The 288358-nt window shown below is 43.2% G+C and overlaps 9 protein-coding genes, 1 long non-coding RNA gene and 2 pseudogenes across 21 annotated transcripts in view; 4 read left to right on the forward strand and 8 right to left on the reverse strand.

Annotated features, from left to right (window-relative positions):
- Positions 1 to 29661: 29661 nt before the first annotated feature.
- Positions 29662 to 40633, reverse strand: bmp16 (bone morphogenetic protein 16). 2 transcript variants are annotated; one of them, XM_021587404.3, is made up of 3 exons: positions 39962 to 40633; positions 33196 to 33548; positions 29662 to 32498 (listed from the first exon to the last, which is right to left on the reverse strand). In XM_021587404.3, exons 2-3 carry the CDS (start codon positions 33539 to 33541, stop codon positions 31414 to 31416), a joined length of 1431 nt encoding a protein of 476 aa, XP_021443079.1. In that variant the 5' UTR covers positions 33542 to 33548; positions 39962 to 40633; the 3' UTR covers positions 29662 to 31413. The 2 variants fall into 2 exon arrangements, with proteins under 2 accessions (XP_021443079.1, XP_090080436.1); XM_090224310.1 differs by having other exon boundaries at positions 33196 to 35347; positions 39962 to 40506.
- Positions 40634 to 62803: 22170 nt separating this feature from the next.
- On the reverse strand, positions 62804 to 64267 carry LOC110507421 (gem-associated protein 7). Its single transcript, XM_021587407.3, has 2 exons — positions 64131 to 64267; positions 62804 to 63885 (listed from the first exon to the last, which is right to left on the reverse strand). Exon 2 carries the CDS (start codon positions 63864 to 63866, stop codon positions 63480 to 63482), a length of 387 nt encoding a protein of 128 aa, XP_021443082.2. The 5' UTR covers positions 63867 to 63885; positions 64131 to 64267; the 3' UTR covers positions 62804 to 63479.
- Positions 64268 to 66119: 1852 nt separating this feature from the next.
- Positions 66120 to 66912, reverse strand: LOC149971210 (uncharacterized; annotated as a pseudogene).
- A 10568-nt stretch (positions 66913 to 77480) lies between these two features.
- Positions 77481 to 88378, reverse strand: LOC110507418 (uncharacterized). The gene is made up of 13 exons (XM_021587403.3): positions 88258 to 88378; positions 88128 to 88160; positions 86707 to 86764; positions 85380 to 85522; positions 85100 to 85234; positions 84242 to 84438; positions 84101 to 84132; positions 83255 to 83397; positions 82577 to 82677; positions 81599 to 81828; positions 79324 to 79646; positions 78908 to 78964; positions 77481 to 78712 (listed from the first exon to the last, which is right to left on the reverse strand). The coding sequence occupies exons 1-13, from the start codon at positions 88280 to 88282 to the stop codon at positions 78435 to 78437; spliced, it is 1755 nt and encodes a 584-aa protein (XP_021443078.3). The 5' UTR covers positions 88283 to 88378; the 3' UTR covers positions 77481 to 78434.
- A 17375-nt stretch (positions 88379 to 105753) lies between these two features.
- On the forward strand, positions 105754 to 143722 carry LOC110507417 (uncharacterized). Of its 3 annotated transcripts, XM_021587401.3 has the most exons (13): positions 105754 to 105888; positions 105987 to 106019; positions 107057 to 107114; positions 118824 to 118966; positions 119121 to 119255; positions 119571 to 119797; positions 130657 to 130688; positions 131238 to 131380; positions 138121 to 138221; positions 138949 to 139178; positions 142027 to 142355; positions 142572 to 142628; positions 142875 to 143722. In XM_021587401.3, the coding sequence occupies exons 1-13, from the start codon at positions 105864 to 105866 to the stop codon at positions 143144 to 143146; spliced, it is 1785 nt and encodes a 594-aa protein (XP_021443076.3). In that variant the 5' UTR covers positions 105754 to 105863; the 3' UTR covers positions 143147 to 143722. The 3 variants fall into 3 exon arrangements, with proteins under 3 accessions (XP_021443076.3, XP_090080434.1, XP_090080435.1); XM_090224308.1 differs by lacking the exons at positions 105754 to 105888; positions 105987 to 106019 and adding an exon at positions 106462 to 106721; XM_090224309.1 differs by lacking the exons at positions 105754 to 105888; positions 105987 to 106019; positions 107057 to 107114 and adding an exon at positions 118101 to 118452.
- A 7895-nt stretch (positions 143723 to 151617) lies between these two features.
- calm3a (calmodulin 3a (phosphorylase kinase, delta)) lies at positions 151618 to 169449 on the forward strand. Of its 2 annotated transcripts, none has more exons than XR_016492623.1 (6): positions 151618 to 151746; positions 163783 to 163813; positions 164223 to 164366; positions 165490 to 166293; positions 166531 to 166666; positions 167295 to 167723. XR_016492623.1 is itself a non-coding variant. In XM_021587410.3 (6 exons), exons 1-6 carry the CDS (start codon positions 151744 to 151746, stop codon positions 167321 to 167323), a joined length of 450 nt encoding a protein of 149 aa, XP_021443085.1. In that variant the 5' UTR covers positions 151618 to 151743; the 3' UTR covers positions 167324 to 169449. The 2 variants fall into 2 exon arrangements, 1 of the variants encoding a protein (XP_021443085.1); XM_021587410.3 differs by having other exon boundaries at positions 165490 to 165596; positions 167295 to 169449.
- A 14504-nt stretch (positions 169450 to 183953) lies between these two features.
- ptgir (prostaglandin I2 receptor) lies at positions 183954 to 247719 on the reverse strand. The gene is made up of 2 exons (XM_021587411.3): positions 246254 to 247719; positions 183954 to 186037 (listed from the first exon to the last, which is right to left on the reverse strand). Exons 1-2 carry the CDS (start codon positions 247079 to 247081, stop codon positions 185711 to 185713), a joined length of 1155 nt encoding a protein of 384 aa, XP_021443086.1. The 5' UTR covers positions 247082 to 247719; the 3' UTR covers positions 183954 to 185710.
- LOC149971211 (uncharacterized) lies at positions 231144 to 234033 on the reverse strand. Its single transcript, XR_016492625.1, has 2 exons — positions 233737 to 234033; positions 231144 to 232961 (listed from the first exon to the last, which is right to left on the reverse strand). It is a non-coding gene; the product is annotated as an uncharacterized LOC149971211 (long non-coding RNA).
- A 1529-nt stretch (positions 247720 to 249248) lies between the features above and the next one.
- On the forward strand, positions 249249 to 250986 carry LOC149971212 (uncharacterized; annotated as a pseudogene). The gene is made up of 2 exons (XR_016492624.1): positions 249249 to 250034; positions 250196 to 250986. The product of XR_016492624.1 is annotated as an uncharacterized LOC149971212 (transcript).
- Positions 250987 to 262118: 11132 nt separating this feature from the next.
- Positions 262119 to 268860, reverse strand: LOC110507427 (amino acid transporter heavy chain SLC3A2). 2 transcript variants are annotated; one of them, XM_021587413.3, is made up of 10 exons: positions 268629 to 268860; positions 267489 to 267874; positions 265997 to 266161; positions 265579 to 265682; positions 265400 to 265477; positions 265212 to 265267; positions 264626 to 264824; positions 264403 to 264510; positions 264231 to 264296; positions 262119 to 264036 (listed from the first exon to the last, which is right to left on the reverse strand). In XM_021587413.3, exons 2-10 carry the CDS (start codon positions 267847 to 267849, stop codon positions 263638 to 263640), a joined length of 1536 nt encoding a protein of 511 aa, XP_021443088.1. In that variant the 5' UTR covers positions 267850 to 267874; positions 268629 to 268860; the 3' UTR covers positions 262119 to 263637. The 2 variants fall into 2 exon arrangements, with proteins under 2 accessions (XP_021443088.1, XP_021443089.1); XM_021587414.3 differs by having other exon boundaries at positions 268712 to 268801.
- A 468-nt stretch (positions 268861 to 269328) lies between these two features.
- LOC110507428 (protein phosphatase 1A-like) lies at positions 269329 to 278629 on the reverse strand. Its single transcript, XM_021587415.3, has 5 exons — positions 277778 to 278629; positions 276437 to 277008; positions 271195 to 271312; positions 270846 to 270960; positions 269329 to 270708 (listed from the first exon to the last, which is right to left on the reverse strand). Exons 1-5 carry the CDS (start codon positions 278181 to 278183, stop codon positions 270627 to 270629), a joined length of 1293 nt encoding a protein of 430 aa, XP_021443090.1. The 5' UTR covers positions 278184 to 278629; the 3' UTR covers positions 269329 to 270626.
- A 2885-nt stretch (positions 278630 to 281514) lies between these two features.
- Positions 281515 to 288358, forward strand: part of rtn2a (reticulon 2a) — a 12613-nt gene continuing 5769 nt past the window's right edge. Inside the window, exons 1-4 of one of the 6 annotated variants that reach the window (XM_036965377.2) lie at positions 281515 to 281756; positions 282828 to 282881; positions 283477 to 284055; positions 284623 to 284835. In XM_036965377.2, the coding sequence (XP_036821272.1) occupies positions 281726 to 281756; positions 282828 to 282881; positions 283477 to 284055; positions 284623 to 284835 (877 nt within the window). In that variant the 5' untranslated portion in view covers positions 281515 to 281725. Of the gene's footprint in view, positions 281757 to 282827; positions 282882 to 283476; positions 284056 to 284622; positions 284836 to 286344; positions 286902 to 288358 lie in introns of those variants that run through there. The other 5 variants (XM_036965378.2, XM_036965379.2, XM_036965381.2 and 2 more) reach the window with 5 other exon arrangements.

A 288358-nucleotide genomic window follows, 5' to 3' on the forward strand; every position in this document is an offset into this window, starting at 1 on the left:
AGCAAATAAATTAAGAAATATCAGAATGAGCCATGTCAGAGTTAGGGAATATAAATACACATGGAACAAAAAAAAGTGTTGGTTTCATGAGCTGAAATAATTAAGTGCTGCTTTCGCAACAGCTAAGGGGGATTTTAATAAAATAGCAAAATACCAAACCCTCAGAAAACTGGACACAGGAATGTTCTTTCAACTTTCCAGTGAAACCTGTCGTGGATATTCTGAGAACATGGCAACCATGTTCTGGTTAAGTTATTTTTGACATTTAGGGAATGTTAACTCTAACACCAAAACATGCTAAAAAGGTTTTTGGGAGGTTTTTACGAACATATATAGAATGTCCCCCTAACAAACAAAAAAACTAGACATTCAAACATCTGTGGAACATTATGGGTAACATTACAAAAACGTTCTGTCTCCCTAGAATTGTTAGCTGGGTAGACAGGCCTGGCACTCTTCATCAGGCAGGTTTCCTCGTCCTCCATACTGTAGGTAGGCTGGATTACCAGGTAGGCTGGGTGATGCTTCGGCGACTGTAAAAGTGCCAGAAAAGACCACCACACCTTGAAAGTAGTCTGGAACAGTCTCCAATGAGTCGAGCCTCTCACACTGCAGTCCACATCCTGCAGGAGCCGGGACAGGTGGAACAAAAAGCTGGTGAAATGATGTGTCATTCAAATACCATTGGCCAGCTAGCTAGCAAATAAACATGACTTAAACTCCATGGTCTTAAAAGTTGGACCCGCACCCGAATGGACACAAGGACAATCAGACCCAGACTCAAAAGGACCTATCATTAAAAGAAGATGGCCCCAGAGTCAAACTGACCATAGAACAATCAGACCCGAACTCCGAATGGACCCGACGACAATCAGGTCTATCAGCTGTAGTTACATAGACCCTAAACCCAATGACAATCAAACAAGACCCAACCCTGATGTAAAAGTTAGATTTTTGGACCAGGACCCGCTCAGTTACCCGCTCAGGACCCGGGTCAGCATTGGCATGTATTCATAGATCCCAAGGGAAGCCAGGGGAAGCAAAGCTTCCACAAAAAAATGTAGCAAGAAAAAAGAAAACATATACAGTACCATTCAAAAGTTTGGAAACACCTACTCATTCAAGGGATTTTCTTTACTATTTTCTATATTTTTGATAACACATATGGAATCATGTAGTAACCAAAAAAGTGTAAAACAAATCAAAATATATTTCAGATGTTAGTAGCCACCCTTTTCCTTGATGACAGCTTTGCACATTCTTGGCATTCTCTCAACCAGCTTCATGAGGTAATCACCTGGAATGCATTTCAATTAACAGGTGTGCCTTGTTAAACGTTAATTCATGGAATTTCTTTCCTCCGTAGTTCGTTTGAACCAATCAGTTGTGTTGTGACAAGGTAGGAGTGGCACAGTATACAGAAGATAGCCCTATTTGGTAAAAGACCAAGTTCATATTATGGCAAGAACAGTTCAAATTCGCAAAGAGAAACGACAGTCCATCATTACTTTAAGACATGAAGGTCAGTCAATACAGAACATTTCAAGAACTTTGCACATTTCTTCAAGTGCAGTTGCAAACACCATCAATCGCTATGATGAAACTAGCTCTCATGAGGACCACCACAGGAAAGGAAGACCCAGAGTTACCTCTGCTGCACAGGATAAGTTCATTAGAGTTCACTGCACCTCATATTGCAGCCCAAATAAATGCTTCACAGAGTTCAAGTAACAGACACATCTCAAAATCAACTGTTTAGAGGAGACTGCGTGAAGCAGTCCTTCATGGTAAAACTGCTGCAAAGAAACCACTAGTAAAGGACACCAATAAGAATAATAGAGTTGCTTGGTCCAAGAAACACAAGCAATGGACACCAGTGGAAGTCTGTCCATTGGTCTGATGAGTCCAAATTTGAGAGTTTTGGTTCCAACCGCCGTGTCTTTGTGAGACGCAGAGTAGGTGAACGGATGATCCCCAGCATGTGTGGTTCCTACCTTGAAGGATGGAAGAGGAGGTGTGATGGTGTGGGGGGGTGCTTTGCTGGTGACACTGTAAGTGATTTATTTAGAATTTAAGGCACACTTAACTAGCATGGCTACCACAGCATTCTGCAGCAATAAGCCATCCCATCTGGTTGGTGCTTATTGGGTCAGGACAATGACCCAAAACACACCTCCAGGCTGTGGAAGGGCTATTTGACCAAGAAGGAGAGTGATGGAGTGCTGCCTCAGATGACCTGGCCTCGACAATCATCCAACCTCAACCCAACTGAGATGGTTTGGGATGAGTTGGACTGCAGAGTGAAGGAAGCAGCCACCAAGTGCTCAATATAAGTGGAAACACCTTCAAGATTGTTGGAAAAGCATTCCTCATGAATCTGTTTGAGAGAATGCCAAGAGTGTGCAAAGCTGTCATCGAGGCAAAGGGTGGCTACTTTGAAGAATCTCAAATCTGAAATATATTTATTTGTTTAACACTTTTTTGGTTACTACATGATCCTATATGTGTTATTTCATAGTTTGGATGTCTTCACTATTATTCTACAATGTAGAAAGTAGTACAAATAACTGAAAACCCTTCAAATGAGTAGGTGTGTCCAAACTTTTGACTGGTTCTGTATATACATATTTATCTTTTGTCTCTCTGTGTTTCATAATTTTCCTACAAATCGCAAGAGGCTGGATGTCTTTAACCGGAGAAAGCGCACGAAACAGCGCTCCTCTGTCTCTGTATGTGTAGGCCATCTATCTGATGCAGTCTGGTCAAAAAGAGTATGACATCGTTGCCGCCCATAGCATTTAATGCAAGGGAAGCCAGCGAACATTTTGGCTCCCTTGATTTAAAAAAAGTTCAAATAATAGCCTATCAGCATTTAGCTAAACTGAGTGAGCTCTATGGTGAATGGTCCTGGCGCACCAAAACAAAGTGTCAAGGGAAGCCAGTTTGGATCATTGACAGAAACAACTTAAATTGTTGCATCTCTTTGTGTTGTTGTCCTCCAGTAGCTAGCTAGCTAGCCACAATTGGCACTTTCCTAAATTAGTCATGGATGGAGATAGGGATTTGGACTTGTAGGTTTACTTATTTTTCTGTACTGGTCAATGATTATAACGATGATTCTGATCTATCCATAAATTCATACATTGTTGTGACCCTGGGCTGAGAGGATGGAAGCTAGATATGTAGCTAGATGTAGAAGGCTAATGTTAGTTAATTTTGTCCATGAAAGGAAGTTAGGCTAGCGAGCAAGCATTTTAGCCAGGCAGCCTAGGACAACAACAAAAATAAAAGCATGTACTGTATGACCGTTTTGTCAACATGAATTAGGATGGCTTTCCCATTTCTCTACAAGTAGGGTGAGTTAAGGGTGAGTTTTTCTACATGCATGAACGGCCGGCACACACACACACACACACAAACAGAACCATGGATAGCCACATCATATTTAGCTTGCGTTAATTGGACTAAATTGTTTTTGGCATCTTTTACTTGTCACTGTATTAGACTAAGCAGAGGGGATTTGATGATGTTGAAGATGAAATGGTGTCGGAATAGTGGAGGCAGCTCTTGTTGTTGTCTTTCCGACATGTGTTAACTCTCCGTGGTTCTAAATCAATAGTTGTTTAGTTGTTTTGTAATCCCAAAGTAACTAAAAGTAATCAGATTATGTTACTGAGTTTGGGTAATCCAAAAGTTATGTTACTGATTACAATCTGGAAAGGTAAGTAGTAACTAATGGAATCAGATAACGTTACTCAGTTTGGGTAATCCAGAAGTTACGTTACTAATTACAATTTTGGAAAGGTAAGTAGTAACTAATGGATTACATTTACAGCAGAATGTAACCTATCCAACCCTGATTGACAGGTGTGCATATTCTTGAGATATTTACACCGTGTCAAGATACACCAACAACTGTATGTGAAACATTTTGTTCCAACTTTTCTCCTTAATCTTCAAATACAATACATTATACCAGTCGTTTTATTTTGACCACCCTGACAGCAGAATGATTGTGTGTTAACCAATCCTCACACAAGAGGGCAGTAAGTAGCAGGGCGCTTTTATGCCAAGAAAAAGAAAGAAACATTTTATGGTGAAAGTGGATATATGAAGCCTAATTAATTCATATGTTAGGACACTACAGACACATACTCCACTCATGGCTTTATTGACCTTTTTCATGGTGTGTGTAATCACAAATCAGATGCTGCAAGCTCAAGTACACAGTACAAATATGATACAAATATAAACATTTCAAATATTTTTAATTTCCTATAAAAAAAAAAACTGTAAGAATAATGCATGAAATGTAGTATAATCAAATTATAAAACAACTAACTAAGATTTCACCTTCCTTATAACTGTAAAATATACAGTATTTAGAGAAAATTATAAAATGTGCATATTTTGTAAAGGCCTTTCTTGATCAAAGCATCTGCCCCCATCACTGTGAATGTCACACAGCTCTAGCTTGGCTTCCTGAACTCGCTAGGAACTCGCCTTTCGTCTCATATTATTGTCCGTCTATAACAAACAGAAAGTGTTTTTTGTTTCAAATCTATGAATTATTTCAGATTAATGGCTGTAAATCGATCTCTGAATGTGCTACAGTGATGAAGCTGCTGCGTTATGATGTAAGGATTGAAGGCATGTGTTTTGACAGTGGCTGTGAAGTAGGGTTCAGCCAGGAGTTGATGGACAGTCGGAAGAGCGAATGAAATGGTAGGAGGGACATCCCAGCTTCAAGTGGATTCAGATTTCACATCCTACAGTGTGTCACCCAAAAAAATATACTACTGTGTCCATGGGAACCAGGGCTATTGCTCAATATAAGCCATTACGATCTAAGGTGTCCACAGATCGACTTATAAGTGAGAGACAGGGGACTACATCTATCGGTTATTAATAATGGAATGCATTTCTGAAGTGCCTTTCACAAGCTCCCCCCTAGAGCTTAACATATTGACTCACATCATCTGGACCATTACCAGTGTGAAGCACTGAACTCAACACAGACAACTCTAATGGAGAGGTGCTGAGAATTATTGCCTAATTTCTGTTACTATGCAAGATATCGAGTATTGGACATCCCTCTGTCTTTGTGATGGATGCATGCCTCACTTTGAAGGAATAGGCCTATATACATGAATGAGTCTAAAACAGAGTTTCAGAGCTATGGTAATATCACCATGGTCTGGCCACATGGTCAGGCCAGTGTATTACCCCACATTAGAACAGTTCACTAGATTTGTCTCCGAAACATAAACACCATCTGACATGACGTGCGTGACCCCCTGCGTTTGCATGAGGACTGAAAACAGTTACCAGGCTGCTCTAATGTGTCTGGGATTGCAGATTAATGCAACAAACAAGGATTTCATTTACCGCTGGCGCGCAGAGACAGAGCAGGACGGGAAACCGAGACCTCCCACGGGTGGACAAAAGTAAATATTTTAACATCAAATTGGAAGCCCTTGAAGCAGCTTGTTTTTTGAAGTCATTTCTGGACTTTCTCTATTTCCTCTGCAGTCATTAATGGCTTGCTTTGTCACTGCCAATCTCCTGGTTGCCCAGTTTGAGGAAAACCAACTGTATCCGCTGTGCGTTTCCCCCTTCCCTAAATTCTAAAATAAAAAAGGTAGAGGGGAAAGAGAGAGGGACAAAGAGAGATAAAGAGAGAGAGAGAGAGGACGTTTTGAGTAAAAGTTCGGATTCACTTTAAACATGGCATTAGGCCAATGGCTGCACCGCGGGAAGACAAATTAACCTCAGACTTTCCCATAGGTTGCCCTTGGACAGATTTGATCTGGTTCTATTCAATCTCTCATTCTTTTGGCAAGTGGGAGATAGGGGAGGACTCACTAGCTGCCACAGACAGGTGGCCAGCTACAGATCCGCCTGGTCTTCCTGTTAGGTGAGTGAGCGTGTGGAAAGTGAAGCCAGCCATCACACTATGCGAAGATCCCAACATAATTTATTTGCACACCATCTAGGTTTTCATCATTTGAGATGTCATGGTTGGGACCAGCCATTTGTTTTGTCTGCATCTTGTGACAGTCATCCTCAGGATAAGGGCAGAAGGCTCTCTGTATTTATTAGTGACAGTAGCTGGTCTATTTATTAGTGACAGTAGCTGGTCACAGTGACCTGCGTGACGAGTGAGGAGAGAAGATGGAGAAGAGACGAGGGGACGTAGAGTGAAAGAGTCTGATCTCACATTTGGAAAGTTCAAAAGGTCAGGAGTAACAAGAATACTCATGCAAACCATATTGGAGTAGTCGTGCATTTTCCTCCAAGCAGACCGAAACAGGTTTATTCAGATCCCCATTAGCTTTTTCCCGAAGCAGCAGCTATTCATCCTGGGGTCCACACAAAAAACATAAAACAAAAAAGTATTCAGACATAAGTATTCTGACCCTTTACTCAGTACTTTGTTGAAGCGCCTTTGCCAGCGATTACAGCCTCGAGTCTTCTTGGGTATGACGCTACAAGCTTGGCACACCTGTGTTTGGGGAGTTTCTCCCGTTCTTCTCTGCAGATCCTCTCAAGCTCTGTCAGGTGGGATGAGGAGCGTCTCTGCACAGCTATTTTCAGGTCTCTCCAGAGATGTTCGACCGGGTTCACGTCCTGGCTCTGGCTTGGCCACTCAAGGACTTTCACAGACTTGTCCTGAAGCCACTCATGTGTTGCCTTGGCTGTCTGCTTTGGGTCATTTTCCTGTTGGAAGCACTCAGGCCTGAGGTCCAGAGTGCTCTGGAGCAGGTTTTCATGATGGATCGCTCTGTACCTTGCTACGTTCATTGTTCCCTCGATTCTGACTAGTCTCCCAGTCCCTGCCGCTGAAAAACATCCCTAAGGAATGATACTGCCACCACCATGCTTTACTGTAGTGATGGTGCCTGGTTTCCTCCAGATGTGACGCTTGGCATTCAGGCCAAAGACTTCAATCTTGTTTAAACAAACCAGAGAATCTTGTTTCTCATGGTCTGAGAGTCCATCTGGCCACTCTACCATAAAGGCCTGATTGGTGTAGTGCTGCAGAGATGGTTGTCCTTCTGGAAGGTTATCCCATCTACACAGAGGAACTCTGGAGCTCTGTCAGAGTGACCATCGGGTTCTTGGTCACCTCCCAGACCAAGGACCTTCTCCCCGATTGCTCAGTTTGGCCGGGCGGCCAGCTCTAGGAAGGCTCTTGGTGTTTCCAAACTTCTTCCATTTAAGAATGATGGAGGACACTGTGTTCTTGGGGACCTTTAGTGGTGCAGACATTTTTTGGTACCCTTCCCCAGATCTGTGCCTCGACACAATCCTGTCTCTGAGCTGTACGGACAATTCCTTTGACCTCATGACTTGGTTTTTGCTCTGACATGCACGGTCATCTATGGACCCTTATATAGACAGATGTGTGCCTTTCCAAATCATGTCCAATTAATTGAATTTACCACAGGTAGAGATGATCAATGGAAACAGGATGAACCTGAGCTCAATTTCGAATCTCATAGCAAAGAGTCTGAATACTTATGTAAATAAGGCATTTCAGTTTTTATTTTTAATACATTTGCAAACATTTCCAAAAATATTTTTCACTTTGTTATTATGGGGTATTGTCTGTAGGTTCCTGAGGGAAAACAATGAATTAATCGATTTTAGAATAAGGCTGTAACAAAATGTGGAAAAGGGGAAGGGGTCTGAATACTTTCAGAATGCACTGTACACTGAGTATACCAAACACTAGGAACACTTTCCTAATATTGAGTTGCACACATACACACTCCACATCTCATTTTATAACCTGTCTCCTCCCCTCCATCTACGCTGATTGAAGTGGATTTAACAAGTGACACCAATACGGGATCATAGGTTTCATCTGGATTCACCTGGTCAGTCTATGCCATGGAAAGAGCATAATGTTTTGCACATCCAGTGTACTGTACCTATGTCAGTACCTGTATATGCACACTGAGTGCACAAAACAGTAGGAACACCTGCTCTTTCCATGACATAGACAGACCAGGTGATTATCCCTCATTGATGTCATTTGATAAATCCACTTCAATTGGTGGGGCATTTCTCCTCGCTCTGCTGATGACTATTTTGCTCTGCTCCGTTCGTACAGGAGTAATAAAGGACCAGTGCACTAATTTGGTGGGCAAAAGTTTTTCCCCCTACATGTTTTTTATTGTTATTTATCTGGAGGTGCTGCAGCCCCCTCAGCAGCCCTACTTCCCGCGGGTACGGGATAGTGTGCACTGCTATGGCGATTGCATCATCCATGGATCTGTTGGGGCGGTATGCTAATTGTAGTGGGTCTAGGGTGTTGGGTAAGGTGGAGGTGATAAGATCCTTAACTAGCCTCTCAAAGAAATTCATGATGACAGAAGTGAGTGCTGTGGGGTGAAGTAGTTCATGTAGTTCAGTTACCTTCGCTTTCTTGGGTACATAAACAATAGTAGACTTATCTTGAAGCATGCTCTGAGGACGCGGCTTGGGATGCCGTCTGGGCCGGCAGACTTGCGAGGGTTAACAGGCAGTGTAAAGCCATAACTAGTGAGTTTCTTCAATAACAATTTATGATCAATATCAACAGGACCCAGCATCTTCAATGAACGATGGAGATTAATTAGGTTCTTCCCATGTTATAATTTAAGGTACTCCAAAGTCTTTTTCCATTGTGTTTTAAGTCATTGATCTTGATTTGGAATATAATTTCTTCTTCTTTTTGTTAAGTTTAGTCACAAAATGTCTCAATTTACAGTATATCAACAAATCAGCTGAGAGGCTTGTCTTGTTGCCACCTCTTTTGCATAATTTCTTTAAACCATCCAATTTTGAAATTCATCGACAATAGGAGCCAATGGCGTTAGCATGTCTGGGTACAACACCTGTCATCACAAACAGCCACCTGCCGGCCTTAGGTGTGTAGCTGTGGCTTACACAGGTGCAGTGCAGGGAACGGGAGCGTGACCTGCTCGAGTGCAGAACTTCCATGGATGGGAGTCAGTCAGGGGGGCCTCTCCCACTGGTTGGTCATAAATCCTGGAACGTGGCGACTAGGAGGATTGCGTTGTTACTTTGACTCATGCCTTTTTCCTCTCCTCTGCTTTATGGAGATGTCAGGCGAGGACTGGGGGAGGTCGGCCCTGGGTCCCGAGGAAGGAATCAATCTTCTAAATAAACCAAATCCAAAAGTCAATCTCTGATCTGTTTCACACACGCAAGGAATGGCTGCTTGTGGAATCAAGGGCCTCCACGGTGTAGCTAAAAGGGAATAACCCTCCCCGAAAATGACCAAACCTCTACACATTTTAGAGTATCGTTGGCAATGGCTTTCATCATGGACAATTTTCTACAACCGACAGTATTTCACGGATTCACAGACAATAGGGATAATAATGTAGTAACCATTACGACAAAACAGATAATGAGTCCTACTTGCCTGTAATTGGTGGTAATGACCCAATTACAATTTCCACAGTTTGGCCGATGAGTCACTGACAACAATATCCATGGATAGTCTTTATGGCAACCCACAGTGGAGCCTGTGTCTCTCAAGGACACTTGGTCCTGCGGGCCCTTCCACTGGTCCCCTTCTCCCACGTCCCCGAAGGGATAATGGAGCCTGGCTGCTAATGATTGGTTTACCATGGCTTCTTTCACCGGGTGGAGCTGTCCTCCCTCCCACTAAACATGATAAACAACTAATGTCCCCGATGTTTACTGTTTTACTGCACTGCACCCAATGATTTGCCCCTGTACTGTCTTGCCCCCCACATTCATATTGTCTATTTTCCTTTGTGTTTTTTTGTGTCAATGTAATGTCTCTATGTCTGTTTCTCAGTATTTTAAACTTGTTTTTTTTTATTGTAAAGTGTGTGGAGACTGTATAAATGGACTGTGATTGTGATTTGATTTGAACTAGGGCCGAACTTCAAACCTAATAGCCTGACCAAAATTGTACATGGGTACACCAGATATCAGATATGAAAAATGAATTGTATCGCTTTGTACCAAGGCATCAAATAAAGAGAGAATTAGGGGCAACCAGAGATGGAGAAAGTTACAGAAATTATACTTAAATCCTTGCTGACCGGGGGATGCAACTTAATCTATGACCTCTATGTACACAAACACACTGTAAACTGTCTACTGTAAACTGTTAAGAATAAACTCAGACCATACACATCCGCATACTACAGACTAAAATACATAGTTGTTTACACATGCACGCAAGCACACACACACACACACACACACACACACACACACACACACACACACACACACACACAAATAAACTCACATGTACGCTTGCACATAAACACACAAATATTCACACACATGAACGCCAACATGCAAATACACAAATACACACATGAATGCTTACACATAAAAAAAACACACTTATACTTGTGTGCACAATGCACACACACAGATCCAGGCCATATGATTCAATGTCTATTCAATTGAAATGACGTGGAAACGACGTTGATTCAACCAGTGTGTGACCAGTGGGCAGTCCTTTCAACGCACCACTGGGATGTTCAACAGAACTGGAGAACACACGGACGCTCACAGAGCATGAATGAAAATGAAATATAGTGGAGGAATGAGATACACCGTGCTTTCCCTGCTGGAAAAAAAAACAGCATAGACCAGCATATGCTGGTGGTTAGGGCTGGTTATGCTGATGACCAGCCTTCGCTGTGTTTTGGACACTGGTGACCAGCGTACCAGCTAGAATGAAAAATGTATACTATTTATCTTTGTGTAGCATAAAATGTGTTAATCAATCAATGTACATGCAAAAACACAACGAAGAACATATATTAAAAAAATCTAACTTCAATAGAGCATGCTGGGAAATATGATGGGTGTGGTTTTGCAGACCAGCTTGACCATGCTGGACCAGCATTGACCAGCTTGACCCTGCTGGACCAGCATTGACCAGCTTGGTCACCAGCATACCAGCACAAGCTGGTCACCAGCATAAACTAGTCACCCGTATACCGTCTGTGCCCAGCTAGACGGCCAGCCTAACCAGCACTGACCAGCACTGACCAGCATAGACCAGGATGGACTAGTTTGACATTTATACCGTTTCTTTAATCATTTTTTTTTACACTACTCTTGTGTGACTCTGCTTTGATTAAGATTGCTGTCTCTGGCAGAGGTTTTCTCTTACTGGGGATGCTCTGCTGCTTCCCTCAACTCTGTCTGTCTGTGGAAGTACAGTAGTTCTGAAAGTCATCATGTTAAACTGGGACTACTTTTGTTGTAGGACTTCTGTGTGTTCGTTTAGTATTCCTCCATCCTGGAAAATAGGAAAATAGGACCAGTCTCGTTCTGGGAATGTATTATCTGTATGCGTGCTCTGTCTCCAGAGTTGGTCTTTCCTTTGGAACCTATTTCTGGATATCTTTTGTTTTAGGGGAGTCTGGAGAGAGGAAGCCTCAGTCAGGCAGGTTAGCATAGGGGTGGGTACAGGGGCGTTAGTGATGCTAGCCCTCTCAGGTCTTCAAGGTGCACTATGCAGACATCGCTCCAACCTTTCCTGGTTGCTAATATTCTAATAATTTGCCTAATTTCAGTTTATCTGACAAAACAAGCAAGTATAGTGTGTAGAGTCATTGTACCATCTAAACAGCTGTGAAATGTATTTTCCAGCTGTTTGAAGCTGGCGTACAAAACCGAAAGTAAAAGATGCAAAAACTAAACTTAAAAACATGAAGCATAAAAAAAGTGCACATAGAACAGATCTACTGCTTCTTAGACTTGGTTTCAATGAGAATGAAAGATCTGTAACTCACATTTCTATGTGAACTTAGTAGCGTCGCCCAAAAAGTTACATATTACAGCTTTAAGCCAGCTTTGATGGCTACCATATGTCCACCCGGTTTCCCAATCAAAACGCTTTTCTCTTTAAACATTATGAAAATACAGGGCGGGCCCTGGGAGATATAAAATCAAAGGAGGATTTGATCTGTCACTGAGCACCTGTGTGTGGGGACTGACAGGAACAGAGATGGGCTTCGGCTCCACTGCCACGTCATTAGAAGAAAAAGAGGGAGAGGAAGAGTGGGAGGTTTTCCAGCACTGCAATCCATCCAGCCACCCATCCGTCCATCCCACCTGTGCTAAGCCTCCGTCCGCTCTTGCCTTTTATTCCACCATCTGTTTTTTCCATCTCTCCCTTTCTCTCTCTATCCATAACTCGTTGCATCTCTCCTTCACACCCCATGTCTCTATCCCTCAATCATTTTTCTTGTATAGATTTCTCTAGTGTCCTGCCTCCCCTGTCCCTCCAACACACACACACACACACACACACACACATACACACACACACACACGCACACGCACACACACACACACACACACACACACACTCCATTTAAATATTCATTTCCGTCTGACTGTGATGTGCTCTGAAGGGTTTCCTGTTCCCAGCGTTCTCACTTCCCTGAGAAGCAGACCTGGCACTGTGTCCCTTCCCATCCTGTTCCAGTCCCAATCCCCGTTTTCTTCCTACCCTATTCCCAGCTAGAGAATAGGGTCAGGAAGTGAAAATAGGGTCAGGGAAGTGAGAAAGCGAGTCCCCATCCATACAGGTCACTGTTAATTTAGCATTAGTGGCCTTGGGATTCTGTCAGGGAAAAGTTGTTGTGCTAACCTCTTCCTTCTTACAGACACTATCCCCTCGTCACCAGGACATCTTCTATGGCTCACCTCTAACATGCTAGACATATTGGTCTATTTCACAGCTGGATATTTCCGAGAATTTGTAAGGTATGATTCCTCGGACAGGAATCAAATAGAAAGGGTCAAATAAGATTTGAACCAGCCACGTACCACCGTTGTGCTGCCAATCACGGTCGTTCCACATGTTTTTATCCATCAACGCTACTTCTGCATTGCTACAAAAATACTGTTATAAAAATATGAAAACGGAGATTTAGATGTATTATTACTTACGTAAATCTTCTGTGGTCTCAGATTTGTAATAGATTTACACACTGACGCCACAAAGCCACAAACAGACAAGAAAACCGGACATTAAGGCGACCACAAATCTCTGTTGAGGAAGAGCCCAGACTCTCAGAGGTGGTCCAGAACAGGCGATGGGCAGACGAAGGGAGAGAGGAGGGAAATGGGGGACATGGACGTCTGTGGAACTGATTTGGTTCTGTGGTCGATTGTTTTCACTCAACCTCCCTGTCTGCCATCACATAGAATAAAAGAGAGGTACTGGTACTTTCACATCCCCAAACATTTACTTGTACGCTTCCTCCTCTTCCTTTCTCCCTTTACCTTCTCTCCTCTCCGCTCATCTCCCCTCCCATAACCTCCTCTCCTCTGCCTTCCCGCATACCCCCTCTAGCACCAGGGTCAGCTCACTCTCAAATGTTGTTTTTTGGCATCATTTAAAGCCTGCCACACACACACTATACAATACATGTATTAAACATATGAATGAGTGTGAGTTTTTATTACAACCCAGCTTGTGGGAAGTGACAAAGAGCTCTTATAGGCCTAGGGCACAAATAATAATATAACAATAATCAATCATTTTCTCTTTATTTAACCATATAAAACCTTAGTTGTTCATCGAAAATTGTGAATAACTCACCACAGGTTAATGAGAAGGGTGTGCTTGAAGGAAGCACATACAGTTGAAGTCAGAAGTTTACATACACCTCAGCCAAATACATTTAAACTCAGTTTTTCACAATTCCTGACATTTAATCCAAGTAAAAATTCCCTGTCTTAGGTCAGTTAGGATCACCACTTTATTTAAGAATGTGAAATGTCAGAATAATAGTAGAGAGAATGATTTGTTTCAGATTTTATTTCTTTCATCACATTCCCAGTGGGTCAGAAGTTTACATACACTCAATTAGAATTTGGTAGCATTTCCTTTCAATTGTTTAACTTGGGTCAAACGTTTCAGGTAGCCTTCCACAAGCTTCCCACAATAAGTTGGGTGAATTTTGGCCCATTCCTCCTGACAGAGCTGGTGTAACTGAGTCAGGTTTGTAGGCCTCCTTGCTCGAACACACTTTTTCAGTTCTGCCCACAAATTTTATATGGGGTCAGGGCTTTGTGATGGCCACTCCAATACCTTGACTTTGTTGTCCTTAAGCCATTTTGCCACAACTTTGGAAGTATGCTTGGGGTCATTGTCCATTTGGAAGACCCATTTGCAACGAAGCTTAAACTTCCTGACTGATGTCTTGAGATGTTGCTTCAATATATCCACATCATTTTCCCCCCTCAAGATGCCATCTATTTTGTGAAGTGCACCAGTCCCTCCTGCAGCAAAGCATCCCCACAACATGATGCTGCCACCCCTGTGCTTCACAGTTGGGATGGTGTTCTTCGGCTTGCAAGCCTCCCCCTTTTTCCTCCAACCATAACTAACAATGGTCATTATGGCCAAACAGTTCTATTGTTGTTTCATCAGACCAGAGGACATTTCTCCAAAAAGTAAGATCTTTGTCCCCATGTGCAGTTGCAAACCGTAGTCTGGCTATTTTATGGCGGTTTTGGAGCAGTGGCTTCTTCCTTGCTGAGCGGCCTTTCAGGTTATGTCGATACAGGGCTCGTTTTACAGTGGATATAGATACTTTGTACCTATTTCCTCCAGCATCTTCACAAAGTCCTTGCTATTGTTTTGGGATTGATTTGCACCTTTTGCACCAAAGTACGTTCATCTCTAGGAGACAGAACGCGTCTCCTTCCTGAACAGTATGACGGCTGCGTGGTCCCATGGTGTTTATACTTGCGTACTATTGTTTGTACAGATGAACGTGGTACCTTCAGGCGTTTGTAAATTGCTCCCTAGGATGAACCAGACTTGTGGAGGTCTACAATTATTTTCTGATGTCTTGGCTGATTTCTTTTGATTTTCCCATGATGTCAAGCAAAGAGGTACTGAGTTTGAAGGTAGGCCTTGAAATACATCCACAGGTACACCTCCAATTGACTCAATCAATTAGCCCATCAGAAGCTTCTAAAACCATGACATCATTTTCTGGAATTTTCCAAGCTGTTTAAAGGCACAGTCAACTTAGTGTATGTAAACCTCTGACCCACTGGAATTGTGATAGAGGGAATTCTAAGTGAAATTATCTGTCTGTAAACAATTGTTGGAAAAATGACTTGTTGGAAAAATTACAAACTATAGTTTGTTAACAAGACATTTGTGGAGTGGTTGAAAAACATGTTTTAATGACTCCAACCTAAGTGTATGTAAACTTCCGACTTCAACTGTAACTCTGCAATGTTGGGTTGTATTGGAGAGAGTCTCAGTCTTAAATAATTTTCCACACACAGTCTGTGCCTGTATTTAGTTTTCATGCTAATGAGTGCCGAGAATCCACTTTCACATACTGTAGGTACTTGCTTGCAAAGGGCGTCTGTGTCTTAACAGTGCAATTTGTCAAGGCAGGACACTCTGAGCGCCGCCCAATCCAGAAATCTGGCAGTGGCTTCTGATAAAATTACATTTTCACAGAACCGCTTGTTGCAATTTCGATGAGGCTCTCATGTTCAGATATCGGTAAGTGTACTGGAGGCAGGGAATGAAAGGGATAACGAATCCAGTTGTTTGTGTCGTCCGTTTCGGGAAAGTACCTGCGTAATTGCGCACCCAACTCACTCAGTTGCTTTGCTATATCACATTTGACATTGTCCATAAGCTTGAGGTCATTAGCATACAAAAATAAATCATACAATGACGCATCAGATTCACAACTGTCAGTATCCATGATAGCTGGTCTAACAACAAATTTAGAATTACTGATGCTGGCATTGGGTGTGCTTGTGGAAGCAGAACAACTTGTGTCGTCGACAGGTGCAGGTGTAGTACTGCTGGTTTGTGTCTCTAAGGACGAGGGCCTTACTTGTTTTGAACCATTTATCAATTTTCGAGCAAACGGAATGAGCAGCAGCTACATTTGGTACATATGGACCGTTAGTGGACTTCCCGCGAGAGAGGTTAATGGTTCATGTGATTGGGTGTTAATTATTTGACTAGGCTACCTGTATTTGACATTGTGTTGTTATTTCGCTGAACACTAGATGGGTTTATTTTAGGCAAGAAAAAAACCTCACCCAAATGTATAGCCCCTTCGGAAAATATAATTGGACTGTTGAAAATTAAAACAAAAGACAATTTTTTATATATTTAAAAAAAAAAATGTGAATCGCATTTTTTTGGGCGTACCCCCGACAGCGTTGTGCGTACCCCATTTTGGGAATACCTGGTCTAGACTTGTTGTTCTCCTTCTGGTGACGAACAGATTTGTGATTTGTCTGACTGTGCTGTTGCTCAGGCCAAAACAGGAAGGAGGGAGGGATCGATGGATGAAAACGGGTGTTAATTGCTCAATCGCAGTTTTGCAGGGTCTTACGTTTTTTTGAGTGCTGGTCTGGTGTCGGTCCAGAGTCAGGCTGACATTTTGGATTGTGTCTGGCCCTAGTAGCAGCCAGGAAATGTGTAGTATATGAACCAGTCATCGCCATGTTGACAATGTCACTTCCTCCTTGGTATGGAGAGCGGAGGGAAAAAGTGATTGAGGGTGGATGTTTTGGTGTTCTCTTGCCATAATCAACCACAATCGTTTTCCCTATGCAATGAAACACAATACAGTCACATTAAACGGAAACCGTTGTAATAATGTTTTCATCGAGCTCTGTGCCAGGTGACTGTGAAATAAGGACAATCTGGTCATGGCGCGCTGTTATAACTCTCATTGTTAAAGGAGACTTTGTCCATAGCCAGTGAGCGTTTTGGATGAAGCGCACGCTGAAGTAATGGGGTTTCCTCTCTTTCTCTTCCTCCCCAGTTGAGCTCTGAGTCTGAATCACCCACGTGAGAACACGGGGGCTAGTCGGCTATACACCTGAACGTGGTTCACGCTAAGTTCCCGGAAAGCAGAGACCATGTGATTGGTGTGTTGACAGAGGATCTTTCCCATACATGTCTCCGATAGTAAAATGTGGTTGGAAAGAGATTTGTATTTGACACATGGCGGTACCATATGACATTTGCATTTTCTGTCACCACATTGACATTTGAGTCATTTAGCAGACACTCTTATCCAGAGTGACTTACAGTGGTGAGTGCAGGCATTTTCATTAGTACTGGTCCCCTGTGGGAATCAAACCCAAAACCTTGGCATTGCAAGTGCCATGCTCTTACCAACTGCCCCACGGGACCATCAGATCAGTCGATCTGCATCCACAGGCATCACCAGATCTTGGGGTGAAACATGTCAGTCATCCATCTCCTTGTTGTTGAGTCTTCAGTCCGTGGAGGAAGGAGAAAGGAAGAGAGAGAGAGAGAGAGTGCTGCATTTCCAAGTACAGCAGTAGCTAGCAGACTGAGTCTACTGGCCAGCGAGGATACGGTACGCTGCATTTACAATAACTAGTTTGGCGTGGAGACCGGGTCTGGGCATCCAGGGAGGGGTTTTGCTTTGTCTTCATGCCGTACCAACCCTTCCTACCTTTGGAGTTGCAGCTCAGTGGTGCTGGAAGCGAGGTCGTAATTAAAGGGAAAGGAATGGCGTAGGTCGCTCCAAACCAGGCCCACGCCTTCCCTTGGTTGGGGGGGGGGGGGGGTGTTATCCTTCCCACCTTCTCTCACCAGGATAGATGGTGCTGGAGAGGGTGTTTAGCATAACATAACATTATCATGCCTTAGGTCTCTGGACTTCCATCACTGTCCCGGAGACAGGTGGGAGTGTTGATGTTGTAACACTCCATGAGGCGAGCCTTCGGAACTGTATGGTAATAATGTGACACTCGACAAGTCCGGTCCCCTTCATGGGAGGGGGTGGTTAGTGATGGGCTTGGTGTTGTGTAAAAATAAAAAATTATACTTATTATTAGGGCTACGCTTGAAGTAGTAAATTGTACATTATTGGGCTATGCCATGAGTATAGCCTGTGTAGTGTCACACAAAGTCGTATATCAGGGGTTCCCAAACTTTTCTGTCCCGTGACCAGTTTATGATATATTTAAAAAAAATCTCGACCCCATCATATAAAAAAAAAGTTATGTGAACAACGACCGATACTAACTTTTTAAATAATATAATAGTATTTAAATCTGAGGAAGTACGGTTTGAAGTTCAGGAAAACTTCATGGAAGATCATCAGGCAATAATTGTGTATGATCTTCTGTGTAGAAAAGAACATCACGTTCTTCTTTCACCAGTCTATCACTGGCTGGTTCTTTACACTCTGTTCTAGGGTTTCTAAGGGAAACAGTGTTCCTGGGAGTCTTATTTTTCAGGAATGCGGTCATAATATTTTGTAGCATAAACCATTCAAAAGTGAGAGACAAATTTCTAGGAAAGAAACACTCTTCTTACAACCCAATTTAGTGGCTCACGTAACCCTGGTTCTATGAACCAAGCACCCATTTTCCCCCCCAGTTTCTCCCGCGACCCCTAGGTTGGGAAACGCTGGCTTATACAGTGACAAAAGGCACTAAACGCATCCAACCATTGTGTGCTCTATGCTCTGTACACATTTGTTTTATATAAGCTGTACCCAATTTAACATTCGCTGCTTTGAGATGAATGACCGAAGGAGGGCGAGAGTCGTAAAAAACAACAAACACACTCACAGTGAAAAACAGTGAAAAACAGAACAGACAAACCACAACAGAGGGGGATGAGGGTGGTGGAGGGGGGAGGATGGAGGGAGGGTGGGCGGGCGGAGGAAGAGAATGCACGATCGGGCCCAGATCTGTCGGGAAGCGGTAGCTTGGGCCGGACGAATTCACAGATGTTTTTAAAGTACTAATCTAATCTCTATGCCAGGCCTTTCCCCCCTCCCCTCTCCCTTCCCTCCTTTTTTCATCCTTCTCTTCCTTTTTAACTCGGGATGGGCTGAAGCCCATGTTAATGTTCCTCAGGAGCACCATGTACTGCTCAGAGATCGCCTGCAGTTATTCATGCGCCTGTTATCGGCCCTGTTCTCAGGCTTAGACACATGTGCTAATGCAATGAGGGAGATTTGCCTGAAAAAAAGGAGATAAAAAAAAGATCCCTACTCTGGCAAAACACAAAGCCACCTTAAAAAAAGGAAGAAGTGTTTCTTGTTTGGTTATGTCACCCCTGGTGACCATTCATCACATTCGATGAACTCCATTTTTTTACTCAAGCAGTTGTTTTATTCAGCTTATCCTTGTCTCGTTTACCCATATTCTGACGATCAAAATGTTACAATTTTGCTCCCAGTAAAGAACCAAGGGGATCGTATTGCCATCGCATAGTAAAATATTGGATACGTTTAAGGGCATACTTTGAATTTTGACTACCGACTCCCTCTCTCCTCCCGTCTCTCCCTTCCTTCCCCTTTTCTCCTTTCCTCGCCACAATTCTCCCTTTCATCCTTCCTTCAATCTCTTGCCAGGGAGGAAGAGTATTCTGTGTAGTACAGTAGCCACATTGAAATATAGTCACAGCTCCCCCCGACTCAACGGATGTACATGTTCAAGAAATGTACTCTCCTAATGTGACTGCAAACCTCAACCCTGTGGTTTAACCTGTATCACCCCAGACATGCAAGAGGAGAAACAAAGAAGTACTATCAGAAACGTCCACAAGTAATATCAATGAAGTAAGAGGCCAATGAAGTGTATAAAAGTAAGTGGGAGTGGAGAATCCTATGACGCATTAATTGTACAGTACTGCAGACAGATTCGATATGCAACACAATGACATCTATCATATGTAGGCATACAAAAACATACACAGCAGTGAATTCATCAAGAGGAGCAGCTGCACAGAGAAGCTTTGTTTGGTTGTTGTGTTGCTGGGCTCTGACTATTTGAAATATGTTTGCCACAGACCGGGGCACCTGGGGCTGGCCAGTCCTACTGTTGACCCTCAGTACCTGGCCACGTAGTGCATTGAATGATGATTCTATCCTGGCAATGATCCACAAACACCCCCCTCCCCCCAACACTCCCTTTCCTCTCTGGGCTTCAGAACATCTGGAGAAGAGTGACATCCTGCAAGTAAACAGACCAACAGCTGTCCTCCACCGGCTCCTCTCTCTCTCTCTCTCTCTCTCTCTCTCTCTCTCTCTCTCGCGCTCCCTCTTTCCCTTTCCCTTTCTCTGCCTCGCTATTTCTATCTATCTCTGTCTGTCTGTCTCCTTTCCCTCCCTCTCCATAGCACCCTCTCTCCTTGGATGTGGTCCCACTAGGCAGTTGTTGATGGATATTTTTATGACATTGTTTGGTCAGTTTGTATGGCCAGATCAAGGTGAAAGCTAAATATGGCAGATAGTTGAATCAGTCAGTTAGAAGAGATGAGGAGGGTGTCAATGTGGCTCGTCTGAAGCCCCTCTTTCTGGGAGTCAGGGTTAGAAGAGGATCAAGTCATTATTAAGGGGGCTGTCCCATAGAGAGACGATAGTCTGGTCTAGATGGGTGGGGGGTTGAAGGGATGAGGAGGTGAGGAGTTTAGGTGACGACAGGATTCAAAACACTGCCTTTATTGTCAACAAGTTGCTCATTAAAGCAACACTCAGGGAAGATCACTTCCCTCCTCTCAACTCCAGTGTTGACAGCAAAGCAAAAGTCGGCAGAGGGGAGAATATGGAGGGGCGAGATGGAGGGGATGGACGAATGTGATTTCCAGTTGAGCAGGGACAGCATCTGCATCGTGAGACACCTGTAAAAACATCATTTTTTAATCCGGGACTGTGGGGGACTGAGGGCAAAACGGAGGGGGAACGGGAGCATAGCGGGCCGGAGGGTGGGGATTGTTTTTCTCTCACCCCTAAGTCGTTATCCAGCCTTGAATTTCCATGGCGAGGACTCTGATTTAAGACTGCGATAGGGATTCCAGGAATAAACGGGATACAGAGATGCAAGCACGAACAAAAAACTCACCCCCCAAACAAACCGCCATAATCCCCATTTACACACACCATCACCCCCCCCCCCCCCCCCCCCAATTCCATAAAACGACCCCAGCCCCCCCATACCAATCACATCACCTGTGACTCCCACCCCAGCACCCCGGTGCTCCGGTCTGCTTCAGGATGGGGATTGGGGTCAGCCTTCCCAGCTTTATTACAGGCTGGCTTCCGGTCAGCCTGAAGGTTTGACATGCCGCAGCCCCTGCCTCGTTCTGCGACCCTCTCACTCATCCAGGTTTTGTTGTTCCTTCCAGAATGGGTCCATCTTCGAAACCCAAAACCCTGGCAATCTGTTTTATGTGTTCCAGACCAACCATCAACTCAGCAAACTGTATTCAGTTAGCACATGACGTTCTAAGAACCATATGTTTCCAAGAGCTTGGTGAGAGCATGGTTATTGTATGGTTATTTTGCATACAATCTTTCTAAAATGTTCTGGGAATGGTGCGGGATAGTTACTTGACTTTGGAACCATCTCAGCACATTGAAGGAACTTGACAAAATAATGTTGTTTTCTTGGTATTTCATTCCTTTAACAGAACGTTTCCTGAAGTTCAAACATGGTTACATTTCATTTCAATTTCGGTAATGTTCTAGGACCGTTCTACAGCTGGTTTGAACTTGGGAACGTTCTCAAATAGTTCTGAGAACATTAGGAAACAACGTTCTTCTGTAGGAATTTCAGTAATTCAACGTTTTCTACAGGTTCCCTCATGGTTCTATTCAAAGTCATGTTCTCAAAACGCACAGAGAACATTAAGAAACAACATTCTTCTGTGAGAATTTCAGGACTTCAGCATAATGTTTTCTACAGGTTTCCTCATGGTTCTATTTAAAGTCATGTTCTCAGAACATTAAGAACACTTTCAATAATCAACACAGAAAAACAGTAACGTTCAAACTTCATGTTGTACACAAAACTGTTCAAACTATTGCATTCAATAAATCAGTAAGCATAAAACCGATTTAATTGTCTTTTTTCCGGAGGGGATGTAGGCTACATGCAACTATTGACACGTTTTACACAAAGTACATTATCGGCATGTCCATACAAATGTTGTTGTCAGTATTGCAAACATAAGCGCGACACAAACAGGCAGTCTAGCAATTTCATGTTCTTCTTAGCTATTGAGTTACACGCTATTATATCAGTACATATCGCATAACTAAGGCACCGGGGGATGCAAAACGAACCCATTGTCAGACTCTTTTTTTCCTGATACAGGCTGGGCTGTCACACCCTGATCTGTTTCACCTGTCTTGTGCTGGTCTTCAACCTCCACCAGGTGTCTCTTATTTTTCCCCGTTATCCCCTGTGTGTTTATACTTGTGTGTTCTGTTTGTCTGTTGCTAGTTCGTCTTGTTTTGTCAGGTCTTAACAGCGTGTTTCTCGTTTCCATAGTTCTTGTTTTCTAGTGTTCCCGGTTCCGACCTTTCTGGCTGACCTGACCCTGACCCTGATGCCCGTTCTGTACCTTTTTGACTCTTGGATCACAAACCTTGGACTCTTGGATCGACCTGGCCTTTTGCCTGCCCCATTGTTATAATAAATATTCTGAGAACCGAACCATCCGTCTCCTGTGTCTGCATGCGGGTCATATCCTGAGTCGTGATATCGGCTGCCTAGAACATTTGGCTGCCCAGAGGTGGAACGCATCAAGATACAGACACTTGGTCTAATTAGCGATTCAATTACATTTTTTTTCATCATTGCAAACATTGGCTAAGCTGCACAGGAGGTCGTCAGGCAGTCAAGTAGTGTTTTTTGGACACACAAAATGTGTCCAAAGTGTAGGAACTGCGTCCTTCTTGTGCAACTGCAATATCCATTACAACAGACAGATAGAGAGGGTTGTAGCCTTCATAATTCAGTGCATTCGGTAAGCATTCAGACCCCTTGACTTTTTCTACATTTTGTTATGTTAAAGCCTTATTCTAAAATTGATTATATCGTTTTTTTTCTCGCATCAATCTACACACAATACCCCATAATGACAAAGCAATAAAAAAAAACCTGAAGTATCACATTTACATAAGTATTCTGACCCTTTACTCAGTACTTTGTTGAAGGACCTTTGCCAGCGATTACAGCCTCGAGACTTCTTGGGTATGACGCTACAAGCTTGGCACATCTGTATTTGGGGAGTTTCTCCCATTCTTCCTCTCAAAGCTCTGTCAGGTTGGATGGGGAGCGTCGCTGCACAGCTATTTTCAGGTCTCTCCAGAGATGTTCGATCTGGTTCAAGTCCTGGCTCTGGCTGGCCACTCAAGGACATTCAGAGACTTGTCCTGAAGCCACTCCTGCAATGTCTTGGCTGTGTGCTGTCGTGGAAATATTGAATCAAATATTTCTCAGATACCGTAGCTTGTGAATTCAAATAGACTTTATTACAAAAAGTAACAAAGCCAAGCAATTCCATGGAACAACTCAATTATCTTGCCACAGACCTCAGGCCTTATAGGGTTCCACCTTCAGATAACACACATGGTCACTCCCCTCTATGTAGATGATTAACAGCTCTTGGCCTCTCGCCACCATTATCTTTCTGTCTCAATTCTTGCTTGTTTACAGATTCTATTGGTGGCGTATCCATAGCAATGATACAAAAAATAAGACACACACATAATGTCTGTCCAATGATACTCATAGGACTACACAATGGCTCTCCCCAAGCCTGTAATGGCACAGACATACATATACTGTACAATACAACTACATGCCCTAAAGCCAGTCACAGGACCAGGCAATGACTTCCCTCAGGCCTACAACAGCACAGGCATACATTTTCTGTTTACTTCTGTTTTTACATGTCTAGTGATTAACTCTATGTTGATCCAGCTCTGTTCATTCACCTGGCCTCAGCCTTTATTCTGCTTACACATGTCTATTAATTAACACTATGTTGATTATGCTCACTACTTCTGGGAGAACAGTCCAGATACTGGAAAATCACCCATAGTCATGAATTTTCTCCTACAGTGCTTAGGGTTGTTGTCCTGTTGGAAGGTGAACCTTCTCCCCAGTCTGAGGTCCTGAGCGCTCTGGAGCAGGTTTTCATCAAGGATCTCTCTGTACTTTGCTCCGTTCATCTTTCCCTCGATCCTGAATAGTCTCCCAGTCCCTGGTGCTGAAAAACATCTCCACAACATGATGCTGCCACCACCATGCTTCGCCATAGGGATGGTGCCTGGTTTTCTTCAGACGTGACGCTTGGCATTCAGGCCAAAGAGTTCAATCTTGGTTTCATCAGACCAGAGAATCTTGTTTCTCATGGTCTGAAAGTCCTTTAGGTGCCTTTTGGTCAACTCCAAGCGGGCTGGCATGTGCCATTTACTGAGGAGTGGCTTCCGTCTGGCCACTCTACCATAAAGGCCTGATTGGTGGAATGCTACAGAGATTGTTGTTGTTCTGGAAGGTTCTCCCATCTCCAAAGAAGAACTCAGGAGCTCTGTCAGAGCAACTATCGGGATCTTCGTCACTTCCTTGACCAAGGCCCTTCTCCACTGATTGCTCAGTTTGGCTGGGCGGCCAGCTCTAGGAAGAGTCTTGGTGGTTCCAAACTTCATCCATTTAAGAATGACGGAGGCTACTATGCTCTTGGGGACCTTCAATGTAGCAGACAAATTTTTGGTACCCTTCCTCAGATCTGTGCCTCGACACAATCCTGTTTTTGCTTGGTTTTTGGTTTGACATGCACTATCAACTATAGGACCTTATATAGACCGGTGTGTGCCTTTCCAAATCTTGTCCAATCAATTGAATTTACCAAAGGTGGACTCCAATCAAGTTGAAGAAACAGCTCAAGGATGATCAATGGAAACAGGATGCACCTGAGCTCAATCTTTCAAAAATGTCTATAAACCTGTTTTCGCTTTGTCATTATGGGGTATTGTGTTTAGATTGATGAGGACAAAAATGTATTTAATGCATTTTATAATAAGGCTGTAACGTAACAAAATGTGGAAAAAGGGAAGGAGTCTGAATACTTTCTGAATGCACTGTATATACGTCTATGTTTTGGAAGGTTCGTTGAAATTGCTGCAGGGTTTTTATTTTAGCTGTTCAGAAATATGAGGTAGAGACATAGGCATCATCATCATGGTTCAGGCAGAGGGTGAGTAAAGGCTGTGCTACACTGCATCCATCAGCTCCCAGTGTAGCCATCAGACAATGAGGGAATGCTTTCTTTAAAATCTATGAAAGCTACTATTCTGCCCGTGTTGCAATCGCATTGCGTCACATCCAAAAGGCGTGTCCAAGCTCAAAAATAGCCTCGGTTCAAATCTTGATGGCTGACGCGCACGTTCATTCTATCTTTTGAATTGAAATTCTGAGAAATAAAGTTGATTTTGGTTGCATATGGCCTCGAGTATACACCACAGGTTATTTTACTAAGATTTATGAAGTCAAGAATCTACTAGCTAGCAGGAACTTTAGCTAGATTGCCTATGTTCTCAATGTACACAAAAGCAACTTGTGTAATTACAGGATCATTTATTACAACCACTAGCAAAAATGATAATGAGTACTTGCGTAAAACTGGACCAAAGCTATTGTACTTACACATAATCGAAGAATATTGTACAGAACAGTAGGGGAAAATAAAGATGCTCCTCTCTGCTCTCAAAACAACACTGTATACCAGGTCGAAGGTCACAATGACACAACGCTAATGACAAAGCATCGCAATGCTTATAGTGGAGCGGAAGTGTAAAGCGCGACACCTGAAGGGTGGGGGAGAGTGAGCAGAAGCTATGTTAGAAAAACAAATGTGTGCTGAAAATAACACATAATCAGAAATAGGTTTCCCAATGGGCGGGAGGGGGGGGGGGGGGGGGGCAAAAACTCTGTATCCGTAACCACGGCCTATTTAAAAACGTATACATTCTGTTCTCAGCTTGAACAAAATCCTCTATCTTGCTAAGTGAGTTCAGGTGTATTGGTCATGCCCACTAATTGGTCAAACCTGATCTTTAAGAGTGCTTGTTTCCTTTGAAATGTGGTCTGTTTGAATAGACTAAAATGAACAGCTTTGTATACGTAAAAAAAACAAAAAACATGTTATTCTAGCTCCATCCTGATGGTGCAGTGGACTAATTCCATGGATAGAGAACAGAAGGTTTGAATCTCAATGTCGCTGTGCCACAATAAAAAATACATGCCTTTGCATGATTATTGCCTAAGCAAATGAATATTTCCATGTGTCCTATCTCTGCTTGGAGTTTAAAACAGTTAACCTAAGCTAGCAGTGTTATTATAAGTCTTACTGAAACATGTTCTCAGAACGTTATTTAATTACCTTCAAATCACCTATCGTTTCTGTTCTCAGAACGTTAATAAAACCTCCCAGGAAAACTTTTGAGGAAACAGAGTAAAATGCTCTCAGAACCTCACAGCAACCTGACATTTTCACGTCCGTTCTCAGAACATTTAAAAAACGTTCAGTTTTACCGTTCAGGAAACTTATGGCTTCGTTCCCAGAACCAATGGGAAACCAAAAACGTACGTTCCCACAACTTCGAAGGAACCAAATGTGCTAGCTGGGGAGGCTTTTACCACAGCTGCTATGGAGGTTTTATCTTATGACAATATGTATCATATATTGTACACGTGGGGGGATCCATGATTGAAAACCGTGTCTGTTATAGTACATGGAAACCTTTGAAGCTGAGACATATATTGCACGTTTGTGACCACACTGAACTGCTGTTGTGAGTTTTATTGAAATCACAATGACCTCAAAGACCTGGAACACATACATCATTTTGGAGCATGTACTGCTCTTACCTACATCCCTGATGTTATCCCACTACAGAGTTTTAAACTAGTCTGAAGCATATTTTGGGCTATTTGAAATGTAACTCAAGCCCAGTGTCACATTCTGACCTTTATTCCTTTGTTTTGTCTTTATTTAGTATGGTCAGGGTGTGAGTTGGGGTGGGCAGTCTATGTTAGTTTTTCTATATTTTCTATTTCTGTGTTTGGCCTGATATGGTTCTCAATCAGAGGCAGCTGTCTAGCGTTGTCCCTGATTGAGAACCATATTTAGGTAGCCTGTTTTCCTTTGTGTTTTGTGGGTGGTTATTTTCAGTCTTTGTGTGTCTGCACCAGATAGAACTGTTTCAGTTGTCATGTTGTTGTTTTGTGTTTTTTTGAAGTGTTCAATTGTTTATTAAAAAGATGAACACTAACCACTAACTAACACTTTGGTCCTCTCCTTCTTCCACCGGCGACAACCCTTACACCCAGAGCTTTTTGCTTGATAAGGTCACCATATCCTGTAGCCAGACTAGTCAGTCCACTGGTTCTGACGCTGAACCATGCTTTGGGCCTTGTGGTCCTAAACGTGGCAAGTCTAGGGCCGGGATTCAATCCAATCGTGGATTTGGATAATGAGCCATTTAAAGGTTATTTCAGATTGAGCCGACATATGCAACGTTTACCGTGCATGTGCTTTCCGCGAACGTGGGAACACTGCCGACAAAATGTGCTTTGCCGACAAAATGTGCATTGCCGACAAAATGCGCTCGGATTGAATCCCAGCCTAGGTTGGCACGTCGCAATTTCCAACATGGTAATTTGTGTGTGTGTGTGTGTGAGTGGGAGTGTGTGAGCAAGTGTGTGTGGTTGGGCGGATATGGACAGTGGGTGGGCTGTACAGGTGAACTGGCGGTGGTGGGAGTTATTCCCGTATTACGGGGTGAATGGGGAGAAGCCAGTCAGTTAGTAGGGCATACCAGGGATGGGGCCTGCTCTGTTCTGGGCTTACCTTGGCCCTGCCTGTGTGGCTGGTTGGATTGGCATGTTGACGGAGATGGAGTTCATTTCCATGAACTCCACACTCCAACATGGAGGCACCTCTGGGCCTATCCCTAGTCCCTGGATCACATGAGCATTCTGCTAATACTCTAACACTACTGAATATTCCAATTAAACTTCCATCTGCACATAGCACAGACTTTGAGTTCCATAACCGAGGTTATAATCACAACCGTACTATCTGAACAGGCATTTGTGGCTGGAACTGCACTGGGCCTCTTGAACGCGGCTCGGTTCCTGTAAAGCTGTTCTCGCAAACTTTTCGCTGAATGCGGCTATCTTCTGTATGTCAGAAAGAGGGCTATGTAATGTGAGAAATGTGTACTCCCCTGTCTATCTGGGGTCCATCGCAGATACATCCAGGCACCTGGTTGGAGGTGCGGCCCCGGGGCCCTGTCTCTGTGGGCCGGGTGGGTTTGGAAGCCCCCGGTAGCGTGTGATTTAGGGCTGAGGGAAGGTGTTCCACGGGGTTGACTGGGTCAAGGCCATTGCTACCCAGGCTCACAGAGCCTACACACCTGACAAAATAAACTGGCCATATCCTGTCTCCACTCCCCAGTCCTGCTCCACCCACCTGATACCCTGAACCACAGTCATAATCCAGCACCTGGGAGAGAGGAGGGTTTGGGGTGAGGGAGGGGTTACGGTGAGAGAAAATGGAAGGGTTGAGGGATGGGTTAGGTAGAGGCAGGGGGCAAGGGAGGGAGTGAGTAGTCTTGGCTAGGGGTGAGACGGGTGATAGGGGAATGGGCTGAGAGGGGGGAGAGGGGAGGGTGGGATGAGGAATGGGTCAGGGGGTGAAGGATGGGTTGGGTGGTGAGAGAAGATGTGTGAGGGATGGGTTGGGGGGAAGAGTGGCTTAGAGGGGAGTTAGGGGAGTTAGGGCAAAAGGAGGGGTTAGGGAGGATACAGACCCTCTGTGGAGCAAAGGTTATCCTCCTGCCAGTGCATGGCTGACTCATGCTGTGTGTATTTTATGAGATAGTTTTCACTACTTACCTAAACACACATCTACACACACAAACACATTAATGCTCTCTCGCACGCATGCAGACAGACAGATGCACGCACGCGCACACACAGGAGCCCCGTTGGCAGTGTGCTGCTGTTGACAGCTGGTGAGAGGCAATATGTAAGAAGAATCTGGACAGCTCCAGCTGCAGCCAGAGAGCTCTGGACCACGTCCAGCCTCTGACAGGAGGGGAGGAGGGTCGCCCCTCCCCGGGATGGAGCAAAGCGGCTGTGGGTTTCACACTGTTCACCTCCCAATACTTCACAAGCAGTGAGCCGATCCATCTGGAGGAGGGGAGGGGAGGGGAGGGGGGGGGGGGGGTAGTTCCTTTCAACACACAGGAATGTGGGATCGAGAAAGCTGTTGAGTTGGTTTGACCCCCACATTCACGACGTGAGGAATGACCCGTTGCCGAGCACACTGACTGCTGCGAGCTCAGAGGCGCAGTAGCTCTCTGCGTAACATCTGGCGATCAGAAACACATGTGGGCTGCATCACAGGCCGGGTGTGAATTGACAAGGTGGTGCAGTGGTTTTGCCAGTAAGGGATGTGGATCTGCCCCATGAATAGCCTTCTCCTCATGCCCTTCTATCACAGGGATGTGTGTCTCATTGGGACTATATAGGTACTCGAGGCCTACAGCCAAATCTGGTTTGTTCTGGGTACATCAAGGGACCACTGGCTTCCTTCCTTGACTCAAATGTCTATCTAGAGGCAATTTGTGATTGAAAGAGATTCTGACCAATGAAAGGATTTCACAGTCCCCCTCTGCTCTCCCCTTGTCTTTGTGCATAGACTCAGAGCAATAGGTCCTCAGAACACTAGCAGAGGAGGAACAAGGAAATGTGGTTGATTTTCAAAACCCAATCATGTGACAGAGGTGCTGCTTGGTCTGTTTATTACAGGTATCATCACGTTTTCAGACAATGTCAAACATTTTACAGACTGTTGTTTAAATGCTTCCATTTAAATAGAGGGAAAAGCAAAATGCTGGAAAGATACTCAAAATGTTCAACTCATAACAGGAGAACACCTGCAAAGCCCTCGTCCAAAAGGCACTGGAAATCAACTGCTTTAACATTAGCCGTTCTTTAAAAAAAAAACATGCACACCTCCAGCAAAGACATCTGTGTTCGACGATGACATTGTGTTCTTGTTACACGATTCAGTAGAATACAATACACAGAGCCTTGATATGTGGCATTTCTTGAGCTTATGACTGCATCATTACAACACTGTGTTTTTGTATGTATAGTACACCAAAAGCCACCATAACTTGCTGTACCAAAGCTACTATAAGGGCCGCAGGTTTTAGGTGTATTACGGTACTGTACATGTGGCTTTGTAGAGAGCAGATATCTTAAATATTTTCAAGGTTAAATACACAATATGTGGTTGCTATTTAAATACCTAATGTGACTCGTTAAGTTAGATTTACCATTTAATGGAATTACTTTGATGACAACGGTTTTCTGAATTTTCTTAATCTCTGCAAAGGAAATGTACAACAAAAAGTTATCTTTAAATAATAATGATAGTAGTACATTCAAACAATAGCATAATAATTCCTCTGTATTATTGTTGTGGTTTAAAAAATATATATCTCATGACGGGAAGATTCATGTCTGTCTGTCTGCGAAAAATCCATATCTATTCAGTCTGCGAGGAGTGTCCGTCAACATCTCTCTTGATGAGAGGTCAGTAGCTGTCCGTTGGCCCAGACAAGTTAGCCGAGTTAGTTTGAGGATGGTGTCAACTGATGCAAAGGCTATATGTATCATCCTCCTCATATGGGCCACATGACAGCTGTCTCTGTACTATAAGCCACTATTGATGTCCAACCGTACAGATAGTATACTCTGGCACTGATATCTTCATCTCTTGCCAGTCCCCTTCCACTCCACTGATTGAGTGCGTCTCCTTTACAGATTGATGCTGGAAGGAGGTGAGCGACACACTAAGCACGGATAGACACAGACACGTTACAGACACGTAGAGGGCTGGCGAGGGAGCACTGAACAAGCACAGGGCTGTCAGCGAGTGGAGTGCTATTGAAGGAGAGGAGGTGGGGCTAATGGGAGGATTATCTTCTCCTCTACTCCTGGCTGTCGTTCCCCTCTTCTCCTGTCAGCAGCATCCTCTTCCCCTACCGGGATGTGGAAGACTGCTTCGTTATTTCTCTCCGTCGTTCCCTCTGTCTTCTCTTCAGACTCTCACTGTGTGGTACTTCTGAAGCACTGCACTGTGTGTCCTAAGGGGGCTCCTCTGTCTCTGTTTGTCCTCTCTCTCTCTCTCTCTCTCTCTTTCCATCTCTCTCCCTCTCTCTTTCTTCTCCGCTCTATCTACTCCTCTTTATTTCCACTACCGACAGCTGTGGCCCTCCGACACCACGCACTTCTTAGAAAGCACTTGTTCCTGCTGGATTGGGTTCTACATTCCCGTCTCTTCTCTTCCTGCCTCATCCATCTTGCCGGCCCCCCGCTAGTACTAGTATTTGCATCCCTCCGCCACAAGATCCAGGTCCTCTTGTTTCACGTGGTCCTGCTGGGCTGGGTTCTGTCCTTGCCCCCTGTCTTTACGCCATCAATCTCTCCTTCCATCTCTCTCCTCCCTCTCCTCTCTTTTGTTTCCCGTCACCGGCATCCACAGCCCTCCACCACCATGTCCTGGTAGTTTTTGAGCACCACGCGGTCCTGCGGGTCCAGGTAGAGCATGGCGATGGGGCTGAGGGCGGTGGGCACGCAGCAGGCCCGCGGCACGGCTCCGTTCACCGAGTTCACCAGCGTCTGCACCATGGCGTGGCTGGATGAGTTCATGTGGTCGGCGAGCGGGAAGCGACACTCCCCCAGGCAGAAGAAGGCGTCGTAGCCGCTAGGCGCCACGATCCACTTGTTCCAGCCCACGTCTTTGAAGTCCACGTAGAGTGGGTGGCGGCGGCAGCGGGTGCGGGACAGACGCTTCAGCTTTGCTGCGCGGCCACCATTACGCTTCACTCTTCCACCCTCGTCCCAGCTACTGCCCCAGCCAGGGCTGGCACTCCGGTCATTGTCCCTCTCCCTGTCCTTGTTTCTGTCCCTTCCCCGGTTGCTGCTGCTACTCCTGCCCCTTTCTCTGGCCCCCTTCCTCCCCCTCATCCTCTGGGCAGTGCCAGAGGTTCTCCGGACATGGGCGGCTAGTGCCTCCCCACGCCCGTCATGGCTGTAAGTAACCAGCAGGGGTCTCTCTCGTGCCCAGCTGTGTTCGTCCTGTCCCAGAGATCTGCGCACCCTCAGGTGTCCCACTCTTCGTCCTTCCTCCCCAGTGGAAGGTGGTAAAGCATCATGGTCAGGGGGGGTGAGGAGGGTGGTGTTACCCAGAGGGGTCACCTCCAGGAGGAAGGAAAGGCTCCCAGTCTGAGCGTGGGCCCCCAGAAAGAGTTCGGTGCTGAGGCTGAATGCCTCCCAGGAGACAGCTGGCTTGGTGTTGGGGGCCCGTGTGAGGACCCGTGACTCCAGCAGAGTGGGCTCAGACTCAGAGTCCCCAGGGCTTCCAGAGAGGAACAGGCTGACCCTGTGGGCCCCAGGGCCCGGGCTGGCCCCACCACCCCGGAAGAAACGTAGCTCTGCAGACACCACACGCTCATCCTGGGGGATGGACGACACGTTGAAGGAGATGGGGACCCTGTTGTTGCTCGCGGTGGTCTGCCTCTTTTCAAGGGGGAGTGAGGGACTGGTAGACTCTGAGGGAGGGAGGGAGGGAGGGAGGGAGGGAGGGAGGGAGGGAGGGAGGGAGGGAGGGAGGGAGGGGTTAAGATAGTTCAGAGAAGAAGGTTCAATTTGTAAAACAAAACTGATGTTCTCTGCGGTTCCATGGAGGTCTCTCTTGTAGGATTTCCTATTATCAAACATCGTAATCTCACAATGTCGAATACAAGGTAAATTGACCTGTCAACCCTTAACTTTAAATGTCAGACACATTCAGTGCCATAAACAGCTAGATAAGCTTTTCATTGCACACACTAGCATCAGAATAGGACCTCCACTTGTTGCTGGTTAGCTTGTGACTGTTATGGAAACATCCACGTTATCAAATGGAAAATAGAGGGTCTGACTTTGGAGCCTACTGACTGCCAAGGTGGAGTCATAACAGAAACAGACTGGGTATCACAGCCCTGTCGCCATCAATGCCATCTAACCCGGACTGAAACTACAAATGGGATGTGTAGAACAGTGTCCATTAAAAAACGTGTTGTGGAACTGATCCCAATCAGTGGCAGGACAAGGTAGAACAGCGTTGCAAACTATCCACACAGAGCCTCAGATTAGGAGTGCTGATCCAGGATCTGTCCATATGATCTTATTCATTATGATCTTAAAGGCTAAACTAATCTCAGACGCTTTGGGGATATTGGGCCCAGACCACATGTGTAATGTTACCTGTGTGGTGGAAGCTGCGCACGGTGTTGGCCTCCTGGACATGCTGGCTGGGGTAGCTGAAGTGTGGATCCTGGACTAGGTGGTACTGCTGGGAGTGGAAGCGATAGAGGTCCACTATGTACTGTGGGACGGGGGCACCTGGCCGGGGGTTGGGGTGGGACTGCAGGCCCAGGCGGCTCAGCAGCAGGTTCTGGATGGTCTGGGCCAGGCTAGGGTCCAGGGGGGTTGGTGATGACGATAACAACGACGACACACTACCATCGGGCTCGGTGGCTCCGCCCTGGCGACCAGACGAGGCTTGAGGTAGCAGCAGGACCATCAGGACCAAGAGGTTAGCAGGGAACATGGTGGATCTGCATGAGGGAGAGAGGGGGAGGAGTGGGGGAGGAGAGGGTGAGGAGAGGAGTGAAGTTAGGGTTTATTTCAGGGAGAAGAGGAAACGGAACGCTCAAGTCGTTCACTTCTTGACACTTCCAGTGGTGCTCTTTAAAGTCCCACGTTGTTCATTGAAATTCCTATACCATATGTTTAACGTCTTTCAGCAAATTGGAGTGTGGGGGTTTGAAATACCACTACTCATAGCTTAAATCCTCAGAGAGAACGTTTTATGACATTCGGGATATGTCATTAGTTCTACACTCTTGTGAATGAATTGACGCATCTTGGTGACAAATGTACCTTTTTTTGGGGTCCGAAAGACAAGTCGGGACGACTGAGAAGAGGCTGAAATACGGGACTCAAATACAGCTCTGTCTGTGCGGAGCTCATCAACTGTGAAACTATTATGTAAGATCCACTGGGACCAAAGTTGATCATGTTGCAGGTTTGCTCGTGGGTTGGACCCAGTCAATACAATGTTGCAAGTTCGCTAGCAAAAGTTAAAGACAGAGCGAGGCAGAGAGACAGGGACAGAGAGAGAGAGAGAGAGAGAGAGAGAGAGAGAGAGAGAGGCCTTAAAACGAACCCCAATCGACTTTCACTGGCCTTAAAACCGTGACAGGGAGGTGGGGGTGTTCGTTTCATTTGGCGTCATCTTTTATTTTCATATTTACCACTGTAGCAGTACAAACGTGCTGTTTAAACAAATAGGAGAATGGTTCAATTAGAGAAACCCCCCTCCCCCAAAGCACCCCTCACGTAATTCACACACTGCTTGTCGGGCTATCATGCAGTAAGTCTGGCGCGATACCAAGAAATGTACTGCTGGAGTCCATGTGAAGTTGTTTGCTGGATACACATGGCTGTAAAAACAGCACCACTTTGTTTTCCTTATTGTTCACGTATTGCTATGTGTTGCCAAGGCCCCATCTCCTAGGAAACTCAAGCACAGGGGGATAACAGTGATTAAGCAGAGGATATATTCTGTGTTTGCGTGTGTGTGTACATGCGTAGGAGAACCTTAATAGTAGTCCTGATAAACACCACCAATGAGCTAAAGATATATGACTGTACCATCACTCAGTCATATATCTTTATGTACATATTCTTTATCCCCTTACACTTGTGTCTATAAGGTAGTAGTTCTGGAATTGTTAGCTAGATTACTTGTTGGTTATTACTGCATTGTCGGAACTAGAAGCACAAGCATTTCGCTACACTCGCATTAACATCTGCTAACCATGTGTATGTGACAAATACAATTTGATTTGATTTGATTTATTTAAAGCCAGTTGACTTTACTGGAGAATAATAGCTAGTGGAGCTACTGTACTTTATATCTATATTGCTCTAATTTACTTCCCACAGCTTACCTATACAGGAGCTTCAACCAAATAATGAGACCATAGTTGCTAACTGGCCTGTCTGCTGCGCGGGGAAAAAGGCCCAGTGCTGGAGGTCATAGCATTAACGCCCCATCCAGCCGGGTTACCACCCCAATGAGTGACTAATAACAAACTACAGGCCTTAATGGCCTTGTGCCCTCTGGAGTCAGGAACTAGAGGTCAGGGTAGGGGTGTCTGACCTGTCTATTGTTCAAAGTAGGATGAAGTTGGCACTTAACTAGCGAGTCAGTTTGCCGTTAGGATTGGGGGAGGGTAAGCTGACCCTAGATTTGGTTCAAAGCATTCAAAGTTTGGAGGTTCACGTAGAGACTGAGACCTGGGCTGGGCCATGACTTCTCTCCTCCCAACCGGTCTGCTTTACCATCATCCTACAACGAAAGAAATGACAGATGTCGTCATTATTCTAAGAAGAAAAGATACGTCTCAATGAATGTAAACGAGGTAGAGCTCAACGTCCTAGTTTTCCCTGCAGACTCGAGCAAAGTGTTTTCTAGTTCTGCACTTCTGCACTCTCCCTATCTCATCTCGGTACTGAGCTGAGAATCGATTAAGTCCGACACAGCTAGATAACTGAGGCGTTTATGGCACAACGAACACATAACGACGCCCTAATGACAGCCGATCATACTATAGTGTCAGAGTAGGGTTTACAAGAAGTTCACGGGCTGTGTGTGGGTTTGTGTGTGTGTGCGTGTGTGTATGCGTGTGTGTGTGAGTGAATGTGTGTGTGAGTGTGAGTGTGAGTGTGAGTGTGAGTGTGTGTGTGTGTGTGTGTGTGTGTGTGTGCGTGCGTGCAAGCATGTGAGTGTGTGTGTGTGTGTGTGTGAGCGAGAGCAAGAACAGACACAGTAATACCCTGGGAAAATAAGCTGTGAGCGTGGGACTCTGCTCACTAGCCATTAACTCAGGCAGCCCCACCCAAAGTAATGTCCTTCCGCCCGATGCCTCTCCACTTGAGGCAACGCTACAGGACAATTAGAGTACGATTAGAGATTAGAGAGCCACAACTGTACAGCCTTTCCCGTGGCGTCCCAAGGCTCGTAAACTAGATTGAGGACCCCCCCCCATAATGAAGGTTCAAAGGTTACTTGCAGAAGGGGGAGTGGGTGGGTGGGGGTGGTGGTTGTGGGGGGGAGTCAGAGGACACCCTGCCATACATCCATCTAGAGTTCGTCCACCCATCTCCCTGTGTTTCTCCAGCTAATCTAAACTGGGAGAGAAGCCACTAAACTCCATTTGGCCTCATTATCTGCCATCCTCTCCGTCAAGCCCCCCCCCCCCCTCTCCATTCATCCTGGATGGTGACATCCCTGCATTAGCTTTCCCTCCCTCCCTCCACCCCCCCCCCCTCTCTCTCTCTCTCCGCTGAAATGGGACTAATCAAGTCTTCCGGGGGAGGTGAGGGGTGAGGTGGGGAGAGGGGGTGCTCTCAGACATATTAGATTATGTCTGACCCGGAGCAGACGGTAGAGTGACCCCATGCGCACGAAGACGAGAGATTTGTGTGTGTAATCAGGCAGGGCGGTCTGCTCGCTGGCCCTCTGAACCCACAGATCAAAACAGACCAACATAAGTGTCTCTCTTTCCCTCTCTCTACGTCTCTTCACGCTCTGTCTTTTAGTCTCTCGTTTTCTTAGTCCCTCTTTATCGCCTTCATTTGTCGCTGCATCAATCCCCCCCTTTCTGTTTATCTGTCCCCCCCCCATTCTCTCTTAGTTCCTCTCCATTTCTTTCCCCTCTATTCTCTGTATATCTCCTCTGGCGGGGAGAGGAAAGACATATGGACCAGGACAAGGGGTGATAGAGAGACAAGAGTTAAAGAGAGAGAAGTGAAGATAGACAGAGATGTACAGAGATATACAGATATATACAAAGATATACAGATATATACTCTGTATATACGCTCCCCTTCTCTCTCTTTGACTCAGTCTCTCTATCACCACTTGTCCTTTTCCATATCTCTTTCCACTGCCCCCCCCCCTGTGTTCCCTGTCTCTCCATTCTTCTTTATCTGCATGTCTCTCTCTTTCCCAACCTCTGTTTTTCTTTTTCTCCCTATCTTCATTTCTCTCTCCCCTCTCTCCCTTATGTTGGTCTTTTTCCTAAGCCCTCTAAATGAATGGTGTTTTTGCGGAAGAGTGCTGCCGAGTGTTGCCGGGGCGAGAGGGCCCAGTGTCACCGCAGCCGGCTGATTTATCCGCGGCCGCTGTCTTCGTGTTACGCCTGGTCCCGCCACTTTCGTTTCCTGTTGTTCTTCCCGTGTTTCTTTTCCCCAGATTCCTTCTCTCCCTTTCCTTCTCTCTTGCTCTCTAACACGCACGCACACACGCACACGCACACACACACACACACACACACACACACACACACACAGAGACTGGCTGCCCCATGTCATAATGACTGTATGTCGTGGAAATCTTCAACTCACCCACACCAACTTGGGCAAGCTCACGTTACACACATCGCAATAACGTCGTTTGTTTTTTCTTTCTAACTTGCTCAACCAGCACCTGTGTGGACCATTCTCATAATCACCTGAAATCGACACACCTACACCTAATGCATCTGGAATGTTCCTCACCCCTCTCTATACATCGCTAACACACGACGGAGCTCTCTGATGACCTCGGCATTCACTGCTTTATGATTTAATGTATGAGGCTGAAGCTAGGAGGACAAAACATTTTTTTTATCTCGAAGCGTGACAGATGAAATCATTAGAATAATATTCCTGGTTGCCTGCTGGGTGGTTTTTATTAGAGTGTATTATAATTTATCCCAGCTGGGGCGATTAAGAGGCTAATGAGCGGGCGGCCCCAGACATTCAGCCCGCCGCTCGCCTTCCTCAACAAACCGTTACGGTATTTACTGCCCCGGCCCCTGCCACGGTATTTACTGCACGGCTCCACGCGTACGCACCACGCAGGCTGAGTGCAAACACGTACATGCCAAGAGGAACAGATATGTTGTGTGTGTGTGAATGTGTATGCGTGTGATGGACAAAAGCCAATCGATTTGAATGTTTTTTAAGGCATAGCGCTGCGCATGCATCATGCACACGTACAATCACAACAAAAATATGCTTCACACACACACACACACACACACACACACACACACACACACACACACACACACACACACACACGGAGGAGAATGCAGACAGGGTTAAGATGACAGCAGACGATGAGGCTCCCTAAGGAGAGGTGGAGTAGACCAGACATTTTCCGGCTACTGGGGAACCAACCAACTCTCTCACAACATCGCCAGAAACTGCTACTGCGAGGCACCTGACCGCAAGGCCCTTGAAAGGGTGGTGCGTACGGCCCAGTACATCACTCGGGCCGAGCTCTCTGCCATCCAGCACGTCTTCACCAGGCGGTATCAGAGGAAGGCCCCAAAAAATGGTCAAAGACTCCAGCCACCCAAGCCATAGGCTGTTCTCTCTGATACCGCACGTCATGTGGTACCAGTCTGGAACCAACAGGACCCTGAACAACTTCTCCCCCCCCGAGCCATGAGACTGCTAAAGAAGACTGCTAAAGAAGACTGCTAAAGAAGACTGCTAAAGAAGACTGCTAAATAGATAATCAAATGGCTACCCGGACAACCTGTAATGGCCTTTTTTTGCACTAACTCTCGTGCACTGACGACTGTTGGCACACTGGACCCACACACTCACACATACTTACACTCACACCCCAACACACACACACACACACACTACATGCGCCCACACACACATGCATACTGACACTCTCACACACACACATTTTCACACTCACCACATACACTGCTGCTACTGTCTATTATCTATCCTGTCGCCTAGTCACTTTACCCCTACTGTACCATACTGTATGTATATAGTAACCTCAATTACCTTGTAGCCCTGCACATCGACTCGGTTCCGGTACATGTTTATAGCGTGCTATTTTGACTCGTTATTGTTCTCCGTTATTCACTGTGTTTCATTCCTCTTGTCACTATTTCTATTCTAATGTTTTTATATAAATGTATCTTTAACTCTGCCTTGTGAGAAAAGGGCCCCGTCAGTAAGCATTTCGCCATTGGCCTACACCTGTTGTTTGCGAAGCGTGTGACAAATAACATTTGATTTGATTTGGGACATGAGCTACCTGGTCCTTTGGAAAGACATTAGACAGACACACAATGTACAGTATAGTAGTCACTACTGCCAGGGCTTTCATTCCCAGGTACATTCTCACAAGAGTCTAAGTAGCACATAAGGTGCAGAGCATCAACAAGTCAACTTTGTCTCCATTCTATTTCAACCTGAACCTGTCACCGGAAAGGCGTTCGGCTCTTGTACGTCTTCATCTAATTTCAGCTCGGACATTCACAACTGCACGCCTCCATTTTCACACTTTCCCCCCCCCCCCCTCGCCGTGATCCACACGTTTCCTTCCGAGCTACGTTCAGACGATCTGAGAGTCAGGGAGCTAAGTGACCGGCAGCAGGAGGCTACGTTTTGGTGAACAGGGGGCTCGCTGAGGGCCGAACATTGCAGAAGCATTTGGTGGAAACAGTGACATGTCCGACACGTGACATCAGAGAGTTCAAAGACTTCACGCGTCTGGTCGACACAGGACCCGAGGTGGAAAAGACAGAAACAACACTGAAAAGCTGGATTCTCCGTTAACACAGAGGAATAAGTCATGCCTTTACGCTCCTACAGAGGAGTCACGTTATGTCTTCTGAAAACATAACAGTCACATTGTTCTCGGACCTTCGGCTTCCAGGCGTTTGATTTAGAGCAACACAGTATGCCAGCCTCTGCGGGCGTGTGAGCATGCGTTTGTTCTCCCTAGAGTGGCTAATGGTTTGAGCAGTGAAGTTCCTGTGGCCAGGCAGAGTTGGCTTGGCAGACATAGACAGTATATGTGTGTGTTTGCGTGTGTGTGAGAGAGTGTGTGTTTATGGGTGGGTGTGTGTGTGTGTGTGTGTGAGTGTGCAGTACTCACGTCCAGGCGTGGTAAGAGGTGTGCAGAGTCCATGGTTTATCCTTGAGCTCCAGTGTTACGAACCCTCGCCTCTCGCTCCCACTCGGTCGGACAGAGTGGACAAAGTAGACTCTTTCCCTCTCTTTCTTCCCCTCTATCTCTGCTTCTCTCTCTCTCTCAGGTTAGCCTGTGTCTGTGTGTCCTCTGTGAGTGGGCTGTGAATGAGGACGGTGTACTCTCCATGGTTCTCCCCCTGTACTGCTGGGCTCTCCCCCCTCACTCACCCTCTCATCCTGTTGTCAGTTTCAGATAAGCGGCCTCTTAAAACATATCCACCGGCTTTCCCCTGCCTGCCTGACCTCTTCAAACAGGCAACTCCCTCTCTCTGTCGCCGACACTTCCACCTCTGCTCAGACACAGAGAGACAAATATACACGCAATTTATCTACTGTATGGACCTGCACAAGACAAATTAGTCTGGAGACTATTCTGTAACCGGCAAAAAATTCCCTCTGGTCCCCAGCTTCCGAAATGTGTCTCTTTCCCTTCCTCTCTTTCGTTGTCTCTCATTCTCTTTTTGTCTCTCCTCCCCTTTTTCCCTTTTCCTCTCTCTCTCTCTCTCTCTCTCTCTCTCTCTTGTGCTATACAGAGAGTCCAGCTGGTAAACTCAGTGTAACTCTAATTGACTTTCCTGGTCATTTGGATCCTCCCTGATGGTGATGTCACTAAGTCAGACCACCCCCACTACCATCAAACACACACACACACACACACACACACACACACACACACAGTTAGAGATAAGGTCAGGGTGGACTGGCTAATTATTTTCCTTCATTACTTTTACAAACCCACCCACTGATTTTCAAGGACACCGTTTTCATTATCAGCTAACATGCTGAGATGATCATAGACAATACAATCTCCATGATCAATTCATGAGTATGTTACTGAATAAGACCAAACATATTCTCTTACCAGACCAAGGTATGAATGGATGACTCATAGGGGAGGATAAAGTCACTACAATTTGGGGGCTGTGATTGGATGGATCGAGCCAGAAAAAGGAACATTGTAATTCCCCACCGCCTTGTTCAAGCAAGGGGCAATCGTCCTTCCAGCGGCGGCCACCAAATTGGTATTCATCGGGCAGGGCTACGAGGAAACGTCTCTTTAAGATGCTTCGTCTCACATATTAGATTTCATCTGGAGATTCACCCCCAAACACACACTCAACCCAACTCCCATCAATTCACCCAGTCTGATGAATTACCCTGGGCCAGAGGGACAACACACACACCATCCCATCTGTGAGCTCAGACAATTCACAGGACCGTTATCTAATGTTATCCAATAAGAGGCCACTAGGAAGCAACATGTGCTGTGACCATAACATGAACCAGTCCAGTCTCTCAGTGAGTAGCCTACTGCATGTACCTTTCAGTGAGTAGCCTACTGTACGTGTCACGTTCACTGTCTTCAAACTCCCTGTCGTAAATGAGCCAAGGCGCAGCGTGCATATAATTCCACATCTTTAATAAAGTGAAACCTTCACAAAAAATAGGTAAACAGAAACCGGACGTGGCGCAACCGTGGCGCATACAAACACACACAGAAAATAAATAATTACCCACAAACACAGGTGGGAAAAAGGCTACCTAAGTATGATTCCCAATCAGAGACGATAGACAGCTGCCTCTGATTGGGAACCATACCTGGCCAAAAACAAAGAAATAGAAAACATAGAATGTTTCACCCAAATCACACCCTGACCTAACCAAATAGAGAAATAAAAAGGCTCTCTAAGGTCAGGGCGTGAGAGTATGCACCTTTCAGTGAGTAGGCTACTGTATGCACCTTTCAGTGAGTAGGCTACTGTATGCACCTTTCAGTGAGTAGGCTACTGTATGTACCTTTCAGTGAGTATGCTACTGTATGTGTAAAGCGAGTACGAGTACCGCTCCCCCCTGATTCAGCTCTTACCAAGGCTCAAACCCAGGACCTCTGCCTTGCAAACACACGTGACCACCCTCCTGAAGTGTCTTACCCAATTGCGCCACCGAAAATACTCCAGGCTGAGGAGTGAGTTTCATAGACTCCCATCTGCTGCATATGGAACCTTCAGTTAGAGTAGGCTACTGTAAGGACCCTTCATCACGAGAGCAGTGGTATAACTCCACTTCTGCCCCCAGGTTTCCCGTCCTCTCGAAAAGACGTCCGCTGTCCCACGTTCCCCCCTCCACATTCCGACGGGGGTGGAGGAGCTTTTAAAGTAATACCTCACCGCTCTCTTAACAAGCCGACCGGAGTCTTCCCCCCCACCACCCCTCGATCCTTTTCCTGTCCACTACACTGACTGGAGTCACATTTGGAGAAGAGGGGACAGAGACTAGGGCCCTTGATCCCTATGTACCCTTCACTTCAAATTGTTACCTATATCATCATCATGGCGTACCTTAGTTTTCAGCACACACACTTTATGTACAAATATTGTACGGTATGAACATTGTTGCCCCTTTGTGTGTGTCTGACATAGGAAAAGTCATCAAAGAAATGGACCTTACACACAAGGGCTTCATTCTGTTATGATTTGATGAATTGAACTTCAACACGGCTGACAACCACCCAGAGACATCGCATCCATGTCACTGCTCAATTAATCGCTGAATTAAAGACGTAATGGATTGTAGAGTCAGGTGGGACTGAAAATAGCATAGCCTAGGCGTGAAAGCAGGAAGTGAGGTGAGGAGAAGAGCAGTAAAACTGTATTGACGATGGCGTATCTTGGGTCTTAAGTGATCCTTGGCCTCAGCAATAACACAAACAGCTGAAGTAGAGCTGTTCAGCGTGAGTATAAATGCTTCTCAGGCGATAATGGGAGGATTTACGAGCCACTTTATATCTGTGACAAAGTTCCAAACTCCTTATCTGTTCCCAACTAAACATCTGTTTGTTCAGGTAACCTCATTAAACTGAGAACTGCACACACATGATGCATGACACACGTTCTTTTGATGTCACTCTGTAAGTATATGAGATGGCTGATGGTGTGCTCTAAAGCCTATTGTGCACTGGTATTTCTGTAGCGATATTGCCTGAAAAAAGTTCCATTGAAAATAGCCAACTTGTACGTACAGATGTAGGATCTTAATTTGATCACTCTTTTGTTGCTGAGAATTGTGTAGAGTATTCGAGGTTTAAATGGCTTCTAAAGTTTGTCATTTTCTCTTTAAAATGTCAGACTTGATTTGCCCAAACAAAAAATGTCAACACTCTAAAGAAATGTCCATTAATTATAATACACATAATAATTCACATTTCCTGTTGCTGCAAGATAATTTTCCTGCTGTAGCAAACTTTACCAAATTAATATCCTACATCTGTATCTTGTGAAATGTACCTTAATACGGTATTCAAAAATACATTGAAGATCATATTAAAGTATTAATCTTTAATCGTTTGAAGGAAAGATAATTGGAAGTGCACACAGTTGCTATTAAAATGTTGAGAACAAATGATCCTGGGTTTGGCCTCTGAAGGAATGACACTGCGAGTGGAGTGGATGATTTGTGAGTGTTGCGTGCTGGGAAGGACAATTTGATCTTGATGTCCGAGAGTGGACTGCAGTGTGAGGGATGAGGAGGAACAGAGGAAAACTTTCACCAACAGTTCACATGAAAGAATTGGGGTAACTCATGGCCCACAAAACACACACCATGTACAGACTCTCGTGCACACAAACCACACACCAATAGGCACACACTCTCACACGCACATGGTTAGACAAACACATGCTCGCATGGTCAGACAAATGCGCTCACACACGCACACAAGGAGCTGATGTTTTGCATTCGCTGGTGATGAATTCCAAAGTGCATTTTTGCAGAGATAAGATTCCATTCTCCTGAGCTCACTGTTTTCAAGACAGAGTAAGGGAGAGGGAGATGGTGGCAGGAGGGGGTCACTCATGGCAACACCCCTCTGGCCTCCCTCCCCCTCGTTCATTCAGACTCTCCACCACCACCACCACCACCACCCTCCACCACCACCTCACCGGGAGACTATGAGAGCCAACAGGTTTCCTCTCGGTGTCCTATTGACTGAAACCTTCCTGCAAATGCAGGACAAAACCTGCTGTACCAACACTTTCCTTTCAGGTTATATGATGACTCACTTTTACTTTCTCCCTTACACACACACCAACGCACAGAAATACGTGCACACACACGTGCATGCGCATGCACACACACACACACTGACTGTTCGACATCCTGCCCCTCCCTCCCCCAGAAACACATTCCAATTATCATGCAAATGCTGAAGACAAGGTTGTTGAGCAGGCAAACGTGGACCAGGGTGTGTGTTGAAGATTGTGTGGGTGTGTGTATGCGTGTGGGGGAGTGTTCGTCCTTGTTATCAAGACAATCATTTTATAAATGTGTACGGAGGTTAGAGGAGTGGATGTGAGAGATAAACAGGGCACGTATAAAACTAACTCTCTCTCTCGACGTGACAGTTCATGCAGCTTTAGTATTCGGATCATAGAGTTCTGATCACGGAATTCCGAATGCGTCGTACATCTACATTTAAATGTGTCTACCGTGTCCACAGTGTGGCCAGATTCCCCTTTCCTGCGCTATATTCAAATTGCAGCATATATTCTACAGACGGTGGAATAGGCAGAATATGATAATAACACAACAACAATTGAAGGAGGTAGCTAACTACTGTAGCTAACTAGCCAGTTAACTTCTGTAGCTTGCCAGCTAGCTAGCTAGCAAGCAACGCTAAAGATATTGCAAACGTTTTAGCATATCTCTAGCCCCCCCAACAAATATTTATTCTAAATATTAGCTAGCTGGCTAGCATTTGAGGCCAGCTCACACGTATTTCTTCCAACACTATACTGAAAAGGTGCCTCTGTCCCAAAACACACGTTTTCTGGAGACTTGTGGGGGAGCGCTGATGTCGTCGCCCACTGTGTGCACTTTCGGTAGCCAGACAGAGGAGAAATCCGCATGCAATGCCTCCTTGAGTACCTCCTGAAGTGGTAAGCCAGATCTGAACACAATCAGATCACAAAGTGACTTTTGTGCATCTAGACCCGTCTTTTCAATGCGATCTTCGAGTCACGTGTAAGTGTCAAGTGTAGACACGACCTCTGTGATCCCCATGACCTCTCAGAAGCGTGGCAGTCAGACCGCACTAATTCCACCACAGGGGACTTCCCCACTAGCAGCATCCAAGCTGTCTAGAGCAAGCCAAGACTTTATATCATCCATCTGGTCAAACTGTCTATGCAACACACACACACACACACACACACACACACAAATGACTGCCTGCATAGGACAGTGATCTCTGAGAGGAGTAAAGCTTTGGCTTGATCGACTTCTCCAAAACCTGTCCACTCTCATCAACAATCGTCAGCAAAATATCTCACAGAACATTGAAATAGCAGATAGCTTTTTCATTCAAGGTTATACACAGTTCTGTGTTGCCTTGACGACGACCCCAAAACTATGCCCTGTGTCTGGGGTGACAGGGCTGTGGTACTTCCCGTTCCTGTGTCTACTTTAATACATATAGCTCTGAACCAAGGTCAGCTATTTATGTTTGAGGTATTTTCAGACTTCCAAGATCAACAAACTGCATGTGTGAAGCAGTGCCAGAGAAGAGTGGGTGATGAACCATTGATACATTAGCTGTATACTTTTTAACGCAGGTGCCAACACCACCGTTGAGGCCAGACTACGTCTCCCTTCCTTGGCAAGCTGAGCACACAGTGAGTAGCGTAATCAGCAGTAGTGTGTCTAAGAGTATTTTCAGAGTCAGTTTGACTCACCTCACCCGTACACGTTTTTTTTCCCCTTGGTCCTCTGTTCCATTCTCATTTTTAAGGGTAAATGGGATATATTATATATCTATGATAATAATAGTGACAACAATTGTGAGACAAAAAGATAATATACATTTCAATTACACAAGATTAGTATGTGCTACTTTTATATTTTGTACATTTGGGTGTGCTAGTTTTTATTCTCCTGATGCATCTCCAGATACACAGTGTGGTCTTTGGCAGACCAGGCTCCGTATACACAAAGCGTCAAAGAGTAGGAGTGCTGATCTAGGATCTGTCCATAAAATCCTATTAATTATGATCTAAAAGTCTAAACTCATGCTAGATCAGCATTCCCACTCTGAGAAGCTTTGTGGAGACGGGCTCAGGACTATGTAAGCTTTGTCACCCTCCATTTCCATGGTGCCCATGATGTTTGTTCTCACAGACAACATTCAGCAGTCAGTCAGTCAGTCCGGCCATCAATGCAATCTCCCCATCTGTTTATCTGTAGTGGGAACGACAAGTACATAAGCCGTAAACATAACTGTCCTTAACAGACAACCAGGGATGAGGAGAGGGATGTTCGCATCTCTGTGTGTTTGTGTTAACTGGTATGTGTATGTCTGTCTGTGTAGCTGTGTGTAACGTAATGCATGTTTCTCTCTCTGTGTGTGTAAGCACATGTAGAATGCGTGTTTGTGTGTGAGTGCTTGCGTTTGCACAGCCTATGTGTACAATGTGATGACCATGCCTCAATTCATGGAGTTGTGTGTGCATTTCCTTATAGTATATATTTGAGTAGTGTGTGTGTGTGGAGGGGCTGGAGGAAGTGGGGGGGGGGGGGGGGGGGGGGGTCTGTAATAACAGGAAGCTGGTCCTCTGTGTTGATATAAACCTGTCTGTTTGACGGGCCATCTGAAATAAATAAATAAGAGCCCAGAACTCAAACTAGCGGAATGTTCTTTAAAAAAAGAAACTTGAGGGCTCCCTCAAACCCAAACAGGAACACCTGCAACTCGCCCCGAGCCTGGTCCGTTGTCACGACAACCACTCGCATTGTGTGTAAACAGTTTACAGTAGAATAGGGTTGGGAGCAGGGAGAAGAATGTACAGAAGTGGGGGGGATTGGGATGAGAGAAAACAGTGTGTGTGTGTGTGTGTGTGTGAGAGAGACAGAGCGAGAGAGAGAAGCAGAGGTTGAAGAGTTCTTTGAGTAGGAGTGGTGGTTGGGACAGAATCAGGTGGCCTTGTAGCGGGACAAGGGAAACGCTATACAGTACCAGTCAAAGGTTTTGACACACCCACTCATTCAAGAGTTTTTCTTTATTTTGACTATTTCCAACATTTTGAAATAATAGTGAAGACATCAAAACTATGAATTAATACATATGGAATCATGTGGTAACCTAAAAAGTGTTCAACAAATGAAAATATAATTTTAGATTCTTCAAAGTAGCCACCTTTTTCCTTGATGACAGCTTTGCACACTCTTGGCATTCTCTCAAAGAGCTTCATGAGGAATGTTTTTCCAACAGTCTTGAAGGAGTTCCCACATATGCTGAGCACTTGTTGGCTTTTCCTTCACTCTGCGGTCCAACTTATCCCAAACATCTCAATTTGGTTGAGGTCGGGTGATTTTGGAGGCCAGGTCATCTGATGCAGCACCATCACTCTCCTTCTTGCTCAAACAGCCCTTACACAGCCTGTAGGTGTGTTTTGGGTCATTGTCCTGTTGAAAAACAAATGATCGTCCCAATAAGCACACACCAAATGGGATGGCATATTGCTGCAGAACGCGGTGGTAGCCATGCTGGTTAAGTGTGCCTTGAATTCTAAATAAATCACTTACAGTCTCACCAGCAGTCTCCTCTGAACAGTTGATTTTGAAATGTGTTGGTTACTTGAACTCTGTGAAGCATTTATTTGGGCTGCAATTTCTGAGGCTTGTAACTCTAATGAACTTATCCTCTGCAGCAGAGGAAACTCTGGGTATTCCTTTCCTGTGGCGGTCTTCATGAGCGCCAGTTTCATCATAGCGCTTGGTGGTTTTTGCGACTGCACTTGAAGAAACTTTCAAAGTTTTTAATGTCTTAAAGTAATGATGGACTGTCGTTTCTCTTTGCTTATTTGAGCTGTTCTTGCCATAATATGGACTTGATCTTTTACCAAATAGGTCTATCTTCTGTATACCACCCCTAACTTGTCACAACACAACTGATTGGCTCAAACGCATTAAGAAGGAACATTTAACATATAACACCTGTTAAGTGAAATGCATTCCAGGTGACTTCCTCATGAATCTGGTTGAGAGAATGCCAACAGTGTGCAAAGCTGTCATCAAGTCAAAGGGTGGCTACTTTGAAGAATCTCAAATATAAAATATATTTTGATTTGTTTAAAACTATTTTGGTTACTACATGATTCCATATGTGTTATTTCATAGTTTTGATGTCTTCACTACTATTCTACAACAACAACAAAAAAACATTGAATGAGTAGGTGTGTCCAAAAGTTTGACTGGTTTTGTATATAGACTAGAAGAATGCACAAATAAGAACAACAAGGTTCCCAAAAAGGCAAAATTAGCAGTTCTTTGGAAGATGGTTCGCCCCCTCATTGGACCTTTAAATGGTACAGAGGGCAAGGGAGGGGAGAGAGCTCACCTGAGTAGCGTCTTCCATCCAACTCAGGGTTAGATGAAAGTTCAGCGGCATCATAAAGTATGACCTTCCACATACAGTGCCAGTATAATTAGTTACAGACCCATAGATGTACAGTACAGCCAGATATCTGTTTTGATTTGCATGAACTATCCCTTTAACTCTATGGTTAGTTATATGGTTGTGTAGTAGCCTGGTTGCCAGTCTGGAGCAAGACATGATATTCCTCTTGTCCTCGTCACATATGGGCTCCCTACACTAGAGCCCGTTTTCGCAAATGGTTGTTCCATTTGATTTGAATCACTTTTTGACCATTTCACTTTTGATTTGAACGAAACCTTCCATACATATTTGCCCATGGTAGAAGTGGTCAGAAAGTAACTTTGTGGACCTGAATGCCAAAACATTCAGGAGATCAAAGCCCACCCATTTTGCATACCCCACAATACCACGAGACATCCATGTCTTCATCACTGGAAAATATTAACGAGCGAGTTTGATATCATTTAAAAGTTTACAAACGGGCTTGTCAAACAATTAAATAATTTCTTTAAAAAATATGTTTTTTAATAAAAATTGTCTTTTTTTTTTTTACCTTTAACATCAATTATCTAAAAACGTATAAACTCAGATTTGTTTCATTTTTGCATATGTTGTAGCTTAAACCCTAATGTATAATCTGAGATGAATGTGTTGTGCCTACCATCAGTTGAGACAGAGCATGCTCTTTAATACAGGGTGGTTGTCATTTCAATTATAGAAATATAATTCACAGAATGGACCTATACCTTCAGATCACTGCAATTTAGCTTGTACACCATTGAAATTGTAATTTAATGTAAAATTGAACTTCCAATTACTACCACAAAGATGGCTGTCGCCCCACCCAACGTTGAATGTCAACTTAAATGCAAATATCTTTTCTATTATCTATATTTCTATGATTTCAATAGGTTTCTATGGAAAATTGGCAGTGTAATTTAAAACTGATATTCGCATGCAAGTCAACATTCTCTGATGGGTGGACCTCCAACCATCTCTGTAGCACCATTTGAAAGTAAACATTTCTATTTTATTCAACAGATGGTGGGCACAACAAAAACACCTCAGATTATGTAAATAGGGACTAATCTACAACATATGCAAAAATTATGTTTTTAAATAATTGCCATTAATAAAAATAAAAAAACATTTTCATTCCATTTTTTTTTTTTAAATGATAAAATAGTATGACAACCCTTTTTTAAAGCTTTTAAATGATTTCAAACTCAACCGTTTCCATTTTCCATTGATGAAGACATGGATGTCTCATGGTATGGCAGGGTATGCAAAAAGGGTCAACTTTAGGCACCTCTAGGTCCAAAAAGTCACTGTCTGACCACTTCTAACATGTATGGGAAGTTTTGTGCAAATCAAAAGGGATGCGGTCAAAAGTGATTGAAATCAAATGGAACAACGCCAAAGCTTCCCAGAGTAGGAGCACTGATCTAGGATCAGGTCTCCCCCTCCTGTCCATATAATGGTATTCATCTTAGATCAGCACTTCTACTCAGAGGTTTCATGGATATGGGCCATGGTCTCAGATTCCTCTATTAAAAAATAATTTATTGAAATTGTATAGCTCTTTTCATTACAGAAAATAATCTCAAAGCGCATTAAAAGCAAACAAACAACACATTTAAATTGAGATGATGAAGATGGAGATGGAATGTCTCTAGTTGGGTTCGGATGATGGAAAGTCCGGGAGACTCTTCATCAGTGCACCACACCAGACCTGCTTTTCTGACGTCAGTTCCTCCAAACGTCGCTCCTTCTTAGATACTCCACCACATCTTGGCAGTGGTTAAGAACAGTCCCCGAGCCTCCTCTGCCATCAGTGGACACAGCATACAGTCCTTGTTGTGGTTCATCCTGACAGATGAAACATAAAAAGCAACCGGGATGAAAATATACTTTTCACCCCAATTCTGCAAATTTGAGAGTCAAGAATGTCAGGATGTCTCTACTGACAGTGACATGCCTCTGCTGCCTGTAGGGAAGCTGCTGGGTCAGAGAGGACCAGGGGATGCATGCTCCTGCAGTATCAGTGGGGTCCAGTGGGTAGTAAAAGTGCCACTCAGAAAGACAGAGCAGGTGATCGTATTTCTCCCCCAGATTGTGGGATAAAACACAAGCCTCATCTGATCCATAAAAACAACAGCCAAGCTCACAACTCATGAGGCTGAAGGACACACTGGATACAGAGTGTCAGTGTGTGTGAGTATGAGTGTACATGCCTGTCTGTGTGTCTGTATACAGTATGTGTGTGCGTCTCAGAATATGTGTTCCAGAATGTGTGTGTGTGTGTGTGTGTGTGTGTGTGTGTGTGTGTGTGTATGTGTTATTTCACTCAGTCAGAGCCCTAGCTCCAGATGTGCGGGGGTCACAGGAGGAGTTTAGCTCTCCCAGATGTGGCCAGGTGTTGCCTGTGGCATCACGCCACCAGACCCATGGCTTCCCTCCACACAGGGTTTTATCTAGCGGTCACAAGGTCATGTTTGTCTGCCTGTCTGTCCAATCAGCACTCCAGAATTGGAGGAGAGGAGGACCAGGGTAGGACAGGGCCAGGCTGAGGTCCAGCTTCGCTGTGGCAGGAAAGGGACACTGAACTTCTACACCACACACTAGGGCTGAGGAGGGAGGGAGGGAGAGCTGGGCAGGTTACGAGGAAGGGAAGTATTAGTAGAGGTTTGGGATCAGTCAAATCAAATCAAACTTTGTCACATGCGCCAAATACAACAGGTGTAGGTAGACCTTACCGTGAAATGCTTACTTACAAGCCCTTAACCAACAATGCAGTTTCCAGAAAGAGTTAAGAAAATATTTACCAATTAAACTAAAGTAAAAAAATTCTAAAAAGTAACACAATAAAATAACGAGGCTTATACAGGGGGTATCGGAACCGAGTCAATGTGCAGGTTAGTCGAGGTAATTTGTAATTTGTACATGCATACATAATAAAACAGCAAGAAGCAGCAGCGTAAAAACTAATTGGGGGGAGGTGTCAATGTAAATAGTTTGTGTCGGCATCCCGAGTGGTGCAGTGGTCTACTGCATCGCAGTGCTAGCTGTGCCACTAGAGATCCTGGTTCGAGTCCAGGCCGTCCGGCCGGCCACGACCGGAAGTCCCATGGGGCGGCGCACATTTGTCCCAGCATCGTCCGGGTCAGGGGAGGGTTTGGCCGGCAGGGATGTTCTTGTCCCATGGCGCAATAGCGACTCCTGTGGCGGGCTGGTCGCAATGCACGCTGACACAGTCGCCAGGTGTACGGTGTTTCCTCCGACACATTGGTACGGCTGGCTTCTGGGTTAAGCGGCCATTATGTCAAGAAGCGAACATAAAATGCATTTAGCTCATCTGGTAGGCTCGCGTCACTGGGCAGCTTGAGGCTGGGTTTCCCTTTGTAGTCCGTAATAGTTTTCAAGCCCTGCCACTGACGAGCGTAAGTGCCAGTGTAGTAGGATTCAATCTTAATCCTGTATTGATGCTTTGCTGGTTTGATGTTTCATCTGAGAGTGTAGCGAGATTTCTTATAAGCGTCCGGATTAGTGTCCCACTCCTTGAAAGCGGCAGCTCTAGTCTTTAGCTCGATGCAGATGTTGTCTGTAATCCATGGCTTCTGGTTGGGATATGTACGTACGGTCACTGTGGGGACGTCGTCAATACACTTAATGATGAAGCCGATGACTGAGGTGGTATACTCCTCAATGCGTCTGTGCTAGCAAAACAGTCCTGTAGCGTATTATCCATGTCATCTGACCACTTCCGTATTGAGCAAGTCACTGCTACTTCCTGCTTTAGTTTTTACTTGTAAGCAGGAATCAGGAGGATAGAATTATGGTCAGATTTACCAAATGGTATGTGTCTCTGTGTGTGGAGTAAAGGTGGTCTAGAGTTTTTTTCCCCCTCTGGTTGCACATGTGACATGCTGGTAGAAATGAGGTAAAATGGATTTAACTTTGCCTGCATTAAAGTCCCTGGCCACTAAGTGCACCACTTCTGGATGAGCATTTTCTTGTTTGCTTATGGCCTTATACAGTTCATTGAGTGCGGTCTTAGTGCCAGCATCGGTCTGTGGTGGTAAATAGACGGCTACGAATAATATAGATGAGAACTCTCTTGGTAGATAGAGTACCTTATGATAAGCTGTAGACCACGCTACCTCAGGCGAGCAATACCTCGAGACTTCTTTAATATTAGACATTGTGCACCAGCTGTTATTGACAAATGGCCACACACCCCCCACCCCCCACGCCCCTCGTCTTACCAGATGTAGCTTCTCTGCCCTGCAGATGCATGGAAAATCCTGCCAGCTCTATATTATCCGTGTCGTCGTTCAGCCACGACTCAGTGAAACATAAGATATTACAGTTTTTAATGTCACGTTGGTTGGATAAACCTCCACTACCACCGTATATCATCCATTTTGTTTTCCAATGATTGCACGTTGGCCAATAGAACAGATGGTAGTGGAGGTTTAATTTTCAGAAGGCAGCCCAACGAACAAAATAGCACAGTTGGATAGGAGCCCGTAAAACGGCAGCCATCCCCTCCGGCGACATTCTCAGTTAGGAGGGTATTGGGGTGGGGGGTGATTATGAGGGGGTGTGGCGGTGCAGAGGAGGTTGGCTGGAGGGTAGAAGGCAGTGGGGGCTAGGATGGAGGAAGATGTCATCTCCTCGTTATCTAGGTTCAGTGTTTACCCAGATTCCAGCTCTAAGATATCATCAGTAAATAAGCGGCCAGGGAGACGTGCTCTGGGATCCCGCCAAAAATGACCCGCCCCCCCTGCCCTCCCCTGTAAACACACACACACACACACTATCCGATGCCAAACTATGAGCTCTGAGTGACAGGGGTAGAAGACCATGGGGTGGGGGTTATGGGGGGCATTTCTTCTAGCACTAAACAGACCAGGCCAAGCAGTACAGAAAGCCTGGATAGGCCTGGACAGAGAAACAGCTGCTCTGAGTGGGATGAACAGAGTAATAGAATCAGCACTCACTTAGACATTTAAAGGCGTACCACATTAAAACAGTATAACAATGATAGATCATGATCATATCAATTATAAAGACCCAATTATAAAGTATCTTCCTCATTCTCCTTCCCACTCGTCCCTCTCTCTTTCTCCATTCTCTAGTGACGGACCACATTATCAACATAATGGCTCTTTCAAAATGACAGTGTAACGTGGTTTGATTCACTTCATATTGACCAAGTGGTTTTGAGTCTGCCCTCTCTCCATCTCAGCCTCCCTCTCTCCAACTCTCCCTGCGACAGAGTGATGAGACAGTAGAGAGCAGACAAGGTTGGGTTCCCCTGGTAATTTCGGAGGGGACGGAAGTAACCGCGGCGTCCCACCCTGGGCCCCGAATGAGCCCACTGATGATTCACCGGCCTGCGTGACGAAGGTTGGCAACCCCAATTTCAGAGAGGAGGAGAAGGATGATAAGAAGAGTGGGAAGGCGATACGGCGATACCTAAATCAGTCGCTCGCTAATGGGCAGATGTCCTGGTCTTTGACAAGTAAATTAAGCCTCATGAAAAGAGGGAAAGAGAGAGAGAGAGAGGCCAGAGGAAGTGAACGAGAAAGACACACACTACATGACCAAAAGATTGAGGACACCGGCTCGTCGAACATCTCATTCCAAAATCATGGGCATTATTATGGAGTTGGTCCCTCCTTTGCTGCTATAGCAGCCTCCACTCTTCTGGGAAGGCTTTCCACCAGATGTTGGAACATTGCTGCGGGGACTTGCCTCCATTCAGCCACAAGAGCATTAGTGAGGTCTGGCACTGATGTTGGGCGATTACGCCTGGCTCGCAGTCGGCATTCCAATTCATCCCAAAGGTGTTCAATGGGGTTCAGGTCAAGGCTCTTCCACACTGATCTCAACAAACTATTTCTGTTTGGACCTCGCTTGTGCACAGGGGCATTGTCATGCTGAAACAGGAAAGGGCCTTCCCCAAATTGTTGCCACAAAGTTGGAAGCACAGAATAATTTAGAATGTCATTGTATGCTGTAGCGTTAAGATTCACTGAAACTAAGGGGCCAAACCCAAACCATGAAAAACAGCCCCGGACTATTATTCCTCCTCCTCCAAAAATTACAGTTGGCACTGTGTATTAGGGCAGGTAGCGTTCTCCTTGCATCCCTCAAACCAAGATTTGTCTGTCTGACTGCCAGATGGTGAAGCATGATTCTTCATCAGTCCATAGAATGTGTTTCCACTGCTCCAGAGTCCAATGGTGGCGAGCTTTACATTGTTCCAGCCGGCGCTTGGCATTGCTCATGGTGATTTTAGGATTGTATGCTGCTGCTCGGCCATGGAAACCCATTTCATGAATCTCCCAATGAACAGTTATTGTGCTGACGTTGCTTTCAGAGGCAGTTTGGAACTCAGTAGTAAGTGGTGCAACGGAGGACAGACGATTTTTACATGCTATGCGCTTTAGTGGTCCCGTTCTGTGAGCTTCTGTGGTCTACCACTTTGCGGCTGAGCCATTGTTGCTCCTAGACGTTTCAACTTCACAATAACAGCACTTACAGTTGACCGTGGCAAGTCTAGCAGGGCATACATTTGATGAACTGACTTGTTGGAAAGGTGTCATTCTATGACAGTGCCACATTGAAAGTCACTGAGCTCTTCAGTAAGGCCATTCTACTGCCAGCGTTGGCCTATTTCTTATTTCTTTAATTTGACCTTTATTTAACTAGGCAGGTCAGTTAAGAACAAATTCACATTTTCAAGGTCAGGCCTAGGAACAGTGGGTTAACTACCTTGTTCAGGGGCAGAACGACAGATTTTTACCTTGTCAGCTCAGGGATTCGATCTTGCAACCTTTCGGTTACTAGTCCAGCGCTCCAACCACTAGGCTACCTGCCGCCCCCATACCATCTATGGAGATTGCATGGCTGTGTGCTCGAGTTTATACAGCTGTCAGCAACGGGTGTGGCTGAAATAGCCAAATCCACAAATCTTTAGGGGTGTCCACATACTTTTGTGTGTATATGTATATTGTAGATTGAGATTGCAGTCTGGTCCGGGGAGGGGGCTGGTGGGCTTGAGTATGTGTGTGAGATAAATTATAAGCAATTAGGTCTACCTCCTGAAAATGCGCTTTTGATGATGTGTAAAAAAAAAAAAGATGAGTACAGGAAGGAGAGTAGAGGGGAGAATAACTCTCCTGTAGTGTAGCAAGTACTGGAGGATGAGGGGGCGTTGGAGGGAGGAGGAGGGTACTGAGTGTCGGGAACCGTCCTCCCTTCCGTTCTTGTGGGATCGTCTGAAGATCAGTGCAGCGCTCCAGTCACAGACACAGCGTTAATGACCACAGGAAGAAAAACCTTTAAATGTATGTGATTCTGTCCCTGATAGCTTTATGAGACTGCCACTTCTCAGTGCCAGGGCGCTTTCCCTTGGAGATAAATTAACACACATCTCCTTTGCACCTCTGTTAAAATAACCAGATTCAGTCATTTAAGGGAATGCAAGAATGTCTAATGCGTTCTTGCTCATCGAACAGGAATGTTATTCAACATAACAAGATGTTGAAATAAGAGGCCTTGGCATAGCAGGGTCAGGCCTGGGCCCTTGCCCACACCGAGCTCCAACAGGAAACTGCTTCTCAGATATTGCCTGTCTACTTCCTGTTATTGTCTAATTAAAGGATTATTGCAGTGAGATCCTAGCAGCCTGGAATGGTCCGTTAATACTGTTGGACCTGTAGTTCTTTGGCCTGGACGTCTGCAATGAGGTTCAGGAGTGGTTGGGAGCCCAAGGAAGGTCCCAACTTGACTGGAAATATGAAACATTTTTATCTTCCCTTGGCCTATGAACATCCTAAAAGCCTGTGTCGCTGATATCAATATGGATGACTCCATTTAACCCGTTTGGAGGGTTGGATGGACCCATTGACATCATGCTTATCCACAAACATACCAAAATGGCAGCTTTGCTTTCCTGCCTTCCCCTGATTGGCTGAGGAATGAACTTCATAGCTTGTGAAGCGATCCAATCATCAGTTGGGAGCTCTGTTGGTGGGTCATCAGCATCATAGTCATTAGCAGCATCTTCCTGTGTTTAGGCCTGTGGGAATGGGAGTGGGACAGTTAGGGCTCTCTAGGCTTTGATGTAGATAAAGTAAGATAACTTTAATCTCTGACTAATTAGCGAACCCCCTTCTTCGTGTTTTTCTGTCTAGACAGAGTACATGCGACCCCCCTTCCGTCCTTCCCTATTAGGTCACTCAGGAAGCAAAACTACGTTCCCCCACTTTACTATGATGTGTTGGAAAGCAGTCAACCAGCAGCTGATATGCTCAAACCATAGATTGTCTGTCAACACGCTCAAACCTAGGGAAGAAAGAAAAGTTGGAATGTTAATTTATGAACATGTTTCATATACATAGCAAACATACTCAGACAACACTAATAGATTCAATATTTCCCGGGATATGTTTGGTTCAGGAACACATACTTTACACAGATATAGTATTATATAGTATTATATAAATGAGCAGGCTTGAGGCCTCCTGGTATGAGCTAAGTGGGTTTGTTTGGGTTTGGGGCCCAGACGTCTACTTGCCTGGGTCTCTCTGCTGGCATGGTCCCCTGCCTTGGTCTTTATCTCCCTGGCCACTTGAGCCGGGGAAGTGAGCCTGCCACATGGAGCGCCTGGCCCTCACAATCACTGGAGCTCCTCCAACATTCCCTCACAGGCTAGTCAAACAAACCTGGGGCATGCCGCCTGCCCGTGACTCAGTCAGTCCCCCCTCGGTTTGCTCTGCTCTGACTGCCGCACAGCGCCACAATGGGCACATTCCAGTCAACATCCCCAGCGGCCCAAGGAGCCACCGTCTTAATCTCCTGTATGGAGAAACCAAACAACAACATGTCTGATGGAGGGCGCTGTGACCCAATCACCACTGTGTTTTCATATTATTTCATATAAGTGCAGGGTTTTTTCCATGGAGAAACTGTCGTGCTTTCCATCCACATAAAGCACATGTTTTAGGTAGCACCTCTTCTCCAGCTGTTTGATCACAAACCGTTTGCCTCTCGAAAGACAAAACAAGAGGCCGGAGACTGGAGAGAGCATGATCCAGGCCCCACAATAGGACAGGCTTTGGTCCTTTCAGAGCCAAGATTAACAGCGCATTCGGAAAGTATTCAGATCCCTTTACTTTTCAACATTTCATTATGATACAGCCTTATTCTAAAATGGCCTCCATCATTCTTAAATGGAAGAAGTTTGGAACCACCAAGACTCTTCCTAGAGCTGCGCCGCCCAGCCAAACTCAGCATTCGGGGGAGATCGCCCTTGGTCAGGGAGCTGACAAGATTCTCTGGTCTGATAAATCCAAGATTGAAGTCTTTGGCCTGAATGCCAAGTATTACTTCTGGAGGAAACCTGGCACCATCCCTACGGTGTAGCATGGTGGTGGCAGCATCATGCTGGGGGGGATGTTTTTCAGCAGCAGTGACTGGGAGACTAGTCAGGATCGAGGGACAGATGAACAGAGAAAAGTACAGAGAGATTCTTGATGAAAACCTGCTCCAGAGCATTCAGGACCAAACTGGGGCTGAAGTTTCACCCTCCAACAGGACAATGGCCCTAAGCACACAGCCAAGACAACGCAGGAGTGGCTTTGGGACAAGTCTCTGAATGTCCTTGAGTGGCCCAGCCAGAGCCTGGAATTGACCACAATCAAACATCTCTGGAGAGACCTGAAAATAGCTGTGCAGAGACGCTCTTCATCCAACCTGACAGAGCTTGAGAGGATCTGCAGAGAAGAATGTGAGAAACTCCCCAAAAACAAGTGTGCCAAACTTGTAGTGTCATACCCAAGAAGACTTGAGGCTGTAATCTCCAAATGTGCTTCAACTATGTACTGATTAAGGGTCTGAATACTTATGTAAATGTGATATTTCAGTTATTTTATTTATACATTTGCAAACATTTCTAAAAACCTTTTTTGCTTTGTTATTATGGGGTATTGTGTGTGTGTCTAGATTGATGATGAAAAAATACATATAAGGCTGTGGATAAAGTCAAGGGGTCTGAATACTTTCCGAATGTACTGTATACCCATGTATCTGCCTCGGTATTTTGAAGTGGGGAAAGAGGAAACGGATCCTTTCCCCCTCTCATGGTTGTATCATGTAGGACTGTTATACCAACGTGTTTCTTTCCACTACGGCACTGATGTTATGTAGGTGAAGGAGCTCCTTTCTGATGAACTCCTCATGGACACTCATTTATTGGACACAACACAACAGCGTGGATGTCCCAACAGCTTTAAAACAGTTACAGAGCCCATTGCCAGTAATGGCTATAGGAATGCGTGGACAAAGAGCTGTGATGGGATGGTGAGGCTGCGGCACTGATGTGTTCCTGAAGCTGCTGTAAGGGTTTCACAAGAACCCAGCAAGGTGAAACCGATCTGTTTCAGGTTCCATTGACTCTTCAATTAGGTGTGTGAATTCCTCATCTGACTGCTGGCTCATTGGTAAAAGACCAAGTCCATATTATGGCAAGAACAGCTCAAATAAGCAAGGAGAAACGACAGTCCACCATTACTTTAAGCCATGGTCAGCCAATCTGGAACATTTTAACTACTTTGAACGTTTCTTCAAGTGCTGTCGCAAAAACCATCAAGTGCTATGACGAAACTGGCTCTCATGAGGACCGCCACAGGAAAGGAAGACCCAGAGTTACCTCTGCTGCAGTGCATAAGTTCATTAGTTTCCAGCCTCATAAATTGCAGCCCAAATAAATGCTTTAGAGTTCAAGTAACAGACACATCTCAACATCAACTGTGTAGAGATTGTGTGAATCAGGCCTTCATGGTCAAATTGTTGCAAAGAAACCACTACTAAAGGACACCAATAAGAAGAGACTTGCTTGGGCCAAGAAACACGAGCAATGAACATCTGTCCTTTGGTCTGATGAGTCCAAATATTAGATTTTTGGTTCCAACTGCAGTGTCTTTGTGAGACGCAGAGTAGTTGAACGGATGATCTCTGCATGTGTAGTTCCCACTGGGAAACATGGAGGAGGTGGTGTGATGGTGCTTTGCTGGTGACACTGTCGATTATTTATTTAGAATTCAAGGCACACTTAACCAGCATTGCTACCACAGCAATCTACAGCAATACGCCATCCCATCTGATTTGCGTTTAGTGGGACTATCATTTGTTTTTCAACAGGCTGTGTAAGGGCTATTTGACCAAAAAGGAGAGTGATTTAGTGCTGCATCATATGACCTGGCCTCCACAATCACCCGACCTCAACACAATTGAGATGGTTTGGGATGAGTTGGACTGCAGAATGAAGGAAAAGCAGCCAACAAGTGCTCAGCTTATAGTACCAGTCAAAAGTTTTAGAACACCTACTCATTCAAAGCTTTTTCTTTATTTTTACTATTTTCTACATTGTAGAATAGTGAAGATATCAAAACTATGAAATAACACATATGGAATCATGTAGTAACCAAAAGTGTATTTTATATTATTCAAATAGCCACCCTTTTCCTTGATGAAAGCTTTGCACACTATTGGCATTCTCTCAACCAGCTTCACCTGGAATGCTTTTCCAACAGTCTTCAATGAGATCCCATATATGCTGAGCACTTGTTGGCTGCTTTTCCTTCACTCTGTGGTCCAACTCATCCCAAACCTTCTCAATTTGGTTGAGTTCAGGGGATTGTGGAGGCCAGGTCATCTGATGCAGCACTCCATCACTCTCATTTTGGTTAAATAGCCCGTACAGAGCCTGGAGGTGTGTTGGGTCATTGTCCTGTTGAAAAACAAATGATAGTCCCACTAAGCCTAAACCAGATGGGATGGCATATTGCTGCAGAATGCTGTAGTAGCCATGCTGGTTAAGAGTGCCTTGAATTCTAAATCACTGACAGTGTCACCAGCAAAGCACCCCCACACCATAACACCTCCTCCACCATGCTTTACAGTGGGAAATACACATGCAGAGATAATCCGTTCAGAGATAAGCCATGTCGCTGTTGAAACAAAAATCTCAAATTTTGACCCATCAGACTTCCACCAGTCTAATGTCCATTGCTTGTGTTTCTTGGCCCAAGCAAGTCTTCTTCTTATTGGTGTCCTTTAGTAATGGTTTCTTTGCAGCAATTCGACCATGAAGGCCTGATTCACGAGGTCTCCTCTGAACGGTTGATGTTGAGATGTGTCTGTTACTTGAACTCTGTGAAGCCTTTATTTGGGCTGCAATTTCTGAGACTAGTAACTCTAATGAACTTATCCTCTGCAGCAGAGGAAACTCTGGGTCTTCAATTCCTGTGGCGGTCATGAGAGCCAGTTTCATCATAGCGCTTGATAGTTTTTGCGACTGCACTTGAAGAAATTTTCAAATTTCTTGAAATGTTCCGTATTAACTGGCCTTCATGTCATAAAGTAATGGTGGACTGTAATTTCTCTTTGCTTATTTGAGCTGTTCTTGCCATAATATGCACTTGTTCTTTTACCAAATAGGGCTATCTTCTGTATACCCCCACCCCCTACCTTGTCACAACACAACTGACTAGCTCAAACGCATTTAGAAGGAAAGAAATTCCACAAATGAACTTTTAAGAAGGCACACCTGTTAATTGAAATGCATTCCAGGTGACTACCTCATGAAGCTGGTTGAGAGAATGCCAAGAGTGTGCAAAGCTGTCAAAGGCAAAAGGTGACGATTTGAAGAATATAAAATATATTTTCATTTGTTGAACACTTTTTTGGTTACTACATGATTCCATATGTATTATGTCATTGATGTCTTCACTATTATTCTACAATGTAGAAAATAGTAAAAAATAAAGAAAAATCTTTGAATGAGTAGGTGTGTCCAAACTTTTGACTGGTACTGTATCTCTATGCACAGAGTCCTCAACCTCATGCCTTATGTTAACCAGTAATGAGTAATAATTGTAATTTCTCAACCCCAGCTCTCCTAAACCAAAAACTGAATCCGTGAACCCCTTATGAGGCAGTCATAGAAGGAAAACACCTACATTCCCTAGAAGTAACTGCCCAACAGTTTTAATGGAGGATTTTATAGGCAGGGGCAGGGTGTGACCATGTATTTTTGTAAGTTATCACAGACACTTGACAGGAAGTAAGAGGGCCACAAACAGGAAGGAGCGGAATGTGCTTCCTGTTGGATGGCGTTAGACAGGGCAGATTCCTTGTACCATCGTGACAGCCCCTCTCCTCTTGTAACACTGGCGCACAGGGATGTTTTTCCACTGGGAGAAGCAGAATCCAGGAAAGAGAAACTCAATGGTAGATAACATTGAGAAACAGTGTGCCCACTATGCAACAAATGAGGCAGACCACAAGACTCAGTCCACAGCACAAAAATAGGATTATCATAAAGTGACCAATCACACTCTTCTCACTCAAAGGAGACAGTAAACGAACTGTACACACAGCAACTAGCTGTATCATCACTTAGTTGCGGATACACTACTGCAACGAGATTAACGTTCAGACCACTTCTGTTTTTCAGAGCTTGGACGGCACATCGAGAGTGCGGGCTGGGAGGGAGTTGAGCACTGCTGCCACTGCCTGGGAACATGAAATTAACATTGGTCGTCCTTGAGGGCTTTCTGATTCAATAACAAGGGCCCTATGACGTCACAGGGTTTTACTCATACTTCCGGGGGGGGGGGGGGGGGGGGGAATGGCTGTGACTCACCCTCTCATTGATGATTGTCTCCACAAAGCGGTCAGTATCATTCAGGCACAGCGACCGCCTAATTCCATTCCAATAAAAGTATTTATTGGAGACGCACACAAAACACACCTTTTAGGAAGATTAAATATTACTGATGCCTCTTCATAAGGGCAATTTGTGAGGATGACGAACTCTACACTATTGATCACTCATAAGGAGTTTCAACTGACAAATGTGTAAACTAAAGATGTCACATTGATCCACACACAACATATGCAAAGAGCTTTGACCTTAAACAGTCATTTATAGTGCGTTAAAAAAGTGTCTTAAAGACTGGGCAGTCGAGATCAATTAGGCTAAGTCTACTTTCTTCTCATCCATATTAACTCAGAAAACCAGAGGTTGCAATAGCATCTGGGCTGACTGGCACAATACTGGAACGTAGGCCAACGTGTCAGGGTCCTATCAAAATAAAAATATTCATTTGAAACTATAGGACAACCAGTGACCACTGAAAGTTAATATTTCATTCAGTGAAAGGAATACGATAACGTCGACATCACCAACACCTTCATCTACAACATATGGCCTACTTAATCAACACATTGTCAAATTCAACGCAAGTGACAAAAATGTTTATTCAAAGTAGAAAAAAAAACAAAGTGCACATGCCCGTTGACAATGTAATAGGCTTCAGTGGTAAACAAACATATCTCAGCAACAGATCTTATCAGAAGGAACAAGACAAGAACCACATTGTCCTATACTCAAGGAACAATGCCAAGATTTTCAGGTTGCCAGACAATTCAATCCAAATTCCACCTGCGGACATGCGTCCTCGTCTCTTCCTAATGAAATGGACTGGACAGCCGAGAACTGCTGAGTGTCAGATAACCTGGTGGTATAAGAGCCCCCTGACATGTCAGCACTGTCTTTGCAACAGACATCTCCCTCCAGTGGAGGTACAATGAATAGGAAACGATGAAAAAATCTAATCATAGACTGTATATCAGAGTTCTCAATACCTGGCTGGCCACATAAAAAACATATGGCAATGGCAAGTCTCCCTCATACTCAAAGTAACAGAATAATACATGGAAACAGCTTGCTACATATTCAGCCAGACAGAACACCCTGTGTAGCAATGGAACAGTTATCACTCTCCCAAAACACCCTGTATGTGAAACGAAATCATATTAAAAATAACAGTTCAAATCGGATTTCTTGGACATCTGTTCAAAAACATCACAATTAAGTGAACAGCACTGAACATCACAAATTGGTGAACAGCACTGTTCAGAGATCAAAGGAATATGAAATGACATCCTGACATCTGAGCAGAGCTTCTTTTTGCACCCCAATGGGGGTATGCAGTTCTGAAACTTGGAAGTTGAGCACGTCAATGTCCGAAGCTCCAAACTTGGCCTCAACCTTGACTCTCTCGTACATGTGGAATTGCACCTGCTTGTTGGTCATGGCTATGAGCGTTCTCAGGAAGCTTTCTCTCAAAACCGACCGTGCACGCTGCTCTTCTCTCATTTGGACTGAGTCGGTCCCTGTTTCAGTCGAAGCTGAAATAGTAGTTGGACACAGCGCGATGAAACGGGGTGAGTTCGGGTCGAATCCGCGGCCATTCGGATCAGGTCCTCTCGGGAGGCGAAGCACAGATACGTGTGGTCTCATTTCGACTTTTTGTCACTCTCTGCAATCACAAAGTAGGACAGGGATGTTGGCATGATGTGCACAAAAAGTTTGAAGAAATTGCAACTAGATTCATAACGACACAAGTTAGCTACTGTAGCTAGCTGTGGTTGCTCTGCGTTGTCCCATTCGCTAACTAGCCAGCATGCTGTCTTATAAGAGTATGAGTACAATGCTGTAGAGCTAGCATTAGCTAGTTTATGTTCATAGCTTGCAAAGGGAAGTCACTCGTATTTAAATACTTACCGACTCAGAGTACGAAGATTATATTTGAAGTTGGCAAAGGAGTACGTTTTATGAGTGCCGTTTGAGTTGGTACGCGTACATTTTGTTGTCCCTCTGACAAATGTGACCGGAAAATGTAGGGTATTTTTTGGTTCCGCAGGGGGACCCCTCGACGCAATCTTTGACACTGATGCCTCCTAGCGAATAAATAAGGGAGCACTCAAAATGTTGATGTGCACCGTACACCAAGGTGTTAGGCAGGCTGTGACTGTAGTTAGGCTGCTGGGGCCATGTGAAGCATTTAGCTATCCTGTTTACTGTAGTGTTTGTATAAAATATGTATTCCTACTTGATTGATTGATCAATGAGCGTGCTCCACTGAGAAATCATGAATCAAATTGAAACAATGTGAATTTCAGGGGACAATAAAAATGCTGATACATTTGAATGTAAAGAATTGCACTTTCAAATAAAAAATGTTGTGTGTTTTTTTTTGGCCTCACCCGTCTGAACAGTCGGCTGTGAATGCCCTCACCCATACACTTAAGATGATTCTTAGGTTCTGACCCTCTACTACAGGGTGGCTGGTAAGAAGAGGCGGATGTGCTTACTGTGCTTACTGTTTACACACACACAGTGCCAAACAAACCACATATTCCTACATTCCTATGTCAAACCTTAGGGTCAGATATACTGCTATACTGCTCAATAACAAGATTTTTCAATGTGCATGTTGTTACATCTTTTAACATTGTTTTCCAGATGTATTTTATTTTTATCTAATGTTGTTTTTTTTCTTCATTTGTTTTTACAATGCAACCAATTTTGACTTTAAAGCTTGGCCATGTAGTGGGAACCATTTTTCAACACTCAAGAAGTTAGATCCATTATTTCAAATATATTCACTATGTCAGCAATGTTAACTTACATTGCATTATTCAGTAACCACATACACATTTAATACACATCTTAGTTTCCCACTAGCATTCCACTAAATGAAAGACGATAGAAATGAACTTTTGACCATTGACAGCTGACAGTATTTGCTCTGACTTCTTCAGTTTGAGGTCTGGGATGTACGCCATGTCTCAGCCTCCAGTATTTATGCTGCAGTAGTTTATGTGTCGGGGGGGCTAGGGTCAGTTTGTTATATCTGGAGTACTTCTCCTGTCCTATTCTGTGTCCTATGTGAATCTAAGTGTGCGTTCTCTAATTCTCTCCTTCTCTCTTTCTTTCTCTCTCTCGGAGGACCTGAGCCCTAGGACCATGCACCAGGACTACCTGACATGATGACTCATTGCTGTCCCCAGTCCACCTGGCCGTGCTGCTGCTCCAGTTTCAACTGACCTGAGCCCTAGGACCATGCCCCAGGACTACCTGACATGATGACTCCTTGCTGTCCCCAGTCCACCTGACCGTGCTGCTGCTCCAGTTTCAACTGTTCTGCCTTATTATTCGACCATGCTGGTCATTTATGAACATTTGAACATCTTGGCCATGTTCTGTTATAATCTCCACCCGGCACAGCCAGAAGAGTACTGGCAACCCCACATATCCTGGTTCCTCTCTAGGTTTCTTCCTAGGTTTTGGCCTTTCTAGGGAGTTTTTCCTAGCCACCGTGCTTCTACACCTGCATTGCTTGCTGTTTGGGGTTTTAGGCTGGGTTTCTGTACAACACTTTGAGATATCAGCTGAAGGGCTATATAAATACATTTGATTCGATTCGATTTTCTTTGCCATGTGCCTTTTTCAACAGATTTTCTCTTTCTTTCTCCCCCTGTTTCTTTTCGTTATAGTTCCTTGCCACCTCGTCCAGGTGGGCCTTCACCCTCTCCTTTTTCTTCTTCACTTCTTCCTTACTCTCTGCTTTTGTAGCTCTGAGCAGCTCTTTCACTTTGTTCTTCTCCAATTTTTCTCTTTCTTGACTCTCCCTTTTCTCCTTCTTTGCCCCGACTCTCTGGGAACTGTTTGTTTCATATGTTAGACAGTGATCTTGGACATTATTATTAGTCATTCTCTAGCATGCAGTCTACTTAATCTGATGAATCGGGCTAGTATAACCCTTAGGAGGTGATTTATGAACTCCCTGAACTGTGACTGGTGAAATGGAGTGCTGTACCTGAATGCTTTGTTCACCCTCTCCACCATATCTCTCTTCTCTATTGCCCATCTGTCTTTCTTCCATTTGCATTTTCTCTGTTTCTCTACTCTTTCTCTCCCGCTACTCTTCCTTTTCCATCTCTCCCTTTTCCATCTCCCATCCCTTCTTCTCTTGTCCATGCAGGCAAAGAATCCTCATCTTTTCTCTTTCCAGGGCCTCTATCGCTCTCTCCTTTTCTCTCAGTTCAATCATCCACTCCTCTGCTGCCTGTGTGCTCCTTCTCTTAATCTCCTCATTCTCCTTCATCCATCTTTCCCCCTGTTGATCCCAGATTCTTTGTAGGCCAGCCTTGGCCTTGGCCCATCTCCCCCTGTCCTCCTTCCAGCCTACTAAGGTCTGATTCCTCTCCAGGTCTGCTTTGGCCAAATCTGTCTTCAAACCATCTCTTATGAGATTCCATCCATTCCTCTCTCACAGCCTGTCCTTCTCCACCCTTTCATTCCCAGCTCACAATCTCTTGTTCTCCACTGTCACCTTTCTCATCTTGACTTCTAGATTTTATTTCTCTGCCTCTAAGCTTTCTCTCTGTTTCTTCAACATCTCTCTCTTCCTTTAATTCTCAGCTAACAGCTTAGTACTCTCCACTGTTACCTCTCCTATCTCGGCCAAGTTCAGTATGTTCTGCACCTTCAGCTTTGCCATCTTGAGCTCCATCTTCTTTCTGTCTGACACTACGCGTTTAGCTTTTGTCATTCTTTTGTTCCTCCTTCACCTTGTTGCCTTTCTCAATCTCTTCATATTCAGTCATCTCTTTCTCCATCTCACTGACTCCTCTCTGCATCGATATACACTGCTCAAAAAAATAAAGGGAACACTTAAACAACATAATGTAACTCCAAGTCAATCACACTTCTGTGAAATCAAACTGTCCACTTAGGAAGAAACACTGATTGACAATTAATTTCACATGCTGTTGTGCAAATGGAATAGACAACAGGTGGAAATTATAGGCAATTAGCAAGACACCCCCAATAAAGGAGTGGTTCTGCAGGTGGGGACCACAGACCACTTCTCAGTTCCTATGCTTCCTGGCTGATGTTTTGGTCTCTTTTGAATGCTGGCGGTGCTTTCACTCTAGTGGTAGCATGAGACGGAGTCTACAACCCACACAAGTGGCTCAGGTAGTGCAGCTCATCCAGGATGGCACATCAATGCGAGCTGTGGCAAGAAGGTTTGCTGTGTCTGTCAGCATAGTGTCCAGAGCATGGAGGCGCTACCAGGAGACAGGCCAGTACATCAGGAGACGTGGAGGAGGCCGTAGGAGGGCAACAACCCAGCAGCAGGACCGCTACCTTCGCCTTTGTGCAAGAAGGAGCAGGAGGAGCACTGCCAGAGCCCTGCAAAATGACCTCCAGCAGGCCACAAATGTGCATGTGTCTGCTCAAACGGTCAGAAACAGACTCCATGAGGGTGGTATGAGTGCCCGACGTCCACAGGTGGGGGTTGTGCTTACAGCCCAACACCGTGCAGGACGTTTGGCATTTGCCAGAGAACACCAAGATTGGCAAATTCGCCACTGGCGCCCTGTGCTCTTCACAGATGAAAGCAGGTTCACACTGAGCACATGTGACAGATGTGACAGTCTGGAGACGCCGTGGAGAACGTTCTGCTGCCTGCAACATCCTCCAGCATCACCGGTTTGGCGGTGGGTCAGTCATGGTGTGGGGTGGCATTTCTTTGGGGGGCCGCACAGCCCTCCATGTGCTCGCCAGAGGTAGCCTGACTGCCATTAGGTACCGAGATGAGATCCTCAGACCCCTTGTGAGACCATATGCTGGTGCGGTTGGCCCTGGGTTCCTCCTAATGCAAGACAATGCTAGACCTCATGTGGCTGAAGTGTGTCAGCAGTTCCTGCAAGAGGAAGGCATTGATGCTATGGACTGGCCCGTCTGTTCCCCAGACCTGAATCCAATTGAGCACATCTGGGACATCATGTCTCGCTCCATCCACCACAGACTGTCCAGGAGTTGGCGGATGCTTTAGTCCAGGTCTGGGAGGAGATCCCTCAGGAGACCATCCGCCACCTCATCAGGAGCATGCCCAGGCGTTGTAGGGAGGTCATACAGGCACGTGGAGGCCACACACACTACTGAGCCTCATTTTGACTTGTTTTAAGGACATTACATCAAAGTTGGATCAGCCTGTAGTGTGGTTTTCCACTTTAATTTGGAGTGTGACTCCAAATCCAGACCTCCATGGGTTGATACATTTGATTTCCATTGATAAGTTTTGTGTGATTTTGTTGAGCAGTGTATGTGGAGAAACATGTATTCCTAATAATATCTCAGCATATGAGGCTGCATGGACGTTTAGACTGTCCTACATGTATCTTACGCCTACAACGTCTTGCAGCGTTTTTAGAATCATTATTTAGCCTGCCTTGTCACAGGCGTAACAACATGTAAATTGACGGGTCTGGTTAGGTTCACCAAGTGTCCAGTAGAGGGCACAGCTACCCCAGGAATCCACTGAAGTCTATACAGTAGAAGACACTAAATAATGCATGCTATTGTCTGACTGGCCTAGCCTAAATGGCGCCACACCAAACTGGAAGTCTTTCGACTAGCTTGGAAAGACAGTACTGTGCAGTACCAAAGAGCCCTTACTGCTGCTCGATCATCCTATTTTTCTAACTTAATTGAGGAAAATAAGAACAATCCGAAATTATTTTTTGATACTGTCGCAAAGCTAACTAAAAAGCAGCATTCCCCAAGAGAGGATGACTTTCACTTTAGCAGTGATAAATTCATGAACTTCTTTGAGGAAAAGATTATGATTATTAGAAAGCAAATTTCGGACTCCTCCTTAAATCTGCATATTCCTTCAAAGCTCAGTTGTCCTGAGTCTGCACAACTCTGCCAGGACCTAGGATCAAGAGAGACGCTCAAGTGTTTTAGTACTATATCTCTTGACACAATGATGAAAATAATCATGGCCTCTAAACCTTCAAGCTGCATACTGGACCCTATTCCAACTAAACTACTGAAAGAGCTGCTTCCTGTGCTTGGCCCTCCTATGTTGAACATAATAAACGGCTCTCTATCCACCGGATGTGTACCAAACTCACTAAAAGTGGCAGTAATAAAGCCTCTCTTGAAAAAGCCAAACCTTGACCCAGAAAATATAAAAAACTATCGGCCTATATCGAATCTTCCATTCCTCTCAAAAATTTTAGAAAAGGCTGTTGCGCAACAACTCACTGCCTTCCTGAAGACAAACAATGTATACGAAATGCTTCAGTCTGGTTTTAGACCCCATCATAGCACTGAGACGGCACTTGTGAAGGTGGTAAATGACATTTTAATGGCATCAGACCGAGGCTCTGCATCTGTCCTCGTGCTCCTAGACCTTAGTGCTGCTTTTGATACCATCGATCACCACATTCTTTTGGAGAGATTGGAAACCCAAATTGGTCTACATGGACAAGTTCTGGACTGGTTTAGATCTTATCTGTCGGAAATATATCAGTTTGTCTCTGTGAATGGTTTGTCCTCTGACAAATCAACTGTACATTTCGGTGTTCCTCAAGGTTCCGTTTTAGGACCACTATTGTTTTCACTATATATTTTACCTCTTGGGGATGTTATTCGAAAACATAATGTTAACTTTCACTGCTATGCGGATGACACACAGCTGTACATTTCAATGAAACATGGTGAAGCCCCAAAATTGCCCTTGCTAGAAGAATGTGTTTCAGACATAAGGAAGTGGATGGCTGCAAACTTTCTACTTTTAAACTCGGACAAAACAGAGATGCTTGTTCTAGGTCCCAAGAAACAAAGAGATCTTCTGTTGAATCTGACAATTAATCTTAATGGTTGTACAGTCGTCTCAAATAAAACTGTGAAGGACCTCGGCGTTACTCTGGACCCTGATCTCTCTTTTGAAGAACATATCAAGACCATTTCAAGGACAGCTTTTTTCCATCTACGTAACATTGCAAAAATCAGAAACTTTCTGTCCAAAAATAATGCAGAAAAATTAATCCATGCTTTTGTCACTTCTAGGTTAGACTACTGCAATGCTCTACTTTCCGGCTACCCGGATAAAGCACTAAATAAACTTCAGTTAGTGCTAAATACGGCTGCTAGAATCCTGACTAGAACCAAAAAATTTGATCATATTACTCCAGTGCTAGCCTCTCTACACTGGCTTCCTGTCAAAGCAAGGGCTGATTTCAAGGTTTTACTGCTAACCTACAAAGCATTACATGGGCTTGCTCCTACCTATCTCTCTGATTTGGTCCTGCCGTACATACCTACACGTACGCTACGGTCACAAGACGCAGGCCTCCTAATTGTCCCTAGAATTTCTAAGCAAACAGCTGGAGGCAGGGCTTTCTCCTATAGAGCTCAATTTTTATGGAACGGTCTGCCTACCCATGTCAGAGACGCAAACTCGGTCTCAACCTTTAAGTCTCTACTGAAGACTCATCTCTTCAGTGGGTCATATGATTGAGTGTAGTCTGGCCCAGGAGTGGGAGGGTGAACGGAAAGGCTCTGGAGCAACGAACCGCCCTTGCTGTCTCTGCCTGGCCGGTTCCATTCTTTCCTCTGGGATTCTCAGCCTCTAACCCTATTACAGGGGCTGAGTCACTGGCTTACTGGGGCTCTCTCATGCCGTCCCTGGAGGGGGTGCGTCACCTGAGTGGGTTGAGTCACTGATGTGGTCATGACTCAACCCACTCAGGTGACGCACCCCCTCCAGGGACGGCATGAGAGAGCCCCAGTAAGCCAGTGACTCAGCCCCTGTAATAGGGTTAGAGGCAGAGAATCCCAGTGAAAAGAGGGGAACCGGCCAGGCAGAGACAGCAAGGGCGGAACATTTGAACATCTTGGCCATGTTCTGTTATAATCTCCACCCGGCACAGCCAGAAGAGGACTGGCCATCCCACATATGCTCTCTCTAATTCTCTCTTTCTTTCTCTCTCTCAGAGGACCTGAGCCCTAGGACCATGCCCCAGGAATACCTGACATGATGACTCCTTGCTGTCCCCAGTCCACCTGACTGTGCTGCTGCTCCAGTTTCAACCATTTTTGGACATGATAGCCTAACATTGGTTTAAATTGCTATTTAAACCAATGTTAGGCTTTCATATCCAAAAATTGTGTTGATATAGGCAAGCCTATTCTACTATAGGTTGAACTGAAAATGGCAGACATTCACATCAGATAGTGTCCTCCCACCCACTGGGGAGCCAGGCCCTGCCAGGCCCACCCTATCAGACTGAGCAAAAGCCAAAAAAGTATACATTATATATATATTTTTTAACTCCTCAATTTTCAGGACAGGTTCTTTGAGTGACTCAGACCAAAACACAGGCTATAGGATAGGCCTAATACAGAAATATTAGTCACTACAATGAATATAGGGGAAATTATATAGACATGCAGTGGCGACACGTCATTCAGGCTGTTTTGAGCCCCACATGTTTAAGTATAAATACTTTTTTTTGCCTGTTTTGTGTGTTATTTTGGCATTAATACGTGTCACATATCAGTTTGCAAACAATGTAAACCTAACATGGTCTCTTTTTTGCTGTCTTGAGTAAGGCAGCTCCAAAATGCAGGTGTTTCAGCTTAGCTCAGCTCTTTCTGTGGTGGTGGGGCAGCCAGCAGAAAATACAGAGCGTAGGGGTTGGTAATGTTCTTTAGTTGCGCCGTGATTGGCTCAGTGTTCTGTCACTCAATCGGGCCACTACATCACCGCAACATCTACGCGGAGAGCTAGAAAGTTCAAGCCCCTTGGGTGCTGCCATAGAGTTACATTAGAAGTGCTCATCCAAGAAGGCTCAAGGTCATTGGCCACAGATAAAACGACGTCAAATCACATTATATCTACCGTAGCTTTTATTGGACGGATCATGTCAACATCATCCTTTCAAAATCTTAGCTTGCAAGCTTGACAAGCAGTCATCATCGTGCATCAAGTTGGCAATCTAATGGAAAATCCTTTTCAATACTTATCGTTACTAAATAAAACTTATTGGTGCTCATCAGCCATTGGCCATAAACATTAAACAACAAGTTATAAATCACAAATTGAACAAGCAGTGTGTCAAGAAGCAGTGCGGCTTGGCTCTCGACCTTCGCCGAGTCCGTAGCGGGGTGGCAGTGATGGGACAAGATCGTAACTACAAATTGGATATTACGAAAAAGGGGGTAACACCATGGGACAGAAAAGTTTGAATACATTGGCCATGCTGTCAATCCAGCATGATTTATACCGTGTTCAAAACAACTGGAAACTCGGATCTGGAAAATCTCAGACTTCAGTGAGTTCCAAACTGGGAACTTTGATAAAACTAGCTCCGACGGGGAAAATACGGAAAATTATTTTGAACGGTCATCCAACTCGGAATTCCAAATCGGGATTCGGGCCTTGTTCTAGCGCCCACAAGAAGGACCGCGGCGCCACCTTCCTGTTCAAGTGAGCACAGCACAACTAGGTGAGTCCAAAAATATATTGTATGCTGTTGCATAAATGATGTAATATGCCAGAGAGATATGCATACTTTAGCCAAGTAACACTAAGTGTACTGTATGTTGTGTAGTAAGCTGTTAGTAGCCCATGTGCCTCACCCGAATAATTTGGCCCCTTTCCTACCTCCTAACTTCCCCTACTGTTCTGAGTTGATGGTGCACATGTAGCTTATAGCCTGTTTTAGAGAAAAGTAAACATTGAATATTGTAAGAGCTTTCATTGTCTGCTTGTGTGCGCCCTTTATGTATCCTACAATTCTGAATTGATGTACACAAAGAATACTGTAAGAATGGCAGATGTTCTGAATTCTGTCGCTGTTCATTTCAAAAGTGCTGAACCAATAGTTATATTGACTACGTCCGTCCTAGCTCGCTCATTTAAGTCTCCATCGAAATTATGGACTATATTTTATCCGCTCGTCGTTCCTTTATGTCATAGTTTGTACATCTCAATTGTCAGTAGAAACCTGTTTATGCAAGTCAGCCATATAAGCTATGTTTTTAAAAAAGGCAGTAGATGAGGCTGAATGAACTGTTTCGCTGCCAGACAAGGCCCTGCTGATAGCCAGGTGTAGCAGTGGTAAGGATTCACTCCATGGTGCTGAAGGAAAGCTCTGCTGCTGGGACAGCTTTATGTAGCCATTAACAGTTTGTGGGCACCGTTTGTCACAGTTATAATGCAATTCATGTATTGTTTAGTGTTGTGTTGTGTAGTGGCTTTGCTGGAATGCATCCCCACCACCCCTAAAAAAAATAGTTTGCCACACCAAAATGTACATGCTAAAATTGCCACTGCTTCTGTCTTATTCAGGGGAGCTGAGCCCACACTGGCTCCCCTGTAATTCACACACGGTGGTGTAATGAGATGAGCTTCAACGTGGTCAATGAAACGCAGATCCTTATTGGCCCAGAGAAACAGTAAGAGAAATACCCGGTTTTGTAATTGGCTGATTTGCGCCAAATTGTGTTTATCCATTGCAGAACTAATCGAATATGAACGAGTCTATAACTTTCCTTTGTATAAATTGTTTGCTATATGCTATTGTTGGTCTTCCCTGGGGGCTCCTCGGTAGGATTCTTCCTGGCTGCTCACCAGGTCCCTGAAGCCCATCCTACTGAAGGCCACGAAGCAGAATTATAGGGACACGATGTAGCTCCAGCCCTCCATGGCAGAGTAAAGTGTGGAAGCACCACACGCCACACACCAGGGTAACATCAACAAGTGTGAGAGTGACAGAATACACAGAGGGCCTCCACCCTCCATGTCTCTTTCCTCTCCTCCACCCTCGGGTTGGTTGCTGTTGCCCCATAGCCTGCTGTTGTGTGTTCTCCTCCGGTGGCACCATCGCACGAGGAAGCCCAACATGGTGATGACCCTCTCCAGGAAGAGGTTGAAGAAGAGGATGGCAGAGCAGCCCAGCAGGCTGTAGATTACCAGGAGGTGTCACGAGTTCGACCGAGCGTGGCTCCCCTTCCCGTTCGGGTGGCGCTCGGCGGTCGTCGTCGCCGGCCTATTAGCTGCCACTGATTTCCTTTTCCTCCCACTCTTTGTATGTTTATTGTTAGCACCTGTATGTTAGTAATTAGTTGGGCTTTATTAGACAGCCTGTTTCTTTGTGCGGGATAAATTATTGTAACCTTCGTGTAGGTAGTAGACAAATGTGTTTGTTCCTGTTTTCGTCCCCCGTGTTTGTTCCTGGTCAGGTATTCTGCTGGACTGTTTTCGTCCCCCGTGTTTGTTCCTGGTCGTGTATTCTGCTGGACTGTTTTCGTCCCCCGTGTTTGTTCCTGGTCGTGTATTCTGCTGGACTGTTTTCGTCCCCCGTGTTTGTTCCTGGTCGTGTATTCTGCTGGACTGTTTTCGTCCCCCGTGTTTGTTCCTGGTCGTGTATTCTGCTGTACTGTTTTCGTCCCCCGTGTTTGTTCCTGGTCGTGTATTCTGCTGTACTGTTTTCGTCCCCCGTGTTTGTTCCTGGTCGTGTATTCTGCTGGACTGTTTTCGTCCCCCGTGTTTGTTCCTGGTCGTGTATTCTGCTGTACTGTTTTCGTCCCCCGTGTTTGTTCCTGGTCGTGTATTCTGCTGTACTGTTTTCGTCCCCCGTGTTTGTTCCTGGTCGTGTATTCTGCTGGACTGTTTTCGTCCCCCGTGTTTGTTCCTGGTCGTGTATTCTGCTGTACTGTTTTCGTCCCCCGTGTTTGTTCCTGGTAGTGTATTCTGCTGGACTGTTTTCGTCCCCCGTGTTTGTTCCTGGTCGTGTATTCTGCTGTACTGTTTTCGTCCCCCGTGTTTGTTCCTGGTCGTGTATTCTGCTGGACTGTTTTCGTCCCCCGTGTTTGTTCCTGGTCATGTATTCTGCTGTACTGTTTTCGTCCCCTGTGTTTGTTCCTGGTCGTGTATGCTGCTGTACTGTTTTCGTCCCCCGTGTTTGTTCCTGGTCGTGTATTCTGCTGGACTGTTTTTGTCCCCCGTGTTTGTTCCTGGTCGTGTATTCTGCTGGACTGTTTTCGTCCCCCGTGTTTGTTCCTGGTAGTGTATTCTGCTGGACTGTTTTTGTCCCCCGTGTTTGTTCCTGGTCGTGTATTCTGCTGTACTGTTTTCGTCCCCCGTGTTTGTTCCTGGTCGTGTATTCTGCTGGACTGTTTTCGCCCCCGTGTTTGTTCCTGGTCGTGTATTCTGCTGTACTGTTTTCGTCCCCCGTGTTTGTTCCTGGTCGTGTATTCTGCTGGACTGTTTTCGCCCCCGTGTTTGTTCCTGGTCGTGTATTCTGCTGGACTGTTTTTGTCCCCCGTGTTTGGGGCATTTGTTTTTGAGCACCCAGTGTTTCGTGAGGGCATTAAATAGCACAGTTGTGAACTCTCTGTTTCCTGCGTCTGACTCCACACCCACGACACCCGGAGCGTTACAGGAGGGCTTTGCCCTCTGCAGTGGATGGGGTCATCATCCCAAAACCTGACAGGCGTGGTATATCAGACCGTGTATCACAGGTATAACAAAACATTTATTTTTACTGCTCTAATTACATTGGTAACCAGTTTATAATAGCAATAAGGCACCTTGGTGGTTTGTGATATATGGCCAATATACCACGGCTAAGGGCTGTGTCCAGGCACTCTGCTTTGAGTTGTGTGTAAGAACAGCCCTTAGCTGTGGTATATTGGCCATATACCACACTTCCTCGAACCTTATTGCTTAAACATGTCAGGTCACTTTTATACGATTTTGAAACTTAATCTCAGAAACCACACCATTCCAATCATCCCTGAAAAAGTGCATCCCGAAGGGGATGTCGAGAAGAAGTGCAAATGCTGTGTTAAGTTTCTTTCTGTCAGCAAGTCAACCCCACCGCCTTCTTCTGGATAGTCATTCCCAAGCTATGCTGAAGTTCCTCCTTTTATCAGATCATTTGGAGATCATTCATCCAAATTGAGTCTCTGTTATACTGTTTTCCTAATAGATGCTTTGACACACACCTTGCAAGTAGAGTAATTAGACTTAGTCTTTCTTCGACAGCATCTGAGGTGTGTATGTCGACTGCTTTCCTATACACGCTTAGAAAACAAAGGTGCTATCTAGAACCAATAAGGGTTATTCGGCTGTCCCCATAGAAGAACCCTTTTTGGTTCCAGGTAGAACCGTTTTTGGGTTCCATGTAGAACCCTTTCCACTGAGGGTTCTCCTATGGGGACAGGCGAAGAACCCTTTTGTAACCCTTTTTTCTAAGAGTGTTGAGTAAGTAGACTGAGTCTTCGACAGCATCTGAGGTGTGTATGTTTACGACCTAACTCTCCAGCCTGCTGTCAGTGAACTTACTTCTTTATTAACACAGCTTCTCTTTATGTCTTTAATAATCACTTTATTGTCTGTTTATAACCCTCGCCAGCTCAAATTAGCCTCTTGTCCCTGAATTTATTCAAGGGATAGTGGCCCTATGCTTTCCCCCTACACACAGTAGTGATAGGATACAGTATTTTCATTAGTCTCTAAAATAGGATGAAATGACATTTGACATGTAAGCTTATGCGTTTCTGTCCATGTTCTGTTTTAAACCATTTGTGTGAAACAAAATATATGTGGTGCTCATAACATTACATTTTCTTTGTGTAGGCCATTAGAGAGCATAGATCTGCTGTGTTACAATAGTGCCACGTTTGGCTTACTTTGAGACACTTTCGGTCAGAGCTTCATACAGGAGGAGGTTGTGTGGTCCATTTTAGAACAGTGTGGTTAACTGGGAATGTGTCCAAGGACTTGGACCATCTTCCCACGACAAGAGCCTGGAAGGAAGCATGTGAAAGATGCAATTTCTCGCTCACAGTTTCAAGCAATTGTTTGGCACCGGTGTCAACCTATTGTTTTGATATGCAGTCATTTCATTGTGGTTTCTGAGGCTCCACTAAAATATCCTATCGCTTTCTTCAATCCTTCCATTATTTTCAGCACAATGTTCAGGAACACTAAAATTATAACACTGTAATGTGTTTGCAGTGTATACAATTGTTGGCCCTGTAACTGGACAGCTTTGTTTGATGTTTTTTTTTATGTGGAATGGAACTGAGCCAACTCTACGTTGTCTTTCATACAGTAGTTCTGTTGTCATGCAGGCGCCAGCATGGCTGTGGCCTCCCACCCAGCCTTGTACAATAGTCACAACTAAAAGAGAGGATCTGCAAGGATCTTATTTGTCCGTGGCAGGACAATGTTTTATGTGCTATATCTCAGTCAATATCTGAGTTTGGTGTATCTTCATTTATTAGAATAGTCCTTTATTAAACTTTTGAACAATTCTTGTGACGGTTGCTATGTTGACAGATGCTCCTCTGTCTTCTCTGACAAGTGTGCCTTGTCAAAAGCATACCGATTTCAGATGAAAAAGCAAATGAATGTTGACTGATAACAGCTGTCCGTCCAACCTGACAGAGCTCGAGAGGACCTGCGGAGAAGAATGGGAGAAACTCCCCAAATGCAGGTGTTCCAAGCTTGTAGCGTCATTACCCAACAAGTCTCGAGGCTGTAATCGCTCTGCTAAAGGTGCTTCGACAAAGTACTTAGTAAAGGGTCCGAGTACTTATGTAAATGTCATATTTAAGGGGAGGGGGGGAGGGGGAACAATTGAATGCATTTTAGAATAAGGCTGTAACGTAACACAATGTGGAAAAAGTCACGAGGTCATGGTGAAGTCACACACCTACACACAATTGCTTGGTTAGAAAATAGGCTTATTTCCTGCCGTTTCACAATGTGGTGCAATCACTTCACAGACAGATTCACGCCAATGATGTTAGTGTCACATTGAACAAAGGGTTTCAGTGAGTAAATAGCTTCAGTATGGAATAGACATTATTAAGAAAATATTGCATTAACATTAAAGGACCATTTGCAATAATATAACAGAAAACCACTACCCAGACAAACATGGTTGGGTTTTTTGTAAGCAAATAAAAATATACTTAGATATACTGATATCTTAAATGGGTCATCATCCACATACATTTTTGTTTGAGTTTTAAATGAATTATATACAAATGGACTCTTGAAGAATATAACGTATGCCTCATGAGCTTAGTTCATCTGTCCTACCCCATCAGAACCCAAAATAGCCGAGTTTTGTTTTAAAGACATTTTTTGTAAGCAATGTAATTGTGAACAAAACACTGTATTGCCTCAAAACAAGGTTAAAAGTATCATTTTGAGCACCTGGAGAGGATGGAATGAAGAGGGGAGGAATGATCGCTGAGATCAGAGATGAAACTTATGGTGTCTGAGTAATTATTTTTCACCCAGATGTAAGTGTTGCCCAGCACCAGTTCAGGGGAGCTGCAGTGGTCGGGTAATGTGAGGTAGTGAGGGGAAGCCATGGCGCTGACATGGCCACGCGAGGCCTGCATGTACATGGTGTTCACCATCACGATGGACCGCTCATTCATCTTCACAGACACACTCTCCACTGTCCCTACCAGAACTGAGACACACACACACACACACACTTTAGATCAGTGTTGTGAAGCTACTGTAAATCAATTAGTCTAAGTGCTTCCCAAAGGGATTCAAGTACTTCCCACAAAAGTAGATTCAAGGGCTTCCCAATGCTCTTGCTAAAGGTCAAAGTAGTGAATAATGTTTCCTGTCATCTTCTGCTTCAAACTGGAGGCCTTACCTTTGCTCTGACACAGGACTTCAGTCTTCAGATCCCCCAGTGGTAGAAGCCTGGGTCCTGAGGATAATGAACAACAGTCTAATCAAATGGACAGAGAGACTCCAGGCAGGGAGCCCTAAAATGACATCCCCTTTATCTTATGCATGTATGCCCTTTAGGGGACGCTTTTATCCAAAATAAACTTAGTCAAGAGTGCATTTTTACATATGGGTGGTCCTAGGAATCAAACCCACTACCCCAGCATTACAAGCGCCACGCTCTACCAACTGAGCTACAAAGGACCACATGAATAACATATAGAATCTTCATAGCACTCGTCTGCCCTGTAGGTAGGTTTTTCGGAGACCTTTCAGAGATAAATCATGTATGGATGAAAAATGGGTATCAAGTTTGGATTGTATCCGGTTCCCACTGACCTGGAATCACGTTCTTGGTGGTGTTGTGTGGTTCAGGCCTTGGGTGCAGGACCCCGGCGCAGCAGGACCACAGGGATGAGTTGGGGTAGCGGTGCCCACAGCAGGTGAACCCTGGCTGGGTAGGATAGAGCAGGTCTAGCCCTGGGGCAGAGCAGCAGGTCTGGGTGGGGCCGGCCTCCATCAGGACACTCCCACAGCACTGGGCTTCCTCTGAGAGTCTGTCCTGAAACTGCAGGTCGTACAGAGTCCCTGCACAGCACTTCATCTGGTCACAGCTGGGGTCATAAGCCTTGACTCCGCAGCAGGACTTGTTCCCCCTGTGTCTGGGCAGAGAAAAATATTGGGCAGAGTCCATATCATCTCTCAGAATTTGCTTCCTGTTGTGCTGTCATGTTGGGTGAGATCAGAGCCATATGTACTGATGATTATTTATCATTGATTAGATTTGACCCATTCTATTTCGATGAATAGCTCTCAAGGAAATGGGATCTGGAGAGTTCTAGCTATAAAAATGAGTTTCAGCCAATTGATTACTTGAAATCGACAGATTGAGCAATGAAGAGAGATGACCAGTAGCATGTATTCATGGATGCCATGGGAAGCCAGGCTTCCCCCAAAAAATGTACCAAGAAAAAAAATCTATCTTTTTGTTTTTATAATTTTCCTTCAATTAACAAGAGGCTGAATGTATCTCACCGGAGAAAGCATCTGAAAGAGCGAAACAGAGCCCCTCTGTCTGTCGGCCATCTATCTGATGCTGTCAGGTCATAAAGAGTATGACATCGTTGCCACGTATAGCATTAGATGCAAGGGAAACCGTTGAGCACTCGCACCGTTGAGCCTCGCTTGATAAAAAAAAAAAGTATAAAATAATAGCCCATCAACATTGAGCTACACTGAGTGAGCTCAACTGTGAATGTTCCTGGTGCACCAAAACAGAGTGTCAAAGGAAACAAGTTTGGATTTGGCTTCACTCTTATCACATCAAATAAAAATAAATACGTTGTTGACAGAAACTATTTCAATTGTTGCATCTCTTTGTGTTGTTGTCCTCTGGTGGCTAGCTAACTGAAATTGTCCCTTTGCTAAATTAGTCATGGATGAAGATAGGGATTTGGACTTGTGGTTTTACTTAATTCTCCATACTGGCCAATGATTATAACGATGATTCTGATCTATCCATAAATTCATACATTGTTGTGCCCCTGGCCTGAGAGGATGGAAGTTCAATATGTAGCTAGATGTAGAGAGCTAATGTTAACTAGCTAACGTTGCCCACGAAAGGAAGTTAGGCTAGCAAGCAAGCATTTTAGCCAGGTAAAAATTGACAGTGTCATAGACCATAGATCTTTTAGTTGTCACTGTATTAGACTAGGCAGAGGTGATTTGCTGATGCTGAAATGTTGAAGTCGCAATGGCGCTGAAATAGTGAAGGCAGCTCTTGTTTTCTTTGCAACTTGCGGTAACTCTCTATGGTTCTAAATCATTAGTTGTTTAGTAGTCGGAAACATTCTTGCTTGACCATGTAATAAGCTTTGTGGACATCACCAGACAGAGCTTGCTCTCCAGTTTTGTGATGAAACAAAAGTGTAGTTGAATTTATTTGGATTCAAACAAAAGTAGATTCAAGTGCGTCACTCACAACTGCACTGCACAGACCTCCCGCTTATTGACCAAAGTATTGAGTAACGGTATCAGCGTAAATTCAGACTGCCATGCAAGTTCTTGGGGAAAGCACTACAGGTTGCGACCCACAGTTTGAATGACCGGGTCTGAGCCTTTTCACATTAGAGCATTGTTTGTTAATGATGTGTTCGCCCACGTTTCCACTTGTTCTCTAGAGAATTTAGATCAGCGTGTGAAACCCAATGAGACAAGATCGAAATTGTGGGGGGAAGTGGAATGAGGGGTAAAATACATACAAAATAAATATATATATATATATATATTTCCAGTCTGTCAGGTCATGATAAATGTTTACGTATTTCCAATTAACAGACTTCAGTCAATAATAAACACAGTTTAAATGAAAAATGCATTAGTAATGTTCCTAAAATCCCAAAGAACCATCAACCAGCTTCCTCCCATAGCCGCGGGAAGTAGGGATGCTGAGGGTGCTGTAGCACCGCTTGAAAAATCACAATAAAATATATATATATTTTTTAATTTAAAATTAAATAAATGGTGCACTAGGCCTTTATTACTCTTGTATGAGCAAAGAAGAATCCTGGATAGGTTCAACTCCCTACAGTTTCCACACTACAGTGCAGCTCACTTGTGTCCGTTGCAGCAGATTTCATTCCAAGGGTAGTATGTCTCCTCCCCACAGCAGTGTTTGCCTAGATCGTTCAGATGGACTCGTGAGCCACACACCATGTCACGGGATGGCAGATACAAGTGGCCACCTGGGGAGCACTGGTACCCATCCTCCACCTCACAGTGCAAGGTCTGGTTACAGCACAACACCCCTCGGTCCTCTACACCATACGGCGTTGTACCACAGCACTGGGAGAGAGACACACCAGTCAGCAGGGTATCAACAACACACACACACACAACATGAATAACAGACATGCAGACACACCGTGGCATGCACATACCCAAAAATGAGAGTCTAACTTTCTTACCAGGGGACCTGTGCACTCATCCTCTACCAACAGTGCTAAGCGTTAGAAAAGAGACCTCTAGTTATCCGTCGTCTGACACACTCTCACACAAAAGAGGAGCTGCTCTACTCTCAACTGGTTGCAGGGTGGGGCTTACAGAACTAAATGTGCTGTCAGAACTGACATGGTACTGCATAGAGCCCAAGTAAAGCAAACACCACAAATAGTTATTGTTACTGGTAAATCACGGGGCAGAGTTTCTCCCTGGCAGACTTTTAGATCAAGCAGCACTCTAGAAAATTGGCCTTGAGTATAGAGACACCCTCTTCCCACGGGGGCCCTGTGTAAACATTCTGAGTGGACTGAAATGGGTCTGTGGACAACGTATAGTGTCAGCCTTGCCTTAAAATGCCACTTTTTTGTTATTTTGACCATTTAAAAATGTACAAATACACAGATACATCCCTGTGCTGTACAGCATTGTCTTTATGCCTTGACAAACAACAACTCAACAAGCGTATGGAGGATTTAGCTGTTTAACTTCAATTTGACTGAGATGAGGAGAACTGATGTTTATGTAGTGGAGGAGGTTCAGTGAACTAAGCTTCAGCTGTAGGCCTGTGAGCTCTGTGGGCTAATGGACTTACCAGGTTTTTTCCAAGCACCCTATTGGACAGCTTCCCGGCACAGCAGATTTTACTGTCTGGATTGTAAACCTGAGAGCCACAGCTAGCACCATTGTAGAGATCTGGTTAGAGAGATGGGAAGGAGGAAGGACAGAGATGGGGATGGTGGTGATGATCAGATCAAGACTGGTAAATAATCTGTCTAACCTGGCAGCATTTACTGTACATACTGTAAAATCAGCATCCATACAATACTATGCGATGACTGCTGAACAAAACGGGTCATCTGTTACACATATGGACTGCTTTTTCACCTACATATGATGCAATATGCCTTTGTGAAAACCCCCAGAATTTGCAGAGAGATTGGGTGATTCGACTGATGATATAAAACAGCTGTTTAATGCTGTTTCCTCCCATGTGTGGTTTGTGGGGAAGTGGATACCTAGTCAGTTGCACAACTGAATGCATTCAACCAAAATGTGTCCTCCTCATTTAACCCAAACCCTCTGAATCAGAGGTGCCTCCACGTCATTGGCACTCAGAGAACATTATCTTATTTTCGTGGTAGAGCACCTAATCTTCCACAAGAACTCACACACGTGTCTCATTTAAGATTTTATATTTTATTTTTCATTATAGATTTAATAATGTCTCCATCGCGTGTGTTTCTCTGTCTGCGCGTGTATACTGTCTTACATGGGGTGTGGCGTAATGTTCCCTCACAGCAGGTCTGGTCGTGGGAGTAACTTTGTCCCTGGAGAGATGTAGGGTTCACACAGCAACGTTCTGTTGTTGGGTTGAAACAGGCACCTAGACCACAGGGCTGTTTCCCTGATATACTGGAGGCAGATGGAGAAAAAGACAGAGTGGGGAGGACCTCTGCAGGAAGTGCAGCTCAGAGCAAGGTAATATACAGGAAGTCTATAAACTGGGAAAGTTAACTATTTGTTTGTCATTGCATCTGCCTCCACAGTTTACCAGGGGAAGACATTCATTCACACCCACACACACCCACAATTAGATGCCATACAACAACACATGCACATAAAATACATTAACAGACCATAAACATACAGTAGAAATGTATACAAATACACACATACAAGTATAGTTAAAAATATTATTTAAAAAATAAAACAATCTATCATGTTTCTAATTATTCCACCACACTTGTTCTACAGGCAAACCTTTACAGTTAAAGTGCCCATTGGAGGTTATCTCAGTGTCAATGTGCTTGTTGGCAGACCAATGCCAAAAGGCAAAACCCACAAGGAAAAATAAAGCAACATCTGACACCTGCAGATGTTCAGTAAATATTAAAGAACATTTGGAAAAACGGACATGTAAGTGTGTGTTTTTATTTGCATCGTAATGATGTTGCATCATTTAAAATGGATGCCATCCCATTGTGGCTTTTAGCCATTGGACATCAATTATATTATATTCAAACCTGACTGTTAATGAAATGGTTGAATTGAACATTGAATAAAGAAAGTGAAACATGAGGTTCAGTGTATGGTTGAAGGCCAAAGGCAACCTTACCATTTCGGAGAAGTCGGAGCAATTCCCAAGTGCTGGGGGGAAAAAAAAGAAAGAACAAAACACACACAAAGATGACAAACTATCATAACGTGAAGTTTCATTACAACCACACAAAACCAGTAGGTTTCCTTTTTTACTAACATTAGACCCTGATGATGCACAGCAGCTTGCATTGAGAGGCTCTGGAGAGAGTGGTTCAGAATCGAAGCAGCAGCAGTGGCTTCGCTGGTCAAACTGGTGGTCTCCACAGCACTGGTGGCGAACGGACATTTTGGTCAGGACCTTCTTTCCTTTAACGACATTTCCACAGCAAAGCTGGTGGTCTTCATCGTAAAGCTCTGCAGAACAGGTCATAAGGATTGATCAGATGTACTGTTTAAACGACTGAAGGGCTTTCAAGTGCTCAAGTCTAACGGTCTTGACATTGTGACGGGGAGTGAGCATAGAAGCCGTGAGGTGCAGGTGGGAAATTGGGAAACATCTCCCAAACAGTTTTCGGAGCAGACAGGTGTAAGGGGTGCGTAATCGATGGCAGGGAAGTCAGATGCAGGAGAGCTGAACTTGGTAATAGCCGGAGCAGTTTAACAGTAAAACCCACGGCATAAAAATAACAAGATAATTGGGTGCAAAAACCCGTCACGCACCAAACAACACGTGAACAAGCACTTACAATAAACAATCCCACACAAAGACATGAGGGGAACAGAGGGTTATATACACATCAAATGATTGAGGGAATTGAAACCAGGTGTGAGGAAAAACAAGACAAAACACATGGAAAATGAAAAGTGTTTCGATGATGGCTAGAAGACCGGCGACGCCGAGCGCCGCCCGAACAAGGAGAGGACCCGACCTCTATTGGAAAGACAGTTTGAGAGCAAAGTCTAAAATGCACACCACGACAACATCTCTGTTTATGCCTTTGTGAAGAATAAAACAAACACAACTACATAATCGATGATGACATCAATAGATGTGAATAGACCTGATCTCGCTGACCTTTTCCGCAACACTTGGAATGGGGTTGGGTCCTGGTTAGGATCTGAGAGTCACAGCACAGCTGGTTGAGTGGGTCATAGGCCTGACACCCACAGCAATCTGACACCAGCTGGCTCACATTAAGAGTCACCTGACCTGCATTGATTGAATAACAGATAAACACATGTTGAAAGAAAACTTGGGAGGTGCTGAGAAAATAACTTTTCACAGTTACCAGGTTTGAGTGAATACTGTAGATGCCATGGGATACTGCTAGGAGACATGACTCTGTCTATCTCACCTTCACAACAGGAAGCCTGGGTGAGGTTAAAGACCCTGTTTCCACAGCAAGACAGCCGCGCCTCTTTATGCAGTACTCTTTCACAGCAAGTGTAATCTAGAACGTCATAATTCAGCCCACCGCAGACGTGATCTCTGGGAGACCTGAAAGGCAGAGGCTCATCATGTCTAGAGGTCATTTTCTATATCTATGTGCAGCACATATACTAGACATAGGCTGCATTCCTCCCCTCAGCCCTCAAATGTAGTGGACTTCTGATGATGTATCATGACGTTTGACGAGTATACACTTGCAGGGCGAGGGAGGAAGGAGTGATTTTTAAATGGACCTTCCTTGCCTGGAAATTCGTCACTCGTCAGCTGTGTTTTCAGCCACAGGTAGCTTATTGGTGTATTATATGTGTCACAGTCAATTATGATTGCATGTTTACCTATATTAACTATATCATTATTAATATACGCCTACTGTATGATGGCTAGCAAATTAATTAGCTAACCAACGTCAGCCTGCCTAGCTGGAACTTCTGAAGAAGGAAAATGTTTTATTTCTACAATTTCCAAAAGCTAAACAAACAAAAACATCCGTTTTACGAGACGTGTTTACGAGACGTGTTTGTGCATTTCAAACTTATTTACATTCGTTTTTACTTATATGTTGACTCCATATGGACGTTGAGGTTTTGACTTTTGGCAGACTTTTCTTAGTGGATGTACTGTACAATCATTGCGAATTGAATTATGGGGCGTTTCAGGCCCGAAGTGAACATAATTGTATACTCGCAAAGTCCACTAAAATGAGGGCTGAGGGGTTTACGTTGCAAACTTCCCTGGTTTGGCTAATCATTTGGACCGACGACAAATATAGCCGCAGAGATTACGCCAAGGACGTAAGGCAAGGGTAAATTGATGAGCGTGTGTCTTTTGTGAGTTTGAAACACAGCCATAGACAGAGTGGAGTCACAATGCTCACAAATACAGAGTCACATCATGATGACACATCTTCATTAAAGAAAGGTATTTAAAATATATATATATATATATACATATTTCTCATTTATTTAACCAGGTAGGCTAGTTGAGAACAAGTTCTCATTTGCAACTGCGACCTGGCCAAGATAAAGCATAGCAATTCCACACATACAACAACACAGAGTTACACATGGAATAAACAAAACATACAGTCAATAATACAGTAGAACAACAAAGGTAGTAGGATGAATTTGCCCCTAACCACTATCAGGTCAATTTTTCATATCCCCGCTTAAGATTTGAGCCCTAGGGCAGCTTCTACCCAGAGCACAGATAATAAGGGTACTTGCTATACTCACGTGTCGTAGAACTTCCCAGCATGGGCAGAGACTGGAACTCCTAAAGGATTGACTTGCCCTGTGAAACATCCTCACATCAAGACAAAGCGCTGGCTACGTATTCTGTGAAAAGCTCTCTCTCAGGTCATGAGGAATGCTTATTAATCTAAGCGTGATATTTGCAAAACGCTCACTAAGAAAATATTCCTACTGTCAATTGCTTTACAGTTAAAACAAATTAAAGCGATTCATAATTTTTTCTAAAAAAATTGCATTTTATAATTGCCAATCAAGTGACTGAAGTTGATAGGATAAAACGCATAGAGATAATTCTATGATAAAATGCCTGAAAAACTGAGTAAGGTATACCTTACTCAATATATTGTCAGGAAACAATGGTATATCTATGGTTAGCGCTCCCTAAAGTTATCCACAGCTCAATATAAGTTATTTTATTTAAAAAACCTTATTGGGCTTAATATCCCCAAAGCTCTATAAACCACACAGCCAGTTGTCTGCCATAGAAGGCTGTTCAGAGCAGTGGTTTGCAACCAGGGTTACTAGGACCCCTGGGGGTACTTTGTCTATCCACAGGTGGTACTTGAGAAGACTCAGGAGACCATAGGGCTACTGGTAAAATGCAAAAGAAGGGGTACTTCAGGGGTACTCCTGGCAGAGCAACATTCAGTTGGTGGTACGGTAAGCCGAAAAAGGTTGGGAACAACAGAGTTTCTTAAATTATGGTTTGGGAACCAAAGTGGACCCTGAGCATGTGAGTGGTGGGTCGCGAGCTATTAGTAAACATTTATAATCACACACTATTTCTTCTTAATTTGAGTCGTTCAAGGACAATACTTTTCTCATTTGGGTCTTGAGCTGAAAAAGCATAAGCACCTTTGGCTTAGAGTAATGATGGGGCTCCCGAGTGGCTCAGCGGTCTAAGGCACTGCATTACATTGCTAGAGGTGTCACTACAGACCCTGGCTCGTTCCCAGGCTGTATCACAACCAGCTGTGACCGGGAGTCCCATAGGGCCACAATTGGCCCAGTGTCATCCTGGTTAGGATTTGGCCGGTGTAGGCCGCCATGGTAAATCAGAATTTGTTCTTAACTGGCTTGCCTAGTGAAATATATATATATTTTAAATGATGACAACTGACCGATCATCTAGATTGCAGATATCCCTATACAAGTAGAACTATGTTTGGGTTTCTAAACCAACATGATCCACTGCATTCCCGATTGACATTTGTTTTTCAGAAGGCATTTCAGGGAAATAAGGTACATAATGTATGAACTCTCAATTCCAAACCACAAAGCAATGATTTACAATTAATTCTGCTGTGGCTTAATCTGAGAGGCAGAGTAGTAGCCTACACCTCTCAACAGCTGGCCCGATTTCATTCATGAAAACAGACGCAAGACATTATCTTTCCACTTACCAGGTGCGCTGTAGCAGGGTAGAGCCAGAAGAACTGCACAAATGAAACAAACAAATGTTCAGAGAAGTCCAGAGGATTGTACAGACAAATTCTAGCGAATGTGCAGAGTTTGATAGGGATGCTCACATACCAAACATCAGTAGCGGAGTGGTCATGGTGACTCTTTCAATAAAGCAGTCTCACTCATAGATGAAATACTAAGATGCACAGAGAGAGATAAGTAGTCTATTTCAGCCACACCTACAAGCACCACCCCTGACAACAATATCCAATTGCCAAGCCATCTCAAAATATTCTACAGTATGAACCCAAGTCGTTAATATTTTGTTTGAGTCATTGTTTTGCTGGGACCTCCTTTTCCAGTTGCAGTTGGTGCACTTCTGAAACATCAGCTATTTTTAAGAAAAAAACGAATGGTAACACTTTCTAACAGCCACTACCGGTACTTCCTCGCTGTTTAGGATTTCTTCCTTAACTCAATTTAATAGTGAGAAGGTGGGTAAAACAAACAGGGGAAATAGTATGGTGGTGGAAAATTGTGTTTTATAAAGAAAGTATGCATATATCCCCTTTTTTCCCCCCACCTCCTCGTCATTAAATTTAGTAAAGGGAGAAACTGAGGCCTTTGCAGGCTGAATAGAGAATGTTTTATGCACGATCCAGTCTACGGTGAATACGAGTGTATAGCAGGTTGCATACATTCCCCTTGGACGGTCTGATGAAATGACTCAGTAAAGCCATCTGCCGGTCCATTGGGCTGACACTGACAACGGTGTCCAGATCCCTGATCGAAAGTGTTCTCACTTTCAACATCACCTCCTAGCAATGGGAACCTCTCAGTCACAAACAGGCCAGCAAAACAATCTGCAGTAAATAGCCTCAACTCCAAGAACTGTACACACATAGCATCACAAGGAAAGCACTTCAATGACAACACCCACACACAGCACGTATCCTTCATTCATTTGTAAATCTGCAGCTGCTGGAACATAATGTGAGCATGAGAGGGGGGTGACCTGGAGGAAAAAAATGCAACTTTACAATAGAGCATTGCGTGCATATCATCTAATTTGCAAAGTGGCATAGAGTTGTCATAGAGCAGAGGAGCTTACAGAAGGTAAGGAAAAATGTGTGGCCTTTTATAAATGTAATTCATACAATTCCAAGTCATTTAACATGACTAGAGACTTAAGCAGAATATTTTTTTAATACAATTTGCAAAACGTACTATATGTTGCGAATTCGCTAAATGTACAGTACCAGTCAAAAGTTTGGACACACCTACTCATTCAAGGATTTTTCTTTATTTTTTACTATTTTCTACATTGTAGAATAATAGTGAAGACATCAAAACTATGAAATAACACATATGGAATCATGTAGTAACCAAAAAAGTGTTCAGTCAGGAAGTTAAAGCTTTGTCACAAATGGGTCTTCCAAATGGACAATGACCCCAAGCATACTTCCAAAGTTGTGGCAAAATGGCGTAAGGACAACAAAGTCAAAGTATTGGAGTGGCCATCACAAAGCCCTGACCTCATCCTATAGAACATTTGTTGGCAGAACTGAAAAAGTGTGTGCGAGAAGGAGGCCTACCAACCTGACTCAGTTACACCAGCTCTGTCAGGAGGAATGGGCCAAAATTCACCCGACTTATTGTGGGGAGCTTGTGGAACGCTATCTGAAAAGTTTGACCCAAGGTAAACAATTTAAAGGTAATGCTACCAAATACTAATTGAGTGTATGTAAACTTCTGACCCACTGGGAATGTGATTAAAGAAATAAAAGCTGAAATAAATCCTTCTCTCTATTATTCTAACATTTCACATTCTTAAAATAAAGTGGTGATCCTAACTGACCGAAGACAGGACATTTTTACAAAGATTAAAAGTCAGGAATTGTGAAAATCTGAGTTTAATGTATTTGGCTAAGGTGTATGTAAACTTCCGACTTCAACTGTATCTACACATACGCTATGGTCACAAGACGCAGGCTTCCTTATTGTCCCTAGAATTTTTAAACAAACAGCTGGAGGCAGGACTTACTCCTATTGTCACGATCGTTAGAATGAGTGGACCAAGGTGCAGTGTGGTAGGCATACATTTTCCTTTATTAAATGAACACTGAACAAAATACCAAATGAAACGTGACCCTAAATAATCGTGCTAACAGGCAACTATCCATAGTCAAGATCTCACAAAGCACAATGGGGAAATGGCTGCCTAAATATGATCCCCAATCAGAGACAATGATAAACAGCTGTCTCTGATTGGGAACCATACTAGGCCAACATAAATCACTAATCACCTAGATAACCCACCCTAGTCACTATCACGCCCCAACCAACATAGAGAATAAACAGCTCTCTATGGTCAGGGCGTGACACCTATAGAGCTCCATTTTTATGGAATGGTCAGCCTTTCCATGTGAGAGACACAGACTCGGTCTCGACCTGTAAATCTTTACTGAAGACTTATCTCTTCAGTAGGTCCTTTAAGTGAGTGCAGTCTGGCCCAAGTGTGCAAAGGTGAACGGCAAGGCACTGGAGCAACGAACTGCCCTTGCTGTCTCTGCCTGGCCCGGGTCCCCTCTCTCCACTGGAATTCTCTGCCTCCTGGTCCTATTATGGGGGCTGAGTAGCTGGCTTACTAGTGCTTTTCCATGCCGTCCCTAGGAGGGGTTGAGTCACTGGCATGATCTTCCTGTCCGGTTTTGCGGCCCCTCGGGCTTGTGCGGTGTAGGAGATCTTCGTCTTATCTGGTATCCTGTGTGAATTTAAGCATGCTTCCTCAAATTTTCTCTCTTTCTCTCTCCCTCCACTCCCGGAGGTCCTGAGCCCGTGCTGCTGTTCCAGTTTCAACTGTTCTGCCTGTGGTTGTGGAACCCTGACCTGTTCCCTGGACGTGCTACCTTGTCACGGACCTGCTGTTTTCGACTCTCTCACACTCTCTCTACCACACCTGCTGTCTCGACCTCTGAATGCTCGGCTATGAAAAGCCAACTGACATTTCCTCCTGAGGCACAGACCTGTTGCACAATGATTATTATTTGACCCTGCTGGTCATCTACGAACGTTTGAACATCTTGAAGAACAATCTGGCCTTAATGGCCATGTACTCTTATAATCTCCACCCGGCACAGCCAGAAGTGGACCTGGTTCCTCTCTAGGTCAGCCTGGTTCCTCTCTAGGTTTCTTCATAAGTTCCTGCCTTTCTAGGGAGTTTTTCCTAGCCACCGTGCTTCAACATCTGCATTGCTTGCTGTTTGGGATTTTAGGCTGGGTTTCTGTACAGCACTTTGAGACATCTGCTGATGTAAAGAAGGCTTTATAAATACATTTGATTTGATTTCATTTTATTTGTCACATTCCCCGAATACGACAGTGACCTTACAGTGAATTGCTTTCTTACAAGTCCTTAACCAACAACGCAGTTTTAAGAAAATACCTTAAAAAAAAGTACGAGATAAGAATAACAAATAATTGAAGAGCAGCAGTAAATAACATCAGTGGGGCTATACAGGGGGTACCGGTACAGAGTCAAATGTGTCAATGTACGGGGGCACTGGTGTCGGGGTAATTGAGGTAATTATGTACATGTAGGTAGAGCTATTAAAGTGACTCTGCATAGATAATAACAGAAAGCAGCAGCAGCGTGGGGGGGGGGGGGGGGGGGGGATCAATACAAATAGTCTTGGTAGCCATTTGATTAGCCATTTGATGAAAGAGTCATTGTTACAGGCATGCAAATCATGGGGCAGAGTTTCTCCCTGACAGACTTTTAGATCAAGCAGCCCTCTAGAAAATTGGCCTTGAGTAGAGACACCCTCTTCCCACGGGGGCCCTGTGTAAACATTCTGAGTGGACTGAAATGGGTCTGTGGACAACGTATAGTGTCAGCCTTGTCTTAAAATGCTACTTTTTTAGTTATTTTGACCATTTAAAAATGTACAAATACACAGATACATCCCTGTGCTGTACAGCATTGTCTTTATGCCTTGACAAACAACAACTCAACAAGCGTATGGAAGATTTAGCTGTTTTACTTCAATTTGACTGAGATGAGGAGAACTGATGTTTATGTAGTGGAGGAGGTTCAGTGAACTAAGCTTTAGCTGTAGGCCTGTAAGCTCTGTGGGCTGCTGAACAAAACTGGTAATCTGTTAAAAAAATGGACTGCTCTTTCACTTACATATTTGCAGTGGTGGAAAAAGTACAAAATTGTCATACTTGAGTAAAAGTAAAGATACCTTAATAGAAAATGATTCTATTGAAAGTCACTCAGTAAAATACTACATGACTAAAAGCCTGAAAGTATTTGGTTTTAAATATACTTTAGTATCAAAAGTAAAAGTAAAAGTACAAATAATTTAAAATTCCTTATATTAAGCAAACCAAACAGCACAATTTTTTAATTTTTTTAAATTGTTTTTATTTACGGATAGCCAGGGTCACACTCCAACACTCAGACATAATTTAAAAACAAAGAATTTGTGTTTAGTGATTCCGCCAGATCAGAGGCAGTAGGGATACCCAGGGATGTTCTCTTGATAGGTATGTGAATCTGACCATTTTCCTGTCCTGCTAATGTAACAAATACTTTTGGATGTCAGGGAAAATTTTAAAAGTACATTTTTTTCTTTAGGAATGTAGTGAAGTAAAAGTAAAAGCTGTCAGAAATATAAATAGTAACGTTAAGTACACATACCCCAATAAAAACAACTTAAGTAGTACTTTATTTTTTTACTTAAGTTACTCTACACAACTGGTGGTTAGCCCCCTAGAGTCGATGTCCGCACCCCCGCGGAAATCTAATTAGCATAATATTTAAAAAATCCCAATTAAAAACTGGGGTTTTGCATTGGATGTCGAAATTCCGCATCTGTGGTGAAAGTTGACAGAGCTAAAGCGGTCTTCTTCTCACAAAATCGTCTGTAGCGTCTGAACGGTTTGACCACTCTATTTAAAGATGAGACTCTCACAAACACGGTGGTGTTATCCGCTTAGCTCTACCACCCCCACAAGCGTTTTGGGACTCGTCTGAAGTCGGTACAGCCAATCTGCCAACTTCTGTCTATAGCTTCTGAACATTACACACTAATAAGGTGAGACTTTCACAAACACGTACATGTTGGTTGTTTTGCTCTAGAATGGCCACAGGCCTCACAACACTTGTCTGAAGGTCCCCCGGTACTAGTTGAAAACATGAATGGAAGTATATATAGAGACTGTTTAGTACCAAAAATTAGGGTTTAAATACAACAGTTTCCTGATCTTTCTTACATCTCTCAGATATAGGACAAACATGTCAGAACAAACTTCCTTTAGATTTTTTTGGGGGGGGACTATCTGTTGTTCCATGCAGTGAATCTGTTGTTCAATGCATTTCTACGGGCTAGTAGCTTACACAGGGCTTAGACTGTAAGGGGCTAGACAATCATTCCATTTAAATTCCTCAACACTCTATTTCCCATCAAAACAGCTATTTCCCTTATATTCAGGAAGGGGACCACCTCTTATTCTTTAACATTTTTATAATCATGATCAATGTTCCTTGACATTTTTTTCAGCACTGAGCAAATTTCAGGTCTGCTGAGCAAAAACTTGAACATTGTGAAAATACTGTGCAACTTCTGGCCCGCGTTTACTGTGAACACTGGGGCTGTACCCACTTGAAGTTAGTTTAAACACTGGTCAAGTAGGCTACTGTAGCTATTTGATCATAATGTAGACCTACCAGACTGGCCTACCATAAAAAAAAACAGTAGCAACCAATGTGTGGTGTTCAATGTAGGCCTACATTCCATAAGACTTTTGAAAAAAGATGCAGGGCTTGACATTAAGCTGTTTATCCACTTTTCCTTCAGACAATGATGTGGCTGAAACTGTTGTTGTGTTGTTTGATGCAAGAAACCACTTTGCAGAATGAAATGCATCATTATTCCCATACCATTATTACAGAGAATCAGACAAATTATGCTACCCTCTGCCTATTGGCTCTTTAGCTTATTCAGGCCTGTCTCCAAATACAACATTACCCCAAAATACAACACTGCCCCTTACAGAAAAAAAGCTCTTTACCTGACTCGCCTTTCAAATATGTCTAGAAATGCACACGTATTGTGCTCTTGTAGGAAGTAATCACTCCCCCATTGCTGACTAGAAATGATCTATACACATGGGCTAACTAGCAAAGAATATGGAAAAATGTACAAATGTGCACTCGCTACATGTACTGTATCTCTCAAAACAAGCGCATCTACTCAGCACCGCACATGCTGTAAAAACAGTCCAGTTCAAAGTGAATGGCACAGATCCATATACATTGCATTCAGAAAGCATTCAGACCCCTTGATTTCTTCCACATGTTGTTACGCTAGTCTTATTCTAAAATGTATTCAATTGTTTTTTAATGACAAAGCAACATTTTTTGCAGATGTATTAAAAATAAAAGAATGGAAATATTACATTATTCATTTATACATTATTACATTATTCAGACGCTTTACTCAGTACTTTGTTGAAGCACCTTTGGCAGCGATTACAGCCTCGAGTCTTCTTGGGTATGACGCTACAAGCTTGGCACACCTGTATTTGGGGAGTTTCTCACATTTTTGTCTGAAGATCATCTCAAGCTCTGTCAAATTGCATGAGGAGCGTCGCTGCACAGCTATTTTCAGGTCTCTCCAGAGATGTTCGATCGGGTTCAAGTCCTGGCTCTGGCTGGCCACTCAAGGACATTCAGAGACTCCTGAAGCCACTCCTGCAATGTCTTGGCTGTGTGCTTAGGGTTGTTGTCCTGTTGGAAGGGGAACCTTTGCCCCAGTATTAGGTCTTGAGTCCTCTTTAGCAGGTTTCCATCAAGGATCTCTCTGTATTTTGCTCCGTTCATCTTTCCTTCGATCCTGATAAGTCTCCCAGTCCATACCGCTGAAAATCATCCCCACAGCATGATGCTGCCACCACCGTGCTTCACCGTAGGGATGGTGCTAGGTTCCCTCCAGATGTGATGCTTGGCATTCAGGCCAAAGAGTTCAATTTTGATTTCATCAGACCAGAGAATCTTGCTTCTCATGGTCTGAGAGTACTTAAGGTGACTTTTGGCAAACTCCAAATGGGATATCATGTGCCTTTTTACTAAGGAGTGGCTTCCGTCTGGCCACAATACCTTAAAGGCCTGATTAGTGGAGTGCTGCAGAAATGGTTGTCCTTCTGGAAGGTTCACCCATCTCCACAGAGAAACTCTGGAGCTCTGTGAGACTGACCATCAGGTTCTTGGTCACCTCGCTGACCAAGGCCCTTCTCCCCCGACTGCTCAAATCAAATCAGTTTATTATTAAGTTTATTTGTAACGTGCGTCAAAAACGACAGTGAAATGCTTACTTACAGGCTCTAATCAACAGTGAAAAAAAGGTATTAGGTGAACAATAGTTACAGTGCCTTGCGAAAGTATTCGGCCCCCTTGAACTTTGCGACCTTTTGCCACATTTCAGGCTTCAAACATAAAGATATAAAACTGTATTTTTTTGTGAAGAATCAACAACAAGTGGGACACAATCATGAAGTGGAACGACATTTATTGGATATTTCAAACTTTTTTAACAAATCAAAAACTGAAAAATTGGGCGTGCAAAATTATTCAGCCCCTTTACTTTCAGTGCAGCAAACTCTCTCCAGAAGTTCAGTGAGGATCTCTGAATGATCCAATGTTGACCTAAATGACTAATGATGATAAATACAATCCACCTGTGTGTAATTAGCTACAGCTAGCTAGCACTACAGTGCATAAAATGTGGTGAGTAGTTGACCCAAAGACAATAGTTGAACAGTTTTGAAGAGCTTCATTTCTTACATAATTAAGAAGAAGTAAGAGTGAAAAAGAGGAGAGTGTCTTTAAAAAAACTTACATAGCTAGCAAATGGAGCTAGCTAGTTCAACCTACTGAAACACCCTGCTCAAGGGATACTATGTTTGCTAGCTGGCTATGACTATCCAACACAACACTGGAACTCTTCCAAGTTAAGGTAAGCTTTAGGTTTTACAAATGTGTTGCCACCGGGGCCTGCCGGTGTAACTGCTTATTGACTGTACTCTGTAACGATACTACATGATTGTAGAGGGTTTACTAACAGGTTAGTTGTATTAGCTATGCTAGCTATGAAGGTTACTTTAGCAAATATGGTGACAACAATGTAGTGGTTTGGCTTGGATTTTTTTTTCCCGCCTGGTCACAAACAACTGTTGTGTTGTGCACTGAAGTCCACAACCGAAGGGAAGAGGTGAGAGGAGGAGAGCACATGTAAGAAGGAATACAACATGGCTGCTATGAAAGTGAACTGTGTTTACACGTGATCAGGGGTGTATTCATTCCGGGGATTCTGTTAAAAAAGCTTCTTCAGGATCGGTGTCCCTTCCACGAGACGGTTGAGCTAACTTAGGCTAATGTGATTAGCATGAGGTTGTAAGTCACAAGAAAATTTCCCAGGACATCGACATATCTGATATGGGCAGAAAGCTTAAATTCTTGGTATTCTAACTGCACTGTCCAATTACAGTGAAATAATACCATGCTATTGTTTGAGGAGAGTGCACAATTTTGAATATGAAAAGTTATTAATCAACAAATTAGGCACATTTGGGCAGTCTTGATACAACATTTTGAACATAAATACAATGGTTCATTGTATCAGTCTAAAACTTTGCACATACACTGATGCCATCTAGTGGCCAATATCTAAATTGCACCTGGGCTGGAATGATACATTATGACCTTTCTCTTGCATTTCGAAGATGATGGTACAAAAGAAATACAAAAAAATATTTTTTTTTCCTTTGTATTATTATCTTTTAACAGATCTATTGTGTTACATTCTACTACATTCCTTTCACATTTCCATAAACTTCAAAGTGGTTCCTTTCAAATGGTACCAAGAATATGCATTTCGTTGCTTCAGGACCTGAGCTACAGGCAGTTAGATGTGGGTATGTCATTTTAGGCGAAAATTGAAAAAAAGGGGCTAATCCTTAAGAGGATTTCTTAAACAGAAGAAAACAGAACAAAATGGGGATAAACATATCTGAATTTATCCAATAGAAACTCTCATTTGCAACTGTTGGACTAGTAAGTACACCCTATATCAACTAGATGCAGGCAAGAGTATGCAAGGTGGTATTGAATGTCATCGTCAGTCCATGTGTCACTGACTGTCAACTCAAATTTGTCTCTTGACCTGTGTGCATCTACGGTGTAAACTTCATTTATTGGCTAGGTTATATTAATGACATGATGGGTCTAGGGAAAATGTTGGTATCATGTAGTAGCCTAAACCTATCGCTGTTACATTGAACAGGGTGAATTGAATATGAATGATAGTCCTCCCATATGATGTAATAGAAATAAGGCCATGCTCATGAAAATAATTGTCCTCCCTCATCTTAAACGGCACTGACCGCAACTGACATGCATGTAGTACGAGTCACACACGGGCACCTGGAGAAGGACTAAACAGACTGAGTCCCAGTTGTCCCAGATATAGACGCAAACCACTGGCACCTTGAAGATCTAAACGTCCCTTTTTCAGGACCCTGTCTTTCAAAGATAATTCGTAGAAATCCAAATAACTTCACACATCTTCATTTTCCCATGCTTGTTCAATGAACCATAAACAATTAATGAACATGCAACTGTGGAACGGTCGTTAAAGACACTGAGCTTACAGACGGTAGGCAATTAAGGTCACAGTTATGAAAACTTAGGACAGTAAAGAGGCCTTTCTACTGACATTGAAAAACACCCAAAAAAAGATGCCCAGGGTCCCTGCTCATCTGCGTGAACGTGTCTTAGGTATGCTGCAAGGAGACATGAGGACTGCAGATGTGGCCAGGGCAATAAATTGAAATGTCCGTGCTGTGAGACGCCGAAGACAGCGCTACAGGGAGACAGGACGGACAGTTGATCATCCTCGCAGTGGCAGACCACGTGAAACAACACATGCACAGGATCAGTACATCCGAACATCACACCTGCGAGACAGTTACAGGATGGCAACAACAACTTCCCGAGTTACACCAGGAACGCACAATCCCTCCATCAGTGCTCAGACTGTCCGCAATAGGCTGAGAGAGGCTGGACTGAGGGCTTGTAGGGCTGTAGTAAGGCAGGTTCTCACCAGACATCACCGGCAACAACGTTGCCTATGGGCACAAACCCACCGTCCCTGGACCAGACAGGACTGGCAAAAAGTGCTCTTCACTGACGAGTCACAGTTTTGTCTCACCAGGGGTGATAGTCGGGTTCTCGTTTATCATCGAAGGAATGAGCTTTACACTGAGGCCTGTACTCTGGAGCGGGTTAGTCACATGTCTGTGGAACTTGTCCAGTTTATGTCTCAGTTGTTGAATCTAGTTATGTTCATACAAATATTTACACGTTAAGGTTGCTGAAAATATACGCAGCTGACAGTGAGAGGACGTTTCTTTTTTTTGCTGAGTTTATTTGGATGACTAAGGTCAACACACAGCAGCTACTTAGGATACTGATTACAAGGACCGGAGAGACATACAAAACGGAGTGGGGAGGTTCTGAGATCACCTTTGCAGGAAGTGCAACTCAGAGCAAGGAAATGCACAGGAAGTGTATAAACTGGGAAAGTTAAGCTATTTGTTTTTCATTATATCCACCTCCACAGTTTACCAGAGGGAGCATTCATTTCAAAGGATCCATTTGCACAGTGAGCACATACGCATACACACACAGTGTGAATGTTATTCCTCAACTGGTCATTGATTGTTCATGGGAGATCTGTTGAAGGGAGTAGATGCAACGATATGGATGCAACGTCATTGTTTTTTCTGGGGGGGAGTTTTCTGATGGACATCTTGTCGCCAAGTTGTTATGAAAGCATGTAGCAAGATAATAGATTAATTTGACGCTCTATGATAAAACACCTGTGCCAATATACTGTATCCTCCAGACACAGACTTTCTGGGCATTATTAATTAATTGTATAACAGGATATCACAGTGTGTTTTTATAGTATCCATTTTAAAAGGAAATAGGAAGAATGACAGGAAAATTTGAGAAGGATCAGGGGACCGGAGACTGAGAGCGCTATTCTTTGATTTAATGAGATGATACTCATAACCGGTGTCATGATCGTTTGTAGAATTAACGGACCAAAGTGCAGCATGGTATGGTTCCAAACACACAGAAAACAATAAAGCGCAAATTGAAACGTGACGCTAATGTAGTGCTCGCAGGCAACTATACATAAAAAAAGATCCCACAAGAAACAGGTAGGAAAAAGCTGCCTAAATATGATCCCCAATCAGAGACAACGACAACGTCAGCTGCCTCTGATTGGGAACCATACCAAGCCAACCTAGAAATAAAGAAACTAGAATGCCCACCCTAGTCACACCCCGACCTAACCAAAATAGAGAATAAAGGATCTCTAAGGTCAGGGTGTGATAACCGGTTCCGTTTCATTTCATTACAGTTGTCTTGGCAGTCTTGGCTGCATACGTGCTGCATATTATCCTTAAAATTCTCTTCTTGTCAAGGTTGGAAACATTCCTATTTTGTGAGTTGCCTGAGACAACCAGTAGTGTAGAATGGTTGTGTAGGTGCAAACTGTGGTAGTTTCTGAGTAGTCCCACAGATGAGTAAGCCTTACTACGTCAATAATAGGGTGATTCCGTGGGAAATTTGGGGGCTTCATCATGTTTCATCGAAATGTACAGCTGTGTGTCATCAGCACAGACCCCAAAGCACAGCCTCCACCCAACCCACTTTGCCAAAGCACAGCCCCCACACCACTAGAGGGATATCTTTAACCACCAACTTACCATCCTGAAACAAGGCCGGGTATAGCCCACAAAGATCTTGGGGGAGATCCCACCAGCCACGGTTCTTCTAATTAGAGCACCCCTTCTTGTTTCTTTTCTTTTCTTTCTGCAGCCATAATCACAAAACTCTCATTCCATTGTTGCCCACTCTGTTATCTTCAATTAACAGAGTGAGCTGCTCGACCTCGACACTCTCGGATAACAAACTATTTGTCGAAAGCAATCAGTCAATGACTGATCAATAGGCTCGTTTAGTGGACTCATGGATGCGACTAATGATTGGTGACGGTTCGGGGTAAAAAGGCCAAGACCATTCACAACTTTGTTCAGTGATCAGTGTAGGCCGCTATTTTTTTTATTGTTTCTACAACAGACATGAATAGAATCTCTACCAGGCCTGGTGGAACGAAATCAAATCAAATGTGCGCACGAGTTAATTAAAAGTGTGTGCATGACTCAAAAGAGCACGAGATAAGCCTGAACCGAGAGAACTCCAATTCTCTTGCTCATCATTAACTTATATAATTAGACTATACTTATTTATATGATTATTCAGCTACAGCAATTGAATATTCCGTTTTGACCACATTTTCACATGCATTCCCATGGGCATGAGAAAATGTAATTCTTCCTGATCTCAATCAACCAACCAACCAACCCAGCATGACTCATGAGTAGGCTACAGACTCGACTCCTTTCACTAAAATCAGGGCCAGACAATGACATGATGATGCTAATCTATTTGTCCATTACAGTTGCCTTGTGTTCTGTGTGCTTATGTAGATTTTGGGATGTTTACACTTACCTGAATCTCCAAACATCTCTCAGCAAAGTGATCGTAGAGGCAGATGTTTCGCTGATTGGATCACTGTTGCCTGACTGTGGCCCAATCGCAAGGGCACATTTTCCCGTAAAAAGTACAGTGGTGGAAAAAGTACTAAATGTTTAACTTGAGTGAAAGTACAAAGTAAAACTAAATGCTAAACATAAAATTCCTTATATTAAGCAAACCAGACCTTATGATATAAATGTATTTACAGACAGACGGGCACACTCCAACAATCAGACATCATTTACAAACGCAGTACACAGATCAGAAGCAGTAAGGATGATAACGCATTATATTGTTTGGTGCGTGAATTGGACCATAATTTTGTCCTGCCTCAGCATTCAAAATGTAATGAGTACTTTTTGGTGTCAGGGAAAATGTATGGGAGTAAAAAGTACATATTTTCTTTAGGAGTGTAGTGGAGTAAAAGTAGTAAAAGTTGTAAAAAAATATAAATTGTAAACTAAAGTACAGATACCCCAAAAAACTACTTAAGTAGTACTTTAAAGTACTACTGGAAAAGGATGTGTATAAACTAAAATATTACAATACGAAAACCAGTAAATCAATGATAAACCAAACAATATTATAAATGAGCTCTTGAACCCAAGAATGTGTCCCAAATGGCACCCTATTCCCTGCATTGTGATTATGGGCCATGGTCAAAAGAAGTGCACTATATAGAAAATAGGGTGGCATTTGGAGGCATCTCTCAGACACATGCTCCATGCATCCTGTAGGACCTGTAGAGTAGACGTCCAAAGTGTCTTTTGATCTCCGGGGTCCTTGAGGACATGTTTAAGAAAACATAAAACACTGCAGAAGAGCGGTGAGGGATTTTCAGATCTGACCCGGGAGAAATCATTTGCTCCTAGCACGCAGCACCCCTGGTCCTGACGCAGAGATTAACAGAGCAGATGAATTTAGACTAACAAAGTTTGTCATGATGAACGGAGTGCAGGGCCTAGCCGGGGCCTGAGACTAAACCAGCCAGTTCTTCTAAAAACATACAATCCTCTCACACAACCCCGGGTTAAGCACAGCGAAAAACAGTCACAACGGCTGACAGGGAGATAGTGCACATACAGACATAGGCCTTGATTCAATTACATTCACGCTAACCGACACCTGCATAGCTGGTGTTTTGATGTGTTAGAGGTGGAACCGCGTTCGAACTGTCAAATCCACAAGTGACTCCGAGCATAGCTATTGCGGACATTGACTGCACGGTCACGTTAATAGGGGCTATCTAGTACCTAAAAGGATTCTTCGGCTGTCCCCATTTGAGAACCCTTTGAAGAACCCTTTTTCGTTCCAGGTAAAACCCTTTTGGGTTCCATGTAGAACCCTTTCCCCAGAGGGAACCCAAACAAGTTATACAAGTTTGGAACCCAAACAAGTTATACCTGGAACCAAAAAATAGTTCTCCTATGGGGACAGCCTAAGAACTCTTTTGGAAGCCTTTTTTCAGTGATGGAAAAAGTACCCAATTGTCATACTTAACTACAAGTAAATATACTTGAATAGAAAATGACTTAAGTAGAGGTGAAAATCAACCAGGAAAATATTGCTGGAGTAAAAATCTAAAAGTATTTGGTTTTAAATATACTAAGTATAAGTATAAAAAATAAATGTAATTGTTAAATTATATACTTAAGTATCAAAAGTAAAAGTATAAATCATTTATAATTCCTTATATTAAGCAAATTTACAGACAGTGTCACGCCCTGACCATAGTTTACTTTGTATTTTCTATGTTTTGATTGGTCAGGGTGTGATCTGAGTGGGCATTCTATGTTTCATGTCTTGTTTGTCTATTTCTATGTTCAGCCTGATATGGTTCTCAGTCAGAGGCAGGTGTTCGTCATTGTCTCTGATTGGGAACCATATTTAGGTAGCCTGTGTTTCACTGTGTGTTTGTGGGTGATTGTTCCTGTCTATGTGTTTTCACCAGATAGGCTGTTTAGGTTTTCGTTACGTTCATCACGTTCTTTATTTTGTAGTGTTTGTATTGATTCGTGTTTTACGTTTGTTCATTAAAACATGGATCGCAATCTACACGCTGCATTTTGGTCCGACTCTCCTTCACACGAAGAAAACCGTTACAGACAGTCAGGGGCACACTCCAACACTGTATTTTCTTAACGCCAGAGGCTGACATTATATACATTTTTACTATCCAAACCCATTTCAAACCACCTTTGGATGCAGATACTCCCAGCTTTTAAGAACGTTTTACATTTGAAAAATAAAAATACATATAATCCTCTTTTTAAAATATGTATACTTACCTGCAGTGGCCTTTTAAATCATTCATAGGCCTACTTACCCAAAGTGGCCTTTTAACATGCATACCTGCCTAATGACTTACCTGAATATTTACCTGAGATCCAGACCACAATGTAGACGGTATGTTGCTGCAGAAGACATGCGCATAATCCTCTTTGCCTCTCCTGTTGAATGATGGAAACACCCCCAGTAATCTGAAGAACACGCTTCCATCCCCTACATTATATTTTTTAGAAAGCCATTACACCTCCCCCAACCCCCTTGCCCTAAACCGGGTGTGTATCTTATTTCCAACCCTACCCCTTAACACTTTACCCTAAACCGGGATTGTACCCTCTACCCAACCCCTCCTTCTCTATTTTATTTTATTATTTTCTTTACTTTACTTCTTTTAACATTTTTTTTTTTATCCATTAAAGTTTGTTTTAATCAAATCAAGTTGAGGAAGAAAAAAAAAATAATTCCACCACCCCCCGTTGTACCTTGCCAAACATGACCTCCACCAGACAGATACATGGAGAAGAGGGATAGAAGAGGGCACGAAACTCTGAGTTGTCCCTACCAATCCCAAAGTCCATGTTTCTTTCTTGTGTTTGTCAATCTGTTCAGATTTTTGTTCACTGGATATACTGTCATTAGACTGGTGGAAATATGTCCTTTGGTCTGATGAGTCCAAATTTGAGATTTTTGGTTCCAACCACTGTGTCTTTGTGAGACGCAGAATAGTTGTACAGATGATCTCAGCATGTGTGCTTCCCATCATGAAGTTTGGAGGAGGAGGAGGTGTGTCAGTGTGGGGGGTGCTTTGCTGATGAAACTGTCTGTGAGTTATTTAGAATTCAAGGCACACTTAACCAGCATGGCTACCACAGCGTTCTGCAGCGATACACTATCCCATCTGGTTTGCACTTAGTGGGACTATCATTTGTTTTTCATCAGGACATTGACCCAACACACCTCCAGACTGTGTAAGGGCTATTTGACCAAGAAGGAGAGTGATGGAGTGCTGCATCAGATGACCTGGCCTCCACAATTACCCGACCTAAACCCAATTGAGATGGTTTGGGATGAGTTGGACCACAGAATGAAGGAAAAGCAGCCAACAAGTGCTCAGCATATGTTGGAACTCCTTCAAGACTGTTGGAAAAGCATTCCAGGTGAAGCTGTATTACTTATAGTTGAGGTAATGATCACGTGTTTGTAAAGAAAAACCAGGCGCAAGAACTCCATTGAGTGGAGGCCACATCCAAGACTATTAATGTTGCAAGATGTGAGTCTTTGAATAGCTCAATACAGCTTGATTTGTCTCGTTTGGTTTGGCTCAGTAGTGTGAATTGCCCCTGAGTACAGGAAGCAACATACATTATTGGGTGTTTACGTAGGAACCTTATCTCTTTTAGATGATGCAATTTTATCTAAATGTGTTTTTGGCAAAAGGTCCGGGGTGGGTTGCATAGTAATTCCCCTAAAATCCTCTTCTCGTGAACTGTGGACACATTCCTACTCTGAGTTGCATTGCTTGGGACGAACAGTAGTGCGGAATAATTATGAATGTGGTTCCCTTTTGGAAATGACTAACTTTATTTGTATGCTCAGGTCAATGGAGGAGGGTGGGAGGAGCTATAGGAGGACGGGCTCATTGTAATGGCTGGATATGAAAAAATGGAATGATCTCGGTAGTGTAGAATGGTGGTGTACGTACAACCTGTGGTGGTTGATGAGTAAAACTGAAATTGCCCTATAATTGGCCTAGTCTCATTAATCAAAGAATAGCCCTCTCAGCCTCCGGTCCCCTGGTCCTCCTCACAGTTTCCTGCCATTCTTCCTATTTCCTTTTAAAATGTATACGCCGATGACGTGGATGTTGATTAAGGCAGCCCTCCGCACCTCTCTGATTCGGAGGGGTTGGGTTAAATGTGGAAGACACAATTCAGTTGAATGCATTCAGTTGAACAACTGACTAGTATCCCCCTTTCCCTTACCCAGTTCCCCCTGGGGGGGTCAGTCTGTCCTTCCTGGTGGTAATAATCCTGTCTTATCTGGTGTCCTGTGTGACAGTGTTGTCGTACTCGGGACCGGTCTAAAGACTGTCTCAGTCTTGTCTTGGTGACATTTTGTCTGTGAACCTGAGTCGTGTGAGGTCGTGGAGGGGTCGTGGAGGGGTCGTGGGGGGGGGGGGGGGGGGATGCTGCCCATGCACAATAAAGTTTTAGTTTTGTCTGAGTTCAATCAGTACCACACATAATCTACATTTCTCATTATATGTGTGTCTGTGTGTGTGTGTGTGTGTGTGTGTGTGTGTGTGTGTGTGTGTGTGTGTGTGTGTGTGTGTGTGTGTGTGTGTGTGTGTGTGTGTGTGTGTGGTTTTTGTGGTGTGCAAATGATTTTATAACTGCCCGGTCAAAAATGACTCTAAGACAATCTTTGTACCCTTTTGTACAGCTTTCATGGAAATATGAACAAAGGCCATGTTTCACTTTATCTAATGTTGGGGTCACTCTGGGAAAAGTCATCAAATTTTAAGTTGAGAAAATATAATTTGGGGGGTTTCTCTGTTGTTAAACATAGTGGTTGGTCATTTTTCACCCTTAAGATAACACAAGGGTTAAAACAATGATGCGTAATGATGGGCAGCCTGGCACCCTTGAGCGCCAGGGAGGGTGAGCGTGACAAGTTAGGGAGAGCGGGAGCAGGCGTGACATCTTTTAGGTGTGGCTGAAGTACATCTTAGTCTTTCATTGTAGAGTGAGACTGCTTTATTGAAAGAGTCACCATGACCACACCGCTACTGATGTTTGGTATGTGATCATCCCTATCAAACTCTGCACATTCGCTAGAATTTGTCTATACAATCCTCTGGACTTTTCTTTAACAATTGTTTGTTTCATTTGTGCAGTTCTTCTGGCTCTACCCTGTTACAGCGCACCTGGTAAGTGGAAAGCTCTATCATGTTATTCATCTGTTTGCATGAATGAACTGGAGCCAACTGTTGAGAGGTGTAGGGCTGTGTGGGCTACTACTCTTCCTCCCAGGTTGATGTGTGTAAGGTATGTCGGAAAATGTGGGCTCCTCTTCTTTTACAGTAAGCAGTAGCAAAATGGATTGTGAATTATTTCTCTGTGGCTTGGACTTGAGAGTTTGCGCATCATGTACCCTTACTTCCTTGATATGCCTGCTGAAAACACATCTCAACCAGGAATGCATAGATTTTGGTTTAACATCACAAGCAGAGTTCTGCCTGTGTATGGATATCTCTGCAATCTAGATGATACATTTGCGAAATCCAGTGAATCATCATTACTGTAAACAGAACGGCCTTCTCGAGCATAGTGGCTGTGTGGTTTTACAGAGCTCTGTGATGTTTTACCGCTGACTACGAAGCCGAGCCAGTTCAAGCAGGAAGGTCGCAATCAAATTCCTCCAACCTTATGTCTGTGGTCTATTTAAGTTGACCCTTTCTGCTCACACATTCTCTTCTCCTGCATTGCTGTTGCGCTAAGCTATGCGATAGGCTTGTCTTGCTGCTTAATGTTGCTGCTGTAACATATCTGCCACCCCGCTATGCGTTGTTTGGTTCCCACCAGCCCGGCCTCCATCTGTTTTGGCTCTGCTTTCTTTTCCTGTCAGATTGGTATGTATATCTCGCTCACTGCCCGAAGTTGATCAATAAGGGTAATAATTGACTCATTGCTCAGACGATGAGCTCTCCTGAAGGAGCTTGACGCCAAGATCAAATGTACTGTCATCTCTTTTGTAATACATGGTTAAAGGAATTGTGGGTTTAATTTCTGAATTGAAACAAGTAATGATTCAATTCTTTATTTGAAAAAAATTCTAAGCCACTGTCATTGATAATATTTTGCATAGGACATTTACATAGGACATTTTTCAGTTAGCGTTAGAGCTTCTCACAGAACACGTAGCCAGGATATTGTCTTAATGTGTTCCTATTGTTCCATCTCACAGGGCAAATCAATCGTTTTGGACTTCCAATCTCTGCCCATAGTAGGGATTTCTATGTCAGGTAAGTATAGTGAGTATATATTTCCCTCATCTGTGCTCTGTGTAGAAGTTGCCTAAAACTGACCTTAGATCAGTGTTAAGTGGGGTTATTTGTATTTTTGTTGGCCTACTACGCTGCGTACTCCCATGTACTCAACTTGGCAGAAAAACTACGAAGCCAGCTATAGCCTGTTGCCTGTTTATGAGTCTTGTGGTAAACCGTGGGGTGTGGGGTTGAGTGTGCAGAGATTAACACGGAGACAGGGAGGTTCTAGTCAGAAAACACGACTTTACTAGGAAACAAAATAAACACAACAACAAAATAACTTAGGTTTGTGTGCCACGGTGCTCCCTTTGTGGCGTGCACAGCTGTTTGGCACTCTCCCCTAATTGCCCAGCCCATGTACTCCCAGCAGAGGGAGCCTTGGGGTAGACCTCCCGGGATACCCTTGGGGTAGACCGTACCCCCCTGTCCCCCCCACCACCCGGGAGGGAGGCGTGCTCAGGGCTAGGTTTGCATCCCTCCTGGAGAAGGCATCCGCATTGCCTGTGGATGACAGAGCATCGCTGTAAGGACAGGAACCAGCGGGTCATTTGTGTTCTTACCTCTTGCCATCCACACAAGGGGGACATGGTCAGTGATCAGGGTGAACTTCCTCCCGAGGAGGTAATACTTGAGGGTGTCCAGTGCCCATTTCACGGCGAGGCCCTCCTTGACAATCAAGTATTTCTTCTCCCTAGGGAGGAGCTTCCTGCTGACATACATGATGGGGTGCTCCTCGCCTTCCTGCTCTTGGGACAAGGTTTTTCGAGAAGATTTTGAGAAGACAAGATTTTTTGAGAAGTCCGGGGTGATGAGTACCGCGTGCAAACATGACACGTCCTTCAGGGCCTGGAACGCCGAGTCTGTGTCCTGACAATCGCACCGTCTGGGGTAGGAGTGCCTTCGTTATGTCTGTGAGGGGAAAAGCTATTACGGCAAAGTTAGGTACAAATTGATTGTAGTAGCCTGCTAACCCCAGGAACAACTTAAACCTCCTCTTGGTTCGGGGGACCGGCCATTACCTAATTGCAGCGGGATATTTTTCTTGGGGCTTCACATTTCCCTGCCCGATTTGATAGCCCAGGTACTCCACCTTGGAGTAGCCCAATGTTGTGCCTCTGACTATGATTAACTTGTTGACGCACCCCATTCCGGTAGCGGGATAATTGTCATCAGCAACGCTGAATAGCATAGTGCGACAGTCAAATAATATTTAAAAAAAATATTCCTCATCATGAAATCACAAGTGCAATATTGCAAAACACAGTTTAGTCTTTTGTTAATCCACCTGTCATCTCAGATTTTGAAATTATGCTTTACAGCGAAAGCAATCCAAGCGCTTGTGTAAGTTTATTGATCGCATGACAAAACATTAAGTACACTTAGCATCAGGTAGCTTGGTCACGAAAATCAGAAAAGCAATCAAATTAATTGTTTACCTTAGATCATCTTCGGATGTTTTCACTCACGAGACTCCCAGTTACACAACAAATGTTCCTTTTGTTCCATAAAGATTATTTATATTCCCAAAATACCTCAGTTTGTTTGCCGCGTTATGTTCAGAAATCCACAGGAAAGAGCGGTCACGTCAACGTAGACGAAATTCCAAATAATATCCATAATGTCCACAGAAACATGTCAAACATTTTTTATAATCAATCCTCAGGTTGTTTTTAAAATATATAGACTACTCTGCTACTCTGTTACGTTTCACGCTCATTTTTCTAAACAAAAGTCTGAAACTATGTCTAAAGACTGTTGACACCTTAGGGAAGCCATAGAAAAGGGAATCTGGTTGATATGCCTTTAAATGGAGGAACAGAGAGGTTTCAAAATATGAGGAACTTCCTGATTGGATTTTCCTCAGGTTTTCGCCTGCAATATCTTTTTTATTTTATTTTTTACCCCTTTTTCTCCCCAATTTTGTGGTATCCAATTGTTGTAGTAGCTACTATCTTGTCTCATCGCTACAACTCCCGTACGGGCTCGGGAGAGACAAAAGTTGAAAGTCATGCATCCTCCGATACACAACCCAACCAGCCGCACTGCTTCTTAACACAGCGCCATCCAACCCGGAAGCACCAATGTGTCGGAGGATACACCGTGCACCTGGCAACCTTGGCAACCTTGGCCCGCCACAGGAGTCGCTGGTGCGCGATGAGACCCTACCGACCAAGCCCTCCCTAACCCGGACGACGCTAGGCCAATTGTGCGTCGCCCCACGGACCTCCCGGTCGCGGCCGGTTACGACAGAGCCTGGGCGCGAACCCAGGGACTCTGATGGCACAGCTGGCGCTGCAGTACAGCACCCTTAACCACTGCGCCACCCGGGAGGCCTCGCCTGCAATATCAGTTCTGTTATACTCACAGACAATATTTTGACAGTTTTGGAAACTTTAGAGTGTTTTCTATCCTAATCTGACAATTATATGCATATTCTAGTTTCTGGGGCTGAGAAATAAGCCGTTTCAAATGGGTACGTTTTTTTTGCCAAAAATGAAAATACTGCCCCCTACACGCAAACGGTTAAATTATATGACATGCTATTTTATCAAATGGATTACCTAATATGATTGAATTAAATCATGCACAATTAAATCATTAATAACCTGGGGCACCATGGAAGCATTAATTTATATAGAGCTGTTATCTCCTGAATCCACTCTCTTAAAGATCTGAAGATCTTTAATATCAATAGCAGTCAATTATTAATCGTCACCTTATTCAGTCTCATTCTGATTGTTGTAAAGTACTTGGTCATCTGCACAAACCCTGGCTAACAAGTTGAATCAGCAATACACAAATTGGCTTAATTATTTATTTAATAAATACCGAAATAATCACACAGAATTACATATATACATATATATATGCCGCCAATGGGACTCCCGATCATGGCCGGTTGTGATACAACCCGGGATCGAACCAGGGTCTAGTGATGCCTCTAGCACTGAGATGCAGTGCCTTAGACCGCTGCGTCACTCGGGAGCATTCACTGACATCAGTAAGGAGAGACACATTGCATCTAACAACAATAGATCTTGGACTATAATTTAATATTTATTTGTCATGACATTTCATAAACTGATTGACAGATCATTTTATTTTAAGACCACTTGGTGACTCATTTGTTGCCATTCTAAATGTCCTGAATAATGGAGAGAAAAACTAGGTGTCCAATTCGAAGCACAGAAACAAAAGAAAACATCCAGCAGCCGTTTAGCGCACCATCAGAATATTGTCCCACTGAAGGCCCATCAGGTTTTGATGGGCTCCTTATTGTTGTCAGATGATTGGGGGGGGGGGGGGACTTTTGAAAGAGTTTGGCCCCACACCCCCAGTTTTATTGTCCTTACCCTTTAAAGGGAGTTTGTGAAGCCATTCAGTCATGGATGTATGTAAAACATATTTAACACGTATTGCAGGTTACAGAAGACTCATGTTGTACTATGAATCACTACTCATCTCTGTTAGATCTTGATGTGTTGGCTCTCTATGTATGTACATGTTTATAATCCACATAGTGTGATTATTGTTTTCCATAAAGTTAAAACCCCCCTAAACCGAAATATGAAATTATCTTTAGGATCTCTTACCCCCCTATTACTTTGTGGTTCTAACCTCCCTCTTTCAAAATCGCCACTGTGACCAAATCTCTAACATTCCTGATCCTTCCCATATATTTTAACCCTAAACCTCCCGCAATAACTATTGTCTATTGTTAGTCTCAGTGACCTTACTGACAATATCAATGTTTTATACAGATCGAAATTCATTGTTGGATACAGTTTTCATGTCTTTCATTATGCAGACATTTGTTTATTAGACTATATTTCTCATTAAGAATACGGTTGTCAGACACTTGGCGGCTTGGTGCATGTACAAAGAAAAAGTACCAAATTCAACCATTGGTGGATGGTAACTAAAATAATGGCAATGTGTGTAGTCGTGTTAAGGTTTTCAATGTTTTCTTGTCAAAGTTTTATGGTTTTGCATACATTATATGCTGCCGTAATAGGGTTGAGGATCAGATCAAGCTGTCACGATCGTCGTAAGAAGCGGACCAAAGCGCAGCGTGAATGCAACGTTTTACCAATAAATGAACAACGACCGTGACGCTCTATACCAAATGTGCTGACACAAGCAACTAACATAGACAATCACCCGCAATGACAAAACAGGCTACCTAAATATGGTTCCCAATCAGAGACAACGACTAACACCTGCCTCTGATTGAGAACCATATCAGGCCAAACACAGAAACAGACAAACTAGACATACAACATAGAATGCCCACTCAGATCACACCCTGACCAAACAAAACCTATAAACATACAAAGCAAACTATGGTCAGGGCGTGACACAAGCCTATTGGGAATTCTTGATCAATTATTGATCCAAAAAAAGACACACACCTGTTCTGGGTTAATTCCATAGCTATTTGCATGGCTTGGTATTGTATTAGCCGAGTATGATACATGAAAAATAATACAATTGAAGTAAAGTATAAAATAAACAGTATTATCTTAAATTGAGAGATTAATTAAAAATCACATCAACATCATAATCTTTCAAAATTTACCTGTTTTCCGTATAGAATGACATGTATGCAGATTATATTACAACTTTTTGTGTTTTGTCTTAGTGGTTGTTTCTTTACTAAATAGGAGCCTCAACAGTGTGTTAGTCTGAGAAACATTATTGAGATGGTTGGTTTATTGTTGTTGAAAGCTTGAAATGTACACATTGAGAAGTGATATTGCAGCAACAGTTTTAAAGGGGGTAATTGTATCAAATATATATCCTTGCATGTTTGAATTAGAGATCCTTTAAAGTGTTTTCATCACAGCCTGGTAAACACATTCTTGTAAATTGTCTACGTTGACATTTCTGGTTATGTCTCACATGTAACATAATAATACTAAAGGTTATGATAATAATGTTAGATTATTTTTATAATAATACATATCTGCAAGCCAAATGTATTTCTGAAAAACCCCTTTTTGCATCTTCAATAGTTGTAGATGTTCCAATGTTTGTAGATGACCCTCAGGGTCATAAAACAACCAGGGTTGCTGTAGAGTGGGCATAAGTTCAACACTCAGGAGTCAATGTCCTATCTTTTGTCTTTTTCATAGCCTGAGAGAGAGAGAGAATATATTCCACACTTAAATAATAGGTCATCATTCACGCACACACCGCCCTGTCTTCATAGTTGTTTATAGTTTATTATCATAGTTTTGTCATAGCTTCTAATTATCGTTTCTAATCACAGATTGAATATAGTTGGCCTTGGTTTCTATTCATACTTTCTAATCAATAAGCGGGTCAAGTTGACCCTAAGAGGGCAGAAGCTATTGTTTACAAACAATGTGAATAAAAAACATTGTTTCATTGTATAAATAGTCTTCATTTTTAAAAACATACATGTAAATGCCTAGAATTAATACCTATCATTCTTAAATATTATATATCTATACACACACATCACCTTGAATATTCAACTCCCCTTCAAAAAAGTTCCATGAGGAAGGAAGGATTCCCCGATTATCATTTTATCTGTCCTTGGACTGCTGCCTGGTGTTTGGAGTTAGGGTAAGGTCGTTAGTACAAAAACGTAGAATAGCATCTGTTTCATCTGCTCTTCCGAAGTCGTTCAGAGTGCACACTTTTCGTTTTTTAATATCTACATATTCTTGGATATGTGGTTATTTGGATTTACGTCGAAAATTGTGTGATCGTGAAGGGCTACGTAAAGGACAGGGCGCAGTTTGCTTCTGAGAATCCTTGTCTAACAGTCGCTTCCCAATCACTTATGTCCAGTAGCCTTCAGAAATATCCATTAGGAGGGATTCACAGACTCTCTTTTTTTTTTTATCTGTCCTAGCTGCTAAATATTCTGGGGCTATTGGTCTGTGGGCTTGAAGCTAAAGCTGTGCTAACATAGTGTTAAAGAATGCTCCACTAGACTCGCTCCGCTTTCATGTCCCTAACTAGAGAAAGTACGGAATGAGTTTACAGGGCCGTGGTGGGCATTTTTTCGGGAGATATCATGTATGCAACACCCTGTATATTTGGTTTAGAGAACAAAGGCAGTGAATTCAAACAACAGGAGGGGATGTCGAGACATTTAGTCTACAACCGGGGTGGGGGCACCGGGCTCTGATTAGAAATATCAATGTTTAACCCGGGGGGGTCGGCAGATATCTGGACATGTTGTATGCATGATAGTGCAAACCTTGGTTTCAAACGATCCCCTACAGAGAGAAAGTGCCTTGAGTGCAGATGCGCGCACACACACACACACACACACACACACACACACACACACACACACACACACACACACACACACACACACACACACACACACACACACACACACACACACTCCTACTGGCCCGTTACACGCACACTAACACTCACACCCTGATTTTCTGCGTCTTTTTTCTTCACGACAGACCGGGGTGATTATGTAAAATACATTTTCCTATCGTTAAAGGGTGAGATACTGTTTTAAATTCCTTTTATTTAATTCCAAAATATTTAGTACAAACTTTTTTAAGACATGTTAGAATTAATTACCAAATTTTCCTAATATTTAACATGCATCACAAGTGTTTTATGTAAAAACATTGGAGGCCTACAGTTGTACATCATTACAAACTTTAATAACCAGTAATGTTTATAACATACCATTGTAGGAAAGACTATAAAATAATACATTGTTTTTTAAAAGACATTGCATTTCTCTGCGACAGACCAGGGCGTGAGAGAAAAGGCAGCTTCCCCTTTCATTAAAGGGTGAGATACATTTTTAAAACCAATGATTTAACTCCAAATATTTAGTACGTACATTTTAACACAACATTTGTACTATTTCTTACAGATAATTCTTACAGGTAAACACTAACCCAAAATATTAGTGTTACACAAACATGAATGTTTAACATTTTTTTAATGTATTTGATCATTTTCCATTTTAAACCATTTTGTTGAGCACGGTGCTCAATTCACCAGCAGTAACTAGAGAGGAACTACAAGTATTTCAGTGTGCTGTATTTGCCGACATCTGTAAGGGTTGTGATGGTGTGAATGTGTGGTCTCATCATTGAATGTCAATTTGCCTGACTGTTTTGACATCCGTTCATCATGATCCATTACACCTCAGGGCACAACAAGCTGCTTAATACTAATATAGAAATTAACTTTTTTTTCTTCAAACATGCATACAGCACTGTGTAAAATAATCACAGAGTAAAACATTTGGAATTTCCCAGAATCGGAGTCGTTGTTGTTGCAAGAATTCACAATTATTAAGGAGAGCGAAATATTATTACAATTGAGTAAATTATAATCACTTTAAAAAGTATTTAAATTAGTTAAAAAAACGAAATGAACAAACCATTGAAAGTACTTGCACACATTTTTATTAAAACTTCTTAGGGCTGAAATCTCGTCAACGGTATCGATATGACAACAGCCAGTGAAAGTGCAGGGCGCCAAATTCAAAACAACAGAAATCTCATAATTAAAATTCCTCAAACTAATCTTGTTGTTAATCCCACCACAGTGCCCGATTTCAAATAGGCTTTACAGCGAAAGCACCACAAACGATTATGTTAGGTCACCACCAAGCCACAGAAAAACACAGTGCGTCGCCCCACGGACCTGAGCCTAGGCGCGAACCCAGAGTCTCTGATGGCACAGCTGGTGCTGCAGTGGCCCTTAACCACTGCGCCACCCTGGAGGCCCTATTATTTTTCACTGTTTTCTACATTGTAAAATAATAGTGAAGACATCAAAACTATGAAAAAACACATGGAATGATGTAGTAATCAAAAAAGTGCTAAACAAATCAAAATATATTTTATAGTTAGTAGCCACCCTTCGCCTTCACGACAGCTTTGCACACTTTTGGCATTATCTCAACCAGCTTCACCTGGAATGCTTTTCTTGAAGGAGTTCCCACATATGCTGAGCACTTGTTGGCTGCTTTTACTTCACTCTGCGGTCCAACTCATCCCAAACCATTTGAATTGGGTGGAGTCGGATGATTGTGGAAGCCAGGTCATCTGATGCAGCACTCCATCACTCTCCTTCTTGGTTCAAAAGCCCTTACACAGCCTGGAGCTGTATTGGGTCATTGTCCTGTTGAAAAACAAGTCCCACTAAGCGCAATCCAGATGGGATGGCGTATCGCTGCAGAATGCTGTGGTAGCCATGCTGGTTAAGTGTGCCTTGAATTCTAAATAACTCAGACAGTGTCACCAGCGAAGCACCCCCACACCATGGCACCTCCTCCTCCATGCTTCATGGTGGGAACCACACATGTGGAGATCATCCGTTAACCTACTCTGCGTCTCACAAAGACACGGCGGTTGGAACCAAAAATCTTGAATTTGGACTCATACGACCAAAGGACAGATTTCCCCCGGTCTAATGTCCATTGCTCATGTTTCTTGGCCCAAACACGTTTCATCTTCTTATTAGTGTCCTTTAGTAGTGGTTTCTTTGCAGCAATTCGACCATGAAGGCCTGATTCACGCAGTCTCCTCTGAACAGTTGATGTTGAGATGTGGCTGTTACTTGAACTCTGTGAAGCATTTATTTGGGATGCAATTTCTAAGGCTGGTAACTCTAATGAACTTATCCTCTGCAGCAGAGGTAACTCTGGGTCTTCCTTTCCTGTGACGGTCCTCATGAGAGCAAGTTTCATCATAGGGCTTGATGATTTTTGCAACTGCACTTTAAGAAACTTTCAAAGTTCTTGACATTTTCCGGATTGACTGATGGAATGTCATTTCTTTGCTTATTTGAGCTGTTCTTGCCATAATATGGACTTGGTCTTCTACCAAATAGGGCTATCTTCTGTATACCACCCCTACGTTGTCTCAACACAACTGATTGGCTCAAAAGCATTAAGAAGGAAAGAAATTCCACAAATTAACTTTTAACAAGGCACACCTGTAAATTTAAAAGCATTCCAGGTTACTAGCTCATGAAGCTGGTTGAGAGAATGCCAAGAGTGTGCAAAGCTGTCATCAAGGCAAAGGGTGGCTACTTTGAAGAATCTCAAACATAAAATATATTTGTTTAACACATTTTTGGTTACTACATGATTCCATGTGTTATTTAATAGTTTAGATATCTTCACTATTATTATTCAATGTAGAAAATAGTAAAAATAAAGAAAAACCCTGGAATGAGTAGGTGTCCAAACGTTTGACTGGTACTGTATGTCTCTTTTTTTTGAGTCAATTTCAATTCAAGATTTTTCAAGTAATCCACATATCCCTGTTTTATTTATTCTGTCTACATGGTAAAAAACTAGATATTGCCTAGGTCTAGATATAGTAAGTCTATATAGGCTGGTTTAAAGAGTTTCACAGCCAGCCGTTCTGCACACACTAAAATCACAGTGTTTCCAATTCCATAGCCATGTTACATAGTGTTTTTTAAAATTGAAACGACCACGTCAGCCTTTAACCATCCAAATATTTTATACAAAATTCTGCCGATATGAACTCATTTATTTTAGTACATAGAGTGAACCCATTTCTGTAGGATATAGGCCCACATACAATATTCTGTTCTTACCTATGAATGAATGCAGCTCAAGCTTCCTGTGACTTGTTCAATTGCATGCAGCTCAGATGTATTTTGTGAAGAAGAGGTATCAAGATGTGATAAAATATTAACATGGCCTATAATCCAAAAAATTACAGCCTTCCCGACTTTCTCCGTGAGCAGCCTACAGAGGAGTTCGCTCCTGCTGCAGTTGTCCCTGTACAATATACCGCGTTGCGACAGTGCTTTGGTTTAGGGTCAACTTCATCCTACTATCTTTCTTTAATTAAGATGTGTCATCATGACCTGTATATGTGAGGATTGCATTTCCACTCTATGTCTAGTTACTCTTAGAAAAAAACGTTCCAAAGGGGTTCTTTGCCCATATAGTATGTCCATTTGAAGAACCCTTTTTGGTTCCAGGTGGAACTCTTTTTGGTTCCTGGTATAACACCTTTGGGTTCGATGTAGAACCCTCTGTGGAACGAGTTCTACATGGAATTCAAAGTTTCTACCTGGAACAAAAAATGGTCCTTCAAATGGTTCTCTTATATGGGCACAGCCAAAGAACCGTTAATAACTTCTCTAGGAAAGGGGGCAGGATTTGGAATTTTGGATGAAAAGCATGCCCAAATTTAACTGCCTGCTGCTCATCCCCAGAAGATAAGATATGCATATTATTAGTAAATTTGGATAGAAAACACTCTGAAGCTTCTAAAACTGTTTGAATCATGTCTGTGAGTATAACAGAACTTACAGTGGGGAGAACAAGTATTTGATACAAGTGTGACCACTTGACGCGATGTTATCGTTCAGGCTCATTTTTCAAAATAAAAGCCTGAAACTATGTCTGAAAACTGTTGACACCTTGAGGAAGCGATAGGAAAAGGAATCTGGTTCATATCCCTTTAAATGGAGCAACGGGAGGCTAATGAGTGAAGAACAGGAGGGCTTCTTAAAGAAAAACAAACAGGTCTGTGAGAGCCGGAATTCTTGCTGGTTGGTAGGTGATCAAATAGTTATGTCATGCAATAAAATGCAAATTAATTACTTAAAAATCATACAATGTGATTTTCTGGATTTTTGTTTTAGATTCCGTCTCTCACAGTTGAAGTGTACCTATGATAAAAATTACAGATTAAAAATTACATGCTTTGTAAGTAGGAAAACCTGCAAAATCGGCAGTGCATCAAAATTGTTCTCCCCACTGTATGTAGAAGGCGAAACCCAGAGGACAAACCATTCAGATTCTTTTTTTTTTTTTTTGAGTTCAACCTCTTTTCAATAGATTTTCATTGGGAATCCAAATTTCTAAGGGACTTGCTTGCAGTTCCTACCGCTTCCATTGGATGTCCTTTGTGTAATGAAGAAGTACGGCCATCTTGAACGAGGGTCACTTCATGTGTACTGTTTGATAGAGGAGCATGACCAGAAAGCATGCTTCAGTTTGTTTTCTTCCTGTATTGAACACAGATCATTCTGTCTTCAATTTGATCAATTATTTACTTTAAAAAAATACCTAAAGTTGTATTACAAAAGTAGTTTGAAATGTTTTGGCAAAGTTTACAGGTAACCTTTGAGATATTTTGTAGTCACATTGCGCAAGTTGGAACCTGTGTTTTTCTGGAACAAACTCGCCAAATAAATTGACATTTTGGATATATATGGACAGAATTAATCGAATAAAAGGACCATTTGTGATGTTTATGGGACATATTGGAGTGCCAACAGAAGAAGCTCCTCAAAGGTAAGGCATGTTTTATATTTTTATTTCTGCGTTTTGTGTCCCGCCTGCAGGGTTGAAATGTTTTCTCTCTTTTGTTTATGGAGGCGCTATCCTCAGATAATCGTTTGCTTTCGCCGAAAAGCCTTTTTGAAATCTGACATGTTGGCTGGATTCACAACACGTGTAGCTTTAATTTGGTATCTTACATGTGTGATATAATGAAAGTTTGATTTTTATAGAAATTTATTTGAATTTGGCGCTCTGGCTTTTGGCCAAGTGGGACGCTACCGTCCCACATATCCCAGAGAGGTTCTAGATAACACCGTTTTTTAAAGAGTGTATGTGCTGCACATAATGCCTTATAGACATGAAGATGAGCCTCTGCCTTGCAGGTCTCCCAGAGATCAAGTATGCGCCAGGGTGAACATTGACATTCTAGAGTTCACCTGCTGTGAAGGAGAACGGCATGAGGGGGCTGGGCAGTCCTGCTGTGGAAAGAGGTCCTTCAACCTCATCCAGGCTTCATGTTGTGATGGTGAGATAGACAGAGTCATGTCTCCTAGCAGTATCCCACTGCATCTATTCACTCTAACCTGATAACTGTGAAAACATTATTTTCTCAGCACCTTCCAAGTTTTGTTTTGATATGCTTGATATGTGTTTATCTGTGATTCAACCATTTCTTGCAGATCAACTGACTCCGCATGTGAGCCAGCTGGTGTCAGATTGCTGTGGCTCTAGGGCCTATGATCCACTCAACCAGCTATGCTGTGACTTACAGATTCTAACCAGGACCCAACTCCATTCCAAGTGTTGTGGAAAAGGTAAGCGAGATCAGATCTAATCACATCTATTGACGTCTTTGCTGTCATCATCGATTACGTAGTTGTGTTTTTTTTTATTCTTCCCAAAACCATAAAAACAGGTGCTGTTGTTTTACTGTTTTTACCATAGAGGTCTGTCTCCTCCGAAAGCTGTTTGTGCGATGTTTCCCAATTCTCTCATGCTAAGTCTTTGTGACATCCTAACTTTACACCTGCACCTCATGGCTCTTATGTTCACTTTCACAATGTCAACCTTATAACACTTGACCTTAGCGCTTGAAAGCACTTGATCAATCCTTATTACCTGTTCCACAGAGCTTTACAATGAAGACCACCAGCTCTGCTGTGGACATGTCGATAAAGGAAGGAAGGTCCTGACCAAAATGTCCCGTCACCACCGGTGCTGTGGAGACCACCAGTTTGATCCGCGAAGCCACTGCTGCTGCCACCACATCACTGAACCATTAAACCCTCAGCCTCTCAATGCAAGCTGCTGTGCCATCCAGGAAGTGCGACATACTCCCCCAGCGCAAATTGTTCAGGTACAAAACACATTTGTGCCATACGCACTGAACCTTCTGAACATATAAGAACATTAGGGGCATCAAATCAAAATCCATTTATATTGGTCACGTACACATATTTAGCAGATGTTATTGCGGGTGTAGTAAAATGCTTGTGTTCCTAGCTCCAACAGTGAGGTGGTATCACAACAATACACACAAATCTAAAAATAAAAGAATGGAATTGAGCAATGTCTGAGTGGCATTGAATAAAATACACTAGAATACAGTATACACCTATGAAATGAGTAAAGCAGTATATAAACATTATTAAAGTGACTAGTGTTCCATTTAAAGTGACGAGTGATTCCATGTCTATGTACATAGGGAAGCAGCCTCTAAGGTGCAGGGTTGAGTAACCGGGTGGTAGCTGGCAAGTGATGGCTATTTAACAGTCTGAGGGCCTTGAGATCGAAGCTGTTTTTCAGTCTCTCGGTCCCAGCTTTGATGCACCTGTACTGAGCTCGCCTTCTGGATGATAGCGGGTTGAACAGGCCGTGGCTCGGGTAGGGGATGGCCTTGGTGATCTGTTGTGCATTGATATTCTAGTTTTGTCCCTTTAGGGTACCTGTAACCCCCCTTGCTTACCTACGTTAAAATGCTTGGAATGTTCTTCATGTGAAACGCATTAAACAATGCCCACATTAATTTCTACTCCCGTCTTATATCCTGTCCTTGTATTAGATGTATTAGTAATACAGTGTGCTATACAACAAACCTGGTGACGAGGAAGAAGCGTTCTCACGTTTGTGCTCATTTTCTTCTGCAGAAAGTCTGACTTAAATTCGTTTAAAAAAATAGCTGTAGAAAGACGCAAACAAATGCTAGCTAGCTTTTGATGTTACAGCAACGAGTTAAAATAAAATAAAAAGGGTCTGGGAGTAAAGGACCGTCTGAAAAGTGTGAGAAAGAAAAATAAACCGAAAATGTCTGCATTGGTTTGAATACAGGAACATTTGATGAATCTGGAGAACAATGGAGTTCTTACACAGTTTTGTTTTGGCAAATGGAATTAAAGCAGAAGTTGTTGTGCCAACATTTTTGACTGTTATGAGAGGAAAAACATTTAATCTATTGCGCAGCCTAGTGTCATGAAGTTGGCCTGGGGGTAGGTTTATGACGGTCATAAATACCTCTCCCCCCTTTTTCCTCTCTCTACCCTAGTGATGTGACATTTGAAAATCCCTTGTTTTATATAGACATTCTGGGAACATCAGAAGGTGGGGGGAAATGAACCATATTTTGGTAATCCGACCAGTTGAACATATGCGTTGGTACTTAATGAATATGATGTAAGTTCGGTTGTCATCTGAGACATTCTCATCAATGATTGGATGACATAAACTCTACAGTGGAAAGTTTACACATTGTAGTTATCGGATTCACATGGAACTGTTGTTCAATTTAAATGTTTGAATATAAATTATTGGTGAAGAGATTAAATGTAATTTTAGCTTCCAAATATTTATGCTCAGCGTGTCGTCGGGATCTCTGTTGAAAAGCTTGTTTCTGTTGGAGAGTGTCCGTCCTCTCTCTCTCTCTGCCGTGGTTAGAATGGATAGTTCAGAGTGACATTCATTAATGTCGTTATAGAATAGATGTTTCGGCGGTTGTCAGTCTTTGCGTTCAATGATACCGAATTCTACTACTGACATACTACGCAAAGTTTGTGCCAAACCTAGCTAACATGTTAAAGCCACTGCATGAACTTTTGAACAAAACCAAACAGTTGAAGTGGACAGACAGATGTGAGGAGGCCTTCAAGAAAGTGAAAACAGCCTTAGCTCAGTCAGAGGCCCTAACCCACTTCAACCCCAACTTGCCATTACAGTTGGCATGTGATGCATCGCCTTATGGCGTTGGCGCGGTTGTCTCACACATCATGCCATCAGGTGAAGAAAGGCCAATTGCTTTTACATCACAGACCTTAAGTAAAGCCGAGAGCAATTATGCACAGATAGAGCGTGAAGCACTCGCCATTGTGTTTGGAGTTAAGACATTTCATCAGTTTCTGTTTGGCCAACGATTCACACTGCTGACGGAACAAAGACCCCTCACCTCAATCTTTGGTCCCCACACCGGCATTCCATCGCTTGCAGCCAGCTGCGTGCAGCGATGGGCATCATTGTTATCTGCTCACCACTACGATATCAAGTTCAGAAGGTCTGAGCAGTACTGCAGTGCAGAAGGCCTCTCAAAGCTCCCCTTACCTGTCCCTTTAGGGCACCTGTAACCCCCCCTTGCTTACCTACATTAAAATGCTTGGAATGTTCTTCCTGTGAAACGCATTAAACAATGTCCACGTTAATTTCTACTCCCGTCTCATGTCCTGTCCTTATATTAGTTGTATAAGTAATACAGTGTGCTATACAACATGATATTTTTGGCCTCCTGAGGTTGAAGAGGCGCTGTTGAGCCATCTTCACCACACTGTCTGTGTGGGTGGACCATTTCAGATTGTCAATGATGTGTACAGCAAGGAAATTGAAGCTTTTCACCTTCTCCACTGCGGTCTCGTTGATGTGAATAGGGGCGTGCTCTCCATGACGTCCACGATCAGCTCCTTAATTTTGTTGACGTTGAGGTAGAGGTTATTTTCCTGGCACCACTCTCCCAGGGCCCTCGCCTCCTCCCTGTGGGCTCTCTCGTCATTGTTGGTAATCAGGCCTACTACTGTTGTGTCGTCTGCAAACGTGATGATTGAGTGTGTGGCAACACAGTCAAATCAAATGTTATTTGTCACATGCGTCAAATACAACAGTTGTAGACTTTACAGTCAAATGCTTATTCAAAAGCCCTTAAACAACAATGCAGTTTTAAGACTTTTGTAATATTTTTAAGTAAGAGATAAGAATAACAAATAATTAAAGAGCAGAGGTAAATAACAATAGCGGGGCTATATACAGGGGGTACTGGTATAGAGTCAATGTCAATTTGCGGGGGCACCGATGTCCAGGTGATCGAGGTAATATGTACAAGTAGGTAAAGTTATTAAAGTAACTATGCATAGATAATAACAGAGAGTAGCAGGGGGGGGGGGGAATGCAAATAGTCTGATTAGCCATTTGATTAGCTGTTCAGGAGTCTTATGGCTTCGGGGTAGAAGCTATTTAGCAGGCTCTTGGACCTAGACTTGGCGCACAGGTTACGCTTGCCGTGCGGTAGCAGAGAAAACAGTCTATGAGTAGGGTGGCTGGAGTCTTTGACACATTTTCGGGTCTTCCTCTGACACCGCCTGGTATAGAGGTCCTGGATGGCTGTAAGCTTGGCCCCGGTGATGTCCCAGGCCATACGCACTACCCTCTACAGAGTCTTGCGGTCAGAGGCCAAGCAGTTGCCATACCAGGCAGTGATGCTCTCGATGGTGCAGCTGTAAAACGTTTTGAGGATCTGAGGACCCATGCCAAATCTTTTCAGTCTCCTGAGGGGGAATAGGTTTTATCGTGGCCTCTTCACAACTGTCTTGGTGTGCTTGGACCATGTTAGTTTGTTGGTGATGTGGATGCCAAGGAACTTGAAGCTCTCAACCTGCTCCACCACAGCACAGTCAACGAGAATGGGGACATGTTCGGTCCTCCTTTTCCTGTAGTCCACAAACATCTCCTTTGTCTTGATCACATTGAGTGAGAGGTTGTTGTCCTTGCACCACATGGTCAGGTCTCTGACCACCTCCTTATAGGCTGTCTCATTGTTGTCGGTGATCAGGCCTGCCACTGTTGTGTCATCAGCAAACTTAATGATGATTTTGGAGTCGTGCCTGGCCGTGCCATCATGAGTAAACAGGAAGTACAGGAGGGAGCTGAGCACACACCCCTGAGGGGCCCCCGTGTTGATGATCAGCATGGCAGATATCTTGTTACCCATCCTTACCACCTGGGGGTGGCCCATCAGGAAGTACAGGATCCAGTTGCAGAGGGAGGTGTTTAGTCCCAGGGTCCTTAGCTTAGTGATGAGCTTTGAGGGCACTATGGTGTTGAACGCTGAGCTGTAGTCAATGAATAGCATTCTCACATACAGTACCTTTTGTCCAGGTGTGAAAGGGCAGTGTGGAGTGCAATAGAGATTGCATCATCTGTGGATCTGTTTGGGCGGTATGCAAATTGGAGTAGGTCTAGGGTTTCTGGGATAATGGTGTTGATGTGAGTCATGACCAACCTTTCTTAATGTCGTCGTTCAGTCATGACTCAGTGAAATGTAAGATACTACAGTTTTTATTGTCCCGTTGGTAGGACATACATGCTTTCAGCTCGTCCCATTTATTTTCCAGCGATTGAACATCAGCTCACAGGATGAAAGGCAAGGGCAGATTATCTACTCTTTGCCTGTTCCTCCCAAGGCACCCTGATCTTTTTCCATTAAATCTCTGTTTCCTTCTCAAGCGAATCACGGGGATCTGGGCCTGGTCAGGTGTCTGTAGTAGTATATCCCTCCCGCCCGACTCTTTGAAGAAGAACTCTTTGTCCAGCTTGAGGTGAGCAATCGCAGTTCTGATGTCCAGAAACTCTTTTCGGTCATAAGAGACGGTAGCAGCAACATTATGTACAAAACAAGTTACGAACAAAGCGAAAAAACAAACAAAATAGCGTGGTTGGTTAAGAGCCAATAAGACGGCAGCCCTCTCCTCCGGCGCCATCGTGTAATGGGTCATGGGTGAACTGAGAGTGCAGGAGGGGGCTGAGCATGCACCCTTGTGGGGCCCCTGTGTTGAGGATCAGCATGGTGGAGGTATTGTTTCCTACCTTCACCACCTGGAGGCTGCCCGTCAGGAAGTCCAGTACCTAGTTGCAAAGGGCGGGTTTCAGACCCAGGGCCCCGAGCTTAATGATGAGCTTCGAGGGTACTATGTTGTTGAAGGCTGAGCTTTAGTCAACGAACAGTATTCTTACACATGTATTCCTCTTGTCCAGATGGGAAAGGGCAGTGTGCAGTACAGTGGTGAGAGCATCATCTGTGAATCTATTGGGGCGGTATGCAAATTGAAGTGGGTCAAGGGTGTCAGGTAAGGTGGAGGTGATATGATCCTTAACTAGCCTCTCAAAACACTTAATGATAACAGAAGTGAGTGCTACAGGACAATAGTAATTTAGTTCAGTTACCTTTGCTTTCTTGGGTACAGGAGCAATGGTGAACATCTTGACGCAAGTGGGGACAGCAGACTGGGATCGGGAGAGATTGAATATGTCCGTCAACACTCCAGCCAGCTGGTCTGCGCATGCTCTGAGGACACGGCTAGGGATACCATCTGGGCCGGCAACCTTGCGAGAGTTAACACTCCTAAATGTCTTACTCACGTCGTCCACAAAGAATGAGAGCCCACAGTCCTTTGGAAGCAGACCACGTTGGTGGCACTGTGTTATCCTCAAAGTGGGCAATGAAGGTGTTTAGCTTGTTCAGAAGCAAGTCGTGGGTGTCCACAACGTGCCTGGCTTTCCCTTTGTAATCCGTGATTGTCTGTAGACCCTGCCACATACGTCTCGTGTCTGAGCCGTTGAATTGCCAATAATAAATGTGGCCTCGGGATATGTGGTTTCCACTTTGCACAAAGTACAGTGAGGGCCGTTATGGTTTCGGCTCGAGGGGGAATATACATGGCTGTGACCATAACCGAAGCGAATGCTCTTGGGAGGTAATATGGTGGACATTTGATTGGGAGATATTCTAGGCTGGGAAAACAAAAGGACTTAAGTTCCTGTACATTATCACAAGCACACCATGATTAGCTAATCATGAAACATAAACTGCCGCCTTTCATCTTCGAGGAGAGGTCTTTATTCCTGTCTGCGCGATGTACTGAGAACCCAGCTGGCTGTATGGACGGTGACAGTATATCTGGAAGGAGCCATGATTCCGTGAAACAGAGTATGTTACAGTCCCTGATGTCTCTCTGGAAGGAGATCCTCGCCCTGAGCTCATCTACTTTATTGTCCAGGGACTAAACAGTAGTGAGTAAAATACTCGGAAGCGGTGGCTGGTCACACTGGACTAGAAGTATATCTCTGAATATCTCTTCTCCGCTGGTGGCGTCTTGGAGCAGCCTCTGGGATAAGTTAATTGCCCTGGGGTGTACGAACAAAGGATCCAATTCGGGAAAGTCATATTTCTGGTCATAATGTTGGTGAGTTACCGCCGCTCTGATATCCAAAAGTTATTTCCGTCTGTATGTAATAACAGAAAAAACCTTCTGGGTTAATAATGTAAGAAATAACACACACAAAAATGAAATACTGCAAAGTTGCTTAGGAGCTAGAAGCAGAGCTGCCATGTCTGTCGGTGCCATCTTCACCCTACATTTGGATAGTGAACTACAGTGAAATGTAACCAAGTGTGTAATATAAAAGGGAGGTTATAGGGATGTGCAATATTCAGGTATTTTGGATATTGAGGGGATGTGTAATATTGAGTATATGGGGGGGTTATGTAATGTGGAAGGGTGTTAAGTCCTTAAAGGGGCAATCAGCAGTTGCTACATCCATTTTTGGACATATAAATGAATAATATGTACCCATTGATTCTTTCTATGAATTAGAGAGTGATTACATTTCTCCAGCCCCGTCCCTCAGCTGGGGAGGGTGGGGAGGCTGTTTTGTTTGATGTTATGTCTAGCCTATGTCACGCTCGTCTGAAGAAGAGGACCAAAGCGCAGCGTGCTACGTGTTCATGATTTCTTTTCAAAACACTTGACCACTGAAACAAAATAACAAAGTGCAAAACGACAACGAACAGTTCTGTCAGGTGCAGAAACACAAAACAGAAAATAACTACCCACAAAGCACAGGTGGGGAAAAAGCAGCCTAAGTATGATGATTCTCAATCAGAGACAACGATAGACAGCTGCCTCTGATTGAGAACCACACCCGGCCAAACACAAAGAAATAGAAAACATAGAAATAAAGAAACTAGAAAGCCCACCCCAGTCACACCCTGTCCTCACCAAAATAGAGAATAAAAGCCTCTCTATGGCCAGGGATTTGTGACAGCCTATTTATTTTATTTTTATTTCACCTTTATTTAACCAGGTAGGCTAGTTGAGAACAAGTTCTCAATTGCAACTGCGACCTGGCCAAGATAAAGCATAGCAGTATGAGCAGACAACAGAGTTACACATGGAGTAAACAATTAACAAGTCAATAACACAGTAGAAAACAAAGGGGGAGTCTATATACAATGTGTGCAAAAGGCATGAGGTAGGCGAATAATTACAATTTTGCAGATTAACACTGGAGTGATAAATGATCAGATGGTCATGTACAGGTAGAGATATTGGTGTGCAAAAGAGCAGAAAAGTAAATAAATAAAAACAGTATGGGGATGAGGTAGGTGAAAATGGGTGGGCTATTTACCAATAGACTATGTACAGCTACAGCGATCGGTTAGCTGCTCAGATAGCTGATGTTTGAAGTTGGTGAGGGAGATAAAAGTCTCCAACTTCAGCGATTTTTGCAATTCGTTCCAGTCACAGGCAGCAGAGTACTGGAACGAAAGGCGGCCAAATGAGGTGTTGGCTTTAGGGATGATCAGTGAGATAAACCTGCTGGAGCGCGTGCTACGGATGGGTGTTGCCATCGTGACCAGTGAGCTGAGATAAGGCGGAGCTTTACCTAGCATGGACTTGTAGATGACCTGGAGCCAGTGGGTCTGGCGACGAATATGTAGCGAGGGCCAGCCGACTAGAGCATACAAGTCGCAGTGGTGGGTGGTATAAGGTGCTTTAGTGACAAAACGGATGGCACTGTGATAGACTGCTTCCAGTTTGCTGAGTAGAGTGCTGGAAGCCATTTTGTAGATGACATCGCCGAAGTCGAGGATCGGTAGGATAGTCAGTTTTACTAGGGTAAGCTTGGCGGCGTGAGTGAAGGAGGCTTTGTTGCGGAATAGAAAGCCGACTCTAGATTTGATTTTCGATTGGAGATGTTTGATATGAGTCTGGAAGGAGAGTTTGCAGTCTAGCCAGACACCTAGGTACTTATAGATGTCCACATATTCTAGGTCGGAACCATCCAGGGTGGTGATGCTAGGCGGGCATGCGGGTGCAGGCAGCGATCGGTTGAAAAGCATGCATTTGGTTTTACTAGCGTTTAAGAGCAGTCGGAGGCCACGGAAGGAGTGTTGTATGGCATTGAAGCTTGTTTGGAGGTTAGATAGCACAGTGTCCAATGACGGGCCGAAAGTATATAGAATGGTGTCGTCTGCGTAGAGGTGGATCAGGGAATCGCCCGCAGCAAGAGCAACATCATTGATGTATACAGAGAAAAGAGTCGGCCCGAGAATTGAACCCTGTGGCACCCCCATAGAGACTGCCAGAGGACCGGACAGCATGCCCTCCGATTTGACACACTGAACTCTGTCTGCAAAGTAATTGGTGAACCAGGCAAGGCAGTCATCCGAAAAACCGAGGCTACTGAGTCTGCCGATAAGAATATGGTGATTGACAGAGTCGAAAGCCTTGGCAAGGTCGATGAAGACGGCTGCACAGTACTGTCTTTTATCGATGGCGGTTATGATATCGTTTAGTACCTTGAGTGTGGCTGAGGTGCACCCGTGACCGGCTCGGAAACCAGATTGCACAGCGGAGAAGGTACAGTGGGATTCGAGATGGTCAGTGACCTGTTTGTTGACTTGGCTTTCGAAGACCTTAGATAGGCAGGGCAGGATGGATATAGGTCTGTAACAGTTTGGGTCCAGGGTGTCTCCCCCTTTGAAGAGGGGGATGACTGCGGCAGCTTTCCAATCCTTGGGGATCTCAGACGATATGAAAGAGAGGTTGAACAGGCTGGTAATAGGGGTTGCGACAATGGTGGCGGATAGTTTCAGAAATAGAGGGTCCAGATTGTCAAGCCCAGCTGATTTGTACGGGTCCAGGTTTTGCAGCTCTTTCAGAACATCTGCTATCTGGATTTGGGTAAAGGAGAACCTGGAGAGGCTTGGGCGAGGAGCAGCGGGGGGGGCGGGGCTGTTGGCCGAGGTTGAAGTAGCCAGGCGGAAGGCATGGCCAGCCGTTGAGAAATGCTTATTGAAGTTTTCGATAATCATGGATTTATCGGTGGTGACCGTGTTACCTAGCCTCAGTGCAGTGGGCAGCTGGGAGGAGGTGCTCTTGTTCTCCATTGACTTCACAGTGTCCCAGAACCTTTTGGAGTTGGAGCTACAGGATGCAAACTTCTGCCTGAAGAAGCTGGCCTTAGCTTTCCTGACTGACTGCGTGTATTGGTTCCGGACTACCCTGAACAGTTGCATATCACGGGGACTATTCGATGCTATTGCAGTCCACCACAGGATGTTTTTGTGCTGGTCGAGGGCAGTCAGGTCTGGGGTGAACCAAGGGCTGTATCTGTTCTTAGTTCTGCATTTTTTGAACGGAGCATGCTTATCTAAAATGGTGAGGAAGTTACTTTTAAAGAATGACCAGGCATCCTCAACTGACGGGATGAGGTCAATGTCCTTCCAGGATACCCGGGCCAGGTCGATTAGAAAGGCCTGCTCACAGAAGTGTTTTAGGGAGCGTTTGACAGTGATGAGGGGTGGTCGTTTGACTGCGGCTCCGTAGCGGATACAGGCAATGAGGCGATCGCTGAGATCCTGGTTGAAGACAGCGGAGGTGTATTTGGAGGGCCAGTTGGTCAGGATGACGTCTATGAGGGTGCCCTTGTTTACAGAGTTAGGGTTGTACCTGGTGGGTTCCTTGATGATTTGTGTGAGATTGAGGGCATCTAGCTTAGATTGTAGGACTGCCGGGGTGTTAAGCATATCCCAGTTTAGGTCACCTAACAGAACAAACTCTGAAGCTAGATGGGGGGCGATCAATTCACAAATGGTGTCCAGGGCACAGCTGGGAGCTGAGGGAGGTCGGTAGCAGGCGGCAACAGTGAGAGACTTATTTCTGGAGAGAGTAATTTTCAAGATTAGTAGTTCGAACTGTTTGGGTATGGACCTGGAAAGTATGACATTACTTTGCAGGCTATCTCTGCAGTAGACTGCAACTCCTCCCCCTTTGGCAGTTCTATCTTGACGGAAGATGTTATAGTTGGGTATGGAAATCTCTGAATTTTTGGTGGCCTTCCTGAGCCAGGATTCAGACACAGCAAGGACATCAGGGTTAGCAGAGTGTGCTAGAGCAGTGAGTAAAACAAACTTAGGGAGGAGGCTTCTGATGTTGACATGCATGAAACCAAGGCTTTTTCGATCACAGAAGTCAACAAATGAGGGTGCCTGGGGACATGCAGGGCCTGGGTTTACCTCCACATCACCCGCGGAACAGAGAAGGAGTAGTATGAGAGTGCGGCTAAAGGCTATCAAAACTGGTCGCCTAGAGCGTTGGGGACAGAGAATAAGAGGAGCAGGTTTCTGGGCATGGTAGAATATATTCAGGGCATAATGCGCAGACAGGGGTATGGTGGGGTGCGGGTACAGCGGAGGTAAGCCCAGGCACTGGGTGATGATGAGAGAGGTTGTATCTCTGGACATGCTGGTTGTAATGGGTGAGGTCACCGCATGTGTGGGAGGTGGGACAAAGGAGTTATCAGGGGCATGAAGAGTGGAACTAGGGGCTCCATTGTGAACTAAAACAATGATAACTAACCTGAACAACAGTATACAAGGCATATTGACACTTGAGAGATGCCATGCCTCTCTTTTTTTGTGAACCTTTTCCTACCACAATGCCTTTACTTGTACATGAAGCAAATATCAGTGAAAAACTGAACGTTAAGAAATATCTCATCTGAAAGGACAATGTTTAATGTTAGTAAAAGGCAACCTGCTGGTTTTGTGTGGTTGTAATGAAACTTCACATTATGATGGTTTGTCATCTTTGTGTGTGTTTTGTTCTTTCTATTTTTCAGAACAAAAAAATTGCTCAGAGTTCTCCAAACTGGTAAGGTTTCCTTTTCCCTTCAACCGTACACTGAACCTCATGCCTAACTTTATTCAATGTTCAATTCAACCATTTCATTTACATTCAGGTTATAAAATCATAAGTGGTCCTTTTGGGTCAAAGCCACAATGGGAATGACACCTGTTTTAAATGATGCAATATATATATATATATATATATATATATATATATATATTAAACATGTCAGCTTTTCTGAAGGTTCTTTGTAGGTGCTACAAATAGTTTTATTTTCCTTGTGGGTTTAGGCTCTTGGTCTTGGCCCGAGACATTGGAATGGTCTGCCGACAAGCACATTGATATTATGATAACCTCAACCTTTAACTGTCAACCTTTTGTCTGAGAGGGGTGGAATAATTAAAAACATGCTTATGGATTATTTAAAAAATAAATAAAAGAGCTTGAGAATGTGTATTTGTGTACATATAATTATATTTATGGTTTGTTTATGTGTGTCTTTATGTACATGTTTATTATGCATCTAATTGTGTGTGTGTGTCTGTGTGTGTGTGTCTGTTTCTCCACATGCAGTATGCCTGGGGAGAAGCCTTGTGGTCAATGTGCCTGCTTTAACCCAATAACAGAACGTTGCTGTGTGAACCCTACATGTCTCCAGGGACAAAGTTACTCACATGACCAGACCTGCTGTGAGGGAACACTCAGCCATACTCCAGGTAAGACAGCACAAGGTTTACTACGTGTGTGTGTGTGTGTGTGTGTGTGTGTGTGTGTGTGTGTGTGTGTGTGTGTGTGTGTGTGTGTGTGTGTGTGTGTGCGTTTCCACTATAATAAACAGTGGAAAATATTTTCCCTATCTTTCAGACATCAAGTCTGAGTCTGAGAGCAGTGCCAATCTTAGCATGTAAATCTTGGTGGGGGAAAAAAAATAACAAGTGGGATGCATGCCAGCAAAGCCACTACACAACACTAAACAATACATTAATTGCACTATAACGGTGACAAACGATACCCACAAACGGCCTACATAAAGCTGTCCCAACAGCAGCCTCAACATCTTACCACTGCTACACCTGGCTATCAGCGGAGCCTTGTCTGGCAGCGATAAGATTTAGCCTCATTTACTGCCTTTAAAAGAAACATAGCTGATATGGCTGACTTGCTTAAATGTGGTTTCTAATGACAATTGAGATCCACAAACTATGGCGTAAGTATGGCGTTCGATTAAGACATTAATGAGCGAGCTAGGACGGACATAGTCAATATAACAATTTGTTTAGCACTTTTGAAATGCCCAGTGACAGAATACACCAGGTCAGAACCGTAAGATAAATAAAGGGAGCATATAAGCAGACAATGAAAGCTCTTACAATATTCAATGATTACATTTCTCTAAAACAGGTTACTCTCACTTATAATTTGCACAAGAACCACTGTCTGCTTGGAGTAACAAATAATGAATGTATTTACGTGGAAATGCCTTGGTTTGCCGTGTATCCATCCTAACCGGGCCTTTTTGGAAAGGGGGTTGGTTGGGCCTTTTTGCTCCATGCTTGTAAGGCTCTGATTGTCCAAAAGGGGCCCCCACCCATCTTCTACAGTTCTCCTTTGCAGTCGTCCGGTATCCGGTGACTTGTCGTGTAGTCCTGAACAGAACAACAAGTTTATTCTCCTTCAATTCGCTCTGAAAGATGCTTCTTTCAAGGTAGGCTAGCCAGCCGTGTCGATGGTTCCCAGTGGGGTGATGAGAGTAGCGTACCACGGGGGTTTGAGAAGAGTAGTAGAATGGTTCCACTTCAATTCGCTTTCTAGATACTTTACTTCAGACAGCTAATCAGCCGTACCAGTGATTGTCCAGGAGGTGACTTTATTGTCCCTACCTCGTGTTGAGATTAAGAGTTTTGAATCCACTTTAAACGTGAGCTGCAGCTCAACGTCTCTCTAGTATGTTAATTTGTTAATTTCTTAATCAATAATTTATACAGTTTGCAGGAAAGGGGCGGTTCCGGCAGGCTGACATGCTCTCTGACCTCACTCAAGGGGGAGGTGACTACTTACTGTGCACAGTTATAGAAAAATGTCCTCTTATAGAAATTTTTTTCTAAAATCACATCCTTCTCTTAACCAAAACACTTACATAATATTTCAGATTTCATACACAATGCATCGGATGGACCTCACACATATACAGTGGGGCAAAAAAGTATTTAGTCAGGCACCAATTGTTTAAGTTCTCCCACTTAAAAAGATGAGAGAGGCCTGTAATTTTCATCATAGGTACACTTCAACTATGACAGACAAAATGAGAAGAAAAAAAATCCAGAAAATCACATTGTAGGATTTTTTATGAATTTATTTGCAAATTATGGTGGAAAATAAGTATTTGGTCAATAACAAAAGTTTATCTCAATACTTTGTTATATACCCTTTGTTGGCAATGACAGAGGTCAAACGTTTTCTGTAAGTCTTCACAAGGTTTTCACACACTGTTGCTGGTATTTTGGCCCATTCCTCCATGCAGATCTCCTCTAGAGCAGTGATGTTTTTGGGCTGTTGCTGGGCAACACGGACTTTCAACTCCCTCCAAAGATTTTCTATGGAGATGAGATCTGGAGACTGGCTAGGCCACTCCAGGACCGTGAAATGCTTCTTACGAAGCCACTCCTTCGTTGCCCGGGTGGTGTGTTTGGGATCATTGTCATGCTGAAAGACCCAGCCACGTTATCTTCAATGCCCTTGCTGATGGAAGGAGGTTTTCACTCAAAATATCACGATACATGGCCCCATTCATTCTTTCCTTTACACAAATCAGTCGTCCTGGTCCCTTTGCAGAAAAACAGCCCCAAAACATGATGTTTCCACCCCCATGCTTCACAGTAGGTTTGGTGTTCTTTGGATGCAACTCAGCATTCTTTGTCCTCCAAACACGACGAGTTGAGTTTACCAAAAAGTTATATTTTGGTTTCATCTGACCATATGACATTCTCCCAATCTTCTTCTGGATCATCTAAATACTCTCTAGCAAACTTCAGACCGGCCTGGACATGTACTGGCTTAAGCAGGGGGACACGTCTGGCACTGCAGGATTTGAGTCCTTGGCGGCGTAGTGTGTTACTGATGGTAGGCTTTGTTACTTTGGTCCCAGCTCTCTGCAGGTCATTCACTAGGTCCCCCCGTGTGGTTCTGGGATTTTTTCTTGTGATCATTTTGACCCCACGGGGTGAGATCTTGCGTGGAGCCCCAGATCGAGGGAGATTATCAGTGATCTTGTATGTCTTCCATTTCCTAATAATTGCTCCCACAGTTGATTTCTTCAAACCAAGCTGCTTACCTATTGCAGATTCAGTCTTCCCAGCCTGGTTCAGGTCTACAATTTAGTTTCTGGTCCTTTTCATGTTTACCTGTTTGCAGGGCTGGTTAACTCTTGAGGACTCGCTTGTCTCGACAAAGTTTGGTAAATCCACCTTTTAGTTTTAACGCACCACAGTTATGCAATACCTTACAAAACAAAGTACACCCGATTCCCTTGTGCCGATAGGGCAGTTTAAAACTCTGTTGTAAATGAGTTCACTGAAGTGTGCAATTGTTTCAATTCACTATTATAACTTGTTGTATTATCCTGATGTAATGTATTCATAGCTGACTAGTTTGTATCTTCTGTGTTGATGGAATGTTTGTTCTCAGGGCAACATTGCAAATGAGATGCTGGTCTCAATTGGGCTCCCCAGAATAAATGAAAGTCAATTTAAAAAAAAAATTAAAACATGGTCGTTACCGAGATGGGTACTACCAACGCATCAGCGCCATTCATGTACAGAGTTAATAGGAGGAGATTACTGGGCTACTAAGGTCACATATAAACAGTGATGGGAAAAGTACCCATACTTGTAAAGGTAAAGAGGTAAAGGTAAAGAAAGGTAAAGGTAAAGGTAAAGAGGTAAAGGTAAAGATACCTTAATAGAAAATGACTCAAGTAAAAGTGAAAGTCACCCAGTAAAATACTACTTGACTAAAAGTCGAAAAGTATTTTGGTTTTAAATATACTTAAGTATCAAAATTAAATGTAATTGCTAAAATATACTAAACTATCAAAAGTAAAAGTACAAATAATTTCAAATTCCTTATATTAAGCAAACCAGATGATACCATTTTCTTGTTTTTTTATTTATGGAAAGCATGGGGCACGCTTCAACACTCAGGCATCATTTACAAACGAAGCATGTGTATTTAGTGAGTCCGCCAGATCAGAGGCAGTAGGGATGACCAGGGATGTTCTCTTGTTAAGAGTGTGAATTGGACCATTTTCCTGTCCTGCTAAGCAATCAAAATGTAACGAGTACTTTTGGGTGTCAGTGAAAATGTATGGAGTAAAAAGTACGTTATTATCTTTAGCAATGTAGTGAAGGAAAAGTTGTCCAAAATATGAATAGTACAGTACAGATACCCCCCCAAAACAACTTAAGTAGTAGTTTAAAGTATTTTAACTTAACCCTTGTGTTGTCTTAAGGGTAAAAAATGACCACTCTGTTTAACAGCAGAGAAAACCCCCTAAATGATATTTATTCAACTTGAAATGTTATGACTTTTCCAAGAGTGACCCTAATATTAGAAAAAGTGAAACATCGCCTTTGCTCATATCTCCATTAAATTTGTACACCACCGGGTACAAAGATCGTCTTAGGGTCATTTTTTACCCGGCAGTTATAAAATAATTTACCACAGAGACGCACGCGCGCGCGCGCACACACACACACACACACACACACACACACACACACACACACACACACTACTGATTGAACTGACAAAACTAAAACAAGAAACACACGACTCAAGTTCACAGACAAAATTAAAACAATGTCAGACAAAATAAACAACATTTCAGACAAAATAAACAATTATTGAAAGCATTGTTTACTAATGGGGAATGCAGTCAGAGGCTATAAAGGTGCTGCAGATGACAGTCCCAGTTCTCTCTTTGGTGAAGCCATGAGTGCATGTTTCAGTGTCCAACAGGTCGTAGATCAGATTTTTTCAGATGTCCAGGAGGAACAAGAGAACAAAGATTTAGAAGAGGAGGAGGTATCTGAAGAAGATGGGGAAGAATACAACCCAGAGCACGATGCATCATCTTCAGATGAAGAAGAAATCCCCCAAACTGAAAGAGAGACATTTTTGTCAAAGAACAGCAAAGTAACATGGTCCTTGTCACCATATGACAACCAGGGAAGGATGGCAGCACACAATGTCATAAGGATGAACCCCGGGCCCACAAGACATGCAGTTGACCTTGCCCAGGACATCGCCTCAACATTCTACATGTTCATCACACGAGCCATTGAAAAGATTATCCTGGAGATGACAAATTTGGAGGGTTTCCGTAAATATGGAAATGTAAAAGGATGGATGAGATTGACCTGCATGCCTACATAGGGCTGTTAATCTTAGCGAGTGTGTATAGGTCCCGAGGTGAGGCTACATGTCATCTCTGGGATGCAGAGAGTGGAAGGGTGATTTTCCGTGCCACGATGCCACTGAAAGTATTTCACACTTACTCAAGAATGGTACGATTTGAAGACCTGCAAGATGTGTGAGAGACAAACTGGCTACCGTAAGAGAGGTCTGGGAGAAGTGGGTGGAGCGTCTGCCATACCTCTACAACCCTGGGCCTGAAGTAACGGTGGATGAGCAACTGGTTCCATTCAGAGGTACATTACAGATGAAAATAAAAATGTAAGTGATTTTCACAGTTCATTTTATTATGTATTTCTGTAATATCATTGATTTATGTGATTGTTCTCTGTGACACTGATACTAATTACTGATAGTAATCTCTTTTGTCAAAAGGTCGCTGTCCTTTCCGGCAGTATATGCCCAGCAAGCCAGCAAAGTATGGCATCAAGATATGGATGGCCCTGTGATGCACAATCCAGCTACTCTTGGAAGATGCAAGTCTACACAGGGAAGCCGACTAGTGGAGACCCGGAGAAGAACCAGGGGATGCGGGTTGATGGGCTGAGGGGGCACAATGTCACGTGACAATTTCTTCACCTCTTAACTCAGCCAGCAGCTCCTGAAGAGGAAGATCACCATGGTGGGCACAATTAGAAAGAACAAGCCTGAGCTCCCCCCTGCACTCCTCGCAACAAGGGGGAGAAAGGCCTCATAAAAGTTTGCCTTCACCACCACTCTAGTTTCTTACCTCCCAAAGAGTAACAAGAATGTGCTCCTCCTGAGCACACTGCACAAAACGGCTGAGATCAGTGCTCGTGAGGACAGGAAGCCAGCCATCATCTTGGACTACAACCACAACAAAGGAGGTGTGGACAACCTGGACAAGGTGTTTGGAACTTACAGCTGCAGGACGATGACAACCCGCTGGCTCCTGGTCATCTTCCATAACATCACTGATGTGTCCTCATACAATGCTTTCATGATATGGAACAAGATCAACCCTACCTGGATGCCTGATAAGCGGAACATGAGGATGTTCCTGGAGGAGCTGGGAAAGGTACTTGTAACCCCACACATTCAAAGAAGGGAGCGCCTCCCCCGTACAGCAGCCTCTGCAGCGCTTGTGAAAGCTGTTCAGGGGGCTGAATCTTGTCCTGATCCACCTGAGTCTGCAGCTGGGGCAGGCAAGAGGAGGAAACTGTAAAACAAATACAATGTGCTGCACATGTGAGAAATACATCTGTGAAGTCCATGCACACACACTTGCACACTGTCCTACATGTGCTAATTAGAGTTGATTGATTTATGTTCTTCACGTATTTGTTTTCTATCTATCTATTATCTGATTTTATTCTTATTTATTGCTGTTGTTTATACACCTTGTGGGTGGGGGGCAATGGTTCAAAAAATGGGAGAAGACTAGTATTTTGTAGTTGAATTCCTCATTGTACAGTATATAATAATGTATCACGATGTTGCCAAAAAGGTTCAAGACTGTTATTGTTTCCCTTCAATAAAATGCATTCAAAACTACTTTCTGCACATTTCTGCTACTTTCTTAGGCTGTACAAGTGTCTTGCTAAAAAAAAATATGTTTACACCTATGCAATAACTTTAGAAATAATAATAATAAACCTCTATTAGTAAAGAAAACAAGATTAAGATTAAAACAAAGTTAGATTTGGGGTTTAAAATTTAATTAAGCTGCCTTATTTTAGGGGTTTAGTGAAAGCGGGTCATTTTTTACCCTTAGGACAAGGGGAGTATTCAGAATGTTAAGACTACACAAGGTTAAGTACTTTACACCACTGCATATAACAACCAGAACCTCTTTCATGTGGCCCTCTAAAGCAACAGTACATTGTTTCGCATCTTCCAGGGAGCTGCTGGAAACAATGTAGATTGTGTTGGGTAATTGATTGTGTTGGGTAATTACAAATTAGTTCTTGATCTCCCTTTCTTGAACATCACGGTCCTCCCTCCTTCCCATCTGTCTGCCCAGGTCACTACCATAGTGCTAGCTGTGGCTCTAAGGTGTACAATCCAGACATCAAAACCTGCTGTTGCGGGAAGGTGTCCAATAAGGTGCTTGGAGTAAACCTGGTGAGTCCAGTAGACCTAAGGCCTACAGCTAAAGCCTAGTTCACTGATCCTCCTCCACTACATTAGGTTCAGTTCTCCTCATGTCAGTCAAAGTCAAGTAAAACAGCTTAATCATCCATCTACCTGTTGAGTTGTTGTTGGTCGAGGCATAAAGACAATGCAGGTAAAGTATCTGTCTAAAATGGCCGAAATATCTAAAAGTGGCAATGTAAGACAAGGCTGACACTATAAGTTTTCAACAGACCGATTTAAGTCCACTCAGAATGTTTAGACAGGGCCCCATTGGGAAGTGGGTGTCCCATACTCATTGCCAATGTTCTAGAGTGCTGTCTATCAAGGAGAAAATCTGCCCCGTGATTTACCAGTAACAATAACTATTTGTGGTGTTTGCTTTACTTGGGCTCTATGCGGTACCATGTCAGTTCTGACAGCACATTTAGTTCTGTAAGCCCCACCCTGCAACCAGTTGAGAGTAGAGCAGCTCCTCTTTTGTGTGAGAGTGTGTCAGACGACGGATAACTAGAGGTCTCTTTTCTAACGCTTAGCACTGTTGGTAGAGGATGAGTGCACAGGTCCCCTGGTAAGAAAGTTAGACTCTCTTTTATAGCATGTGAACTTTTGTGATTGTGTTTGAGTTTTGTGCATGCCACGGTGTGTCTGCATGTCTGTTATTCATGTTGTGTGTGTGTGTGTTGTTACCCTGCTGACTGGTGTGTCTCTCTCCCAGTGCTGCGGTACAACTCCGTATGGTGTAGAGGACCGAGGGGTGCTGTGCTGTAACCAGACCTTGCGCCATGTGGTGGAGGATGGGTACCAGTGCTCCCCAGGTGGCCACTTGTATCTGCCATCCCGTGAGATGGTGTGTGGCACACGAGTTCATCTGAACGATCCAGACAAACACTGCTGTGGGGAGGAGACATACTACCCTCGGAATGAAATCTGCTGCAACGGACACAAGTGAGCTGCACTGTAGTGTGGAAACTGTAGGGAGTTGAACCTAGTCAGGTAGTTTATCCCAAAGATGTGGGGTTATCACTGTCTGCAAGCACAGTTCAGAGTGCCTAAGGGCTAATAATTAGATCACTTCATCTTCAGCAGAATGTATCCAGCCTCCCTGTCTAAGTGTTTTTATTTATATTTAACTAGGCAAGTCAGTTAAGAACAAATACTTATTTGCAATGATGGCCTACCCTGGCCAAACCTGGAAGACGCTGGGCCAATTGTGCGCCGCCCTATGGGACTCCCAATCACGGCCAGTTGTGATTCAGCCTGGAATCGAACCGGGGTCTGTAGTGACGCTTCTAGCCCTGAGATGCAGTGCCTTAGACCGCTGCGCCACTCGGGAGGCCAAATTGTTGATGCAATGTCTTGAAAGTGTGTGCGTGCGTGCTTGTACTATAACTAACTGTGTAAAATATTTTCCCACCCACTGTCTGAGACTAGGTGTGCATCTTTGTATGTTCATGTCTGAGAGACATTGATGGATGCAGTTCTGATAAAATAACATACCCACATTCCCAGTCCCACTACCTCAGATGTTGGAGAATTCTTAATGGAATGCACCATGTCTTCCAAACTACTGCCTCCCAGACATATTTCAACAGGGTGTCAACCGCAGAAGCCACAGGTCTAAGGGTATCCTCCCTTTCTTTCCTTCACTTCACTTTTTCCAGTCAGTGGTATTCAGACAGTTAGACAGCCAGACTGGAGAGGTGGTATGTCTGCTTTTGGGTTTCCAGGAAAGGGGTCACACAGTAGGTAGTGGTTTTTGTCTAACTCGTCCTGTTGTTTGGCTTGTGCTTGTGGGTCACGACCTGTAGCGCGGTTCCCGTGAAGTTGCATGGCAGTCTGAATTTATACAGATGCCATTACTCAATACTTTGGCCATGAATCAAGAGTCTGTGAGTGCAGTTGTGAGTAACGCACTTCAATCAATTTTCCTTTTGACTCTGTGGCTGAATCCGGTGGCGGTAGGTGGCGTTTACTATTAGAGGGGATGATTTTTTTTATTTTTATGAGCATGGCCTTATTTCCGGTGGTGTAAAGAACTTAAGTAAAAAATACTTGAAAGTACTACTTAAGTAGTTTTTTGAGTATCTGTACTTTACTTTACTATTTATATTTTTGACAACTTAGACTTTTACTTCACTACATTCCTAAAGAAAATGATGTACTTTTTACTCCATTCATTTTCCCTGACACCCAAAAGTATTTGATACATTTTGAATGCTTAGCAGGACAGGAAAATGTTGGAAGGTTGGAAGGTATACCAAAAGGATAAAGTAAACCTCTGAAGCAGGTTTTCATCAATGATCTCTCTGTCCTTTGCGCCGTTCATCTTTCCCTCGATCCTGACTAGTCTCCCAGCCCCTGCCACTGAAAAACATCCCCACAGCATGATGCTGCCGCCACCATGCTTCACCGTAGGGATGGTGCCAGGTTTCCACCAGACATGGTGCTTGGCATTCAGGCCAAAGAGTTCTTAGTTTCATCAGACCAGAGGATCTTGTTTCTCATGGTCTGAGTCCTTTAGGTGCCTTTTGGCAAACTCTAAGCAGGCTTTCATATGCTTTTTACTGAGGAGTGGCTTCCGTCTGGCCACTCTAGCATAAAAGCCTGATTGGTGGAGTGCTGCATAGATGGTTGTCCTTCAGGAAGGTTCTCCCATCTCCACAGAGGAACTCTGGAGATGTGTCAGAGCGAACATGAGGTTCTTGGTCACCTTGCTGACCAAGGACCTTCTCCTCTGATTGCACAGTTTGGCCAGGCGGCCAGCTCTAGGAAGAGTCTTGGGGGTTCTAATCTTCTTCCATTTAAGAAGGATGGAGGCCACTGTGTTCTTGAGGACCTTCAATGCTGCAGACATTTTTTGGTACCCTTCCCCAGATCTGTGCGTTGACTCAATTCTGTCTCGGAGCTCTCCGTACAATTCCTTCGATGTCATGGCTTGGTTTTTGCTCTGTTATGCACTGTCAACTGCGGGACCTTATATAGACAGGAGTATGCCTTTCCAAATCATGTCCAATCAATTGAATTTAGCACAGGTGGACTCCAATCAAGTTGTAGAAACATCTCAAGGATGATCAATGGAAACTGGATGCACCTGAGCTTAATTTCGAGTCTCATAGCAAAGGGTCTGAATACTTATGTAAATAAGGTATTTCTGTTTTTGATTTTGTATGCATTTGCAAACATTTCTAAAAATGTATTTTTGCTTTGTCATTATGAGGATGTTTTTTTATATACAATTTAGAATAAGGCTTTAACGTAACATAATGTGGAAAAAGGAAAGGGGTCTGAACACTTTCCGAATGCATTGTAAATGGTTGAAAGCACAGTAATAACACATGTAGATGACAACTAAACAAAAAATCGGACATGTGGTGGGCTGGGCACAGTGCACGCTGACACAGTCGCCAGGTGTACGGTGTTTCCTCCGACACATTGCTGCGGCCGGCTTCCGGGTTAAGTGGGCATTGTGTCAAGAAGCAGTGTGGCTTCATTGGGTTGTGTTTTCGGAGGACGCACGGCTCTCGACCTTCGCCTCTCCTGAGTCCTTACGGGAGTTGCAGCGATGAGATAAGACTGTAACTACCAATTGGATACCATGAAATTGGGAAGAAAAAAGGGTCAAAAATAAAAAGACAAAAGAAATTCAATAGAATGGATCAAATCCATAACATTTTTAATGATCAGTACATATGGTGATCACCCAACAGGACAGCACAATAGCATTAAAGGCACCAAATTATGAGAGATGATGTTCTCTTGGTTTTGGGAAGTAAAGTATTTTTTCTCTTCAAAGACACCACAGGTTGAGAAATGTTTCCTGCTGCGGAGGGAAGGCCTACGACCCCAGCAGTGGCCAGATGAAGTGCTGTGCAGGGACTCTGTACGACCTGCAGTTTCAGGACAGACTCTCAGAGGAAGCCCAGTGCTGTGGGAGTGTCCTGATGGAGGCCGGCTCCACCCAGACCTGCTGCTCTGCCCCAGGGCTAGACCTGCTCTACCCTACCCAGCCAGGCTTCACCTGCTGTGGGCACCGCTACCCCAATGCCTCCCTGTGGTCTTGCTGCGCCGGGGTCCTGCACCCAAGGCCTGAACCACACAACACCACCAAGAACGTGATTCCAGGTCAGTGGGAACAGGATACAATCGATCTGTGATTTATGCCACAGCTTGAGTTGCGTCTGTTTATCTCTGTTTATCTCTGAAGGACCAACCTACAAGTCAGACAAGTGATATGAATATTGAATTCTATATCTAGTTCATATAAGATAAAGGAGATGTCTTCTGATGTGCCTGGAGTCTCTCTGTCCATTTGATTAGACTGTTGTTCATTATCCTCAGGACCCAGACTTCTACCACTGGGGGATCTGAAGACTGAAGTCCTGTGCCACAGCAGAGGTAAGGCCTCCAGTTTGAAGCACAAGATGACAGGAAACATTACTCACTACTTTGATCTTTAGTAAGAACAGTGGGAAGCACTAGAATCTTCTTTGACTCTTGGAAGTACAGTGGTTTCACAACGCTTATCTAAAGTGTGTGTGTGTGTGTGTGTGTGTGTGTGTGTGTGTGTGTGTGTGTGTGTGTGTGTGTGTGTGTGTGTGTGTGTGTGTGTGTGTGTGTGTGTGTGTGTGTGTGTGTGTCCAGTTCTGCTGGGGACAGTGGAGAGTGTGTCTGTGAAGATGAATGAGCGGTCCATCGTGATGGTGAACGCCATGGACATGCCGGCCTCACGTGGCCATGTCAGCGCCGTGCCTTTCCCTCACTACGTCACATTACCCGACCACTGCAGCTCCCCTGAACTGGTGCCGGGCAACACTTACATCTGGGTGAAAAATAATTTCTCAGACACCATAAGTTTCATCTCTGATCTCAGCGATCATTCCTCCCCTCTTCATTCCATCCTTTCCAGGTGCTGAACCTTTTTCTTTCCCAGAGTAAAGCTCTACATAATGTTTTAAAGCTTTACAGTGTTTGTTTGCAAGTACATTGTTAACAATCAACGGTGTAATAAAAAGCTCATCTTGGGTTCAGATGGGGTTCGACAAGTAGACAAGCCATGTGTGTGAAGTGAATATCACATTGTGCAGGAAAAAAAGCCTATTTTAACCAAGCATTTGTGTGTAGGTGTATGACTTCACCATGCATCAATTCAGGTGGTTTTGTGGTGGGGGAGGGGGGGGGGGGGGGGGGGGTTGCCTTTATCCCATCATCATACACGTAACACATTTACCACATTATCTGACACTTGATCACAGGATCACATTTTTGTTTGATTATTTCACTGCCATACTGTGTTTGATCTTGTCTAGCCAACTTGTCTCAAGAGGACCACAGTGGAAATACGTCCCAGACTTTATTGTATGTTATTATGAATTTTATCTTGCTGCTTTTTGTTCTGTTGCTCTGCGTGTGCTGAAACGTTGATTAATGTGCACTGTCCCTGTAAAAAAAAAATAATCATAATAAACTTAATGTGCATGCATGACTTTTAAGTTTTATGTGTGCTTGTCTTTTTAAATGGTCGAATTAATGAACTAAACTAAAGAATGTTGTTTACGATTAAAGGATCAACGGGAATTGGAAGGTTGTTACATGCTCGCCCACTCCTACAACTTGCCTCTGAGACTTGAATGAAGCAATGCATAAACATCCTAGGGCACTGAGTCTTTGGCTGCGTTTATGAGCAAAGTCAAATTATGAATAAAATATTGTAAAACTGATATATACTGAAGAAAAATATAAACGCAACATGTAAAGTGTTGGTCCCATGCTTTATGAGCTGAAATAAAAGATCCCAGAAATGTTTCCATATGCACAAAAAGCTTATTTCTCTCTAATGTTGTCCACAACTTTTGTTTACATCTCCTGTTAATAATAATTTATCCTTTGCCAAGATAATCCATCCACCTGACAAGTGTGGCACATCAAGAAGTTGATTACACAGTATGATTGTTACACAGGTGATTGTTGTGCTGGTGACAATAAAAGGACACTCTAAAATGTGCAGTTTTGTCACACAACACAATGCCACAGATGTCTCAACTTTTGAGGGAGTGCGCAATTGGCATGGTGACTGCAGGAATGTTCATCAGAGATGTTGCCAGATAATTTAATGTTCATTTCTCTACCATAAGCTGCCTCCAGCGTCGTTTTAGAGAATTTGGCAGTACGTCCAACCGGCCTGACAACCGCAAACCATGTGTATGGCGTCGTTTGGGCGAACGGTTTGCTGATGTCAACGTGGTGAACAGAGTGCCCCATGGTGACTGTGAGGTTATGGTATGGGCAGTCACAAGCTACGGACAACAAACAAAATTGCATTTTATCAACGGTAATTTGAATTCACAGAGATACCGTGACGAGATCCTGAGGCCCATTGTCGTGCCATTCATCCGCTGCCATCACCTCATGTTTCAGCATGATAATACACGGCCCTGTCGCAAGGATCTGTACACAATTCCTGGAAGCTGAAAATGTCTCAGTTATTCCATGGCCTGCATACTCACCAGACATGTCACCCATTGAGCATGTTTGGGATGCTCTGGATCAATGTGTACTACAGCATGTTCCAGTTCAAGCCAATATCCAGCAACTTCACACAACCACTGAAGAGGAGTGGGACAACGTTCCACAGGTCACAATCAACAGCCTGATCAACTCTATATGAAGGAAATGTGTAGTGCTGCATGATGCAAATTGTGGTCACGCCAGATACTGACTGGTTTTCTGATCCACTCCCCTACTTTTTTTAAAGGTATCTTTGACAAACAGGTGTATATCTTTATCCCCAGTCATATGAAATCCATAGATTAGGGCATGATTAATTTATTTCAATTGATTGGTTTCCTTATATGAACGGCAACTCAGTAAATCTTTGAAATCGTTGCATGTTGCATTTCTGTTTTTGTTCAGTATACTCTATATACATTTTACTTACAGGTGGTCTCAGGAATCAAACCTGCTGTCTTGGCATAGCAAGCACCATGCTCTACCAATTTAGCTACAAAGGACCACTCTTGGTAAAAATGAAAGCGAATGCTCATTACGGAGTTGATAACCATCAGCTGACGTAATCGAAAGAAGATTACGTTGCCTGAACAAGCACCCTTTTTTAGCCAAGAGCCAGGCTTTTCCTCAGGGTACTCCTTCACACACAGAGGTCAAAAAGGCATCTGTGTTTTTGAGCCTTTTATCTGAAATCTGTATGTTTTTTTTTTTTACATTTATTTTTTACAAAGCACACTTGTCAGAGAGGACAGAGGAACATCAATCAACAGGTTGTACTGCTGACAACGTCTGAACATAAGGGCAATAATGTGCTGCACTTTCAGAAACACTCTGTAGTACAATGGACATGTTTACCATCCTATTTACATACCACATAAATGGACTGAAATTCACAACCTAAAAGGATAAACATTCATATCAAGAATATTAATTTATCGGACTTACATAGAGACATACTGTGTCCTGACAATACTTGCTTTGTGTGTTTGGTATGCTATGTGACACTACATCACTATTGTTTGACCTCTTAAGGATCTGACCATTTTTTTATATTTTTTTTGTCTAAAATGACATACACATATCTAACTGCCTGTAGCTCAGGACCTGAATCAAGGATATGCATATTCTTGATACCATTTGAAAGGAAACACTGACATTTATGGAAATGTGAAACTAATGTAAGAGAATATAACACATTAGATCTGGTAAAAGATAATACAAAGAAAAAAAACTTTTTTTTTGTTGTTGTTTTTTTGTTCCATTATGTTAAAAATGCAAGAGAAAGGCCAATATATGACTTAGGAATCTAGGCGCAATTTAGATTTGGGCCACTTGATGTCAGCAGTGTATGTGCAAAGTTTTAGACTGATCCAAAGGACCATTGCATTTCTGTTCAAACTGTATCAAGACTGCCCAAATGTGCCTAATTGGTTTATTAATACATTTTCAAGTTCATAACTGCGCACTCTCAAACAATAGCATGGTATTCTTTCACTTTAATAGCTACTGTAAATTGGACAGTGCTGTCACGTTCGTTGTAACGATGAGACCAAGGCGCAGCGTGATGTGAATACATTCTTCTTTAATAAAAGGAAGAACACTAAACAAACTATACAAAACAATAAAACAACCATGAAGCTATAAACTACTCGTGCTGACATGCAACTATACATAGACAATAACCCACGAAATACCCAAGGAATATGGCTACCTAAATATGGTTCCCAATCAGAGACAACGATAAACAGCTGCCTCTGATTGAGAACCAATCTAGGCAACCATAGACATAAAAACCCCAGACATACAAAAAATACAAAAAACGAAACCCACCACCCTTGTCACACCCTGACCTAACCAAATAAATAACGAAATCAAAGATAACTAAGGTCAGGGCGTGACAAGTACAGTTAGATTAACAAGATTTGAAGCTTTCTGCCAACATCAGATATGTCTATGCCCTGGGAAATGTTATTGTTACTTACAACCTCATGCAAATCAACCGTCCCGCAGGGAACACACAATCCTGTAGAGGTTGAACCTTGCTGCTCCTTTTTCCTACTTGAGATAAAGAGAGAGCTGATCTTTGGATAAGGCTTTAACAACTGTTTAAATCAAGGTGTCATTCCTTCCAGCAGTATTTAAATACAGGCTGACTATTGTACATGGCTGGGAGGGAGGCCACAGCCATGCTGGCATCTGCATGATAACATAACTGCTGTATGAAAGACAAAGTAGATTTGGTTCAATTCAACATAAACAAACATCAATCAAAGCTGTCCAGTTCCATTCATGGGAGGATGCAGTTACAGGGCAAACAATTGTATACACTACAAAGACTATCTAGTGTTTTAATGATAATATATACTGAAATATAATGGAAGGAACTGATGTGATGGTGTCTCAAGGGGGTTTGTTCAAAAACGCATCCTTCCCTCCTCTCTTCCGTAAGGTAATCCCTGATCTTTAGGTGATTGGAGAAAGCAATAGAATATACCCCCGGTTAATGAATCCTCCGCCTCCTAAACCACAATGAAATTAAATCAAAATAACCAGTTGACACAGGCACCAAAAAATTGCTCAGAACTGTCGGAATTCTGAAGTGGTCCAAAAATAGTACATGTACTAGGTACTATAACGATCAAAGAAATAGAATGGAAAACAACTTGCGGCAGAAACAATTTAGGGGAAAACTTGGCAAGAAATGAGAGGAAAGTGAGCAAGAAATTGAATCTTTCCTTCCAGGCTCTTGTCATGGGAGATCGTCCGACTCCTTGGATACCTTCCCAGTTAGCCACATCACTCTCAAGTGTACCACACAGCCTCTTACTGTATGATGTAGGCAAGCTCTGACAGGAAGAGTCTCAAAGAAAGCCAAACGTGACACTATACTAAAACAGTTCTAACACACTGACCATGTCAGAAAGATCACTACAGCTGAGGAGATCTATGCTCTCTATGACCTACACAGAGAAAATCAAATGTTTGGAGGACCACATCTTTAATTTCATACAAACGGTTTAAAACAGAACAGCCCACATGTCAAATGTAATTTCATGCTATTTTAGAGACTAATTCAAATATTATATCCTCCTTTCTAGAGCCACTACAAATTAGAGTGGGCTGTACCACTACTAGAGCCAATATCCTTTGAATAAACTCAGGGAAAATACTAATTTGAGCTGGAGAGTGTTATAAACAGGCAATGAAAGGTGATTATGGAGGCAAAGATCACCTGTGTTAATAAAGAAGTAAGTTCACAGACAGCAGCCTGGAGAGTCCGGGAGTAAACATACACACCTCAGATGCTGTCAAAGACTCGGTCTACTTACTCTACTTGCAAGGTGTGTGTCAAAGCATCTACTAGGAGTATAATAACAGTATAATAGGAGAGTCCATTTGGATGAATGATCTCCAAATGATCTGATAAAAGGAGGCATTGCTTCAGCATAGCTTGGGAATGACTATCCAGAAGAATGAGGTGGGGTTGACTTGCTGACCGAGAGAAACAACACAAGCTCTGGATGCAGTGAATACTGAATATACACGGAGTGTAAAAAAACACGTTCTCTTATTTAGTTGAACCCCTTTCGCCCTCAGAACAGCCTCAATTTGTCGGGCATGGACTACAAGTTGTCGAAAGCGTTCCACAGGGATGCTGGCCCATGTTGACTCCAATGCTTCCCACAGTTGTGTCAAGTTGGCTGGATGTCCATTGGGTGGTGGACCATTCTGGATACACACAGGAAACTGTTTGTATTTCTTTATTGAATAATTATTTGTTCCATATTTACATTACATTTCACAACACATTAAGTGTGTGCCCTCAGGCCACTACTCTACTACCACATACTATCCACAACACAAAATCTGTGTGTATAGTGCGTATGTCATGTGTTTATGCGTGTGTCTGTGCCTGTGTGAGTGTCTGTCTAACAGACCACTGTAAATCTTTTGTCTTGCCCATTCAGCCTCTGAATGGCACACATACACAATCCATATCCCAATTGTCTCAAGGGTTGAAAATCATTCTTTAACCTGTCTCCTCCCCTTCATCTACACTGATTGACGTGGGTGTGCTGAGGATTATTTTTGTCCGCTCATACAAAGGCCTAGTTCACACATCTTGTGATTTATTATTATTATTTTGTATTACTATTATTTATTTATTTTGATTTACCAGAGGGTGCTGCAGCACACTCAACACCCCTACTTCCCGCTGCTATGCAAGGGGCTGGATCTGGATGGACCATGGAGTCATCACCAGTAATAGGTTTGTATTGACATTTGTCAAACGGTGTTGTCATGTCTACAGGGTCTCTTCTGTGGGGTATGTGCATGACATAACAGCTATAGATATGGGAAAACCGCAATAGGTAATAATAAAGTTAACAATTAATTTACAGTAGAAACAACAACTAAATATGAAAGGAGAGATACTATTTAGAAACCTTAGTTGCAGAAGTGCAATAATAATTTTTAAATTTTACCACTATTATGGCACTGTCCACTGTATCACCACAGAAACAGTGGGAGCGGTTGACACAATCGCCAACTCCCTCACAAACTCCCTCTTTCCGCCACTCTCTCTGTTTCCCTCTCGGACAGGTTTTGGAATGCTGACCCCATCCACCACAGAGGGCAAAGTCCTCCTGGTAATCTACGGCCTGCTGGGCTGCTCTGCCATCCTCTTCTTCAACCTCTTCCTGGAGAGGGTCATCACCATGTTGGGCTTCCTCGTGCGATGGTGCCACCGGAGGAGAACACACAACAGCAGGCAACGGGACAACAGCAACCAACCCAAGGGTGGAGGAGAGGAAAGAGACATGGAGGGTTCGAAAAGATGGGTGGAGGCCCTCTGTGTATTCTGTCACTCTCGTACTTTTTGATGCTACCCTAGTGTGTGGCGTGTGGTGCTTCCATGCTTTACTCTGCCATGGAGGGCTGGAGCTACATCGTGTCCCTGTAATTTTGCTTCGTGGCCTTCAGTAGGATGGGCTTCAGGGACCTGGTAAACAGCCAGGTAGAGTCCTACGGAGGAGCCCCCAGTGGAGGGGACGAGCCCCCTGTGTGGGGGGGGAGCAGTTAGCCACCTACCAGGCCACCTACCAGGTCACCTACCAGGTCACCTACCAGGTGGCTAACTGCTTTCCTCATGCTCCTGGGGTTATGCTGTACCTACAACCTCTTCAATGCTCTCTTTGTCATCAGAAACAGGGCCTGAACTGGATCCTGGGTCAGCTGATCCATCTGTGTAGCTGCCTGTGCCACGACAGACCTCTACGATGCCCACTGTTGCCCATGTTCTTGCCAAACCCGGCAGGTAGATGCTTGTGTGCTGATGCCACAGTGGAAACCTTGTGCCATAGGAACATGGGTTTGAGCACCACCAAAGACAGAGAAATGGGGAAACATGGATGCAGGCTTCCCGGAGGGGATGTCACACAAGTCGGACTACCATGACTGGTACGATATCTCCTAACTGGAGGGACACTGGCTACAAAATATCCGGCATTTACCTGAATATAGACAACACTGATAACTGAAGGTATAATCTTTCGTAATTAAGTTACTTGGAACCTTTTTTTCATCTTTTTATGCTGTATCCTTAATGTATTCAATGTATCGTGGAACCAGTTTTACTCTCCCCATAAAGTGCATTAGGCCTGTGATGCTGGTTGTAGGACAGTACTTAGCATAGTTTAGCATGTACACTTGTTTGTGGTTTCATGATGCAGTTTGTCTCCACAAGAGGGAGCACGTTGATAAAGCCATGTGGATTTTGTTATGATGGACTGCATATTCTACTGTTCCAACTTTTTTCAACTACTGTCCTGACTTTTTATTGTGTGCAAATAAATGAAGGACAGAAAAGACTAGACACTCCAGCAAATTCCCTCTGACATTTCCTCCTCCTTGCCTCTCAATAACTGGTCCAGGGTCTGTTATGTCGATGACTATGATACAGATCCACAAACAGAAAAGTGGGAGTTAGGTCTGACTAAATATTGTTACCACCTTCATATGACACACAAATGCAATTAAGAATTATTGCTACATCTCTACTTGTATGTACACAAAGGAGCAGTTATTATAGACCCATGGCATGGTTCCATTTAAATGTCATTAGTACTGAGGTGAAAAATATGATCAACATCATACATGTTTCCTTATCATATAGACCTACATGATGTCAGACTACTATACTACTACCAGACTAGGCTACTGCAAACGGTTTACATATTGACCAATTAGTCATATCTGAAATCAGCATATTCAAAACCTATATTAGCACACAGTGAACGATTTATCCAACAGCAAATTATAAAGTCATTAGTTCTGCAATGTATAGATCCAATTTGGCGCAATGCAGTTTACAAACAGCCAATTACAAAACCGGGTACTTTTCTGCCCGTTTCTCTGGACCAATAAGGATCTGCGTTACATTGACCAAGTTGAAGCTCATCTCATTGCACCACTGTGGTCATACTTGATCAAAAATAATAGCGATCAAATTACAATGTGCAGTATATCCATTTCAAATATTGGCTATTGTTCACCGCTTCGATAGACTGAAATAACGAGCGCGTCTGCTTCTCGTCAATGCACGAGCGTAGCGCAAGCAAATAGTGCAAATAGGACAATTACATTCTTTTTTTAATGAGTAACGGGACGTTCTAGGCAATGAGTGGGTGCAGTGGTCAATATAAAGTGAATAAATTATTATTCTGACGCATTTGGTGTGCAGTTAAGATTGGCAGGTTCGTGGGATGGGGGGGGGGGGCGAAATATGTCACTTCGCGGAGCGATATAGTGCAAATGAGGCCACATCGGCAGTGACGCGGTCCCTAGTGTTTCCGGGCAACTTCGCAGAGAAGAGACTAACGAATAACATTTCAGGACTAAACAACGATATATACGTTGACTACAGGTAGTTTGCCAGCCACAAGGGGAACATTGACTATTTAGTACTTCATATTTTCCAAGTTTGAAGACCTAACATAATAAAATGGTGAGTATAGCCACACACATCCAAGCGAATGCTATAGCCAGCTAGCTAACGTTACCTGACTGTCATAAATTCGCTAGCTAGTTATCTAGCTAACATGAATTCGTATTGGGTTCGAGCAACGTCTGTTGTTAACTAGCTATATGTCCGTAAACTAGCTAGTTAAATAAGATGTGACTGACAAAATTTATCGGTTTGGCAGCACAACTGTTCATATCACCACCTGGCCGGGCTGTTGGCTCGGCGTTGCAATAACCACGAAATGGCAGTTGGAAAAGCTCATAAGGACTCAGTGGATTACGGACAATAAGACAACTCTTGATTGTGGGCCCTTATTGTTTGTCGAGGAGTTAGCCATGGCTAATTTTACATACGGCTAGCTAAGGTCATTTGTTTGACTCGTATCGGAGTTAACGTTATCTAGTTAATGTTGGTGTACGAATGGTGAGTGGGCGTTGTGCTTGTGGTTAGCGCTGTTTGATGTTATAACCTAACACTGCCAATTGAATGAACTTACTCGATAGTATTAGTTGGCAAGTGAACTTGTGTTGTGTCATGTTTTCAATAACATAGCCAGCTGGCAATATGATCTAGCTAGTAATACTTGTTGTGCATCGTGTTGCGTAGGTATTGAAAACGAAATTTTCGCGACATTTGAGCCTTCGCCGGTGGTGTTGTTGCGTATTGCACCACGTTGATCCGCAGTCTGCTGTTCGTGAATGATCTTCGTTACCACCCCTCCTTCCTTGCCCCTCTCTACCACACGCCTTCCGCCCCCCCTGCATTGAACCACATGGTTGGTGCAGTATACTGACACTGGATCCGCAGTGCATGCGTTGCAAAAATGAGACTAAAATACCTTGCGTGACAAACGAAGGCATGTGCTCTGCTTTATCCCTCGAAATTGCTGTTTTGGGGGATGAAAGTGAGGCCTTGGTGCTAAGTCTGCATTATTCATGGTGGTTTGTTTTGCCTTAAAGGATAAAACGCAATTAACAATCTGAAGATCTTGCAATCTGCCCGCCAAAGACCGCAACAATTCACTACCTCACAGTGAATACGATATTAACAGCCTTTAACCAGGACTGTACAGTATGGCACATGGGATCTCATTACTTCTCAAAGACAACACTGTTTTCCTGAGTCATTTGGTGCTTGACACTAGCTTATAAATGCTCACACCCAGGACTACACTAACTGAATCCTTAACCACTGCTTGCTTCCTCATCCAGCTGTGTGGACAGAATAAGCTGCAGTCTGCTTGCTTGCTGCCCTTTCCTTCTTCCTCTCCTGATGTGACTCACTGAGAGAGCAGAGTACATGTCCTGGGCTAAATTCTTTCTTAACTGTACTGAACTTCTGCTAAATGCAGAATCATATAATGCAAAATGCATCATATGGGGATGATATTCATATTTTGATAACTTGAGTGCTGACAAGCAAAACATTAAGACTTTCTCAACAATGGACTAATAACTATATTTTTAAAATGTGTTTTAACTGTAATGAACATGTCTTGATTAAAATCAGTGTGCCCCTGGCTTTGTCAGTTGTGCACACTAACCTATTCCCTTGGTGTTTTATTTTCTGAGGTGCATGCACACTTTCACAGATGTGCACACTTTCCCTCTCAAGCAATTAATGCTATACATGTGGTGACAAATCTAAAGACCCACAAAAAGCAACAGATGGTAATAGACACTGTGCTACATTGGCGACCCTGTTCGTGCCACTCTAATTATAGCAGGTGTACTGAGGTGTATTTATACCCATCCCTGATCACACTTCCTCAGCCCAAAGTGTGCTGGCTGACTGACTGAGACAGGCCTCATAAGACCTTCGTCCTCAACTGATGGGAGGGAGAATAAGGCCTCCGAGCACGCTCTGGGTGGAAATCTCAATGGAGCAGACACATTGTCGCCCAGTTTCTTACACCATTTTATATACTGTGTGTGTATATATATATATATCTCTTTAACTAGGCAAGTCAGTTAAGAACAAATTCTTATTTTCAATGATGGCCTAGGAACAGTGGGTTAACTGCCTTGTTCAGGGGCAGAACGACAGATTTTTACCTTGTCAGCTTGGTGATTCGATCTTGAACCTTTCGGTCCAACGCTCTAACCACTAGGATACCTGCTATATATATATATATGTGTGTGTGTGTGTGTGTGTATATATGTATATGTATATATGTGTGTGTGTCTAAGCGCCACAGTCCCAGACAAGAGTTTGGACACCTACTCATTCAAGGGGTTTTCTTTATTTTTTACTATTTTCTACATTATAGCATAATATTGAAGATATCAAAAATGATGAAATAATATAGTAACCAAACAAGTGTTAAAACAAATGAAAAGAGATTTTATGTTTGAGTTTCTTCGAAGTAGCCTTGATTAGAGGTCGACCGATTCTGATTTTTCAATACCGATTATTGGAGGACCAAAAAAGCCGATACCGATTAATCGGACAATTTTATTTTTAATAATGACAATTACAACAACCCTGAATGAACACTTATTTTAACTTAATATAATACATCAATAAAATCAATTTAGTCAAGTAAATAATGAAACATGTTCAATTTGGTTTAAATAATGCAAAAACAAAGTGTTGAAGAAGAAAGTAAAAGTGCAAAATGTGCTAACGTTTCAGTTCCTTGCTCAGAACATGAGAACATACGAAAGCTGGTGGTTTCTTTTAACATCACTCTTCAATATTCCCAGGTAAGACGTTTTAGGTTGTAGTTATTATAGGACTATTTCCCTCTGTACCATTTGTATTTCATTAACCTTTGACTATTGGATGTTCTTATAGGCACTTTAGTATTGCCAGTGTAACAGTAAAGCTTCCGTCCCTCTCCTCGCTCCTCCCTGGGCTCGAACCAACAACACAACGACAACAGCCACCCTCGAAGCAGCGTTACCCATGCAGAGCAAGGGAAACAACCACCCCAAGGCTCAGAGCGAGTGAAGTTTGAAACGCAATTAGCGTGTGCTAACTAGCTAGCCATTTCACATCGGTTACACCAGCCTCATCTCGGGAGTTGATAGGCTTGAAGTCATAAACAGTGCAATGCTTGACGCACAACGAAGAGCTGCTGGCAAAACGCACAAAAGTGCTGTTTGAATTAATCTTTACGCGCCTGCTTCTGCTACCACCGCCATTTCTTTCCTTAATGCATTTGAGCCAATCAGTTGTGTTGTGACAAGGTAGGGGTGGTATTCAGAAGACAGTATGGACTTGGTCTTTTACCAAACAGGAATATGACAAGAACAGCTCAAATAAGCGAAGAGAAACGACAGTTCATTCTTACTTCAAGACATGAAGGTCAGTCAATGCGGAGCAAGTGCAGTCGCAAAAACCATAAAACGTATGATGAAACTGGCTCTCATAAGGACCGCCACAGGAAAGGAATACCCAGAGTTACATCTGCTGCAGAGGATACGTTCATTAGTTACCAGCCTCAGAAATTGCATCTCAAATATCAGACACATCTCAACATCAACTGTTCAGAGGAGACTGCATGAATCAGGCCTTCATAGTCAAATTGCTGCAAGGAAACTACTAAAGGAGACCAATAAAAATAAGACTTGCTTGGGCCAAGAAACACGAGCAATGGACATTAGACCGGTGGAAAGTAGTCCTTTGGTCTGATGAGTCCAAATTTGACACTGCTGTGTCTATTGTGAGATGCAGAACTAGTGAATGGAGGATCCACGCATGTGTGGTTTCTACTGTGAAGCATGGAGGAGAAGGTGTGATTGTGTGGGGGTGCTTTGCTGGTGACACTCTCAGTGATTTAGAATTCAAGGCACACTTAACCAGCATGGCTACTACAGCATTCTGCAGCAATACGCCATCCCATGGTTTGCGCTTAGTGGGACTATCATTTCTTTTTTTCAACAGGACATTGACCCAACACATCTCCAGGCCGTAGAAAGGGCTATTTTACCAAGAAGGAAAGTGATGGAGTGCTGCATCAGATGACCTGGCTGCCACAATCACCTGACCTCAACCCATTTTGAGATGGTTTGGGATGAGTTGGACCGCAAAGTGATAGAAAAGCAACCAACAAGTGCTCAGCATATGTGGAAACTCCTTCAAAATGGTTGGAAACGCATTCCTCATGAAGATTGCTGAGAGAATGCCAAGAGTGTGCAAAGGGTGGCTGCTTTGAGGAATATAAAATATATTTAGATTTTTACCTTTTTTTTGTTGGTTACTACATGCATATCTATTATTTCATAGTTCTGATGTCTTCAAAGGAAAGACCCTTGAATGAGTAGGTGTGTCCATACTTCTGACTTGTACTGTATATATCAAATTGTATTGGTCACATACATGGTTAGCAGATGTTAATGCGAGTGTTACAAAATGCTTGTGCTTCTAGTTCCGACAGTGCAGTAATGTCTAACAATTCCCCAACAACTACCTAATACACACACACACACACACACACACAAGTAATTGGATATAATAAGAATATTTAAATATATGGATGAGCAATGACCGAGCGGCATAGGCAAGACGCAATAGATGGTGTAAAATACATTTGAAATCGGAAGTTTACATACACTTAGGTTGGAATCATTAACTTGTTTTTCAACCACTCCACAAATGTCTTGTTAACAAACTATAGTTTTGGCAAGTCGGTTAGGACATCAACTTTGCAAGACACAAGTCATTTTCCAACAATTGTTTACAGACATTATTTCACTTAATTCAATGTATCATAATTCCAGTGGGTCAGAAGTTTGCATACACTAAGTTGGCTGTGCCTTTTAACAGCTTGGAAAATTCCAGAAAATGTCATGGCTTTAGAAGCTTCTGATAGGCTAATTGATATACTTTGAGTCAATTGGAGGTGTACCTGTGGATGTATTTGAAGGCCTACCTTCAAACGCAGTGCCTCTTTGCTTGACATCATGGGGAAATCAAAAGAAATCAGCCAAGACCTCAGAATTTATTTTTTTTAGACCTCCACAAGTCTGGTTAATCCTTGGGAGCAATTTCCAAACGCCTGAAGGTACCACGTTCATCTGTACAAACAATAGTACGCAAGTATAAACACCATGGGACCACGCAGCCATCATACCGCTCAGGAAGGATACGCATTCTGCCTCCAAGAGATGAACGTACTTTGGTGCGAGAATTGCAAATCAATCACAGAACAACAGCAAAGGACCTTGTGAAGATGCTGGAGGGAACCGGTACAAAAGTACCTATATCCACAGTCAAATGAGTCCTATATAGACATAACCTGAAAGGCCGCTCAGCAAGGAAGAAGCCACTGCTCTAAAACCGCAATAAAAAGCCAGACTACGGTTTGCAACTACACATGTAGACAAAGATCATACTTTTTGGAGAAATGTCCTCTGGACTGATGAAACAAAAATAGAACTGTTTGGCCATAATGACCATCGTTATGTTTGGAGGAAAGCGGGTCAGGCTTGCAAGCCGAAGAACACCATCCCAAACGACCCCAAGCATACTTCCAAAGTTGTGGCAAAATGGCTTAAGGACAACGAAGTTAACCTATTGGAGTGGCCAATCACAAAGCCCTGACCTCAATCCTATAAAACATTTGTGGGCAGAACTGAAAAAGCGTGTGCGAGCAAGGAGGCCTACAAACCTGACTCAGTTACACAAGGTCTGTCAGGAGGAATGGGCCAAAATTCACCCAACTTATTGTGGGAAGCTTCTGGAAGCCTACCTGAAATGTTTAACCCAAGTTTTTAACAATTTAAATGTGATGAAAGAAATAAAAGCTGAAATAAATAATTCTCTCTACTTTTATTCTGACATTTCACATTCTTAAAATAAAGTGGTGATCCTAACTGACCTAAGAGAGGGAAAGGATTGAACTGATTAAATGTTTGGAATTGTGAAAAACTTGAGTTTAAATGTATTTGGCAAAGGTAAACTTCTGACTTCATCTGTACATATGAGATGAAACATGCAACATATCTAAACATTAAAGTGGCATTTATTAATGACTAGTTATTCAGTTATTAAAGTGGACATTGATTTCTGGTCTGTAGGTAGGCAGCAGCCTCTGTTAGTGAGGGCTTTTTACAGTCTGATGGCCTTGAGGTAGAAACTGTTTTTCAGTCTCTCGGTCCATGTTTTGATGCACCTGTACTGACCTCGTCTTCTGGATGGTAGCGGGATGAACAGGCAGTGGCTCGGGCGGCTGTTCTTGATCTTTTTGGCTTTCCTGTGACATCGGGTGCTATAGGTGTCTTGGAGGGCAGGTAGTTTGCCCCCGGTGATGGGTTGTGCAGACCGCACCGCCCTCTGGAGAGCCTTGCGATTGAGGGCGGTGCAGTTGCTGTACCAGGCAGCGATACTGCCCGACAGGATGCTCTCGATTTGTGCATCTGTAAATGTTTGTCAGGGTTTTAGGTGACGAGCGCAATTTTCTTCAGCCTCCTGGGGTTGAAGAGGCACTGTTGTGCCTTCTTCACCACGCTGTCTGTGTGGGTGGACCAGTTTGTCTGTGACATGTATGCCAAGGAACTTAACTTTCCACCTTCTCCTTTCGATGTGGAATATGACAACAGCCAGTGAAAGTGCAGGGCGCCAATTTCAAAACATTTAAAGTTCCTCATACATACATGTATCTCATACCATTTTAAAGCTAATCTTGTTAATCCCACCACTGTGTCGGATTTTTCAAATATGCTTTACAGCAAAAGCACCACAAACGATTGTTAGGTCACCACATAGCCACAGAAAGACACAGCCATTTTCAAGCCAAAGATTTTCCAGCTAGAGTCACAAACACAAATAGAGATGAAAAATGAATCACTCACCTTTTGATCATCTTCATCAGATGACACTCATAGGACTTCATGTTACACAATACATGTATGTTTTGGTTGATAAAGTTCATATTTATCAATATGAGTTTACATTGGCGCGTTACATTCACTAGTTCCAAAAACATCCGGTGATTTTGCATAGCCACATCATTCAACAGAAATACTCATCATAAATGTAGATGATAATACTAGTGTTACACATGGAATTATAGATATACCTCTCCTTAATAACCTCTTACAGCCACTGAGATGCCAGCGTCTCACCTAGCCAACAGGAAATGGAAGTGCGCAACGCCAAATGCTAATAGTACTCGATAAAACTCTAACTTTCATTAAAACACACATACAGGGTACTGAATTAAAGCTACACTCGTTGTGAATCTAGCCAACATGTCAGATTTTTAAAATGCTTTTTGGTGAAAGCATGAGAGGCTATTATCTGATAGCATGCAACACCCCGAAATACCTGAAGGGGATATAAACAAAATAATTAGCGTAGCCGGCGCTACACAAAACGCAGAAATAAAATATAAAACATTCATTACCTTTGATGAGCTTCTTTGTTGGCACTCCTATATGTCCTATAAACATCACAATTGGGTATTTTTTCCGATTTAAATCCGTCCATGTATACCCAAAATGTCCATTTATATAGCCCGTCTCCTGGACAGTCTGTGGTGGATGGAGCGAGACATGATGTCCCAGATGTGCTCAATTGGATTCAGGTCTGGGGAACAGGCGGTCCATAGCATCAATGCCTTCCTCTTGCAGGAACTGCTGACACACCAGCCACATGAGGTCTAGCATTGTCTTGCATTAGGAGGAACCCAGGGCCAACCGCACCAGCATATGGTCTCACAAGGGGTCTGAGGATCTAATCTCGGTACCTAATGGCAGTCAGGCTACCTCTGGCGAGCACATGGAGGGCTGTGCGGCCCCCCAAAGAAATGCCACCCCACACCATGACTGACCGACCGCCAGACCGGTCATGCTGGAGGATGTTGCAGGCAGCAGAACGTTCTCCACGGCATCTCCAGACTGTCTGTCACATGCTCAGTGTGAACCTGCTTTCATCTGTGAAGAGCACAGATGCGCCAGTGGCGAATTTGCCAATCTTGGTGTTCTCTGGCAAATGCCAAACGTCCTGCACGGTGTTGGGCTGTAAGCACAACCCCCACCTGTGGACGTCGGGCCCTCATACTACCACCCTCATGGAGTCTGTTTCTGACCGTTTGAGCAGACACATGCACATTTGTGACCTGCTGCAGGTCATTTTGCAGGGCTCTGGCAGTGCTCCCCCTGCTCCTCCTTGCACAAAGGCGGAGGTAGCGGTCCTGCTGCTGGGTTGTTGCCCTCCTACGGCCTCCTCCACGTCTCCTGATGTACTGGCCTGTCTCCTGATGTACTGGCCTGTCTCCTGGTAGCGCCTCCATGCTCTGGACACTACGCTGACAGACACAGCAAACCTTGCCACAGCTCGCATTGATGTGTCATCCTGGATGAGCTGCACTACCTGAGCCACTTGTGTGGGTTGCAGACTCCGTCTCATGCTACCACTAGAGTGAAAGCCCTGCCAGCATTCAAAAGTGACCAAACATCAGCCAGGAAGCATAGGAACTGAGAAGTGGTCTGTGGTCCCCACCTGCAGAACCACTCCTTTATTGGGGGTGTCTTGCTAATTGCCTATAATTTCCACCTGTTGTCTATTCCATTTGCACAACCGCATGTGAAATGTATTGTCAATCAGTGTTGCTTCGTAAGTGGACAGTTTTGATTTCACAGAAGTGTGATTGACTTGGAGTTACATTGTGGTGTTTAAGTGTTCCCTTTATTTTTTTGAGCAGTGTATATACAAACGCTCATTCTGGTCAGTGTTACGTCGGACAAAAACTTCAAAGTTATATTACAGGTCAGATAAACTTTTCAAACTAAGTACAGAATCAATCATTAGGATGTTTTTAACATATAGCTTCAATAAAGTTCCAACCGGAGTATTCCTTTGTCTTCATGAGCAATGGAACGTAAGTGGATACCATGAGGAATAAGCGTGATCAGAAAATGGCACGGTCATGGGTGAACAGGGAGTACAGGAGGGGGCTAAGCACGCACCCTTGTGGCGTCCCAGTGTTGAAGGTCAGCGAAGTGGAGATGTTGTTTCCTACCATCACCACCTGGGGGAGGCCCGTCAAAGTCCCTGACCCAGTTGCATAGGGCGAGCTTGTGACCCAGGGCCTCCAGCTTAATGATGAGCTTGGAGGATACTATGGTGTTGAATGCTGAGCTGTAGTCAATGAATCGCATTCTTACATAGGTATTCCGCTTGTCTAGATGGGATTGTGCAGTGTGATGGCGATTGCATCTTTGGACCTATTTGGGCGGTATGCAAACTGAAGTGGGTCTAGGGTGGCAGGTATGGTGGAGGTGATATGATCCTTGACTACTCTCTCAAAGCACTTCATGATGACAGAAGTGAGTGCTATGGGGCGATAGTAATTTAGTTCAGTTATCTTTGCCGCCTTGGCCACCATTGTTCCTGTACCCATCTTGAAGCAAGTTGGGACAGCAGACTGGGATAGGGAGCAACTGAATATGTCTAAACACACCAGCCAACTGGTCTGCGCATGGTTGGGGATGTGGCTACGGATGCCAGCAGCCTTGCGAGGGTTAACCTCTCTGGTACCAGGGGACTCTAGCGTCCCACCTCGACAACAGCCAGTGAAATTGCAGGGCGCCAAATTCAAAACAGAAATCCCATAATTAAAATTCCTCAAACATACAATATTATCCACCATTTTAAAGATAATCTTCTTGTAAATCCAACCACAGTGTCCGATTTCAAAAGGCTTTACTGCGAAAGCACAGCAAACGATTATGTTAGGTCAATACCTAGTCACAGAAAAATACATTTTTCCAGCTGAAGATTCACAAAAAGCAGAAATGGAGAGAATTAATCACTAACCTTTGATCTTCATCAGATGTTACTCATAGGATATTCTTGTTACACAATACATGCATGTTTTTCCCCCCGCTAAAGTTCATATTTGTATCCAAAAATCTCAGTTTACATTGGCGCGTTATGGTCAGAAATGCATTGTCTCAAACAAACATCCGGTAAAAGTGCAGAGAGCCACATCAAATAACAGAAATACTCATGATAAACATTGATAAACGATACAAGTATTAAGCATGGAAATATAGATAAACTTCTCCTTAAAGCAACCGCTGAGTCAGATTTCAAAAATGCTTTACGGTGAAAGCACACTTTGCGATTATGTTAGGTCAGCTCCTAGCCACAAACCCATACAGCCATTTTCCAAACAAGGAGAGGTGTCACAAAAGTCAGAAATAGCATTAAAATGAATCACTTACCTTTGATCTATATCTGGTGACACACCCATGTCTCCATGTTAGACAATAAATGTTTGCTTTGTTTGATAATGTCCCTCTTTATGAGCAAAACCCTCATTTTTGTTCGCCTTTTGTCCAGTAATCCGAATGCAGAAGGCGCGTGCACTAATTCCAGGACTAAACGTTTTTTTTTATAAGTACAATAAAAGTTAGTAGAAACATGCCAAACGATGTTTTAAAATCAATCCTCCTGTTTTTGTCATAAATAATAATATTTCAACTGGACAAAAGCTTTGTCGATAGGAAAGGAGAAACAAGGTGGGTTCACGATCAGGGCGCATGGCTGATGAATGGAAATTTCCACTGGCCACTGATTGAAAGTTTTTCAGAGTAAAAGCCTGAAACGATGCCTAAAGACTGGTCACATGGGTCGGTCCTAAGTCTTTGTATGGTGTATAGGCTTTCAATGGAAAAATAGCCTTTCAAAATAATAGTACTTCCTGGTTGGATTTTCCTCTGGTTTTTGCCTGCCATATCAGTTCTGTTATACTCACATACATTATTTTAACAGTTTTGGAAACTTTAGTGTTTTCTATCCAAATCTACTAATTATATGCATATCCTATCTTCTGGGACTGAGTAGCAGGCAGTTTAATTTGGACACGCTTTTCATCCAAAATTCCGAATGCTGCCCCCTACCCTAGAGAAGTTAAAAAGTTTAAATGTCTTACTCATGTCGACCACAGAGAAGGGTGGGAGGACAGTCCTTGTTAGTGGGCCGCGACGGTGGCACTGTATTATCCTCAAAGCGGGCAAAGGTGTTTAGTTTGTCTGGAAGTGAGACGTCGTTTCCTATAGACACGAGACGTATGTGGCAGGGTCTGAGCCGTTGAATTGCCACTACTGTGCCCCTATACTGACATTTCGCATGTTTGATTGCCTTGAGGAGGGAATAACTACACTGTTCATATTCGGCCATATTCACAGTCCTCTTTCCGTGGTTAAATGCAGTGGTTCGTGCTTTGTTTTGCTCGTGCTGATATTTATTTATTTTTCTGCGTTGTGGTTTTAAATTAATTTGCTAGGTATTACTACACTGTTGTAGCTATAAACAAGCAATTGTTGCACCTGCAAAACTGAGACCAATAAAGTTTGATTTGAAATTGCAAGTACTAGAAACAGATCTAATTGGCGGGAATGCGCTAACTGGCCTAAGATCAGTGACCACATTTTTTAAATATTCTGGAAAATATCCTGTGTTAACTAGATTACTAATGCGTTGATTCTATCCATGTAAGGCATTCTGGTGAGCACTACTGTATTTAGTGTTCTGGGGCTAGTTAGGCTATGACAGAAGAGAAGCTGTATGTATCTAACTAGTTGAGAAACGTGGCCTACCAAATGTCGGAAATTATAAGCAGAAATGTAGGGGTGAAAGTAGCCAGTACGCTATGTGGTCCAATACAGAATATCAGCCAAAGAAATTATGGAGGATTGACCACGGAAAAAAATATTAACTGGGTAAGATGTTTACATGCCACATTATCCCGTTTTCGGGTTATTGTAAACCGGAAATGCTTATATGCGTCAACTCAAACAGAATACTTGAGTATTCCAAATAATAATGTGGTATCAGTGTGCATGTGAACGTTGTCCTACTCCTGTGAGCACTGAGGTTATGAGTGAGCGTATCACTGCCATGTCAACTCATCTGATCTCATGTGAATACGATGGAGCAGGTATGGTTTTACACATAGGAGTAAAAGAGCAGCCATTAGGCGACTGGCGTAATTTACCTCAATTAGGCTATAATATATCAGGGGCAGTGGACAACTCTCACTCTTGCTTCCTCTCATCTTCACAGGCTGACCAACTGACTGAGGAGCAGATTGCTGGTGAGTACTATCCCTAACCCTGAACAGTGAGGTTCTTTCTGTCCATTTTCAAAGCTCTTCAATCCCAGTTAGTAGACGTGACTGAGTTCACGTCGGTTGGCAGATAATGTGGGTCCTTAGGCTCTTGACTCCTCAAGGTAGTACTAGTGACCAACATTGTAGGCTGCTCTGCCTGTTTAGTTTGTACAACTGCTACTAATCTTGTACAAACCATTCTTTAGTATTTGTATGTTGTTTTTTCTTCATCTGCACAATTGTGTGAAATCAATATGTTTGAATGCATTCTGGGAATTTGCCCTTACCTGTCCAGTTCTCTCACATCAGTGCAGATGAAGGATAGGAAGACAATTTAGACTGGACATAGCCAATATAGTAATTTCCACCAATCCCACACCGTTCCCGTAATCAGAGTTCAAGGAGGCGTTCTCACTGTTCGACAAGGACGGTGACGGCACCATCACCACCAAGGAGCTGGGCACTGTCATGCGCTCTCTGGGACAGAACCCTACTGAGGCAGAACTACAGGACATGATCAACGAGGTAGACGCTGATGGTAAGATTAGAGAGATGTGTACAATGACACACACACACACACTGACTTACTCATTCACACTTGCTGATGCACACGTATGGTCAGAACCCAACAAGGCTGACCCTTGTACATTATTGACATGGTGGATGAATGGGAACGCACACACAAACATTGCATAATTACTGGCCCAACGCTCTTAACCACTTGGCTACCTGCCGCCCTCCCTGGATGGCACCATGGCTCTGGTTTCATGGTGGATCACATTTCAAATATCCAATGTTCCCACACAACAGAGGCTCACCCGCAGAGTTGGAGGACTCTAGATGGATTTAACATGTCTTTGGCATGGACATGCAGCTCGTCAGCATGTAGTCCTAAAACCGGAAATGATTTACCTTTTTGGCTCGTTCAGCCATTCCTATGGGGGAAATGAATGGGGTTTTGGTATAAAAGCCGATAAGATCTGAGGTTAACACTGGCTTAGGAGATCTTTCACGTTGTGTTCTATAAAATATCAGTCCGTTAACATTCCGTTTATAAATTATGAAGCCTGTATGTGCTTGTATTGATTACATAAGTGTTTCATAATTCACAAAGTGACGTTGTCTGATGAACATTATCTCATAGAACAAAGCGTGTAAGTTCTAAGCTTGTTTATCCAAAAACCCCACTTGTTGTTTTTGGCCAATAAGCAATGGTAAAGTTGGTGCATACAAAAAACCCCATTTACTATTGCCATTTAGGGCTTCCACCATTTTGACAGTAGTAAACTAGGTGGGACTTCCTATGGGTTAAGGAAGGATCACATGATTCCACCCGGGTCATCAGCAGGGATCAGCCAATGAATTATACTTGTGAGGTGGCAGAAATGCGCCAACCTTGGCTTTTATCTGTTCAAACAACACACTAGGTGGTGTCTTGCACCCTTTCAGTTTTTGTCAACTCATAGAAGAAGAAAATGGACTACTTAAAAATGGAGATTGAGTCAATGGTGCTGCCCTTGCAATCGGATGCAAAGAGGATATTGTTTTTGAGCTCATTCCAAAATGTCCCAACAAGATCTCAACACTGCTCTTTCTGAAATAAAATGAGTCTTTGTCTGTGCACACAAACGTAAAATCAAGACTGTCTTGTTTGTCCTCAGGTAATGGAACGATCGATTTCCCAGAGTTCCTGACAATGATGGCAAGGAAGATGAAGGACACAGACAGCGAGGAGGAGATCAGAGAAGCCTTCAGAGTCTTTGATAAGGTACTCGCGCTCCACACCATCTCCTTTTGATTGTTGTACCCAGTCAATTGGAAATGTGCTTAGTGTTTTGGAACATGAGCCATTTTGTTGATCTGTTTTAGTTTTTTTTGTGTGGAGTTGTGAATATTGGACCAAAGGGATTGTAGGGGGGAGAGAGAGACTAACACTTCATGTTTTAGGAATGTGATGTTGAACGTGTGATGGACAATGGCGCCACTGCTCGTGTACATGCCTCTGCAATCCTGATGTGTTAGTCATCATGGTTGTGTCTCCTTAACTGTGTTGCTGAGAGGAGGGCTTTGTTTGTGGACAGGGAGCGGAGTATAATGTTACCCGCAGGCAGATTATTGCAGTGCAGACATCTGAGTCACAAGCTAATAGGGAGAGCTCATTGGCTGGGTTTATATTGCTTTGTGCAGCCTGGAACAATGCAACCCCTTTAAACAGAGCCTTGTGATTTTGGGAGTGTGTATTTGCGGTTGTTTGTTTGCAGCCTATTTGACGGATCAATGTGACTAAGGTTTGTTTCCTTGGGACATTTCTGCAACTGTCCTGAAGAACCTTGGTTACTGCTACGGTGCCAGTCTGCTAGGATGCCAGTCTGTGTCAGCATTCCCCTGCTCTGTTTATCATCTCTCCCTTTGCGAATCTTGAGACTTGGCAGCGCTAGAGCCAGAGAACGCCAGGCTGCGGCTGGGTGAGCAGATGGACCAGAGCCATGCATGTCTCTGGCTGTCACACAGATGGGGCAGCCAGGGACCATTTTAATTTACCAGCAGACCAGATAAGCCCGGGCTGTGTTCAGGAGAGGGAGATGTCACTGATTGTTCAGATAGGAAACTCTTGTTTAGACCTAATCTCATTCTGACAGGTCAAAGTACTGTATGTAGAGCCTTCGCTCTTTGCCTATTGAATGAGCCTGTTCTCCCTGTAGGATGGGAATGGCTACATCAGCGCGGCAGAGCTGCGGCACGTCATGACCAACCTCGGGGAGAAGCTCACAGACGAGGAGGTGGACGAGATGATCCGCGAGGCCGACATCGATGGAGACGGACAGGTCAACTATGAGGGTGAGCTCAACGTCCTTCCGCTTTCCCGCTCGTGTTTGCAGATCTAAAGGAAATGGATAGGTGGAAACAAAATGGTGGAAGCTCCCCTTAGTAAGCCCGTTGCAAGCCAAGGTGGAGCTATCACTGTATTTCTTAAACTTCCCCGGTACCTTAAGATTTGCAAAAAAGCTCTCCTAAGGGCAATAGATTATCTTAAAAAATGGCATTTTTCTCTCTCCTCCTTTTCCTCCCTCATCCTGCTCATCCTCATATCTACTGTGAGTTTTTTGAAGTCGGTGTCTTTCCACTGTTGCCCCTGTCAGTTAAGCCAGGACATGGCTTGTATTTACACTGAAGCAACGCTTCAGGCTTTCCTCTAGTCCTCGGGTAGGGACAAACTGGTTTTGTGCGCTTTATTTCTATTTGCTTTGATGCAAAAAAGAAAGGCAAAAAGATTGGTTTATATACATGACATGCTCCCTCACAGCTTAATAAATAATCACTGTTCATTGAATTGAAAATAGTATTGAAGACATTGATTCCTCATGTTCCAATCTTATATGCCTTGGGATGTAATCATTGTTAACTGAATGCCCTTTATTCTTGTGGATTTCTTATTTTTTTCTCCCTGTTTTGTTCTGCCTTCCAGAGTTTGTGCAGATGATGACAGCCAAGTGAAGTGGACTGTGCTCTCACACATTTCTCTCTCTCACATTGCTTGTCCTCCTAAGATCACTCTGTCTTTAAGAAAACAAACCAATAATCAAGCCAAAATGTAAAACAAAAAAATTATTCAATGTACAAAATTCTTTAATCAAAAAAAAATCCAACTACTTCTACGGGATCTGTTTTAAGAGCGACTGCAGATGAATCCCTAACAGATGTTAATGGACCAAGCTTTAACGAGGCGTGAGGCCCTTACTCCAGAGTAAGATCCTTCGGAGGCTTCCAGATGCCGACTAAATTTGAGGAAAGGGCAACACGGACGAGGCAGAGGGATAGGAATCCATACCAGATATGGCTGTCTTTCCTCATAGAGAGAAGCTTACTATTTTGAGCCTTTTTCCTACCCTGAAAACAATTTAGGCTAACGGTGCAGTCACAAATCGCAGTGCTGATTTCTTACATTGAATTGGGTAACTGCCTTCTTGCATGCACCCCTTCTGAGACAGTCATGTCACAACAAGGTGGTTCTGATCCCATTGTGGATTGTATACACACTGGAGGTATATACATAAATATATTGCTATACACTGAGTGTACAGAACATTGGGAACACCTTCCTAATATTGAGTTGCAACCCCCCCCCACCCCACTTGCCCTCAGAACAGCCTCAATTTGTCCGGGCACGGACTCTACAAGGTGTCGAAAGCGTTCCACAGGGATGCTGGCCCATGTTGACTCCAATACGTCCCATCGTCGTCAAAGTTGGCTTGATGTGCTTTGGGTGGTGGCCCATTCTTGAAATACACAGGAAACTGTTGTGTGAAAAACCCAGTTGTGTTGCAGTTCTTGACACACACTCAAACTGGTACGCCTGGCACCTACTACCATGCCACGTTTAAAGGCACTTAAAACTTTTGTCTTGCCCATTTAACCTCAATGGCACACATACACAACCCATGTCTCAAGGCTTAAAAATCATTATTTATCCCGTCTCCTCCCCTTTAAGAAGTGACATCAATAAGGGATCGTAGTTTTTACCTGGTCAGTCTATCATGGAAGAGCAGGTGTCCCTAATGTTTTGTACACTGTTATATATAATTTGTAAAATACATGTCACTAACGGTTGGTGCACGAATTACAGTGGAAGGAGTTTCATTGGTGCTAGGTTGAGAGAATTCTCCCATCCCTAAGGGGTTGTAGGGAGTTGATTTAGAAAAGCACTGGTTGGTTGGTTTTAATAGGCTTTTTTAAAGTTTTTTTGGGGGCAGGCTGTTGTCTTTCATTCTCATACAAGGCTTTTAATTTCCCAGCACCATTGACCTATGGCATAGGAGTATGTAGATGTGCAGTTTCAGATCGTTGATTATGGTAACACACTTTGAGAGCATTGCTGTAAATATATTTTATCTGCTAACATATATCCTGATACAAATATTAATGTTCTGCTTTTTAAATGTGTTATCAAATATTAATATATGAATTAAACATTTTGGTCACAAATATTACTGTATCTAAAAGTTTGCATGACCTATTGTTGATCTAGTATGACCTGTGATGTTTTGAAATGTGCCATAATACTCAAAAGCCTCAATCTTCTTGCAAGAGCAAATTAGAACATATGAATATACAATATAAACTATATACAGTACATACCTATTTGCACTTTGGTGTAAATCGTATATTTGGAAATGTTCTGAAAAAGTCAACGTTGCTGCTGCTGGAATAACTCATTTTGTCTCTTGCTCCTATGGATTTGTCAGATCCTCATGTTGTCAAGTGTTCACATCTTTTATCCGTGCTCTGCTTGCTGTTCTACTGAACAGAGTATATATTCACTAATATATTTATTTTTGTCAGTGAGTTGAAAAAATACATTTCAGGCTGGTATAAATTAAGGGTTTAAAATGTATTTAGGGTTGAATGGCAGGAATGCTAGCGTAGGTATTGAATTGTTGCTTAAAAGACAACTTTGGGACTAAAACTTTCTGGCTAGCTTTTACTGGTTGGTTAACTTTTGATTGAAAGGTTGGAAAAGACACATGGTTAAGGACTGTTAATCTTCTGGAGATAGCGTACAAATTTAAAGATGTGAAATATTGTTTGCCATGAATAAATAAAGTGACTGTAATTCACTATGACTCTCCTTGTCTTGCGTAATACTTAAATTGCCATTTTCATTGCTCACTTGTTTGTGTAAAATGCGCTGACTTTAGCATGTACTCATGGCAGTTATTTGGAGTATGGATGGAACTTCAACTCAGTTCCTTTAGTGTGTGTTTCCCAGGCTGCCAGTCTCCTTGCAGTCTTCATAATATCCTTTACAAGACACCCTCTGAGATTGGGTCAGAGGAGGTCACCCCGGCCTCTGTAAGAGGAGCTATCCCTGGCTGCACCAGGCTATATTTGGTGCCTTCTGGGATTGCTACAGGAGCCTCTTGTAATCCGGGTCAGTCCGGTTTGTTACATCTCACCCCTGTAACTCCAAGCCTGACCCACACGTGACGGACAGGGATAGCCAATGAGACCCATCATTTCTGGGGCTGGTTGGATGTGATAGATTATTTTATAGTACAGTAAGTAGCTCTGGTACATTCATTAGGAACCTGAGGACATCACTTAGCTGGAAAGCTATGACCCCCTTTACTGTACTTCAACTGCCTAAATATAGTCTATGGTGGTTGTAAAAAAATAAATAAAATAAAACGTTTTTTTAAACACATGATCGTGACTGGGCAAGGTGCCTGTGTAAGGGGAGTAAACTACAATTTATGTAGAGATATTACGTTACTGCACTAGTGTAAGAAATTCAATATAATCTGATATTTAGGAGTAAACTTGTTCAGTGAATATACAAGGTCTGTTGCATTAGTGCCAACCCTACGGGTAGTAGACAAGAATAGCCTCTGTTCACATAATATGCTTCCAACTACAGCAGATCTGAAGGAACCAAATAACTGACAGGTCGCTGGTTCGAATACCCGAGCCGACAAGGTGTAATAATAAACACATTTTTTTTTACTGCCACCTAGTGTTTGCTCACAAATATAATTCATTGGCTGATCTCTCCTGAAGGTGGAATTATGTGATCCTTAACACAGGAATTCCCACTCAGTTAACTACTTTCAAATGGTGGAAGCCCTCAATGGCAATGTCCATAAATGCCAAAGCGGGTTTTATCCATATAGAGTCCTCTAACTCTTGTGTTGTCCTCACCTTTTCATAGTTGTGTGGAGGACAAAATGGCCTTATGTGATGCTCTGCTCTGGGTGTAGTTTCACATTTCCTCACTAGATGATGCTGTATCATTGTCTTGGAATCTGCTCAGAAGCCTTTGTCAGCTGACAGTTATAGAATTTTTACAATGGGTGGGTCTAATCCTGAATGCTGATTGGTTAAAACCGTGTTCCAGCCGGTGTCCATTCCACAAATGGCCACCGGCCAAATCTATGATGTTAAAATGCCTATTTACTCTGTTCCATCTGACTGCACAATCCACTGTCTCATCAGCCCAGCCAGGCAATTTATAAACTTGATCTCCACTATAAAAGCATCTAGACAGTATCTCACATTTCTTTTAGACTAACATTTTGTTTTCAACAGTGGAGATTTGTGTAAACCTGGTCTGTCTCTGACATTTGCACCGTTGTTTCAATATTGAAATTTGATCTCCTGCTGTCCCATAGTAATGAACGTGTCGGGAGTTGGGACGAGACAGCGTTTCTCAGGCAGTCGAAATCATGAATCGGCTGGCATCCTTTTTATGGATATATACAAAAATAATTCAATAGAAAAAAGCTCAAACAACACACAGCCAATTTGCAGTCTTTCTAGCTTCTGTTTGAAGTGATTGTGTTCCTGTAGCTGTGTTGTTGGCTAGCTCCTCTGAACAAGTGTCCTGACGAGGGAGCACATTTTCAATGCCAGACAAAATCACGCCTCATTAGCTCAATGTTATGGATGTATCCAAATAAATGTCACTAGAAAACAGCTTAAACAAATGCAAATGCAGCTACTTTGCTGTTATACTGGCCCTTTGATGTGAGTGTAAATTAGCTGTAGTTGGCTAGCTAGTAAGAAAGGGCTAACAACGTTTCCAGACAGTTTGGCAATGAAACTCTTAGAACAAACTACTGGGTTGCGTCCATAGATACAGAACAAAAAGACTGAACAACTGGGTCGCGTCTCCAGTAACCCTAGATTTGTGTCAGGATTATATCTTGTGAAAGGATGAAATAATATGAATAAATGAATCAAAATAATGATTTTAATGAAAATAAATCAATCATTATTTGAATATGTTGATAACCCGTTGTATACAAGTGAAAATGCCCTCAAAGCCCGTGTTTGTAGGATATATTGGCACAGATTGCCAGCCCCCTACTTTATCTTGTTTTATTTATTTTACTAGGCAAGTCCGTTAAGAACAAGTTCTTATTTACAATGACGGGCTAGGAACAGTGGGTTAACTTCCTTGTTCACGGGCAGAACGACAGTTTTTTTTACTTTGTCAGCTCGGGGATTTGATCTTGCAATCTTTCGTTACTGGCCCCACGCTCTAACCACTAGGCTACCTGCGGCCTAACAACACCTGTGCCAATATACCCTCCAAACACCGGCATTATCGTTTAAGTAGACATTACATTTGATTTTTAAATCACCACCGTGTGTTTATTGCATGAAAATAACTCAACATATATTTTTATAATGTATTTCCCTGATCCTCCTTTTGCCATTGATACGCTCAGTCTGATTTTGTGGCTGTGTTGATACAAATGTAAATATATTGACATACACAGCCCTGATTTGCGGATAGGATTGTCTATAATCCAGAGTTTATCCGCTTCCCCCGTCACAGTGGGAGGATGAATATGCAAATAAAAGATGACTGGTCATTGGTCAGAATAATCAGATCAGATTGTGATGTCATGCGGTACAGGCTGAAATTCCAGGCTTATTTTGTTTTTAAAGCTCCCACACTAAAATGGAATTATCACAATTTTCACAATTTCAGAGTGTTATATTTCGACCTCATAGTGTGGAAATATAAAAAGCGACTGAACTTTTAACATTTTAATGAGGTGAGACTGATTTAATGCTTGAGATCGGTTCAGCAGACCTCAAGGTCTGGAAGGTATTGGTCTAATGTAAGCCTTATTATTCATTTAGGTGTTTGTTGCTCTGTCTCTGTCTCATTGATAAGATAATATAATTATCCCCTGACATTAATCTAAGTAGGGAAATATAACACAATCGATGTAGCCTTTCTAATTATCTCGCATTTCATGACTCAGTTATTGTTTGCCACCCATCATTTTTTTACAGACACCTGGTCACCACTGAAAAAAGTGTTTGTTTTTTCATCAAATCAAAAGTTATTCAAGTTGAGAGTTCAGGCCATTTGATGTGCTACTACTGTACCACATATCAAATGTAGCAGAACTGGTTTGAATTATGTAGAATTAGCTTTAAAAATGCTAAATGCTTTCAGACTCATTGCAAAATGTGTAGAATAATATGTGATTAGTTATTAAACTGCACATTTTCTCTCTGCCCCATGGCACAATAATGTAGAGTAGCATGAATTTAGCTATAAAATTGCACATTTTTCTCTGGTGAAATGAGTAGAATTGTAGGAAGTGAACTGTTTCCTCCCCCCAAAAAGAGAACGGCTCTTTCCTGTGGTACGCCACTGCTCCCTCTGCTAAAGCTACTGACTGCCTTTCCAAACTGCCTTTACAACCAGACCTATGAACTTGTGAAAGACCATCAACCACGGCCTGCTAGATCACTAGATTTGTTTTGGTTTTCAAAGCGACTTTGATATTCTTGTTTGTAATGAAAAAAACTATACAAAATACATATATATATATATATATATATATATATATATACTATACAAAATACAACAATATTATTATTATTATTATTATTATTATTATTATAACCTGGAAGGTATAGAGACCCACTGGGCACACTGAATCAATGTTGTTTCCACATCATTTCAATGAAATTACGTTGAACCAACGTGGAATAGACGTTGAATTGACGTCTGAGCCCATTGGGGAGCAATAGTAATTGCATATTTTTAAGTCAATAACTACGCCATGGCTGATTGGTCAAAGCCTATGTGGAAATAGTTTTTTTGCGGGATAAATGCCACAAATAAGGTCTGTGGTAAACACAGGCCTAGGAGATCTTATACATTTTCTTCTATGAAATAATCTTAATCCGCTAACATCACGTTTGGGAATTCTGAAGGATTTATGTAATCAAAACAAGCACCTAAGCGCATAAAGGCTTCATAAATCATGAAGTCATGTTAACTGGCTGATATTATCTCACATAGAACAAAATGTATCTTCTAAGCCCGTGTTAAACTCAGACTTTATTTTCTGCGTTTATCTAAAAAGCCCCATTCTGGTAGCCTGTCAGGGCAATTCCTTTGATAACTGCAGCCAAAGAGAGAAACATCTAGTATGATTTGCCCCAGCTACTTCAGAGAGCTTCTTGGGCCATTGGACATTGACCCTTAGGGCTGTAACACTGACTGTGTCTCCCTCACTTAGTTTGCCATTACAAATCTAAAGGTTAAACGAAGGCATGGAAGTCATGACCTTTTATAATGAGGTGTTTGATTCTGTTCTGCAGTCATGAACAGGCCCAACTGGACAGACATGCACTTCTGGAAAAGTGGGATAGCTGTGGTCAGATGGGATCAATCCATCTGCAGAAACTCATTAATTACTTTCCCTTCAACCAAAAAGCCCTTGGTCAAGGGAAGTGTCTAGCCTCTATGCACCACAAAGAGTGATGTCCTCTGTTCCAAGTTACAGAAAACAGATGCCTACCTTTCACTGGAGGTTGGCATATTAATCGCTGATGGTCATTATAATTACTCCATGGGGAGTCATTGCCAGGAGTCCTTGACGGAATTTCCTGGAGTGGAACACCATCTCTGTTAAACACATCACCTTAAGGTAAACTAGGTAACACGAAGCATGCTGCACAGAGAGCAAAAGTGTATTGTCCCTCAAGTCAGGATATCAATCTTTGATTTTGCTTTGTGTGTTCTCGATCGAAAGTGTCCAATCAGCAATGAGGTATGATATCTATATAGAAAACTAGAAGGATTCTTATTCCTGTAAAAAAAAAAAAAAAAGATTTTGATTTTGAAAATCAGTCTGGAAATAGCCACCAAAATAAAATATAACAATCATTCTGGTGTTATTAGAACACAGGATGTTCCCTCTGAAAATGCAGATCGTATTTGAAATCAGATGAAATGTGAGTCATACTCGGAGGATCATGGCCTTTTTATCAATAAAAGACAGACAAGGGGCTCCCCATGTAATAACACTTAGAAAACTGCTGTTTGAAAATCGCACTTTGGTTCATGTTCTTTAAACATAAATTCCCTGTAAGATCAATAAGTCAATGGATTGATTTCAAATGAGAATTCCCTATAGACTCTATCGTTGTACTTAAAACCCTTCACAAACTCGCAAAGGCTTTCCTTTGCAATGTCACACAATTACGCATTAGGGCGCGATTCAATCCATATTGCCAAAGTTCAGCGCTATAGCATGCCTGAAATTTAAAGGTAATTTCCAATTGACCCGACATATGCAGCGTTTACCATGAATGCAGTCTCCGCGAACGCGGAAACATAGCCTTTAAATTTCCATCGCTCTGTAGGGTGGATCTTCAGTGCTACAGATTGAATCAAGCCCTTAGTCTTTGTATCTCTCAACACACCCCCAAGCTGAGGAGATCAGAGGTCAAAGGATGATCACTGTTTCACAATATCATTTATCAGGAGGAAAGGGAAAGATGTCGACTGAGGGTCTCAGGTGAGGGTTACTGACAGATAAGGTGGGCAATTACCCCCCCCCCCCCCCCTCCCCCTCCTGTAATTAGAATTTGAGAAAGACTTGAGTTCTGAGGAAGAAAGAAAAAATGAAAGACAATGAAAGAACAAGAAAATACTCACGTCGAAGTGTGTGTATACTGCTACGTATCAGTCTGGTTCATCTCAGTTCATCCCTGTTCTGTTCGTCCATTCTATTTCCATCTGGTTAATCAAGTAACACTTTTAATTACAACCTCAGTGAGGGCCAGGACTGCTGTTCATTAGTGCTCTGCTTCAGATAAAGATTCATCACTGTCAAGACTCTGGTGAATCACAGATAGCCAGGGTGATGGGCTTCCTGTCCGTGCAACAGACCAGGGCGCTGTTCCAAAACTAGAGCAAAGCATCCTTCCATGCTTCTGATTCTCTGTAGCCCAGTTGGTAAAGCTTGCAATGCCAAGATAGTGGGTTCAATTCCTGGGACCACCTATATGGAGAGACACGTCTGCTAAATGGCATATATTATATTGCATTATTGATAATCGACTTGTCATGACTAAATTAACAAAAGTATTGTGATACATTAGCGATGACTTCAATGAAGGAAGGACGCATTTAAAAAATATTGTCACACTGCCGAACGACCCGTAGCACCAACACGGGCACGGCATTTCAGATACAGATTTGTTTATAGGACCGTTTTATTATGTTAATGATGTTCCTGAGATGTAAAACACTTCTCCAGACATTGCAAGATATAATCATCAGTAATGACCTGCGCCAAATGTGTATCTGGAATGCTACTGTCTCAAAAGACAGGCCTGCTGGTTTTACAGTCTTGAGCCCACATAATACAAAACCATGAGTGATTACATGAGGAATCAGCTATGTGACTAGCCTGCACAAAATGACATTCACCTCGCTCGACAAAAGTATTTGTGATAACGGTGAAGATGATGAAAGACCATGAAGACAGGCAGAGGGCTTTTTGATGGTATCAGAGCGCCTGTTTCTGTATTGGCTCTTAGTGATGAATACATCTATTGTTATCCCAGGAAATATCATCTTGCAAATGAAGGACCATCTTCAACCACTTAGTGGAATCCCATTACCGGAGAATATGACATATGGAATTTGTTGCGTCATTATGAATAAACTGTTTTTGGCTTGTAATCTTGCTCACATCCTCTTACGCGCGCGCGCCCGCCCGCCCGCCCGCACACAAGCACTGCTGTGAAATGAAGCATCTACAGTTTAATATGCCAGTAAAGCTGCTCTACTTTTTATAGGTGTTAAAGTTTTTTTTTCTTCGGTAAGTCTTTGCAAAAGGAGCAGGCTTTATTTTTTTGCAGAGTCTACAGTATGTCTTGGTTATGGTTTCCTGCCCTCATTCAGATGATAGTCCCTCTGGTGAGGGATGCTGGGGTCCGTGCCAACTCTATACTGTTAGTTGTCTTTCGATGACCTCTTTTTATGTAGGTTATATGCTGCGTCGTTGTTATTCTGCAACTACCTTTCCTATATGCTCTGCCTGCTTCTGATACGATCTTTCGAGATGTAATATGGGGAAGTGAGGTTTTATGAATACTTTGACTGCATATGTATACTTACTGTAAAACCATAGAAGTTGATCCAGTCAATAAACAGTTTTTTTCTATATATTTCTAAGAATCGTAAACGTTCATGTCATCTCCCAGATGCAATTGTTTTGTGTGTTGACTGACTGGCATGTTCAAAGCAGCTATGTTGTCTAAATCCCAACTAAACCATTTTCCTATTTATCTTGTCTTGTTTTATACTTCATCTGTAAACACACAGGCAATGTCTTAAAGCTCTGTGAATTCTACAAGACGTCCAGTATATTTTCCATGTTTCATTTCTGTATAGTCACAGATTAATAAGACAAACACTACCGGTCAAAAGTTATTGAACACCTACTCATTCAAGGGATTTGCTTAATTTTTTTTACAATTTTCTACATTGTAGAATAATAGTGAAGACAAACTATGAACGAACACATGGAATCATGTAGTAACCCCAAAAAAGTGTTAAACATCAAAATATATTTTATATTTGAGATTGTTCAAATAGCCACCCTTTGCCTTGATGACAGCTTTGTTCACTCTTGGCATTCTCTCAACCAGCCTCATGAGGTAGTCACCTGGAATGCATATCAATTAACAGGTGTGCCTTGTTAATTTGTGGAATTTCTTTCCCTCTTAATGCGTTTGAGCCAATCAGTTGTGTTGTGACAAGGTACGGTGGGTATACAGAAGATATCCCTATTTGGTAAAAGACCAAGTCATATTATGGCAAGAACAGATCAAATAAGCAAAGAGAAAAACAGTCCATCATTACTTTAAGACATGAAGGTCAGTCAATACGGAACATTTCAAGAACTTTGAACGTTTCTTCAAGTGCAGTCGCGAAAACAATCAAGCGCTATGATGAAACTGGCTCTCATGAGGACCGCCACAGGAATGGAAGACCCAGAGTTATCTCTGCTGCAGAGGATACGTTAATTAGAGTTACCAGCCTCGGAAATTGCATCCCAAATAAATGCTTCACAGAGTTCAAGTAACAGACACATCTCAACATCAACTGTTCAGAGGAGACTGCGTGAATCAGGCCTTCGTGGTCGAATGGCTGCAAAGACACTTGGGCGAAGAAACACGAGCAGTGGACATCAGACCAGTGGAAATTTGTCCTTTGGCCTGGAGTCCAAATTTGAGATTTTTGGTTCCAACCGCCATGTCTTTGTGAGACACAGAGTAGGAGAATGGATGATCTCCGCATATGTGGTTCCCACCGTGAAGCATGAAGTGTGATGGTGTGGGGGTGCTTTGCTGGTGACACTGTCAGTGATTTATTTAGAATTCAAGGCACACTATCATTTGTTTTTCAACAGGACAATGACCCAACACACCTCCAGGCTGTGTAAGGGCTATTTTACCAAGGAGAGTGATGTAGTGCTGCATCAGATGACCTGGCCTCCACATTCCCCTGACCTCAACCAAATTGAGATGGTTTTGGATAAGTCGGATCGCAGAGTGAAGGAAAAGCAGCCAACAAGTGCTCAGCATATGTGGGAACTCCTTCAAGACTGTATGTAAAAGCATTCCAGATGAAGCTGGTTGAGAGAATGCCAAGAGTGTGCAAAGCTGTCATCAAGGCAAATGGTGGCTATTTGAAGAATCACAAATATAATATTTTGATTTGTTTAACACATTTTTGATTACTACATGATTCCATGTGTGTTACTTCATAGTTTTGATGTCTTCACTATTATTCTACAATGTAGAAAATACTAAAAATAAAGAAATACCTTGAATGAGTAGGTGTTATAAACGTTTGACCAGTAGTGTACATGCGGAAAGTAATTCACACAATAGGGAAGTTACACACGTTATATATACTCTTAGTCTTTATTTAGCATTTTAATATTTTTACATAGGAACATGTACAGCAACCTATATATATATATATATATATATAACACGTCTAACATGTATTCACATTTGTTACAATTGATCCCAATACTGCAAGAACATATCACTGTATATTCTCAAGTGCAAGAAGCCAGACTGGAACACACACATAACACCGTATATTCTCAAGTGCAAGAAGTCAGACTGGAACACACACTGGGCATGTGGCACATCATAGCTCAGGAAACAAAATCACTACAACACACCGCAAAACACAACACAAATCACATACACAAACATCAAACACAACAGCACAAAACATCCATACAACTGAGAGAACACATAGAAACGTACACAAAAAGGACTTACCACCAGCAAACACAGCACTCTTCATGCAATCACTATCAGAGGCTGCGTTTACACAGACAGACAGATTCTGATCTTTTTTCTTTTTTTTTTTAGTAATTGGCCTATCTAACACCCAGATCAGCTCTAAAAAAAAATATATATTTTTTAAAATCTGATGTATGTCATAGTGACGGAGCAGCCATAGTGACGGAGGAGAAAGCGGCCAGAAAAAGCAACAACTTCAAACATCGTTTTGTGAGCTTTTTCAACGACAGAACTACAGACACAGAAGCAGATCTTCATTTGATCACTGCACTGCATTATATGCATATGAGCATCAGGATGTACATAAATTCACTGAAAACACACATTAACACACGGGTTATATTAACAGTATTGCACTTTTCATGTAGCCTCTTTTTTATACCAGCTAATAGCCTATAACCGGGAGGAGGATGTCCTGCTCCCAGGCAGACTAAATAACTTTTTTGCCCGCTTTGAGGACAATACAGTGCCACTGACACGGCCTGCAACGAAAACTTGCGGTCTCTCCTTCACTGCAGCCGAGGTGAGTAAGACATTTAAACGTGTTAACCCTCGCAAGGCTGCAGGCCCAGACGGCATCCCCAGCCGCGCCCTCAGAGCATGCGCAGACCAGCTGGCCGGTGTGTTTACGGACATATTCAATCAATCCCTATACCAGTCTGCTGTTCCCACATGCTTCAAGAGGGCCACCATTGTTCCTGTTCCCAAGAAAGCTAAGGTAACTGAGCTAAACGACTACCGCCCCGTAGCACTCACTTCCGTCATCATGAAGTGCTTTGAGAGACTAGTCAAGGACCATATCACCTCCACCCTACCTGACACCCTAGACCCACTCCAATTTGCTTACCGCCCAAATAGGTCCACAGACGATGCAATCTCAACCACACTGCACACTGCCCTAACCCATCTGGACAAGAGGAATACCTATGTGAGAATGCTGTTCATTGACTACAGTTCGGCATTCAACACCATAGTACCCTCCAAGCTCGTCATCAAGCTCGAGACCCTGGGTCTCGACCCCGCCCTGTGCAACTGGGTACTGGACTTCCTGACGGGCCGCCCCCAGGTGGTGAGGGTAGGCAACAACATCTCCTCCCCGCTGATCCTCAACACTGGGGCCCCACAAGGGTGCGTTCTGAGCCCTCTCCTGTACTCCCTGTTCACCCACGACTGCGTGGCCACGCACGCCTCCAACTCAATCATCAAGTTTGCGGACGACACAACAGTGGTAGGCTTGATTACCAACAACGACGAGACGGCCTACAGGGAGGAGGTGAGGGCCCTCGGAGTGTGGTGTCAGGAAAATAACCTCACACTCAACGTCAACAAAACTAAGGAGATGATTGTGGACTTCAGGAAACAGCAGAGGGAACACCCCCCTATCCACATCGATGGAACAGTAGTGGAGAGGGTAGCAAGTTTTAAGTTCCTCGGCATACACATCACAGACAAACTGAATTGGTCCACTCACACAGACAGCATTGTGAAGAAGGCGCAGCAGCGCCTCTTCAACCTCAGGAGGCTGAAGAAATTCGGCTTGTCACCAAAAGCACTCACAAACTTCTACAGATGCACAATCGAGAGCATCCTGGCGGGCTGTATCACCGCCTAGTACGGCAACTGCTCCGCCCTCAACCGTAAGGCTCTCCAGAGGGTAGTGAGGTCTGCACAACGCATCACCGGGGGCAAACTACCTGCCCTCCAGGACACATACACCACCCGATGTCACAGGAAGGCCATAAAGATCATCAAGGACATCAACCACCCGAGCCACTGCCTGTTCACCCCGCTATCATCCAGAAGGCGAGGTCAGTACAGGTGCATCAAAGCTGGGACCGAGAGACTGAAAAACAGCTTCTATCTCAAGGCTATCAGACTGTTAAACAGCCACCACTAACATTGAGTGGCTGCTGCCAACACACTGACACTGACTCAACTCCAGCCACTTTAATAATGGGAATTGATGGGAAATGATGTAAATATATCACTAGCCACTTTAACCAATGCTACCTTATATAATGTTACTCACCCTACATTATTCATCTCATAGGCATACGTATATACTGTACTCTATATCATCGACTGTATCCTTATGTAATACATGTATCACTAGCCACTTTAACTATGCCACTTTGTTTACATACTCATCTCATATGTATATACTGTACTCGATACAATCTACTGTATCTGCCTATGCTGCTCTGTACCATCACTCATTCATATATCCTTATGTACATATTCTTTATCCCCTTACACTGTGTACAAGACAGTAGTTTTGGAATTGTTAGTTAGATTACTTGTTGGTTATTACTGCATTGTCGGAACTAGAAGCACAAGCATTTCGCTACACTCGCATTAACATCTGCTAACCATGTGTATGTGACAAATAAAATTTGATTTGATTTGATTTGATTTGAACCACGGATCAAGAAACAATATGGACTAAATCTTCAAATCATTTTGCTGCAGGATTATTTTGCTGTGACAATATAGGTCAAATTAATTAGCTTGATAAGAATGAGATAATAGGTAACCTCTTGAGTGAGTGCACTAAGGAATGTCCATACACTATATTGTACAACACATTAGCGCCATAGACACAGGTCTCTCTCAATGAGCCCAGAATACGCCCTAGATTTGATTACCCACAACAGCGTATTGATGACGGAAGTGTTGGACGCAAAAGTTTGGAAACTGAGACATGGATTTAAGACATGTCACGTGCACATGCATAGGATCCACGATCCATTCATCCTTAAAAGAAGATAGAGAGAGATTGGCCCTCATTAAAACTTGACCATAGATCCATGGGACATGCGCGCAGAAGAGGCCGTCACGTTGTAGGAAAGGTGACCTGATGTGACCTAGCCTGGTACGAACTATTCTGATCTCACGCGCTTACATTCTGTTTCGCGACACGGATCCGTGCACGTCAGCTCACGAGATCAGGATGGTTCGTACGAGGCTAGCTGGGACCTGCATCCCGCACATCAATTATGCGACCGATCAGAGAGACATTTTAAAGGGCAAAGAGGTTGTCAATAAAACACAGCATAACAAAATCACATCTTTCTCATTCCTGCATGTTGATTGACTACACTGTTGTGAATGTCATTTTAAGATAATGACCTGAATGACTTGGGCATACGCAAGGGCATATTGTCTGTTTTGTACATTTACAAGATGTGAAATCATTCAGGAAGTGAGGAAATCTAAATTCCATAAGGTAGTTATAGTGGACACCACCATACCATCTTTGGTAAGCTAACAAAATTATTAGTAGATATTTTAACAGGAACATTCTTTCCCCAGCTTGAAAATGGAGTTCAGTGATACCTGGACAGAAGACCTAGTGCAATGTTTTCACGGGCTTCACCGGGTGTGTATATACTCTGCCTTCAGAAACTATTCATACCCATTGACTTTTCCACATTTTGTTGACTCAGACTGAATTTAAAACAGATTATGTTTTTAGAAATGTTTACAAATTCATTACAAATGAAAAGCTGAAATGTCTCGAGTCAGTAAGTATTCAACCCCTTTGTTATGGCAAGCCTAAATAAATTCAGGAGTAAAAATGTGCTTAACAAGTCAAATAATATGTTTAATGGTAAAGAATTGTCCCTGTGCCCAAGAAAGCAAAGGTAACCTGCCTAAATGACTACGGCCCCGTATCACTTACGTCAGTAGCCATGAAGTGCTTAGACAGGCTGGTTATGGCTCACATCAACACCATCATCCCAGAAAAACTAGACCCACTCCAATTTGCATACCGCCCCAACATATCCACAGATGATGCAAATCTCTATTGCACTCAACACTGCCCTTTCCCACCTGGACAAAAGGAACTCCTACGTGAGAATGCTGTTCATTGACTACGGCTCAGCGTTCAACACCATAGTGCCCTCAAAGCTCATCACTAAGGTAAGGACCTTGGGACTAAACACCTCCCTCTGCAACTGGATCCTGGACTTCCTGATGGGCAGCCCCCAGGTGGTAAGGGTAGGCAACAACACATCTGCCACGCTGATCCTCAACACTGGTGCCCCTCAGGGGTGCGTGCTTAGTCCCCTCCTGCACTCCCTGTTCACCCATGAATGCGTGGCCAAGCACGACTCCAACACTATCATTAAGTTTGCCGATGACAAAACGGTGGTAGGCCTGATCACCGACAACGATGAGACAGCCTATAGGGAGGAGATCAGAAACCTGGAAGTGTGGTGCCAGGACAACAACCTCTCCCTCAACGTGATCAAGACAAAAGGAGATGATCGTGGACTACAGGAAAAGGAGGGCCAAGCACGCCCCAATTCTCATCGACAGGGCTGTAGTGGAGCAGGTTTAGAGCTTAAAGTTCCTGGGTGTCCACATCAACAACAAACTATCATGATCCAAACACACAAAGACAGTCGTGAAGAGGGCACGACAACACCTATTGAAAAGATTTGGCATGGGTCCTCAGAGCCTCAAAAAGTTACAGCTGCACCATCGAGAGCATCCTTACTGGTTGCATCACCGCCTGGTATGGCAAACGGCTTGTCCTCCGACCGCAAGGCGCTACAGAGGGTAGTGCGTACGGCCCAGTACATCACTGGGGCCAAGCTTCCTGCCATTCAGGATCTCTATACCAGGCAGTGTCAGAGGAAGGCCCTTAAAAATTGCCAAAGACTCCAGCTACCCTTTCTGCTACCGCACGGTGAGCGGTACCAGAGCGCCAAGTCAAGGTCCAAAAGGCTTCTTAACAGCTTCTATCCCCAAGCCATAAGACTGCTGAACAGCTAATCAAATGGCCACCCTGACTATTTACATTGAGCCCCCCCCCCCTTAGTTTTTACACTGCTGCTACTCGCCGTTTATTATCTATGCATAGTCACTTTACCCCTACCTACATGTACATATTACCTCAATTAACCTGAACCCTGGCATATTGACTCAGTACTGGTACCCCCTGTGTATAGCCTCGTTATTCTTATTTTATTGTTGCTCTTCAATTTTTTACTTTATTTAGTAAATATTTTTCTTAAAACGGCATTGTTGGTTAAGGGCTTGTAAGTAAATATTCGGCGCACGTGACAAATAACATTTTATTCAATTTTGATGGACTCACCCGTGCAATAATAGTGGTTAACATGGTTTTTACCCTACACTTACAAGTATCTGTAAGGTCCCTCAGTCAAGCAGTGAATTTCAAACACAGATCCTACCACAAAGACCAAAGGTTTTCCAATGCCTCACAAAGAAGGGCACCTATTGGTAGATGGGTAAAAAAAAAAAAAGCTGACATTTAATATCCCTTTGAGCACGATGAAGTTATTAATTACACTTTACATGGTGTATCAACACCCAGTCACTACAAAGCTACATGCATCCAACTCAGAGAGGAAGGAAACCATGAGACCAATGGTGACTTTAAAACAGTTAGAGTTTAATGTGATAGGAGAAAACTGAGTTTGGATCAACAAAATTGTGGTTACTCCACAAAACTATTTTTATTTTTTTATTTATTTTTTTTGTTGAATTTTACCCCTTTTTCTCCCCAATTTCGTGGTATCCAATTGTTGTAGTAGCTACTATCTTGTCTCATTGCTACAACTCCTGTACGGGCTCGGGAGAGACGAAGGCTGAATGTCATGCGTCCTCCGATACACAACCCAACCAGCCGTACTGCTTCTTAACACAGCGCGCATCCAACCCGGAAGCCAGCCGCAGGATAATAACCTAAAAACAAGGCCAAATATACTGTACATTGGAGTATCTTACCAAGATGACATTGAATGTTCCTGATTGGCTTAGTTACAGTTTTGACTTAAATCGGCTTGAAAATCTATGGCAAGACTTGAAAATGTCTGTATAGCAATGACAGAGCTTGAAGGATTAAAAAAAAATTATAACGTGCAAATATTGTACAATCCAGGTTTGCAAAGCTCACAGCTGTAATCGCTCCGAAAGGTGATTATAACATGTGTTGACTCAGGGGGTGTGAATACTTACGTAAATAAGATATTCCTGTAATTCATTTTCAAAACATTTACAAACATTTCTAAAAACATATTTTCACTTCGTCATTATGGGGTATGGTGTGTAATGGGTGAGGAAAACAATATATCTAATCCATTTTGAATTCAGGCTGTAACATAACAAAATGTGGAATAAGTCAAGGGGTGGCAGGTAGCCTAGTGGTTAGAGCGTTGGACTTGTAACCGAAAGGTTGCAAGATCGAATCCCCGGGCTGTCATTCTGCCCCTGAACAAGGCAGCTAACCCACTGTTTCTAGGCCATTACTGAAAATAAGAATTTGTCATTAACTGAATTGCTTAAAGGTAAAAATAAAGTATGAATATTTTCTGAAGATGTCGACAGAGTTCTTTGCCCTTCCAGGGCTGGTTGTCCATAATGAATCCCTTAGTGGTCTCCTGCATACATCCATTTCAGTTGCTTGGAGTTTTTTTTGTTTTCAGTGTGTTTGGAGGCGTAATCGCTCACTTTGCAGTCTTTTTATATGGCACTCACATGTATGAAACATGTAGCTCATGCATCGGGTATACTCATGCATCGGGTATACTCGTTTATCGGGTATACTCGTGCATCGGGTATACTCGTGCATCGGGTATACTATATGTATCCTAGTCAACAGTGGATAAGGTACTAGTGGTCAAAAAAGTTAATTCTCCAAACCCTAAATCCCGAACCCCTTCCCCCAAATGTCTGCTCTCCCACATCCATCCATCCCTAAATCCCATTCTCTTTCCTGCCCCGAGTCCCACCTCCACATAAGAGGCTGGAGTATAGCTTGGGCTGCAAGGAAACAGAGGGCAAGGGTTTGGGAGACTCCCTGTGGTCGTCAGGGGTTAAGGAGAAGGTGCAGTGGGCCGTGTTCTTCACCGCTCCCCCCGTGAAGCGGCAGCGCAGCAGCGAGCGGAGGTGGCGGAACACAGACTTGCGGAAGATGATGAAGACCCAGGGGTCCACGATGGGGTTGAGGGCCTGGAAACGGAACGCCAGCAGGTTCTCCTGGTCGTCACCCACCGGCTCGATGGCATTGGCAAAACCGGCAATCTGAGGAGGAGAGACATAGAGAGAGAGAGAGTTAGATATTGAGGAGTTTAGTTTATTAGGATCCCAATTAGCTATTGCACATGCAGCAGCTACTCTTACATTTCAGCCACCTCATTCCTTTCCTCCGTCTTCAATCCCCTTATTTCCTGTGATATATTCAATAAACAGCCCCATAATTGATTACGTGGCCTGATTGAGTGGTGTCGTGTCACAGCGTAAATTTTTCCCTGTTGCTAAGGCCTGGGAGTGAAAAGTAATAACCCAAAAGACAGAGTGGGAGCAGCCCAGGGACCATTACAGGTCTGAGCCGTGCCAAATCAGCATGCAGGAGGGAGTAGGAGCAGCACCGCGCTCTCTCATCTCCACCATAGGCTAACTAGCCAAAACAGACAATGTCCTGTAACGCACTGACGGACATTATAAAAAGGCGGAGAACATTGTGCAGACACTGTGTCTGTGTTGGCCTATTGCCACAACCACAGTGAACTAATGTCTCTGTAGAAATTTAGCAATGCCTTTAATGGAAGTGAATCCCCACATTGCACAACTGATGTCAAAATAGTCACACAGACACATTATTTTATATCCCCGTGGGGACCTAAAATTATTTTCCACCCAAAATCCTATTTTCCCTAACCCTTAACCTAACACTTAACCCTAACCTTAACCCGCAACCCTAACCACTAACCCTTTACCCTAATCCTAATTGTAACCATAACCCTAAACTTAACCCCAAAGCGTCCTAATCAAGAGGACTAATGATGGATGTAGGGGACCACAGATATTGTAATTCATTCCATTCATAGGAGTGGAGGATTCATTATAAACACAGCATGTTTTCCCTGATTCAGCCGTTCCCTGATTCAGCCGTTCCCTGATTCAGCCGTTCCCTGATTCAGCCGTTCCCTGATTCAGCCGACCACACAGCGAGCTGTGACTTTGAGAGCTGGTGAAAGCCAGGCTAATATATTACAAGGCCTCTAAGAATGATGGTTACAAACTAGGAACCTGTTGAACAGTGATAGATGAATACATAATAAAAACAGTTTCATGGTGACGGTGTCCAGGTGGGATGTCACACATTTGTAACCTTTATTTAGGTAGGGGAGTCCCATTGAGAACAAGGTCTCTTTTTTTGAGGGAGCCCTGCATTATAAGACCAAGCAATTATACATTCAAGGCAGGAGCCTAGGAAACATACATAGAAGAATATGTATATATTTTTAAACACAATCATAGAAAATAAAAGAAAATGCAAGAAATGTGATTTGGATGTGTACTGTGAAAAAAGCCTAAGATGGTGTTTGTTGTTACGTGTTGGCAAAACATCTCACAAAAACACTGCTACTGTTGCCACCTTCTCCTTGCCACCCTGCCACATATGGTCCTCTGGGCAGACCTGGTATCCTTTAAGAGGGACACAAATCACGGGCACTGTCACTGAGTGTGGGTTTGGAACGCAGGATAGATGAGAGGCATTAGCCGCTCGTTAAACATGCTCCATACTAATGAATGTGTGTGGTTTATAAGGCTCTGTGACAGGCTGCAGTAGCAGTGCAGTCTGGGGGGGGGGGGGGGGGGGGGGGATCCATCAGTTGGAAAAGGCATATACAAGAATCATACAACACATGCACCCACACCTAAGGGTGCATCTACCTGGGTACAGTCTGTGTGGGGCCAGAGCAGGGCAACATGGACCCATATAGGCCATTTGGTGCTGTTGATGGCCTTTGCTATCAGGAAACAGGCCCCATAATGGAAGTCCATAGTGGCCTATTAGTCTCCATTTGGCTCCTGGAGAACTGTTGCGCCCCTTCTCCTTCAGATCCTGTTTCAATGGGATGATAAAGTTATGTGTCTGTTCATCTCAGAGACAGCAAAGCAGTGGATCCCAGAGAGAGAGAGAAAAAGAACCATTTCCTGTTTTCATGTATCTTTGTGACCAAAGTCTTGATGATACTGTGTTAATTTGCCGTCTAATTCTGACTACAGGTGTTCCTGGGAGTGATAAGACAGAGTGTCGAGTGACTTTCAAGTGTTTCAAAAATCAAATCAAATTTAAATTTACACATATTTAACTAAATGTTATTGTGGGTATAGCAGGGTAAACAGGCCGTGGCTCGGGTGGTTCATGTACTTGATGATCTTTTTGGCCATCCTGTGACATCGGGTCCTCTATGTCTCCTGGAGTACAGGTTGTTTGCCCCCGGTGATGCTTTGGGCAGACCGCACCACCCTCTGGAGAGCCCTGCGGTTGCCGTACCAGGCGGTGATACAGCCCGACAGAGTTATCCTCAAAGCAGGCAAAGAAGGTGTTTAGCTTGTCTGGAAGCAAGACCTCAGTGTCCACGACGTGGCTGGTTTTCCCTTTGTAGTCCGTGATCGTCTGTAGACCCTGACACATACATCTCAAGTCTGAGCCGTTGAATTGCGACTCCACTTTGTCTCTGTACTGGCGTTTTGCCTGTTTGATTGCCTTAAGTGGGGAATAACTACACTCTTTGTATTCGGCCATATTCCCAGTCAATTTGCGAATGCTGCCATCTATCAACGGTTTCTGGTTTGGGTAGGTTTTAATAATAACAGTGGATACAACATCTCCTGTGTATTTGTCAATGTTATTCTCAGAGGCGACCCGGAACATATCCCATCAAAACAATCTTGACGAGGCCTCCCGGGTGGCACAGTGGTTAAGGGCGCTGTACTGCAGCGCCAGCTGTGCCTGGGTTCGCGCCCAGGCTCTGTCGTAACCGGCCGCGACCGGGAGGTCCGTGGGGCGACGCACAATTGGCCTAGCGTCGTCCGGGTTAGGGAGGGCTTGGTTGGTAGGGATGTCCTTGTCTCATCGCGCACCAGCGACTCCTGTGGCGGGCCGGGCACAGTGCGCGCTAACCAAGTTGGCCAGGTTCACGGTGTTTCCTCTGACACATTGGTGCGGCTGGCTTCCGGGTTGGATGCGCGCTGTGTTAAGAAGCAGTGCGGCTTGGTTGGGTTGTGTATCAGAGGACGCATGACTTTCAACCTTCGTCTCTCCCGAACCCGTACATGAGACAAGATAGTAGCTACTACAACAATTGGATACCACGAAATTGGGGAGAAAAAGGGGTAAAATTAAAAATAAAAATAAACCATCTTGACGCATGGATTTCGATTGGCCAGCGTTGAATAGACCTTAGCAAGGGTACTTTGAGTTTCTGCCTATATGAAGGGAGGAGCTAAATGGAGTCGTGATCAGATTGGCCGAAGGGAGGGCCTTGTAGGAATTTCAAAAATTTAAGTAGACATATTTTACCAGTGCGAGTTCTGCAGTCAATGTGTTGGTAGAACCTTGGTAGCGTTTTTTTCATATTTGCTTTGTTAAAATTCCCAGCTACAATAAATGCAGTTTGTATAAAGTCCAGTGTAGTTCTTTGAGGGTCGTCGTGGTATCGGCTTGAGGGGGAATATACATGGCTGTGACAATAACCAAAGGGAGTTCTCTTGGGAGGTAATACGGTCTGCATTTGATTGTGAGGTATTCTAGGTCAGGTGAACAAAAGGACTTGAGTTTCTGTATGTTATCACAATCACACCATGAGTGGTTAATCATGAAACATACACCCCCGCCTTTCTTCTTCCCAGAGACTTCTATATATTTCTGTCTGTGCGATGTACTGAGAATCCAGATGGCTTAATGGACGGGGACAGTATATCCCGAGAGAGCCATGTTTACGTGAAACAGAGAATGTTACCATCCCTGGTCTCTCTCTGGAAGGAGATTGTGGCCCGGAGCTAGTCTACTTTTTGTTATCCAGAGACAACATTAGCGAGTCATATACTCGGAAGCAATGGATGGTGTGCACGCCTCCTGAGTCAGACTAGAAGTCCACTCCGGATGCGGCTTCTCCACCGGCTGTGTTTTGGAGCAGCCTTTGGAATAAGTTAAATCGTCCTTGGGGGGGAACGATCAAGGATCCAATTCGGGAAAGTTGTATTCCTGGTTGTAATGCTGGTGAGTTAACGCCACTCTGATATCCAAAATATATTTCCGGCTGTATGTAACAACCCCCTAAAAAATGTTTGGCCTAATAATATAAGAAATAACAAAAAAATATACAAAAAATAAATATTGCAAAGTTGCTTAGGAGCTAGAAGCAGAGCTGCCATATCTGTCTGTGCCATGAACAGGAGAGGCTATAAACCAAGGTATAGTGCATTCAGAAAGTATTCAGACCCCTAAACCTTTTCAAATTTTTTACGTGACAGCTTTATTCTAAAGTTGATTTTTAAAAATGTTCTCAATCTACACACAATACCCAATAATTATGAAGCAAAAACAGGTCTTTAGAAATGTTTGCAACTTGATAAAAAATTTAAAACTGAAATATCACGTTTAAATAAGTATTCAGACCCTTTACTCAGTACTGTGTTGAAGCACCTTTGGCAGCGATTACAGCCTTGAGTCTTCTTTGGTATTACGCTACAAGCTTGGCACAACTGTATTCGGGAAGTTTCTCCCATTCTTCTCTGAAGATCCTCGCAAGCTCTGTCAAGTTGGATGGGGAGCATCGCGTGTTCGATCGGTTTCAAGTCCGGGCTCTGACTGGGTCACTCAACGACATTCAGAGACTACGAAGTCACTCCTGCATTTTCTTGGTTGTGCTCTTAGGGTCGCGCCAGACTGCCCTTCATTACGCACACCTGTCACCATCATTACGTGCAGCAGCGCTCATTGGACTCACTTGAACGCCTTCCCTTTGTTGATTGCCCCGTCTATAACTGTATGCTCCTCCGTTTGTTCCCTGTGTCAGCATTAATGTCATTATGTGTTCTTGTCCAGACGCTGCCCTGTTCCGTTCCATGTCAGTTGATAATTAAAATGTTCACTCCCTGTACCTGCTTCTCATCTCTACCAGCGGCGATCCTTACAGAAATCGCTGTTCTATCATTCAGCCAATGTGTGGTGTTCAATATAGGCCTACATTCCATGAGGGGCTTGACATGAACCTGTTTATCCACTTTATCCGACTTAACTTCCACGGGACGAAGTTAAGTTGCGCGTAACTTAGATGCCATATTGGTCGTCACAATGTCTTTGATCTCTATTAGATCTGTGACTCTCCCTTTCCTCAGCCTGTTATTATGGTCCATCCTCTGAATGCAGGCTGAAAGGTTACAAACATGGGCTAACCTGTGTGTCAGTGCAAGCGTTCCCCCGAAGCCCCCCGAGACGTTCCTATTCGGTGGACATTAATCTATGGGTGTCCATAGGGGTCTTTCTATACTCTATTCTCGGAAGCCTGATTGCTTGAGAGTTTTTAAATCTACTTAGTACTGAGAAACTGGTGTGGGTGGGTGTTGAAGGGAGCTAGACTTCATATGATAAATACCCTTTTTAACCCTATTCCCCATAGCAAAACCATTATGGAGGAAAACGTCTAGATGTCTAGCTCCCAGACAAATGTGCATGTGCATTCTATCAGTATCTGTCAATTAATTAAGTCTGTCCACCAAAATTAGAACCAGTCTACACAATCCTTTTGCCATCTGTCTGGGGAATCCATCTGTCTGTCTGGGGAATCTGTCTGTCTGGGGAATCTATCTGTCTGTCTGGGGAGTCTGTCTGTCTGTCTGGGGAATCTTATCTGTCTGTCTGTCTATCTGGGGAGTCTGTCTGTCTGTCTGGGGGATCTATCTGTCTGTCTGGGGAATCTATCTGTCTATCTGGGGAGTCTGTCTGTCTGTCTGGGGAATCTATCTATCTGTCTGTCTGTCTGTCTGTCTGGGGAATCTGTCTGTCTGTCTGTCTGTCTGGGGAATCTATCTGTCTGTCTGTCTGTCTGTCTGTCGAGTCTGTCTGTCTGTCTGGGGAATCTATCTGTCTGTCTGGGGAATCTATCTGCCTGCCTGCCTGCCTGCCTGCCTGTCTGTCTGTCTGTCTGTCTGTCTGTCTGTCTGTCTGTCTGTCTGTCTGTCTGTCTGTGTCTGTCTGTTAGAAAGGCCAAAGGCTATAGAGAGAGTTCAATGCATCCATTAAGACTTGTGCTCAGCAGGCTTCTGTTTATTGACTGGTAACAATAGGGATAGTTATTGCCCAGAAGGCTTAATACCCAGGTCTGTCTGTCTGTCAGTCTGTCTGTCTGGGGAATCTATCTGTCTGTCTGGGGAGTCTGTCTGTCTGGGGAATCTATCTGTCTGTCTTGGGAGTCTGTCTGTCTGGGGAATCTATCTGTCTGTCTGGGGAGTCTGTATGTCTGGGGAATCTATCTGTCTGTCTGGGGAATCTATCTGTCTGTCTGGGGAATCTGTCTGTCTGGTGAGTCTGTCTGGGGAATCTATCTGTCTGTCTGGGGAATCTGTCTGTCTGTCTGGGGAATCTATCTGTCTGTCTGGGGAATCTGTCTGTCTGTCTGGGAAATCTGTCTGTCTGTCTGGGGAATCTATCTGTCTGTCTGGGGAGTCTGTCTGTCTGTCTGGGAAATCTGTCTGTCTGTCTGTCTGGGGAATCTATCTGTCTGGGGAGTCTGTCTGTCTGTCTGAGGAATCTATATGTCTGTCTGAGGAATATATCTGTCTGTCTGGGGAGTCTGTCTGTAGGTCTGGGGAGTCTGTCTGTCTGGGGAATCTATTGTCTGTCTGGGGAGTCTGTCTGTCTGTCTGTCTGTCTGGGGAGTCTGTCCGTCTGTCTGGGGAGTCTGTCTGGGGAATCTATATGTCTGTCTGCCTGCCTGCCTGTCTGTCTGTCTGTTAGAAAGGCCAAAGGCTATAGAGAGAGTTCAATGCATCCATTAAGACTTGTGCTCAGCAGGCTTCTGTTTATTGACTGGTAACAATAGGGATAGTTATTACCCAGAAGGCTTAATACCCAGGTGTGTCTGTCTGTCAGTCTGTCTGTCTGGGGAGTCTGTCTGTCTGTCTGGGGAATCTATCTGTCTGTCTGTCTGGGGAGTCTGTCTGTCTGGGAAATCTGTCTGTCTGTCTGGGGAGTCTGTCTGTCTGTCTGGGGAGTCTGTCTGTCTGTCTGGGGAATCTGTCTGTCTGGGGAATCTATCTATCTATCTATCTGTCTGTCTGTCTGTCTGTCTGGGGAATCTATCTGTCTGTGTGGGGAGTCTGTCTGTCTGTCTGTCTGTCTGGGGAGTCTGTCTGTCTGGGGAGTCTGTCTGTCTAGGGAGTCTGTCAGTCTGTTTGGGGAGCCTGTCTGTCTGTCTGTCTGGGGAATCTGTCTGGGGAGTCTGTCTGGGGAGTCTGTCTGGGGAGTCTGTCTGGGGAGTCTGTCTGTCTGGGGAGTCTGTCTGTCTGGGGAGTCTGTCTGTCTGTCTGGGGAGTCTGTCGGTCTGTCTGTCTGTGGAATATATCTGTCTGTCTGGGGAATCTATATGTCTGTCTGCCTGCCTGCCTGCCTGCCTGCCTGCCTGCCTGCCTGCCTGCCTGCCTGTCTGTCTGTCTGTCTGTCTGTCTGTCTGTCTGTCTGTCTGTCTGTCTGTCTGTCTGTCTGTCTGTCTGCCTGCCTGTCTGCCTGCCTGTCTGTCTGTTAGAAAGGCCAAAGGCTATAGAGAGAGTTCAATGCATCCATTAAGACTTGTGCTCAGCAAGCTTCTGTTTATTGACTGGTAACAATAGGGATAGTTATTACCCAGAAGGCTTAATACCCAGGTGTGTCTGTCTGTCAGTCCGTCTGTCTGGGGAGTCTGTCTGTCTGTCTGGGGAGTCTGTCTGTCTGTCTGGGTAATCTATCTGTCTGTCTAGGGAGTCTGTCTGTCTGTCTGGGGAGTCTGTCTGTCTGGGGAATCTGTCTGTCTGGGGAATCTATCTGTCTGTCTGTCTGTCTGGGGAATATATATGTCTGTGTGGGGAGTCTGTCTGTCTGTCTGTCTGTCTGTCTGGGGAGTCTGTCTGTCTGGGGAGTCTGTCTGTCTGGGGAGTCTGTCTGTCTGGGGAGTCTGTCAGTCTGTTTGGGGAGCCTGTCTGTCTGTCTGGGGAATCTGTCTGGGGAGTCTGTCTGGGGAGTCTGTCTGTCTGGGGAGTCTGTCTGTCTGTCTGGGGAGTCTGTCCGTCTGTCTGGGGAGTCTGTCCGTCTGTCTGTCTGGGGAATCTATCTGTCTGTCTGGGGAGTCTGTCCGTCTGTCTGTCTGTGGAATACATCTGTCTGTCTGGGGAATCTATATGTCTGTCTGCCTGCCTGCCTGCCTGTCTGTCTGTCTGCCTGCCTGCCTGTCTGGCTGTCTGTCTGTTAGAAAGGCCAAAGGCTATAGAGAGAGTTCAATGCATCCATTAAGACTTGTGCTCAGCAGGCTTCTGTTTATTGACTGGTAACAATAGGGATAGTTATTACCCAGAAGGCTTAATACCCAGGTGTGTCTGTCTGTCAGTCTGTCTGTCTAGGGAGTCTGTCTGTCTGTCTGTCTGTCTGGGGAGTCTGTCTGTCTGGGAAATCTGTCTGTCTGTCTGGGGAGTCTGTCTGTCTGTCTGGGGAATCTGTCTGTCTGGGGAATCTATCTATCTGTCTGTCTGTCTGTCTGTCTGGGGAATCTATCTGTCTGTGTGGGGAGTCTGTCTGTCTGTCTGTCTGTCTGGGGAGTCTGTCTGTCTGGGGAGTCTGTCTGTCTGGGGAGTCTGTCTGTCTGTTTGGGGAGCCTGTCTGTCTGTCTGTCTTGGGAATCTGTCTGGGGAGTCTGTCTGGGGGGTCTGTCTGTCTGGGGAGTCTGTCTGTCTGTCTGTGGAATATATCTGTCTGTCTGGGGAATCTATATGTCTGTCTGCCTGCCTGTCTGTCTGCCTGCCTGTCTGCCTGTCTGTTAGAAAGGCCAAAGGCTATAGAGAGAGTTCAATGCATCCATTAAGACTTGTGCTCAGCAGGCTTCTGTTTATTGACTGGTAACAATAGAGATAGTTATTACCCAGAAGGCTTAATACCCAGGTGTGTCTGTCTGTCTGTCTGTCTGTCTGGGGAGTCTGTCTGTCTGGGAAATCTGTCTGTCTGTCTGGGGAATCTGTCTGTCTGGGGAATCTATCTATCTGTCTGTGTCTGTCTGTCTGGGGAATCCATCTGTCTGTGTGGGGAGTCTGTCTGTCTGTCTGTCTGTCTGGGGAGTCTGTCTGTCTGGGGAGTCTGTCTGTCTGGGGAGTCTGTCAGTCTGTTTGGGGAGCCTGTCAGTCTGTTTGGGGAGCCTGTCTGTCTGTCTGTCTGGGGAATCTGTCTGGGGAGTCTGTCTGGGGAGTCTGTCCGTCTGTCTGGGGAGTCTGTCCGTCTGTCTGGGGAGTCTGTCCGTCTGTCTGGGGAGTCTGTCCGTCTGTCTGGGGAGTCTGTCCGTCTGTCTGTCTGGGGAATCTATCTGTCTGTCTGGGGAGTCTGTCTGTCTGTCTGTCCGTGGAATATATCTGTCTGTCTGGGGAATCTATATGTCTGTCTGCCTGCCTGCCTGCCTGTCTGTCTGTCTGTCTGCCTGTCTGCCTGCCTGTCTGTCTGTTAGAAAGGCCAAAGGCTATAGAGAGAGTTCAATGCATCCATTAAGACTTGTGCTCAGCAGGCTTCTGTTTATTGACTGGTAACAATAGGGATAGTTATTACCCAGAAGGCTTAATACCCAGGTGTGTCTGTCTGTCTGTCTGTCTGGGAAATCTGTCTGTCTGTCTGGGGAGTCTGTCCGTCTGTCTGGGGAGTCTGTCCGTTAGTCTGTCTGGGGAATCTGTCTGTCTGTCTGGGGAGTCTGTCTGTCTGTCTGTCTGTCTGTGGAATATATCTGTCTGTCTGGGGAATCTATATGTCTGTCTGCCTGCCTGCCTGCCTGCCTGCCTGCCTGCCTGCCTGCCTGCCTGTCTGTATGTCTGTCTGTCTGTCTGTCTGTCTGTCTGTCTGTCTGTCTGCCTGCCTGCCTGTCTGCCTGCCTGTCTGTCTGTTAGAAAGGCCAAAGGCTATAGAGAGAGTTCAATGCATCCATTAAGACTTGTGCTCAGCAGGCTTCTGTTTATTGACTGGTAACAATAGGGATAGTTATTACCCAGAAGGCTTAATACCCAGGTGTGTCTGTCTGTCAGTCTGTCTGGGGAGTCTGTCTGTCTGTCTGAGGAGTCTGTCTGTCTGTCTGGGGAATCTATCTGTCTGTCTAGGGAGTCTGTCTGTCTGTCTGTCTGTGTCTGTCTGGGGAGTCTGTATGTCTGGGAAATCTGTCTGTCTGTCTGGGGAGTCTGTCTGTCTGGGGAATCTATCTGTCTGTATGGGGAGTGTCTGTCTGTCTGTCTGTCTGTCTGTCTGTCTGTCTGTCTGTCTGTCTGTCTGGGGAGTCTGTCTGTCTGGGGAGTCTGTCTGTCTGGGGAGTCTGTCTGTCTGGGGAGCCTGTCTGTCTGTCTGTCTGGGGAATCTATCTGTCTGTCTGGGGAATCTGTCTATCTGGGGAATCTATCAGCCTGTCTGGGGAATCTATCTTTCTGCCTGGGGAGTCTGTCTGTCTGTCTGGGGAATCTGTCTGTCTGTCTTGGGAGTCTGTCTGTCTGTCTGGGGAATCTATCTGTCTGTCTGGGGAATCTGTCTGTCTAGGGAATCTATTTGTCTGTCTTGGGAGTCTGTCTGTCTGTTTGTGGAATCTGTCTGTCTTTCTGGGGAATCTGTCTGTCTAGGGAATCTATCTTTCTGTCTGGGGAGTCTGTCTGTCTGTCTGGGGAATCTGTCTGTCTGTCTGTCTGTCTGTCTGTCTGTGGAATCTGTCTGTCTGCCTGCCTGTCTGTCTGTCTGTCTGTGTCTGTCTGTTAGAAAGGCCAAAGGCTATAAATAGAGTTCAATGCATCCATTAAGACTTGTGCTCAGCAGGCTTCTGTTTATTGACTGGTAACAATAGGGAGAGTTATTACCCGGAAGGCTTAATACCCAGGTGGGGACTGGATCTGCTGTGTATGCACCAGCAACGAACTAAAGATGTATCTAAGTATCCAACTACAATATACATAGACGACCTGTTGTATACAGCCTCTAATGCACCTTTACTGGAAAGAGTATTATGCTCTGAGGGGCACAGTTATAAAGTAAGCACAATATTGATCAGGCAGGCGCCAGTACAAACATCCCATCAGTGCCTGTGGTCTGATCACAACTCTACTTAGCCTGGCAACAATGCAGATACTGGGCATCGCAGACCAGAACTAATACAAGGTGGTTATCTCCTCTGTCAGAGGACAACTTCAGAAAGAGGGAGAGAGGGAGATTGAGAGCATTCTCCTTCAGCTCATCACAGATGATTATGACTCACCCACTTAAGAAACAGCAATGAAGCTACATTGTCATCCTGTGCTTTCTTGGCAACTATCTGCATATTGTTGCTAAATATCTGATAATTATCCTTGTATGGTAATCATAGTTAAGCAGTCTTTCTAACAGATGCCTATCGAAGTAACAAAGAACATATGTTGTCCAGTAAATTTGACACTTCTCTGACTTTATAGACCCATGTTTTCTCCCATCACATTGTTTTTGAAAACATCTACTTAAGTCTTGTTTTTCGAGCCCTGGGAACATGTATGCACACATCTGCACTCACACACACACACGGACACAGATGTGATATAGTGAGTGGTGTGGCAGCTTGGCTTTGACATCTTTCCACCCACTCAGAACAACCCCTTTTAATTGCGTTTCTCTTCGTTCAGTTCCCTCGCTCGTTCTTCTCCCCCTCTCTGTTTCATTCTCCATCGCTCCCCTCCTTACAAGTCTCTCCATCCTCTTATGTTCTCCTGTTTTCCATTGTTGCCATTATGATGATCTCCTCTCACAAGCTCAGCCCTCTTTCTCTTCTCCTCTCCTTCCACTCCCACTTTCTCTCACCTCGGTCGTCTTGCACTCTCCCTTTCAGAAAGCCAGAAAGCTCCTGTTCAGGTTCCAAGTCCTCTTTTGTTACCACTAAGGGCAACTGAGGACAGGGGTTGTAAAAAAATTTTTTTTAAAGACTTGCCGTGAAGAAGCATGTGGCTCTATATACAGTACATACACTGTCTGACCCATAAACAGATAAACAAATAGATTGAAAAGTGCTGAATCTGCTATGTACCAGCCAGCACATTACCTGCTGATAGAAACCACATTAAAAGAGGAAGTGGAACCACTTTCCGGTTGCCAAAGAGGAAGACTGGGTGTTTTACAATAACAACATATAGGCCATGTTGCAATGTCAGTAGGGATGACATGCCAGAAACAAACGCTGACACTACACATCCAAGTATATCTGACCAAATTATGAAAAGACAAGAATTGTACTTTTGAATTACGTAAAGTCAGTGTGGAAAAGGTGAAAAAATGATTGTTGTCTATCAACAATGACCAGCCACCAGGGTCTGACAATCTGGATGGAAAATTACTGAGAATAATAGCGGTCGGTATTGCCACATCTTCAATTTAAGCCTACTAGAAAGTGTGTGCCTTATAGCCTGGAGGGAAGCTAAAGTCATTCCACAACCCAAGACTGGTAAACCCCCTTTACTGGCTCAAATAGCCAACCAAACAGCCTGTTACCAACCCTTAGTAAACTTCTGGAAAAATTGTGTTTAACCAGATAATGTTATTTCACAGTAAACAAATTGACAACTGACTTTCAGCACACATATAGGGAAGGACACTAAACAAGCACAGCACTTACACAAATGACTGATGACTGGCTGAGAGAAATGGATTGGCTTTGAGTAATTGATGATACAATTATTGTGGGGACTGTCTTGGACTCCAGTGCAGCTTTTGACATTATCGATAGTTGGCTGCTGGCAAAACGTATGTGTTATGTATGTGTTATGGCTTTACACCCCCTGCTATAATGTGGATAAAGAGTTACTTGTCTAACAGAACACAGAGGGTGTTCTTTAATGAAAGCCTCTCAAACATAATCCAGGTAGAATCAGGAATTCCCCAGGATAGCTCTTTAGGCCCCTTGCTTTTTTCAATCTTTACTAAGGTCAGTGTGTCTGAAATGAAATGATTGCAACAGTTAACAATGAGCTGCAGATAGTTTCGGAATGGGTAGCAAGGAATAAGTTAGTAATGATTCACTAAATCCTACACCTCAACTACGTCTCGTAATGAATAATGTGAGAATTTAGTAAGTTGGAGGTGACTAAACTGCTTGGAGTAACCCTGGATTGTAAACTGTCATAGTCAAAACATATTGATACAACAGCAGCTAAGATGGGGAGAAGTCTGTCCATAATAAAGCGCTGCTCTACCTTCTTAACACTATCAACAAGGCAGGTCCTACAGGCCCTAGTTTTGTCGCACCTGGACTACTGTTCAGTTGTGTGGTCAGGTGCCACAAAGAGGGACTTGGAAAATTGCAGTTGGCTCAGAACAGGGCAGAACGGCTGGCCCTTAAAAGTACACGGAGAGCTAACATTAATGACATGCATGTCAATCTCTCATGGCTCGAAGTGGAAGAGAGATTGACTTCATCACTACTTGTTTTTGTAAGAGGTGCTGACAAGCTGAATGTACCGGACACCCATGCATACCCCAAAAGACATGTCACCAGAGGTCTCTTCACAGTCCAAGTCCAGAACAGACTATGGAAGGCGCACAGTACTAAATAGAGCCATGACTACATGGAACTCTATTCCACATCAGGTAACTGATGCAAGCATTAGAATCAGGCATTTAAAAAGCAGGTAAAAATACACCTTATGGAATAACTGTTAAGAGACACACACAAAAGGTGCAGACACGCACATTGTGATATTGTTGTATGGTGGTAATGAACATTTTGTGTTGTGGATATGTGGTGGTGTAGGGATGTTATATGCTATTCCGTTTTATCTTTAGCTCATTCAGTACATACATAGTTCACTGTTTTGTCTATTTCTTTATATGTAATGTGGGTGCTTTGGTGTGTTTGGGCCCAGGGAAGAGTAGCTGCGTCCTTGGCACATACAAAAGTAGAAGGTTTCAGCAATAGGCTGGGTAGGTCTTTACCATTGGATCTTCTCAGGGGGTTTTCAGATCTAATGACCAGAGCAACTTTCATCTCCCCAAGAACTGCTGTTGATTGATTTCCTGTAAAATAATCTGGTGTTTCGAAATCATGAATAAAAATGCTAAAAAGGTTGAGTATATTATGTATCCAGCCAGTGTCCCTATGGGTATCACTGAGCGTGGCTATCTTAGAGATCCTATTAAATTACTCATTCCTAATTATATGACGGCCATGGTATAGTGGACAAATATTCATAATGATGAATATTTTACAAAACCACAAGCATTGGGACGAGGAGATGGTCATCGCCGACTTCAATATCATAAGGTTATAATTTAAAATACAACATTCATGAGTGAAGAACTAAGCGATCATATTCAATCATCGTCATCAAAATGCATGGTAATAATTATACTGCTATTATTCACTTAGCATTAATGTGAAAAAATTATGGATGATTTCACAGTAATTTTATGGTTTTAATTCCCCATTGAGCTCTGACCACACATACCGGATTGGTTTGGATACAGAGTGACGGGATAGCCAGTGCCATGTCGGCCAAGACTCTTTTACTCACGGGACGATAATGGGAGAAAGCTGAGGCCCAAATCACATCCAGAAGGAAGGAGGGAAGTGTGGCAAAGAGTCATAAAGGATGTGGGAAATGGGGCAGAGATCATAGCCCATCTTCTCCAGCTATACAGGGTGGGACTGGGACATACAGACACTGACCGGAAGGGACAAGAACAGACCTGGATTGACCAAGACACCCCAACAGAGGAAAAACAGGAGAAAATATTTTAACACAAGGAGGAAGCTTTCCCAATAAAAACACATGTTTGTTTTGTGATTAAAAATGCTTTCTCCAGTTTTGTGCCCAAATTAGACCAGAAGAAACCTGGCAGGAAATAGCAGAAAGGGGAGAATATTTGAAGGGTTACAGAGGAACACCAGACCTCCTCCAGAGTGACTTCCTCTGTAGCCTAGAATCTATAGATAGAAATCAGAACAACAGGGTTTGTTGACTGTCACTCTGATGTACAACTGTGATTACCTAGCTGGTAAACTCAACAAAAAAAGAAACGTCTTTACATGTGCTCAGCAGGCTTCTGTTGTTAGTGAGGACCTGCCTTACAACAGGCCTACAAGCCCTCAGTCCAGCCTCTGTCTTTCAAAGATAATTTGCCAGCAGCATTACCACCCTGAATACCACTGCTGGCTTGCTTCTGGAGCTAAGCAGGGTTGGTCCTGGTCAGTTCCTGAATGGGAGACCAGATGCTGCTGGAAGTGTTGGAGGGCCAGTAGGAGGCACTCTTTCCTCTGGTCTAAAAATAAAATAAAAAAATACCCTAGGGCAGTGATTGGGGACACTGTCCTGTGTATGATGCTGTCTTTCGGGTGGGAGGTTAAACTGGTGTCCTGACTCTCTAAGGTCATTAAAGATCCCATGGCATTTATCGTAGGGGTGTTAACCCTGGTGTCCTGGCTAAATTCCCAATCTGGCCCTCAAATCATCACGGTCACCTAATAATCCCCAGTTTACAATTGGCTCATTAAGCCCCCTCCTCTCCTCTGTAACTATTCCCCAGGTTGTTGCTGCAAATGAGAATGTGTTCTCAGTCAACTTACCTGGTAAAATAATGGATTATTAAAAAAACATTTTTAAAAAAAATCCAAATTACTTCACAGATCTTCATTGTAAAGGGTTTAAACACTGTTTCCCATGCTTGTTCAATGAACCATAAACAATTAATGAACATGCACCTGTGAAACGGTCGTTAAGACACTAACAGCTTACAGACGTTAGGCAATTAAGGTCATAGTTATGAAAACTTAGGACGTTAAAAAGGCCTTTCTACTGACTCTGAAAAACACCAAAAGAAAGATGCCCAGGGTCCCTGCTCATCTGCGTGAATGTGCCTTATGTCTCCTTGCAGCATGCCTGAGTACTGCAGATGTGGCCAGGGCAATAAATTACAATGTCAGTACTGTGAGACGCCTAAGACAGAGCTACAGTGAGACAGGACAGACAGCTGATTGTCCTCGCAGTGGCAGACCACGTGTAACAACCCCTGCACAGGATCGGTACATCCGAACATCACACCTGTGGGACAGGTACAGGATGGCAACAACTGCCCGAGTTACACCAGGAACGCACAATCCCTCCATCAGTGCTCAGACTGTCCGCAATAGGCTGAGAGAGGCTGGACTGAGGGTTTATCGACATGTTGTAAGGAAGGTCCTCACCAGACATCACCAGCAACAACGTTGCCTATTGGCACAAACTCACCGTCGCTGGAACAGACAGGACTGGCAAAAAGTGCTCTTCACTGACGAGTCACGGTTTTGTCTCACCATTGGTGATGGTCGGATTCGCATTTATCATTGAAGGAATGAGCGTTACACGAGGCCTGTACTCTGGAGCAGAATCAATTTGGAGGTGGAGGGTCCGTCATGGTCTGTGGCAGTGTGTCACAGCATCGGACTGAGCTTGTTGTCATTGCAGGAAATCTCAACGCTGTGCATAACAGGGAAGACATCCTCCTCCCTCATGTGGTACCCATCCCGCAGGCTCATCCTGACATGACCCTCCAGCATGACAATGGCACCAGCCATACTGCTCGTTCTGTGCATGATTTCCTGCAAGACAGGAAGGTCAGTGTTCTGCCATGGCCGGCGAAGAGCCCGGATCTAAATCCCATTGAGCACATCTGGGACCTGTTGGGTTGGAGGGTGAGGGCTAGGGCCATTCCCCACAGAAATGTCTGGGAACTTGCAGGTGCCTTGGTGGAAGAGTGGGGTAACATTTCACAGCAAGAACTGGCAAATCTGGTGCAGTCCATGAGGAGGAGATGCAATGCAGTACTTAATGCAGCTGGTGGCCACACCAGATACTGACTTACTTACCATTTCTGTGTCTGTGGAACTTGTTCAGTTTATGTCTCAATTGTTGAATCTTATGTTCATACAAATATTTACACATGTTAAGTTTGCTGTAAATAAACAGTTGACAGTGAGAGAACTTTCCTTTTTTTGCTGAGTTTACATGTCTTTTACAATTAAAACTGTTGGCAGGTAGTATGTGAGACCGCACAATCTGTCACTGTACCCACTTCACAAGCCCTGACATGGAGACTCTCGTTAAGGTTCTCCATGACTAATGGCTTCCAGAACACACCAAACTTCTCCCTGCACATCACTGTAAGACACTACTACAGAGGTAATACAGGGGCGTGTTAAAATCAAATAAAACTTTGTCACATGCGCCGAAAACAAGTGTAGACCTCGAAATGCTTACTTACAAGTCCTTAACCAAGAGTGCAGTTCAAGAAAGAGTTTAAAAATATTTATCAAATAAACGAAATAAAAAATTATAAAAAGTAACAAAATAACAATACGAGGCTATATACAGGGGGTACCGGTACTGACTCCATCAAAGGGTACAGGTTAGTTACAGGGTAGTCCGGTGGCCATTTGATTAATTGTTCTGCAGTCTTATGGCTTGGGCGTAGATGCTATTAAGGAGCCTTTCGGTCCTAGACTTGGCGCTCCGGTATCGCTTGCCGTGGGGTGGCAGAGAAAACAGTCTATGACTCAGGTGACTGGAGTCTGACATTTTTGGGGGGCTTTCCTCTGACACCGCCTAGTATATAGGTCCTGGATGGCAGGAAGCCTTGCCAAAGTGATGTCACCAGCCTTGCTGGTGTGTACGCACTACCCAGATGCCGAGCAGTTGCCATACCAGGCAGTTATGCAAGCAGCCAGGATGCTCGATGGTGTAGCTGTATACGTTTGGGGATCTAGGGACACAAGCCTTTTCAGTCTCCTGAGGGTGGATATATGTTGTTGTGCCCTCTTAACGAATGGCTTGGTGTGTTTGGACCATGATAGTTCGTTGGTGATGTGGACACCAAGGAACTTGAAACTCTCAACCCGCTCCACGACAGCCCCGTCGATGTGAATGGGGACCTGTTCGGCCTGCCTTTTCCTGTAGTCCACAATCAGCTCCTTTATCTTGCTCACATTGAGGGAGAGGTTGTTGTCCTGGCACCACACTGCCAGGTCTCTGACCTCCTCCCTATAGGCTGTCTCATCATTGTCAGTGATCAGGCCTACCACTGTTGTGTCGTCAGGAAACTTAATGGTGTTGGAGTCGTGTTTGACCACGCAGTCATAGGTGAACAGGGAGTACAGGAGGGAACTAAGAACACACCCGAGGGCCCCCAGTGTTGAGGATCAGCGTGGCAGACGTGTTGTTGCCTACCCTTACCACCTGGGGGGGGGGCACGTCAGGAAGTCCAGGATCAAGTTGCAGAGGGAGGTGTTTAGTCCCAGGGTTCTTAGCTTAGTGATGAGCTTCATGGGCACTATGGTGTTGAACACTGAGCTGTAGTCAGTGAATATCATTCAAAGTAGATTTGTTTAAGAGTATCAAGAAACACTCTGTCTGACCATGATTTAGCCCATTGCAATGAAAGCGTCCAGTCCAGGGGGGTGTACTTGTACAGTCGTGGCCAAAAGTTGAGAATGACACAAATATTAATTTCAACAAAGTATGCTGCCTCAGTTTGTATGGTGGCAATTTGCATATACTCTAGAATGTTATGAAGAGTGAGATGAATTGAAATTAATTGCAAAGTCCCTCTTTACCATGCAAATGAACTGAATCCCCAAAAAACATTTCCACTGCATTTCAGCCCTGCCACAAAAGGACCAGCTGACATCATGTCAGAGATTCCCTCTTTAACACAGGTGTGAGTGTTGACGAGGACAAGGCTGGAGATAACTCTGTCATGCTGATTGAGTTCGAATAACTCAACCCCAGCGTGGCAGATGTGTTGTTACCTACCCTTACCACATGGGGAGGACCGTCTGGAAGTCCAGGATCCAGTTGCAGAGGGAAGTGTTTAGTGCCAGGGTCCATAGCTTAATGATGAGCTTTGAGGGCACTCAACAGACACCTGAGGTGATTGATCAGGGACATAAAGTATGATCCAAACACACAATTCCTGATTAACATACATCTGTGACGTAGATGACATCCCACTTGGCACAGACGTCAGTTCAACGTCTGTTCCACATTGGTTCAATGTACATTTAATTGAAATGACATGCAAACAACGTTGATTCAACCGGTGTATGCACAGTGTAATGGATATGAAAATAATTGTTGAGAACTCTCAATGCCCACTTCAGGGAACTGTCCTGTGCAATGTCCACCCATTACCCTCTCGACCTCTTTATTACTGATTTTTTCACTAAACCTGATGGTTTCACTAAACCTCCCCTTTAAATACAATACAGCGGCAGCTACACACATCCCTGAAGGGATGTAGTTAAAAACCAACAGTCCGATGTTAGAGCAACTATGCTTGGTTGTTTATTGTTATGTATTGAGCAATGTTAAATTGAGTATGTAATAATTCAGCTGAATTTCAGGGGAACATAATGGTGCTCCCTTGGCTCCTTTTAGGGGCAGGGGGCACATAAGTAGTTTTGGCAAGGCCAGTAATGGGATGTGCAAGGGGGTGAGAGGGCTTTTAGCTGAAGCGTACTAGTAAATACCATCTATGGGTCAGTGGTCCATAAAACCCAAACCAACAAATTCCGCCATGAGTTCCTGGATGCATGGTTCCAATTATTTCCTTAGAATCGTGCAGTCCCCACTGTACGCATTCCCTTGCTCTGAGAGTTCTAGGGGCGGAACATGTATTCTCCACATGAACCCGAGACTTCTAGAATGATCAGAGATTTAATAAACAGAGATTTAATAAAAACACTGCCTAAACAGCCATTAATTAAATCTGAAATGTACAATGTAAGAGATGAAAACAAAAAGGGCAATACTTTGCTATACCCTGCTGGTTTTACGACGTAGGATAAATGGATCAGGTCCATCCATGTTTTAATGGTATGCTTGTTTAGTAAATGCAGAGAAACTTAAAACCTGATATTGAACTCCAATGACATAGTATTTGTAGCTGGGGAATTTAATTTAAGCCAATTTTCCAATAGGACATGCCATTGTGAATCCTTATGACTCTGTTTAACTGTTGGAATTCCCATGTCCTTTTACAAAGGGTGTAAGTTTAACTGACATTAGACAGGCTCATATTTCTGTGATGAACTACAGTAATCCTTCTTGCGTCTTCAAAATCTGTGTCACCCATTGACAATAATGAATTTCCCCATGGTCTAGAGGTCAAAACATCAGTGTCTCCTGTGGGAGACCTGGGTTTTAATCCTGCCCGTAACATAAGGAAATCCACAAAACCTCCCACAGTTTTGTCAATGATTTAGGGAAACATTTCAAAGCTGATATGAAACCCAGAAATGACTACGTTTTTTTCTGTGAGGGAGGGGGGAAGCAACTCAACAATCCAATAGCACATGAGTAAAAAAAAATTAAAGAAAACACTATATATGCATTTTCAGAAATGTTGGTAAATGTGCTTTTGTTCTATAGAGAAATTATGAAGGAGATCAGTTCATTTTTCCCACTATCAAATCATGGCATGGGGTTGTTCAATGACAGACATGTATTTGTTTAAAATATAAAATTTTCAAAAGAGACAAATAATCAATGTTTTTTTTGTTGCAAAATGCTACATATCCACCACTCTCAGATAAATAAATCCATTCAAATTGTATGTCACATGCTTACTTACAAACCCTTAACCACCAATGCAGTTTTAATAAATAAGTGTTAAGTAAAAAATTGATTCATAAAAGTTTTCTTTTTTTACTTTAGAGCAACAGTAAAATAACAGTAGCGAGGCTATATACAGGGGGTACCGGTACAGAGTCAATGTGCAGGGGCACAGGTTAGTCAAGGTAATATATACATGTAGGTAGAGTTAAAGTGACTATGCATAGATAATAACCAGAGTAGCAGCAGCGTAAAAGGGGGTGGGGACAATGCAAATAGTCTGGGTAGCCATTTGATTAGCTGTTCAGGAGTCATATGCCTTGGGGGTATAAGCTGTTAAGAAGCCTTTTGGACCTAGCCTTGGTGCTCCAGTACCACTTGCCGTGCGATAACAGAGAGAACAGTCTATGACTAGGGTGGCTGGAGTCTGACAATTTTTAGGGCCTTCCTCTGACACCACCTCGTATAGAGGTCCTGGATGGCAGGAAGCTTGGCCCCAGTGATGTACTGGGCAGTACGCACTACCCTCTGTAGTGCCTTGCGGTTGGAGGCCGAGCAGTTGCCATACCAGGCAGTGATCAGACCATGCTCTCAATGGTGCAGCGGTAGAACCTTTGAGGATCTGAGGACCCATGCCAAATCTTTTCAGTCTTCTGAGGGCGAAGAGGCTTTGTCGTGCCCTCTTCAGGAGTGTCTTGATGTGTTTGGACCATGGTAGTTTGTTGGTCATGTGGGCACCAAGGAACTTGAAATTCTCAACCTGCTTCACAACAGCCCCGTCGATGAGAATAAGGGGGCGTGCTCAGTCCTCCTTTCCTGTAGTCCACAATCATCTCCTTTGTCTTGTTCACGTTAAGGGAAGAGGTTGTTTCCTGGCACCACACGGTCCTCAAAGAGCATCACTAGGAGCGCAGCCTCTGGATGAGCGTTTTCCTGTTTGCTTATGGCCGTATACAGCTCATTGAGTGTGAACTTAGTGCCAGCATCGGTTTGTGGTGGAAATAGACAACTACGAAGAATATATATAGTAAACTCTTGGTAAATAGTGTGGTCTACAGCTTATCATGAGACACTCTACTTCAGGCGAGTAAAACCTTGATACTTCCTTATTAGATTTCGTGCACCAGCGGTTGTTTACAAATATCCACAGACCGCCACCCCTTGTCTTACCGGAGGCGGCTGTTGTATGTTATTCATGTCGTCGTTCAGCCACGACTCGGGGAAACATTAACTGTAATGCCTTATGTCCCGTTGGTAGGATGTTCGTGATCGTAGTTCGCCAATTTTGTTATCCAATGATTGTACGTTGGTTAATAGCACTGATGGTAGAGGCAGATTACCAACTCGCAGTCAGATCCTTACAAGGCACCCCGACCTACGTCCCCGATATTTCCATCGCTTTCTCAGGCGAATCACGTGGATTTGGGCCTTGTCGGGTGTCTGAAGTAAATCCTTTGTGCCCAACTTTTTAAAGAAACATCTTCCAGTACGAGGTTTGTAATCACTGTTCTGATATCTAGTAGCTCTTCTCGGTCATAAGAGACGGTTGCAGAAACATTATGTACAAAATAAGTTACAAATATTGCAAACAAACACTCAAACACTCAAACACTCCGGTGCTATTATGAGACTAAAGTAGTACTGCTCGGTTTAACACAGTCAAATGTAACAAATAACTATATTTTTAATAAAGAAATGTACAAATTATACATTTGCGACATCATTGTAAAAATGTTACATTTACATTTGACATTTTAGTCACTTTGCAGATGCTCTTATCCAGAGCAACTTACAGTTAGTGTCTTCATCTTAAGATCACAAGGTGAAACAACCACATATCACAGTGAAATATACAGGATGCAAACATTTTATTCCAGATAAACAATATTGTATATATATTTTTCATACACATCTAAAATATATGAATAAAAACTCTGAGGACAGTAATTTTTCACACCGTCTCTTATAAGCAATCATTTCTGATGAAAAAACATAAGTGGCAGACTTCATTAGATCATGTCCTGGCATAAGGAGGGTGAACCAACACCTCATACATGTGGCCTATTGTTCTACACCTACACCTGTAAATCCTGTCGTACAGCTTTTCTTTACTACGGACTACCCCAACAACGTATATGAACGTCAGCAGTATTTACACAACAATGTTGAACAACTGTTCTCCAGCTGCTTAATCAATATTTGTAATAGAAACCAATCGGTTGTAATAATTCATTGTGATTTGGTTGTTACATACAGTAGTTACAATTTGAACTCTGCTTTCTTGCAGTTATAACTTTGGCACATTTTTCAAATGTAAGTAGTATATTTTCAAAACTCTAAGTACAAAACTCTTAAACTGATAACATTTGTAATGCCCCCAATCTTAGGTTGAGAACCTTTGATTGTGAATTGGGGTTTCACATCTTTCACCTTTGAGTCATTCATGCAAATCAAAGTTTTCCGTGAAATACCATGAGAACATTTTGTTTAGATACCAATACATCAGATAATGATAGGCTAACCATTTAGTCATTTTAACTAGCATTTAATGAAATAGCAAAACATACAATATACACATTACAAAACTGTTATTTTTTAATTGCTGAATAGAAAGAATAGTGGATGGTAAATATAATTTTCTATACAGTATTTAAATATAACTTGACATGCAATTAAAACAAATATATATACAGTTGAAGTCGGAAGTTTACATACACCTTAGCCAAACACATTTAAACTCAGTTTTTCACAATTCCTGACATTGAATCTTAGTAAAAAATCCCTGTCTTAGGTCAGTTAGGATCACCACTTTATTTTAAGAATGTGAAATGTCAGAATAATAGTAGAGAGAATGATTAATTTCAGCTTTTATTTCTTTCATCACATTCCCAGTGGGTCAGAAGTTTACATACACTCAATTAGTATTTGGTAGCATTGCCTTTAAATTGTCAAACGTTTCAGGTAGCCTTCCACAAGCTTCCCACAGTAAGTTGGGTGAATTTTGGCCCATTCCTCCTAACAGAGCTGGTGTAACTGAGTCAGGTTTGTAAGGCCTCCTTGCTCGCACATGCTTTTTCAGTTCTGCTCACAAATTGTCTATAGGATTGAGGTCAGGGCTTTGTGATGGCCACTCCAATACCTTGACTTTGTGGTCCTTAAGCCATTTTGCGACAACTTTGGAAGTATACTTGGGGTTACTGTCCATTTGGAAGACTCATTTTGCAACCAAGCTTCAACTTTCTGACTGATTTCTTGAGATGTTGCTACAATATAGCCACATAATTTTCCTTCCACTTGATGCCATCTATTTTGTGTAGTGCACCAGTCCCTCCTGCAGCAAAGCACCCCCACAACATGATGCTGCCAACGCCGTGCTTCACGATTGGGATGGTGTTCTCCGGCTTGCAAGTCTCCCCTTTTTTCCTCCAAACATAACGATGGTCATTATGGCCAAACAGTTCTATTTTTTGTTTCATCAGACCAGAGGACATTTCTCCAAAAAGTACAGTCTTTGTCCCCATGTGCAGTTGCAAACCATAATCTGGCTTTTTTATGGCGGTTTTGGAGCAGTGGCTTCTTCCTTTCTGAGCGGCCTTTCAGGTTATGTCGATATAGGACTCGTTTTACTGTGGATATAGATACTTTTGTACCCGTTTCCTCCAGCAACTTCACAAGGTCCTTTGCTGTTGTTCTGGGATTGATTTGTACTTTTCGCACCAAAGTACGTTCATCTCTAGGAGACAGAACGCGTCTCCTTCCTGAGCGGTATGATGGCTGCATGGTCCCATGGTGTTTATACTTGCGTACTATTGTTTGTACAGATGAACGTGGTACCTTCAGGCGTTTGGAAATTGCTCCCAAGGATGAACCAGGTCTACAATTTTTTTTCTCAGGTCTTGGATGATTTCTTTTGATTTTCCCATGATGTCAAGCAAAGAGACACTGAGTTTGAAGGTAGGCCTTGGAATACATCCACAGGTACACCTTCAATTGACTCAAATGTCGATTAGCCTATCAGAAGCTTCTAAAGCCATGACATCATTTTCTGGAATTTTCCAAGCTGTTTAAAGGCACAGTCAACTTAGTGTATGTAAACTTCTGACCCACTGGAATTGGGATAAAGTGAATTTTAAGTGTTGTCTGTAAACAATTGCTGGAAAAATTACTTATGTAATGCACAAAGTAGATGTCCTAACCGACTTGCCAAAATTATAGTTTGTTAACCAGAAATGTGTGAAGTGGTTGAAAAACAAGTTGTAATGACTCCAACCTAAGTGTATGTAAAATTCCAACTTCAACTGTATATCCAATGGCAGGTTGTGGGCATGTTGAGAAATATGTCCGTCTCATTTTCATTATCCTTATACAGTACACACATAGGACAAATCAGACTTAGGGTATTGTAAAGCAGTTGGCTACTGTAAAAACATTTCTGCCCCATGCCACATAGTACAAGACCACCTTTTCTTATGTGACTTGTCAACTGATACAGTATCGCCGGCCCCTCTGCTTGAAATGCATCAGCTTAAAATGTATCTATGAAATTCAGATAATGAGTGGAAAATATTTTATAAACTGCGGGGTTCGAGCTCTGAATGCTGATTGGCTGACAGCTGTGGTATATCAGACCATATGCCATGGGTATGACAAAACAGATTTTTACTGCTCTAATTACGTTGGTAACCAGTTTATAATAGCAGTAAGGTACCTCAGGGAACTGTGGTATATGGCCAATATACCACGGCTAAGGGCTGAAACAGGCACTCCGCGTTACTTGTACTCAGTGAAGCATTTATTTGGACTGCAATCTGAGGTCGAGTTAACTCTAATGAACTTATCCTCTGCAGCAGATGTAACTCTGGGTATTACTTTCCTGTGGCGGTCCTTATGAGTGTCAGTTTCAATTTTCCATAATGACGGACCTTCATGTCTTAAAGTAATGATGGACTGTCGTTTCTCTTTGCTTATTTGAGCTGTTCTTGCCATAATATGGACTTTTACCAAATAGGACTATCTTCTGTATACCCCTTACCTTGTCACAACACAACTGATTGGCTGAAATGCATTAAGAAGGAAAGAAATTCCACAAATTAACTGTAAACAAAGCGCACCTGTTAATTGAAATGCATTCCAGGTGACTACCTCATGAAGCTGGTTGAGATAATGCCAAGAGTGAGCAAAGCTGTCATCAAGGCAAAGGGTTGCTACTTTGAAGAATCTAAAATATATTTTGATTAGTTGAGTAAAAATAAAGAAAAACCCTTGAATGAGTAGGTGTGTTCCAACTTTTGACTGGTACCGTAGGTCTGGATTGAAATCATTGCATGTCTGATCCATGGTCAGAAAGATGGTGGTACGCTATTGTATTTTACAGAATATTTACGACCCACAGCTAGTGCATTTATCTTAAAATAGTCAGGCAAGACAACCACACATCATAGTCCTATCTCAACCACATTCAACATACATAATAAAATGCAAAAATTGCATAAAATGTCTATAAGTGTTCTTTTATCTGTTATTTTTTATCTGGTTTTATTGCTAGCTTGAGTTACCTGGGGGACACTAATGTGTTTCTCAGCCTCTGTTCTGGACCTGGGGACTGTGACGAGACCTCTGCATGCATTTCTTGTATGATACCGATGAGTGTCCGTTCTGTGTGCCAACTGCTTGAACAGACAGTTCGGTACCTTCAACACATCAACCCTTTGCACAAAACCCAAATAGTGATGCATGTCAATCTCTCCTCAACTTTGAGCCAGGAGAGATTGACATGCATGTCATTGACATTCGCCCTCCGTGTACATCTAAGTGCAATACGTGCTGCAATGTTTTGGACCAACTGCAATTTGCCTATATGTCCTTCTTTGCCGCACAAGACCAAACGGGACAGTAGTCCAGCTGTAATTAAACTAGGGCCTATCTGGTTGACTGAGATAAAGAGGAATGTCTTGTCATGGACAGACCTCTTCCCATTTCAGTAACCATTGAGTTAATTGTTACGTTAACAAATTACAAGAAAAATAATCTCAAAATTGAAGTGAATATTGCAATTTGAAAAGCAGATCCTTAGATTTAATATTTAACCAAATTAAAGTTGAGTGATTTGGTGCAGTGAACAAGTGACAGTTTGTTTGTTGACCTGTCAAATGAAAACCTGCTTATAGTTTTGAAGCATGAGCCATTGATCTGTTTCGATTTGTGCTTAGATTTGTTAAAACGTACCAGATACTTGTGAAAATTGCACTAAAGTGATTACTGTAAACATTGACTGCTCTTGTTTGCACCAAGGTGGATCTTAGTTTTGCACGCTGTCCAAATGACCTCCCACCTGTGACGAGTTGAGTTCCCACAAAAGTGAAATGGTTACACCAGTCTACAGCCACAACAAAATGCAGCATCAAATAGATGCTCATGCTTTTATCTCAGAGTTGGGAAAACAGGTGACGGTACAGGAAAATAATACAGAGTCAGATCTAATTGACTACTGCTTCCTGGATGAGACGGAGGTCATCACTTTGTGCTAGCAGCTGCAATGGTGGACTATACACAAGCCAGCTGTGCTCCATCTGATAGCATCTCGCTCTCGCTCTCTAACCTCCGATTGCCTCTAACTTGAATTTCTCCTGCTCACTTCTCTCTCTCTGTATGCCATATTTCTTCTAAACCCTCTCACAGTCTGACAAAAATCAACCATCTACAGTCCTGCTGCACCCTCCTCTACGTACACTATATATACACAAAAGTATGTGGACACCACTTAAAATGAGTGGAATTGGCTATTTCAGCCACACCTATTGCTGACAGGTGAATAAAATCAGGCACACAGCCATGCAATCTCCATACACAAACACTGGCAGTAGAATGGCCTTACTGAAGAGCTCAGCGACTTTCAACGTGACACCGTCATAGGATGCCAGCTTTCCAACACGGATGCTAGCTTCCCGGTCCACTGTCATTGGAAGAACTTGACTGGCCTGCACAGAGCCCTGACCTCAACCGCATCGAACACCTTTGGGATGAATTGGAACACCGACTGCGAGTCAGGCCTAATCGACCTCACGAATGCTCATGGCTTAATAGAAGCAAGTCCCCACAGCAATGTTCCAACATCCAGTGGAAAGCCTTCCCAGAAGAGTGGAGGCTGTTATAGAACCAAAGGGGTGGACCAACTCCATATTAATGCCCATGATTTTGGAATCAGATGTTCAACAAGCAGGTGTCCACATACTTTTGGTCATGTAGTGTACTTTGAACCAGGATTCTGCTGTCTTACAGCAGTCAAACACCAGCAAAAGTAAACAGAGGGACAAATCCTCAAAGGTGTGGTGCTTAAAGGTGCAGACAACACTGTGCCAACAACCTCTGTGTTGATGGATGAACAAAAGTCTCTGGAAAAATGTATATGAGCCAAAGGAGGATAAAATGAGTGACGGGTTTGTGTGTGGTGTAGCATGCGTGGGAAAGAAAAGAGAGAGGGAGATTTCACATTCTCAATCATTTGAGCAGCATAGTCAGATTAAGTGCTATGAAACTTCCCATCGGTCATAAATCTCCCCTAATCTCATCCATAAAGCCACACTTCACCTCCCACACCAGCCTGCAACACTGAGCTGGTCTTGCATCACACACAGCAGGGACATGCCTCAGGAGAGCTTTAGCAGCTAGCTAGTGCCTTATCTCACAGATCCAGTTGACATCCCTTTTCAGACATAAATTAAGTTGACTGATAAAACCACCACTGGAAAAAAATAATTGTGTTTTATTGCCCATTTAGTCAATTTACAACCTGATAAAAAGCTGTGGGTATTTTCAGTTTTCGGCAAGAACAAAGTATTCACACCTCTTGACTTTTTTCACATTTTGTTGTGTCATCGCCTGAATTTAAAATGGATTCCATTGAGATCTTTTTTTGTCACTGGCCTAAACACAATACCCCATAATGTCAAAGTGAAATATTTGTTTTATTTTTTATATATTTACTAATTAATAGAAAATGAAAAGCTTTACTATGGCAAGCCTAAATAAGTTCAGAAGTAAAAACGTGCTAAATAAGTCACATAATAAGTTGCATGGACTCACTCTGTGTGCAATAATAGTGCATAAAAATGATTTTTGAATAACTACCTCATCTCTGTACCCCACACATACAGATAATTGTAAGGTCCCGCAGTCGAGCAGTGAACCACAGACAAGGGAGGTTTCCCAATGCCTCGCAAAGAAGGGCAACGATTGGTAGATGGGTAAAAAAAAAAAGAAGCAGACATTAAATATCCTTTTGAGCATGGTGAAGTTATTAATTACACTTTGGATGGTGTATCAATACACCCAGTCACTTAAAAGATACAGGCATCCTTCCTAACTCTGTTGCTGGAAAGGAAGGAAACAGCCCATGGATTTTAAGATGAGGCAAATGGTGACTTCAAAACAGTTAGAGTTTAATGGCTGTGATAGGACAAAACTGAGGATGGATCAACAACACTGTAGTTACTCCACAATACTAACCTAATTGACAAAGTAAAAAGAAGGAAGCCTGTACAGAATTAAAATATTCCATGCATCCTGTTTGCAACAAAGCACTAAAGTAATACTGCAAAAAATGTGACAAAGCAATTCATGTAATATCCTGAATTTAAAGTGTTATGTTTGGGTTATGTTATGCTTGTAATCGTTAAGGACTGGGGAGTTTTTCTGGATAAAAAAAGAAAAAGAAATGGAATGGAGCTAAAAAAATGCAAAATTTTTGAAGGAAACTGGTTGTCTGCTTTCCACCAGACACAGGGAGATGACTTCACCTTTCAGCAGGACAATAAGCTGAAACACAAGGCCAAATATACACTGGAATTGCTTTCCAAGACCACATTGAATGTTCGTGAGTGGCCTAGTTACAGTTTTGACTTAAAATCAGCTTGAAAATCTATGGCAAGACTTAAAAATGGCTGTCTAGCAATGATCAACAATCAACTTGACAGAGCTTGAAGAGTAAAATAAATAATGTGCAAATATAGTACAATTCAGGTGTGCAAAGCGCTTACCCTAAAATATATTGACTCAGGGGTGTGAAAATGTATGTATGTATGTATGCAAATGAGATATTTTAGTATTTTATTTTGAAGAATTTGAAAAAAATGATGGGGTTATTATGAAGTATTGTGTGTAGAACTTTGGTGCAATTGAAACAGATGATTAAAAAGGCTGCTGTTTCAAAACTCGAAGCACTTTTTCAATTGAGAAATGCTCAAATTACTTTTGATGTGATTTGCTTTTCTTATGTTAAAATAAACGTAATTATTACCGAATCCAACTGCTCTTAATTGCTGATCACTTAGATGTTTGGTAAATGCCATTTTAAAAGTAAACTGGTTTATCTACTACAGATTTTGAGCAATATGCAAATAATCCAGAAACTCCAAAACAACAGAGAAATGCATCCCCTAACACAGTAAACATGTAACTACACTAAACTGTAGTATTTTATGTAGTGTCTTTGCAGACATTACTGTAGAATTTACGATAGTGTTTTTGTTGTATTAACTTTGACACAGACAAGGAGGCTTTCTCCTTCAGGACAGTTACTGGAGAGCAAATATTCCAGAACCTGTAGGACTGGGGCGGCAGGGTAGCCTAGTGGTTAGAGCGTTGGACTAAGAGCGTTGGACTAATAACCGGAAGGTTGCAAGTTCAAATCCCCGAGCTGACAAGGTGCTGTAGTTCTGCCCCTAACCCACCTAGGCTGACATTGAAAATAAGAATTTTTTCTTAACTGAGTCTGAGCAGATAGTTTTTTAAAGTTTTTACCCCCTTTTTCGTGGTATCCAATTGTTAGTAGTTACTGTCTTGTCTCATCACTACAACTCCCGTACGGGTTCGGGAGAGACGAAGGTTGAAAGTCATGCGTCCTCCGATACACAACCCAACCAAACCGCACTGCTTCTTAACACACCGCGCATCCAACCCGGTTAACGTGCACTGCGCCCAGCCACAGAAGTCGCTGGTGCGCGATGAGACAAGGATATCCCTACCGGCCAAACCCTCCCTAACCCGGACGACACTATGCCAATTGTACGTTGCCCCACGGACCTCCTGGTCGTGGCCGGTTACGACAGAGCCTGGGCGCGAACACAGAGTCTCTGGTGGCACAGCTGGCGCTACAGTACAGCACCCGGGAGGCCCCGAGTTTCTGCTCTTTTCAATTACCTGTAGGGAACACAATATGGTCTACACTTCACATGTAGGTTTCACAGTTATGGCTGGTATAATTTGCGATATGGGGAGGGGTATATGCAAATTAAATACTGTAGTAAAATCAAAAGTAGTGTTTTCGCAGACTGTAGTTTTTTTGCAGACATTACTGTAGTATTTTACAATATACTACTACATTCTATAGTAAGTACTACACATGATCGAGGGATACTACAGTGTGTAGTTTTTATTTTACAGTATACTTCAGTACTCTGTAGTATTTTTACATGTTGGTAGTTCTCTAGAGGGCAAATGGGGGACGCATGGGAGAGGGACAGGATTGTGGGTCAATGAGGTGAGAGGCACATTACAGGTAGGCTATTCGTCTGGGCCTGTCAGATAATTGGGCATGTGTTAACCAGGTGGAGGTAATGGAAGTGGGTTGGTTCCCTCTTTCAAAGAGCACATCTACTCTCCAGAAGACTCCAAACTAAACATGAAAAATTATGAAATGTGTTCTGCCTCATGGCAAAATGTGTAGAAATGCAGGATATTAGCCTTGAAGCTGCAACAACAAAAATATCTGTCCCATGAAAAAGAGACAGATTGAAAATTGCAACAACAAAAACTTCCCAAAACTTTGTCTGGCCATGCACTGCCAAAGTCAAAATGCAACTCCTTGTATGCTATTTTTATGTCACTCGGGTGGTTTTCTGATTATGAGGGGGTCCATGAAGAATTTTCCATCACAAAAGGAGTCCAAGGCCCTAAAAAGGTTGAGAACCCCTGGCCTAAGATCCCTCCCAATGTGTTTTCCAATTTGTCATATCCTCACAAGGGGAGGGTGCCGGCATATTGAAAACAGGCAGGGGTGGCAATCATTTTGACCTCTATCTTTTTCACAGATAAGAGGTCAAATTGAAAACTAAATCATACAATGTTGCTCAATATTTTTATTATTCATTTGATGCAGTCTTTTTTCAAGGGTGCCAATAATTTGGGATCTAACTGTACATATACACAACATAGAGGCTAATGGAAAATAAATGGACTAACTAGAGTACATTGGAAATTATTTCAGTGAATATACATTTTGAAATGAGGTCTGTAAATGTTAATGTTAATACATCACTCCTCTCTCTATGACTAACCTCTGTAAACACAGTCACTTCTCTGCAGCTCCATCATTCACCAGACCAACAAATAAATATATTCCTCAAACAAACCACCAGCTGGTAACGACCCCCTGCTAGCAAAGTCAGTAAATAATTCAACAAATGAGTCCTGAGCCATCGATTGATCAGCTTGCAAGACTTCAGCCGATTGCGCCACCTCTTATTGAAGACGGAGGGCAACCAGAAGTCAATAGGACTAACAGTGTGGCATCATGATTCCAGCTGTTATGCGGGCATGGCTCATGGTGATGTCTGATCCACCATAACCATAACTGGAGATTTATGGGGAGTAACAATCAGGTTAAAAGGTCATTTTTTAGGGTTAGGTTTGGAGGGTGTCCCTGGATCACCTCTATCTATTTGAGACGTTTAATCTAAAACAGCTTTCTACACAAGAGAAGTGTTTTCAGGAATCTCACAATATGGAAACGATCTGCCAAGGGCTAGGGAGGCACGTTGCATTATGCATGCATATTAAAGGGCCCGATGTGGAGACTGTCAGGGGTCAGGTGACAGACAGAAGTGAGCTATTTGCACACAGGGTTAGGGAGTAAATGATTAGATGTAATCAGTTACATATACTCTGATCACAACAAAAGGTCAGTTACACACATTCAGATTGTTTTGATTTACTGAACTGTAGTCAGTTACGGCACAAGAAAAAAACAGATTACAGATGTTCTCTCAATGACATTCAACTCAGCGTTGAAAACCTGAGCAAAATCTATGGAGTGATGTTTGCCATTGGGGTGACTGACTGGGAAAATGAAACGCATCTCGCTCAGAAAACAATGGCTTGGGGATGTCAAGAGAAATTACTTGTGTTTGCTCTTTCTTTCTCTCTTCCCGAATGAGGATGCCTTTAAGGTGATGGTGATCTCAGAGAGGAGGAAGAAGGATTGAGCTCTCTCCCCCTCTCTCCCTCCCAAATTCTCAGTTTCCCTCTCTTTCTCACTCACTCACTCTCTGTGCCATATCTGTTCAAGATCTTCCTGGACCTGCTCACCACTGGCAATTATTCTCTTGATGCCAACGATAAAGGGTGGGTGGTCATTTATCCTGCAGGATATATCTTTCCTGCTCCTGTGATACGTGTACGTTAATCCCCCTGTGCCACACGTTGGAAGTGTGGGTACTGGGGCAGGTAGAAAGTGTGATGCACCAAACATCACATCTGTGGTGGCTGAGTTTGTGCACTGCCAAACCCTAGTTGTCTGTTAGCAGTTAGGTATTTAGACTAAACAGAACATTGTGTTTCACCGAGCCATAACACAACAACATTTAAAGACAACAGCTGGGCCTGGAAGTAGTGATGTAAACTACTTAAGTAGTACTATAAGTATTTTTACTTAAGTAGTTTTTGGGCATATCTGTACTTTAACATTTATATTTTTGACAAGCTTTTACCTCAATACATTCCTACAGAAAATAATGTACTTTTTACTCCATACACACAAAAAGCACTACATTTTAATGCTTAGCAGGACATGAACATTGTCCAATTCAAGCACCCTAGTCATCTCTACCACCTCTTATCTGGTGGACTCACTGAACACAGATGCTTTGTTTGTATTACGAGTATTGGAGTGTGGCCCTGGCTATCCATCTGGTTTGCTTAATATAAGGAATTTGAAATCATTTACACTTTTGATGCTTAAGTATACATTAGCAATTACATTTACTTTTGTTACTTAATATATATATTTTTTAAACACTTTTACAGGGGACTTTCACTTTTACACATTTTCTATAAAAAAAAAAGGTATCTTTACTTTTACTCAACAATATTGAGTACTTTTCCCACCACTGCCTGGGAGCCTTTGGGCACAGCAATTACCACTAGATCTAGAGGGTGGAGACAGACACAGAGACTCCGCTATGCTGGTGTGTGTGAGTCCTAATTCATCCAGAGGGGGAATTCTCATTGTTCAGGTCACAAAAGCTGGCTTTGAATCATTACACACTGACCTTTCCATTAGAGACTTGGATACGCCTGACAATAGGGTTATCTATTTCTAATCAGCCCTGCCTAGAGCACCTGGGACTAAATGGAGGCTCTGGCTTGTGTAAGTATTTCACTCACCCTCCTCTTTACAGTATTCTTTCCATCCAGTAAGGCTTGACCTTTAAAATGGATGAATGGATGATTGGATGACTTCTCCACACACATGCTACACTAGTGGTTATTGACAAGTGAATGCCAGTTGGCATTACATTACCAGAGAACAGAAAACACCTCTAGATAATCTTTGACCAAAGCAGCCTCAGTGTCACTGAGATTTTGACTTCTTTCCCACTCAGATCCCACAGTCGGTATCTGCTTAGTTCATGTGATTACATGGTATGCAATCTGGTTTCCGTTTATGGGTGTCACTGCAACCTTAAAAACGGTCCTCAATGATGTCACCATTGCCTTTAATTCTAAGCAATGTTGTGCTGCTATTTTTATTGACTTGGCCAAAGCCTTTGATTTTTTATTTTTACTTTTAACTAGGCAAGTCAGTTAAGAACAAATTCTTATTTACAATGACTGCCTACCCCGGCCAAACCCGGACGACGCTGGGACAATTGTGAGCCGCCCTATGGGACTCCCAATCTTGGCCAGATGTGATGCAGCCTGGATTCAAACCAGGGACTGCAGTGACTCGCACTGAGATGCAGTGCCTTAGACCGCTGCGCCACTCGGGAGCCCGAGTGATACTGTATCTCGAGTGATAAGATAGACCATTCCATTCTTGTGGGTCGGCTAAGGAGTATTGGTGTCTTTGAGGGGTCTTTGGCCTGGTTTGCTAACTACCTCTCTCAAAGAGTTCAGTCTATAAGGTCAGAACATCTGCTGTCTTAGCCATTGCCTGTCACCAAGGGAGTACCCCAAGGCTAGATCCTTGGCCTCATGCTCTTCTCAATTTACATCAACAACATAGCTCAGGCAGTAGGAAGCTCACGCATCCATTTATATGCAGATGATACAGTCTTATGCTCAGCAGGCCCCTCCCCAGATTTTGTTTTAAACACTCTACAACAAAGCTCTCTTAGTGTCCAGCAAGCTTTCTCTGCCCTTAACCTTGTTCTGAACACCTCCAAAACAAAGGTCATGTGGTTTGGTAAGAAGAATGCCCCTCTCCCACAGGTGTGATTACTACCTCTGAGGGTTTAGAGCTTGAGGTAGTCATCTTATACAAGTACTTGGGAATATGGCTAGATGGTACTGTCCTTTTCTCAGCACATATCAAAGCTGCATGCTAAAGTTAAATCTAGACTTGGTTTCTTCTATTGTAATCGCTCCTCTTTCACACCAGCTGCCAAACTAACACTGATTCATATGACCATCCTACCCATGCTAGATTACAGAGATGTGATTTATAGATCGGCAGATAAGGGTGCTCTCGAGCATCTAGATGTTCTTTACCCTTCGGCCATCAGATTGGCCACCAATGCTCCTTAAAGGACACATCACCACACTCTATACTCCTCTGTAAACTGGTCATCTCTGTATACCTGTCACAAAACCCACTGGTTGATGCTTATTTATAAAACCCTCTTAGGCCTCACTCCCCCTATCTGAGATACCTACTGCAGCCCTCCTCCTCCACATACAACACCCATTCTGCCAGTCACATTCTGTTAAAGGTTCCCAAAGCACACACATCCCTGGGTCGCTCCTCTTTTCAGTTCGCTGCAGCTAGCGACTTGAACGAGCTGCAACAAAACACTCGAAGTGGACAGTTTTATCTCCATCTCTTCATTCATAGGCTCAATCAAGGACACTCTTACTGGCAGTTGCGGCTGCTTTGCGTGATGTATTGTTGTCTCTACCTTCTTGCCATTTGTGCTGTTGTCTGTGCCCAATAATGTTTGTACCATGTTTTGTGCTGCTACCATGTTGTCTTGCTACCATGTTGTTGTCATGTTGCGTTGTCATGTGTTGCTGCCTTGCTTTATTGTTGTATTAGGTCTCTCGTAATGTAGTGTTGTCTCTCTTGTCGTGATGTGTGTTTCGTTCTATATATTTTTATTTATTATTTGTTATCCCAGCCCCCATCCCGGCAGGAGGCCTTTTGGTAGGCCGTCATTGTAAATAAGAATTTGTTAACTGGCTTGCCTAGTTAAATAAAGTTTTTAAAAAAAAAAGTGATTTCCAGACTGAAAGATAAGGACATTTTTCAGGCTGGCACCCATGAATGACCATGGCAAGCTAGCCTCAGTGGCTGTACAATCGCAAGAACATTCATTGGAACATTACAAAAGCCAGGAACCATTATCCTGTGAACGTTATGGAGGTCACAGACATATAATTGCAGACAAACAGGTCAATATTGTTCTGCTGAGCAAGGCACAGTACGAAATGTCAATCGAGAACCTGAGTCATTCAACCAAAGCATCTTTTGTCCGTGTCCATAAATAGTGGTTTGGACCGATGTTGATAGCTGTTTTGCGTATGTGGGTGACAATGTGAACATTTCAACACTTTTGAGCTTACTGTACACTAAAGTGTTATGGAAGTGCCTAGGAGCATCCACTGATCCCACACCTTTCCTAATTTTAACCCTGCCCTCTACTGATCTCTGTATTGATGAGTAACCTGAAGTGCCCACACTGCTGCTTCACCCACATGATAAAATTACAATAGTATAAATACGGACTTTCCTGTAGTATTTACAGTTAACTCTAGTATAAATAGGGTTGGGCGGTGTACCAGTATTGATGCATTGACCGGTTTGACTTTTTACTTTACCTTCTATAACGGTTTTTCAATGTTTGGTTTGTTAAAAGTGATACTCCGGCTACGGATGCAAAGGGTTGGAAACTTTCCGGGAAATTAACAGAAATTTTCCATGGGAAGTTAAGCCTGGGAATTTGGAGAATTTTGCTTAAATTCATTAAAAAAAAAGTTATAAGCTAACATTGAACCTTTTTTGTGGGATACACATAAGGCAATTCTAGGTCTTGTGGCATATTTTGGTTAAACTATCCCCAATTCAATGGAATTGCAACCCTCTGCATGTGTAGCTGATGTGAAATTGCTAGCTAGTTAGCGGTGGTGCGCGCCAGTGGCGTTTCAATCGGTGATGTCACTTGCTCTGAGACCTTGAAGTATTGGTTCCCCTTGCTCTGCAAGGGAAGCTGCTTTTGTGGAGCGATGGATAACGATGCTTCGAGGGTGACTGTTGACGTGTGCAGAGTGTCCCTGGTTCGCGCCCAGGTCGGGGCGAGGGGACGGGCGTAAAGTCTATACTGTTACATTGATGCTGTTAACCCGGATCACTGGTTGCTGCGGAAAGAGGAGGAGGTCAAAAGGGGGGTGAGTGTAGCCGAGTGTTAATTTACCTGTTTCCACAGGTTTCATTTTAAAACATTTATCTTACAAAGGAGTTGTTTAATCTAACTGCTTAACTATTTATCTGTACATGGAAATGTATTTGTATTTGTTTTTTTAACTCATTTTTCTCCTAATCTTTACAGGAAACTGTCACGGGCACTATCTGATGTGTGGAGACATTTCACTGCATCTAATGTAGAATGAAAAATAAATAAGAATAAGAATTAGTTCTTAACTGACTTGCCTATATAAATAAAGATAAAATAAATATAATCCTCCAAATCCCACTAACATCAGCTGCCTCAGAGCGTGACTGGTACTTGTTTGGGAACACACACACACCAAAGCATGAAATAGGCGGACCAATACAAGCGTTGAAAAATTGGTGGCCACCTGGGCAAATTTGAGGCTTTTTGAGCCTGACAACGAGCCATCCTCAATAAGGTTGGAAAGTGACAGTAAAGATGAGCCCTCAGAGTCTGATGTTCAAGAGGTCCAGGGAGACCAAAGATTTAGCTTAGACTATCATTTTACAGATGTATGTTGAAAATGAGATGCGATGGATCATTGGGAATCATTCAATATTCCCTTTCTTTTGTGGTTCAGTGAAATCATCCCATGTGAATGAGTCAACTCATTTAATTGAAGTTCGATCCGTAAAACATTATTTTATTTTTCTCTATTGAAAAGATTTGATCATTTTCAATTATGTCTACTTATGATAAAAAGGTAAAATGGTGAATGCTTTTCTCCATACGTTATGGTAAATATATCCAATGCAAAAAACATCTACATTTAAATGGTATTAATATTACATTTGCATATATTTTTGTTAATTCCCATGGACTGTTTCCACCTCTGAATATCCCCCAAAATGTGCAACCCTAACTCCGGTGCGTATAATGTCAGTGTTTATAGTTTACACCGTTTGCTACTTGAGTCATCTCTCTCTCGCTGCTCTGCTGCTAACCACACCAAACACTGCTCCCTGTCACTCAAGGAGAGAGCAGTTGCTCGACCAAAGAGTCATGAGCACTTTCTTTCTGTTCATTCTGCATGGTCAGATGGATGCAACAACGTTGGTGACATGCTGCTTTCCACAAGTGTTCTATAAACTATTGGTTTGTGTATCTGTCTGCAAACTACTATCTGCTAGTTAGTCTTTTCTTAACAATTTGTGTTAGCCGCTAATGCTAATCGCTAGTTGCTACATGTACTAACGCCTCAATCACACGGACAGCGTCATTGCATTTTGGTAGTACGTTAATTTCCAACGGGATGCTGCGTTTGCCTTGCAGCACTGCGTTGCAGGGGCAGTTGCATTGCGTTCTGTGTATTGCATACGTTGGATTTATCGAACGTATGTGATAGAAATGGTAGCAGAAGGTGAATGTTGAACTTTTATTGCTCGCATATCCAGATGATGCGGCATACCATTTTGCCTAATGACGCTGTCGGTGTGAGCAAGGCATAAGAGTCAGTGCAAACGTAACTAGCTAGCTAATACTGCCTGGTACCAGTGCTGGTGTATGCCTAGATAAGCATGTTTGTACAACGGTATCTTTTTTATTTTACCTCCTTTTGCGTGGTATCCAATTGTTAGTAGTTACTGTCTTGTCTCATCGCTGCAACTCCCGTAAGGACTCGGGAGAGGAGAAGGTCGAGAGCCATGCGTCCTCCGAAACACAACCCAACCAAGCCAGGCTGCTTCTTAACACAGCGCGCATCCAACCCGGAAGCCAGCCGCACCAATGTGTCGGAGGAAACACCGTACACCTAGCGACCTGGTCAGTGTGCACTGCGCCCGGCCTGACACAGGAGTCACTAGTGTGCGATGCCCACTATATTCCAAACTGTTGATTCCATTATTTCAACAGTTCACCAATTAACTAGGCCTAAATTTTTCTGCCAATTTCATGCTGCGTGGCAGAGTGTGGAAAGGATAATAAAAGTGCCGAAAATGCAGAAAGAATTGGTTTGGGGTTGGATTTGTTAGGTTCTTATTTTTCAGAGTAAATAACCCACGGACACCAGAGAATCTTTAACCAAGTTTAATTCTCCCCAAAGGTTCTGTACATTTGTAATCAGAGAGCAAAACATTTATCACCATCACAGTTATATACATCCTACTTAAAAACACTCCTCTCCAATCCTTACATTTTATGGCTCTACAGGAAGCTAATAAAGAGGGTAACAGGATACCAAACCTTTATTGCTCCTTTAAGAGAATCTGTCCTCACCTCCTGACCTCAACCCCTCCTTCATCTAATCCACAGATGTCTGTCTCCCGTTTCACACATTGCTCTCCTCTCAACCAACACATTCCACAGCTATCTGTCTTTCTACAGAGACCCAGTCTCTTTGACTCCTTAATATACTATGCATCTGATCTATCATGTCTTTAATATCTCAATGTTCAAAATGTTAAATCCAACAGATTGAACAGTATAAATGGAGATATTGAAATCACTTAAGGTATGTGTTGCCACTCAAGAGTCATGAACTACTCATAAAGCATATTTACAACTTTTGTTATTCAAAAACATCAAATACTGTCAAATATATTGTGATATTATATTTTGTCCATATTAGAGGTCGACCGATTATGATATTTCAACGCCGATACCGATTATTGGAGGACCAAAAAAACTGATACCGATTATTGGAGGACCAAAAAAGCTGATACCGATTAAATCGGCCATTTTGTATTTATTTATTTGTAATAATGACAATTTCAGCAATACTGAATGAACACTTATTTTAACTTAATACATCAATAAAATGTATTTAGCCTCAAATAAAGAATGAAACATGTTCAATTTGGTTTAAATAATGCAAAATCAAAGTGTTGGAGAAGAAAGTAAAAGTGCAATATGTGCCATGTAAGAAAGCTAACATTTAAGTTCCTTGCTCAGAACATGAGAACATATGAAAGCTAGTGGTTTCTTTTAACATGAGTCAATTTTCCCAGGTAAGAAGTTTTAGGTTGTAGTTTTTATAGGAATTATACGACTATTTCTCTCTATACCATTTGTATTTCATTAACCTTTGACTATTGGATGTTCTTATAGGCACTTTAGTATTGCCAGTGTTACAGTATAGCTTCTGCCCCTCTCCTCGCTCCTACCTGGGCTCGAACCAGGAACACAACGACAACAGCCACCCTCGAAGCAGTGTTACCCATGCAAAGCAAGGGAAACAACCACTCCAAGTCTCACTGCAAGCGACGTTTGAAATGCTATTAGCGCACACCACACTAACTAGCTAGCCATTTCACATCGGTTACACCAGCCTAATCTCGGGAGTTGATAGGCTTGAAGTCATAAACAGCTGCTGGCTTACGAGCCTGCTGCTGCCTACCATCACTCAGTCAAACTGCTCTATCAAATCATAGACTTAGTTATAACATGATAACACACAGAAATACGAGCCTTAGGTCATTAATATGGTAGAATCCAGAAACTATCATCTCGAAAACAAGACGTTTATTCTTTCAGTGAAATACGGAACCGTTCCATATTTTATCTAACGGGTGGCAACCATAAGTCTAAATATTCCTGTAACATTGCACAACCTTCAATGTTATGTCATAATTACGTAAAATTCTGGCAAATTAGGTGGCCCAAACTGTTGCATATACACTGACTCTGCGTGCAATGAACGCAAGAGAAGTGACACAATTTCACCTGGTTAATATTGCTTGCTAACCTGGATTTCTTTTAGCTAAATATGCAGGTTTAAAAATATATACACTTCTGTGTATTGATTTTAAGAAAGGCATTGATGTTTATGGTTAGGTACACATTGGAGCAACGATACGCACCGCATCGATTATATGCAACGCAGGACACGCTATATAAACTAGTAATATTAACCATGTGTAGTTAACTAGTGATTATGATTGTTTTTTTATAAGATAAGTTTAATGCTAGCTAGCAACTTACCTTGGCTTCTTACTGCATTCGCGTAACAGGTGGGCTCCTTGTGAGGCAGGTGGTTAGAGTGTTGGACTAGTTAACCGTAAGGTTGCAAGATTGAATCCCTGAGCTGACAAGGTGAAAATCTGTCGTTCTGCCCCTGATCAAGGCAGTTATCCTACCGTTCCTAGGCCGTCATTGAAAATAAGAATGTGTTCTTAACTGACTTGACTAGTTAAATAAAGAATAAATAAAGGTGTTACAATTATTTTTTTGAAATTGTCCAAAAATGGTGTCCAAAAATACCAATTTCCAATTGTTATGAAAACTTGAAATCGGCCCTAATTAAAATCGGCCATTCCGATTAAATCGGTCGACCTCTAGTCGTTATCACCCAGCGCTAACTATAAATACTGTAATAAAAGAAAACTGTAGTATATACTATAGTAATTAATGTAGCATTTTTGCAGATTGTAGTATTTACTTTAGTATTTTTGTGGACTATACTGTAGTATTTACTGTAGTGTCTTTGTGGACTATACTGTAGTGTCTTTGCGGACTGTAGTATACTGTAGGATTTACTGTAGTGTTTTTGCAGACATTACTGTAGTATTTACTATATATATATATTATATATATATATATATATATATAGTTTACATAGGAAGCTTTCTCCTCTAGGACACCTACTGGAAATATACTAAAAGAGCAAATATTCCACAACCTGTAGGTAGGTAGGACTTGGTTCTGAACAGATAGTTCAGAGTTTCTGTTCTTTTCAATTACCATTAGGCAACAGAATATTTAGATTTCTCACTTATGAATGGCACAAGTTGCGATATGGGGGTGGGGACCGGGCAAGGAATATGTCAATTGTATACTGTAGTATTTACTACAGTAAAAAAAAAGTGAGACGGCGGGGGGAGGTCATGGAAGTGAGTTTGTTCTCTCTTTCACACAGCACATCTACTCTCTGGAATACTCCACACTAGACATGTGGAACTATGACAACAGCATTATAAGGCATGCTGGTCAATGGACAGCGCCTGTGGTCAATTCCTCAAAATTATTTGAGTGAGTGTGATGTCAATCCACTGATGTGGAGGTCCTGACTGGTCCTTACCCACTGAGCTTCTGTCCACTAAGACTCAGAGCAATAACACAGGCCAAAACAATGGATCAGATCACTGCACAGACACCTTACACTATGAGCCTGTCCAGCCAGTGCTTGTACTCCATCTTTCACTCCTATACGTGGTTTGTTATCTGAGAGGAGGATATTATCAAGTTGTATGATTCTTATCACACTGCCTAAGGGATAAGAGGTTCTTGGAGCGAGCCCTATTGTGTTCCATACAGTTTATAGAGAAGAGCAGAAGCTTAGAACTATCCGTTCAGACCTCAGTCCGACCTTCCTACAGGTCATGAAAAATTTGCCAGTCCGCAAAAAAACGACAGCATACTACATTAAGTATTTATACCATAGTAAAGTAAATATTACAGTATACTACAGTCATGTCTGCAAAACAGTAAATACTACAGTATTCACTGCAGTGGTTTTGCAGACTTTACTCTGCAAAAATACTACAGGGCATACTACAGTAAAGTCCACAAAAACACTACAGTGAATACTATAGTATTTTTTCATGTGGCTGAACTACATTCATCATCCCCATTTGACTAACTAGATGGTGAACAAACATGCACGCAGCAATACATGCGCACTACCTAGAGATGATAGATACAGTGCCTATAGTAAAAGTCTACACAAACCCTGCACAGTGGTCACATTTTGCTGCCTTAAAATTAAATCGCTAAAGGAATACACTTGTTTTTTCCCCCTAACGATCTACACAACATACTCCACATTTTCAAAGTTAAATAAATATAGATAATTGTCCTAATTAAGTACAAATAACAAAATGTAGACGTTTTGATTTGATCCCATTGGGCACACCGTCATTTCACATGTAGAATTGGGTAGTATTTGGTTGAAAGTGTTGATCAATGAGATCACAACCTATTTTTCACCCAAAAATGTGTTTAATTGCCAAGGTATTATTATCACAATGCTTTCAACCATCTAAAAGCACAACCAAATTCCAATGGAAAATCAATGTCAGATTTTGGTTTTGTGGTCATCAAAATATGTTATCACTACGCTTTTAACCACTTATAAGCACAACAAAGTTCAAATGGGACTAGAATGTAAGACACTTTCACTGTGCTTCATCTAATAACACAACCAAATATCCTGGATTGCAGTTTAAATGAGAATAACGTACATAGTGCAAGTGATAAATGCTGTTGCAGATTATTATAGCATTTGTGAAAATGTCCATAGAGCTGCAACCTTTGCATGCTAATCCTGAACATGTACGCTTTCTATGATTACATAAGACATTTATTGTTACAGTGACCTCAATGTGGCCATGGCGTGTTACTCATTTTAAAAGGTTGAATAAATACAGTAACATTAGTTTGTAAGATAGCCTTAACTATAGGCTATTTAAAGCTGCAATGTAACTTTTTGGGGTGACTCGACCAAATTCACATAGAAATGTAAGTTATAGATCGGTCAATCTCATTGAAACCATTCTTAAGTTTAGTTTTTTGCACCTTTCACTTTAGTACACCAGCTTCAAACAGCTGAAAATACAATATTTCTGGTTATGGAAAATATATTTCACAGCGGTTTACATGGTGCAATGATTCTTTACACTATACTTACTCGTTTTGTCACAAACTGGAATTAGGCAAACTATTATAATTTTAGCAACCGGGAAATGGAGGAGCGATTTCTGCATAATGCATCTTTAACCCCCTAGAGATGATGTCCGCGCCTCTGCGGAAATCAAATTAGCATAAAATAAAAATCCCCATAAAATCCATCCCGTTAAGCTACAGATCTGTTTTTTGCATTGGATGCATCTCAATCCATCTGCATCCGCCAATGTTGCACTTCCGCAAATGCAGTGAAAGGGGAACAGAGCTAGAGCAGTGTTTATCAGACCATGAGACATCAAAATCGGTATTCTCACAAAATTATCTGTCGCATCCAAACGGTTTGGCCTATAAACTATTATGACCCCTTGATGGAAAGATGAGACTCATGAACAAGATGGTGTTTTGCTCTACAACCACCACAAGTGTTTTGGGACTCGTCTGAAGTCGGTACAGCCAATCTGCCAACGTTTGTGTGTTGCGCCCAAATATTTTGTGCTACACATTAACATGAAAGGTGAGACTCCCATAAACACATACAGTGGAGCAAAAAAGTATTTAGTCAGCCACCAATTGTGCAAGTTCTCCCACTTAAAAAGATGAGAGAGGCCTGTAATTTTCATCATAGGTACACTTCAACTATGACAGACAAAATGAGAAGAGAAAAAATCCAGAAAATCACATTGTAGGATTTATTTGCAAATTATGGTTGTAGTAGAAGGTGACCCAACTGTGGTTTGTGACTACAATGAATTCCAGTTGTAGCCAATTCAGTCGCAGTCATTCTGTTACTGCTTATTTGGTCATTCTGTTACGATTTGGTAACAGAATGACATTTGAATCACCTAATAAATCATAAAGTATGTTATCAGTAAAAAAACACTAATTGGTAGGTCTACCTTTACTTGTTACTTCTGTAAACTTGAATTATTTCTGGTGACAAAATGACAAGACAAAGGCAATATTTCTTAAACTTCCAGAAGACAAGACCCCTTTTCCATCTAGTTGACCAGAAAGACTTTACTTATTCCACATTTTTAAGATGGAAAATGGTTGAACAATTGATATATGCCTTAATAAAAAAATAAGTCTTAGCTTTCAGTTGACACCAAATTTGATATGCTCCTATAAACTTCATGTTAGTGGTCATAGAGCCTTTTACATGGAAATGCCAGACACTGTATCAAGCAGCATCAGTCCAGGGCACTCATCTCTCTCTCTTTCTGGTTTTCAACCTCTCACTCCTCCCTCCCTCCCTCACCCCATCCATCCGTTGCAGAGTAGACAGACTGAAAGCAAACATCCTCGTGTTATCAGCCAAACGCACCATATTTATCTCTTCTTTTCATCTCTCTCAAATTCACTTGTTCCAGCCAGCCTCACTAGATCTTGTGGCAGTGCTGAAAGCAGACCGCTGTGAGAAAAGCATCTATTCTTCAGCGCCTGGCATTGTGCTCTACTGTATAGTGTTACATCAATGTGTTTGCATTCCATTAATAAGAACTGGACAGAAAGATGGCGTCCTGCCTGTGAGTCTGCGTGTGTGTGCTCAGTATTGACAGAAGTGGTAAGAGCATTACATAAACTAGACTCTCTCATTGCCACTCCTATTTGCCATATTTTCCATTTAAGCCTACTAGAAAGTGTGTGCCCCCAGATCTGGAGGGAAGCAAAAGTCATTCCCCTACCTAAGAATAGTAAAGCCCCCTTTACTGGCTCAAATAGCCAACCAATCAGCCTGTTACCAACCCTTAGTAAACTTTTGGAAAGTATTGGTGTTTGACCAGATACAACGCTGTTTTACAGTGAACAAATTGACAACAGTCTTTTAGCACACATATAGGGAAGGACATTCAACAAGCACAGCCTTACACAAATGACCGATGATTGACTGAGTGAAATTGACAATAAAAAGATTGTGGGGGCTGTTCAGTGCGGCTTTTGACATTATCGATCATAGTCTGCTGCTGTAAAAACACACAGTATGTATTATGGCTTTACACCCACCTGCTATATTGTGGATGAAGAATTACTTGTCTAACAGAACACACAGGGTGTTCTTTAATGGAAGCCTCTACAACATAACCCAGGTAGAATCCCCAGGTTCAGTTGTCTAGGCCCCTTACTTTTTTCAATCTTGACTAAAGACATACCGCTGGCTTTGAGTAAATCCAAATGTGTCTATGTATGTAGGAAGACTGAACACTGTTCACGTCAGCTAATACAGCGACTGAAATGACTGCAACACTTAACAAAGAGCTGCAGTTAGTTTCAGAGTGGGTGGCAAGGAATAAGTTAGTCTTAAATATTTATAAAACTAAAAGCATTGTATTTGGGACAAATCATTCACTAAACCCTAAACCTAGGGATGCACAACATAAAAATCAGTGAACATATCGGAATCGGGCGATATTAGCTTCAAATGCCAACGTCGGTATCGGCCGATGTCTAGTTTAACGCCCCGATGTGCAAAACCGATGTCAAAGCTGACGTGCATACCTATATAAACGTAGGTACATGACGTAATGACGCCAAGTAAAACTTTGCGCTATATGTGCAACACAGCATTCCTAAACTAGCCCACAATGTCTGCTGTGTGGATCGAGCTGTCAACAAGTCGACCAGTCATTTAAAAGTGTAGCAAAATTTCAGCGAGACAACTCAAAGGCGAAATCCATTAACCTTTCTGATCTCCCCATCCCGGATCCGGGTTCGTGAATACAGACTCAAGCTCATTACCATAACGCAACGTTAACTATTCATGAAAATCGCAAATGAAATGAAATAAATATGCTAGCTCTCAAGCTTAGCCTTTTGTTAACAACACTGTCATCTCAGATTTTCAAAATATGCTTCTCAACCATTGCAAAACAAGCATTTGTGTAACAGTATTGATGGCTAACGTAGCATTTAGCATTAGCATTCAGCTGGCAACATTTACACAAAAAAACAGAAAAGCATTCAAAAAAATCATTTACCTTTGAAGAACTTCAGATGTTTTCAATGAGGAGACTCAGATAGCAAATGTTCAGTTTTTCCTGAAAGATTATTTGTTTAGGACAAATCGCTCCGTTTTCTGCGTCACGTTTAGCTATGAAAAAACCCCTGTATCCAGGATTGTGTAAATCTATCAGCAAGCTCATTAGCATAACACAACGTTAACTATTTATGAAAATCGCAAATGAAATGAAATAAATATGCTAGCTCTCAAGCTTAGCCTTTTGTTAACAACACTCATCTCAGATTTTCAAAATATGCTTCTCAACCATTGCAAAACAAGCATTTGTGTAACAGTATTGATGGCTAACGTAGCATTTAGCATTAGCATTCAGCTGGCAACATTTACACAAAAAAACAGAAAAGCATTCAAAAAAATCATTTACCTTTGAAGAACTTCAGATGTTTTCAATGAGGAGACTCTCAGATAGCAAATGTTCAGTTTTTCCTGAAAGATTATTTGTTTAGGACAAATCGCTCCGTTTTCTGCGTCACGTTTAGCTATGAAAAAACCCCTGTATCCAGGATTGTGTAAATCTATCAGCAAGCTCATTAGCATAACACAACGTTAACTATTTATGAAAATCGCAAATGAAATGAAATAAATATGCCATCTCTCAAGCTTAGCCTTTTGTAAACAACACTGTCATCTCAGATTTTCAAAATATGCTTCTCAACCATAGGAAAACAATAATTTGTGTAAAAGTAGCTAGCTAGAGTTAGCATTTCACGTTAGCATTTAGCGTTAGCATTAGCGTTAGCATCCAGCACGCAACATTAACAAAAACATAAAAGCCTTCAAATAAAATAATTTACCTTTGAAGAACTTCTGATGTTTTCAATGAGGATACTCTCAGTTAGATAGCAGATGCTCAGTTTTTCCAAAAAGATTCCTTGTGTATTAGAAATAGCTCCGTTTTATACATCACATTTGGCTACCAAAAAAAATCCATAAATTCAGTCCTCAAAACGCAAACTTTTTTCCAAATTAACTCCATAATATCGACTGAAAACATGGCAAACGTTGTTTAGAATCAATCATCAAGGTGTTTTTCACATATCTCTTCATTGATACATCGTTCTTGGACACATGCTTTCTCCCCTGAATCAAATGGTAAAGTAGAAGCAGCTGGCAATTGCGCACCGAATTCGACGCAGGACACCAGGCGGACACTTGGAAAATGTAGTCTCTTATGGTCAATCTTCCAATGATATGCCTACAAATACGTCACAATGCTGCTAAGACCTTGGGCGAACGACAGAAAGTGTAGGCTCATTCGTTGCGCAATCACAGCCATATAAGGAGAGAATGGAAAACAGAGCTTCAGAAATTCTGCTAATTCCTGGGTGATGCATCATCTTGGTTTCGCCTGTAGAATGAGTTCTGGGGCACTTACAGACAAAATCTTTGCAGATTCTGAAACTTCAGAGTGTTTTAATATGCATAGTCGAGCATCTTTTCGTGACAAAATATCGCGCTTAAAACGGGAACGTTTTTTATCCAAAAATGAAATAGCGCCCCTAGAGCTCTAACAGGTTAAAGCCAAGATTCATTGCCCTTGACAATCAACCGTTCTCTGTCACAGGTGATGTTGGCTTTCGCCAACTGGTCATGCACCAGATGTTGCCCTACTGGAGTTACACAGTAATAGCGTCACTGCCATTAGCTTCACAATATACATACTACGGAACGCTGTTTGGGTCTTTGCGTGTCAAAAGAGATACGGTAGCACTGTCAAATCTGTACAAAAAAAGTTGGCAAACAAGCAAACACCGGCCACAAACTACGTGTTTACAATACCGAGTTGGGAATAAAGCATAATTTGTTCGGCCGCAACTTCTGGGATAGCTAGCTTTAGCTTGGTACCTAGCTAGCACCAATACAACAGTCATTTTCATTCTTAGCAATGATTTAGGAATCCTTGTGAGTAAGTACTAGCTAGGTTGCCACTTGTTCGCCTATTGAAATTGAACTTCAGTTCATGAAAATAAATAGCTAGTCAGCAACTTAACCCTGTTGCCCTAACGTTTTATAAGCAGCCAACTAGCTTCATCTGGCTAGTGAGGCTCGACCGCACCGGGTTATGGGTTGTGAAGCTAGCCACAATAAGGATTAGGCACAATAGTGGAATTTCCGGTTTGCCTTCAAAATAACAGTATGTCATTGACAGTAATGCAAATTAATACAAATAGTATAATTATGTCATTCTTTTATTTTGAAGGCTAACCGCAAAGTCCACTATTGTGGCTAATCCTTATTGTGGATTATTATTGCACTATGGGACTCCCAACCATGGCCGGATGTGATACAGCCTGGGATTCGAACCAGGGACTGTAGTGATGCCTCTTGCACTGAGATGCAGTGCCTTAGACCGCTGCGTCCATGTGTGTGTGTTCACTATTTAACTGTACTAGAATGCTTAAATATCGGACATTGGCCAAAAATGTCATATCGGTGCATCACTACCTAAACCTCAACTAAATCTTGTAATAAATCATGTGGAAATTGAGCAAGTTGAGTTGACTAAACTGCTTGGAGTAACCCTGGATTGTAAACTGTCATGGTCAAAACATATTGATACAACAGCAGCTAAGATGGGGAGAAGTCTGTCCATAATAAAGTGCTGCTCTACCTTGTTAACAGCATTATCAACAAGGCAGGTCCTACAGGCAATAGTTTTGTCACATCTGGACTACTGGTCAGGTGCCACAAAAAGGGACTTAGGAAAATTGTAATTGGCTCAGAACAGGGCAGCACGGCTGGCCCTTGGATGTACACAGAGAGCTAACAATAATATGCATGTCAATCTCTCCTGGCTCAGAGTGGAGGAGATATTGTCTTTATCACTACTTGTATTTATGAGAGGTTGAATGCACCAAGCCGTCTGTTTGAACTACTGGCGCACAGCTTGGACACCCATGCATACCCCACAAGACATGTGACAAGAGGTCTCTTCACAGTCCCCAAGTCAAGAACAGACTATGGGAGGCACACAGTACTACATAGAGCCATGACTAAATGGAACTCTATTCCACATCAAATAACTGATGCAAGCAGTAAAATTAATAAAAAAAACGTTTAAAAAAAATACACCCGCTGTTCCATAATACACCTTATGGAACAGCGGGGACTGTGAAGCAACACAAACATAGGCACAGACACATGCATACATATATACAATAGAAAATCCATGTGTGTATGTGGTATTGGTGGAGTAAGGGCCTGAGGGCACACAGTGTGTTGTGAAATCTGTGAATGTATTGTAATGTTTTTAAATTGTATAACTTCCTTAATTTTGCTGGACCCCAGGAAGAGTAGCAGCTGCATTGGCAGCAGCTAATGGGAATCCATAATAAATACAAACACACTTATCATATTAATACCATATTAAAGAGGGAACTATAGTTCCAAAACTAGTTTCTTTCCTCCATCTCCTGTTGCTCAGGTTTCCGTCATGTTCCAACAGTCTTTCAGCTCCAGAAAGGCGGGCAGTCTTACACTCTAACCCCACATCCTAACTATAGGCCTGGGGCTGTAGGCAAAGCAGCTGGGTTTAGCTGGGAAGACATACTACTGTTTTGACATGCACTGCGCTGAACTCATCTCATCCGATACACACTCCTCCATTACCTCGCTCACATTCACATACAGATGCACGCACTCGCAGGCACACACAGAGGCAGTGAGGCATGTCTGAGGTGTTGTGAGTCATTTGGGTGATTCCTTGATGACAAGCTAATAAATTATTCACCAGATTAACGGCCTTGACATGACACTCTGGATGTATCCTGGCTTAAATTTCCTTCAGGCAGAGCCGGCTCTAGCCTTTTGGGAGCCCTAAACGAGATTTGGCGTGCCTGGTTGGCATTCAGCCACGATTACTGCAAGTTTAGATAGCTGGCCAGACTAACTTACCAATTGAAAAATGATGAGCGGTCATTGCTAATTGAGTGCATGTCAGTGACTGACATATCAGAAAAATTGCTGATGCACAACCAAATGTGACCCGTTTCAGGACACTAGGCGTACAGTTGAAGTCGGAAGATTCCATACACTTAGGTTGGAGTCCTTAAAACCCGTTTTCAACCACACCACAAATTTCTTGTTAACAAAACTATAGTTTTGGCAAGTCGGTTAGGCCCAACTTTGTGCATGACACAAGTCATTTTTCCAACAATTGTTTACAGATTATTTCAATGTATCACAATTCCAGTGGGTCAGAAGTTTACATACACTAAGTTGACTGTGCCTTTAAACAGCTTGGAAAATTCCAGAAACTTATGTCATGGCTTTAGAAGCTTCTGATAGGCTAATTGACATCATTTGAGTCAATTGGAGGTGTACCTGTGGATGTATTTGAAGGCCTACCTTCAAACTCAGTGCCTCTTTGCTTGACATCTTGTGAAAATCAAAAGAACTCAGCCTAGACATCAGAAAATAAATTGTAGAGCTCCACAATTCTGGTTCCTCCTTGGGAGCAATTTCCAAACGCCTGAAGGTACCACGTTTATCTGTACAAACAAAAGTATGCAAGTATAAACACCATGGGACCACGCAGCCGTCATACCACTCAGGAAGGAGACACGTTCTGTCTCCTAGAGATGAACGTACTTTGGTGCAAAAAGTGCAAATCAATCCCAGAACAACAGCAAACAACCTTGTGAAGATGCTGGAGGAAACAGGTACAAAAATATCTACAGTGGGGCAAAAAAGTATTTAGTCTGCCACCAATTGTGAAAGTTCTCCCAATTAAAGAGGAGAGAGGCCTGTAATTTATCAGAGGTACACTTCAACTATGACAGACAAAATGAGAAAAAAAATCCAGAAGATCACATTGTAGGATTTTTAATGAATTTATTTGCAAATTATGGTGGAAAATAAGTATGGTCAATAACAAAAGTTTTTCAATACTTTGTTATATACCCTTTGTTGGCAATGACAGAGGTCAAACATTTTCTGTAAGTCTTCACAAGGTTTTCACACACTGTTGCTGGTATTTTGGCCCATTCCTCCAAGCAGATCTCCTCTAGAGCAGTGATGTTTTGGGGCTGTTGCTGGGCAACACGGACTTTCAACTCCCTCCAAAGATTTTCTATGGGGTTGAGATCTGGAGACTGGCTAGGCCACTCCAGGACCTTGAAATGCTTCTTACGAAGCCACTCCTTCGTTGCCCGGCGGTGTGTTTGGGATCATTGTCATGCTGAAAGACCCAGCCACGTTTCATCTTCAATGCCCTTGCTGATGGAAGGAGGTTTTCACTCAATCTCACAATACATGGCCCCATTCATTATTTTCTTTTACACGGATCAGTCGTCCTGGTCCCTTTGCAGAAAAACAGCCCCAAAGCATGATGTTTCCACCCCCATGCTTCACAGTGGGTATGGTGTTCTTTGGATGCAACTCAGCCTTCTTTGTCCTCCAAACACGACAAGTTGAGATTTTAATCAAAAAGTTATATTTTCGTTTCATCTGACCATATGACATTCTCCCAATCTTCTTCTGGATCATCCAAATGCTCTCTAGCAAACTTCAGACGGGCCTGGACAAGTACTGGCTTAAGCAGGGGGACATCAGTGTGTTGCTGATGGTAGGCTTTGTTACTTTGGTCCCAGCTCTCTGCAGGTCATTCACTAGGTCCCCCCGTGTGGTTCTGGGATTTTTGCTCACCGTTCTTGTGATCATTTTGACCCCACGAGGGGAGATCTTGCGTGGAGCCCCAGATCGAGGGAGATTATCAGTGGTCTTGTATGTCTTCCATTTCCTAATAATTGCTCCCACAGTTGATTTCTTCAAACCAAGCTGCTTACCTATTGCAGATTCAGTCTTCCCAGCCTGGTGCAGGTCTACAATTTTGTTTCTGGTGTCCTTTGACAGCTCTTTGGTCTTGGCCATAGTGGCGTTTGGAGTGTGACTGTTTGAGGTTGTGGACAGGTGTCTTTTATACTGATATCAAGTTCAAACAGGTGCCATTAATACAGGTAACGAGTGGAGGACAGGGGAGCCTCTTAAAGAAGAAGTTACAGGTCTGTGAGAGCCAGAAATCTTCCTTGTTTGTAGGTGACCAAATACTTATTTTCCACCATAATTTGGAAATAAATTCATTAAAAATCCTACAATGTGATCTTCTGGATTTTTTTCTCTCTAATTTTGTCTGTCATAGTTGAAGTGTACTTATGATAAATTACAGGCCTCTCATCTTTTTAAGTGGGAGAACTTGCACAATTGGTGGCAGACTAAATACTTTTTTGCTCCACTGTATATCCACAGTTAAACGAGTCCTATATCTAAAGGCCGCTCAGCAAGGAAGAAGCCACTCCTCCAAAACCGCCATAAAAAAGCCAGACTACGGTTTGCAATTGCACATGGGGACATAGATCATACTTTTTGGAGAAATGTCCTCTGGTCTGATGAAACAAAAATTGAACTGTTTGGCCATAATGACCATCGTTATGTTTGGAGGAAAAAGGGGGATGCTTGCAAGCCGAAGAACACCATCCCAACCGTGAAGCACAGGGATGGCAGCATCATGTGGTGGGCGTGCTTTGCTGCAGGAGAGACTGGTGCACTTCACAAAATAGATGGCATCACGAGGCAGGAAAATTATGTGGATATATTGAAGCAACATCTCAAAACATCAGTCAGGAAGTTAAAGCTTGGGTCGCAAATTGGTCTTCCAAATGGCATACTTCCAAAATTGTGGACAATAAAGTCAAGGTATTGGAGTGGCCATCACAAAGCCCTGACCTCAATCCGATAGAAAAGTTGTGGGCAGCAGCGTGTGCGAGCAAGGAGGCCTACAAACCTGACTCAGTTACACCAGCTCTGTCAGGAGGAATGGGCCAAAATTCACCCAACTTATCGTGGGAAGCTTGTGGAAGGCTACCCGAAACGTTTGACCCAAGTTAAACCATTTAAAAAGGCAATGCTACCAAATACTAATTGAGTGTATGTAAACTTCTGACCCAATGGGAATGTGATGAAAGAAATAAAAGCATTCTCTACTATTACTCTTATTACTCTTAAAATATAAGTGGGGATCCTAACTGACCTAAGACAGGGAATTTTTACTAGGATTAAACGTCAGGAATTGTGAAAAACTGAGTTGTAAATGTATTTGGCTAAGGTGTATGTAATCTCTGACTTCAGCTGTATATCGCGGGTCACTACATCATCTACTTGAAGTTCATTTGAACTTGTTCTTTTATCAAAATGCGTTATTATGCAGAAATGCCTTCTGGAACATGTGAACTTTCATATGCCTTAATAACAAACGTGAATTCCATCTGTAAACACAAATAAAATGGTTAAAATACGAGCCTAGTTGATTTAGCCACAGAAAAAGTCAGCAACCTTCCCGCTAGCCATGATTGGCTAAGATAATGAGTGGGCTGGACATGACGAGAGATGAGTTCCATATAGCACGCTTCTGTCCATTTGAGCTGGTTAATATTTGTAGGTAATCCTGTCTAACGTAGCTTTAAAAAAATATATATTTTCATTTCAAGTTAAAGTGTACTGTTAGCTAACTAGCTAACGTTAGCTGGATGATCTTAAGTAAGCTAACGTTATGTGTATGATCTTATTATTTGTATCTCAGAGCCACTTGCTTGGCTATTTATAGCCTAATGTTAGCTAGCTAACGCTAGGCTCTGGTTGGTTAGCTACCTGCAGATTCATGCAGGGTAGTAACGTCATGAGTTGGGATTATTATTTACTTAGCTACATTTCTTTAAAAAAGACTCCACTATGCATGTAACCATTTCCGGTTCATTCGTAAATTCAGTCTGGCCATCAACTCCGATTTCAGAGCCCTCTCGTCTTAGTGTGCCAGAGCGCAGAATAACTGATGAATTTACGAACACTCAACACCCGTTTAATATGGCCGGTATCAGTAAACCGGGAAAAAAAGTAATTCAATTGTTGCCAGCAGCACAGTTAGTCACCAACGCTCTGGATAACATGAAAATAGCCTAACCAGCTCTGGTAGGGTGAGTGAAATGGTCAGAGTGGGGTGTTCTCTCATTTTTGTCTGGAAGTAGCTAGCAAGCTAGCTAATGTTAGGCAGTTAGCTTGGGTGCTTGACTGCCGTTGTGAGGTCAGAGCGTTTGGATCAACCCTACTCATCAGCCAGAGCATCCAGTGTGTGCTGTGAACGCTCTGAATATACATTAAGTTGAGACCCAGACTGAGTTAAAAAATATATATAATATACACACACAGTGAGCACCATAATTCATTGGACAGTGACCATTTTTTTGTTATTTTTGTTCTGTACTCTAGAACTTTGAGTTTGAAAGGATACAATGACAATGCGGGGGAAGTGCAGACTGTCAGCTTTAATTTGAGAGTATTTTCATACATATCAGATGAATCGTTTAGAAATTATAGAAGATTTTGTACATAGTCCCTCCCATTTTCAGGCATCAAAAAACATTGGACAGTTTAACATAATGTAGAATAAAGTAATCATTGTTAATATTTGGTCACATATCCTTCGCATGAAATGACTGCTTGAAGACCACGAAGCATTGACGTCACCAGACGCTGGGTATCTTCCCTTGTGATGCTCTGCCAGGCCTGTACTGCAAGCCGTCTTCAGTTCCTACTTGTTTCGAGGACTTATTGCCTTTAGTCTCCTCTTCAGCATGTAAAATGCATGTTCAATTAGATTCAGATCCGTTGATTGACTCAGCCAGTGAAGGATTTTCCACTTTTTGGCCATCAAAAACCCCTTCGTTGCTCTAGCAGTATGTTTAGGGTTATTGTCTTGTTGCATGATGAAGTGCAGGCAAATGAGTTTGGAGGCATTTGCTTTTATCTGAGCAGATAAAATATTTCTGAAGACTTCAGAATTCATTGTTCTACTTCTGTCTGCAGTCACATCATCGATGAAGACAAGTGAGCCTGTTCCACTGGCATCCATACAGGCCCAAGCCATAACACCCCCTCCACCATGTTTCACGGATGAGGTGGTATGCTTTGGATCATGGGCATGTCTTTTTTTTCTCCACACTTTCCTCTTTCCATCACTCAGGTACTTGTTAATCTTTGTCTCATCTGTCCACAATACTTATTTCCAGAACTCTTGGGGCTCTTTTAGGTGCTTTTTTAGCAAACTGTAATATCACCGTTCTGTTCTTCAGGCGTATCAGTGGTTTTCATCTTGTAGTGTACCCTCTGTAGTCCTGCTGGTGTAGTCTACGTATGGTAGACTTTGACACATCTACACCTGCATCCAGGAGAGTGTTTCTGATCTGTTGGGCTGTTGTCAGGGGGGTTTTCTTCACCATAGAGAGTATTCTCCGGTCATCCACTACAGTGGTCTTCCTCAGTCTACCGTGTCTTTTGACATAATTAAGTTCACCGGTTGTTTTTATTCTTGTTAATTATGAACCAAACTGTTGACTTGGGCATGCCCAGGGTTTTTGCAATGTTCCTGATTGATTGATTTTCATTTCTGAGCCTTATGACAGCCAGGTTCATTTGCATCAACACTGCTGTCTTCCTCATGTTGTCACACGCCAACAACAACCTCTGAAGGCAATAGCAAAGTCTAGAATCAATCCTCTTCATCAACAGCTCTCCTGCATTCACTAACGACACAAATCTGTGAAGCCAATTCAACAAATACTTGTAGTACCTTAAAATGGGGGGACCATGTACAAAAGGTGCTGTCATTTCTAAACGGTTCATCCGATTTGTATGAAAATACCCTCAAATTAAAGCTGACAGTCTGCACTTCACCCTCTCAAACTCAAAGTGCTAGAGTACAGAACAAAAATAACAAAGGAATGGTCACTGTCCAATGAATTATGGTGCTCATTGTAATATATATCGGTCGACCTCTAATACATACATACACACATATGTATGCATATATATACACACATACACATGTATGTATGTATGTATGTATGTATGAATGCATGCATGTATGTGTGTATGTAATGTATGTATTAGAGGTCGACCGATTAATCGGAATGGCCGATTTGAAGTTTTCAAAACAATCGGAAATCGGTAATTTTGGACGCCGATTTTGCAGATTAAAATATATATATATATTTTTTACACCTTTATTTAACTAGGCAAGTCAGTTAAGAACACATCATTATTTTCAATGACGGCCTAGGAACGGTGGGCTAACTGCCTTGATCAGGGGCAGAACGACAGATTTTTACCTTGTCAGCTCAGGGATTCAATCTTGCAACCTTACGGTTGGTTAACTAGTCCAACGCTCTAACCACCTGCCTCACAAGGAGCCCCCGCCTGTTACGCGAATGCAGTAAGAAGCCAAGGTAAGTTGCTAGCTAGCATTAAACTTAATCAATCATAATCACTAGTTACATGGGTGATGATATTACTAGTTTATCTAGCGTGTCCTGCGTTGTATATAATCGATGCAGTGCGCAGTCGCGAAAAAGGACTGTCGTTGCTCCAACGTGTACCTAACCATAAACACCAATGCCTTTCTTAAAATCAATACACAGAAGTATATATTTTTAAACCTGCATATTTATCTAAAAGAAATCCAGGTTAGCAGGCAATATTAACCAGGTGAAATTGTCACTTCTCTTGTGTTTTTTGCACGCAGAGTCAGGGTGGGTATATGCAACATTTTGGGCCACCTGGCTCATTGTGAACTAATTTGCCAGAATTGTACATAATTATGACATAACATTGAAGTTTGTGCAATGTAACAGGAATATTTAGACTGATAGGTGCCACCCGTTAGATAAAATACAGAATGGTTCCATATTTCACTGAAAGAATAAACATCTTGTTTTCGAGATGATAGTTTCTGGATTCGGCCATATTATTGACCTAAGGCTCGTATTTCTGTGTGTTACTATGTTATAAATAAGTCTATGATGATAGAGCAGTCTGATAGAGCAGTCTGACTGAGTAGGTAGTAGTAGGCTGGTAGGCACCAGCAGGCTCATAAGCATCCATTCAAACAGCACTTTCGTGCATTTTGCCAGCAGCGCTGCTGTTTATGACTTCAAGCCTATCAACTCCCGAGATTAGGCTGGTGTAACGATGTGATATGAATTGGCTAGCTAGTTAGCGGGGTGCATGCTAATAGAGTTTCAAACGTCACTTGCTCTGAGACTTGGAGTAGTTGTTCCCCTTGCTCTGCATGGGTAACAATGCTTCGAGGGTGGCTGTTGTCGTTGTGTTCCTGGTTCGAGTGAGGAGAGGTACGTACAGAAGCTATACTGTTACACTGGCAATACCAAAGGGCCTATAAGAACATCCAAAGGTATATGAAATACAAATGGTATAAAGAGAAATAGTCCTATAATAACTACAACCTAAAAGTTCTTACCTGGGAATATTGAAGACTCATGTTTAAAGGAACCACCAGCTTTCATATGTTCTCATGTTCTGAGCAAGGAACTTAAACGTTAGCTTTCTTACATGGCACATATTGCACTTTTACTTTCTTCTCCAACACTTTGTTTTTGCATTATTTAAACCAAATTGAACATGTTTCATTATTTATTTGAGGCTAAATTGATTTTATTGATGTATTATATTAAGTTAAAAGTGTTCATTCAGTATTGTTGTAATTGTCATTATAACAAATCATTTTAATTAAAAACATTTTTTTTTTTTAAATCGGCTGATTAATCGGTATCGGCTTTTTTTGTCCTCCAATAATCGGTATTGACGTTAAAATCATAAGCGGTCAACCTCTAGTATGTGTGTGTGTGTGTATATATATATATATATATATATAGTATATACACACACACACACAACATTTTGGGGGGTTGGGGGCCCCTAGCAGCCTGGGGCCCTAAGTGACTGCTTATGTCACTTATGCATGGAGCCGGCCCTGCTCAGGTATCACACGCCCAGGTCCAATCTGCAGGGGAATGTTTCTTACCGTCTGCATGTGAATCAAGCTGACTACCTACACATTTAGAAGTATTTGGTTAGCTTTGGATTTCAACAGGTATGCCAAATCATTGCTGGAAGGTGGAGGAAATTCTACCCCCACAGATACCGTATGGTTGAAGGAAGCCAGGACATGCCTGTATATTTCCCTCAGATATCAACCACAGATCCTGACTGAGACTACACTTACAGAGTTCCTTAAAAACCTCCCTGTCAACTTCCTGTCTCATCATGGAGTATCACCCACAGGTAGCAGAGAGACCTCAGGGAGATGGTTGGTATTGAATGACTTAAAGAAAAAGGGAACAGTTGACATTACAGTTAATTACCCTCATTCCTTGTAGTTACTCTAACTACTTTGGTAACTGGAATGTCCTTAGTTGAACAAATCAATGATTGATGATTAAGTGATTAAGTTCAAAGGAAACTGACAAGCTTATTTAGTGTGTATACTCAAAGCAGTGACTTTCAGCAAAACATAGATTGTTTTGGTATCAACCCTCACTTTATCTGTAGTTCTATAAATGAGTGAGTGAGTGAGTGAGTGAGTGAGTGTGAGTGAGTGACTGAGACAGCCAGAAGGGCCAGAGTCAGGGACAGGAAGCTGCCTCCAAAAGGTCTGTGTCAAACCCAGTGAACAACACCCACAGGTAGGGATAGCCCAACAAGGGACCCGACCCATGGCCCTCTGGAAAGGGAGGGAGGGGCCAGATCCAGTCCTCCAGGGCTGACAGATTTAGCAGACACCTCTCAATTAGAGGGGCAAAACATCAAGGTTCAGTTTTATTTACTATCCAAATAATGACTGTCTGGTTATGCAACCAAGGGATAAACCTCTCTGGGGAGTGGATATGTTATAATGAACGGCCTCATGGGAGTAGAAGAGAGGAGACTGGCCTGCTTGTTTTTTTAAACAGTTTCCTCCTGGGAACAAAGGTTTCCCCCAGATCTGATACTCTCTTAAAAACAGGGCGGTTCTCATTTCACTTCAATATCAAAACACCAAAGCGATCTAACAGTGAGCGTGACGGCGCGGCATGCCATTGTTTACACAGAACGCTAACATGACGTGTGCATGGAGTGACATCAGGAGTTGAGAGAAGTGGTTTTGAATGGCTAATAGCCAGAGTATGGCAGTGTACTCTAGGGTCACGACTAGGTATCAGACAGAATCACATACAGAGAGGATAAGACAATTGAAGAGACACAAATAGTTAAAGATTTAAGAGTTAGTCAGAGAAAGACGTCAGTCACAGGGAAAGTAAGTGAAGACAGTGAAAGTCATAAGAGTTTGAGTCACAGATGATGTGTCAGTCATAGCCAGGGGCCACGCATACACACACATAAACATGCACACACAGGGATATGGGTCAGAGAGAGAGAGAGAGAGAGAGAGAGAGAGAGAGAGAGAAAAAAAAAAGATAAACTCACAGTGAGCGGCAAGGAGCAGACAACGAAAATGACCGTCATGGAGGCCAGCAGCATCAAGTGGTCCATCTCCTCCTCCCCCTGTCCGAACCAGCCCAGACTCATCTTCCTCTTCCTCCCTCCGTTCACCACCGAACCACGCCGTGTCATCTGGCTGCGGTGCATCCGGCACAGGCTGACAATCACAGAGCCGTTGCACACAAACACTGCCACGATCAGCAGCGCCATGAGCGAGGCGTAGGACAGAGAGAACGCCAGAACCTTCCTCTCTTCGTCCACCCCCTCGCCTGCCGCCTCCATCTTGATGAAGCACCATGTGCCCGGGCAGTACTGCTTGTGGCGGCCAAAGCCGAAGAATGGCAAAACACAGAAGGCGCAGGTGAAGATGTAGATAAGCAGGAGGGCCACCTTGGCGAAGCTGCGTCGGACGCACTTGGAGTAAAAATAGGGGTGGCTGATGGCCAGGCAGCGCTCCACGGCCATGGCACAGAGGATGAGCATGGAGGCCAGGCCAAAGAAGGTCATGGCAAAGGCAAAGAGGCCACAGAGTCCCTGGTCCCCAGTGAGCCCCAGCAGGGATCGCTGGCGAGCATAGCACACAAACACCAGGGGGCTGAGGAAGCAGGTTCCCAGCAGGTCAGTCAGGGCCAGTCCCGTCACCAGGATGCAGAAGACAGAGGACTTGGTGCGTCGCTCCTTCTGGTGGACCCCTAGGATGGCCAGGGCGATGAAGTTCCCCATCACCCCCAGGATGAACATCACTGTGCTCACCACCGGGTTCCCGTCCGTGTGGATATGGGTGCTGTTCTCACAGCTCTCGTTCGACAGCATGCCGAGGTTCAGTGTGTGTTTGTGTTGGTTGTGTGTGTGTCAGGCTGTAAGGGTTGTGTTGTGGTGTTGCCCCCTCAAGCTCTTGAAGTCACCCTTTTTTTGCCTAAATCCAATGACATGGTGGCATGTTTTGTTGAATTCACGTTAGTGATTACTCAACCAAATGTAAATCACAACTAAACATTGAATTGACGTCTGTGACCAATGGGATGGCATTGCTGAATCAGTGTTGATTCAGTGGATTTCGCCCAAATTGTGTCCGTTAATCTTGTTGCTCTTCTGCTAAATTTCGAAAGTCTCCAGGGTCTAAACACGGTTCTATAAGTCCTATTTTATTTAGTGCTCCATTGCGCAAAATGTATATCTGTGCCTATATAATCCAGATAATCGACGTAAGGGCAGTTCAAATGATATTCGCATTCATGAGTAATAAATAACACCTGTGTATAATAACGAAACAAGCTCTCAACTCTTACCAGACGGCTCTCAATTGGCGACAAATATCAACTGCCATTCCTTATCTTTTGCTCAGTATGTCCTACAGACCCCGTTAGCGACAGTGCAAACGCTAACGTTTAATATCCTTCTTCTGAAACTCAAACTCTCCGACTGTCGCACGCATCTGTCTGATATCTACTGATAAACTAGGTAGTGCGCGTGCCACTTTCAGCTCTCTCCTTCGCGCCCACGCGTAGCCCGCTCTCCCTTTCTCTCTTCTACGCACTCACATTCATTCTCTCTCTCGTAGTCTCCGAGACGGTTATAAATACTACTTTAGGTCAGATTACTTATTAGAAATGATACATGACCGTCCGTTTTTCGAGGTAATTTTTGGTACGTTTTAAAATGTTTCATTATTTGCATATGGCAAAATCTTTTTATTATTCTTTATTTTTCTCTAAACATTAAGCAACAAATAAAACATTAAGAGGGCACGGCCACCTATTGATGAACAACAAGAACCACCGTGGACTATTTTCTGTAATTTAAAAAAATAAAAACCATGTAATTACCTACAAAGTAATATTTATTTTGAATCTATTTGAAATAAACCGAATTTATTTTCCGGAAAATTAATGGTTTATAAATTGTATACCCAATTAATGGGCTAGAATTGTGTACAGCTATGTATAACGTGTCTAGGATTTTTTGAAATATCGTTCTAAAATCTTTTGAATTTTGAGATTTTAAACCAGAATACAGAATTCAACCCAGAATTCCCAATCTCATTATGATGCAACAATTAGGCGAGATTCCTTGGCTAAATATTACAATTCTAGAACGTTACAACAAACAGAAGAACCAACGAAAAAAAAAACGTAATCATTCACTTAACCATAACTTAATTGTCTACTTTTTAAACTCTTTGTAATTGGACGAAATTTGCGGAGGTGAGACTGAATCTGGAGAATGAATCCCAATAGCTGGTCAGAAAACAACAGCCTAATGTGTAAAAATTCTGGCTTTTAAGTAAATCAGTAAAGGTATGCCTACTCACTAGCATGTACTAGATTATACCAATTACCCCGAGGGTAACTGAAGTTTGAAATCTGGCATGGTCTAACAGTTTTAAGAAAATGACAGGAACAAATAAAAAATAACTACTACATGTTTCTCCATATATCAATGCAGAGATGGGTTAGTACACTGGAGAAACAATTGACTGAAAGTGAGGAGATGGAGAAAGGCAACACGATGAGGGAGGAATAAGAGAAAGAAAGACAAAGAAATGGAAGAGCTGCTGACAATGAGAAAGGAGATTAAGACTTGTAACAAGGTAGACCACAACCGATGGAAGCTGGAGAGAGAGGTGTTGGAGAAAGTCAACAAGGTGAGGATGGAACCAGAGCTAGCAAAGAGAAAGGCTAATTGAAGAGTTGCTGAGGCAGATAAGGGAGACTGAGGCTCCTATTGAGGTACACCACTACCAATGGAAGCTAGAGAGAGAGTTGTTTGAGAAACAGAGAGAAAGCGTAGTGTCAGAAAGAAAGTAGATGGAGCTCAAGATGGCAAAGCTGAAGGTGCAGAACATACTGAACTTGGCTGCGATAGGAGAGGTGACAGTGGAGAGTACTAAGTACTTAGCTGAGAATGAAACGAAGAGAGAGAGAGATGTTGGAGGATCAGAAAAAGCTTAGTGGCAGACAAAGAAAAACTAGAAGTCAAGATGACAAAGGTGACAATGCAGAACATACTGCACTTGGCCAAGATAGGGAAGTTGACAGTGGAGAACACGAGGCTGTCAGCAGAGAATGAAAGGCAGCGAGAGGTGTTGGACAAACACAGAAAAAGTGCAGCAGCCGACACACAAACCTTCATGGGCAAGGTATCAAAGGTGAAGATGTCCTTGGCCAAGTTATGGAGGTTGAGACCGGAGAACAAGAAGAGACTGTTAGCTGAGAATGAAAGGGTGGTGAAGGAGAGGGTGAGCGAGAGGAATGGATGGAACCTCATAAGAAATGGTTTGAAGGCAGATTTGGCCAAAGCAGACCTGGAGAGGAATCAGACCTTAGTAGGCTGGAAGGAGGACAGGGGGAGATGGGCCAAGGCCAAGGCTGGCCTACAAAGAATCTGGGATCAACAGGGGGAAAGATGGATGAAGAAGAAGGAGGAGATTAAGAGAAGGAGCACACAGGCAGCAGAGGAGTGGATGATTGTACTGAGAGAAAAGGAGAGAGCGATAGAGGCCCTGGAAAGAGAAAAGATGAGGATTCTTTGCCTGCATGGACAAGAGAAGAAGGGATGGGAGATGGAAAAGGGAGAGATGGAAAAGGAGAAGTTGGAGATTACAGGGGAGCGGGAGAGAACGAATAGTGAAATTGAGAAAATGCAAAGGGAGAAAGACAGATGACCAATAGAGAAGAGAGATATGGTGGAGAGGATGAAAGAGGCATACATAAAGCTGTGCCAGATGCAGACTGCCCTGAGGTTCGGAGAGCAAGAGAAGCCACAGGTACAGTACTCCGTTTAACCAGTCACACTTCAGGGCAGTCACAAGTCACCTCCTAATGGTTATAATATCAGATTCAATAGATTAAGTTGACTGCATGCTAGAGAATGACTAATAATAATATCTGAGATCACTGATTAACATGTATGGACTTTCTCTTTCAGAAGGAATCTAAAACTGCCCAGAGAGTCAGGGCAAAGCTAGAGAAGAAGAAGAGGAAAGAAAGAGAGATGTTGGAGAAGAACAAAGTGAAAGAGCTGCTCAGAGCTAGAAAAGCAGAGAGTAAGGAAGAAGTGATGAAGAATAAGGAGAGGGTGAAGGCCCACCTGGACGAGGTGGCAAGGAACTATAACTGTCACGACCTCCGCCGAAGTTGGTACCTCTCTTTGTTCGGGCTGCGTTCGGCGGTCGACGTCACCGGCTTTCTAGCCATCGCCGCTCCATTTTTCATGTATCCATTTGTTTTGTCTTGTTCCCTGCACACCTGGTTTTCATTCCCCATTCAATCTACATGTATTTATTCCTCTGTTCCCCATCATGTCTTTGTGTAAGATTGTATGTGTTACGTGTATTTTGTCTATTGGTGTTTTTGTTAAGCGCCAGACATCGGTCCATGTTCCGTGTTTTGGGCACTTGTTTGTGCTTTTGATATTTTACCGGAATAATGTGTGCGCCTGTTCACTTCACTCTGCTCTCCTGCACCTGACTTTGCCTCCAGTACACATCAAGTGACCATAACGAAAGGAAACAGAGGGAGAAAGAGAGAGAAAAGCTGTTGAAAAAAAGCACATGGCAAAGAAAATCACATGGCGTACATCCCAGACAACTGAAGAAGAAGTCAGAATGCAACACAGATGGAAAAGTAAATACCGTCAGCTGGCACTGGTTAAAATTTAAATTCTGTCTTCTTTCATTTAGTGGAATACTTCATCAATTAAATATTATGAGCATTTGACTTATTTGTTCGTATTTATTTCAAAATGTGGTTACTGAATAATGCAATGAAAGTTAACTTGACTGACGTACTGAATCTATTTGAAAGACTGTACTTCCGAGTGCGTGTGAAGTTCTTATCACAGAAGGGAGAACTGAACTTTACCTCCACCTGTTTGATCAAAACATTACTTTGCTTCTTCCTATATCTGTCTCATCTGCACCCCGGGGCACTAGTTTGTCCCACAGAGCTCATTTTTTAACAACATCTATTACATGATGTTGCCAACAGTAGGATACACACAGTCCCCAGAAATGATCAGTCTGCCTGGTGGCCTATTTGCCTATCGAGGCCTGTTACAGGCTCTCATTATAAAAGATTTATATGCCCACAGAGCGTGTTGGAATTATTTGGAAAAATCAAAAAATCCGCAGCAGCTTCACACTAAGTGCACCTGCTGCCGTTCGCCATAGTGTGTCCTTTTCCATTGCGGAACGCTGCCGTCAAACATAACCCGTCATAGCTGCCAAATTAGTCATAACATTTGGGTAGCTCTGTTTTGCCTCGGCAGCATTCTGTTTACCTTTCACCTTTTAAGCAGTCATTTTCTGGACTGTATAATGCATTGTATGGTGGACCAATTTTTCACCCAATGGTTGTTGGGTTGTGGTAAGAGTTTGTTTCTATAACCTATGTCCCATTACGCAGCTAACTGTTTGTCATTTGAATGGGCTGGCCCTGCTTCTTAGTTGTGTGACACAGCATTTCGCTTGAGTTACTGGCCCCCAAAAAAGATGCTGTGAAATGTTACAATAAAGGGCCTGCACTTTGAAATGCCCGAACACATGCAGTACCTTTGATGTAGCAACAAGACTGTACCAAAATGTTTGATGTGGAGCATTTTCCTCATGTCGGCCATGTTCTCTTATCAAACGTATGAGCAGGGCATGCAGTAAAGAAAAGCTAAGGCCTCTACCCCTTTCCCCTGATCTGGCCATCCCGTCTCGCTATCATTCCCCCGTGCTCCCTGGCACCATGAGAGGGGAAAAAGCCCTCACAGATTATCACCGAGAGGAGTGTTTACAAGTCGACTGCCCATAAAACAAAACACAGTGGCATCTTTTAAATATACACCACCCAGACAAAGCCATCGAGAAGGGCATGGGCCACGGAGAGAATAGGCATGCAGAACCAGGGAGACTAGCATAAATATACCAACTACACCACCGATGTCATAACTCTCATGTTATTTACATAGCCCCATATTGAGATAGATGGTTGCAGACAGTTGGGGCTATATGTTGATTCATTGCAGAGCCTCCGTGTTCGTTGGAGTCCTGGGTCTTTAATTAAGTGATAATGCACGAGAAGCCGATGTTTGGAAGAGATATGGGCACGGGTGTTGTTAGCAAACCGTGCCAATATTAGCAAACCGGCAAACCGTGCCAATATATCCTCCAAACACTGGCTTTGAGGGCATTATAACTTTTATACAACGGGTTACCAACATATGGAAATAACTGTTAACATATTTTCATTTAAAAAAAAGTATTTTGATTAATTTATTCATACTACAGTATTTCATCCTTCCTCAAGATATATCCCGACACAAATCTAGGGTTGCTACCCTCGATTCTAATGTTCCATTGACATACTGGCTGGGAATATTCTTATCTCTTGCTTGCTAGCTAGCCAACTATAGCTAACTTCCAGTCACGTCAAACAATGCAGCCAGAACAACAACAGTAGCTGCATTTGTATTTGTTTAAGCCGTTTTCTAGTGCTATTTATTTGGATGCATCCATGACAATGAGCTAATGAGGCGTGATTTCGCCTGGCATAGAAAATGTGCTTCCTCGTTAGGACACCGTTGTTCAGAGGAGTTAGCCAACAACACAGCTACCAACAATAACTTCAAACTGAAGCTGGAAAGACTGCAAACTAGCTGCACTTCGTTTCGTTTGAACTTTTTTCAATTTACATTTCTTTGTATATATCCGTAAAAATTATGCCAGCTGGTTCATGATTTTGACTGGCTGAGGGAAGCTGCCTGCCTGTCCCGTCCCGACTCCTGACACATTCAATGCTATGAGACAGCTGGAGAAAGATTTGGAATATTGAGTCAATGTTGCAAATGTCTATGTGAGAGACAGACAGCGAGGTTTATGCAAATGTCCTCTGTTGAAAACTAAATGTTAGTCTAAAAGAAATGTGAGATACTGTCTAGATGCTTTTTATAGTGGAGATCAAGTTTACAAATTGCCTGGGCTGATGAGACAGTGGATTGCGCAGTCTGATGGAACAGAGTAAATAGGCATTTTAACGTCATAGATTTAGCCGGTGGTAACTTGTGGAATAGACACCGGCTGGAATGCAGTTTTAACCAATCGGCATTCAGGATTAGACGCACCCATTTTATGATGTACAGTAGCTTATGAGTAAACTGAGGATAATGGTAGAGGTAGTGCATGTTAAACCTATGCCTGTTTCCCCAGGATCATAGGGTTTACTCTCGGGTTTACTCTCGGTGAGGAACATGTTCGAAGAACATACTGTACATTATTGATTGGCATCTATTGATGTCTTCAGTTATTGCTGTTATGCTTCATTGCTTGAAGAACAAACAGGTTAGGTAAGTGGTCCAATGGCATATTAACAACCTCCAGCCAACATAATGTGACCTTGTGAAGTATTATTTGAATTAAATCAATGCATCATTGCGACAAACCACTATGAAGTCACTTTTGTCTTGAATTTCATAAGGTTCCACTGTTACAGCTGCCCTGGTCTGTAATGGGATCAGTGCCTGTTTGGATACTTTCACCAGAGACCAGAGGAGAAACTGAAATAGAAAAGTGAAGTGGACTATCGGAAATAAAATGCGGAATTGAGGCCTTTGACAGCCACATTTTTACATTACTGACGTTAAATATCTCTCTGAAATGATTTTAACAAGATCCCTGGCCTGGGACGTCAGTACTGACGGTAATAGCGTAAACACCAAAGCACTCTGTGTGCATCTCCGGTTTGGCCGCACAGCAATGGTGTTCCTGGCCGGGAGTTAGCCTGGGAAAAACCAATCTTCAGAAGAATGCTGCTGTTTCTTTGAAGTCTGCTCAGTGATCCTCTCTGCTCACTCATAGAGAGTGACATCGCACCTGTGATCTGTTCTAGTATATTAAGACTGGCTTGTCATGTTCTTCAGAGGGTAGAGGTAGAAGCTAGTCAAGGTTCGCAGTAGCAATAAATGCAGCAGGTCTGAGACATCTGGTGATATCGTGCACTCTCTTATGCATGCAAGCCCACACAAGCACACACACAGGCATGCACATTTGCGAGTACACACACACACAAAGACAGATGTTGGTGAGCCATTCAGCCACCACAACAGGAGTGTGCATTCTAATGGTATGATGCAGACACAACCGCATAGCAAGACGTCTCTATCTCCTATCTGGCCAAGGAGAGAGCATTGGACTGGTATTGTTTATAAAGGCCACAGGACATCAGTCCTTAACAGTCGAAATTGAGGTTGACAATTGAGGATAAACAGGAATATTAGAAAGGACGTGGGCATGTGACTCAAACTGCTCCAGATGATCCCATAGTTGTTTGTACCCTCAAACATACCCGACTGACTGGAGCTGCTTCGACCACAGATTGAAAGTCCTCTAAAGAGCTGTAATTGGATTTACGTATTGTTTCAGTGCCATCAGCCCAGGTCACTTTACGTGTGTGACGTCCCTCTATGAAACTGTTCAGTCAGAACTGATTGATTTACTCTCTAATGGATATTACAGGCCACAACTCTCAAACTCATTAACTTTTTGTCCCAATACCTCTTTGTTTGCCACACTACCTGACCGTTCAGTACATCTGAGTTGAGTTAGATGAGACATCTAACAAGTAGCTCTAAAGGTATCACTGTTCATCATAAAGTCATGAAAAGTCATGAACATCAAGCCAATTGCTTTGTCTTGGCTCAGGCATAAGCAGTGGCTGTGTCTGTTTTCTGGCCCCTGTGTTTGTTCAGTCTGTGTTGTGGTTGAGTTTAAGATAGATCCCCCTGTCTGGTAAACATTGTTTCTCTGTCTCGGCTGTGTCAGAATCAAAACAGGCCCTCAGTCAAGATGGATTACGTGGCACATGATGAGATTGATTGACCACCTCCGATCACATGCATGCACAGACAGACAGACAGACAGACAGACAGACAGACAGACAGACAGACAGACAGACAGACAGACAAGACAAGACAAGACAAGACAAGACAAGACAAGACAAGTCAAGAGGAATGGCCATTACAATTATGAGTTTAAGATCCTCCATGGAGATGACTGGAAATTGGTTTGTTTTACAGTTTATCGTCAGTGGTCTGGATTTACTTTACGTCTCTGTGATTTCCATTTATGAATTGAAATGAAAACAGTAAATCAGCTGGTCTGGATCTGGGTCCATGCTTGACAAGCAGTCTTTCATACCACTTACCTGGAAGTGGGCTTTTATGAAGTGTTATATTACCTGATAAACATATTTGTTAACACTTTATTTGGATAGTCCATCTGTAGATGCTCTACAGACTCGGTAGCGTTTCAACTAACTAGCTACTACCCCTTAACCCCAACCTTAACCCTTATCCTGACCATAAACGTAACCCTTACCCTTACCCTAACCCAACCTTAACCCCATACCCTAACCCTTATTCTAAACCTAACCCTTACCTTAGGAAGCAGTTGCTTATCAACAGATAGCTTGTTGATAGTATGACCATCTGCAGCATCTACAGATGGAACATTCTGACTATCCAAATAAAGTGGGACCACATATTCATAGCATATGAATATCGATTTAGTGAAAGAGCGTTATGAAACTGTATGATAAAGCAATAAGATACTACTATCTGTGACATGTTCACAGTATATTAGAACAGCCCCCAATTACTTGTTCAAGCAAATACTTCCTTGTTGATGACACATCTCTTTTTAGATGTGTACACAACATGTACTGTAGATGAGGTGGCCAAGCAAGTCTGACTCAGCGTTAAATGTAATTTAAGTCCCTGGTTCACTGGGCACTTCCCTCAGCTCAATTTATTAGCTAATGTCAGAAAGTGTGAGGTTTAATATAAAGAGAGTCATGGTATAATATAGAGGTTTCATCATGGTTTTATATCATGGTTTAACATATTTAATACCATGCATTTCTGGATGTCACAACTAGGTAATACATCATTTTGTGAGAATGGATAAAGAGCGAGTTATATTTCAACCTTGAAGAGTGTGATGGATAGAATGGAAAATGTGCTGTGATGTGGTTCTATTGCCTCTTCTGCAATCAAAAGTAGACCGTTATTGGGGACACAGAGATAAATCTCATACTGTAGATACTCAAAGTTTCCAGCATTGTGGAATCTTCCAATGACAGACATTCCAGTTGAAGAGAATGTAAAGCTACAAGGGACTGTATGCTTTTTCTTCAGTCTGTCTGGGAAATGCAGTTGGACTATTATGGACAATAATATGTTTTTGTTCAAAGACTTCCAAAAATAAATTTGATCAAAATGAAGTAAATGTGGTCTTTCCCATTTCTGTGGTGAAATCTATTCTGCTGTTGAGGCTGTCCTGAAGAAAGGCTATCAGGTTGCTTAATTTGGGGAAAACCACACTATGACGTTGTATATATTTTCTTTCCTCTATTACATTTATTTTCCTGGGTTTATTATTTGGAAGATAAGAATCAGGTTTAGGTTATAAGTAATGGAAATATTCAGTTTGAGCGTGCTGGCACGTGTGCATGTCTTGTTGTTGCGTGCATGTCTTGTTGTTGCGTGCATACCATGTCTCTGTGTTTGTGTTTGTGCATAAGAGAGACATATGGTCAAATGTGCTATCTTGCCAAGCCCAAAGAGAAGTAACTTCCTGTAACTGAGAACCCCCCCCCCCCCCCCCCAAGAAAAAATATATGAATGGATCTTTACGGGAAATGTTAGTGCAGTCTGGGCCACATCAGGACAAGGAGGAGAATTTCCTAGATGAGGGGCAACAAAAGTTTTCTGTGGCCCACTACAATAGGAGGATGGCGAAAGGGGAGAGAGTGGAGAGAACATGGCTTGTCTATTCCAAGCAAAACGATGCAGCCTTCTGTTTTTTCTGCAAATCTGCACTTTTTGCACCAAAGTATGTTCATTTCTAGGAGACAGAACGCGTCTCCTTCCTGAGCGGTATGATGGCTGCGTGGTCCCATGGTGTTTATACTTGCGTACTATTGTTTGTACAGATGAACGTGGTACATTCAGGCGTTTGGAAATTGCTCCCAAGGATGAACCAGACTTGTGGAGGTCTACCATTTTTTTTCTGAGGTCTTGGATGATTTCTTTTGATTTTCCCATGATGTCAAGCAAAGGCACTGAGTTTGAAGGTAGGCCTTGAAATACATCCATAGGTACACCTCCAATAGACTCAAATTATGTCAATTAGCCAATCAGAATCTTCTAAAGCCATGACATTATTTTCTGGAATTTTCCAAGCTGTTTAAAGGCACACAACTTAGTGTATGTAAACGTCTGACCCACTGGAATTGTGATATATTGAAATAATCTGTAAACAATTGTTGGAAAAATTACTTGTGTCATGCACAAAGTTGGGCCTAACCGACTTGCCAAACTGTAGTTTGTTGACAAGAAATTTGTGGAGTGGTTGAAAACGAGTTTTAATGACTCCAACCTAAGTGTATGTAAACGTCCGACTTCAACTGTATATTTGCACAAAAAAAATTTATGGGCATAAACATAGAATTACATATATATTCAGTTCAGTCTGGTTTTAGACCCCATCATAGCACTGAGACGGCACTTGTGAAGGTGGTAAATTACATTTTAATGGCATCGGAACGAGGCTCTGCATCTGTCCTCGTGCTCCTAGACCTTAGTGCTGCTTTTGATACCATCGATCACCATATTCTTTTGGAGAGATTGGAAACCCAAATTGGTCTACACGGACAAGTTCTGGCCTGGTTTAGATCTTATCTGTCGGAAAAATATCAGTTTGTCTCTGTGAATGGTTTGTCCTCTGACAAATCAACTGTAAATGTTGGTGTTCCTCAAGGTTCCGTTTTAGGACCACTATTGTTTTCATTATATATTTTACCTCTTGGGGATGTTATTCGAAAACATAATGTTAACTTTCACTGCTATGCGGATGACACACAGCTGTACATTTCAATGAAACATGGTGAAGCCCCAAAATTGCCCTTGCTAGAAGCATGTGTTTCAGACACAAAGAAGTGGATGGCTGCAAACTTTCTACTTTTAAACTCGGACAAAACAGAGATGCTTGTTCTAGGTCCCAAGAAACAAAGAGATCTTCTGTTGAATCTGACAATTAATCTTAATGGTTGTACAGTCGTCTCAAATAAAACTGTGAAGGACCTCGGCGTTACTCTGGACCCTGATCTCTCTTTTGAAGAACATATCAAGACCATTTCAAGGACAGCTTTTCTCCATCTACGTAACATTGCAAAAATCAGAAACTTTCTGTCCAAAAATGAAGCAGAAAAATGTATCCATGCTTTTGTCACTTCTAGGTTAGACTACTGCAATGCTCTACTTTCTGGCTTTCTCATGCCGTCCCTGGAGGGGGTGCGTCACCTGAGTGGGTTGATTCACTGATGTGGTCATCCTGTCTGGGTTGTGCCGTGGCGGAGGTCTTTGTGGGCTATACTCAGCCTTGTCTCAGGATGGTAAGTTGGTGGTTGAAGATATCCCTCTAGTGGTGTGGGGGCTGTGCTTTGGCAAAGTGGGTGGGGTTATATCCTTCCTGTTTGGCCCTGTCCGGGGGTGTCCTCGGATGGGGCCACAGTGTCTCCTGTCCCCTCCTGTCTCAGCCTCTAATTCTCTCCTTCTTTCTCTCTCTCAGAGGACCTGAGCCCTAGGACCATGCCCCAGGACTACCTGACATGATGACTCCTTGCTGTCCCCAGTCCACCTGGCCGTGCTGCTGCTCCAGTTTCAACTGACCTGAGCCCTAGGACCATGCCCCAGGACTACCTGACATGATGACTCCTTGCTGTCCCCAGTCCACCTGACCGTGCTGCTGCTCCAGTTTCAACTGTTATGCCTTATTATTAATCGACCATGCTGGTCATTTATGAACATTTGAACATCTTGGCCATGTTCTGTTATTATCTCCACCCGGCACAGCCAGAAGAGGACTGGCCAACCCACATAGCCTGGTTCCTCTCTAGGTTTCTTCCTAGGTTTTGGCCTTTCTAGGGAGTTTTTCCTAGCCACCGTGCTTCTACACCTGCATTGCTTGCTGTTTGGGGTTTTAGGCTGGGTTTCTGTACAGCACTTTGAGATATCAGCTGATGTACAAAGGGCTATATAAATATTTTTTTATAAATTATATTGTGTTTGACTAAAACCAGGGCTTGAATTGAGTGGGGGTATCACATACCCTTTGTTAAAGAAAAGGGCAAAAATTAAATCTATTGTTTGCTGTATATTTTGAAATAAATACTTAAAACGTATCCAGATTATATCAAGCGTTCTTATCAGAACTCAGGATAAGACCCAGATGCAGACAGTTAGAGTCACCGGTGTTTATTGACCCAAACAGGGGGCAGGCAAAAGACAGGCATTGTCATAATCCAGGGCATAGTCAATAAGGTACAGAACAGCAGGCAGGCTCGGGGTCAGGATAGGCAGCGGTTCGTAAACGGGTCAGAGTCAGGCAGGTACAGAACAGCAGGCAGACTCAGGGTCAGGGCAGGTAGAATGGTCAGAACAAGAGAAACTAGGCAACAGAACTTGATAAAGCAGGGAGACGGGAAACCATGCTGGTAAGACCTGACAAGACAAGACGAACTGGCAACAGACAGAGAACACAGGTATAAATACACTTGGGATAATGAGGAAGATGGGCGACACCTGGAGGGGGTGGAGACAAGCACAAAGACAGGTGAAACAGATCAGGGTGTGACAGTTCTATAACAATAGTTAACTTGTGATGTTTTTATGGTATTAACAAGCTCTAATATCTGCGAAAGACATGACTCCGATGTATATGGGAATATGCTGATTCCCCTCTATGACGATCTGAAGTTAAACTGCGGCCTATAATATTCAAGGAGATAAAAACAATGTACTTTGCTATTCTATTCATATTAATTTACCTTTTCTCTTTCTGAAAATAGATTTTTGTTTAAACCCAGGCAGCTTTTAGGGAAGCACTTTTGTTGTTTGGCTATACAACGGACGAGTAGCCAGCAGTTGAAGCTTACATTTTTCTGCGTCAGTAGAGCCTCTGTCTGGGTGTAAAGGTAACTTTTGAAAGTGCCATGCTTAGATTCATAAGGATGTTAAAGATGCAATTATTTGCAAACAGCATTGCAAACAAGACGCTAAGAATGCCTATTTCTCTGTCCATTACTCCCTGAAACTTCTATTTCCATTATCCACCTTTCTTTTGAGACTTTCTCAGCTCAACATTTTCTTGATTGCAAACTGTTATCTCCCAATCCACACACAAAGAAATATAAAAACTAATTTAATAGAGACATTGGTGATTTTATCAATGTAATCAGATTGACAATATTAGGGTGTTATATTTACATTCAACTGATTATATACCTTACTAACCAGATGTGTTAAAAATCGGCAGATTTTTGTCTCGCCTAGGGCTGCAGAACGTACAGGTCCTGAGACCCATGTTTCTGATGTGTGATGGTACACAGATTGTGTTCCTCCATACAATACTGGCATGATTCAGCCAGTCCAGCCTCATTTGGCCATGCCTAATTCAATAGCAAAATATAATGCCATTTTTTAATACAAATGTAGCTTTCCCAAACAGGAAGAAAGTACAATCAAAATAACATGCCCTGTGTATAACAATGACCTCTTCTGGGAGCGCAGTTTGTTATGGACGACAACGACGCACAGTGTGACGAATTGGTTTCCATATCACATGCTCGCCTGATTTGAAACATGAGAGAGAGAGAACAGGCGTGCCATTATGTAAAACCTATCCTTCCTGAGAAATTGAGGTCACAACGGCTGCGTTTACATTAACAGTCACATATTTTATTCCACCAAATAATATTTTGACCAATCACATAAGATCTTTTCACATTAGATCTTTTTCAGAGCTGGTCTGATTGGTCAAAAGACCAATTAGTGAAAAAAGACCAGAATTGGGCTGCCTGTCTAAACACAGCCATAATGACCCCTTGGGTTTATAGGTTTAGGTAGGTATGTGATATGTAAGAACTGTAGGGAAATGCCAGACACATTGGCTGCATTTACACAGGCAGCCAAATTCTGATTATTTTTCCCACTTATTGGTCTTTTGAAAAAAAAAAGATCAGCTATTTTGTTAATAATAACAACAATGAATCCCACAGTTGTGTCAAATTGGCTGGATGTCCTTTGGGTCGCCCATTCACCGTCTGAATGTCACACATACACAATCAATTTCTCTGTCTCCCCTTCATCTACTCTGATTGAAGTGGATTTGACAAGTGACATCAATAAGGGATCATAGCTTTCACCTGGTCAGTCTGTCGTGGAAAGAGCCAGGTGTTCTAAATGTTTTGTATACTCAGTGTACATCTCAATATACAGTTCTGAGGAATTGGAGGAGGTTGTGGGTTAGCTGGTACAATATGGTTTTGGGATTTTACTATGTCTGTAGACCTGGTTGGTGATTGGCAACTATTAATTGTACACAGAAAGAGGCAGATATTAATGGAAACCTGGAATATTACTGAGAAATTAAAGGAGTGAGAATGAACAAATTGAGGAGTAATGGTCAGTGATGAGTGCCAGCAGTTTGGGTTAAAGGTAAGAATAGTTGGGTTTACCGCAGGTAGTTCTTGATCATGTGACTGTATAAGGCTGCATTTACACAGGCATCCCAATGTTTCTTGAAAGCACTCTTACCAGGTTCAACTAATTCATGATTGTTTAGATACTGATATTAAATTAATGGGTTTGGCTCGTTTGAAAATCATAAATGTACCATTAACACGTTATTCCCTTGGGGCCACACAACACAAAGTGTGAATACTATGGCAGTGCACTGACTTGTGCAATAGCACCCCCCTGTGGCTGGCCAACTCACACCAAACACAGTAAAAGACTTCAAGGCAGCAGCTACTCTTTGCTGGGGTCCAGCCAAATTAAGGCAGTTTATACAAGTTTAAAGACATTACAATACATTCACAGATGTCACAACACACTGTTTGCCCCCAGGCCCCCCTACTCCACAACTACCACATATCTACAGTACAAAACCCATGCATACGTGTGTGTATGCATGTGCCTATGTTGGTGTTGCTTCACAGTCCCCTTCCATGAGGTGTTTTATGTGTTTAAAATCTCATTTTACTGCTTGCATGAGTTACTTGATGTGGAATAGCGTTCCACTCAGCGTTTTCCCATTTCTTACATAGGCTTGCTACCTCCGTGATCAAGGAAGCCACCTCAAGCCTATAATCCTCGGCAAGTAAACTATTTCTGTATTGGAACTCCCGAGTGATCCGTTTTGTCCTGAAACAAAGTGTAGTAGATACAGCTCCTACAGCGCTGGAACCGTTAATTTATTTCCCCAAAGAGAGCTCCATTGCAAAACTCATCTGGTACCAATTTCGTTAGCTTGATGGCTAGCAGTTCAGCGTCTCTGTCAAGTAGAGTTCAACCTGTCTGTTAAACGGGATTCCGGGACAGGAAATAGCGGTCCCAGCTGTTTAAAGCTAACCGCGTCCCGGAATCCACGCAAAAACGAGTTCTGTATTGGTTCTGTCAAGACAACTGGGAACACGAGGTCAAATCATGTCAATGATCTTCAGTTCAGAAAGATATTTCCAACTTGGAATTCCGAGTTGGATGACAGTTCAAAATAATTTTTCCTAGTCGGAGCTCGTCTCGTCGTCGTATTTATTTCTAGCTTTTTTAAATCCACAACAAGAATTGGAAGGGATGATTAGTGCAACAAGGAAGTGTATGTGTCAGGTTGTGTTTCAAACTGCTTTGCTTTTTGGCACCAACATATAAAATCTCTCAAAGCAGTAAAGTGCAATGGAAGAACCAGGAACATGTGAGACCTTCCCACCAATCATTGTGGTTGATTCAGTGATTTACTGTGCGTTTCACCACATTACCCAGCTACATACCTCAGGATACATCATACAACGTTGTTTCTCAAGTGAAAGATGTTGAAATCAACTGTTGAGTCAAGTGTTTGTTACTCATGATAATTTACAGTAAACTGCCCATGTTCATACACAGTCAGCCCAATTGTGTTCTTTTGTCACCCATTGGTCTTCTGACCAATCAGATCAGCTCTGCAAAAGATCTGCTGTTACTGGTCAAAATACCAATTGGTGTAAAAAATATTGAATAGGGGTGACTAATCTCAGCCACAGCCTTTAAATTCTCTGCCAAGTGTTTGCATTGTAGTCCAAATATTTGGCATCCTCTTAAGTTGACCATGTCATCAGAACAAATGATAAACAATGATTTATTATTTTAAGAACGTATTGACATTTTGATATAGCCTCAAAAAAAAAAAAAAAGGAACAGATGGCTAAATAGTTACCATTTCTGCCTAGTTATCCTCCCCTGCATCCAGTCCTAGCCCCTCTCACTCTGCCTAATGCCCCAGACCACAGGCCCTAGGAGGAGTAGCTGTCAGACTCAAACAGTTTGATGACTATGGCCTCCTCTGGCTGGAGCCTCAGTGTTTCCAGGGAGGTGCCGCCCAGGCGGTCCATCCCTGTGCTGGTCACAAACACCCCAGCAGTGGGAAGGCTGGGAGCCCATGCTGGGTCCAGGGCTTGGGCCTCAGGCCCAAAGTTGAGCAGCACCAGGAAGTGGACACAGCCCCAAGAGCGCAGGAAGGCTAGCACAGGGGCTAATGGGGGTGCCAGGGTGGAGTTGGAGTAGGGGGGGAGGGAGGTGGTGTTGAAGGGGAGAAAGGTGAAGCTCCCATAAAGGAGAGATTCTTCTCTGAGGCGAGAGCCACTGAGGGAGATGAACAGAGCCAAGGCAGAGCGTTTGAGCTTCCTCTGTTCCTGAAGGAAAGAACAGAGGTGTCATAAATGGAGAAACCGATCAAAGGAAAAATAGGCCTGTCATTGAGAGACTTTCTGTGGTAAACACCCTAAACCACTTGCCAACTTTCCTAGAACCACTGAGCTCAGATATGGTAATACTGTGTGTATATGAAGACTAACAAATTTGATATTATTTTACTTAGAAAACTCACCCCAGAATCGTTCAGTCCAATGGTCTTGTCTGCCTCACGTTCCCAGCTCATGTCTGCAGACGCATTCTTCACCACAGAAAGAAAACGATTCAATGGTGTTCCACTGTACTAAAGCATGAGCACATCAGATGCAGGTAGTCTGTATTGCATCCCTAGGACTCAGGTCTCTTACCGGCGAATTAACTATTTCTTCTCCGTATTTGACAACAGGTGATCCAGGTAGTGTCATCATCAGAACCAGGAGTATTCTGTGCAACATCGGTGATGCTTCTCCGCCCACCTGGCATCACACACACACACCATATGTCATTTTGCCAATAAATAAGGAGTTGGACACCATCCTCACCAGCCTATACTTTGTGATAGAATGAACAGAAAGAATGTCGGGTAATTACCGTCCAACTGGGCCAAAGTTCGCCGTGGGATGTCGACAGGTGTCTCTCCACAGCAATGGCCACTTCCTGTCCGGACAGGAGGTGATGCTCGTGCGGCAGTAGTGACATCATAACCAGCTCCACCAATGAGCTGTTGACTGACGTGCTAGAGGTATTCAGGGCAGGTAGAGACTCTCCTGTTTGTTTCACCACTACAATCCTGCACAGTTGACACACAGATTTCATTCCAACTTCAATGACTGCTATAAAATATGAACTACATATTCCTCAATCCTAAACAGATTCCTCACATATATCAACCAATGTTAGTGACTAAAACAAAGATAGCCTTTTAACGAACACAGGTGTTTTTATTTTACCTTTATTTAACGAGGCAAGTCAGTTAAGAACAAATTCTTATTTTCAATGACGGCCTAGGAGCAGTGGGTTAACTGCCTTGTTCAGGGGCAGAACGACAGATTTATACCTTGGTCAGCTCGGGGATTTGAACCTTCCGGTTACTAGTCCAACGCTAGTCTAACAGTATGCGAGTTGTGTATCATTTGGTCTGTACTGTATGTTAGAAGTGTTCGCAGTGCCACAGCACCTCTCATCATCTGATGTGCTGAACTCCTTGACCAGAACTCTCCACTCGGTCAGGGTCTAAATCAAACAGACGGCATGAATGGATAACATTCAGTTAAACGTCTGTGCTGATAACGAATTAACTTGAAATAAATTGGTCTGGCTTTGATTGGATGGCAACCAAGTTTGAGCATTGCTCAACAGTCTGACCTTTTCGGAATATGCAGCATCTGTGTCACAGATCCCAAATCCTGCCACACCCTGTTCCAACCAAAATCGGAGTGCATACTGGGGAAACAGAACAATTATTAAAACTCCATTAAAAAGTCTAACATTTGAAACCAAGATCTAGCCATTCTACTCATGGTGTCATGCAAGACCCATCCTACCTGTATTGAGCCAGTGAGGTCAGAGAGCACAGCAGAGTCGTTGCCTACTGAGTCTTTGGGTCCGAACAGGTCCAGATCACAGAAGTCAAACACTACTTTGATGCCTAAAGGAGGGAGACCATGTGAATAGTGGATCAGAACATACAGTAAGTTAAGTGCATCTTTCAAGAGCTCTGGAAGTGTCCGTGTGAGGATACAGGCTAGCTGGCCTCTGTTTAGGTCTGGCATTAGTCAACTTGTAAGGGCCAGGGGCTCAATTGTGGTTTTAGAAATGGGGGGGGGCATAACTTTTTGTATCATAGCAAAAAGCAATTTCAGAATGTGAGGGGGGGGGGGGGGGCCCAACCCCAGTGAAATGGACCCCAACCCCAGTGAAAGTTATGCCCCTGGTAAGGGCAATGATTTCTTGGGTACATACCTGCGTTGTGGCTCTCCATGAGCAGTTGTTGGATCTGAGGCACTGTACCCACTCGCTCATCAATCTTCCTGAGGTCCAGTGGGGACACGTCCTGGTGAAACAGCCCCTCCAGAAGCAGAGCCTTTACACCCAGGGACTTCAGGTATGGTAGCTGCTCACACACCACTGACCCAGCAGAAGAATACCACAAAGCTCAGAAACTAGCTTTACAGATATGACAAGTTACTTTTTGTAGCAGGTTAGGAGAATTTTCGCAGCAGCATAGCCAGGGGAAGTAGGGGTGTTGAGGGTGCTGTAGCACCCCCAGATTTGTTTTGCAAAAGTAGTGTACTGGGCCTGTAGTCTTGTGTTAGCGGACGATATAACTGTCTGTAGTGAGGACAAACAAGTTTTTACAGCAGGTCTGCAAATTTTAAAAAATTGCAGCACCCCAAACAGAATTATGTGGACACTTGCTCATCTCATTCCAAAATCATGGGTATTAACATAGAGTTGGTCCCCCCTTTGCTGCTATAACAGCCACCACTTCTGGGAAAGCTTTCCACTAGATGTTGGAACATTGCTGTGGGGACTTGCTTCCATTCAGTCACAAGAGCATTAGTGAGGTCGGCACTAATGTTGGGGCGATTAGGCCTGGCTCGCAGACGGCATTCCAATTAATCCCAAAGGTGCTCGATGGGGTTGAGGTCAGGGCTCTGTGCAGGCCAGTCAAGTTCTTCCACACCGATCTCAACAAACCATTTCTGTATGGACCTCGCTTCTTGCACGGGGGAATTGTTATGCTGAAACAGGAAAGGGCCTACCCCAGACTGTTGCAACAAATTTGGAAGCACAGAATCATCTAGAAAGTCATTGTATGCTGTAGGGTTAAGATTTCCCTTCACAGGAACTAAGGGGCCTAACCCAAACCATGAAAAACAGAGGATGTTTGGAACTCAGTAGGTAGTGTTGCACCCGAGGACAGAAATATTTTATGCACTACGCGCTTCAGCACTCGGCAGTCCCGTTCTGTGAGCTTGGGTGACCTATCACTTTGTGGCTGAGCAGTTGATACTTCTGGACATTTCCGCTTCACAATAACTACACTTACAGTTGACCGGGGAAGCTCTAGCAGGCCAGAATTTTGATGAACTTGTTGGAAAGCTAGCATCCTATGGACAGTGCCATGTTGAAGGTCACCGAGCTCTTCAGTAAGGCCATTCTGCCAATTTTTGTCTACGGGGATTGCATGGCTGTGTTTCATACACCTGTCAGCAACGGGTGTGGCTGAAATAACCAAATCCACTCATTTGTGTCCAGATACTTTTGTAGAAATAGTGTATATCAGTAGAATTAATCAGTGTATATCAATTTTTGATTAATTTATTTCTACCGATAAAGTGCTTGAACTGAAGGCGCTACTTTACATTGTGTAGACAGAGTAGTCTATATAGTGCAGCTATTGTATTCTTGGGTGTTTAGGTCGCCTGACCGCCCTCTTCCTTTAACTCACCGTCGATACCATCTGGCACCTCGTTCTGGGCGTCCATGAGCAGTATGGGCTGTAGGCGGTAAAACAGCGCCCTCTGCCACCACAGTAGCGGCGGTGCGACCGGCCGAGGGCTCTGCACTATGATGGTGATTGAGGCGCCCAGCAAGGCCAGCCAACCCAGCCAGAAGACCACCACCAGGCGGGAGCGTATTTTCCTCCATCCCGGGCCCCCGGCTTCGAGCTCCAGCTGTTCCTTGGACATGGGCTGCCATTTCGGCGTCTCTGGTTCGGGGTCCGTGATTAGCAGTGGGACCGTCTCAGAGCCGCCCAGACTGCCCGACATCCCAGAGCCCACTGCCGTGCTGCCATAGCCACCATCCATGTTCAATTGTATTCCAATTCAGCTACTGCAGTGTCAATTACAGATATTTAGAAAAATGCCATAATCCAATATTATTTACATAAAGAAACTATCAAATAGTTGATAGGACTACAACTAGGCTACAATTCATTACACTTTTTTTCAGGTATGTCCTGACAGTGACCCTGTCGTCTCTAACGTGGCGGGTGAGTGCACACACTTCCATGTCATCTTGAAAAATTCCAACCATGCGTTTAAAAAAAAACAACCAATTAGTCAATTTACCTTGTCAATTTGAATTCTAACTCCATCCATTAGCTAAATTTACCAACGTTTAATTTAACCGATATTGATCAGATGAAATAAGACAATTCCTGGGCTACGGTCTATTTTCCTGGTCAAAGCAATAGTCTGACCACCTGACAAACAAAACGCAATTTCCCTACATCAATGGCACAATTGTAATTTAAAAAAAGATTAAATACATAAAATGACCTACCCTTGGCGCTCACATGTCACACCCACATGTTTGTGAATCATTTGCTAAAATGTCATGTTCAAGGCATAACATGCTGAATTATGTTATCTATAATATTGATCGATTTATAGAAAATCTTGGCTATTTAATTACATCGCATCATTTCTTGTTACAAAAGGCATAAACTGCTAGTAAACATTGTGGCAACCAACACCAGACTGACATCCAACCCTGTGAGTTTGAAAAAAGGTTCCCATTAACACAATACATTGGTATTACTGTTGAAAAGAGTCTTGTAAGATTTGTGCTGAGAAATACACACCAGAGTAAAGTGACAATCCGCATCGGTCTCCCCGAATATCTGTCAAAGCCAATGCAACGATCTCTAAAAGCATCATAACGCACCTGATAACTGGCAACAGTCTTGTCTTTCTACTGTTTTTAGTATTTATCCTCTTCTGCTGCATGTGCTTTCTGCAGACCAGTTCTATCCAGTTGGTTGTGTGTTTTTTTTTAATGCCTGTTAGTGTTTAAGGGGTATGGAGGTGAGAGGGACACTGTGTCTGTCAAATTAAATCTTGGCCGGCGCAATTAGGGTGGAGGTGTTGAGTCTTGACACACCCTGATAACACATTCCGGAGAACCCGTGCTCAACGGGTCTGAGGCCTTGGTAGGGCTTCATTAGAGCAAGGGCTCCCTACTTCGTTTATATCACTGTGTCAAACACGTTCCACGGAGGGCTGAGTGTCTGCAGGTTTTTGCTCTTCCGTTGAACTTGATTGATGAATTAAGGTCACTGATTAGTAAAGAACTCCCCTCACCTGGTTAATTGAAAGGAAAAACCCGCATTCGACGCCCCTGGTTGAAATGCATACAGCTGGCCAAAAGACAGTTCTGGAACGATATCAATGGGTCGTTACGGAACTGTCTTGTATTCTTCTCCCTTGGTCCTTAGTCTAACCCTGTAGTGCTGTATCTATCAAACATTTTAGGAGTAAGAGCCCACTCCGCTCTATCAAAAATCCCAGAATGTCATTTTATTTCATTCATTTATTGCCCCTTGGGTCAGTTAAGGGCTTGCCCATACAGTCATCAAATCACTGACATACATTTGTGAAAGTCCTGATGGTAATCTGTTGCGCTCTTTGATCCCACTTCCTCCCGATTCCATAGAATTCACACAGACATGCCGCAGCATCTCGAGTCTAGCTCTTTTTGACCTCTGACCTCTGTCATGGAATACAGCTACTATGTCCACCCGTTTGGTGTGATCCGAAGGAGGAATAAAGTAACCGTACAGCAACAGAGAGCTTTGTAAAGCAGCACAATGACATGTATCGAAAAGAAAAACGTGCTAACGGCAAAAACCCGCTTATTTTCAAAAGCAGAAGAACATTTTACCTGTAGCTGTACTCCTTTACCTGTCACACGGGTCTAAATCGTGTCTAACTGTCAGCGTCTGTGCTCCAAACTGCAACAGGTTACAGTGTGTGTGCTAATAATCCCACAGCCCATGTTATCTACTCACACACACACACACACATTCACACACCCTTGGACATATGATGTGGTGTCCATCATCGTCATGACACACATCTATTCCTGTCACCTATGGTCCCTCACAGGATTCTGCAGATTATTTAGTGTAGGCCATGCCATCACAGGACACATGCATATCGGAGCCTTCGCTGGTCTGCAATGGTTGAAGGGGTGTTTTTTTTCAATTGAATTTGATGCGGCAGTATGGAGTTGCACACTGCTGAAACATATCTGTTTGATTTTTAAATGAAGTAACATGATCAGCCTTATTCATAAGCTTCTAGTCTTGAAGAAAATGAACTACCCAGGCACTGTAAAGTGTAAAGTGAGAAAGTTAATAAATATTATATCTAATTATCATGTATTTTAAAGAATAGTTTTGGAATATGTAATTCTTCCCTTACTGGAATAATGCTAACTATTTGATATTCTCTGATGCTACAGTAGACTTATTGATAGACAGTGCAAATGAGGAACAGAGAAGAGACGATTGGCTAAGGGCAGGCCCAGGTCACACCCCCTCCCACCATAGTTCTTTATTTAGCTATTGGCTGATTGCTCAGCTGAAAAGCAGAGGCCCCAATTCTAAATGGTCGCCATGGATACGCGAGGCTGAAGAACACATTTCCATGGATACGAGTAGTTGGACTCTTCAGATCCTCCGATGTCCTGGAATGCGACGTGTCAATTACGTGTCGGGGGGGGGGGGGAAGTAACTTAGTTACTTTTGTAGTCCAGTTTGCGCTTATGTGTTTAGTGAGACAGAGGGCACGCTCTTGCACTATGTTTGGTCTTCTACCATTGGTTCCAGAGATCTGAAGGGCGTTACAAACTTTTGATATGCAGAGATGACACAGTCTCTTCTGCAAAGGAAAAAGAGAAGAAGTTATGACAAATGATGAACATTTAATATAAACAATTACTAATTTATTCACACGGATCTAGGCCTCTTGTCACTTTTTGATCTCTGACTGGTGAGTCATGTGATTGAGTGACTTACTTGCTGGTGACTCCTCCCCCTGGTGGCAGGCCAGGTATGTCCTCAGAGACCAGAAACTTCATCACGTACAGCAGGTCTGGGTCCTTGTCCCGCGACTTTAGCAAGTTGACAATCTCTACACACACAGACAGAGAGAAAGGGAGAGAGTTACGTAATGATCGGTCCCTGTTGTCAGAGGGGAGAATTAAGCTGCCATTGTCTCAGCGCTCTTGTTATTGTTATCAACTTTCGTTTTGATGTGGTGTGATGCCATATTAATATGAAAGCCTATTGTGAGTGAGGCCAAGCCAAGATGGTTTCGAGTCGCATAGTAAGCTTAATCGCAACTCAAGCCCATCGAAATACCTACCTTCCACTTTAGCTTCGAGGATTGTCTCTAGCTCGGCCTCTTTTTGTAGGGCCTCTTGTGACACCTGGGGTGCACCAGGGAAGGTCACGATGATGATGCTCATGTTGTCCAAACTACCCTGTGGGGGGCGACAAAGAGGCAGCGCAGGAATAATGCCTTTGCTGGATATAGGCACAGTTCTATGAGCTCTTGTAAGATAAGCATAAGCCAATATTTTATATGAATAGGAAACATTGTTAGCGTATGATTCATTTCAATAATGTCATTTGTTACTCCAAACATTGAAAAGCTAAATGAAATGTCATGGGGGAGAAAAAGCTGTCATATTGCTGCCACTATTGATGGTTTACTTGAGGAATTATGTGATGAGGAATATTATTTGCATGCTTAATGATAATGTGAACAGAGAATAAAATAAGTGTCATTATGACATCACAATGGAGAACAGGACTGTGAAGTCTCAAAGTGCACTGTGTCATGTAAAACTCTTTTCAGCTGGGAAGATTTGTACATGGCCCTGCAGGTGGAGGGAAATTGTGATGTCATAATTGTGTACTGACAGAGAGCAGAAATTAGAATTTTATAAAGGGTCACAATGGAACAGTGGGACGTAGAATTAAGAATTAGAATACCAGAATGGACATAAGTCGCTATGGATACTAAATGGCTAAAATATAACGATGGTCCAAAGTTCAGCCATGGTTTGCCAGTGCTGTGATAAGATATTGTGTAAAACAATGAATGTGAAGAATTTATCTGCCCTGTACAGTGCCTTGCGAAAGTATTCGGCCCCCTTGAACTTTACGACTTTTTGCCACATTTCAGGCTTCAAACATAAAGATATAAAACTGTATTTTTTTGTGAAGAATCAACAACAAGTGGGACACAATCATGAAGTGGAACGACATTTATTGGATATTTCAAACTTTTTTAACAAATCAAAAACTGAAAAATTGGGCGTGCAAAATTATTCAGCCCCCTTAAGTTAATAGTTTGTAGCGCCACCTTTTGCTGCAATTACAGCTGTAAGTCGCTTGGGGTATGTCTCTATCAGTTTTGCACATCGAGAGACTGACATTTTTTCCCATTCCTCCTTGCAAAACAGCTCGAGCTCAGTGAGGTTGGATGGAGAGCATTTGTGAACAGAAGTTTTCAGTTCTTTCCACAGATTCTCGATTGGATTCAGGTCTGGACTTTGACTTGGCCATTCTAACACCTGGATATGTTTATTTTTGAACCATTCCATTGTAGATTTTGCTTTATGTTTTGGATCATTGTCTTGTTGGAAGACAAATCTCCGTCCCAGTCTCAGGTCTTTTGCAGACTCCATCAGGTTTTCTTCCAGAATGGTCCTGTATTTGGCTCCATCCATCTTCCCATCAATTTTAACCATCTTCCCTGTCCCTGCTGAAGAAAAGCAGGCCCAAACCATGATGCTGCCACCACCATGTTTGACAGTGGGGATGGTGTGTTCAGGGTGATGAGCTGTGTTGCTTTTACGCCAAACATAACGTTTTGCATTGTTGCCAAAAAGTTCAATTTTGGTTTCATCTGACCAGAGCACCTTCTTCCACATGTTTGGTGTGTCTCCCAGGTGGCTTGTGGCAAACTTTAAACGACACTTTTTATGGATATCTTTAAGAAATGGCTTTCTTCTTGCCACTCTTCCATAAAGGCCAGATTTGTGCAATATACGACTGATTGTTGTCCTATGGACAGAGTCTCCCACCTCAGCTGTAGATCTCTGCAGTTCATCCAGAGTGATCATGGGCCTCTTGGCTGCATCTCTGATCAGTCTTCTCCTTGTATGAGCTGAAAGTTTAGAGGGACGGCCAGGTCTTGGTAGATTTGCAGTGGTCTGATACTCCTTCCATTTCAATATTATCGCTTGCACAGTGCTCCTTGGGATGTTTAAAGCTTGGGAAATCTTTTTGTATCCAAATCCGGTTTTAAACTCCTTCACAACAGTATCTCGGACCTGCCTGGTGTGTTCCTTGTTCTTCATGATGCTCTCTGCGCTTTTAACGGACCTCTGAGACTATCACAGTGCAGGTGCATTTATACGGAGACTTGATTACACACAGGTGGATTGTATTTATCATCATTAGTCATTTAGGTCAACATTGGATCATTCAGAGATCCTCACTGAACTTCTGGAGAGAGTTTGCTGCACTGAAAGTAAAGGGGTTGAATCATTTTGCACGCCCAATTTTTCAGTTTTTGATTTGTTAAAAAAGTTTTAAATATCCAATAAATGTCGTTCCACTTCATGATTGTGTCCCACTTGTTGTTGATTCTTCACAAAAAAATACAGTTTTATATATTTATGTTTGAAGCCTGAAATGTGGCACAAGGTCGCAAAGTTCAAGGGGGCCGAATACTTTCGCAAGGCACTGTATGTGTGTTAGCTAGCTAGCCAGCCAGTTTTAGAGGAGTGATTCCATTCATTAATATGCCAATATTCCATTCAAACAATGCAGTCAATCCACAGCCATACACTGGCTCAAATCAGTTGATTGATGATAGGTCTTATACAAGTTGTAAACTCAACAAGTACTGACATTGTATCATATAATAGCGCTCACAGCTTTCCCCAAAAATGAAATCTGAGACATTTATGTCTGTTTACATATATTTTAGAGTCTATTCATACATTTGTATAAATAAACCTGTATAAACAGTATTTATAATTATATGACAATATTTTAGGTTGACTATAGTTCTATTACACAATTTATGAAACATCACGTCTTACATTTACATTCCTTCATAAGTAAAAGCAGGAAATGCATCACCTATGTCTCTACTGCCATTCATTCCAATTAGACTGGTTTTGGATTTCTCCCTGATCAAGTAATTTAATAGGATCTCTATGAGGACTAATTGATTATTGTGATGTCATGTCACAGAGCTGAGAAGCTAGGTTCGCTGTGTGCTACAACAAAAACCCACCTAGCTGAAGTACAGACTCCAAGGAGGTAAGCCTGTTCTGTTGCCATTGATAAAGTGAGGCTCTTCTTGGCCAGGTTAATAGGCCTTAGCTCCCAGCTGGTGTGGCCTTGAGACCCTGACAGTCTAACACACACACACACTCACCCATAATCCACTGTGTTGCCCTCACCTCTGTCCCTCTCTCCCTCCCTCTATAGCTCCCTCTCATAATCCTGCTATTTAGAGGACAGGCACAGGTTGTGCCATCGTAAGTCCTAACCAGCCTAAGCAGACCTGAATAAGATAACTGCTTACATAATGCTTGGTACATTAGGTATGTAACGATGTAGGCCCTTCAACACACACCCTGTCCAGTGATGAGTGCCATCATGTACTCCCCTTCACAAAGGTGGTGACCCTTGTGACCCTTGAGCCCTATTTCTAAACTTTCTTGCCTAGCTAAAATATTAGAATCCTTGATTCATTCTCAGCTAAGATCTTTCTTATCTTTCAAGTGTATTCTAAAATGTACATCAGTCAGGTTTAAGACCAGGTCATAGCACCATCTCTGCTGCAACCCTAGTTATAAATGATGTGGTTAACTATATGGATAAAAGGCAACATTGTGCTGCCCTATTCACTGACCTGTCAAATGGTTTCGATACTATTGATCACTCACGGCTAATTCGGAGGCTTTCCTCAATTGTCCTAGACCAGGCTGCATGTAACCGGTTTAAAAATGAAATGATATATAGAACTCAATATGTATCTACTGATGGTGTTAAATGAGGTTTTCTGGATATTACGAAAGGTGTCTTGCAGGAGTCAATTCTGGGTTGTGTACTTTTAACTGTTTACGTTAACAAGATCAACTTGTCTGTTACAAAAAAAGTGTTCCCTGCGCTGTATACCGATGTTGTGTATGCTATTACCCCCGCGGTTGACCAGGCACGCTCTGAACTACAGTCTGCCTTCATTGTATTACAGAATAACTTTATTGACCTGAAATTAGTATCGAGTGCAGGTAAAACAAAGTATATATTGTTCTCTACACTCTTAGAAAAAAGGTGCTATCTAGATCCTAAAAGGGTTCTTCGGTTGTCCCCATAGGATAAACTCTTTGAAAACCCCTTTTTGGTTCCATGTAGAACCTTTTACACAGAGGGTTCTACCTGGAACCAAAAAGGGTTCTCCTATGGGGACAGCCGAATAACATTTGTGGACTCCTTTTGTGTAGAGTGCATAAAAATAATGATTTGAGAACATGTACTTTAGATGGTGTCCATACTGATCGTGTCCCTTAGAAATATCTGGGCTCCTGGATAGATGAAAGGATGACTTTTAAAAAGCATATTGATGAGTTAGTTAAGACGCTGAGAGTAAAAGTGTTCTTCTTGGACAGAAATGGGTCCTGCCTCTTTGGCTAAATAGTAGAAAGCAGAACATTCAGTCTAAGTTCCTTTGGGTCCTAGAGTATTGCGACATCATCTAGATGAACGCAGCTGCCACTTCATTAAAGCCGCTAGATGCAGTTTGTCATGACGCACTGCGCTTTATGACGGCCGACAATTTTAGCACTCATCACTGCATTCTCTACCAGAAAGTCGGTTGGCCCTCTGTGATGTCATCACTGCATTCTCTACCAGAACGTCAGTTGGCCCTCTGTGATGTCATCACTTATTATGTCATCTTATTACTGATCAATGTCTTGTTGTTTTTTTATGACTGCGTTTTTCTTTCTGCTTGCATTTTGTATTTATATTTTGATGTACATTCTCTGTCATTTATGTCATTCGGGGCTCCTCTGTAAAATAGACCTTTGTCTCAGTAGGACTCCATGATAAAATGAATAAAAAAATAATCATCTTGAATCAAAGACAACATTTAGACTGTATTTTGAAAAATGGCCATTGCCTATCGAGGAGACTCCCTGCAGTGCAGTGTAAGTCACCTTGCTGTACCAACCTGGCTGTGTCCTGCTGTTAAATCCTCTGCCTGATCTAAACACTGAGTATTGGAATGGTATTAGTCTCCAGGACTCCAGGAAGGGAGAGGACAGCCAAGGCCGTGGGGATGATATCACTGCCTGAAGATACTGCCAAAGTCCTCTTAACCCTCTCACCTCCAGCACCCTCTGACATTCCATACAATGTCCAGTTATGGTCATTGTTGCAGTTTACTCACTTTGGCAATTAGAGTGTGAGTTTTCAGTTTATACTCTGGTCCTGCATATGTACCCATATAGAGAAGGCAGAGGTTTAGGATCAGTGTGACTCTGCATGTAGTGGGATCTGATCATTTATACACTGACCTTATAGAGGCAGAGGTCAATGACCTGGTTGCAGATCTCCCTCAGGTCATCGCACAACTGCAGGCGACTGTGGACGAACGCACACAGCTCCTCGTTGCCGATGGCGTCCCACACTCCGTCACAAGCCACTATGAGGAACTCGTCTTGCGGGGACCTCTCCAGCTCGTACACCTCTGGCTCTGGGGAGACCAGCTGCTCAGTCTGGGACCTCCAGTCCACCTCCTTAAAGTCAAAGTCTCCCAGGGACCTGGACACGGCCAGGGAGCCGTTCACCCTATGCTGGGTCACCGAGCCGCCCGCGTTCTGTATCCGCTCCTTCTCCCTGGGGTTGAAGGGTTTGTGGTCCTCCGTGTAGAAGATGACCTGGCCGTCGCGGCAGAGGAGCGTCCGTGAGTCGCCACAGTTGACGAAGTAGACGTACTGCGGCGAGAGCATGACGGCGGCCGCCGTGGAGCCGCTGCGCTCCCAGCATTCCTGGCGCGTCAGTGTGTGCATGTGGCTGTCAATGGCCAGGAAGCCCTCGACGATCCCCTCCTTCACGTCGTCAGGCTCCTCCTGTGCCTTTACGCGCCCTGGAGGAGAGATCAATATGAGTTAACGACCTGGCCTATATGTGACAAATAAGCATAATTAGGTCTCGCTGCCTAAAATTGACATGCAGAAGTTAACTACAGTCTGGCCAACTACAGGATAACTACACATAGTTACAATACAATTATTTGACCCCCAGCCTTACCAGCTTGGTTTTAGGGGACAAATACCCACTGTGCCCTACCAGAGCCCAAATCTCACGAGCGCAGATTGTGTTGTAGTCCTCTGAGGTGACTGTCTGTCTGTCTTGCTCGTGGCATTATTTTTAATTAATGCCATGTAGGTTAGGATTAAACGTTTGTCTTGAGTTAAGTAGCAGACACTGTAGGCTCAAGTGTCAGATTAAGTATCTCATACTTCGGGCCAAGAATAATGATCAAGAGGTTTCCAACAACAACTGTCAGCCATGTTGTGCTACCATGTTTATGTTTAGAAAGTAAAACCAAGAGAGATAATGTCTTTGGTATTCAAGATCAAGATCACGCTCTCCCTCATACACCATACACATAGCCTACAGCACAATGGCACCTTGTCATTGCTCAAATTGAAGACACCCATGCCTAAGACAAAGTTGTTCATTGATTTATCAAACAATATCTGTCTGTGGAACACACTGGAAATAAGTGTCGTAAAATGCTTCCCAACTTGCCCAAATAAATGCTTGCACACATTCCCTTCAAGTGAAAATAAATCAGGCTACCAACAATGATTATCCATCAGTTAGTCAAAGTGTGCGGCCCAATTTGGTACCTGTAGCGAGGATGTGTTGCAGCAGGTTATGGGAGCAGTACTGTGCCACCGTGTTGCCAGCGTGTCCATCAAACACTGCATAGTAGCCCCACTCCGCCAGCTCCCCTCCCATCTCCGGCATGCAGGTGTGGGCGTCCTCCATCTGCGCCCTCCAGCCCTGCATGCTGGCCGTTGCATAGTTCACCCCCCACTGAGACCTCCCCTCGGCCGTGTGTTTATCCAGGACGGGCCGGTCCAGGTAGACACTCGGCCCGTTATCCTCATCACTGAAGTCCTCTTCGCTCCCCTCCTGGCCATCTCTCTGTCCCCCCTTAAAGAAGAAGGTGACCATCTTCTCTGTCTCCTTGGCTAGCTGGCGGAGGAAGGAGGGCACCTCCACGGTGCTGGCCCGCCTGGCTGTCCTCATAGCTCCTCGGAGGTGCCGCTCGAGTCTCTTTCCTGACCTGGCACTGGTCCTCTTGTTCCCCTCTCTCCTCCTTCTCCCAGTCTGTGTCCCCCGCAGCAGGTCCAGGGCAGTGGGTTTAGCTGGACACGCTGAGCAGGTGGACAATGTGTCAACTCCGGACTGTAGAGTTGTATTCAGGTGGGCTTCACTAGATACTGGCAGAAATCGTGGTGGCCATCCTTGTCTTTGTAAAACTAGCTTGTGGGCGTAGTTTCTGGATTCCTAGCGTTTGTCTCAATGTGTATGTGTTGTGATATGTGGAGTGTGTGTCTGTATGGCGCCCACTCTCTCTCCTTCTCTTGTCTTTCTACCGCTCTTTCTCTCCTGTCCCTGGCCAGTGTTTGCCCTGTGATGCTATTGGCCTAAATCTATGGTCACTGCCTCTCTCTCTCTCTCTCTCTGCTACTAGTTAATCTCCAACCTGCAAGGGATCTTAGATTAGCACTGCATGACCGAATGAACAGTATGGATTATGAGCCTGTCAGCGTTCCATAGCAGCATGGTGGACAGATAGAATGAGCTCTCCCAACTCTCTAACTAGATCCCTGCAGTTTATGTTCAGAACTGTTAGCAATTTATTCACTGAATATAGTCCGCCACTCTCTTTCTCCTTTTCTCTCCTTCTCTTTAACACGATGCCACAAACACATGGTATAAGTGTAGGCATTTCCTCATCCACCTCTGTTTCTCTTAAAATAATTACCTGGCATGCATTTGCGTGGTCTTGTAGATTACTGGATTTAAAATTGTGTATACATGAGGTTGGGAGCTGATCACGCTATCTATAGAGCCCGTTATATGTCGCGTTATGTGTTCAGGTTGGGGATGGGACCCGCTCTATGGTGGTTAGGTACAGAAGTGAATGAGTAAGTAACCTACACGTGCACTCGCCTCTGTATTTATTTGGACAGTGAAGCTAAACGGTGTAAATTTCGCTCTATACTCCCACGTTTTGGATTGGAGATCAAATGTTTCAGATGATTATTATTTGAGGGTATTTCTAATTTGTTTTACCATTTAGAAATGAGTGCGCTTTATCTATTCCCACCATTTGAAGACGTGTTTTATTTTTTTTACACAAATTCACTTGTATATTAAAGTAGTCGAAACGTTAGTATTTGGTCCCATATTCTTAGCATGTGACTACATCAAGCTTGTGGCTCTACAAACTTGTTGGATGTATCTACAGTTTATTTTGGTTGCGTTTCGGATTGTACGGATGTACGCTGAGAGTCGGGACGCAAATTCAGGGAGCGAATACGTTAAAGAAATAAATGAGCAAAACCAGAAACACAAACAGCGCATCGACATGAAACAGGAACAATGACGACTGGGAAAGAAAATGAAGGGCAGGTAATCAAGGATGTGATGGAGTCCAGGTGAGTGTCATTATGCGTGTAACGGTGGTGACAGGTGTGCTCTGACGAGCAGCCTGGTGACCTAGAGGCCGGAGAGGGAGCACACGTGACACGGATTATGTTTTGCCCAATAGGAACTGAATGGTGAATAATGTATTGTGTCATAAAAAGAGAATATGTTTTTGAACACTTCTACATTCATTTGGATAATCCTGAATGTATTGTGAATAATGATGAGTGAGAAAGTTACAGAGGAAATGCAAATAGTCCAGGTCGCCATTTCATTAATTGTTCAGCAGTCTTATGGCTTGGGGGTAGAAGCTGCAATGGAGCCTTTTGGACCTAGACTTGGCACTCTGGTACCGCTTGCCGTGCGATAGCAGAAAGAACAGTCTATGACTTGGGTGACTGAAGACTTTGACCATTTCTTGGCCTTCCTCTGACACCATGTAGTATAGAGGTCCTGGATGACAGGAAGCTTTGCCCCAGTGATGTACTGGGCCGTACGCACTACCCTCTGTAGCGCCTTACGGTTGGATGCCAAGCAGTTGCCATACCAAGCAGTGATTACAACCGGTCAGGATGCTCTCGATGGTGCAGCTGTAGAACTTTTTGAGGATCTGGGGACCCGTGCCAAATCTTTTCTCCTGAGGGGGAAAAGGCATTGTCGTGCCCTCTTCGTGACTTTCTTGGTGTGTTTTGATATGATCATCACATCATTTGGTGATGTGGACACCAAGGAACTTGAAACGCTCGACCCGCTCCACTACAGCCCCATCGATGTGAATGTCATGTTCGGCCCTCCTTTTCCTGCAGTCCACGATCATCTCTTTTGTCTTGCTCTTTTGCCACACTGCCAGGTCTCTGACCTCCCTATAGGCTGTCTCATCGTTGTCATTGAGGCCTTCCACCGTTGTGTCGTCAGCAAACTTAATGATGGTGTTGGACTTGTGTTGGACCTATACCCCGTGCTTTTTTTCACACTCAACAGTTCCCCTTGTGTATCAAGAATGGTCCACCGCCTAAAGGTCATCCAGCCAACTCCAGCCAGCTTTGGAGTCAACAGGCCAGCATCCCTGTGGAACGCTTTCAACACCTTGTAGTCCATACCCTGACAAATTGAGTCTGTACTGAGGACAAAAGAGGGTACAACTCAATATTAGGAATGTGCCGACACAATGTGTTGTACACTCAGTGTATTGCACCTGCCAGAAAGTGCACTTTATAGCCTCATTAAATGTGTGTTTTTTGAATGGAGAAAATGTCTATATTTCATGTCATTTCCCCCTCATATGTTGTCCAAGCCTGAACAGTCAGTACAGGAGCAGGATGATTTAGCTGACACGTCATGTGACCACTCGTTTGCAGAAGCAGCTTCAGGCAGCACACCAGGGCTACAACGAGCTGGGTTACAGTATGTGCTGTTGCTACGGCTGCTTACTGCCGCCAGGCAAATCTACAAATGCACCCTTCTGCTTTACCTAGCAGTCTCACACATGGTGGTTATTCAAAACACCCAGTAAGGCATACAGTATGTCTGTCTGTGTGTGGGAGGGTGCAAAAGGACATGTATTTGTAGTGAGCTGTTTCCCTTTGTCATGTGTATGCAACAAGGCCATGCCCACTATCACCACCACTACCAATCATCCTGGACCCCAGGAAGGGGATCCCTAATAAATACAAAATACTAATGAAAAATACAACGCCCTGTAAAATGCAGATAGAGATATACTCCACCCGGCTGGATGCACACACTAATGATTAGTCATGAATGGAAGGAGGGAAACGCACACACTCACGCTCACATATGTACACACACACACACTCTTTCTCTGGCTCTGCCCTGCCTGTGCTGCTCCCCTGCCGTCATAGTGATGTGAGAGCAAGAGGGAGGGGAAAAGAGAGAGCAGGAGAGGGAGGGGAAAAGAGAGAGCAGGAAGAAGGAGGTAGGGAGGGGCCCGTGAGCCAGAGAAGGAAGGGGAGGGTGCATAGAGGGAGAGCCAGAGAGAAACAGCAGTGCTGCATCGGTGGAACGAGGGAGGGAGGGAGGTGGAAGAGGGAGTGAGCAGCGAGAGAGAGAGAGAGATCCAGAGGAAGAGAGGGGGGCTTCCAGACTGGATGGGCCCAGCAGTGCCTTGATGGAGCATGGGCCAGGTTCTAGGATTCTCCCACTGCAGTGAGTGTGTCGGCTTTTCTCTGACTGTCTGTCTGTCGTTCGCATCCCCATATATCTGTACAGCATCTGTAATAGCCATATGCGTGGCCATCGATCTCCCCTCTCCCTCTCTTTCTCTCGCTCCCTCCCTTGATGAACACACGGTTGAACGGATGGATTGATGCAGTGTTGTAGCAGACACACCTTTTTATTTTCCTTTGTAGGGACCTATTGCAGATGTGTGTGTGTGTTCTCAGGGTGTGTAGGCTGTGTGTGTGTGTTTTCATTGACTGAGCACCGGGTGTGTGTGTGTGTGTGTGTGTGTGTGTGTGTGTGTGTGTGGTGTGTGTGTGTGTGTGTGTGTGTGTGTGTGTGTGTATGCAGGTGTTTTCATTTTAGCCAGGGCTTCTTTTACAGTTACCAGCTGCTTGATTTATTGGATGATCTGAGGCTGCAGGCTAGTTAATGTAGTTAAGACCTCCCCCCTGCCTGCTCTGCCAGAGCTGATCTCTACTGTAGGAGAGGGGACATAGTTAGCTGTTAGCATAACGCATACAAACACCAATGAAATTGCTTTTAAAGACTGGGTAATGGCTTAGAAAAAGGCTACTCAAATACCTGGATTTGAGCCATGGATTCTCCTAAAAAATACAAATGCAACCATTTTTATTTCTTCTCTCAGTCTCATTTTAATGAATTGAGACACTATAGAAACACATTTACACAATTGGAAGCACGTAATCTGTCTGAGAATAGGCTATGTGTGGTAATGCTTTTGAATGTGATACAATGCTTTATATTGAGAGGGAAACTTATCTCGATAGTGTCTGCTCTCCAGCCTTACATGCAAATAGGCCTTGGTGAAAAGTTGCAGACATAGAAATAGAAGGAAGAGAGGAGAGGAGTTGTAGACATAGACGTTATAGAAGTGTCTCCAGTTTCACATAAGAGTGGCCAAACGGCAGTCCTTAATCAGTTTTTAAGATACAAATAGTCTGTTTTGCACTGTACATTTCACAATTGTGGTTATGATAGTTCCCCAGCCAATGGTAATAGGCATGTCTCTGATTAATCTTGTTCTTTTTCTTCCAGAGGAATATGGTTCTGTCTCCTCCACGCCTGATTCAACACCTCCCTGTACTGACGGTAACATCACACAATGCATACATACAGTAGAGGTTTAGAAATGGACCGTGTGAATGATTGGACTTTGTATGTGAGAATCATCATTTGGAGAAAAAAAAAACATACTATGACATGTCTACAGGTCTAACCTGAAGATGATTGTGTCCATTTGTTTGCTTGAACGCTTTTGTAGCCTTTCGGAATAATGAGATCTGGAAAGATTACTCCCATCAAAAGTGTCTTGCACCTTTTTGGATGTTGCCCTCTCATTCAGACAAAGCATGTTGTGCTTCATTGGGCTTTCAACTCGGCGCTCAAAGACATCAGAGGATATGTAGATGAGAAAGCGACGTCAAACGGCTCCTCCGTAGACATTAACGCCACAGAACATGTGATATGTCTATGGAATGACATTGCGTGCTGGTATAGCTTTCTCCCAGGATGAACGATTTCGCTGTAGTCTATGGCTAAATGTATAGGTTTTCTGCAATGAAAGCCGACACAATTTTCAACATGTAACATTGACACAGGACCGGATAACAAATGTAAAAATACAAAAATACTCAAATCAATATAGGTTTTACTTTGAGGCTTTTCCTGTGCCTGTTCTCTCCAGGTGGGAATGAGGAGTCTGAGCTGTACGACCTGCAGACGGCCAGGGAGTGGTCTGACGAAGAAGACGGGGGTCCGGAGGATGATGACGGTGGAGCTTCATCCCCCTCCATTTGGGGGACCCCGAGACAGAACTCCTTCGAGCCCACCTTCTCCTACATCGCCATCGCCGAGGCCGAGGCAGGCGGAGCCTCGCGACATCATCGTGACTCATCGTCAGGGAGCCGGCGGAGGGGCGGGGCCAGGGGAGGCCGCACCTCCCTGATCCGCACGGACACCGTGGAATCGCTCCTCCCCCTGGACTCCCCCGACGTGGAGTGGGACCCCCACATCTTCCTCACCCTAGAGGATGAGGAGGAGAGGGAGAGGGAGGAAAGGGAGAGGGACCCCCACATCTTCCTCACCCTAGAGGATGAGGAGGAGAGGGAGGAAAGGGAGAGGGATGTCCACAGACAGACTGTGACAGTCCAGGATTCTCTCCTAGATACTGACATTGAACCTCAAGAGAGGGACACAGAGACCCAGAGAGAGGAGACAGAGCCCCTGGAGCCCCAGCACTACAGTCCCTCTGACAGCCACCAGGGTGAGCCCACTATGGGGCAGTGGGGGTGGGGTGGGGTGGGGCTATCTAGATGAGTGGGTAGATGGGATCAGGGTAGATATACCTGCATGGAGCTACATTTATAAAAGCAGGAGATACTGCATCTTTTCAGGCTTTCTAGACCCTGAAATCACACTGTGGGCGAGCATATTGCTCCAGGGTAAATGGGTGTAACCTCCATGTTTGAAAATGGGAAGTGTGTCCCATTTGATAGTACATAACTGTGACAGACTGTGTTAGTTTGTGTGTGTGTGTGTGTGTGTGCGTGTGTGCGTGTGTGCGTGCGTGCGTGACCACAGATGAAGTCAGACACCACTGTGCTTTAGACTCCCTGGACAGCATGCTCTCTCCTGTTGTTTAGGATCAGGATGAGCACTTTTGTTAATAAGATTGCAAAATCCCCACCCATTGTAAGGTAGGTGAGGCTCAGGTAAATAATGACGTCGTTAGATAAATTACATTTGTAGTTGATCTATTGCGACCTGCCTGTAGACTAACTTGATGCAGGGCAATGACCTCGTCACAATTACCTTGTGTCCTGTTTCTCAGCAGCATCACCACCCCCTGAGCCTGAGTCCCTCGTAACCATGGAAACCACCGCCCCACTGCTCACGGCTGTGCGACCAAGAGGCGGCCTCACCGATGACGTGTCATCCACTTCCTCCACCTCCATTGGTCGAAACACTCAGGAAGAGCTGGTTAGCGAACAGTGGTTCTCGGTGCTCAACCTATCAGGCCCTACGATATGCACCCACATAGCAGGTAACGTTTGTAGCACATCTTACCTATTTTTATGTGACTTTCCTATCTTGGAACTACCTTTACAATTTGAGCATCTACCATCCCCTTGCCGGAATCATTCTATTTGACTTCTGTGACATTATCTTACGTCCGATAGTGCGTCTGCACTGATAGTTCATGTCAACGCGGTCGTGTTAGAATGATGCCATCTGCCGGAAGACAGTGACCCCTACCCCGTTACCTCCCTCCCATCTCTGTCCTCGATATGCTGCTGAGAGCACAAAGCATTCCCTCTCACTGCCTGAGTAACATAGACCCTGGAATATATTTTTGCTGTGAGCCCTGTGTGTTTCATTGTGTCAAGGGGTAATGGGCTAATTCCACCAAAAATCATTCCTGCTCTGTCTGTATGTATGTCTGCTGGGACATACACGCTGGCACCCTAATCTTTCCGTTTCCCTTTGGTCACTGTACACATGATAAAGAGAATGTGAGACAGGGCAGTGAAGGAAAGAGGGAGAGAGAGAGACCAAGTGTGAGACATTAAATCTATCTTCTCTGGCCTCCATGGTCGATATGGATGACTCTTCAAGGGGGATGCCACTCAATATGGACCTCCGTCATATCCTCCAATCTTATTATAGTGGGTGGACTGGGGGGTGGCTGGCCCGGCGGCTGGGTGGACTGGGGGCTGGGTGTACTGTTCTGCCCACCCCCCTCTCACTGACCCTGGGTGATTAATGACTGGTCAAGCTGTTGACAGGCTTTAAGGGTTTCTAGATCATGTAAAGCAAACCATCTGGTTTCTATATCAGATATGTCAGAACACATTTGACTCCCCGTGTTTATTGTGAGGTTAGACTAGCTGGTTACAGGTTAGACTACTGCTATGCATATCTGAATAGAGGTTATTTGCGCACGCATGCCATCTAGAACCTAAAAGGGTTCCTTGGCTGTCATAATAGCAGATCCCTTCGAAGAAGCCTTTTTGGTTCCATATAGAACCCGTTTGGGGTTCCACGTAGAACCATTCCCACGGAGGGTTCTACCTGAAACCGAAAAAGGCTTCTACCTGGAACCAAAAAGGGTTCTCGTATGGGGACAGCCGAAGAACCCTTTTGGAACCCTTTTTCCCTAAGAGTTTGTACCTACTGGTAGGACGGTACTGTTTGTATCTCACAATAATGTGTTTTTACTTCTATACCTTCTCCTTTGCTAGCTGTTGTCTGTCCTGTCTCTGCTTACATAAGTGTGTTATGTAATTCTCCGTCTGTGTCCATGTGCGTTTTTCGTCTCTGTGTGAGTGTTTTTTCCTCTGAATGGGTTTGTGTGTCGTCGTTGTCTGTGGTTATGTCTCTTTGCGTCTCTATGTTATCCACCATGGCCATCTATGTGTATGCCAACGTGTGTGTGTGTGTGTGTCTCAAGATTTGTCTCTGTCTCAGGTCAACATATACAGTATATGCATGTACTACGTGTGAATAAGTGAATATATTTGGCATCTATCTTATCTCTGTATCTATCTATGCTGTAGTCTACATGAGTCTTGAGGGGGGCGGGCCCTATTGGGCTGATTATTTTGGAGTGAAAAGTCTCTGTACTGCTGACGGGGCAGGGGAGGCCAAAAACAGCTCAGCGTGGCAGGGAGAGAGCAGGGGGACTGAGAGAGAGACAAACAGAGAGAAGGGGGGATCGCCTGAGCAGCAACCAAAATGGCCAACATAAACGGTAAGACCCTGGGCTCAGAGAGACAAGATGGAGATATTATGAGACGGTGTGAGCCGGCACACTGAGATCTATCAGTGAATTGACTAGGTGGGGAGGCAGGTGACCTATTGAATGGGCAAAGCAGTGTCTCGTTTCAGACATTGGCACAGTTAGAATTACAGTACCTGTCGTCCTCAGACGTCGGGGCGTTTCCACATGTAGGGACTGACTGTCTGTCCAGTGTAGAGCTGTGCATTTAGTGACTGTGGCTTTGGAGAGGAGTCTGAACGCCAGGAGACCAGCTACAGCCTAGGGTCTTTGGGGAGATTTTGACCACTCACTGACCAGTGAGTGTTTGAGACCGTTCCAACTTTGCAGAGGTGTGTGTGTCTGCCTGCATATTGATGGGATTGTTTCAGGCGGGTTAAGAGTGTCCTAAGGAGTGTTTTAGATGGTGGCGACTAGGGTTTTGACGATACCAGTATCGCAACATTTTTTCCATGGCACAAAAATTCAACTCTTTGGTCCTTTGAAAACCTGCTCATTCTGGCCTTAGTGGTGACCACCCAGAGTTGTGTTATAGCTTGTTACAGCATGTAGGGACCATATATGTGATTGTTTGTGTGTAGGTAAGAGGCTAGTAGTGTAATGAGCTGATCTGTGCCCCATCTGACAGGGTTACCTCTTTGGGCAGCAGGGTTGGCAGAGCCAAGGTGTTTCACAGGGCTACTCTGGGACTTCCTGCATGCCCCGTAGTGTTAAAATGGCTGGGTGGTGGTTTTGGTTGGGGTGGTAAATAAAATGCCAGGTCAGGCTGTGAATTGGTTGACTGGTGATTTTATTATGTTGTAGTAAAGATTGAGTCAGTCAGTCAGTCATTCAGTCAGTCAGTCAGTCAGTCAGTCAGTCAGTCAGTCAGTCAGTCAGAGTAGTCAGTCAGTCAGTCAGTCAGTCAGTGTAATCAGTCAGTCAGTCAGTGCTCAGCTCTGTGGTGGTTAGATCAGTCAGAGGAGTGCTGCATTGTATTTCCTCATGGTGTAAGAGTATGCGGAACTTGGCAAAGATAGAGAGGTTTCTCTAAGATTATGGCAAATACGGCTTTTAATTTGGTGTGTGTGTGCACGCGCGTGTGACTCCCCCTTCCCACTTCCTATTGTCTGTACTATTCTCAGAGAGTTCATTATATCACTATATTAACATTAACCAATATAATCGTGACTTAGTATAGAGTCAATCTATTGGACCGTCAAATGAGGTGTTTGTTTTGCCCCGGCTTGTTGTGGTATGTCTTCCTTTTCTTAGTGCACTTAGTCTGTGCATTTAACAGTGTTACCATGTGCTGGTCAATGTCGCAAAGTGCCAACACATCAGAGAGCTGTATGCTACTGTACTGTAGTTCCAGCTGTTGGGACAGTGGGCAGATGTGTGTGTGTGTGTGTACTGGAGGCTTTCAGGGTATTAATAGTGTGTGGTAATGTTTATAAATAGTCCTCCTGCTGGTCAGGTATATCAGTGCACTCTATTCTAATTTCCAGGGCCAGGCTCACTCATAACACTGATAGCCATGGAGTAACGACCACATGTCTTTGTCACTACAGTTTACCACCTCCGAGTTCAGCTTCATTACACTGTGCTATCAGTGTTTTGGCTGTAATTACTCTGTTGGTCGGGAGCTACTGCTACTTATTCCATGGAGGGATCAGGCCAGGGGAGCCTCCATTTTGGCTCTGAGAGGGCCCAGTCGCAGTGGCTCCAGTTGCTGGGTGACTGATCGAGGGAGACGGACAGGGTGCAGAAAGGGGGTGGAAGCGGGCTTGAAGATTGTCAGCAGGTGCTC

This window comes from Oncorhynchus mykiss, chromosome 27, assembly GCF_057628025.1.
Source record: "Oncorhynchus mykiss isolate SJ-2025 chromosome 27, ASM5762802v1, whole genome shotgun sequence".
In the NCBI taxonomy this organism is placed as follows: domain Eukaryota; kingdom Metazoa; phylum Chordata; class Actinopteri; order Salmoniformes; family Salmonidae; genus Oncorhynchus; species Oncorhynchus mykiss.

What these genes read in the sequence shown, in the direction of transcription:
- bmp16 (XM_021587404.3), bottom strand. Translation starts at nt 33,541, where the DNA reads ATGTTCCCTGCTAACCTCTTGGTCCTGATGGTCCTGCTGCTACCTCAA. An exon ending in GCGCAGCTTCCACCACACAG is followed by an intron (nt 32,499 to 33,195) that starts GTAACATTACAC and finishes TCCCTCCCTCAG; the next exon opens with AGTCTACCAGTCCCTCACTC.
- LOC110507421 (XM_021587407.3), bottom strand. Translation starts at nt 63,866, where the DNA reads ATGAGACCACACGTATCTGTGCTTCGCCTCCCGAGAGGACCTGATCCG.
- LOC110507418 (XM_021587403.3), bottom strand. Translation starts at nt 88,282, where the DNA reads ATGACCACTCCGCTACTGATGTTTG. An exon ending in CCAGGCTTCCTGTTGTGAAG is followed by an intron (nt 85,235 to 85,379) that starts GTGAGATAGACA and finishes CAATCAATGCAG; the next exon opens with GTCAGGTGACTCTTAATGTG. An exon ending in AGTCCTGTGTCAGAGCAAAG is followed by an intron (nt 78,713 to 78,907) that starts GTAAGGCCTCCA and finishes TGTGTGTCTCAG; the next exon opens with TTCTGGTAGGGACAGTGGAG.
- LOC110507417 (XM_090224308.1), top strand. Translation starts at nt 106,652, where the DNA reads ATGCGTTGTTTGGTTCCCACCAGCCCGGCCTCCATCTGTTTTGGCTCT. An exon ending in GCTCAGAGTTCTCCAAACTG is followed by an intron (nt 130,689 to 131,237) that starts GTAAGGTTTCCT and finishes CTCCACATGCAG; the next exon opens with TATGCCTGGGGAGAAGCCTT. An exon ending in ATCTGCTGCAACGGACACAA is followed by an intron (nt 139,179 to 142,026) that starts GTGAGCTGCACT and finishes TTCTCTTCAAAG; the next exon opens with ACACCACAGGTTGAGAAATG.
- calm3a (XM_021587410.3), top strand. An exon ending in GACTGAGGAGCAGATTGCTG is followed by an intron (nt 163,814 to 164,222) that starts GTGAGTACTATC and finishes TCCCGTAATCAG; the next exon opens with AGTTCAAGGAGGCGTTCTCA. An exon ending in CGGACAGGTCAACTATGAGG is followed by an intron (nt 166,667 to 167,294) that starts GTGAGCTCAACG and finishes TCTGCCTTCCAG; the next exon opens with AGTTTGTGCAGATGATGACA.
- ptgir (XM_021587411.3), bottom strand. Translation starts at nt 247,081, where the DNA reads ATGCTGTCGAACGAGAGCTGTGAGAACAGCACCCATATCCACACGGAC. An exon ending in TCTGCTCCTTGCCGCTCACT is followed by an intron (nt 186,038 to 246,253) that starts GTGAGTTTATCT and finishes TCTCCTCCTCAG; the next exon opens with ATTGCCGGTTTTGCCAATGC.
- LOC110507427 (XM_021587413.3), bottom strand. Translation starts at nt 267,849, where the DNA reads ATGGATGGTGGCTATGGCAGCACGGCAGTGGGCTCTGGGATGTCGGGC. An exon ending in CATGGAGAGCCACAACGCAG is followed by an intron (nt 265,683 to 265,996) that starts GTATGTACCCAA and finishes TCCCTCCTTTAG; the next exon opens with GCATCAAAGTAGTGTTTGAC. An exon ending in ACCTCACTGGCTCAATACAG is followed by an intron (nt 265,478 to 265,578) that starts GTAGGATGGGTC and finishes CTGTTTCCCCAG; the next exon opens with TATGCACTCCGATTTTGGTT.
- LOC110507428 (XM_021587415.3), bottom strand. Translation starts at nt 278,183, where the DNA reads ATGAGGACAGCCAGGCGGGCCAGCACCGTGGAGGTGCCCTCCTTCCTC. An exon ending in TTGACCTCTGCCTCTATAAG is followed by an intron (nt 271,313 to 276,436) that starts GTCAGTGTATAA and finishes CGCCCCCCACAG; the next exon opens with GGTAGTTTGGACAACATGAG. An exon ending in GGGGGAGGAGTCACCAGCAA is followed by an intron (nt 270,709 to 270,845) that starts GTAAGTCACTCA and finishes TTTCCTTTGCAG; the next exon opens with AAGAGACTGTGTCATCTCTG.